This window comes from Cnephaeus nilssonii, assembly GCF_951640355.1.
Source record: "Cnephaeus nilssonii genome assembly, chromosome: 13".
In the NCBI taxonomy this organism is placed as follows: domain Eukaryota; kingdom Metazoa; phylum Chordata; class Mammalia; order Chiroptera; family Vespertilionidae; genus Cnephaeus; species Cnephaeus nilssonii.
Window position 1 is genome coordinate 14,325,714 of NC_137084.1, and position 288,358 is coordinate 14,614,071.

General features: G+C 42.2%; 3 protein-coding genes across 4 annotated transcripts; all 3 read left to right on the top strand.

The window, feature by feature from the left end:
- Positions 1-102,347: 102,347 nt before the first annotated feature.
- On the top strand, positions 102,348-102,847 carry LOC307108735 (baculoviral IAP repeat-containing protein 5-like; the record flags this gene model as incomplete). The annotated part of the gene is made up of 1 exon (XM_079786888.1): positions 102,348-102,847. Exon 1 carries the CDS (start codon positions 102,416-102,418, stop codon positions 102,845-102,847), a length of 432 nt encoding a protein of 143 aa, XP_079643014.1. The 5' UTR covers positions 102,348-102,415.
- Positions 102,848-117,773: 14,926 nt separating this feature from the next.
- Positions 117,774-144,889, top strand: API5 (apoptosis inhibitor 5). Of its 2 annotated transcripts, none has more exons than XM_079788283.1 (14): positions 117,774-117,974; positions 123,422-123,583; positions 124,647-124,740; positions 125,119-125,184; positions 126,163-126,314; positions 127,582-127,788; positions 128,739-128,843; positions 131,789-131,878; positions 132,833-133,014; positions 134,009-134,102; positions 135,313-135,369; positions 136,028-136,104; positions 136,604-136,740; positions 142,837-144,889. In XM_079788283.1, exons 1-14 carry the CDS (start codon positions 117,906-117,908, stop codon positions 142,857-142,859), a joined length of 1,515 nt encoding a protein of 504 aa, XP_079644409.1. In that variant the 5' UTR covers positions 117,774-117,905; the 3' UTR covers positions 142,860-144,889. The 2 variants fall into 2 exon arrangements, with proteins under 2 accessions (XP_079644409.1, XP_079644408.1); XM_079788282.1 differs by having other exon boundaries at positions 142,832-144,887.
- Positions 144,890-153,575: 8,686 nt separating this feature from the next.
- On the top strand, positions 153,576-240,821 carry TTC17 (tetratricopeptide repeat domain 17). The gene is made up of 25 exons (XM_079788284.1): positions 153,576-153,769; positions 175,232-175,321; positions 178,410-178,579; positions 179,186-179,297; positions 179,502-179,633; positions 182,408-182,517; positions 183,137-183,281; positions 183,931-184,070; positions 185,625-185,785; positions 187,294-187,406; positions 188,192-188,338; positions 189,669-189,784; positions 189,940-190,105; positions 191,271-191,348; positions 191,913-192,137; positions 199,156-199,342; positions 212,590-212,760; positions 221,079-221,338; positions 221,806-221,959; positions 225,256-225,376; positions 227,272-227,431; positions 228,559-228,642; positions 234,978-235,097; positions 236,991-237,134; positions 238,637-240,821. Exons 1-25 carry the CDS (start codon positions 153,611-153,613, stop codon positions 238,766-238,768), a joined length of 3,597 nt encoding a protein of 1,198 aa, XP_079644410.1. The 5' UTR covers positions 153,576-153,610; the 3' UTR covers positions 238,769-240,821.
- The last annotated feature ends 47,537 nt before the right edge of the window (positions 240,822-288,358 follow it).

Sequence of the window (288,358 nt, forward strand, 5' to 3'; positions counted from 1 at the left end):
AATCTACCTGTGCTCAGGAGGAGAAACAACCAGTCAGTCTCTGACACAAAATTCACATTATTTCGCCCTCCTTTTCTCACCAATTCCAGCTTTGTGCTACATTTCTGTGACTTCCAATGCCAACAATTTTTTTTTATAATTTTTATGCTGACTGAAGTCACCCAGAGAGGATTTTACCAACTGGCAATAAAGAGGCTAAAGCAGCACTTCCACCATCCAACTCCCAATTATGCAGAAATATTAGGAAAAACAATAAAGAAAAGAAAACTTTTGGGTCGCCCAGGTGAGCATCCCATGTTGACCAACCAGTAGATCCTGACCTCTGATTCCTTCTCCAGCCACAATCAGGGAGGATGCTCCAGAAAGGTGAGCAGCCTTGCACCAATGACAGAGAATGGCAAACCCAGCCACATGGAAAACCACCTCAAATTCTGCTGCACAAATCATGTCATATTGTTTTTGGTCAACCTATTAAGTCCCTTCTCCCTTTAAGATAATAAGGCCATGTTTAATACCTGTTTCTGGTAATTACAAGTGCTGGCAGCCCACACCATTAAGAGAGTTAAGAAGCCCTGGCTGGTGTGGCTCAGTTGGTTAGGTGTTGTCCTGTAAAATGGAGGGTGGCCAGTTTGATTCCTAGTCAGGGCACATGCCCAGATTGTGAGCTCAATCCCCAGGGGGGGACTGCAGGAGGCAGCCTATCAATGTTCTGCTCTCACCTCAATGTTTCTCTCTCTCTGTCTGTCTCCCTTCCTCATTCTCAAAAAAAAAAAAAATCTATATAAATTCTTAAATTTAAAAAAAAGAGAGAGAGTGGTGAGAAGTTGTTCACGCTCTTCTGAAACCAGTCTTAGTGTGGAAAGCAGAGCCTGAAGAAAAAGCTTTAGGTGATCCTACTGTATTTGAGAATTTAGACACATGCAACAAGGTGAGGAACAAGGTAAGTGAAACAAGGAAGGGGAAGAGCTAACTGAAAATACATTATCAACCTGGCTACTGCTAAGCACAGCGAATTGCTCTATCTGTAGGGTCATCATCTAGAAAGCTACAAATGCTACTGGGTAATTCTCCCCCAGTCCTATTTCAAATTTCCAGAGAGGAAATCATTTTTTTAAAGCCATCCTACAAATATCATGACTTATTGCCTGCCCCAACACTATCCCACTCCTGGTTGTATTCACTGTGGCTGAGAAATAAGCCTCTGACACTTACCGCCCATTATTTGAGACTCCAGAGGAGCAAAGCACCTCCCTTTCCATGTTCTAAACAACTGAGGCCAGCACAAGGAGCAAAACCAGCATCAAATTGGTGTCCACTTTAGTACTGGCATACCTAGGCTGGAAATCATGGCTGGCCTTCTTCGCTTCCACCTCTGCTCTGAACTTGTCCACCCAAATTACAGACAGAAAGCCTGGAACAGAGAAAGTGGAGGCCCAGCTAGAAGCAGATGCCCTTCGGTCATTTACCAAATGTAAACCAGGAAGGAAAACAAGTCCACCCCCTTGAGCAAAAGGACAGCATCTGGTTCTAGTAAACTCCTGGGGACCCACTGGTAACTTGGAACAATTTCACTAGTCATTAGTCCTCCCAGAGTCAAGTCAGAAGTAGGAAAGTGAAAACAGATTTAGAGGGAGCAGACGTGCTGACATATGTTCCTTCTATGAGAAGAGTCAGAAAGGTGGTGTGAGAAAAGAGAATGGCTCCCCTCTACTGACTCACCAAGGATTGCAGGTGGGAGCTTCTAGCACCCACAGACAAATGAAAGTCCTGCTTTCCAAAGAAAGTCAGAGCGGAGCCAGGCAGAGAGCAGGAAGCAGACTGTTCAGTGATATTTTAAACTCTATGTAATAAAAACCTATTGTATTTTCCTTTTGCTTCTAAATTGAAATCTATAAGATGAGGCATCTGGAATCCAAAATGAATTTTAACACCAAGAGGATATTACTCAGAAGAAAGGCAATCAGCATGGGCAATTGTGCATTCCCGATGGAAAGGCACTGGGGAGGTATTCAGAGTTGTTGCCTCTCTTACTGGACTGACAGATTGAAAGCCATTTCTTGGAGCTCAGGAGTGAATCTGATCTTTTGCCTATTTGCCTTGCCTTGGGCAGGCTACAGGGCTGTCAGTAAAAGAGATCAATTCCCAAAGCACCCCCTGCAAAATCTTCCTTCTCTATTTATGGCTTGAATGATTTGTCTCAGCATTTGCCCAAAGTGGCAATATAACTAGTTCTAAGTAGGCTCCTGATGCACAGATCTGCCTGAACAGATTATCCATGTCCACAGAGGGGTGGGATAAGGAATTGAACATGCTGGGACAGTATCGTCCTCACAAAGTTTGGGGTGCACTCCAGTGCACAGACAGATGGGCAATAAACACCCCCAAAATCATATGCAGACCAACTGTGGGTCTTAGTGTGGGAAAGATGATAAAGTGATTCATAAGTTCTTTTATTTGCTCTTAATTTAACTATATTTATTTAGTGTCTATTATGTGCCTATAATTACTATAGAAGTTTTACAAATCCATAGATGCACCAAGAATTTGTAAACTGAATAATATATTCATCTTGCATATATATGAATTACTGTTTTTCTAAACTAGGTATATAATGCAGATAAAAAGCTACAACTATGCTGACTTCCTCATATACCTTACATTTCTAATTTGCAGTGTTCCAAGCCTCATATATCTTCTTTACATATACCCATTCTTTGGATGATGTCACCAAATTTCATGAGAGATTGCTTAAGTTTATTCTTTATTATTTTAATTTATTTTTTTTGTTTGCAGTATTACAGATGTCCCCTATTTCCCCTCTTCCATCTACCCAGCTCCCACCTCACCCCAGGCCTTCACCACACTATTTATTGTTTGTAACCATGGGCTATGCACATATGCATAAAAGATCTTAGGTTTTCATAAGTTATCAGTTTTAGATGCCTCCAAAATTTATATATCTAGCTCAGACCTCCCCACTGCACCTGAACTTAGACTTCCCCACTGAACTTGAGCCTAGATTCTTCCACTCCCTGATTGCCATCTACCTGCTGATGTCTATAGGCTAAACATGGCCAAAACTAAGCTTCTTGTCTTCCTCCAACAAGCACGTGCCTTCCACAGTCTTCCCTGTTTAACTAATGCTAACCCCATCCTTCAAGGTGCTCATTCCAAAAGCTTAAGATATCTGTATCACTTCTCTCTTAATGATAAATATAACCAGTCAGCAAATTCTGCTAGCATTGCATTTAAAATATAGAGAGAATCAAACCACTTCCTACCACAATCACCACCACAATATCCCTAGACAAAGCCCCTTCATCTCTCACCTGGATTGTCATAACTGTCTTCAGTTTATCTCCCTGGTTCTGCCCTTAGCTCTTCAGTATCCATTCTCAAGACAGCAACCAAAAAAACCCTTTAAAAACATAAATTACATCAACTCACTCCCCTGTTCCAAACCTTCCAATGGCTTTCTATTCCACTCAAAATAAGACCAACATTCCTTCCAATGGCCCATAACTATATCTTGAAGTTGTAAGGAATATCAATCAACATATCAACCAATCAAACAGGCAAAACATCTTCATTAACTCCAGGCACAGAGTAATAAGTGCTCAATATATTGTAGCTACCATTATTATTATGCTTTAAGCTCTAAACTATAGCTAATGTTTATTAAAGAAAACACTTAATAATACACTTATATGTATTATTTCATTTAATGCTTATCTGTGTGGTAGTTATTATACTGCCCACTTTGCAGATAATGCAATTAAGGCCTAAAGAGAGTGATATGTTGCCAGAATTATATAACTAGACCATAGCAGAAGGAATATTTGTACCCCAATGTCTATCCCAGCTACATAACAAACTAATCCCATACTCAGTGAAAACAGTATTTATTGTCATGCTCAGGAATCTGCAGGTCAACTGTGAATTATCTTATAAACTCCCCTCAGCTGGGTGGCTCTGCTTCAGGCTGCGAACTGTAGGTCTGCTCCATGTATTTCTGGATCGCAGGCTAAAAGGAGAGCTGCTACCAGGGCCTTGTCCTTCCTGTGATTGACAACCAAAGCACAACGGGGCAGTCCCAACCATGCTTGCACATTTCAAGCCTCTGTTCCCATCACAACTGCTAACATCTCAAAGCAGGTCACATGGCTAAAACTCACCATCAGTGTAGAAGGCAAGTATACCACTCTATAGGGCAACGGGGAGAGAATATTTTCAAAACAATAATTCAGACTATCACACCAGGTCTCACCAACTCCAGAATCTGAGCCCTTATTTATTATCCTACAGAGCCTCTCTACTGTTCTAAACAGTACCTCTGTAACCACAAAACAAAAATCATTATGAAACTTTTTTTTTCACTATTAATCTGCATGAGATTTTAGGTTGATCCTTTTACTTATTGCCTATAGTCAGTCAGCTGGCTTGGCTCTTCCAAACAGCTGAGAGAGCCCAGCTGGAGGGTAAATGTAAAGCTGATGGTCCATCATTCCATGCTCATCGCAGAAGCCAGACTGTGCGGCCCCAATAAACAACCTGCTGGGTCTACAAATTTGCCATGCTTCGCTCTGTTAAAACTTTATCTGGGCACAGTATGGTGACTCAATTAATGGTAAAAAGGACACTGGCAAGTGTCACCGGAATTGCAAGCAATTATTTTTTCCCTTAATATCTTTTTAAATAACAAGCTGACCAAGTTCAACAGGAGCCATGTCCTTCCACAGGGCTTATTTAGTCTGTCTCTGCCTTCCCTGTTAGCCTCCATTGCCAGAGTCCCACAACTCTGTACTCGCTGTAAGCCTCTCCCTTCTCCTAAAATCAGTGTAGCTTCCCCCCAAAGGAGCTAACTGAAAACACAAATCAGGCAATTTGGCAGGATTTTGTGTTATTGGTAGATTTTTGTTTGTTTCTTTTCCCTATAAATCAATAATTTGCTGGCTTTTTTCTTCCTCACAGGGACACTGATTTAGAAAGCACAGACACAGAAACAAACCCCAAGGCCAAAGCCAACCTGAATTACCGTCTAAAGAAATGCACAAAGATAAATTCAAAACCAACGAGCACCTACCCTGAAAAACCCGCTCGTGTCTGGCCTTCTAAGGTGTCCTGGATCCCAGCTGTCCCGTTGGACTCCCCATCTTCAGTCCAAAGTTGAAAATCATCTGACTCACAATAGCCACCTGGCCTGCACATCCCACGACTAAAAGTCAACGGATGACTAATTTTATTCATAAGCAATTGCCTTGCCAATCTATGATCCTCAAAAGATAAAAATTCTACTGTTCACAATGTTCAGTCTGAAGAGTCTCGTGATTAAGAGTTGTTCTGAGCCTTTTAAGCTGATGTCCAGATGGGCAGGGGATGACCCTCTGTGTTAAACACATATTTGTCAAGATTGAGGAAGTCCGTGTCATCAGAAAAGAGAAGACATATGTACTTAGAGTTTCTCTCAGAAAAAAAAGAACTTCCCGTCTTGTCTCTTGGGATTGGATTCTGAATATTACGGACTGAAGAAGAGACACCTGAATTGATGCTGGTGTACTTGTTGAAACACTGCAGCATCTCTCGCCCATCTCCCATTCTGGCATTTCTTGTCCCCACAGAATCAATAGAGAAAGAACAGGCCACAGCAGATTGAAGTTATCTTCAGGCCGGATCTCCAGGTCCTTATGGCTAGCACCGGGGGGGGGGGGGGGGGGGGGGGGGGGCAGGAGGGAGGAGTAATGTTGAAGTACACAATTTCTGGGCTCAGCCCCAACATAAACTGATAATACACCTGGTAATGGGTCTCCATGAAAGCTTCAGCTAGCTCCATATGGCCATCAGTCAGACCATGGTGCGTACCCAGATCCGGGGTCCCAAACAAAAGACACACTAATGGATGCATCTTGGCTGTGAGTTTGCTGTCTGCAATTTCTCCCATGAAAGTCAGCTTGCTGGGCTCAGACTGCTGCAGCAGGTGCTTTTAGTCTTTCTATGGCTTCACTAGAGTCTCGTAGCAACTGAATATCTTTCTTACTTTCCTCCTTGGACCCTCCGCTACAGCAGAGCTCTACCTTCCAAGAATGCAGATCCACTGGAGTAAGGAAGCCACAGTGGATATAAATATGAGCCCAGGCCCATCTTTCCTCCCAGGCAAGGAATGTATACACTTTGCCACGTCCATCACGGCCTCCTGAAATGTCTCATCCCCAGAGAGCTCTTGAAACTCAAACTCAATACTCGTCACCTTTGACTCTATACTGACACCTAAGGAGGCCCCACCAGTGACGACATTTATATCGAACTATTGCACAAAGAAGTTCACAGCCAGTCAGAAAGGCTACCAGAAAAAGAATTAGATACAGGGAGGATGGCTTCCCTTTCAGCATACACGCGCGTTCTTCACCTGCTGCGGCTCGCTGAGGCTCAGAGTCGCCGAAGTCACCTCTGGAGGCAGCGGCCCCAGCTCTGAGCACAGGACCGTATGCTTCTGCTTCCACTCCGTTTCCATGCTGAGTGTGCAGCCCGCCCCCTGCAGCGCTGTGCCTGCCCCTGCCCCTGCCCCTGCCCCTGCACCTGCACCTGTATATATTTGGCCAATTTTTCCACTGCTAGCCAATTAGCCCAATCTAGCCCTGTGGTTTCATAGCACCGGGTGACACACCGGTTTCACAGTAACCCTAATGAAAAGTGGTTACCCCTCCTAAGGAGCCAGGGGCCTTCCCCTGTGCTGTGATGTCAGAACTATGCCTGGAACGAACTCGTGCAGTGCTTTGCAAACCCTTGCATGCCTGGGAATTATCTGAGGGCTTAACACACGGGCCGCTTGTCCCCATTCCCAGAGATCCTGATTCAGTAGACCCTGGGTTAGAGAGATTTTGCTTGCCTAACCACTTCCCAGATGATGCTGATGCTGTCATACCTATGAGGTGGGAACTATTGTTTACAGACCACGTTTTGAGAACCACTGCTATGACTCCTAGCAGTTCCGAAAGAAACAGAGTTGGGGATCCCAAGATGGCGAGGCTTGGGACCATCCCCCATCACCTTCTATCAAAACACAAATTCTCTGTGTTTTTCATATCTGGTGAGATTTCATTAGGGGTCAAGGGACAATTTTTTTAAACAAATGGATTATGTTGATGAACTATGGAGAAGAATGCAGAGAGAGAGAGGTTGGAAAAAAAAAATAGGCAAGAAAGGAATAACACATCGAGCAAGTCTTCAGAGAAAACTTGAAGCCGGTCCTCCCTCCTGGCATGGCCTTGAGGTTGTCTGACTCCCACCTGCAATAACAGGGAGACTGTGATGGACACAGGAGCGCACAGCCACAGAGGAGGAATGCCAAACGGCATGTCTGAGGGAGGCCAAGGCTGAACCACAAATGTATGCCGAGAATGGTTTGGGGTGAGAGGGTTCTAAAATAAATTCTAGAATAAAGAGGGATAACATCTCATTGGAACTTTCATTCCCCCCCCCCCACCAAAATAAAGTTTGCATAGGAAAACAAAGGCATTTTAAAGGAGATGGAATGAAACAGATAGAAGATCTATTTTAAGATAGTGACTACTCCTTAAAGAAATCATTTGATCAACAATCCACTTTTTTTAAAAAAAAATTCTTTATTAAGTTATTACATATATATCCTTATCTCCCCATTGCCCCCACCCACCCACCCACCCCCACTCATGCCCTCACCCCCCTGGTGTCTGTGTCCATTGGTTAGGCTTATATGCATGCATACAAGTCCTTTGATTGATCTCTCCCCTTACCCCACCCTCCCCTACCTTCCCTCTGAGGTTTGACGGTCTGATCAATGCTTCTCTGTCTCTGGATCTGGTTTTGTTCATCAGTTAATGTTATTCATTATATTCCACAAATGAGTGAGATCATGTGATATTTATCTTTCTCTGACTGGCTTATTTCGCTTAGCATAATGCTCTCCAGTTCCATCCATACCGTTGCAAATGGTAAGAATTCACTTTTTAAAAAGCTAAAAATTTTTTAAATGAGAAGTAATAACCAAAATGTACCAGGCAGTATGCTAAATGCTTTATACACATCTTCTCCTTTAACTTAATCTTTGTAATACCTATGAGGTAGCAACTATTGTTATTTTCATTTTACACATAAGGTATCTTAAGTTTATAGATTTGATAAAATTAAAGCACTTGATACATGTGTATGTGACAGAGCTAACAGACATGTTAGCTCACAGGGATATCCTATCCACTCTACACGTTTCTTTCCTAAAGCACTTCTGGGCCCACAAAAACACCCACTTTTTACTGAAAAGACTCTTTTTTTAATTTTTTTAAATCATCCTTCCAGGCTCATCAGCCTTCCCCCTGGGAAGCCTTTACCAGCATCCTCTGGCTCAGTTAGTAGTATGTTGCTCTGCCTTCCTCTAGGGTCCCATAATGCTTCATACTTACCTCTCCCAGACTTCTAACTACATTTGATGATAGCTACCTGTGAGTTTGTCTGTACTATTGGGTTGAAGCAAAGCATAGAGGAAAGAACATGGGCTTTGAAGTTAATGAGAACTCATTCAAATTCCACTTCTTCCTCTTAGCTCTATAAACTTGGGCAAATTATTTAATCTCTCTGAGTTTGATTTACCCCATTTGTAAAATCAGGTTAATTCCTTGAGGGAACTGTTGGGAATATTTAAATGAAATAAGATTATATCAAGCCCCAACACATGGTAGATACTCCATATATGATAGCAATTATTATAACTGTTTGTATAACTGTTAGGTGAATGAAAGTCTATTTTATCACCTCTGTACTTCTGACAACTTGAGATGGCAACATTTCCTTACAATATAAATTCCAAGGAAAATATTTAACCCCCTCATTTAAGAAAAATAAGCTTTTTACAAGTATATACTTAAAAAGTATTTCTTTGAATATCTTCCTAATAGTCATCAAAATGGATCCCATAAGACGGTGGCTTCTCAAGAGTTTAATTTGAGTTAGTATAAGGCTTTAAAAACAATAAAACTGCAATAGACTTTAAATAGCTGTCAAGTTCTTACTAAATTAGATTCCAACCTCTTTCCTCCAATGTATCTCAATGAATGAAGTTTTATTGTCTTTACATTTCAAGTACAAGAGTAAAGTAAATAAGACACAGAAATCTCAAATCCAAATGTTGTTGGAGAACCATAGCAAAAGGTTCCTTCAGATTCATTGTAGGATAAAAGGGTTTCTAAAGACGACTGAAAACAATCCTCTTTCTACTGTAAATACATCATCATATGAAGGTGTATGTAGACCAAGACTAACCATCTGAGTGATGGGTACCTGGGGCTTTATTATACTCTTTCTATATATATAGTATGTAGATGTTTGAAATGTTCCATGACAAAAATATCATCTTCATCATCACCATTTGTTAAATGCATTAAGAGTTTGCTAGGTGAAACATCTCTTTTAGTTCATAAAATTATTACCTCCTTTTGAAGAGAAGAAAACGTAAGCTTAAAGAGATTCACACTCCTAATAAGTGGCACATTTAAGGACCCAAAATATTAACCAGCTCAAGATATCCACAAGGAAAAGGGGGAAAATATGGTATTCTCCAGGGAAAAGAAATGTTTCATTCTTTGTGCAAACTGTAAGCAAAACCCCAAGCTGAAAGCAATGAGACAGCTGTAGACACTTATGTGGCCCGTGGCCTCCTAGGGAATGGAACAAGTAGAGCAGACAGCAGCACTAACTGGGGATGGAGCTTGCAGAAGTGAGGAGACAGCACTTTCATTGAGATTTATCAGAAAGGTAGATGAATCAGAGAATTTAGAATGTGCTGTGCAAAAACTGGAGAAGGAATGAATAATCCATCCTAATGGAGATTTATCCAGATGTTTCTTCTCCAAGGAAAAGCGTGAAGTGAGTACTTTTCTTTGAGTTTCAGGAAATTCAGGCAGCATAACCAAGTGAAGTAATTACCCCAACATTTCTCAGGCAGAATGCAATCTTCACATGCCTGAGAAGGAAGGAACGAAGTGGCCATTTAAAGCTCAGTGTCAAACAGAAATTCTCAATGATAATAGGAGAGACACACACATAGTGCTTTTTGTCAACGTGCAACAAATATTTATTGAGCAATCATTATGGTCAGCACTGTGCCGTATGCTGAAATACAACAGTGAACAAGATAGATTTAATTCTCCTAAGCCAGTGGGGAAACAGATGTTTAGTCAAACAACAAATAAATAAAATAAAATTTTTATTTTTATCTGTATTTGTTATCTGGGGCTGCCATAATAAAATATCAGAGACTGGGTAAATAATGCAACAAAAATTTATTTTCTCACAATTCTGGAGGATAAAAGTCCAATATCAAGGTGTCATCAGGTTTAGTTCTTTGAGGCCACTGTCATTGACCTTCTCACTATGTCCTCACATGGTCATCTCTCTGTATATCATCTATGTCCTAATCTCCTCTTCTTATAAGGACACTAGTCATGCAGGATTAGGGCCAACCCATATGATCTCATTTTACCTTAATCACCTCTTTAAAGACCTTATCACCAAATACAGTCACATTCTGAGGTAGTAGGGGTTAGAGCTTCAACATATGAATTACGGGGGAATATAATTTAGCCCATGAAGTTGGAAAACAAGATTCTGGTCTCACCTCTTCTGGAAAGTTCTGTCTATCCAATCTGACTAGATTAGAGTCTAATTCTTTCTGATAACATGAAGCACCTGCTCCTCATGGCACCTGTACAGTTGCAATTTTATAATTTTACTTTTTTTTGTATGTGATCGCCTGCTTAAGGTCTTCTTCTCTCTCCTCACTGTAAGCTCCAATGGGGCAAGAATCTCTTCTGCTTTTGCTTATCATTGTACTCTAACACTTAGCAGTAAGGGTCCCTGGCATATGGCAGGTGACATGCCCATAAATATGTTAAATAAAAGAATGAATTAATGAATGAGCATCAAGATTGAGAACAATGTTGTATGGTAGGTATCATCTAAACTGAGATTTGAACAATGAGATGAGCAGCTAGCCATGGGGATAATAAACGGGAGAATGGCAACTCCAGCGAGAGGAGGAGTCTATGTGAAAGGCCTGAAAAAAAGAAAGAACCAGACATGTTATGAAAGATGTTACCAGTGTCACATGTTAAACTTAATATGACATCAAAATAAGACTGTCTTGTGTTTAAAATATTCTTGGATACGCGGAAAAGTTGAGGGGGGCGGGGGGAGGGGGAGCTAGCAATATCCTATGAAGCTAATTACTTTAGGGAATTCAAATAAAAGTGAAGCAATAAGAAAACAGCAGGGACCAATAGGTCAATTTTTCCTGAGCTCAAATTAGGGGAGTGTCTTCTTCAATCAGAAGTAAACCCTCCAGAAGGGGAAGGGGGAGGGGCAAGGAGGGAGGTCGGGAAAAGATTAACCAAAGAATTTATATGCATATATGTATTAGCCATGGACACAGACAATAGGGTGGTGAAGGCCTGGGGCAGGGTGGGATCTGGGTGGAGGAGGGCAATGTGGGGGGAAAAGCGAGGTAGGGGAGCATCTGTAATACTCTCAACAATAAAGATTTTTTTTAAAAGGTAATCCCTCCCAAATTGCAAAACAGCAATCACCAATCTGCAGAAATTCAGCAACCAAATAACCTATGAATATGATAAGACTTTATTATAACTTTGCAGCTAAATTGTGTATGACCTTGGGCTGTTTATTGTTACAGGAGAGGGGGGTGCTTTTTAGAGCCCTTTCCATTCCAGGAATTCAAAGGTCGCTCCATTGGTTCTGAAACTCCTGCAGTGGAATAACTCTTTCTGTGTGTGCACATAACTTTGAAAGACGGCTAACACAGGGCTTTATGAGTCTTCATGGAGAGCTGCAGTTGGTAAGATAAGCAATAAACATGTTTAAGCTTCTGCTCCTGAGTTACACATTGCTGGAAATAAATAAATGTATACATCTTTTATGAAACAGTCACACATACCATGCACTGCTCACCAGGAAAAAAAAAGAGTCTAATGGTCCAAATATCCCATATTTGAGTCCTAACCTTGGCAGGAACCAGCTGTGTGACCTTGACCACATCAGCATGATATATTCTTGAGTGTGTTTATCTCCATCTCTAGATTATAATCTCATAAGCAAAAAGGCCATGTTCCATTTTCTTTCCATCTTTACCAGCTCCTATTTTGACAGGCACTCATCAAATAGATGTTAGCTGACTGCATGGAATAAACAACACCAGTGAAAGATAAGATAGGTGTTATCCTGTTTACCAGTGAGTTTTTGGAAATAAAACATATATAAGACAATTACAGTCCAGGTGCTGTGGCTCAGTGGTTGAGTGTCAACCCATGCACCAAGAGCTCGAAGGGTCAATTGCTGGTCAGGACACATGTCCCGGTTGCAGGTTTGATCTCCAGTAGAGAGCATGCAGGAGACAGCCGGTTGATGTTGGTGTTTCTCTCTCATTGATATCTCTATCTCTCTCTCCCTCTCCCTTCCTCTCTCTTAAAAATAAATATATATATTTTTTTAAAATTACAGGTGAAAACATATTTTAAAAAGGTGAAATTATATGGTATTAATAATAAATTCAATAGAAGGGAGAGAATAAGACAAACCAATTTGTCTCCAAACTTAGCTAAGACTGTGTCTGACTCACTTAAGAATACCTCTGGTTGAGGGTATATAAGTTGCCCAGCAAGGAAGCAGCAAAAGAATTAGTAACCACTGTGGCATTTGGGTTCTCAATCCTGGGGTACATCCTCTCCCCACTCCTTAAACTCTTTAAAATATAACCATGCTCATGTTCTGCTGTAAAAGGAAGTGAAAACTTCACTTTTTTTCCAATCTAACATTTTTACTTGGTTCTGTTTTAGAAAATTGCAAATATCTTCCTTATTTCCTTAAGTATATTAATCATACTTATGTTAAATTCTCTTTCCATCTGTTCCAATACTTTTGCTTCAGATGGTAAATGTTAACCAAGTTTGTATTATCTCTCTTTTGGGGAAATTGCACTCTTCTGGTGTTTGGTTATTTTGACTTGTGAGCTCATGTTCCCTAGGGGTAACATCCAGTTTTGTGGTCATACAAATTGAGAAAGGTCCGAAGGACAGGCTCGATCTTTGTCACTACCACAAAGATTTAGGAGAGGGGAGAAGCTGGGTCCCAGGGCAGAGAACCCTGCTTGTTGCCACCACCAGACAACTCCTCTGGCCAGGTTTCCAACTTTTAAAATCTTATTTAAGGAGAAGCAACATGGGGAAGAGGCATATCCCTAGTTTGCAAAATAGTAGCCCCTAGCATCTTGGAATGTAGTGGGAATTAATGCCCAAGGACAGTCAATCCATACTTATTTCCATCAACCAGGCCCATGGTCGGCAAACTGTGGCTCGCGAGCCACATGTGGCTCTTTGGCCCCTTGAGTGTGGCTCTTCCACAAAAATACCACGGCCTGGGCGAGTCTATTTTGAAGAAGTGGCGTTAGAAGAAGCTTAAGTTTAAAAAATTTGGCTCTCAAAAGAAATTTCAATCGTTGTACTGTTGATATTTGGCTCTTTTGACTAATGAGTTTGCCAACCACTGAACCAGGCCATCCCAATAAAGCAGTCCCTTGTACTGGTAGCCTAGTGCTAAAAGAATTAGACATCAATTTGCCCTAAGGCAGTGGGAAAGAGGTGAGAGCAAGCCCTAATGATTTCCCGTGCCCCTAACCACAGTCACCCACCTCCTACACTCACCATCCAAGGTAGCCTTCAGTCCCCCAGGATTTCTCATGCTTTGCTTTGTTTATTCCGAGATTCCACTATCCCGGATTCTTCTTCTGCAGATTCTCTAAGGGTGACACCTGGAGTAGGTTGCCAGGAGCTTTTGATAGTTTGCTTATTTTTAGCACCTGGAAGCCCATCTCCTCAATGGGTTTCTTTTAAGAGATGTTTTAACCTGCTTTCAGGTGTCATGGATCAACATGTAAATTGCAATACCTTTTGAGAAGCAGTTTAGCCATATGAATCAAAGCCTCCTGATGTGCCTAAGCAATTCCACTTTGAGAAATATATCCTAAGGAGATAAGCTGATATGTATGCAGGAGTGTTTAAGGTTGTCCACTGCCATGTACTATTAATAGGAACAATTTGGAAACAACGTGGTAGTCATCAGCAGGGAATCAACAGGGAAGGCTGGTTGGTACACAAATGCAACCCAGTACCAGCCTAAAAATCATGATATAGATCTATATTTCTGAGCATAAAAAATATGCTCAGTGATTGTTAAATTGCATTTATAATATGGTTTCATTTATGTTAAATGAAAGAAAAAAAGGAGAAATTTATCTGGACCACATATAGCAAAATACTAATGATTGCATTAAATTTCACAAACACACAAAATGATCATCTCAGAGTGTGGGATTTAAGATTATTGTTGCTGTCTTCATTGTGATTTTTTGTATTGTTTCATATGTACTCATTTTTAGAATCTTTATGATCAGAAAGAAATGTAAATTTATTTTCATCTTGGAAAACTAAACATAATAAACATCCCCTCTCTCATATCATGAAGCCACAGACTGAACTTCCATGATGACTTAAACCTCATTTGTAGAGTGGCAGGGGCTTCAGAATAATCTGCCGCAGGCCTTCACCAATAATTTGCTTGTTTTATAATTTAATAGCTCCTGTAACCCAAGGGTACAATAAAATAGGAGTGCTCATTCAGTGGAGCTGAAGGAAGACTAATTATCCTGGGGAGAGGGCTTCCCCTGCGTTTAGTCACTTGTAACCCATGGTAAGACCAGCAGGGGTAAGGAGGGCCACAGCAAGCTGATGAATTATTCATGGCCTTGACTGCTTGGAGGAGATTATTGAAGCACTGTTTATGCTGCTACTTCCAGTTATTGAAGCACTGTTTATGCTGCTACTACCTTTCTGAGGTGACCAATCCGCTGATGTTAGGTTGGGGGAAATAGGTAGCATTGAACAGAATCATTGTCAGGGTCGAGTGTTGAAAGCAGGAACCAAAAATGAGTCATATGACTGGCTAACCACTATGCTATACCACTGAAACTACTACAAAACAATGTTGAATGCAAACTGTAATTTAAAATTTTTTTGAAATAAAACAATTTTTTAAAATAAAGAGTCCCAATCAGAAAAGAACAGAGTTTTTTGGCTGGCTACAAAGATGACAAAAAGAATTCTGCTTATTACCCTTTTATGCAAACATATATCCTATATAATAAAGTGGTAATATGCAAATTGACCATCACTCTAACACACAAGATGGTCACCCCCCTGTGGTCAAAGATGGCTGCCCCCATGTGGACACAAGATGGCCGCCACAAGATGGCCAGCAGGGGAGGGCAGATGTGGGCAATCAGGCCAGCAGGGGAGGGCAGTTGGGAGGGACCAGGCCTGCAAGGGAGGGCAGTTGGGGGCAATCAGGCCTGCAGGAGAAGACAGTTGGGGGGTCCCAGGCCTGCAGGAGAGGGCAATTGGGGGTGACCAGGCCAGCAGGGGAGGACAGTTAGGGGTGACCAGGCCTGCAAGGGAGGGCAGTTGGGGGCAACCAGACCTGCAGGGGAGGGCAGTTAGGGGCAATCGGGCCAGCAGAGGAGTAGTTAGGCACCAATCAGGCTGGCAGGGGAGTAGTTAGGGGGTGATCAGTCTGGCAGGCAGAAGCAGTTAGGGGCAATCAGGCAGGCGAGTGGTTGGGAGCCAGCAGTCCTGGATTGTGAGAGGGATATCTGACTACCTGTTTAGGCCCGATCCCAGTGGACAGTTGGACATTCCACGAGGGGTCCCAGATTGAAGAGGGTGCAGGCTGGGCTGAGGGACACACACACCCGTGCATGAATTTCATAAATGTTGAAATTTTACAAAGAAAAAAAATGAGTCAAATAGTTTGCTGATGCTCCACAGCCTTATGACCTTGGGATTCTAGGCTTAGCATGTGGAAACTTAATTCAAATTAGCTTATGGGCTCCCCTGGGGCAAATAGCTTTGGGTCTTGGTGAGAAATGAAGAGACAGCTAGTTTCCTGAAGCATCAGGAAAGGATCAACGCTTAGATCAAATACAATGGGCGAGGCTTCCCAGGGCAAGAGAAAAAGTACTCCAAGTCAGCAAGATTCGGGGAGCTGCTCAGTGTTGGTTATTGATATTAAAATACATTTATATTTATTAGAAATTTTAAGAAATCAAGTTTTTCCCATGATTCAAAGAAGAGATGCTGAGAATAAGAGACCAAGTTATTTCACAATCTACCTCCACTTCCTATATAAGGAGATACAAAGAGGCAGCCACAGCTTGCCTGGTGGACTAAATGGCCCAAGGAAGTCATTATGCTGATGATTTCCGAGTCAATTTAGTGACTATAAACTAAAAGGGAATTTACCTACCCTGTGCCATGCACTATACTCGGTACTTTATATTCATAATCTCATTTATTTCTCACAAAAGAATAAGACAGGAAAATTATCCCCAAGTGGCAGATAAGAAAAAATGGGGATCAAAAAGTAATTATCTTGGCCAAGATTCAAAGCCAGTTTAGAGGTTCATACCCAGGTTCAAGAATCAGATCTGATTGGCCGCAGGAACAGAATAAATGCTCTTTATAGTCATTTTCTCATCACATTGGCTCTCAAACTCCACTCTCGGCCCAAATACTAGTAGCTGCAAGTCAAAGCTCTTTAGTGTGACTTCTACGATGAGTCTCAAGTCCGAGGCTCTCATAATTTGGCTGGGTTTGTTGTTTGTTTACTAGGCACACCAAGGCTTCTAACATGGACTACAAGCTTGCTCATGGCTGATTCAGTATCCATTCCTTCTTCCCTCTGCCTGATTATACTTCCAACCAGCTCAGGTACTTCAGGAAATTCTGACTCCATCCTAGCCCCAGGGCTAAGCCCAATTTACTTAAACCAATCAACACACTCCATTATCCTGGATGAAATGATTGGATTGGTGGGGAGTGTTGGGGAGGGGAGTGGGGAGGGATCACGTGACCTAAACAAGCCTATTAAGCTGTATTTCAGAATTCTTGCTTGGAATTCTGGTAGGGCCTGGTGTGCAGATACAAAGCCTGGAACTGCTGCAGCCTTTTTAACATCAGGAGGGAAGCACAGTCTGGGATGAAACTAACACAGTAAAGGGCAGAATGAAAAAAAGAAAGAAACTGGATCTGCAATCACAGCATTAAATTGCTAGATCAGCCAAACTTGTGTCAGGATTTTCCTACTGTGTAAATCAGTACATGGTCATTATTATTTAAGGCAGCATGAATTTTGACATTGTTTCCTAACTGATGCAGAATTTGGTGCCTGAAGTAGAATAATGGAAGTAATAAACCTATAAGTGTGGAAAATTGTCTGGGAAGAGAAGTTCAGTAAGAACCCATGGATCTGAAACCAGAGATTTGATTATGAAACAGCTGGTTACACTACAGCCTATTAATAAAACGATCTGATAGTTTATTGTACAAACTAGATGCCCAGTGCACAAAATTCGTGCACTGGTAGGGTCCCTAGTGGCTGCCAGCTGCCAGCCGGGTACTCCCTCCCTTCCCCTAGCCAGCCTCGCCCCCTGGTTGAACTCCCAGATGAACTCCTGGTTGAGGAGACAATTTGCATTTTACACTTTTATTATACAGGATAAGAACACATTTGAGGATGAAATAGAAGTGTCATAATTAAGTATATCAAAACAAACATTCACTCTTCAGGTTTTAACCCACTTTTTTTTTTTTTCTTAACCCTTGGAGCCCAGCAATACATTTACAATATACAGTATATCTGTTGTCATTTATCCAGGATCTGGTGTATTTTAAACTCAGGACACCATAACAGTTCATTCTGGCAGGACTGAAGTTGCATGTAGAAAAGAGGCAGGCCAGGAGAATAGAAAATTGGCCACAGACAAATCACAGGAAGGTTTTTGCTGAGCTCAGGAGGCAGACTTGATGTGAAAGTGATGGAAAACCACTACAAAGGTTTAAGAAAAGTAGTAACCTATCAATCTTGTGTTTTTTTAAAAAAAATCACTCTTTTACAATAAGGAAAACAGGTGAGGGGTGAGGAAGCCACAAGTGCACTATTCCTCTAGGAATAATGAGCATTTTTAACACAGACAGTGGCACTGTGGATGGAAAGGAGGGGAGAAATTTGAGAGATCAAGAAGCAAGACAAGACTGATTCACCTGCCATTCTCATAATGATACATTGGCCTAAAATCCTTAATAACAAACCAACACTTCAAAACTAATATAACAGTTTCAGCCCATTTTGAGAAAGTTCCTAGTCTTTTAGGTTTCTTTTTCTTCTTCTGCATTGTTCAAGGAGCTTTTCTCAATTTATCTGAGGGCATTTTCACATTTAGATCATATAGGTCCTCAGTGTTTAATGGATGTAATGCATTTTGTTTTGTTTTGTTTTGTTTTGATCCTTGCCCAAGGATATTTTTCCATTGATTTTCAGAGAGAGTGGAAGAGAGAGGGAAAAACAGAGAAATATTGATGTGAGAGAAACACATCATTGGTTGCCTCCTGCATGTACCAGGACCAGGACCCAGGGCAGGGAGAAGCCTGCGCCTGCAACCAAGGTATGTGCCCTTGACCAGAATCAAACCCCGGACCCTTTGGTTCACAGGCTGAAGCTCTATCTACTGAGCCAAACTGGCTAGAGCAGATGCAATGCATTTTACATATGAAACTTTGGGTATGATTCTTTTTGTATATTCTTTCAACAGTTTTTTCCTGTTATGCTTACCACTGAGGTTTTCCAGGATTTTTGTTCAATTAGTTTAAGGGCACATCTGTCTAAGTTTTATTTTTCTAATAAGTATTTATTACATTTGTAGAATTCCACCTGACTCTCCTACCACCCCTTTTGAGGGCTCTTGCCTCTTTCTTGCTGGGTTATGTGTATGTTTTGCATCTTCTGAGCACTAAATAGATGTATTAAGCAAATTAAGTTACATCTAATATTTCCCATGTTTAGCTAACTATGACCTTTTATGCTATGGCAATCTATGAATATAAAAAAGTTATTTTTAGCTCCACTGAATGAGTGAATGTGTATAAAGTGTTTAAATTCATGCCAGGCACATAGCTTTATTATATACTAGAGGCCTGGTGCACAAAAATCTATGCACTCAGGGGGGTCTCTCAGCCTGGCCTGCACCCTCTCGCAGTCTGGGACTCCTCGGGCAATGTCACCTGCTAGTTTAGGCCCGCTCCCAGGGGATCAGGCCTAAGCTGGCAGTCAGACATCCCTCTAGCAGCCCAGGAGCCCTTGGGGGATGTCCGACTGATGGCTTAGGCTCCCGCCACCGCCCCTATGCTCGCAGCCATCAGCCCGGCTTGTGGCTGAGCAGAGCTCCCCCTGTGGGAGGGCACTGACCACCAGGAGGCAGCTCCTGCGTTGAGCGTCTGCCCCCTGGTGGGCAGTGCGCATCATAGCAACCTGTCATTCCTGGTCATTCCCGCCATTAGGGTCAATTTGCATATTACCCTCTTATTATATAGGATTATATAGGATAAATAGTTTATGCATTAACTCATTTAATCCTCAAAATAACTACTATGAATTGTCACTTTGATTATCTTCATTTTACCAATTAAGAAACTGAAGCACAGAAAGCTTAAGTAATGTATGCCAATTGCAGAGCGAGTGGGTAGTTGAGCCAAAATTTGGACCCAGTCTTGCTCAGAGTCCACACTTCAGCATACTATTCTGCCTCCACTGACCATGAAAGGGAAGTGACAGCTGGAACTGGAGTCAACTGGGGGACAGTCAGGGCTCCATCCTAGCCCAAGGCATCAAGGAGCTCCCCATGTGTGTCCCACTCACCCACCCACCCACCTTTGCTCAGTAACAAAAACCCAAGACACACCATAGTATGCTGGGGAAAAACTGCCTTTTGAAGAACATGTCTATGTAAGGGACATTTTTCCAAATGTGACAAAAGATAGCTAAGTTGGATCTGAGGCTGTTAAATACCCAAAGTCAATAGAAACCACATTGAGCCATGCTCAGCACTTTCAGGCCATAAAGTTAATCTTGAGTTTCCTGAAACAGATGCCCAGCTGGGCTTCCAGCTGTGCCAGGTCTTCAGTGGGAAGGTGAGGGGCAGTGATGCAGAGGTGACACAAAGTCCTACTCAGAAAAACCTGAAGGATTTCAAGGGCTAGGTCACCACAATAGCTTCTTCCCACTAAACTGTCCCAGTGCTCAGGCAGTCCAAGACGTATACTGCCTCTTTTCTCAAAGAAATCTCATGCACTTGAGGGAACTCCCAAGTTCCACGTTGTCCAGAGCATTTTAGAAGCCAATGAAATAGGCAGCCAGCATATCTATAATCAGTTTTCAAAATATCCTTATCTATTTGTATATCTTGCTATACCACCTCACCAGACTTAGGGATCTTACAGAAAATAAGTGTGGTGGACTGCAAATGCCTCCTCTACCACCAAGAGGTGGAGTCTAATCCTCCATCCTGAATGTAGGTTGATTGGCCATGTGATTTGCTTTGGCCAACAGGACACTGGCTAACAGGGAGGGAGGGGTCTCAGTTTACTCACCTCCCAATTGGGACTATAGTACCAATATGATTCATGTGCTGGTTTATATGGTAGTTGTTAGAATTTGACAAAATACTAACATAAAATGCCTAGCATAGTACCTAGCACATTAGGTGATCAACCAACATAGTCTCTTTCCCTGTTTTTTCCATACTTATAAAGCTACAGTTGTCCATCCGCTGACATTAACCACGGCCCTAAAACCTGAGGGTACAGCAATATGTGAAGGTCAGCACACAGACCACAGACACTCCTTCTAGTTTTGTGACTCTGAACCAATCATTTAGCCTCTCTGTCAGTTTCTCATGGGAGAAATGAGGATAATACTTTCCGACCCTGATGCAGTGCCCAAGGATAACGGGATGATTCATTCCATTTTAAAACCTAACACAAAAGGAAAGACAAATAACTAATGTTGAAAGTCCCTGGCCACTCATGCTCTCCGTGTGCCTGTACTTTGTTGCCTCTCTCTTCCCCCCCCCACCCCCGGCCCCACCCTAAGCCTGCAGCTCCTCAACATGAACAGAAAGCCAAAACTTGGGATAAATATGTGGCAGGAAGCAGAGCTAGAAACAGGCCTAGGGAAATGACACAGTCATAATTTATTGAGTACTCACTCTGTGCTAGGCACTCTGCTATGTACCTGTCATGGGTTACCTCATCTAATCCTAATAATTCAATAAAGGAAATACTGTTAGGTTTAGGCTGGTTGACCTCAAAACTCACTAGTTTATCCTTTAGAGTACAATGTGTATTCAAGATCATTACAGCAAAGTGCATGAGACCATAGGCCTGGTGTGAATGCCAGGACTGCCACTACAGATAACTTTGAGAAATCATTTAGTAATAGTTAAGATATATGATATAGACATATATAGGATTATATTATATGTATGTAATATTAATCATATTATATAATGTAATATATGTAAATATATGTGACATACCCATAACATACAAATATAATAAACTAGTAGCCCATTTGCAGGAAGAATCCTGCAAGCAGCCGCTGCGGCCCAGTGTGCTGCCGCTGCCGCCGCCTTTGCAGCCGCCGTGCCTGCACCCGCTGGCCGCTGCCGCCCGCTCCGCCCCGCCCCGCCCCGCCCCACCCCACTCCGCCTGGGCTTTCCCTCTGGCAGCCACCTTGCTTTCCGATTTTCCTTCCTCTTCCTTCTAAGTTGTCTTCAGTCTTCATTCCTCCCTCCCTCAGCATATGCAAATTAACTGCCATCTTTGTTGGGTAATTTGCATACTCACCCTGATTGGCTGGTGGGCGTGGCTTTGGCTGGTGGGCATGGCTTGGGGTAGCGAAGGTGCGGTCAATTTGCATATTTCTATTTTATTAGGTAGGATACATTATATATAAACATATAAATATAATAATTATATAAGTACATAAGTATATGTCATATGCCATAGTACATATGATATATAAATTATACATATGTAAACACATGTAATGTGCAATATATTGCATATGTAATAATAATATAACAATAATGTAGTATGTTATATATATGGTATTTATAGTAGATTCCCATAAACCAGATCTGTTCTTAATGCTCACAACAATCTCATGAGGAATATTATCCCCACTTGACTAATGGAGATAGTGAGACACAAGAGGTAAGGACACCTGTCCGAGATTACACAGCTAAGTAACTGGCAGAGCCAAGATTCTGAACTTGGCCGATCTAGTTCCAGGACCTACATCCTCAGCCATCACACCCAGCCTCCACTACGGGAGATGCTCAACTTCAGACCTGACTCTGCCATATTCTTAGGACCTGCTGCTGTTTTCTGGCTTCTCCAGTCTTGATGCCTGCCAAAGTCTAGGAGGCACAAATCAAGTTGTTCCCAGAACCCTCACCACACTCCACTCTGGCCGGGGGCATCATCAGGTGAGTCTAGGAGCTCCTTCAGCTCAGCGAGCATCCCACTAGGCTGGGGCAGAGATGGAAAAGAAGCCAGGCTCTCTGCATGCAGACAGCCCCAATCTCCATGAGTGCTGGCTCTCTTAGGGCCCCCTCTTTTGGCTTGAAGTGCTGGGGTGGGGAGAGCAAGTGCCTTCTCTACAAATTTCTTCTGTAGAGAAACACTGTTGCTGTCTCCGCATCTAAGTCCCTTGAAATCTCTTTTATGGGCTCATCCCCCAGCTTCTGCAGTGTCTTGCTGCTGGTGCTGGCATCTGGACGACTAAGAGCAAGCCCTGTGTGGGAGAACAGAAGCCCAGAGGCTCAAGAGGGAACAAATTCAGGGGAGTAATTTGCATTTCACAGCTCAGCAGGTAGCAGCCTGGCCCGGGGACCTCAGCCAAAACAGGAAACCCTAACCCTAACCCTAACCCTAACCCTGTCCATCCTCCCAGTCCCTTGCTGACTTCTCCAGGGAGCATTTCCTTAATAAATCACTTGGACATGAATCTTTGGCTCTGGTCCTGCTTTTGGAAGAACTCAACCTAAAGAAGAATTTTTGGTTTGGTTTGTTTTAATGAATTTCTAGACTATTATTAAATGCTCTTGTTCAGAGTGACAGGACTTGGTGGCTCTCTTAGCAAGTCTTGCACAGGCATGATTGACAGTTCTCTTTGCAGAGGGTGTGAGCATTTATCTACCCATGTCCTGGCTTCAGGGCCTCAGCTGAAGCTCCAAAAAAGAGCAGGATATTTTTCATGTAACCTCCTGTCATGTGATTTTTTTTTCCCCCTCTCAGTATTGTCCAAACTCGATGATAAAAGCAAACCTTTTTCTTTTCTCCCTTCTATGGCTGTTTTAGAGTGGAGCTTTCTCCTCGGCTCTGACATATTTACTGAGGCGCTTATGCCTCAGCTGCCATGGAGATGACTTTGGAGAACTGACAGGCAGGCAAAATGTTTATAAAACAAAAATCAGAACGAAGATACCTGGCTGCCACCTGGGAGCCTGACGGTGCCACACGAGGCTTTCTCCTCCACAGACTCTAGTCAGTCTCCCTCATGCTAACAGGCTACAACATCGGGTCCCCCCAGTCCTCTCAGGTTCGTTTCGCAGAGGCCAACAAATTCCTTCCCTGCGGGGTGAGTCATGATCGGGAGACCATAGCCTTCAAGTCCTGGAACACGCTGGGGTCAGCAAGCGTGTGTGGTTGCTAAGAGCTGGAGGTGACCACCCAGGGGCTCCTGCTGCCCCACCCATCCCACACAGGCCTGTACTCTAACAACAGGAAGCTGTGACCTAGGGAATGAGGAAAGGTGAAGAAAGCATCCAAATCTCCCCAGAACAGGCCTGTGTGAAGCCTCCTACTCTATGTCAATGACATAAGCTGCCTGTAAGAGCAGCCTGGAAGGACGCTTAGAGAAAAATCAATGTTGAATGCCACCCACTGGGAGAGCGCCCAGGTTAAAGCCGCACAGATCTGAGTTGGAAACGCCCAACTGGGATTGTACCTGAATCAAGCGTGTACCTCAGGTAAACTCTGTAACTTCTTAAACCTCGGTTTCTCCGTCTGTACACTGCAGCGCCTGCCTTCAAAGGTTGCTCTGAAGATATATGAAATAATCTATGTGGACTAATGTCACAGGACATGGGCTGAGGTTTTGTATGTTCAGTTCAACCAAGTTAGAACGACGTTTTTCAGACCCGTCCAGGTCACAGAGAAACGTGTGAGATTTGGAAAGCAGGAGTGAAGCTGCAGCAATTGGCTCTGTGGGACTGTGGGGGCGCCAGGCTCCACTGCAGCTCACGCGTGTGATTTCTGATCTGTTGGCATCCTGGGTGTTGTTGGGTGGGCTCACTCTCCAGCTTCTTTGAGTCCTAGGCCAGAGCAAGGCAGGACATAACAGCAAACACTCATGGAGTACTTACATGGAGACTGCATTTTTCTTCACAAAAACACTCTAAGGTGTAGGTTCCATGATGGTACAGAGAAGTAGCTTGCTCAGGAACACTGAAATATTACATGGCAGAGTTGTGACTCAAATCCAGGAAATCTGAATGGAAATCTAAATGGTTAACCACTACTACACAATTCAGAAAATGAATGGTTATAGGAATTCATGATAAAAGAAAAAGTGTGAGCTGTGGTTACCAAAGGAAATACATTTCATAAAGGATATTGTGTTTTTAACTGGGCTTTAAAGAATGAAAAGCATAAATGACAGATATAAAAAGGAGAGAGGAATTCTAGGAAGGAGAGGATCTGAGTAAAGAGAAGATATGAACACAACAGTACTGTATGGGGAGAGGATGAATAAAGAGCTTATATTGATTTTTTTTTAATTCTAGGGAAACAGAAACTATATATAAGATCCAATGTATACCATTACATCCTTATTTCAGAATACTAATTAGAAGAGAATGAGTTAGCCAAATCCCTGAGCACATTGGTATTGGGGCAGTTAACAAGGAAAACCTCTACGAATCTCCCCGTCTCTGTAAACAAAGAGGAGTCTCACAGAGTATATTTTGGTATCTGGCTAGCTTTCGAATCTGATAAGTTGGGTTCAAAACTCGATTCTGCAACTTACTAGTTATGTGATGGCTGGCAAGTTATGTAACATCTCTGAGGCTGTTTCCTCATCTGTACAATGGGGTTAAGAATCTCCAAGTCGCCCGGCTGGTGTGGTTCAGTGGTTGTGCATCGACGTATAAAACAGGAGGTCATGGTTCAATTCCCAGTCAGGAAATATGTCCAGGTTGCTGGCTCCATCACCAGTGTAGGACAGCCAATCAATGATTCTTGATTGTCATTGATGTTTCTATCTCTCTCGCCCTCTCCCTTCCTCTCTAAAATCAATAAAAATATATATATTTTTATCTCTAAATCATGGCATGGCTTTCCAGTTTAAATGAGGTCATTATGTATGTGCTTAGCAGAGTGCCTGACATAAGTAAATCCCCAATAAATGGCCAACCCTATCAGTAATATTCTTAGTATCAGAATAGAGCAAGAACAAAGGAGCGTACTTCTTGGTGCTGCAAAGATCCAGGCCATTTGGCTGGATCATCTAAGCAGTCTGTCCCCCTGGAAGGTGGGAAAAAAGAACCATCAAAGCCAATGGAAACCACCTATCATATCACTTTCCCCTTACAAGCCAAATGCAGTTAAGTTTTTCAGCCACTGAAATAAGGATGTTCAATCTGCTGGTAATTTGATTCTAATTAGAACTTCCATCCACAATGCTGGAATTGCAAGCGGGGGAGGGGGGGGTGCGGGTGGTGAGACAGAATGAAACAGCAATTAACCTTTGGTTCTGAGCTTTATTTGCTCCTACCCAACCCAGGTCAGTTGCCATAGAGATTATACTTACGTGATCTGCAGATGCAACAAAAGCTGCCTGGAGGCTCTGAACTGGCCTCCTCTCAGTGTGGCTTCAGGATAATTAAAAATCTGCTGAGAGAGAATTGAAAGTTGATCTGAAACTCTAATCCAGAGCTGACTTGAATGGAAGTAGAAGGAGATGAAGGGGATGGCAAGGAGGACACAGAGTCGGAGGGAAAAATTAAAGAACACACACTATTTTGCCTGACTTTGAAAGAAAACCCATCTCTTTCATCCACAACTGTCCAGAGTCTGACTATCTGCAGCTTAGAGACACTGATCTGAGGAGGAAGAGGCAATGGTTCGTTGCTTCTGTTAGAAGTGGACTTTCTAGCTTCGGATTGTGACCCAGCCTCCCTTAGCCAGGGAAGCTAAAAGAGAGAAGAGGTTAGCTCCAGTGAGATTTCTAGTCTAGTTTCTAGAAAAGAGGGTGATGATGAGGCAAACAAGCAAAGCCAGTGGGTAGCATGCAGATTTCTTGGTTCAGGACCAATAGCACGGGAATAGCTGCCTAGACCAGTGATGGCGAACCTATGACACGTGTGTCAGCACTGACACGCGTAGCCATTTCTGAAGACACGCGGCCGCTAAGGCGGCCGCATGCCGAGGATGAAACATTTGCTGCTCCTGAGGATGAAACATTTGCGAAATAATGTTTTTTCCTCAAAGTGACACACTACCCGAGTTATGCTCAGTTTTTTGGAGAAGTTTGACACGCCAAGCTCAAAAGGTTGCCCATCACTGGCCTAGACCATGACATCTAGTGTGAACAAACTAGAGGCCAACAGCCTGGGCCTTGCACTATCACCTCTCTCCAGGAAATCCATTTCCCATTTGCCTGGTGGATTCCTTCATAGCCAGATTGAACTAGGTCTACATCTGTCTCCAATACCCGGCTAGATCCTTAGTCCTTTCTTCTTTTGGACTCAGCACTCACAAAATCAAGGTCAGGCAGATAATTAAGTTATTTCTTCCTCCAAGTCTAAGAGCTGTTAATTAACCAAGACAGTGCTAATCACTATTAGGGAACAAGCTAGCATCTGACTTAAGTGGATTCTAATTAAAACTTGAGTGGTATCTCCTAGAGCAGTGACTTTGAAAGTTTTTTTTTTTTCTTTCATGCACAAGATATATGACACCCGTAGAGGAGGCAACATCCCCTAGGGGTCCTTCATAAATGTCCCCTCCTCAGTGAAGCCTTCTCTGACCACTCCTTGTGGAGTAGCCCCCGCCTCCCATCATTCCTGATCACATCATCTTGTTATAAGTCCTTCATAGAACTTATTACTTGCTGAAATAATCTTGTTTGTTTGTTTGCTATTATTTGCTATAAGCTTCCTCAGAGCAGGGAACTTGGTGCCTTGCTTTTAACTGTATCTCCAGTGCCTCAAACAGTGACCAGACAACGAAAATACTCAGTGTGAGTTTCTTCACTAAATAAATGAATGTTCCCACAGATTTAGTTTATGGGCAACTTAGAGCAAACCAGTTCTCATTCCACCCCTTTCTTTCCCTCTTTAGAAAGTATTTCAGAATGTGTGACTAAGAGTGACAGAATTATTGAACTATTCATTCTTTCAAAAAATAGTTATTGAATGTTTACTACATGTCAGGTCCTGTGCTAGCTGCTGGCAGCAAAATAACAAAAAAAGTTAGACAAGACCCTGGCCTTCAGATGGTTCTGTTATACAGGTGACAATAGCTGCTGTACATTGATATACAAATAAAAAGTAAGATCTCATCATTGATAATGGTGTGCATTGCTATGGGGGAAACCAATGGGGTGATGTGATGGAAAGTGACCAGGGCAGCAAGTGTTGGGGGCTATTTCAGCTCAGATAGAGAAACTGAAACTCAAAGAATCAAGTCAGTCAAGTTCAAGTAGTGCTTGGTTGTTTTTTGTCTCTTTGGATTGTGAGTCTATCTCCTCAGATCCCAAGAGAGATCGCATCATATTCTCCCCTATAATCCAAATAGCACAGTGAAGAGTGTAAGGGTAGTCAGGGGTACTCAATAAATATTTGTTGAATGAATAAATGAATGAGGTAACATTCTCCCATGAGGAAACATTCAAGAGCCCATGTGTAAAGGGCTGGGATAAAGGAATTCTAGGCAGAGGAAACAAAACACAAAATCCCAGAAATGGCAAACAACTCAGTACTTTCTACAGCTCAGAAGTAGTGGTTCAGGGGGAGAGAACAAGATGTGAGTGGGAAGGTGTGTTCATTTTACGCAGGGCCTTAAGGATGAGAAAGGGATTTGCATTTTATTTTTAGTACAATGGCAAGGCACCAGCAGATTTAAGCTGTAGAATGACACAATGTGATTTACATGTTAAGAAAATTACTCTGACTGCTGGGCGGAGAATGAAAACAGGGGCAAGACTAGATGTGAAAGAGGGTAAGGAGGCCACTACAGTTAGATGATGGCTCGTGCTTGTCCTTGGCTGGTTACAAAGGCAAACAAGCAAAGTAGTAATAAACCCATCTTACTGTAATGTTTTTATTAAATTTTTAAATAAAACCATTTGCAAATCTGTGTTCTTCATTATAGTAACAAAACACCAATCATACCAATTAGGACATGCAAACATGCCATGATGTAATGATTGAGAATTGCTGTTCTGGAGAAATTTACCTGGGAAAGGCAGGCTAAGATGAGGACTAGGAAGACCAGGGTTTATGCACATGAACTTTTGGTCCTTTAGGTACCACTGCTTTGGTGTCCCCTCCTTACCTGATTTGTCATCTCTCACCACCACGGGTCAACCTGAGGCCTGACCTCAGCAATGCTGCTTTGACCAAGTCTGTTCAGAGCAGAGTCCATGGCTGCTGGGTTAGTTAGCACCCTGCCTCCACTGTCAGCACTCTCAACTGATCAATGAGTGACCCACTGGCTGGGAACTAGTCACACTGAGACAGAGGTAGCAGTGGACAGTGCTTCACCGTCGAAGTCATCTGCCTCCTAGGATTGCCCAGGCCACTGAGTCTCAATCTAGTTGCACAGTTAGAATCACTGGTAGCTTTAAAAAATTATAATATTGTAGAGATAAGAATCTCTGGGTTCAGAGATCATTATGCTTTTAAATCTCTGCACGTGGTGCTAATGGATTGAGAACCACAGGCCCTACCCAACTGTTTTATCACAGCCTATAGGACCCTATGGGACCTCTTGCTCCCTAATTCTCAATCCTATGTTAGACTTTGACAAAGGTATACATTCCAGCAGACTCTAACAACTATCATTTATTTGGTGCTCAGTTGATACTCAGCAAGGTAATCATTATTTTACCAATATTATGTCATTTCACTCTCATAACCACCCTTTGAATCTGAAAAAAAAATAAAAATACTCTGGCCCAAAGAAGTAGTATAACATGCCCAAGGTCACTAGCTAGTAAGAGAGGTCAGTGTCCACACCCAGGTCTTAGGATTCCACACAGCCCATGCTTTTCATCACTAAGAAATTGTAACACTGTCCCTTAGAGAAACCAAGGTTTCAATCCCATACCTTTGCCTTACTAGCTGTGTGATATACAGTGAGTTATTCAACCTCTCTGAATTTCACGTGCCTCTCTGTAAAGAGTTTTTTGCCCATAGCAGCCCTCCTATCACCCACACTGTTTCTGCAGTGTTATTCTATATAATAATAGCCTAATAGGATAAGTGTCCAGTCAGCCATTCAACCAATCAAAGCGTAATATGCTAATGATATGTTAAGGCTACTCAACCGCTCGCTATAACATGCACTGACCATCAGGGGGCAGATGCTCTGACTGGTAGGTTAGCTTGCTGCTGGGTTCCAGCCGATCGGGACTGAGCTAGAAAGGCCAGACACCCCCTGGAGCCTTCCTGCGTCCCTCCCCGACCCCGATCGTGCACCGGTGGGGTCCCTTGGCCTGGCCTGTGCCCTCTCGCAATCTGGGCTGAGGGACCCCCTTCCCTGAGTGCACAAATTTCATGCACCGGGCCTCTAGTTAGTTATAAAAAGCATTGATCCTGTTGTTACTTGCCTTGATCTCTAACTGCCATGACCTTCTCACCATAGGAGCCTTCAAATCTTAGCAAAGACTCCCAAAACTAATTCAGAGCTTGTCGCAAATTAAGCAGTCAATGTCCATTGAACTGACTGATATGGCCTCCCACTGGGATATGACACATAATTTGGAAATTTGGGTTGTGCTTTGGCATTCAGCCAAAACTTCCCACAAGAGCCACATTGATCTCTCCTATCAGGTGACCACAGGCACTCAGTGGAAAACTGCAAAGGGCAAGTTGCCTGTGTAACCCTCATGACTCATTTAGGTGGACTGACTATATTTGCATGACTTTGCATATAATATACATCAATCAATGATATATGTATTCAAGGCAAAGAAGTTGTAGATGTAGAACACCAAAGATAAGAGTATTTTCCCACAACATGTAATGCAGGAGTTAGAAAATCATGCAATTCTACAGCGCATTGCAGCCAAAGTTGGGGCTTCCATATGATCAAAAAGTGACTCTTGTCAGCATGAAGGAGGATAAGCCTAGGTCCGAGTTAAAGATCAAACATCAAGAAATTTAATCAGCATTTCTGGTCTCCACTCCTACCCTTTCACTATTATGAAACCTGAAGGCTAGAGGAGAGGAAGACACGGGGCTCACTTTTTCACTCTAGACCCCTTGGGAAGCTCCAAGAGAATAACTATAGTTTTGAGGACCTTTGCATTAGAGGAAATCAACCATTCCTTCAATTCCAGAAGAGACTTTTTGTTCAAAAGTCTTTGTGAGATGGCAAGTGCTTACTACAATAATAATAATTTATAGTACTGATTCTTGTGTTCATTTATTTATTCATTCAACAAATATTTACTGAGTACCCTTCTACCCTTCCCTGTGCTGTTAGGATTATAGGGGAGAATATGATGAGATCTCTGTTGATCCAGAACTCACAATCCAAAGAGACAAGAAACAACCAAACACTACATGAACTTGAGTGACTTTCTTCTTTTAGCCTCAGTTTCTCTATCTGAAAAATGAAGTATAAAATTCCAATTTTCCATGGTTGGTGTAATAAATTATAACAGTTTCAGTGTGGCTTTTGGCACACAGGTGATCCTCAACTCTTGTTACCATAGTTATCATTGCTATAAGGGAATATAATGAAGGCAATATGGAATCACAGAGAACATATACTCTTTGAAACTATTCAGGGGGGTTGGAATAAAGGCATCAAGTCACCAAGTCAACACCATACTTCAGGGTTTTATAGCATCACTGCTTATGTACCACTTAGCAACCCGTGAATGCCTATTAACTTGTCACTTGGAGACCTCTGCTTAGGGCTCTGTGTCTCTTTCTGTCCACAATGACATCTGATGTCTAACTCTTTACTTTCCTGATGGACCTGGGATGTCTGCTAAGGAGAAAAATACAGGAAAATTGAGAGTACATAACCATTAAAATTAATTGCTCACAAACATTAGAACCCAGACATCCATTGCAGTCATGAAATATGGATAAGGATTTTCTGAAAGCCATTTATATTAAATTACTATTATAATAGTATTTAACTTTTAAGCATTAAATATTTAGTGCTCCTTTTTGTCATTTGCAAAGAAATTTCCAGCTGTTTCATAGCTGGAGGAATCTACGCCCACCCTGTCTTGAGGGCCTACAGGGTTGAACATCAGACTAACAGCTTTTAGAATTGAGACCAGCACACATCAGTGACTCCAAATCAGCCAACTCTCATTTATGCAACAAAAATTTGCTGAAACCCTTGGTGTTCCAGATACGGGGATATAAACATATATAAAGCATGATCTCTGAACTAAAAAAAACTAGCAAGACAGACACAAAAATATTTACAATGTGTTGCCTGTATTTCCCCTACTGTCATCTCCAACAAAATTACTTAATAGCTTTTGAAATGCATCTCACTCTTTCTCAACTCCATATCTTTGCCTATTACTTCTGCCTTAAACAGCTCCCTTCTGCCCAGCCATCTCCCAATTCTCCTTATGGACATACTTCAACTGATACTGGTAACAGCACTTCCAGGATGCTTTCCCGGGCACCACCTGCATTCTGATTTAAATGCCTGTCCTACTAACCCTCAATCCACCCTGTGCATTCTTCAGTCATAACACCAATCACTCTACTCTGCAAATGGTGATTCACTTAAGTCTCCCCTGGCAGCCTGTGAGTTATTTGCATCAAATTCATCATTTCATCCCTGATGTCCTCTGCAGTCCCCTGAAACAGAGTAGGCGTTCAATAAACTTTTTCCAAGTCAATAAATTAATTGAGTAATGAATTTAATATAAATGTTATAATAGATAGATTTACTAGGTATAATGTGAGTAGATACAACTAACTGCCTGTAGGGCATGAGGAAGAGGGATGCTCTCAGGGAATACTTAGAAGTGATCATGACAATTAAGCAAATTCCTGGAAATACCGGGTATATTATAATTATGGCCATTAAAACCTGAAATTACGTAATTATCATTGTGCTCTCAAACTATTACTTCAAATATTTTCATATCTAATTAGCATTGGTCCTCTCCTTACTATATCATCTATCACATCACCATCCTACACCCACTAACACCATCTTGAACATCAAAGAACCAGTATGAACAAAGAAAAGAAGAAATAGTCTTTTTCCTATTTCCTACATACTTTAGATAGTGTGAAGTCCCCTAAATAGTAGCCCTCTGCTAAGGTATACAGAAAGAATTCCAGCCAGGCACCTGTCTTAAGCCTAGTTGTCTCATAGGAAAGTCACCATCCTAACTCTGATTTCAATCCATAAGCTTATTAAAACCACCCTTTTATGGATAGAACTTTTAATCTACCAGATATTATAGCAACAACAGGATTCGGAGAGACACCAATTACCTCCTGACTCCATTTCAACCCCTCAGAGAGTTTTTCAAAAGACATAGGGTTGAAGAAGTTCTGGGATCCTCTAGCCCTAAATTAAGTAGGATCCTGTTATTATCATTACCTAATACAACCTCAGTTTGAGCCACCACAAAATAAAGTTGATGATTCACTAAATTGGATTAGAAATCTAACTGTTACTATTTCTAGGAAAAGTATCTTCTGTGATGAGAGAGAGAGGAAGGGAGGGAGGGAGGGAGGGAGGGAGGGAGGGAGAGAGAGAGAGAGAGAGAGAGAGAGAGAGAGAGAGAGAGAGAGAGAGAAGAGAGGCCAATCCCTGCACACAGTGACGGGACCTCTATCTACTTTCTCTGTAACTTTGGGTTCATTTGGCTTGCAAGATGCTGGAATCCCCTGTAAGCACACCCAAAGGAGGTTACCCACCCCTTGCCATGTATGCAGGCCTTGCTCCATCTGCAAACCCCTTTGACCTGTACTTGAAACAAACCTCTGTGTCTTCTTGAATTTTTAAGATAAAAGTGTTGGTGTAATAGAACAAAAAAATGTCTAAACACAAAAGAAGTTAATGTGTTGTCTATGTATCAGTATGGGCAGGTGAATGGGTTGTCAGTGGGAACGGGGGTAAGGTCCTGCTCCACACAGTCATTTAGGGAACTACATGGACAGAAACTGACATCGTTCCCATGTGCGTTCTGTCACCCCAGGGAAAATCTCCATTACAACTAGCTACAAAGACAAGAACACCTGAAAATGAGGCACATCACATCTGCTCCTGTTCCATTGGGTAGAACTTAGTCACATGGCCACATCTATCTGCAAGGGAGGCTGGGAATGTCATCTTTTGGTGTGCTCCAGAAGAAGAGAAGAACACAGATTTTGGTAAACACCTATTAATGGAAAACATCTTAAATTTTTTTTTAAAGAGTATTCATGCAACAATAGCAGACAGGACCGCAAGGGCACGAACACAGTAGACCTGAATTCAAACCCTGGCACTCCTCCTGCCTGCAACCCTCTCTGAGGCTTAGGTTCTTCATCCCCCAAACAGAGGTAAATACCTATGCAGGATTCACTGAGCTCATGAGTGTAAAACACCTATCACAGCGCCTGGCACATGCAATAATAAGTATTCAACAAATGTAGTGATGCTGGTGGCAATTTGCAGGTAGTGAATATGTATGGGTAAGAGATGATCATTTTGCAATATGGAAAAACAGTAAGTGCCAGTCTCTAACCTGTGTTGGAGGAATTAGTCACCAGTTCAGTTCACGCTTTTCTTCCCCTACCTCGGCACTTGTCTCCATGGGGCCCCCTCCACCTGCATGGAAATGCTCATGGACCAAACATCCCACCCCTACCTGAGAGTGCTCAGCCATTACTCGTAACTGCAGCCCAGGCAAGCCACTGGGGTCATTCTGCCTGTCACAGCACAGAAAAGTCCAACCATCATATGCTGATGGCATTGCACCCACCACTGGGTGCACAAATGCACACTGGCTGGAAGGAAGGCTGATTGCCCAGCAAGTCCATTTGTTCTTTGCTTTAAAGTGATCAATCATTTACTCAGATTTCAGTGAAATGGCCTGTGTGAAGAAAGAGCCCAGAGCTGGGGCACCACCGATTAGAGGCAAGTCTCAGCAGTGGAACCGAGCAGGCAGTCACGTCAGGAGCAGCAAAGCCCTCGGGCTCTGGGTTTTTCAGCCAGGAGGTGAGGGGATGCAGCAAGATTGAGACTCAGTAGGGATCTGCTGCTCTGGCTTCTGCTGAACTTCAGATGCAGACACTTGCCAAAGCACTTAGAGCTTTTTCAGTTCAAGTTCATTCCTGGAGTCCCATCCTCAATTTCTGGAGCACCAGCCCCTCCAGCTCACTTCAGGCAGCTCTCCTTCAGCAACTACCAATAAATGTGTATCAAAAAGCTTTTACCCATTCAGCAATTATACCATCAGTAACCTATCCTAAGAAAGTAATCCTGAATATGGAAATTGCCTTATGCACAAAGATGCTCACCAGCAATGCTATAATAACAAAACAGTGGAAACAACCTCTACAATTGGTTGGAATTCTATTGCCAGGCCAACAGCAAGGAATGTATTTAGAGCATGGCACACCAAAATGTTAAAATGCATGTTTACCATAAATTTATGATAAAGGAAGGTCTGTAGACTATTCTGTTAAGTGAGAGGAATAAGGAACAACAGCAGTATGAATACAGCTCTGTAAGAAATAAATAAACAGAACTAAGTGTATGTAAGATATTGTCATTGCTGGGTGAAAGGTGCACAGAAAATCACCATCATTTTTGCAACTTCTTGTAAGGTTATCTTAAACTAAAAATTATTTTTTAAAAATAGCGGAAGCAATTGTGCATGAGGAGGTAGCATAAAATAATGGCTTTAACAAAAATAAGCATAGGGGATCAGTTATGGAAGGGATTTTAAATCCAATCCGCTCTTTCCATTTAATCTCTGCTTTGCCTCCCTGTTTCATCTGAGAATTCTTTCCCGATTCCCAAAGGCAGAGCTAAGAATTCTGTCATCCATGTTCCCCTATGTGCCTTAGGCAGCCATTAAAAATCCTGACCATGCAGAATCATTAAAAGCACTATTTTGCTCACCTCTCTTATAAGACTTCTAGTTTCTTGGGAGCTGTGCCATGTTCACTCCTGCTCCCCTAGAATATGGTATGTGTCTAAAATAGTGCCTTAATATTTGTTGAATTATTGAATGAACGAATGGATGAGTGAGCGAGCAAATGCTGTGCTTGGGTTTCACCGAAAGAGGTCCAAATATTTCCAAAATAGCTTCTTCCCCAAACCAACTACAAGGTCTCCTGATCAACAGCCACTTCCATTGACGTCAAATAGGACAGAGTGGTCAGGAGAAGTGGGGGAAAAAATGTAGCCAGAGCCAGCTTCTCACAGCTTAAATCGGGGTTCTCAAACTGGCAGTCCACACACCATACAGCCCACACAGGTGTTTTGTTTGGCCAGAAAGTGTTTTTAAAAACTAGAACATTTCACAGGAAATCCAGCTCTACACTTTCTCCTGAACCATCAGAGGATTAGGTGACCCTGGACCTGCATTCCCACCTGGCCACAATGGCTGGAGCTGGAGCTGTTGCCCCCTCTGAGAAAGCACAGTGTGCTCTTCAGTCGGCCATAGTTCCCGCCAGTCCCTATTGTCTTCACCCAGCTCCCCTCTCCCAGTAATGCTTCCTGCCTGACCCCTGTGGGAATTGAAGTTTGCAACCACTGGCTTAAACAACCTGTTTGGTTTAAGGAGTTAAAATGCCTATGTGTGCTCATTCTTTGCACCAAAGAATTAAAGGATTTCTTCAGCTCCATTTCTCTCCAGGGGAGGGAAATGTAATAAAATTCTGCTAATGCTGCATGGATTTAGCTCCAGGATGCTAGGGGCCAGGGCAGAGGAGTAGCTAGGTGTGACACAAGTAGACTGTCTGGAAGTGTGACCCTCCGCTCCACCAGGCTGAGATCAGCTCATCGGTGAGACTGTTTCCACAAGGTGAGGAGGGACCTGGACAAACACCAAGGCAAGACATTCGAGCAGGAATGCCTGAGCAGGTCTGCGGGACAAGCAGCTGACTCCTGAAGCTTTAGCTCCACTCACTGGCTGGCTATAAATTAAGTTCCAACAAGTCAGCAAAGCTCCCTACGCTTTCAGGCACAGGAGGAAAGAGGAAGAGGAACTTAGGCCCATGCTTTAGCAGAGCCCCTTGAAAGGAGTCAGGACCTGTGTTAAGGTCTGCCAGTTAGTACCCTAACTGGTTTGGCTCAGTGGATAGAGCGTCTGCCTGCGGACTGAAGGGTCCCAGGTTTGATTCCTTTGGTCAAGGGCATGTACCTTGGTTGCGGGCACATCCCCAGTAGGAGGTGTGCAGGAGGCGGCTGATCAATGTTTCTCTCTCATTGATTTCTAACTCTATCCCTCTCCCTTCCTCTCTGTAAAACATCAATAAAATATATATTTTTTTAAAAAAGATCGGCCAGTTAGGGGGTTAAATGCCACTCCCAAAGCTCATCCCCAGTGGTCCGTTTCTCACTTCGTCTGTTTCCTCATCTTTCTCCTTTGACTCCTGAGACCCACCATCGAGGAGAGAAGGCAGCTCAATCTTTTGAGCACCCACTGCAGTTAGGCTCACAAGTGGACCAAAGTTTGAAGCTTATATAATTTCAGATGTCCTTTTACAGGAAAAAAATTACAAAATTATAAATACAAAGTAGACTCAGTGCCTTAAAGGGGGAAGTTCCAGCTGGCTGTGTTCCATGTACTATCACAGAGCAGATGTTGGGCTCAAATTCTGACTCTGCCACTTACTAGTTGGCAGACAAATACCTTAACTTCTCTGTGCGTCAGTTTCCTCTTCTGTAAAATGGGGATAACACTAGCAACTAGCTCGTGTTGTTTTGGGAAGGATTGAGGTAATACACATAGATGATATTGGCTTAATAAAAGTTGGTTGTTATTGTTATCTCATTTGATCTTCATGACATCCTGTAAAGGAGCCATTGTTCTCCTGACTTTACAGGTAAGACTGGGAACTCTCCCTCCTCCCCATCCACTGCAGACCACAACCAAGCCTGATTGTGATAGGTGAGAACCAAAGTGCCTGAACCTCCTCTTTTTATCACCTCAACTTCAACTAGGACTCACTAGCAGTCTTCTGCTCTGTCAGGGACTGGCTAGCTAATCTGACAACTAAACCCAAGCTATTTGATAACACAACCGTGATGTGTTAATAGGTGATGTGCTCATAGGTGACATGCATGGCAGGTAACTCCTCCTTGGAGGACATTTCAGCAGACATGAGTTTGTTTGTTTGTTTTTTGTTGGTGTTGTTTTAGGTCCCCAGGAGATTTTCACATAGAGCCAGAGTAAAGAACCACTGCACTAAAGAATTGCTTCTCCAGTAGCTCAGCTGCCTCCTGAGCCACCTGTGTCCCAACTGGCTCAAGTGGGGTCTCTCTGAAAAGACAGAAATGAGAGTCACAACCTCAAAAATAATATTCCAGTGTCGGTGTTACATTTGCAAAGCATTTGCACGGACCCACCTTCACTTGGTTTTCACAAGAACATTGAGAGGCAGCTATTACATTTCATAGTTGAGAAAAGAGGTTCAAGGGCAGGACTGGAATCCAGAAGACCATGCTCACAAGCCAACAGCACAAATGTCACAGGCTTAAGACAGAGAATTCTGTGAGGCACTAGAAAGAGCACCAGAAGGCACAAACAATAGGGTGGTGAAGGCTTGTGGGGGTGGGGGGGCGGGCGGAGTGAAGGGGATCAATAGAGGCAAAAAAGGGGGGGGACATCTGTAATTCTTTCAACAATAAAGATAAATTTTTTTTTAAAAAAAAAAAGAGCACCAAAAGGAATCAGAACACCTGAGTTTCTAATTCTAGAAGTTTGATCTTGGGCAAGTCACATGCCTTCTCTCTGAGGCATTTGTCACATTGATAACATGAAGAGTCTGACCCCCTGATCTCTAAGCTCCCTTCCACTGGCATGCTGAGATAAGATCTCAAGAGTCTAGTTCTATTTTTGCCATTAAAGTATGACTTTCAAAACTATAACTTCTCTGAATCTCAAATGCTCCACCTGTCATACGGGGCGAGGGCAATGGACTAAAAGAACAAGATCAGGCAGGGGGTGTAGTGCATATGCTCACTCTCCCTGAAATTCTGTCAGCCAAGAAAACACCTCTTGAGCGTATTATGGGTGCCCCCTACATTTTTGAAAATTTATCTTTATTGTTAATAGTATTACAGATGTCCCCTTTGTGTGTTTTTTCCATTGACCTCCTCCACCAGCCTTCACCATACTATTGCCTGTATCCAAGGGCTATGCATATATGCATATAATTTTCTTGATTAATCTCCCCCTACCCCCTGCCTTTCCCCTGAAATTCATGTCTGACCTCTACATTTTTATTAGCTTCTCCTCCCGGGAGTAGGAATGATTCATCAAAATAGGTGGAGTGATAAGAGGCAGACATCTAGTCATTCACATTTTTCTACTGGGGGAAGGTGAACATGGTACAGGTCCCTGGCATGGAAGACCTTCCTCTCCTTGGCTACCTGCATTCACCTGGTGGGAGGCAGCTACATTTCTCTGCTCAGCTGGCTACAAGCCCAACCCTTCCATTCTTGGGAAATACAGATCCTAAGGTCCAGCTACAGCAGAAGTGGGTGAGGGGAATATGAGGAGGGGCACTTGTCATAAATCTAAGACACATGACCCATTCCAAGTAATAAACCTAAAGTTGGAATCCTTGACTATTGTGTATATTTTTCAAATGATTCAGGATTCAAAAGGAGGGATCTAATTAACTGACCACTAAAATTCCACACCAAATTTTCCCCATTTATCTCCAAAGGGTCCTTGTAAGGATCCGAAAAGATTATGGATGAAATAGTCCTTGCTTCTCCATCACTTCTCCATAGAAGAAGGTGGATTTCTTAGACACTAATCAACCAGGGTCCAAGGCAAAATGAACACTACTTATTCCAGGGATTCTCTTAGAAAGGCAACCTCATGTTTCATTTATGAGTTTCAGTAATTACTTAATTAGCATGGCACTTTTACCTCCCTGGTTCCGCTGCTGTATGCTGAGCTTCAGAATTCTAATGGGAATTTCTCCTCCAGTCAGGTTCACGCCTGGCCTTTCAAGAAAATGCTCAAAATGGCTTTGTCATTCACTCAGTTTTTTCCTAAAGAGAGGAGAAAAGCAGAGCTGAAGTGAAGCTGTTGATTGAAAAGCATAGGAGGGAAAGAAGAGTAGCCTAATGGTTAGAGACTGAATCCTTGCTCTGTCTACACTAACTGTCATGGTCAGTTTAAGCTGCCAGAATAGAATACCATAGGCTAGGTGACTTATAAACAGCTGAACTGTGTTTCTCATAGTTCTGGAGGCTGGGAAGATGGTTCATAGTTGGCTAGCTGCACTTGAATCTTCACAGGGCACAAAATAACAAGGGAGCAATCTGGGGGCTCCACCCTCATGACTTAATCACCTCCCAGGGGCCCCCACTTCTTAATACCATCACATTGGGGTTAGGATTTCAGCATATCAATCTGGGGAGGACACAAACATTCGGTCCATAACACGGACTGTGTGACTGGGCAGTTTGTTTAATTTTACTGAGCCTCTGTTTTCCAGACCATGAAATGGGGATAACAGTAGAATCTCTCTTCTCTAGTGGTGTGAGGATTCAATGATATGCCGTGTGTCCAGCACCTCAAACATATGACCCATTCAATTAATTTAGAGGCTGTTTGAATTTTCATTTAGCAGCTAAGAGCTGGACAATATACTTGTCCTCTCCGAGCTTCCGCTTCCTCCTTGGAAAACAGAAATAATAAAATATATCCACTGAAGGGTTGTCATGAGAACTGGAAAGAGACTAGCATCATATCTAGCCCTTAGAAGGTACTCCATAAATATAGCTCTTAAAGTGATCATAAAATGTTGAGGAAATTAAATATAGGTCTTCATCAGGATGAGCTTTTTAAAAGTTTCTGTTCATTGTATGCAGGTATGCATAATCCATGGACTTAGAGAATAGGGTGGTGAAGACCTGGGGTGGAAGGTGGGGGGCGGGCTAAAAGAGGTCAATGCGGGGGGAGGGGGGAGATATATGTAATACTTTCAACAATAATTTTTTTTAATTGAAAAATAAAAGTCTCTGTTCAGCTCTTTCTCTTCAGTGAGGATCAGCATCCCCAGCAGACACAGAATTGCAGCTCTTTGTGAAGACCTGACTGGCAAGATCATCGCCTGGAGGTTGAGCTCAGTGACCCCACTGACAATGCCAAAGCTAAAATCCAAGGCAGGGAGGGCATCACGCCTGACCAGCAGCGTCTGGTTTTTGTGGGCAAGCAGCTGGAGGATGGACGCACATTCAGACTACAATATTCAGCAAGAGTCCGCCCTGCACTTGGCGCTTCCTCTGCAGGAATGTATCATGAGCCCTCCCTCCGCCAGTTCGCCCAGAAGTACAACTGCCACAAGATGATCTGTGCAGGTGTTCCGCCCACCTGGGCCCCTGAGCTGTCAACTGCCACGAAGTGCAGCCACACCCACCTCCTGTGCTCCTAGAAGGGGGTTAAATAAGGCCCATCCACCACCCCCTCCTCCAGCCTGCAGGGCGGCCCTCTACCTGAACCCCTGGACCTGGGGCCTCAATAGTTTCCCTTGTGTTGACTGGAGCAGTAAAAATAAATAAATAAACAAACAAACAAACAAAAACAAATGCCTCTGTTCAACAATCAGCTTTTCAAGAGAAGCAATTGTGTCTCTTTTCATCTCTGCACTCCCCATGCCTGATGCCTGCAACACAGTACGCACTCAGCAAGCATTCTGAGTTTAAGTGAACTGGGTGAACTCCCTAGCCCCTCCCTCAGCCTTGACTTTACAGGTCAGCTATTGTAGATTTTCAGGCAGCAAAGAAAACAGTCAGTAAGATATTGTTTCTAAACTCCTGTGTAGCCTTCCTCTGAATGTGGTTAAAAATAATGTAATTTCTTCTTGGAGTATATAGACAAGAAAAGGCCTCAGACCTTTTATCAATTCCACAGAATTCCCTCTGCCCAAGTTCCCTTCTCCAGCCCCCTTTTAATCCCCCATCTGCTCCTCCTTTCATACCTCAACCTGAATAAATTCTTTCCTGGTTACTCCATGAGCCCACACTTGCTCGCTGACCTCAGGACTTGCAGAATCAAGGCATCATAGAAGCAAGGTAAAGTGTTATGAGTATTTTAACTGTCCTCTAGAATATAACGCCCTCTGCAAACACTCCCACTAAGTATTCATTCAGATCACTCCTTAAACACCTTGGATGAAGAAACTCACCCCCATCCCTACCCTGGGGAAGTCCAACCCACCTTTGGTCAACTCTGTCAGAAACTTACACTTCATCCAGACCTCTCTCGCCATAGCTTCTAACAGTTCCTTGGCTGTGGCTTTGCCTTTTGCAGGCTCACAGTATGGGATGACTCTGCCTTCAATATCACAAACTTTGAATTTAGCTTAGGGTGCACGTATATCCTATCCTCACAACCAGATTAAAAGTTTCTAGCAGGCAGTCACCATGTTTTATGTTCTTTGTGCCCAATAAGTGCTTTAATAAATAAATGTTGGGAACACTTCCTTGCTATGTTGCCTACTTGCTCTTGGTCAGACTCATTCCAGTGGAGCCACCATAAACAATTTTTTTTTCTCCTTAAGTATTTAACAGTAGAATCTCGTAATGCTAAGTAAATGGAAAGAGAAAAGGAAGGAGGAAAGAACATTTTTTTAAATTCCATCTTCAGGTGCACCGGGAGGCAATTTTCTTTTGCAGGCACATTATTTGCAACCCTGACAGTCACACATCAAAGTCAGGAACCATCTAAGTGCTGTCCATTTTCCTCCCGGTATGCGTGGGAGCCCACATTATGTCCTGATGAACTATGGATAAATGGAAAGAAGTAGAATGTATTCCTGATTGCTGTTTGCTTGGATTCTTCTGAAAGTGGTCAGAGGGCTTTGCACTTTGCTGAGCACTTTATACAATACATACAAATTTCAACTGAATATTTAAACGTTTGGTCCACGTTCAAGTGTATGACAGCTGACTGGGGGAGTTTTTTAAACAAAGGCAGATAAAGGGCCCTCCCATTTTCTGTAGAATATTGAGAATGGAATTGTTTGACTAATGTAATACTGTCTAGAGCCAAGAAGCTCCAATCTGGTCAAATTTAGAAAATATTCTGATTTTTTAATATAAGAATGCTCAGCATTTTGTTTGTTTTGTATGGTGCTAGGGAAGTGATGTGATTAGAGACTGTGTTCATTAAAGTTATGCAAAGCATGGGCATCTAACCATATCCATTTGCAAGAGAATATTAAAATGGCACTTTTCTTGCCTCAGTTTGGACTAAAGCCTAAGGGTTAAGAATAACATATGCCAGTTATACCCACACAATAGAACAAGGTGCTAGGTTTGCAAGCAGACAGCCCAAATTCAGCCTTGTAAATCTTAGCCCCATAGGCTGGATCGGCCAATCATGGATTGATTAGGAACCCTTTGATGGATCCCTGGGAATTCCTAAGTACAGCAGAGCTTCAGAAGAAACATTTGGAGAGTTTGGCACTAGCCCCTGAAATTTGGGATAACACAGAGTAGAGTGAAGCATGCCTGAAAAAATGTAAAAACAAAAATTTGGTCAGCCTAACAGCAGAGCAAAAGAGTAGCTGAGGCTGTTGGATAAATAACTGCACTTTTGGAGGTTAGTGATACAGTAAGCTTTTTGTATTGAAGTATGATTGACATTCAAAATCTGTACATATTCAATGTATGCAACTTGATGAGTGTGGAGGTAAGTATACATTCATGGAACCATTACTAAAATGTATGCCATAAATGTGTCCATCACTTCCAAAAGTTTCCTCCAAACTTCATTTATAATAATTATGATGATGATGATGATGATGATGATGATATTGTGATAATGAGAAAGGTAAGTAAGAAGCAAGAAAAATGTCATGATGCCGAAACTGGTTTGGCTCAGTGGATAGAGCGTCGGTCTGCGGACTGAAGGGTCCCAGGTTCGATTCCGGTCAAGGGCATGTACCTTGGTTGTGGGCACATCCCCGGTAGCAGGTGTGCAGGAGGCGGCTCATCGATGTTTCTAGCTCTCTATCCCTCTCCCTTCCTCTCTGTAAAAAATCAATAAAATATATATTTTTTTTAAAAAAGAAAAATTTCATGACTAGTGGAATGGGAAAACTGGGACAAATAGATAAGCAGATGGTCGAGCAATTAGCAGGCAGCTAATAAATCACAAGATCTTATCTTCCCTAACCAAAGGCACTTGAGAGCAGAGGATTTAGATCTCTGCTCCCCAACCAGAGAGTAAGGTGCTTAAATCACCCTTGGGGACAGCTTGTATATGTTCCACGTGACACTTGCTATGGCTGGAATTTCCAAGGGGATTTTTTCACTCACACCTGGCCATTCAGTGAGGATGGCAGGAACACTCTCTCACTGCGTCTTCTCCTTCTCCTCCTTCCTTCACATTCTCCAGCTCCATCACCATCTCCACCTCCTCCTCCTCCCTTGCTTCTTCTTCAGCCTCTCCTACTTCTCCTTCTGCTTCTGCTGCTGCTTCTCCTTCTCCAGCCCCTTCTCCTCCTTCTTTTTCTCCCTCTGCTTCTTATACTTACTCTTCTGCTATGCTGAGCCTGCTTCTGCTTCTCATTCTTCTGTTTCTGCTGCTGTTTCTTATGATTTTTCTTTCTCTTTCTACCCCCTCCTCTTCCTCCCCCTCCTCCTCCCCTTCCTTCTCCTCCTCCTCCTCATCCTTTCTCCTCCTCCTCCTCCTCCTCCTCCTCCTCCTCCTCCTCCTCCTCCTCCTCCTCCTTCTTCTTCTTCTCCTCCTCCTTCTCCTCCTCCTTCTCCTCCTTCTTCTCCTCTCTCCTGCCTCTGCTGCTGCTTCTGCTGCTGCTTCTCCTCCTTCTGCTTCTTTATCTTCTTTTGCTTCTGCTTCTCTTTCTCTTTCTCCCTCCCATTCTCCTCCTTTTTCTCTTTCTCCTTCTTCTGCTTCTTCTCCTTCTATACAGAGGACATATAGACAGCCAAGAGTCATATGAAAAAAAATGCTCAATGTTACTAACCATCAGAGAGATGCAAATTAAAACTATCACCTCACACCTGCCAGAATGGCTACCATCAATAAATCAACAAACAGCAAGTGCTGGTGAGAATGTGGAGAAAAGGGAACCCTAGTGTACTGTTGTGGGAATGCAGACTGGTGCTGCAACTATGGAAAACAGTGTGGAATTTCCTCAAAAAAATTAAAAATGGAATTGCCATTTGACCCTGTGATCCCACTTCTAGAAATAGATCCTAAAAACTCCAAAACATCTATCAGAAAAAATATATCCACCCCTATGTTCATAGCAGCATTATTTACAATAGCTAAGATCTCAAAACAGTGCAAGTGCCCATCAGTAGATAAGTGGATAAAAAGCTGTGGTACATTTACACAATGCAATACTATGCAGCTGTAAAAAAAAAAAAAAGGATCTCTTACCCTTTGAGACAACATGGAGGTACCTGGAGAATATTATGCTAAGTGAAATAAGCCAGTCAGAGAAAGACAAATATCACATGATCGCACTTATCTGTGGAATCTGATGAACAAAACAGGTCCAGAGACATAGAAGCATGGAACAGACTGATGAATTTCAGAGGGAAGGTGAGGGAGGGTGAGTGGGTGGGGAGAGATTATCCATATTATATGCATATATGCATAGCCCATGGACACAGACAATAGTGTGGAGAAGGCCTGGGAGGGGTGGGTGCAGGATGGAGGAGGTCAATGGTTTGGGGGGAGGACATCTGTAATATCAAAAATAAAGATTAATTTTTAAAAAGATATATTTGGACAAGTTCAGAAAGTTTCTCAAGAACATAGAACCACACAAGGCAACAAGAGCTTTGAATCAATCTTGCAGTCGATAAGTGTGTTTTCTCAATTGCCAAATCTATTTGTCACTTTACTAAATCTTTACTCTATGACAGGTATTGTGCTAAGGGCTTTACATATATTATTTCATTTAATACTCTCTGAGTACGTGACATATGCACGTGATATAGATGGGAAATATGAAGCACAAAGGAGTTAGCAAATTGCAGCATACACTGTTGATTTTCTCTTCTAACAGAGCACCAATGTTTCTCAGATTCTTCCATGTGATCCTCATCTCAAGCTCCCAGAGTAGATCTTCTTTAGCCTAAATTAATCTTAATAATCTTATTCCCCTCATGACAGATTTATAAATAAGCATGTAAGCTTCTCTGGCCAGTGAAAAGTGAGGAAAAGTTCGCTGTGGAGCTTAGAGGAAAGGTTTTATCATTTCTATAGAAGAGACAAAGAAATAAATCAGTCTCTCTTCCAAAGACTTTCAATCCTGAATGTGGTACCTAGAATTGCTGCTACCATCTTTCTAATCACTGGAAAACTAAGCCAACTGCCTAAGGAGGGCAGAACCAAGAGAATCACAGAGAGGTGGAACCAGGGCCCTAGTATCCTAGGCTTGCAGCCTACCTGGCCTCAGTACCTCCTAAAGTGTGAGACAATAATTAGTCTTATCTTTAAATCCAATCTAAGTTGGATTTTCTACTAAGTACATTTGACAAAAACAAGTGATAGTCCTAGGATTTGAACACTGGTCTGTCTATCTCCAAGGCTGGAGCTCTTAACCTTGACACTCTATTTCTTGTGAGTGCTGAATGCCTCTATGATGTCTGAAGTATAGACATAGCATTTCCTCACATCCCTACCAACACACATCCTATACACATATACACAACTTTGTCTGAGTCAGTGAAATGTAGCCTTTGACACCCCCTCACCAGCCCCCAACAACCAGCACTGATATTTCCAACTACTAGAGCTCATCCAGAAACTAGTCTTTTGATGGAAACAGAAATGTATTGAGTATCTGATAACCAGGCCCAGTTCAAGGCACAACCCTTATCTCCACTCTCTTAGTCACTGGAATGGCTCACTACTTTTTAGAACTACCACCACCACTACCACCACCAAGGACTGGTCGTTACAATCTCAGTTGTACTTAGATTTTTCAGTATAGGCAGATATCATTCAGCTTGTATCTGCTGCTATTGTTTGAGTTACCTGCTATTTCCTACCTTGTCTTCCCAGATTATCTAGATTTTTCTCAAAGAAAATGTTCCAGTTTCTTTAGAAAACTGGTTAATTTGTCATTTATTTTGTGGGCAAAGCAATTTCAACTTTCAGTCTCAACTATATAAAATCTACATCATAAGAAGTTCTACAACTAAAATACAACTCTTGTGGTTAAAGAAGAAAAGAAGCCCTAACCAGTTTGGCTCAGTGGATAGAGCATTGGCCTACAGACTGAAGGGTCCCAGGTTTGATTCCGGTCAAGGGCATGTACCTTGGTTGTGGGCACATCCCCAGTAGGAGGTGTGCAGGAGGCAGCTGATCAATGTTTCTCTCTCATTGATGTTTCTAACTCTCTGTCCCTCTCCCTTCCTCTCTATAAAAAAAAAATCAATAAACTATATTTTTAAAAAAAAAAAAAAAAAGAAAAGAAAATGTCAGATCTTTACACCTGCTGTCACCTGAAAGAATGTCATGAAAAAAATAATACAAGAAAAGAATGAATTTGCAACCTCCTTCTGGCGCATTAAGACAGCATCCACAGCTATTCAAAGAAGGGGACAGTAGAATTAATTGAACATATGTGTCAGACTCTATGTTATACTTTTCATATTATCTCATATTATACTCAGAATCATCCCGAGATAGGTATTGCTAGTCCCTCAATTAACAGATGAGCAAATGAAAGTAACATTAAGCAACTGCCTTTAGGCAATACAACTAGTAAATCTAGAGTGAGAGTTGGAACCTATGTCTAGCTGAGGCTGATCTCTGCAAAGGAGAAGGCTATCCATGAGTATTCTGAACCACCCTGGTATACTTTTCTGATTAAATAAGAACATTTATTGGGTCTTAGCTCCAGCCTTTGATGTTATTTTAGCCTGAGACAATGCCTGTGCTCTTCAGACACATTGCCCAGTGCACTAGAGGGGTAAGTATAATAAGAAATTAGATATGACTCTTGTAAGAGATTTAATAATAGTTATGACTGCAGAGAAGGAAGTAATCTATGTCATTTTCTGCCTTTAAAAAAAGTGAGTCAGGAAATAGCTAAGGTTAAACTAAGTCTGGGGCTCATCATAATTCAACACCATGGCCAGCAAAAGAGGGGCAATAAAACTGAAATATAATACAGACAAGAGATAAAGGAAGAAGAAAAAAATGCTTAACTCCTAGGTTCCTCCAATGAAAATTCAAACTATCGAGGGTTTTATTCACCTTTTCACTCAGGGCTGTTTATCGTCCTTATGCCGTCCAAGCTCCTTCCTCCAGAAAAGCCATACTCCCACATACCTGACAGTGCAAATGCCATCCTGCAAGGGGCCCAAACCAGTTTGTATAAGTTGTTAAGTGGCTTTACTGGCACAGGTGCCAACCAATGAGCTAGAAGCATTTTGAGAAGCATGAGGTGGGGGCTGACTACTTCTTCTTCTGGTAGAGGTGAAGAAGCACCTGGGACCAGGAAGAATGTGGCACCAGACTCATCACTTGTATTAGTTATGCAAGCAAAAATTTTTCCATTTTTTTAATACCACAGGGAGCACATTCAACCTAGGGAAGTGGAGCCTCTGATAAAAAACCCATTGTGCCCGGCCAGTGTTGCTCAGTGGTTGAGCATTGACATATGAACCAGAGGTCACTGTTCGATTCCTGGTCAGGACACATGCCCTGGTTGTGGGCTCCATCCCCAGTGTGGGGCGTGTAGGATGCAGCAGGTCAGTGACCTCCTGGTTCATAAGTTGAAGCTCAACCACTGAGCCACGCTGGCCGGGCTAACCATATACATTTCTCCATCTTAGAAGAGAATTGTACCAATAGTGGTCTGAGAAGCTAAATCCCTCATCTCACTTTTTTCTGCTTTATTGAGATATAATTGGCATACAACATTGCAAGCCTAAGGTATACAATGTGATGATTTGATGCATGCATATATTGCAAAATGTTTACCACAATAAGGTCAGTTACACCCTTCATCTCACATAATTACCATTTTGTTGCTGTTATAGTGAGAACAATAAAATTCTATTCTTAGCAACTTTTAAATATACAATAATTATTAACTATAGTCACCATGTTATATACTAGACCCCCAGAATTTATTCACCTTATAAGTGAAAGTTTGTACCCTTTGACCAACAACTCCCCATTTCTCCCACCGTCCAGTCCTTGGTAACCACTATTCTGTTTCTATGAGTTCTTTTTGTTGTTGTTGTTCTTTTTTATTGAATCTACTGGGGTGACATTGGCTAATAAAATTATATAGGATTCAGGTATACAATTCTATGACACATCATCTGTACATTGCATGTGTGTTCACCACACCAAGTCAAGTATCCTCCCATCACCATTTATCCTCCCTATACCCTCTTGTGCCTCCCTTCACTCCTCATCTCTTCAAAGGTTCAGAACATGTTTTCTCTGATCCAAATTCTTCTTGCTTCCTTTTATAACTCAAGACAGTTTCACTGCTTCTGAAATTACATTGTTCTAAACACCGTAAAACACATTTCTACATGAAGAGAAAATTAATAAGCCAACTTTCATGTAAGCTAATTTTATATTTTTCCTTCAGCTTTTCAGTGGTTCCATTGCATTCATAAAAATAATGTAGAGATTCTTCCAAAGGAGAATTAAATAAATTGCTTTAGTTTTTACCCAGTGACTATGTAGCCTACAAAATAATTTCTCTTTAGTAGCTTGTGAATTATACTGGTCTGTTCACTACGTACTGTATATGGAGTACTACGAGTCTCTCTTGCAAATCTTAAGCTATAAAAACATTCTCTCTATTCAGGATGATCTGTTTGATACAGGCTCAATTAAACCTGGAATCTGTTTTAAATGAGCTCCTGGCACTTCAGGCAATTGACCCATGCGGTTTTGTTACCACTTAGCAGGTGGTTCCTGCTCTTGGTGGTTCCTGCTTCCATACCATGGATAGAGCCTGGCTCCCACCTTTGTAGAGTATATACATATTTATAAGTTTCTTAGGCCGCCACGATTCCCAGTAGTAAATACAGGAATTCAAGGCTAAGTGTAAGAATTATAATGTTTAGGTGTGAGGGAGCAGTTAAGAATCAAGAGCGTACCTGATTTGCCTTTTTAAATAACAGATGCAACTTTTCCAGAAAAGAGACCAAAAGCTGAGCTAAGCATGTTCAAACCCTGTGGAAATTGTACTTTCTTGAAAAGATGTACAGTTGAAAGATCTTGATAGAAACAATTATATTTTATTCCTCCATCTACTGTTGTTTAGCCTACAATTCACACATGTTTCTTTGGATTCAACTCTTCTTAACAGGTATTCAATAAAGTGTAAAAGAAATTCTTTTAACTCAGTTGAACTCGATTAAACCAGTTTGGAATAATTTTTATCTTATCATAAGACTTACTGGGGTCTATGTCTTAAGGTTTTTGTTAAGTCTAAACTCTAAGGAAGTTACCAGTTTATAAACATAAATCTTAGTTTAGAAAATGTGAAAATATCCCTTCCCCAAAAAAATCTTTAAAAATCATAAAGATTATTTGATTTAAATGACCAAGTATAATATAAACTAGAATAAACCAATATAAAAAATGTTTAATATTCATTCATTTTGAAAGCAGGGAAGAAATATAGGCCTAAATCCCTTATTAGAAATCCTTTGGGCCATGTATATTTCAGAATTCAGAATGTTTAATTTTTAGAACAATATAAAATTATACATTATGTAACTCCCCTAGAAGGATCTGAGACAGCACAAATAAACACTTATATTTATATAGCAAAACCTATAAATAGTCACATTGAGTAGGATAAAGACTACAAATAGCTCACGGGATCAGTAAAACTTTTCTGCCAAGTGAAATATGATCAGACAGTTGAAGTTTGCCAAGAAGGTTTCAAGAAAACAATTTTCACAACTTTTTGGATTTCAAAATTTTGGATATGAGACTGTGGACCTAGATTTATTGAGCAATAGGCATTACACATGCATTAAAAATTAATATTTACAGCAAACCTCTGAGGAGCATTTTATTATTTCCAGTTTATAGATGAGAAAATATAAGCTCAAAAAAAATTGAATAACATGAATTAAGGTCACACCTCAGTGAGAGGGATAACCACAAATCAAAGCAGTCTTCCTGGCCCTTCCTCTTATACCTGCCCCACCCTAGCCCTCAAAGGAGCACCACCATGACATGCAATTGGATAGTCATTACTTCTGTCCCCATCCCGGTCAGACTCACAGCGTAGAGGAAATAAGTGCAATATTATTTTATAAGCCACAAATTGTCACTGGAGATTTCTCCAAACATGTTTGTGGCAGAGAAACTTATTCTACTTTATCCCACCTCAAGCATGAGAAATAAGTCCAATTTCCAACTTCATCTCATTCTGATGTCTGTTTCCCTTATGATTTCAAGTATGTCATGAATACTACCTGACGGTCATCAATTGCCGAACTTCACAAAATTCTACTTTCTGCAACTGACAGGAAATTAATTAGCAACATTTCCTGTAATCTACCAGATTTTGACAAAAAATAGTTTTTTGTAAACATGATCCCAGGTCCTGAAATATCTCTCATTGTTGTGACTCATGAAAAGTTTTAAGGAACCTGAGAGATGGAAAAGTCTTTAGTTATCATCTAGCCTAACCCTTAATATTATGGATAAAGTGTCTGAGGCCCCAATATGCATTTTCTCTTTCACTTTATAGGGCTTACATTGAATCTAATTAAAATGAGAAGAAAAACAATATTTACCAAGACAACTAAATGTAATGATATATTTATCCAGCATCATCTTAAAGTATAATTCTCAAAATAAAAACAGCCCCCATCAGCAGGAGTAACGTTTGGGGAACTGCAAGTAAAGGGGGAGGTGACCTAGGACCTACCCTGGCTAAATTATATGCAAAAGTTTTACCAATGTGCATATGAGGTGACAGTATTGCCATCAAACTAGACATGACTTAACAGATCAATAGATATTCTTTAAAAGGAGCCAATGTACCATGTACGAACATCAATTCCATTTGCATCGCTGGCTTTTCCAGTTACATTTGCTAGGATGAGGATGCTCCTATCCCCAAGATTCGCTGACTATTTGGCCAAGAAAAGTTCCATACTGTTAACCTATGCTAAAGACAGATGGAGCTGTGCAAAACAAGCAAATGCTCCGGACTGAGATGTGCCAGTGTGGTAAATAATAATGAATTTGACCTGGTGTGTGAGTCAGCCAAAGGAGACCAGCACAGGGAAATGATTTCATACAAAACTGTGGTTGAGAGCAAAGGTTCCCGGGGAAGACTTAGCCTTGACTGCCACTTATCAGATCAGCATAAATTTAGGCATGTTAGTTATCTGTTGTTTCAACCTTTTGTTTATTCATTATGTATCACTTTCATAGTGAGAAAATAATTAAATGTGTTAACTGAAAAGTGCTGCCTTTACCATTTATGACTAAGTTGTGCTTCATAAACATCCTTCGGGCACCTGGAGGCCAGGAAAAATGATCAAACCAATATATGGAAGAAAATTGTGTCAGAGAAAGCACTGCCCTCTATAAATCTGTTATTACTGTGCGTTTCCATTCCCTCATATCTTCTCATCACCATCTCACAGGTTTGCTAGGATATTTGTATTTTTTTAAAATCCATCCTTGTACTTAGTGTACACTATATTTTCAGAAATGACAGCTACCATTTTTATGATAAATGTAAGGGCTATACATTCTCTTTAAAGCCTAATCCAAGTAAGTTCACACAAAGACTATTAGGATAATATTTTCTGTTTTATGCATTTCTTTTTTGAACACATTAAAGCCCTCACTCTCTCCTCCTGTGGGGAACACAGTCTGTTAACTTTGGATCCTATTGAATTGAAACAGCCTGTATCCAGGTGACATACAGGATGTCTACTCAGGAGGAACCCAGACACGGAGGAAAGCCCAATCTGGTGCTTGGGAATAACTTGGCAGGCACAGCAATATCCAGGGGGAAGAGAACGACAGACAAGAGGAGCACAGCGTCCAGCTGTAGGGGAAAGCCACTGAAGAAACAGGAGCCAGAATTAGATGATGACAACAATAATGACGATGACGGTGATTATGATGACAATGATGATGATGATGGAGAAGTGTTCACAGTGGTGATGAGAAAACTGAATCACAGTGAAGTTAAGGGAATTGGTCCAGTTTATACAGCAGGTAGGAGGCAGAATTTAAATTTGAATCTTAGAACTCTGGCTCCAAAGCCTTTGCTCTTAACCCCAAAACAATGAGATAAGCACAAAAGTGGAAGGACAGCCCACTTCACTCCCATGGGAGCAAGTCCAGCTGTTTCTGGAACACACCTGCCTCATGTCTACCGCTCAGAGCTTGGCTTTCAGACTCGGCCACTGTTTCTCACTCCAAAACATTTCTTTTGACCCTATGCAAAGTAACTAATTTTCTTTGTAATGATTTAGATAAAGCACTTCCTGCAGGTAGGATGGCCTGGCAAGGCCCTCTCTACCCCTATAATCCTGAGATTTAGTCAAACATTAAAAAGGGAATATAAACCAAGCCTGATTTTACTTCACTGATTGTTAATCACTCATTCTGAAGCAGGTAGGTGGGCAATAACCTTGACGTGTTCACAGTATAATTACAGCCTGAAGCATTGATGAAACAGAGTTTGAGAAACAGAATGAGTTTTTCTTAACTGCAGACAAGGGATATACGTGCATGTAACCATACAAATGTACAAGACCTGTTGGATATGTCTGTTTGTGCATTTAGAACGATAGAAGAAGAGATGTTTTCTTTGAAGACATGCCATTGAAAACTGGAACTGGGCCAGTGCTAGCCCAACGTTTCCATTGTGGGAATTAGAAAAAGCTCACCTTTTGGGTGAATGCAGCCACAATGGAACAGTTTGACTAACATAGGTAACGTCTAGGTAAATTAGAAAAAGACACCTTTTTTCCATTTGGATTCTACTCCATGACAAGGTACATGGCTTGGCAAGCAAACCATAGAGTGTAGTGTAGCTCCTACTTCCACCCTCAGTTACATGCCCTGTATATGGCACAGTCTGCACAGCATAGATGGTGACCCTGCCTGGGGACATTTAGTTGTCCTAGAGATTAGATTAGAAGAATGAGTCAACTAAGCAAATGGCATGGCATTCTGGGAAGCCAACGGGGACATTCAGACAAATAGCATTGATAGATATAGCATAAGACGCAAGGACTACATAGAACAAAGAAATCTGCCTGCACTGAACACCTCACCGTGGCATCAGAGACATAATTACCCAGAGTTTATAAAGAAAGAGCTTGAGATCCAGGAGTAAGCATATCACATCAGAAATATTAGAGCCACTCCTAATTCTTTCTCACTTTTTCCACCAACCTACATAGATGTCCTTAAACTCTGCCATTTATCATCAAAGTTGATTCATGGGGACATAGGATCACTATTAGACCCACAGAGAACCAAATAACACCCAGACCTAGAACAGACTGAAAGGTCCAAAGAGACATGGGTGATGGAAGCCAGTTAAGGGTTAGAAAAATGACTGTGAAAGGATAAATCCCTGTGGGGTTTTATTCCCTTTCTGGATGATGTTCAAATGTCTTCTGGCATCTTATCATACTCCTGGGAACCTTCAACTCTTTACAGCAGATCCATTCCTTGGCTGTCACCTGCCACATAGTACAGCCTTCACCTTGATAAGAAATCACTCAGTGTCTCTTTTGAGTTGGCCTTTCCCACGGGCAGTGTGGGGACCGACTGGCATGGCATGATTTGCAGGACTCCAAAAAGGTCTTTGCACCAAAACCATCTCCCTAATTGTCACCTGAAATGCTATTATTAACATTTTCTTTCTCTGAGTGGTACATATCCTTCTGCCCAGTACTTCTGCAATGATAATAGAGAGCATTCCCTCCAGATAGTACACAGCTCTCTTCTTCACCTGCCCATCTTTGCTTAACTGATACCTTCCCTGATGACCCGATTTAAAATTCAACTCCACCACTGCCTCGCCCTTGCTGCCTTCAGTTTTTGTTCCATAGCACATACCACCATCTGACATAAATGTACCTTATTATATTGATTTATTCACTAACGCCTTCTCCCTTCCAAATGGAATATCAATTCCATGAAGGCGGAAATTTTTATATATTTTGTGTACACCTGCATTCTCAGGGCTAGAACAGTGCCTAGCACATAGTAAGTGTTCAATAAGTATTTGTTGAATGAATAAATCATCAATCAATCAATAAAGACATGATCTATTTAATATAGATTGGTCAAAGCCGTTTTTTTGTCTTTTAATGGAGAAGACCAAGCAGAATAAGAGTCTGGAAACCTGAGAAAAATAATTTGAAAAATAGAGAAGAGAACTAAAAAGCCCTGCTCACACCTTTTGGTGTGTTGTTGCCAACCTTATATAGGACTGCCTAAAAATCAGTGTCTATACATCAGGGAAAAGATATGACTATCTTCAACAGATGTGACCCATTATAATCAGATCACCCCCTATCAAGTACAGGTTCCAATAAATGAATTTTAACATTGCTTCCTTCAAGTATGCATAAATTAATTCTCATATCTTCCCATTACCTCTTCTATATTTCTATGTGTGTCTATGTGTCCCCTTGCTCCTCTAAGGCTGACTTATTTAATTCCTTTCCTCTACTTTCCTGTATCTTCCTTCAACCCCTCAAGCCAGTGCTACCTATCCAGATCTAAAATACTGGAGGATCCACAAAGAGCACAAACAGAAGAACCCATAAATAAAAGAGGCCCGTGTAGTCGTCTTACGGACTGTTGAGAAGAGAGTCTATTAGAAGCATAAAAACCATTTAATCCAAGGCATTATTTTCAGCAAAACTCACCGTTTTGAAATTGTTAGGTCCAAAATTAAGTTTATAAGTACTGAATACTTTGCATGGTTTTATGTTAATTATTATTATTTAGGTAATTAATGTCTTCTCTTTATGTGTGTTTTTTAAAGGTTTTTGTGTTATTTAATGTGATTTTATTGCATCTTTAAACCATGTATTTCCCATAAGTGTTCCAGGTTCAAGGCTCTGCCCTCTTCTCCTCTCTCTTTATGATAGTGAGAGGCCCATTAGAAAATATCTAACTGCTAAAAATCACAGAGTGGAGTGGTGGTTAGCAGGAACAGAGGGGGAGGAGAAGTGGGAAGTTATTACTAATCAACAGACATAAAGTTTCATTTGAATAAGGTGAATAAACTCTGGAGATCTACTGTGCAATATTGTACCCATAGTCAACAATTAATGTATTGTATTAAAAAAGAGGAAGAGGGCTTGAATAGACACTTCTCCAAAGAGGACATACAGAAGGCCAACAGGCATATGAAAAGATGCTTAACTTACTAATTGTAAGAGAAATACAAATTAAAACCATAATGAGGTATCAGCTCACATCTGTCAGAACGGCTATCATTAATAAATCTACAAATGATAAGTGCTGGTGAGAATACGGAGAAAAGGGAACCCTCGTGCACTGTTGGTACAGTTGATATTTGTTAAAAGGATAGATCCCATGATAAGTGTTATCACAATAAAAAAAATTTTAAGAAAGTATCTATATGCTGATTAATTCCCTAACATTTATCTCTAAATCTGATCTCTCCCCCGGAGTGCCTGGCTCATAGATCCAGTTGCTCCCTGGACATCTACACTCCAATATATAAGAAGCAACAATTCAAATGGGACAGGTTTATTTATTTATTTTATTAAGGTATTATATGTGTACATATCTTACCATTTCCCCCCCACCCCACTCCCATACATGCCCTCACCTCCCAATGTTTTGCATCCATTGGTTATTCTTATATGCATGCATTCAAGTCCTTCGGTTGATCTCTTATCTCCCCCAATGAAGCTTTTAATTTCTGCCCAGTATTGAACAGTTAAGAAGTAGGATAAGTGAAGCATTTTTCTGTTCCTTCGTAAACCTGATGCCTTCATTTCAGAACATCACCAAGGACTTATAAGACAGTCAAGATCCAACTCTGGGTCACGAGAGAAGAGGCTGGCAGTCTCACCACCATTCTGTGTCAAGTTCTTTAAAAGACACTGATGCTGGGAAACTTATACACACACTTTCAAGAATGACAGAGAAGCAGCTTTATGAATCCTCCACCCACTTCATACCACCCATTGTGTCAGTGTCTTTCCTGAGGCCTGTGCAATGTCTACCCGTCCAATCTCATGTGAGTTTTTAAACGATTACTTCTATCTTGCAGCTATACCATAAATCATAAAGATGGGGAGATGATGGCATCAGTTTCCTTGCTTCTTCCAGGAAAAAGTAAGAATATTCCTACAAAATGATGGTAGCCATGACTCAGTAGTCTAAGGCCACTAACACATTCAGAATCCCATTGTAACACATGAAACTAATATAAAAAAATACTGAATGTCAACTGTAATTGAAAAATAAAATTTAAACAAAAGAATCCCGTTGTAGTATTAAAAAAAAAACTAGCTCTGACCCTAGCTGGTTTGGCTCAGTGGATAGAGTGTCAGCCTGTGGACTGAAGGGTCCCGGGTTCGATTCTGGTCAAGGGCACATGCCAGGGTTTTGTTGTGGGCTGGATCCCCAGTAGGGGGCGTGCAGGAGGCAGCCAATCCATGATTCTCTCTCATCATTGATGTTTCCATCTCTCTCCCTCTCCCTTCCTCTCTGAAACCAATAAAAATATATTTTTTAAAAAAAAAACTAGCTCTGGAATCTGGTTCCCATTCTTGTATAGTGACATACTGACTCTGTGCTCTTCTGAGTAAGTTACTAAACTGCTATGAGCCTTTATTTCCTCATATATGAATTAAAGATGACCAAACCTACAAGAAAGGCCTACAGTGAGAATTACTTATGTGGTCATATATTTAAAATGCCTTGGCAGTACATATCTCATGATAGGCCCTCATTATTAGAAGATTAAATCTTAAGCCCCATGGTATAATTTTAAGGCATTTTGTGTTAATATTTACTACATCTTGGGTTCTGCAGGAAGCTGCCTCCAAAAAGAAGGGGAGATTTATCATCTGAATGGATCAGAGTTTCATAAAGCACAAAGAAGCATGCCAGGGGCTCTATCAATAACCATAAATAAGTGACCATGCATGTTTTATGAACTCAAATTTCAAATTATTATTATTTTTTAATTTTATTGAATTTATTGGGGTGACACTGGTTAATAAAATTATGTAGGTTTCAGGTGTACAATTCTATAATTCATCATCTATATATTGTACTGTGTGTTCACCGTCCTGAGTCAATTCTCCTTCTATCACCAATTATCTCCCTTTTACCCTCTCCCACCTCCTCCCACCCCCATTTCCTCTGGTAATCACCATACTATTGTCTGTGTCTGTGAGTTGTTTTTGTTGTTTTTTTTCCATAATCCCTTCACCTTTTTCACCCAGCTCCCCAACCCCCTCCCTTCTGACAGCTGTCAGTCGGTTCTTCATACCTATGAGTCTGTTTCTATTTTGTTTGTTAGTTTATTGTGTTCATTAGATTCCATGTAAGAAATGAATGCAGATGGGATCAGTCCAAAAGAGTGAGTAATCTTAACCAAAAAAAAAAGTATTTTAGATTTCTTTTCACAGTTGCATTGAATTCAGTTGTATGGGATATCCAGGAAAAGGGATTTATAATGTATTTTTTATACAAAACCCTGACTCAGGACAATCCATGTAACCATGGCACTTTCTTATATCTCTTCCCACACAAGGACTAAGAAGATCCTCAGTGAGGTCTATTCAAGAAGAGCAGTGCAAGCCAAGTTTCCCTGGCTCAAACTTACCCAACGATAGAGATAGCTTCACTACCTTAGATAAAATCTGTATGCATGATAAGTGTGAAGAGAGTGAATAAAGAGATATCAACAGAGCAAGTAATTGCGTGACCTCAGATATACCAAAATATATATAATCAAAACATGCATAATAAAGAGTTGTAGTGTTGTCCTTTGGCAATAATTCATGGTATTAGTTTTGCAATGACAGAAGGCCTAGCAAAAAAGATGATGTTAATGGGGCCTCAGAACCAAAGACAGCATCTATAAAAACGGCCCCATAAAACAAAGCACTTGCATTGGGCATTGCATTCATAATTGGAGACAAAGAGAGCGCTTCATTCAGTCCCATACAGATTGCTAAACTCTACACCTATATTTTGAAATTCCTTAAAAAAAAAAGCAGTCTAGTGTTCCCTCAGGCCTGCAGAAACTAAGCCTCCATTGGCCTTAAAAAACTATCCCAAGCAAAACACAAGTCTTCTCCAGGCTGTAGAATATTGCTCATAAAACATGGTCTCAATATATTCCTCCCTGCATCCACACTTCTTGCAATGTGACTTTGGAGAGCCTCCCATCAAGAGGAATTTATTTCTCCAATCAGGACCAGCCTTGTGCCTTGCTTTGACCAACAGAAAAGAGAGTCTGCAGGTTCCAGGGCCTAAACCTTAAAAAGTCTTGTCGCTTCTACACTCTGAGAATCTTAGTGGCCATCAGAGGAAGCCTGGGCTAGCCTGCTCTAGGATGACAGTCCACAAGGAGCAGAGATAAGCTATCCCCACTGAGGCCACACTGATTAGCCAGGCACAAGACAGTCTGACAGTTGATTAAGATAAATGAGTGAGCCTAGTTAGAGAACAGAAAAGCCACCTAGCTGGTCTCAGCCCAAACTTCCAACCAACAGAATTATCAGTTAAATAAATGGTTGCTGTTGTAAGCCACTATGTTTTGGGGATGATCTGTTATATAGCAAAAGCTAACTGATACACCATGCCTGGAAAAGATGTATGAAAAACAAGCTTCAACGTGCAATATGAATGACCCTGGGTCTGAGGGGAGGATTTCTGGGTAAAAGACAGAGGTTAGAGTAAGGGGGTTTTGAAGATCGGGTGAATAATATCAAGACCTGTCATCGCTTCATGAGTCTCCACATAGCATTTAACCTCAGAACACGAGGGGGCTAGATTTTTACAGTTTTCCTGCATTTGTTCAAGGGCTACAATGAACAACTCTTGTGTTTTTTACTAAGAGATAAAGTCCTAATTCTGTAATCTCCAGCAGAATGGCTTCAGTAAGTTTCACAGGCTTGTATAACTTGTCCAAAGAAAGACCTGACTGAAGGCTTCCGGATCTCTCTCACATGGAGCCGAATTTCTTCACTCCTCAGATTTGATAAACAACTGCTGGGAAATACCTGAGGGCCCAGAATTGCCTTTGGGAATTGGTCTAAAAATAACCAAATTGCTTTCATCTTTACTTAAATTGTTGTCTCTAGATTCCCTCAAGAGGATGAAATTAGTTTAACAGTAGTGGCACGTCACAAAGACATTTGTGAGGGCAATTTATTTCAGTTTTACAAGTTACAATTATAAAGGAATCAGTAGAGGCCAACAGAAGCCTTCTATAGGCAGCAGACAACACAAAACTACAGCACATTGCTTCTGTTCCTTAAAGAGGCACATTCCTCTGGACCCACAGAGAATGCTGGGCATAATGTTCAGGAACAGGGGACCTAAGCAAAAACTAGGTGACCACGTGAAATCTGCAAAGTGGGTATCCATATCCAGAGGAAAGAGGGAGATTCACTTTGGTTCAGAAGTCTCCTTCAGTGGGGGGCATATAAGTTTGGGGGAAAGTTTTAAATATAGTAAATGCCCTAGAGCAGAGGTGGGGAACCTTTTCTCTGCCAAGGGCCTTTTGGATATTTATAACAACATTCGAGGGCCATACAAAATTATCAACTTAAAAATTAGCCTGCTATATTTAGTCAAACATTTAATTAAATCAACCCTAATGCCTTGGGGCCAGACCAAATGATTTCTCCGGCCATATGGTCCCCACCCCTGTCCTAGAGGATCAGTTTAGAAAACACGAAGAGAACACAGGAACATGTAGGATGAGGCACAGTCTTTGAAACAAAATTCAGTTCAGAGAGAAGCTCTGGGTGGGTCATTTGTACTCTATAGACAAGAAAGGAAGGAAGGAAGGAAGGAAGGAAGGAAGGAAGGAAGGAAGGAAGGAAGGAAGGAAGGAAGGAAGGAAGGAAGGAAGGAAGGAAGGAGACACCTGAGAAATAGGTACCAGTAAAACTCTTACTTCTTGAGTCCTAAAAACAAGGATGCCACATCCCTTTCCCCTCATGCATGACAGGACTTTACCCCCCTTTCTCTATTCTCACTCCACAGAGGCAATAGACTGACAAAAGCCACCATTGTTAAGGGTACCTGCCTCCTGCCAGGAGAGAAAGAGCCTAGGGCTAATGGCTCCTGGATAGAAGCAGTTTGATAGAAAGGAGGAAACATCAAGAGATCTGTGTAGTCAATATCAGGCTCTCCAAGACACAAAGACAATGAGCATTTGACCTTTTGGGTGGCTGCCTCACAGTTCATCTCTTCTCTGAGTGCAAGGTCTCACCCGCTCTCTCCAAGTTAATGCATTGTAACAGCTCTCTGCTCAGGAAGACAGAATAAAAATCGTCATACCGTCATCTCCTCTTGACGGTGTTCTGACTTGTGTGCTTCTGATGGTGTTCTCTCTCCTGCTGCTCCCTCTGATGCTAAGGGTTTAATTTTTAGGGCCTGAACGTAGAAATTGCCATTTGATGGAAACACCCACACAGAATCCCAGGGCAATACAATATATATCATGGCCAGTGAATTCTGCTGGTGAGCTTTCTCAGTGGTTAGATCCCAGGAAAAAGGAGGCCAAGAGATGGAGGGTGGTTCCCCAGACAGGCTGCCATAAGCCATCATCCCCGTGCCCACCTTAAGAGTGTTAGTGTGGGAAGCTCAGTGCTAATCCAACCCAACAGTGAGGAAATAGGTTAACCAACATGTCTAAGAAACAGCAGGCCAGGAGTGTCATCTACTTAAATGAAGGACAGCTCATTGTTAAAAAGCATTACATTTCTTTTCCTCATTCAGAAATCATACCCTTCTCTACCCATGAGGAAGTTGTAAGACTTTACCCAATTGGAGTCCTGGTTCTGCTCAGGACTTTCTGAAAATTTTCCCTTGAAGCCTTAAGAATGTGTCGTGACACTACAAAGAGCAAACCTTCAAAAACAGTCAAAGAGGTACTGATCTCACTTGCAAGTTTTTCCAAAGCCCACATGAAAGGCCCACAGAAACAGGTCTCCCTGGGGACATTCTCTCAACAATAAAGTTAAAGAAATTGCCTCAGGTCCCTTCCTTCCAAAGGAAGTCCAATGGGTATGGCGAGCGCACTAAGTGCCCAGGTATGTGGATGTGGATGTGTCATGCGAGATAAAATGTTGCCAATATTTTGGCAAACAGGTCTTGTTTTAAAATCCACATTTGTCCATTGGCTACTTCTCTTAAACTTTGCTCTCTGCGACTTCCTATTGCAAAAAATCAGCAGCATTATTCTTAGGTATTACTCCCTGTTGTTGCATACTCCCTCGCTGCTCGCTCTTCATCCACCTAACAGCTCCCATTATGCAGCACTTGGGAGCTGCATTTATAGTATCTAACTTAATCTGCAAATCTACATAACATACATAATTTTCCACTCTTCCAGGTCGTAAAAGAGCTCAGAGAGGAGGAGGAGCTTGCCTAAGGTTGTAAGAGTAAGAAATAACAGCGGTCAGGACCCTATGTGGCTACAGAGCCAAGTTCCTAAGGACTGTGCTCTATCATCCTTTTACTCATTCACCTGCTAATTGAATGTGCCATATCCCTGAAGGCTTCCTAAACCCACTGCCTGCCTCTGGCAAGACTGGCAATTATCATCCCAGAAAATCATGATAGGAACACTTGCTGAAAGGCACTAACTCTTATTCAAGGTCCCATAAACTATTCTGACCATAAAGTCCAGGAACAGGATTCAAACATGTCCTGTCTTCCTAATGTCCACTGTGCTCTTCGATTGGGTGCTCCAATAGAAGTCTGGCTCGCTCAATGGTCAAGTGTGCCAGTCTGGAGTCAGTCATCGCTACATTAGAATAACAATGCCACCATTTCCTAATGTGCTTTTAGGCAGGCTCCTTTCTCTCACTAATCCAGTTTCCTCACAGTAAAAGGAAAAGTCACACCACCCTACCTCCCATTGGATAATTTGGATGATTAAAGGAAACAATATGAAGTACTTAGTTAAGATATCACGTAAGGGTTAGTAGAGGGAACTCAGGCATCTTGGTATTGGTGCTATGGGTCATTTTTACACAGAGCAAATTAGATGTGCAGAAAAAAAACATTTGCTTGCTTTCTTTACTGGATATTAAGTAGCCTCATCTCAGGTGACCACATGCCATTGAGGAGATAGTGGAGCAGAGGAGTTTCTGTCCCCTCTGCTCTTTCCTTCCCCTTCCAGTTGGGGTAGAAATTACCTGTCCATCATATTTACCCTCATCCTTACTTGGTAGACATTGCTGCTCCAGTCAATCCCCTACCCCCTTCTCTCATATGACATCAACTTTTATGGCTTAGCCTAAATACTAGCAGGCAGTATGTAGGGAGAGAAGTGAACTTACCAATAAGGCCATCAAGATCAAAGGGATATTTCATAAACAATCTTAACTTAAGAAATTCCATAGGAAATGGAAAAGAGACCCATTTCACAGACTTGAAAAATTACAAAGTCTGGGTAATGCCAGCATTATGGAAGATGTGGAAAAATGAAATTCTCTTATATATAGCTGAAAAAAGTACAAATTGGCATAATCACCTTGAAGAGCAACCCTTCCCACGTGATTCAATCTACCTCTTCCCCACCTCTATTTGAGAATCACTGTACCTGGAACTAATCTATAATTGTATGTACACACATAAATATATACCTATATATTTATACATATACATGTACACAATTTGAGAGTTTTATAGTAAAAAGTACATGTTTAAGAATTATCTGTTCTGTATTATTAGATTGGTGCAAGATGGTAATCATCAGAGGTCCACTAGTCTAGATAACGTAACATTTTCTTCTTGAGGTCATTTAGATGGCTCACTGAATGTATGGCCAGGTATTAACGTACAACACACTAATGTACATCCAGGTATTGATGCAGGACTGCAAAGTTCAAAAGTTTAAGTTCCTGAGTTCAGATAAAACAAGAATGATGATTTCTTTATGCATCAGCCCACTTGAAGTTAATAATTTAGCAGCTTGACCATAATGACTCCATTTTCTTACTTCTCTCTATTCCTCGAGTTCATTAGAAGTTTGATGCTTAATTTTTAAATCTAAGAATTATTAGCCTTTTAGAAATAACTTCTAATACATATTAATAAGGATTAAAAATAGATGAAATAATTTCTTAATACAATGCCTTTATTTTCTAATAGAATCATACACCATTGCCTATATGAGACTCTAGACATTTGAGCAAGTTCTAAAATAATCCCCTTCTATGGGTCTTTGTTAAATGTTAGTGTTATAGGCAGAATGATAACTTTGTTATAGTCATGGCTTGCTATTTTTTAAAATATTTTTTAAATGTTTTTATTGATTTTAGAGAGAGAGGAAGGGAGAGAGAGAAACATCGATGTTAGAGGGAAACATTGATCAGCTGCCTCCTGCACGCCCCCTATTGGGGATCAAGCCACAGCTGGGGCATGTGTCCTGACCGAGAATGGAACCATGACCTCCTGGTTCATAGGTCAATGTTCAACCACTGAGCCCCGCTGGCTGGGCGTAGCTTGCTATATTTTGTAAAACTGAGTCGGTGGAATGGATTCTGGTAGGAGAGAGAGTCTCTCGCCAGCCTCTCCTGGACTTGGGGGAACTGTCATTTAACATAAAATGACAAATAAGCAGTATTAAACACACTTTCACCTAGTCCTAGGCAGTATAGAATAACATTTAAGAGAGTGAGCTCTAGAGTCAGCCTGAGTTCAAATGCTGACTACACCGATTATTAACTGTGTGATCCTGAGTCAATTACTTAACTTTCCTGTGCTTCATTATCTCAAAATGGAGATATTATTTATACCTGCCCTACAGGACCTTTAAGGATTAATCAGGATAATGAGGGAAAGCATGCAGATCAGTGCTGACTCTCAGTAAATGGTAGCTATATTTACTATCATATCTTTCTGCTGCTCTCTTTCTGAGGAGAGGGGGCTGCTTACGAAACAGACTGGCTTCAAATCACATCCCGCAGAAATGAAAGAACTGAACTCTTACTTAAGAAAAGCCTTCAGAACTACATAACTTCACTTAAGTAGGCACATTTAGTCATCTGAATGATAAATTTCACCAATACATATCATGTACTTTAATACACTGACAATTGAAGTCTAATAAAGGCAAAATTCTAGAATATTGCTGCAGTTTGCAAAATGCTTGGCAAATGGTTCCAGGACCCTGAATGTGGCCAAAGTAGAAAACACACTGAATTAAGAGATCAGAAAACAGCTCTTATTCTAACACTATTACTTCTGTATGCCCTTGTGTAAACTGCTTCACCTCTTGGAATCCCAGGTGTCCCAATCAGGACATGAGAATAATAATAATCCATGTACTATGTACTACACATGTATTTACATGTATGTATAACTGGTGCTGTGCAGATAAAAGGCGTATTGCTGCAAAAGCTTAGTACCTTGTAAAATGCTATGCAAATTTGTTATTCATTATTATTACTCTCAGAATGTTTCTTTGCCTAGTTGACCTGTAAACAAAAAAACAAAAGTCTAAAACAAAGGTTTATTGTGCGTGCATAGTTTGTTTATAAACATTATCCCCGGGAACAGGAAGAAGAGAGGTGCAGGGGAAGTGAGATAGAATAAAAGGAAAGACCAACACAAGGATGTGTTACTGAGTTAGTCACCACTGTGAGCTACTAGTTACTGGATCCCCCAGAACCTTCCTGAGTACCTACCAATGTACATCTCAGAACCATCCACTGGGAAAATGAAGAGGGAACATTTTACTTATCAGTTTCTGTCTCGCATTGCTCATGAGGGGCACCATAGGACACTGACTCCTTTGCATTTGAGGACTGTATCTATTCCCACAGGTGGCCATCATCATGATGCCAACAAGGTCCATGGCAGGAAGTGAGAAAAGGGAGCATTCAGGTTGCCTCTATGTGGAGCTGGTCTAAGCCTGCACAGAACTGGTTACCACACAGTGGCTGGAACATAAGGCCTGAGACGATTTGAAGTGGCTCATACACAAGGGATGCCCTACAGAGGCCTATTAAAAGATCTTAACTTTTATTATCCCTCTCTCGGGATAATGAAGAAAGGCAAGCTCAGAGTCATTAAAATTTGGAGGCCAGAATTCTAAGTTACTTTTGTTTCCTGTCTTGCAGTCAAATGGGTGGTCGCCTGATCCTGTTTTACCAAACCTCTGTGAGCCTTACTCACTCCTGCGTCCCACTGCCTCGTCCTAATGCTACAAGATGTAGCTTTAATGTAAAATCCACAGTTCAAAGATTGTTTGCAACAGCTCCAGGCTGGCTAGCTTTTCGCTTTCTTTTTTCTTTCCTGTGGAATGAAGTGAAAAATTATAATTGAAAGGCTGGATGGCTGCATGGGCACAATTTCTTGTCTTCCCAACTGTGGCAGAAAGTAATTCGGGCATTTTCAACTGCAATGCTGATGCAGTGGGTCCTGATCCGCGATCAGATACATGTTGCACAAATTAGCATGTGGATGGCTTTGTTAGCCACTTTTGAGGAAAAGGGGTCGATGGGAGGTGTTGGATAGAGGAGCATACACAAGGTATCATACACAAGGATTTCTTTCCTTGCTCTGGCACATGGAGCTGTATGATCTTAACCTCTCTAAGTCCATATTTTCTCATGTGTAAAAAAGAGAGTTTTGAAACGTATGCCACCAGTCATAGTAAAGATTAGAAATGATGTGTATTCTCACCTAAAATGATGCTAGAAAATAGAAAACATTAAATAAATAGCCATTATTATTATCATCATCATCAACAACAATGCTATTATTGTTATTAATCTTTAAATTTCTGATGCTTCTTACAGAAAATGTAAGCTAATGATTTTGCCAGCTCCAAATTTGAGATTGGTGGCAAGCCAGAGAGAGAAGTCATATTTATCACACAAAGAGACCTTCCAGCTCAGTGGGATGTTTGCCAGGCGTAGGTACTCAATCCATTCAAGAAATATGTATTGAGCACCTAATATATGCCAGGCACTGTGCTAGATGCTGTGGAGAGTACAGATATGGCTAAGGCTCACAATTTGATGGGCAGATGCCCAGTCTCATCTCTACTATTGCTTACTTAGTTTTTTCCTTTAAATTTGCCTTCTTTTAGTTATCTAAAAGATAGGGAGATGGAGGGTCTCAGATTGCCTTCTAAAATTCTTTCTTGAGCTAATTAATTATTGCTCATTAAATGAATCAATTCATCTGCCCTGGCTAGTGTGGCTCAGTTGGTTGGAACATCATCCTGTACACGGAAAGGTGGGTGGGTTAGATTCCTGGTCAGGTACATACTTAGGTTGTGGGTTTGATACCAGTCAGGGCATGTATGGGAGGCAAGAAATCAATGTTTCTCTCTCGTGTTCTCTCTTGCTGTCTCTCTCTCTCTCTCTCTCTCTCTCTCTCTCTCTCTCTCTCTCTCTCTCTCTCTCTCTCTCCTTCCCTCCCCTTCATCCCCTCTATCTCTCCCTCTCTCAAAACACACAAAAAATTTAATTTAAAAAATTTAATGAATTGATTCATCAATCAATGTCATGCCTAAATCTGGATCAAGCTGAAGTTTCTGACTTGGTCAAATGGACAAAGTGTGTTTTAAGAGAAAGAGACATTTGCAATCTCCAGCAGCAGTTTAAGAGCACTTTGTTTGGCTGCATCTAAAGTTGCATGAACATCCTTCTTCTCATGGTCCATTAGCTTCCAGGAAGCAAGTGACGGGTCTGGCAACTATCTTTTCACTTGATCTTTACTTCCCTCAAAGAACGGAAAGTGCTTCTAGGCTGAGCTCTAGTGGAATTGGAATCCATCTCTACTTTGGTCATTTTAGTCAACACCCCTTAACCCTCCCAAATCCAACCACTGCCTGAGCTCTGGGCTGAGCATTCATTCATATGCGAGGAACAGGGCAGCATTAAGAAACAAAGAGGGAATTCAGACTTATTTCTTCCTGCACAGCAATTTCCATGTGTTGTATACTGCCACTCTCAGCATTCAATATAATGGCCTCTTTTGTCTTTTGCTCCCAATGTGTATTAATTGGTTAGACTAACCTAAAAGCTATATGCTCTGATATAGTGAAAATATCATGACTGTTAGAATCAGAAATACTTCCATTTTAATCTGCATTTTGCCACTTACTACCTATGAAATCTCAGGTAAACAATGAACCTGAGTGAGCTTCAATTTTATTTCTATCAAAGAAAAAATACATAGCAACATATGACCACCCAACCTGTTTCACTAACAAAACCCAACTTTGGGGATTTCCCCTCCTTTATTTTTATTTTATTAGTAGTGTCACAGACCAGTCAAGAGAAAAGAACAATTCACTCACTCGCTCCCTAACTCCTCTCTATAGCCTTCAGAAGGAAATTAATATTTTTCCTCTAGGGAAGATGAAAATGGTCCTAGGGTTTTGTTTGTTTGTTTGTTTGTTTGAAGATTGAGGGGGTTTGCCCCCAGATGCTAATGATTTGGGATGTTCACAATTGTGCATGAAATTGGGAGAGAGAGAAATGGACTGTGTGTGTGTGTGTGTGTGTGTGTGCGTGTCCTGTTGAGGGGTGGTGAGAACCTGGAGGAAGGTGAGAGATGAAATATACTCAGTCGGGGGTGATTTGCTGTGGCTTGATACTGGAGAGTATTTCAGAAAGCCTCTCCTCCATTCCTACTGCCATTCCAATACACAGCAAGGGGTGTGGTCTGAGCCCAGGAGCCCTACTGGTCTGAAGTCTTTGTCAGCAGATACCAGTTCTACTCAATAGAGAACTTCTCATTGTATGCATATCAAAGTCAGTCTCTAAGGAGGAGGAAACTTTGTCCTACCTAGCACAAAATAAGAATGATGGGTGAGCCCATTTCCACAAGGATTTACTCTGTTGGTATTACACGTATTTTGTGCAGGTAGGTGTCCAAAGTCCTAATAGAGTCAACCTGTTTAGGAAGGAAACTCCTTTGAGTTCTAAAAATGGTTAGTAAATGATACTGTTACATGAGGATAATGCCTGCTTACCATACAAGGTGTTTTTTTTTAAGACCCCCTTAAAGACTCCATTAAAAGGGTCTTTAAAATATATATGTTATTGATTTCAGAGAGGGAAAGAGATAGAAACTTCAATGATGAGAGAGAATCATTGATTGGCTACCTCCTGCACGCCCCACACTGGGGATCAAGTCCACACAACCCAGGCATGTGCCCTGGCAGGGAATTGAATGGTGACCTCATGGTTCATAGGTTGATGCTCAATCACTGAGCCACACCAGCTGGGCTAAAAGGGTATTTTTTTTTAAGATTTAAATAAGATAATGGACAAAGAGCACAAGATCAGTTTGATTGTTCACATCTTCTTTATCTGTACGTCACCTATCCTGAGTTTTGCCATGTCCAAGAAAACTATTAAATTCAACACACCTACCTCTCAATATTAATTGATGTCATCTATAATTAAACCCATACCTTTTTCATTTTGAGTTGGAGAAAAGCCAACCCTAGTAATCCCAGGAGTGAAACTCCACCATAGTTTGTTTACAAAGTTGAAAATAAAGTATGTCCAAAGAAACTTTTTTCTATATTTTTATTCTTTTATTAGGATATATTAGCAATACTTGTGCTGGTGTTATCCCTGAGGGTATCCTTAAGGAGAGAAAATGAAACTAGGTTGAAATATTAATTGAAATTTTCTGAACCTATCCTTGACTTTCTGCACTGTGAAGAGGGTGGGGAAAGTGTAGGAGTTTAGGGGATGGCTCAAATGAGAAAAATTGCACAATGGACTCTAGACCTTTCTAGATTTAATATTTGAGGGCAGTATAGAAGATCCAGAATGTGAAATAACTCTTAAGGTCATTCAGCAAGAATTTGAACCAGTGGTCACAAAGCTGGTGTTCTAACCAAGTCATTTAGTGAGTGAGTTTATTGATCATCTAGTCCCTGTATTTAAAGCCCACCATTTCCCTTTATTCAGTGACACTCATGGAGTTATAAACAAAAAGTATTGCTTGGTGACAAGAAAGCCAACTACTAGTGTTGATGTTGGGAATAGAGAGGTCTATAAAAGCAATGATTAAGTCAGAAAATAGTATCTGTGAATAAGTTAAAGACTATGAAAAGCTGCTACCAATTGCAAACCAGAAACTCAAGTATGCTAGAAATGTCATTTTAAACTTAATTTCTATTTCCATTCCCCCATCCATTTAATGGTAAAAACTTAATCTCATAATATTTTAGATATATTGGGTTAAATAAAAGTATATTATTCAAATTAATTTCACCTATCTCTTTATCCATTTTTAATGTAGCTGCTAGAAAACTTAAAATTACACCTATAGCTCATATTATATTTTTATTGGATAGTGCTGGTCTGTAGCATTTGGAATGTTTTGTGGCTGGAGTATTCAAAATAATTACTCAGTGAGCTTTAAAAACTGGTGAACTATAAGATGTTTTAGTATATCAGTTTAAAAAAAAACTAAACATCACAGACCAATATCTCTAATGAATACAGATGCAAAAATCCTAAACAAAATACTAGCAACTCAAATACAACAGAACATCCAAATAATAATACATCACAATCAAGTGGAGTTCATTCCAGGGGCACAAGGATGGTTCAACATACACAAATCAATCAATATAATACACCACATTAACAAAAGAAAGCATAAAAATCATATGATAGTATCAATAGATGCAGAAAAAGCATTTGATAAGATACAACAACATCCATTTATGATTAAAATAATAAAATATATATAGAAGCTAAGTACCTTAACATAATAAATGTCATCTACAATAAACCCTCAGCTAATATCACATTCAATGGTAAAAAACTGAAAACTTTTCCTCTAAAATCGGGAACAAGACAAGGATGACCACTCTCACCACTCTTATTCAATATAGTGCTGGAAGTCCTAGTCAAAGCAATAAGGCAAGAGAAGGAAATAAAAGGCATCCAATAGGGAAGGAAGAAGTCAAACTGTCACTTTTTGTGGATGACATTGTTCTGTATATAGAAAACCCTAAAGACCACCAAAAAAGCTATTAAAAACAAATACAGTCAAATTGAAGGATACAGAATCAGTGTGCAAAAATCCATTGCCTTCCTATATACTAACAATAACATTTCAGAAAAAGAAATGAAAAAGAAACAATTCCTTTTGAAATTGCAACCAAAAGAATAAAATAACTAGGAATAAACTTAACAAAGAATGTGAAAGACATATATACTGAAAATTACAAAGCATTATTTAAAAAGATTGAAAAAGACACAACAAAATGAAAAAATATCCTATGTTCATGGATTGGAAGAATCAACATAGTTAAAATAGCCATATTACCCAAAACAATATACAGACTTAGTGCAATCCCCATCAAAATCCCAATGGCATTTTTTAAAGAAATACAATGAGAAATTAACAGATTTGTATGGAATCACAAAAGACCTCAAATAGCCAAAGCAATCCTGACAAAAAAGAACGAAGCTGGAGGTGTCTCACTATACCTATATATCAACTGGAGGTAGTATTCAAATTATACTATAGGACTACAATAATCAAAACAGCACCTGTTAGAGTGGCCATTATCAACAAGACAAGTAATAGAAGTCTGGTGATTCCTCAAAAAATTAAGAATAGAGCTATCATATAACCTAGCAATCCCTGAGTATATAACCAAAAAACTCTAAATCATGTATTCACAAAGATGTATACACCCCTATGTTCATTGCATCATTATTCATGGTGGCCAACACATGGAAACAACCAAAGTGTCCTGCAATAGAGGACTGGATAAACAAGATGTGGTACATATAAACAATGAAATACTACTCAGCCATAAAAAAGGATGAAATAGCACCATTTGCAACAACATGGATGGGATCTTGAGAATATTATGCTAAGTGAAATAAGTCAGTCAGAAAAAGCTAAGGACCATATGATTTCACTCATATATGGGATATAAAACTGAAAGTCATACCCAGCCAGTGTTGCTCAGTGGTTAAGCATCACGCCATGAACCAGGAGGTCACAGTTCGATTCCTAGTCAGGGCACATGCCCAGGTTGCGGGCTTGATCCCCAGTAAGGGGCGTGCAGGAGGCAGCCTATCAATGATTCTCTCTCATCATTGATGTTTTTATCTCTCTCTCCCCCCTCTCCCTTCCTCTCTGAAATCAATAAAAATATTTTAAAAAATAAATAATAAATAAAAATAAAGCTGAAACTCATGAATGCAGCAGTGTGGTGGTTGCCAGAGGGAAGGAGGTGGGAAGAGAAGGCGATCTTAATATATGGTGACAGGTGCAATATACAGATCTTATAACATAGAAACTTACACCTGAAACTTATATGTTCATGTTGACAAATGTCACCCCAATCAATTCAATTAAATAAATAAATAAATAAATAAATAAATAAATAAATAAATAAGGCAACCAGTCTATGGTTGTCATAAAGTCATACAGGCATGCCCTGTGACTATCCATCATTTCAAATGGTCTTCAGCCTTTAATCCAGTGCATCATTGCTGGTATAACCATTTGGTGGCCCCTTCAAGCCCATATCTTTGTGTTAACACATATACCATGGCCAACATCACAGGAGATATTCTTACGGGAGATGGGTACATCGTAAGACCAGTTAAAGGTCTTCTATCTTCTAGACAAATAATATAGCTATTTTCTCCTATGGCATGCTGAGGTCTTGCCCTCTCTCTGAGTTCTACTCAGAAAAGAGGAGTATGGTCAGTAGCATGACTGATCCAATTCTTCATATTTCCCCATAGTCACACCTTTTACCATGTGAATTTGCAGTTCCTCCAGATTATGTTTCTCTGTCCCTTGATTATGATTTGATCACATGACTTTCCTTGAGTAATTGAATGAGATAAAAACTGTGCCTGTTCCAAGTGTAGGTTTTAAGACACTTTGCACACTTCCACTCTCTCTCTCTCTCTTACACCTCTACTATACCCCTGAGAAGAATATACCCAGACTAGGCCACTGGGCTGAGCAAGATAAGAAACGTAAGGGGTCGGAGGGGCGGGGCAAGCTTCTCCAGTGAGTCCAGGCTAGGTCATCTGATCCCCATCCAAACATCTCAACATGTAAGTAAACATGCCCAGCTGATATCAGCAGAACCACCAAGTTCTGGCCAATCAATTTCAGCCTGCTCTCATTCACCCCACAGATACATGAGTTAAGTAAATGCTCATTGTTTGGGGTACTGTGTTTTGCAATACTAGTTAACCAATATAACACCATAGTTCCTCTCTTCAGACAGAGCTCCAAACTTACCTATAGGATTTCTTTACCACCACCCTCCCTCTTCCACCCCTCAAACTCAGCAAAGGGTGGATGGACAAGGTGCAGAGTCCAATAAAATGCCGCTTTTCTAAATGTTCCTCTCTCCTCTCCAACTCACTTTCTCTCTCCAATTCTAGAGCTCTTGTCCAGGCTGTGACTAGAAGTTTTTTCCTCATTCATTATTTAGTCCCCTCGAGACTAAGACTCAGATTCTTTGTTTTAGCTGCATTCTGTTGTGTCAGCCCTTCACTGAGGCAGTAAGCATGAAATGCCATATTTGAATGAATGGGGCTGGGAAGGTGCTAGGAATCTAAGAAATGGGAGATTAAGGGGGAAATCTCCCTTAATATTACAAAATAGTACCCAATCACATTTGCTATGGTAGGAATTGCTAACACGAGACTTCTTTAATAGCATAAGACCCTCTAAGTGTCAGTACATACTGAACTTCTGAAAGGATGGCCTCTTTTGCACAACAAGCAGATTCAGAGGCTCTCTCATTTAAAAAGATCTCTCTCTCTCTCTCTCTCTCTCTCTCTCTCTCTCTCTCTCACACACACACACACACACACACACACACACACACACACACACACCATGGGAAGAATAGGAGATAGCAGACAAAGCTTAATGTGAGAGACACTGAAGGTCTCCTCTGTCCATAAATGTTTTCCCTGAATACTGATCTTTGAAAACTGAAATCTTTTGATTATCCTTTTATATCTCTACTAGAGGCTCGATGCATGAATTCATGCACGGGTGTGGTCCCCCAGGGTGGCCTGCAGGGATCGGGCCCCAGCTCAGGCCCCCAGGCTCACAGCCCCAGCTCAAGCCTTCAGCCCAGCAGCCCCGCAGCCCCTCCTTGCACCCCACTGTTGCCTGGCACTGCCCCCTCACCTGCTCCACCATCCCGCCTGCTGGGCGATCGATTAGGACTGGGGCCCCCCCACCACCACTGCTGGTGGCCGTCTGCAGGGCAATCAGCAGGGCGATCGGGCCCCTGCTCACACCCACCTTGGCCTGGCGCCACCCGCTCACCTGCTCCACCATCCCGCCATGGTCCTGCTCTCATTGGGGTCCATTGGGGCTGGCAGCGCCTCCACTGCCACCTGCTGCCAGAGCCACATCACCAACACCCGCCATGTTCCACGCCGCCCCCTGATGGTCAGCGCACATCATAGCGAGTAGTCCAACTCGCAGTCTCCCAGTCTAACTCCTGGTCAAATGAACACCCAAGGGGATAATTTGCATATTAGGCTTTTATTATATAGGATTACACTTTTTCTTCAAGAGTTTCAGAGTGATGATAATATCTCAATACTTTAGCACAGATTAATTCCCAGTTGAACACAGGAAAGAGCATCATCTGAGGTCAGGAGACCCAGTTCTGGGTCTGCACCTGACTAGCTGGAAAGTGTCCTTAAAGTCAGCCTGTTTGGGGGTCTCAGAGTCCACATCTACAAGTGAGGGGTCTGGAATGCTGCTCCTTATTTATGACTCTATTACACTATCGAGTCCTATACACTGTGACTTATAAGACAACCAAAAGAGTAATGCCTTTAAGAGAAGAAAATACGATCGATTGAACAGATGATGGGGATGGAGGGAGTATGGGAGCAAGAGAAGGCAGGACTCAGGAAGGCTTTGTAAAAAGGCGGGCCTGAGGGCCTCCCATTCAAGCTTTGTCTATTCCCTAATTTCATCCCTAGCTACTTCACCTCTGCCCTCTCCATCCCCTTGTCTTCAGCTGCAAAAACAAGTATGCAACCAAGAGACCCAGCTGGACGGGTTTACACGTGCCACCTATTCTGATGGCAGCTCCGACTCCCCTGCCCCCACCTTTCACCGCACCCTGGCCACTCTCCATCCTCTGTGGCCTGTATATCATCTTTATAGGCTCAGGTACTAAAAACCAGGAAATTATTAAAGCCCAGGTCTGGCAATTCCTCTGAACTTGACAGATCATTAAGAAGATTCATTCTAAATACATTCAGATCAACTCTGGCATCTTCCCCCAGCCTGAAAGACAGGCTCTAGTCACACAGGGCAGAGAGGAAAGCTGGCTTTGTCCTATCAGCCCCCTTTTTCTCTAAGGCTGTCAGGGACTCCTGTTGGGTTTTCTTTGGCATACAATTCCCAGAGCAAGCACTAAAATTGTAAATGCTTGGAGCCAGTCCTCTCATCACACAGTAACTCTTCTGCAAAAGATAGTGTTCAGTTATCGTTTCTTGCATGTTGTTTGCTTATTATTTTGCACATAATTAACATTAATTTTTTGTCACTTCTCAAATTGATGTTTTAGTACTATCTTTTGTCTTGATTGCATTTCTTATAGTCTATATATCATAAATAGCCATAAACTTCTTTATATTAAGTGTAAAGAGTAGAAGTCTGGGAGATGAAAAAATCCAATAGATATTAAAAATCACCTATTCCGGTGGTGTCCTGCCTGACATATAAAGAGCACTCAATATTTTTTGAATGAATGAATGAATGAATGAATGAGCCAATGAACAAACTCTTACACCAAATGAGATCTTAGCCAGATGTTTGTATAAATCATTTACTGCTGCCTTATAAATAACCACAAACATATCAGTGTCATACAATAATAAGTGTTTATTTTAACATGCCTCATGTGTCTCACTCTGAGGATCAGGCTGGAGGAACAGAAGCTACCTGGGTCATATTCTTCTTGTGGCTGATAAAGAGCACTGCCTCTTTAAGGCCTAGCCTCAGAAAAGGCACCTTGTCATTTTTACCTACATTCCACTGACCAAGGTAAATCATATAGCTGAGCCTAACATCAATGTGTAGGTACCTCTGCTTGCATGGAGACAAAAGGAGAAAGCAAATGAATAATTGCCCAAACAATAAGCCACTCTATCAGAAACTCCAAGTATAAAATAGAGCTGCCCTGGTTGATGGTTGGGACAAGCCAACCCAGAATCTTCTCTAGAATCCTGGTTTTTGTCTCCTGCCTTCTATGGTGGTTCCTGGGGCACTTCATCAGAAACTAGGACCCTTCAGGACACAATCCTCTCTAATAAAATGGTAATATCCTCTCTAATAAAATGGTAATATGCAAATTAACCATCACTCCGCTACATAAGCCACGCCCACCAGCCAAGCCACGCCCACCAGCCAATCAGGGCGAGTATGCAAATTAACCCCAATCCAAGATGGCTACAGCCACAGAGAGCAAGGTTTCCCAGGTAACAGAGCAAGCCAAGCTTTCCATAGCCGTTGCAGGCCTAAGCCTCCACTCAAGCTACAAAGTTTCAATTATAGAAGGTAAACAAATTCAAACAAATGGCAACAGAATGGAGCTTGAGAGAGCAGGCCAGGGTTGCCGGCGGCAACAGGGGAAGCAAAGCTTTCCGCACATCCTGGCCGGGCTCACCCGCTTAAGGCTACAAAGTTTCAATTGTAGAAGGTGAATTAACTGCCACAGAAATGGCTGCCGCCCCAGGCTACAAAGTTTCAATTGTAGAAGGAAAATAAATTCCAGATACCAGGGCCTCCCCTTGGGTTGCCAGGGGGCGTGGCCAGCCTGCAAACCACCACAGGCCCCTCGCTCAGGCCGCCCCACACCCCAAGGGAAACCCCACCCTTATCTGTGACACCCTTCAGGGCAAACCAGCTGGCCCCCACCCGTGCACCAGGCCTCTATCCTATCTAATAAAAGAGTGATATACAGATTGATCATCACTGCAACACACAATATAGCTGCCCCCATGTGGTCAAAGATCCTGCCCCCATGTGGACACAAGATGGCCACTATAAGATGGCCAGCAGGAGAGGGCAGTTGGGAGGCACCCGGCCTGCAAGGGAGGGCAGTTGAGAGGGACCAGGCTTGCAAGGGAGGGCAGGTGGAGGTGATCAACCCTGCAGGAGAGGGCAGTTAGGGGTGACCAGGCCGGCAGAGGAGGGAAGTTGGGGGCAAACAGGCTGGCAGGGGAGCAGTTAAGCATCAACCAGGCTGGCAGCGGAGTGGTTAGGGGGTGATCAGGCTGGCAGGCAGAAGCGGTTAGGGGCAATCAGGAAGGCAGGCAGGCAAGCAGTTGGGAGCCAGCAGTCCTGGATTGTGAGAGGGATGTCCGACTGCCCGTTTAGGCCCGATCCCACCAGGATCGGGCCTAAACGGGCAGTCGGATATCCCTCCAGGAGTCCCGGATTGGAGAGGGTACAGGCTGGGCTGAGGGACAACCCCCTGCCGTGCACGAATTTCGTGCACCGGGCCTCTAGTTTTAAAATAAAAGCAAGTGGTTATGTTTGCCCTGGATATGATCTCCAAGTACCAAGTTCATGAGTGGGGTGGGAATTCTAGGCTGAGAGAACAGGATACACAAAAGACATGTTTGTTTACTTTTTTTTTTTTTTTACATTTTATCCCTAGCACCAAGTACCATCCTTAGCACATTATTGGTACTCATTAATTAATGTTTGACAAAAATGTATAAAATTTGAGACCCAGACTCAACTTAGCTGAACAGAGCAATATGTTAAGATTTTCATCTGGGTTTCTAATTTAAATGTAAACATCAGCCCAGCCAATGTGATTCAGTGGTTGAGCACCAACCCATGAACCATTTCCCTGGTTTGATTCCCAGTTCGGGCATATGAGCAGGTTGTGGGCTTGATCCCCAGTGGGGGGGGGGGGCAGGGGGCAGCTGATCAATGTTTCTCCTCATCCGTGTTCCCTTCCTCTCTCTGTAAAATCAATAAAAAACATATTTTAAAGTTTTGAAAATAAAAATAAATTTAACATCAAACACCTTTGGTACTTCATCTCAAAAGATGCAAAATGATTCAATGTAATTACGACTCTCAAGATGCAGGTAGACTGAATCTTGCACAAGAAACAAGACCTTAAAAGCAAGAATCTCACCCTAACCGGTTTGGCTCCGTGGATAGAGCGTCCGCCTGTGGACTCAAGGGGCCCAGGTTCGATTCCAGTCAAGGGCATGTACCTTGGTGGCAGGCACATACCCAGTAGGGAGTGTGCAGGAGTCAGCTGATCGATGTTTCTCTCTCAATGATGTTTCTAACTCTCTATCTCTCTCCCTTCCTCTCTGTAAAAAATCAATAAAATATATTTAAAAAGAAAAAAAAAAGCAAGAACCTCACACCTGGTTTATTAGGGAAGAAGAGCTGATTTTCAGGATCCCGAAATACACTAAGAAATTACTAAAGAGATGTTGACGCACAAGTAAAAGACATAAACATACCCATTAGGCATTTCATCCTTATGAAGCAACTGACCCAAATGCAAAACCTTAGTCCAACTATTGGGCCATTCCAGATCTTGCCTCTTGACCTCAGGGCCCCTGGGCTGGCTGATCCACTTTCCAAACTATTTAGCAACTTCTCAGGAAAGTTTTCATGCAAGCAGAACAAAGGGCCATAAACCTCACGACCAGCTCACTCTTTCTAGGTATAATGCCCAGTAGCAATGAGGCTGGCTGTATTTATTACTATTGCAATGATTTCCAGGTAAGAGAAGCCATGGCTGTAGAATATCCCTCCCCCTTGCACCAATGCAGCTTTTAAAATCTGGATGATTTCCCTGCATCCAAATGGGGCCACTTATAGTTTATCATCCACTGATAGGAAAACTTATCTGCACAGCTGTGGTTCCACATTACTTATGCTCTGAGCAGGACAACACTGTAAATTATTTGCAATATGCCGAAACGCAATATGAACTGAGTTTATAAATATGATATTAAACTCTTAAGAGGGAATTGCAGACCTTTTATAAAGCCATTCATTTTTAAAGTGGTTTAGAAGTCCAAATTAGCAAGCAGGTGTGAGTGCCAGCTTCCAAAAACAGATGGCATTGGCTTATCTAAAAGCAACAACAAGATCCTGAGTTCAAATGGGAAGCTCAAGATCCAAATGCCTTTCAGGAATCTATTTCAAAGCCCTGAATAATGAGCAAGATTCAAAATGCTTCTAGAAGCTTCCATGACCACCCCAGTCCACAGTCTGATATGCCCTATGGACTCCAATTATGCTGGCTACATGCTGCATTCATTTTAAAACTAATCATATACAACTTAGCATGATTAGTATTTCATTTCTTTTACTTATACCTTATTATTTTCCCCTGACTAAATACTAAATGACTAAAAGATTTCTGCTTACTTCTAGAAATATATTACACAGAAAGAAAATGTCGCCTATCATTTGACCTCACAAAGGTAACCATTGTTAACAATTTGATGCAGAGTTCTTCAGGTATTATTTTTGGCCCATGTACTTATATACTAGTATATATATCTTAAAATATAAATTATATCATTCATACTATGTTATAATTTCCTTTTTTCATGTTTCCCCAGGGTATACCTTAACCTCCTTGAAGGAAAGGATCTTAACTCAATAAATTATTTATTCCACACATTAAATATCTACTATATATTAGTTGCTACCAGATATAAAAGTGAATTAAGCAAAAAAGCTTCAGATTGAAGGAGCTTACCTACCTGGCAAGAAAAAAAAACACATAGGAAATAATTCTTATCCTATCTAATAATAGCGTACCATGTAAATTACCATCACTCCGCTACGCCCACGATTGGGCGGCGGAGGCTGGGGGGCGGGACTCAGGGTGGCCTATCCGGCCATTGAGAGGCACAGATCCGCTGCCACTGAGCGGGGCTACGCTGCTGTTGAGAGGCACAGGGGGCGGGACTCCCGCCCCCTGTGCCTCTCAACGGCCAGATCCAGGCCGCTGAGAGGGTCCCACCCCCTGCGCCTCTCAACAGCAGGGGAGACCCCCTCAGCGGCCGCGGATCATCAAAAGTGGGGGAGCGAGCTCTGGCCTCAGTCAGCGAGCCACGGAAACCACGGAAACCCGGCAGAGGATGGAGAGCAGCGACGAGGAAGACATGGAGAAGCACCGCATCCACCTACGCCCCGTCGCTCTGCGCACTCGCTGCACCTCCTGCCCTGTGAAGTCCGGGTTAACCGGCCCGCCCCTGTGGGGCGCTTTTTCACCCCGGCCATCCGTCAGGGTCCCGATGGACTCGAAGGGCCGCAGTCTGAGGGGCGAGGAGGTGGAGGTGCCGCCTGGCCTGCTGGGATACATGATGGTGAGTCCATCGGGACCCTGACGTGCATGATTCAATCATGCACTGGGCCTCTAGTCTATATATATAAAAGGCTAATATGCAAAGTGTCCCCTCGGGAATTCAACAGGGAGTTTGATCACTCGCTATGACGTGTGCTGACCACCAGGGGGCAGTGCAGATAGAAGAAAGATCCCAGTAGGCATCCAACAGCTGGGAAAGGGAGTCCCTGGCTGGCAGCCGTAAGGCCTCGATTGGTCCTGATCGCCGGCCAGGCCTAGGGACCCTACCCATGCACAAATTTTGTGCACTGGGCCTCTAGTATTCTGATAAGACAATGTGGCACAGGCTGTAACATAGGTTTGTAAGTGTCATGAAGAAGTCTTTTAGTCAGCCCACAGAGGGAGAGGACACACACTTGACTAACTCAACCAGCTACAAAAAGACACCTTTGGAATGGGACTTAGTTCTGGATTCCTCTCTCCAGATGCCCATACCTCGAAAATATTGGTTCTAAATGATTTCTTGGAGTCAGTTGATATGCAGTATGATCAAAACTCTTCCTCTCTCCCTCTTAGCTGCCCACATTGACATGAAAATGTAATATATTGCTACACATCAGGGTCTAGTTTTGGGGATTGCTACACTCTAACCCTAGGACAGCAGGATTTTGAAAATGAATGTTTCAACAAGATGGATGTCTCTAGAAACACTTCCTGCACTTCCACACCCCCAGGCCCACCACCCAACCCTTCCTTGGCGTGTGACATGGTCAAGTTTCTCCACATCTCTAAGCCCTGGTTTCCTCCCTCTGACGTAAAAAATAATCATTCTGCTTCAAACAATAAGAGAAAAATAAATGCTCTCCTCAATTCTGGTGATTAAATTGGGTAATATATATTACGACTCCCAGCTTTTACACTGGCTGTTCAGTAACTGTTAAGGTAATGGGCACATAAGCAGGACCCAGGAATGTAATTGGCAACTTTATTGTATTTTTTCATCTCAAAATCCCTTTAGAATGCTCTGGGTAAAATTGTAAGTAGATCCCAAGATTTTTCTGCTCACTCCAGGGAGTCCTAGGGTTACATTCAACTGTAAACACTGTCTCAACTCAATAATTCAAATGTCCTGTCCTGTGCAATATTTCAAATTCCAAACCCAATTTTAACTATGAATCTGCCTTTGCCTAGCTGGGGCCTGCTGCCACCATCAATAAAAAGGGGTCATGGTCTTTCTTATCTCCTTCTCCACACAGTACTTCCATGTGCTTCCTCTTCTTGATAACTGAGGTTTCTGACTCCATCACAATGGTGCTGGGGGTTGGGAAGTGGAAGGTAGAAATGGGGCAGCCAGGAGAGGTTAGGGGTCAGGATGTCTTTACATGACAGGCTTACACCTTGATGCCTCTGTGCTCTCTGAGCCTACCAAATGCTTAAAGCTGACTTTCTCTCACAGTCATTTTCTTGTTCATTCTTCAAAGACCCCCAACATCACTTTGACCTAAGCCAGAGTTCTCTACATTAGCACCATCAACATTTGGAGTGAGTAAATCTTTGTTGTGAAGAACTTTCCTATGCATTGGACGATGGTTAGCTGCACCTTTGCCCTCTACCCACTAGATGCCAGTAGCATCTCCCCAGGCTGTAACCAAAAATGTCTCCAGACATTGCTAAATGCCTGCTGGAGGGCAAAATCACCCCTGGTTGAAAACCACTGATCTAGGCAAATACATTTCTTCCCATGCTATCCCATAAACCCAGCATCCACTTTCAGCTCCCTTTCTATCCAGGTACAGTTGCCATCTAGAAGGCCCCTTTTGACGAAACCTAAGGTGACCTTATACTGTCTCTCTCGCATGTCAAGTCCACATCCAGTCCATGGGGGACGGGGGAGGAGCGTGGAATATGGACACATGTGTGGGGGGAACACTCCCACATATGTTTCCTTTTAAAACTTTGGGTTTATATACCAATCACAAAATACAATAAGTTTCCAGACTACCATACCAAAGCACTCACCAGTTACTTCTTGTATTCAGGATTTCCTGGGGAAGATCAAGGCAGATACTAACTAATCCTCTGTGCCCTCCAACTGCAGAGAACATGTGTCAAGCTGTCCAAATCATGCAGTTGAGGTCTCTTGCATTAGATGTGAGGGATGAAGCCGATACTCCCTCTCTCTTGGAGAATAAGCTCTAAGAAAAGAATCCTTGCAAATTATTTTCCTATCGTTGTTCAATATATTTTTAGGCCCTCAACCTAGTAAAGCTAAATTTCTGGGACTCCTGCTTTGAACTTTTTACTGGTTGGTCTAGATCACAGCCTAACTGGGTAACTATGTTATCTTATCTCATTATTTCAACCTACTTTAATATTCTTTTATATGGGCACCATGTCCATTAGCTTTCCTTTCTAACCAAACCACAGGCTACATAAAAACAGTAAGAAAACAGCTAAAAACACTCAAAACCTGGTGGCTTAAACCACTTACTACTCATGGGTCTATGGGTTGGCTGAGTAGATTTTTTTTTCTCAATTGGACACACTGATGCATCCCTGGTCAACTGTGGGCTGGGTAGGCAGCTCTGTGGATCTTGGGTTGGCTTTCTCACACTTTTGGGAATCAACCAGCTATCTGAGCTTGTCTAGGATGGCCTTAGTGGTGGAGACGGGGGGTCCAAAAGAGTGCACAAACTCTCCTGAGGCTCAGGCATAGACTGGCACACTGCCACTTTTACCATATTCTATTGACTAAAGCAAACACAAGCCTAACCCAATTCGAGGGATGGAAAACAGACTCCATCTCTTGATGGGAGGAGCTTCAATGTCACATTGCAGAGTGTGGACACAGGGAGATGAGAAGGATTGGGGCCATTTTGCAATCAATCTACCACACTGTGCGTGGTGAAGAATCTAAGCTGCCCATCAATATCCACTCTCCCTTTTTCCATAGTAATAGAATTGTAACCAGCCATGTAAATTACATTTCATAGTCTTTGCAATTGGGTGTGATCATGGGTGACTAAGTTCTCATTATGAACTAAGTTTTTACCAATGGATCTTAACAAAGTGATGTGTATTACTTAAGATATCTGGGAATGTCTTCTGGGAGGTTCTATTCCACCTTATCATCAACTGGAATGTCGATGGAGCATCTTTTATGCCACTGATGACACTGTCTCAGGAGATAGAGGAGTAATGACTTGTGAGGAACTTGGAATCTCAAGTGAACAAGAAAAGCAGAGTTTTCTCATGACCTGAATTGCTCATATCGGGAATGCTACGTGAAAGAGAAATCAACTTTTTTTGTTCTTTAAACTGCTATGTTGTTGGGTCTCTCTGTTACGGCAACCTACCTTCTTTTAACCGACACACTGGGGCAACTGAAGGTACAGTCGCCATTCATTTAGAAAATTTAATCAATAGATACTTCACTCTGCAATTTTGCAGAAAGAACCTAAAGGCAGTCTTAAGGCCCCCCCATAGACCCGCTTAAGAGGTGAAAATAAAGCAATGATCTGAGTACTTTTTTAGTGGATTGAGGTTAAAAAGACAGCAAGGGGGAAGTATCACATTCTGCCAATACTTATCAAATATATTCATTCACACAGAAGCTGGGATTTTTTTCATCTGATGAATCCACAGCATGCATCTTTAACCTTTGCCTGAAGAACTTTTAATTATGGTTGCTAGGGCTTCAATAGCACTAAAGCACTGAAATTCTGACATCACAAGTTACTAATGGAGGGTCTGCCACTGGCTATCCTTCCCTCCCAGCTGGAATCTCTGAAAATGTTGAGAGGTGGTGGAAGAACGACCTGAAGAATGACCAAATCAAATTGAGATACATTGCTATTGGATTTTAGGGGAGCCTGGTGACTAGAGAGTAGGATCATACTGCTCCTCCTTTGAAGATTTTTAAAATTTTCAAAGAACTCCTAACCTAAAACCTTGAACAGGGGCTACAAGGCCCTGAATGATCTGGCCCTTCTCTAGACACAGCCTCATCTCACCCACCCACTCCCTTGCTTGTTTCTTTCTCTGCTCCTGCCTCGCTGGCATTCTCTCTGTTTCTCTATTGCAAGAAATTTCCTTCTGGGATTCTCTCCATCTGGCTGTTTTCTCTAAGTTCTCTGCCTAAGTCCTATTCATATTTCAGAACACAACAGTACTGTCAATTCCTCGTGGATATATCGTCCTTGAACCCCTAAACTACGATAGAGCTCTCATTTCACACTCTCATAGGACCCTTCACAGCCCTACAACAATTGTATGAACAAACATTCCTTTCATGTTGAACACTAGACTAACAGTCTTTTGTGGACAGGAACTGTGTCAACTTTCTTTACTTCTATATCCCAGAACCTAATACAGTAGAGTAGACCCGCAGTAAATATTGAATAAATAAACACTTAAATAAAGGAAGAGGCAGTGTTAGGAAGAGGCAGATGGGGAAGAGAGACAGACAGACATAGAAAAAAAGGACAAGCAGAAAGGACCAGCTTGCCTCCTGATGGATATAGGAAATGAGGCCATGGAAGATACACTTCTCCATAGCCATTTGGAAGACAGGTTGATTTGAGTGATGCACATGCCAATGAGATCCTGAGTGGACACCCCAGGGGAGCCACATAACATCTCCTCTCCAAGTCCAACCAGAAATTTCAGATGTTAGCCAACTCACTTCATTCTCCATGGAGAGACACAGCCCTGAGGAATTGAAACACACCTCACTGCACATCCCGTTGTAATAGCAAACACGGTGAATTGAATCAGCAGTCTGAGTTTAGGGACAAATTGTATTTGGAAATTGTATTTATGTATCAAAAAACTAATTATTGCCAAGTTCCGCCTCAGCAGTACTTGATGATTTCATTATTGGATCTAATTGCACTTCTATTCAGGATAAGAGTTTACTATCTTTTAATTGATAATGGAAATTGAAGATACAAAACTGTGAATGGCTACGAGGCCTCTTTCTTTAGCTGATTTCTGGTCCGTGCAAAACAAAATAGCCTTCACCATGTTCAGGCCAAAAATATAAATATTTGTTTTGTTTATCTGTGTTTGCTGGTCTTTTGAGAGTCTGCTGGCTTTGAAGGATTAGGTCTAATAATTTGTACCCACTCTTAGGAATACACCTAAACGACACAAGCTTTCAAATCTGAAGTGCTCACTTTCACAAAATCACAAATGGGTTGCTTAACAAACGTTCACCATTCTTCCTCTGATAGAAGTGAGGTGATGAAAGACACATGTCTCTGTAGCCACTTGGAAAGCAGGTTGGTGCCACTGTCCCCAAACTCAGAGCAGCTCTGTTTCCAGCTGGGACAGACGAGGTTGCAGGCTGGTTCACAGAGTCACCATGGAAGAGGTGGGCAGGATATTTTACCCACTCACCAAACCTGGGAGTAGCCAGATCTCCATTCCCATTGGGTCCTGCCACGTTCTAATGAAATAAAGCACTGGATTTTCCCTGTTTACATTGTTGCTGATTTGTCACTTTATTGAGTGGCAAAAGGGTAAGCATTTAGTAGCTGAAGCATAAGAAAGAACCTGAACTCCCAAAATCTAACAGGAAGATCCTCATCCCAACCTATGCCCAGAAAGAAGGAACCTCTCTGCCTTAATAACGGGTTTTAATTTCAAAAACAAAAGACCCAGGACAACATCACACAGGGTGTGGGGAGGGGGCGGGGGGAGTATTTTCAAAACAGTGGCCTTCCTGCCAGCTCCATCAGAAGAACAAGTGTTTGCTGGCTGGCTGGCTGGCCTGTTTCCCTCTTCTGCCCAAGGCTTTATTTCTCTCATCTTTAGAAAGTGCCTCTATTTAGTTTGTGTCTTGGTAGCCTGAGGTCTTTGTAGTCAGTGAGTTGGAGAATGAGAGTATGTAACTTCTGTGTGTGGAGGGCCAAGAAGCAGCCAAAGGCCAAGGGCACACCCTTCTTTAGGAGATGACATCAAAGGGGGACTCCCACTCTTTAATCAAGTTATTAATAGGCTTAACTTCCTGGTTCCCTCACACTTTTGCCTCATCAGAGCAGTTGAAGTACTCTGTGTGTGTGCGTGTGTGTATATGTGTGTGTGTGTGTGTGTGTGTGTGTGTGTGTCTCTATCTTAGTCTTTGTTATTTTCTGTCTTTTCTTGTCTTGCTTTTATTCTCATTCTCTCTCCCTCTCTCCTTTCTCCTTCTCTCTCCATCTCCCCTCCTTCTATCTTTCTCTTTTTCTCTCTTGATCTGTATATCTCTTTCTCTCTTCATCCCTTTTTGTGTCTCTCTATATGTCTTTATTTTCCTCTCCCTCCACTTCTCTTTCTCATTAGAAAATCAAAGCCCAGACCTTGCAGCCTCTTTAGGCCGAGCCACCTTTCCACCACCAGACCCTAACATTTCCCCAAGTTAATGCTTTCTGGCCCCCTCGTCTTCCTTCTCTTTGGCAATCTCCCAGAACCAGCTCCCCTCTTCCCTGTTTCATGCCTTTGCTGCCCTTCTCGAGCTCCATAGCTTTCCAGTCTTTCATAAATTGTAACTCCCTACAGCCCTGATCAGCTCCTCCTGACGGCCATTCTTTAACATCTCATGCTTCCTCTACTCTTCTTGCTCTACAATCAATCATCCAATATTTCCTTCTTTTACCTGCCTCATGGAGTAACCCATCTAGGCATCCAATGCTTAGCCTTTTCCAAGAATTATAAATAAACCATAGAGCAACATTAAATCATTATAGTGCAATAGCCATTATCAAAAAGTCAACAAACAACTTGTGTTAATGCGGATGTGGATAAAAGTGAAACCTCATAGAGAGGGAGGGAGAGACGGAAAGAGGGAGAGAGGGGGAGAGAGAGAGAGAGAGAAACATCAATGTGAGAGAGAGACACATTGATTGCTTGCCTCCCACACGGGCCCCGACCAGGAGCAGGGAGCAAATCCACAACCCAAGCACCTACCCTTGACTAGGAATCAAACCCAAGACCATTTGGTGTACAAGCTGATGCTCTAACCACTAAGCAATGCCGGTCAGGTGTTTTATTTTAATAATAATACACTATAGAGAAAGCTGGGAGATTTAAACTGATAACAGGAATCTGAAGTAGTATTTTGCTATGTGGTTGTAAACCTGGCTAAAGGGCTTTATTAATTGTGTTGTTTTGAATTTTTTTAACTCTTTACTTAAAAGAATTATAAATGTAATTAACAAAATAAACTTTGAAACAGGCAAAAATAAAGTGAACCCTCATGCACTGTTGGTGGGAATGCAGGTTGGTGCAATCACTGTGGAAAACAGCATGGTGGTTCCTCAAAAAATTAAAACTAGAACTACCATATGGCCCAGCAATTTCACCTCTGGCTATTTATCTGAAGCAATCCAAAACACAAATTTGAAAAAAATATTTGCACCCTATGTTTAACGCAGCATTAGTTACAATAGCCAAGATACAGAAGAAAACTAAGTGTCCATAGATAGATGAAGGGACAAAGAAGAGGTGGTACATATATACAATAGAATATTACTCAGCCATTAAAAAAGAATGAGATCTTACCATTTGCAATAGCGTGGATGGAGATCAGACAAAGACTAATATTTGATTTCACTTACATGCAGAATCTAAAGAACAAAATAAACAAAATGGAAACAGACTCATAGATACAGATTGCTAGAGGGAAAAGGGGATTGCTAGAGGGGAAAGGGGATTAGGGGACTAGGTTAAAAAGTTGGAAGAGATTAAGAAGTACAAAATGATAGTTACAAAATAGTCATGGGGATGTAAAATACAGCATATGGAATATAGCCAATACTATTGTAATAACTATTATGGTGTCAGATGGGTGGTACTTGACTTACCAGGGTAATCACTTCATAAAGTATATAAATGTCTAATTACTATGTTGTACACCTGAAACTAATATAATAATGTATGTCAACTGTAAATGAAAAATAAAAATATACTTTTTAAATTTAACCTGCCCATGACCATATGCTGGTAATAACCCTAATCCCACATACTAGTAGTTGTCTATCAAATGCAAACTGTCAGTCATAGGGAAGAGTGGGTGAGAAAGTGCAAACAACACTGGAAATCTATTTCCACTAAAATGAATGATATTGCATCATCATAAGATGCAATTAGCTTCCAGCCTATGTGGTGCCTCTGGGTAATTGTGAGAAAGGTGTCCAGTCTGGGAAAGCCATTTAGATGCAGCACCAAGGCCCAGCTCAGGGCTTAGCTAGGACAGCCAGTCTGAATTTCCACCTTTGCTCACCTCTTAGTCTGGGTGCCTTAGTGCATCCATATTCAGCACCCCCAACAGAAAACTGTATGATGTTAGAATGGCAAATGCAGCCAACACACTATTTCAAGGAATATTCAGTAGTCATTTAAATTCCAGGACACAGATGATGCTAGAGTAAAGAGATCAGGACTTATAGAGATGGCTAAACCATAATAGAATTTATAATCCTGAGAAAGTCACTTCTCATCTTTCTGATCTCAGTTCTCTCACCTGCAAATAAAGGAATTTGAACTTGCTGACCTCTAATGATACTTTCAGCTCTGGTCTTCAGGTTTCTAAATTGGCCTGGTACAAAAGTGTACAGGGTAGCAAAGTTTGCAATGATAACAACAATTTTTTTAAATGATAAAGAAAAAAAATAACCCTGACCATCACCCAAAGGTCTACCAATAAGGAATGGAAGTAAATAATGGTACATCTATACACTATAATAATTTGCAATAATTTTTCAATGAACAGATAAATCTATGGTTAATAATATAGAACAACACCCAAGATACAGTATTTTTTAAAAGCTGTGGAGGAGGAGAAACCAAGATGGCAGCATAGGTAAACACCTGAGCTTGCTGCCTTGCACAACCACTCCAAAACTACAACTAAAAGACAAAACGGACATCATCCAGAACCACAGGAAGGCTTGGAAATTCTACAACTAGAAGGAAAGAGAAAAGCACACTGAGTCTCAGAGGAAGTGCGGAAGTAAAGTGAGGAGGTACGGAGGCCTGCGTGTGCAAAGGGCTGGCAACTGAGTACACAGTTATCTTTTTCAGTTAGGAGGTAGACACAGGCTCCCGACTGCTCTGAACTCCAGTTCTGGGTGAGACACTGGGGACCCAGACTCATACGGGGAGAAACTGGACTGTCTGGCTTCGGGCAGAACTTGAGGGCAGCTTTCTCTTAGAGGTGCTTGCAGCGATTACCGTGGGACACTGAGACCCAGGGGCCTCTTAGGGCAGGGCTGAGGATCAGCCATAGCTATTTGCTCCACCCCACCCAAGCTGTGCGCAGAGGCTTTTGCATATGAATGGCCTGGCCCTTTGCAATATAAAATTACCTAACAAACTGCAACTGGGTCAGAGAGCCCCAGAACTTCCAAAAGAAGGCCCAAGGCTCCACAGCAGCTTGCATTGCTTCACAGCTGGGCCTCATCTGGGAACCTCCAAACCCCAAACAAAGAAGAGGAATCTGCAGATCTCTCCATAACTCCTGCTGGGTGGCCTCAGGCAGAGCTAAATTTACACCTCCTTGGAGATCCAAGAGCCAGTGTACCCAGTGGTCAGAGTGGGACCATCCAGATTACAACCACTCAGATCCATAAGGGACACACTCAGGGGGCAGACTCAGTGAGCACCAAAGCCCCACTGAAGCAAGTCCTGCCCCATAAGAGTGTCTCCAGCACAGAAGTTCTCCCATTGTAGACACAACTGATCCTCACAGCCAATTGGCCTGGAGGTCAATTCCTCCCAGTGATACCAACAACAATCAAGGCTTAACTACAACAAGACTGTGCACACAGCCCACAAAGGGGTGCACCAAGAGTGTCCACCTCAGGTAACTGGGGAGGCTGAGCCACTGGGCCCTATAGGACACCTAGCACACAAAGCCACTCTATCAACACAGGGAAGCAGCCAAAATGCAGAGACAAAGAAACAGGTCACAAATGACAGAAATGGAGAAAAGCAAACTACTGGATATAGAGTTCAAAACCACAGTTATAAGGTTTTTCAAGAATTTTCTAGAAACCACCGATAAATTTAGTGAGTCCCTTGAGGATATGAAAAAGGACCAACTAGAAATTAAGCATACACTTACTGAAATAAAGAATAATATACAGAGATCCAACAGCAGACTAGAGGATCGCAAGAATCAAGTCAAAGATTTGAAATACAAAGAAGCAAAACACACCCAATCAGAAAAGCAAAAAGAAAAAAAAAATACAAAAATACAAAGATAGTGTAAGAAGCCTCTGGGACAACTTCAAGCATACCAACATCCGAATTATGGGGGTGCCAGAAGAAGAGAGAGTGCAAGATATTGAAAACCTATTTGAAGAAATAATGACAGAAACTTCCCCTACCTGGTGAAAGAGAACCCCAAACAAAAGGAATCCAAAGAGGACCACACCAAGACACATCATAATTAAAATGCCAAGGGCAAAAGACAAAGAGAGAATATTAAAAGCAGTAAGAGAAAAACAGTTACCTACAAGGGAGCACCCATACAATTGTCAGCTGATTTCTCAACAGAAACTATGCAGGCCAGATGGGAGTGGCAAGAAATATTCAAAGTGATGAACAGCAAGAACCTAAAACCAAGATTACTCTACCCAGCAAAGCTATCATTCAGAATTGAAGGTCAGATAAAGAGCTTCACAGATAAGAAAAAGCTAAAGGAGTTCATCACCCCCAAACCAGTATTATATGAAATGCTGAAAGGTATTCTTTAAGAAAAGGAAGAAGAAGAAAAGGTAAAGATAAAAACTATGAACAACAAATACATATCTATCAACAAGTGAATCTAAAAATCAAGTGAATAAAAAATCTGATGAACAGAATAAACTGGTGAATATAATAGAATCAGGGGCATAGAAAGGGAGTGGACTGATAATTCTCAGTGGGGGGTGTGGGAAGAGACTGGACAAAAATCATACACCTATGGATGAGGACAGTGGGGGTGGGGGGTAAGGGCAGAGGGTGGGGTGGGATCCAGGTGGAGGGGAGCTATGGCGGGGGGGAACAACTGTAATAATCTGAACAATAAAGATTTATTTTTTTAAAAAAAAGCTGTGGAAATGTATGACGAGTATGATTTGTATGTGTATAAATAAATACACGCTTGCTTTAAAGTAAAATGATCTTAGGTGGATAACACAAGAAGCTATCCACAGTTGTCAGTCCTAAAGACTGTGATGGAGGTGTGGTAAGGACAGGTCTTTTACTTTTACTTTACATCCCCTGTGACTGAGTTTTATTATAAGCATTGATTACTTTGAGGATAAAAAGGAGATAATAAAATTTTTTAATTAGACAGGCAACAGTTAAGATCAAACTATAGAGGAAATTTGGTTCGCTTTGAAAATTGTATGCCAATATCTGGATATTGGGGTTTTCCAGGGTCCACAGCAGTGCTGGTAGCTTTCCCAACATGTCATTTTGATACTTGGGATTTTCCTGAAATTCCTTCTTCTCCAGGTTCCAGCCCCACCCCTCCCTCCTCAGCTTCTCCTGGTAGAAGAGTAGGCCCTTCCCAGCATCCCGATTTACCTTGTGAAATACCTGGAGGGTTTTCCAAAATAAGAGCTCTCTCTTCTAGATATTAATTAAGAAGCCCAGTTGCAGGTTGACTGACTATCATAACTTCCAAACAGAAAAATATAACTTCTCTTACTCCACAGAGACCAATAACAGCCTCTCTGAGGACACTCTAGATAAGCAAAGAAAATTCATTTGAAAAGGTGAGGCCGATCAGTCAGCAGGAAGCACTAAATCCCACTGCCGGTGCATGTCAGTTACTGACCTCCACTGCAATAATATCTGTTTCTGTCGAGGGCGAACTGAATTCCATCAGGCTGGGCTCTCGGGGCCTCAGTGACCTGTGCTGATGCCTCCCAAGGTAAATCTATTTTTTAATCATCTCCTCCATTACCATTTCCCCGTCTCTTAAATGGGGGTGCCTATTCTTGCCTCTCCTGCTTTCAGGTGAGAAGGAATCAATCAGGAATGTCCAAAACACTGTCTATAAAATATGACACAATAATCACAGCTATTATAATGTTAAAACCCGACCAGGGCCTCTAAATCTCTTGGGAAAAGCATTTTATATGTGAATCTAAATCATACCATCTGCTGCGCTCCCCTCATTTTTAAATCAGATCACTGCCAAATCCAGATATCAAAAAAAGGGAGGAAAATAAGACCAGTTTTAGGTTTATCAGACCTTTGGTCCTCTTCACCTCACAGCAGCTCAGTGTTTCCTTCTAAGACCTGAGTCTTCCTTAAGGATATTCATTCAGATTAACTTTCCAATTATTGATTTTTTTAAATGTATACACGTGCCTATACACACATACACACACACACACACATTAATCACTAGGAGACACTCTCCAAATACTAAAAAAAAAATAAAAAAAATGGATCTGGGTTGTCAGGTAAGAAGGAAAGAACAGTTTCTAGAGATCTAATTCTGAAGAAGTTGATGTAATAAACAGACCAGGAAGTTAAGGACCATCCTCCCATGCAAATGTGTTTGGCCTCCTCCATCTTTATTTAATAAATATTTATTAGTCACCTCCTGGGAAGGAGTAGAAAGAGCACAGGCTTTGGGGGAAAAATGAATCTGGCTGTCCTACTTGTTAATTCTATGGCTTTGGGCAAGTTGCTTCGTCTCTCTGGAAAACTTAGCTCTCTCTTCTGTTAAGTGGGGATTTTGATATCTCCTTTATAGAGCTGTTTTGGGAATTCATAGTAAAACGTATGCAAAGTACCTAGCACAGCCCCTAGCATAGGGGAGACACGGAGGATAAGTTAGCTATCCTCATTCTCTGTCCCATGAGATGGTGCGAGAAAAGAAGAAAAAAGATAGTTTGGACCCTCAAAGGGTTCGCCACCTATAAGAGAAACATGCCTCCCAAATACTTTCTAGTTTGGAGAAATGCTGTCACACCTAGACTGGAGATGTTAACATCACATCTGCTTCCAGATCACAAACACAGCTGAATTACACACACAAGGGAGGATCAGAAAGCAAGAAAATCTTTCCAGAGGAAAACTGGGGCCAACCCTGAAATGCAAAACTGCATTACGCCAATTATTCCTGATCCAGGCTGAGGTGTCTGGGTACAGTGGATAATTAGAGGCTGCCCCAGTCTTCGCACTGACATGACTGGTGCTGTTTAGTGTAATTACATTACCGTAAAATGATGAGTTTTCCCATAATTGGTAGGTACAGCATAATTGTGACTACACCGAATATTAACACCCTATTTGCCAGAGCCTTCCCAAACGTTAGCTCAGTAAATGTTTCCCTGCTCCCTAGACAGCAAAATGAGAGAACTGAAACGTGCTAAGATAGCCTCTCACATCCACCCTTTTTTTCCTTTATATACCAACTAGAGGCCCGATGCACGAAGATTCATGCAAGAATAGGCCTTCCTTCCCCTGGCTGCCAGCATCGGCTTCCCTCCAGCAACCAGGATCCAGGCCTTCGCTCTGGCTGCCACCTTCCGCCTTCACTCCTGCTGGAATCGCCTTACGCCTTTGCTCTGGCCCTGCCACCCTCCTGTGGCTCCCTACACCCCCCGCCCTTCTCCTCATAGCAGGCATCCCACCCCCCACCCCCCACCCCCGGCCACTCCGCGCCTGCACGTGCACACTGCCCAGAGGCCCGGAGCAGCCGGGGCAGGGCGGAACGCCTACGTCGTCACCATGGCGAGGACGCAAGCATCCCGGCCCAGCCGCCACCATCTTTGTCGCATTTATTTGCATATTCCCTCCTTATTGGCTGTGGGGGCCACTATCATTGTCGCAGAGTGATGGTCAATTTGCATATTGCCCTTTTATTAGATAGGATTCCCATCCATCCTTCAAGGGATTCCACTTTTACCCTTGCACGGTCACAAGGCCATGCACTTTCTACCTTCCTTCCCTATTAAAACCTGCTCTGCCAAACAGCAAACATCTGACAGATTCATTTCATTTTCAAGTATTACAGAGAACACACGGATTATAAGGAGGCAGTCCTGGTTCAAATCCTGGCTTGCCCACTTTGTTTCCATGTGACTTTGGCAATCAACATTACCTAGCTAAGTCTTCAGTTTCCTTGCCTGGAAAATGGAGATTATACCACCCACCTCATGGTGCTAATATAGTGAGGAAATGTTAGAGCAAACAATAGGCACTTAATAAATGGTCGTTGAAATTAAGGGTAACTTACTAACTTAAATTAATAGAATGTTATTCCCAGGAGTATTTCCATTTTTAACAGTAAAACTGATACTTTGAATTAAATCATTCTAGGTCATTATTCAACAGGTTGGTAAAGTATCTGAGGCTTTTCCAAAACTCCTTTAGTCCCATATGAGTGTCTAGCTACTTTACAAGTGAAATTGCATGATGGCTTACTCTGCATACCCAAAACTCTGATGGCCCAGGTTCAAGTCCCAACTCTGCCACTTTCTAGCTGTGTGACCTTGAGCAAGTGACTTAACCTATCTGTGTTATTAACTCCATCTATAAAGGAGGAATAATATTTATTGTATTAAACTCCTGGAGGTGTTATGAGGATCAATTAGGTTAAAATTTTAAAACTAAAAGTAAGTGGCATATTGTAAGCGCTCAATAATAGTTGATGCTATTATGATGATTATTCTATTGACTGCTGATCTAATTGTGCCTTCACCCATGAAAGGGATAAAATAATTACCGGAGCCAGAAGAACATCCCCTTGTATCAGGAAAGCTACAAATGCAAAGATGGAGAAGGAATAGACGGTTTATAGTCTCATTGCAACAATAACTCATGTTCACTTTATGATAAATGCTATACCCTGGGAGTCACTATAAATAAAAAAATATGTGTTGCGACATCCCACCAGTGAGGTAAAGATGTGACTGTCACTTTGAGACTTTAGGCTACTCTAGGATAGATCAACAGAAGGGCTTATAACCAGAACTGGGGTACATGGCCACAAATGATGAACAAACTCATCAGTAAAAATATACTATTATTTTTAAATCCAAGTATTGGATTAATTAAACTATAGCAGAGTATAAATTTACGCTTCTCACTTTAAAATGTTTTCCCTTTCAAATTTGACCAATCCAATGAGATGCATTAAACTAGCATTTTTTTCTTATTTTGTTTCTCAACTTCTATTGCCTTATAATTAGAAAGGTGGTTTGAAATATTAAAAAACTAGAAATTTGTCCCTTAAATTAAGTGTCATTTCAGAATCTACAAAGAGGTGAACATTAAGATGAAATAGAATTCATTAAATGAGAAGAGACAAGTTACCCCTTATAGTGGGATTGCTGTCATTTTCTTGATCCAGCACCTATTTTCTGGTGGAAATGTCATCACCTCTCCCCACATACAAACTCTAACCATGATAACCATATAGGAGGAACCACATTCTTATAGATCCCAACCCCATAACCACTAGTGACTCATCCTGGGTCGGGCCCCAGACTCAAACTGAGCCCATGATAATATCCCATCCATTTGACTATAATTGATTGGCTCAGGGAAGCCATCACCTCCAGCCAATCAGATACTTTCCAAGGACGGAAGCCACAGATGTGTGATTAAATCCTCTCCAATGATAGGAGTTATAAGATGAAAAATTTAGAGCTGTTGCTAGCAATAGTTTCCATCACTGTGAAAAGAAAGAAAAGAAAACAAAGCCACCTTCAGTGAGAAAGAATACAGGTGGCAAAGTGAAAAATACAGATCTAGTGATACTCCAGTCCTTGTTCTAATCTTTCCTGTATCCAAGATTTCTATGATTTGGTAAGCCAACCTCCCTCAGATTCCATGGGCTAATAACTTCTCCTTCTGGGCAAGTTGTATCTCTTTCCCTTGTAACCAAAAGAGCTCTGACTGATATGCCTCTCAATCCCAGAAAGAAGCGTATTGGCATCCTTAAAAGTCATAAGTAGATGAGCTTTGACATCTTCACCAAAATCCTTTTCAATTGCTTTCACAAAAGGAAAGAAGAGACAGGCTGCCCAGCCAAGTGTAGCTCAGCGGTTGAATGTCGACCCAGGAACCAAGAGGTCACTGGTTCGATTCCCGGCCAGGGCATATGCCCAGGTTGCAGGCTCAATCCCCAGTGGGGGGCGTGCAGGAGGCAGCCAATCAATGATTCTCATCATTGATGTTTCTATCTCTCTCTCCCTCTCCCTTCCTCTCTGAAATCAATAAAAATATTTTTTAAAAAAGAGAGAGAGAGACAGGCTTTGTGGTGTGTTGCATAGGGCAGGCAACAGAAAGTGTCAGGCTGTGGGCTAGAGACCTTTCTCTATCATTCCCTAGTGAGTTACACGGGCAGGCCCTTTAGCCTCTTTAAGTCCAAGCTTCCTCATTCATAAAATAAAAGCATTACAAGACTTAGAAGACCCCTCCAAACCCCAAAACCCTAGTTTTCAGTTTCATTTCTGTAAGTCAATTGCTTCTGAGCTATCAGGATTCACTGGTATTTTTGTCTAACAGAAGTTGTTTTTCAAAACGTCTTCCCATTCTCCTTTTGTTAGTCTGGAAACTTGTGTTAGCATTTAAGCCGCTAATTTTTCTCATTCTCATCCTTTCTCCAATTAAACCCAACACTTCTTGGAAACTGGCTGGCAGCCCACAGCTGGGTTGGCAGAGAAAGAGGATTAACAAGAGTGGCTCGTTGGCGTGATAAGACTAATGAAGAAACAGTGTGTGGTGATCACTTCTCTGGAGAGTTTAACCTTGGGAAGGATTTCACCAGTGGTGGCTGAAGACGTCGGTGCCTTTGAGAAAGGGTTGCCTACATTAGCCTAGGATTGCACTCCCTGAGAGAGAGAGAGCCTTAAATAAAGGCACTTGGTATTTGTTCAGGGCAATCTGTAGGGAGCAGATGTCACCAGGAGCTGGGGGCCTGGAGGTGAGCCAAGGTCAAGGAAGAAGTCAGGAAAGCCCTAGCGACAGATCTGCGGAGCCAGCGGCCATGTCTGTTATAAAAATGCAACACTTGCTCCCAACATTCGCAGCCAGCTTTGCTGGATCGGAGTGGAGTTGGAAGGAACATGAAAAGATGACAAGCACCTGCCAAGAAGACAGCAGCCTTGCTGTGGCGTCTGAAATGCCATGTTTAATCACTGCAGCACACTTACCCCAGCCTACTCATGACAGGAAGAAGTTCCTAATGAAGTTATTGCTCTGCTGATTGAATTAATGATTTTCCGTTCCAGTGCTTGTAAACACACTGTGTTACGTGCTCACGTGTTCGTTGAGGCAGCACTTTGGAGACAATGAATCTCCACAGTTAACTCATTGTGGGACCAAAGTGCTGGGAGAAGACAGGGCTCGCCAAGGGAACAGGCTGTGGCTGCCACAGCACGCTGAGCCTGGTAAAGTATTCTGATGAGGGAAAGGGAAAAGGGAGAAAGAGAGAGAGAAGGATGAGGGCTGTGTAAAACCAGGAAGGAAGGGCACCAGAGGACACATGAACCCATTCACGTCCCTGATCGGTGGCAGTCTCTGCCATCACCTACACCCAACTTCATATCCATCTCTTGTAACATTCACCCTCCCCACCTTCAATTCAACTCTCTCATCACAAACCCCAGATTTTGAACCTATCCGGAGCATGTTTGCCCAATAGCGAGTCTCATACTGTATCAAATATGGTGGAGAGAGGAAAAAAAATGTTTTTCTGAAGGTGTTTTTTAAAGCCATTAGAAGAGCATGCATGTTTAGAGGTGACAAACTCACCTGTGGCCTCCAAGGGTCCACAGCAAGGGTGACACACACAAGCCAGTCTCAGAGACGACAGGCTTCATCCCACTGCCACCTGCCTCTGAGTCCGTTTTAAAGAGCTAGGAGTACTTAGAGGGGTGGGAGGGGGAGGGAAGGAGAAAGCGAACTAATAGCTTGCAAGTATGTCTTCTTAAAATCGTGTTAACCAAACAAGCTGCCATCCCTTGATCCCTCCCACTCCTGCCTGAATTGCACTAATTGAAAATTAAGTTTTCCATTTTTCTAATTCCGTCTCATTCAAGAGCAGTTAGAGCCCCAGTGTTTTGCTGAATTCCCAACGTGTTTTTTCATGAGCTCCCTCAGGAAGCAGACAAAAGAGCTTTGTCAACAAGTTACTGACAGCAGCAGGCAGGAAGGTTTGTGTCAAAGGGGAGTCATCTTGGAAGCCAAGGAAAGTGAGACCAGGACCAGGCCTAGGATTCTGCCGATCTTGACTGCAAGAGGTAGACATTTCCATGTTCCTTTCCCCACCCACTCCTGCCCCAGCTAAACCATAGGTGCAACCTGGCAAAGGGATCCTCTCACTCCTCACTGTCCTGTCCCCAGTGTGTTAGGAAAGCCTCCCCAATAAAACCATAAGCTTCCTGTGGGGAGGTTCTTGGCCCCCAATTGACCTTGAAATCTATTTAAAAGGAGAGCAAAATGTCACCGTAAACAGTGACGAACAGGTTTATTGGGGGCCCCCTACTAAAAACTGAAATGAAAATTTATAGAAATTGATTTATTTGGGCTTATATTTAACCAAATTTAGGCCATTATTATTCCAGAGCAAAAAATAAATCATGTATTGATTCCTTGGGCATCGTTTTCCACACAATTATGTGATTGCACAATGGGGCATTCTTGATTTCATATTTAACTTTCACAGCAAGAGAAAATAAGAGAGTCATTTCTGGAAAATGTGTAGTCTTCCTCACTTTGCCCGAAGGACTCTCTTAGGTGTCTTATATTCAAATCCTTCACCTACTAAGGGTACTCTGCAATCCTGTTTTGCCAAACAGCATGCATGCAATTCAGACAGCCTTCTAACATCAATTCCATTGACTTCATGAAATCCTACACCCTTTGCAGAATTTCTAGGTTTACTTTGCAACTGACTTACATTGAATTTTTCAGATGTTTACCCTTCATAAATCATCAAGAGCCTGACACACACCCACCAAGACACTGGGTAATACAAGGGGATGGAGGAGAGGCTAGGGCTGACCGGGGGAGGCTGCCTGATTGGGAACTGCTGTGAGTGATGAGTTCATTAGTGGATGTTTTCACTTGCAAAGCCTTTCCCTATGCAATTTCATAGAACCCCTGTGATTTGTTAAGTAATTCAGATATCTGCCACAGGTTGCTATCAAATGGTAATTTAGAGTAATCTAATCCTAATGCAGGGGTCCTCAAACTTTTTAAACAGGGGGCCAGTTCACTGTCCCTCAGACGTTGGAGGGCCGAACTATAGTTTAAAAAAACTCTGAACAAATTCCTATGCACACTGCACATATCTTATTTTGAAGTAAAAAAACAAAATGGCAAAAACACCCGCATGTGGCCCGCGGGCCGTAGTTTGAGGACGCCTATCCTAATGAATGGTTGGGCTATGAGGGAGAAGAAATAAAGAGGCATTGTTTAGGAGCTCAATTAATAAGGTCTTTCCAAGGCATAATTATAAATAAACTATGAGAAATGACACAGCCATTACACCCTCTCAATGTCTATGACAAGCAAGATTCTCATATGCCTTGACTTGAATGTAGGTCTGAAAATGCACATTTTATGATTTATTGGAACTTGGGTGACATAAATGGAATGCTAGAGAAACTGAAATCTTGTGGACAGAAGGAAGTGTATGGATAATATGTGTGAATTTGTCTGGGGCTTGAGGAATGGGGTAGGGGTAGGGATGGTAGGGCAGAAGCTCAACAAAGCATCAGATGGCAGGTAGAAATAAAAGGATTTGAGGAGACTTTAAGGCCAGGCTTGAGAAAAAAGTAAAGGAAATATTCGAGGAGTTATCAACTCCCTTTGCTGGGAAGGGCCTAGAACACCTGCTATTAAAAGTACTATTCACAGGGAGAAAATCTGTGGCTCGTGGTTTGATTGCTTTAGAGAATGTAGTTTCAATAAGGAACTTGAGAGTTACACTTGGCTCCCTACCAGACGACTGTGGTTCAAAGTCTGACTCAACTGTCGCATGACCCCATGTGACCTAATTTCTCTGACCTTCTGCACCTTGTTAATAAAATGAGGGTGTCACTCTCCATTTCAAAGAGTTTTGGAGGCTTAGAACTAATATCCATCTTACCATAGGTACTATATACTATCTGTCTGCCACACATTATTCACTAAGTGAATTTTATGATGATGATAGTATGGATGGGGCTACGGTGTACCCAGCCGACCTGAAGACAGACAGGTGGAACTGTGCTTAGCTAAGCCAACAACCATTTCAAATCACCATTTCTGTTACAAAGCAAGCACTGGGAAATGGGATGCCCAAATGAAGCAAGAAAGAGCCCTTAGCAGTCCAGAGTTGAGGTACACTGAAGAGAAATGCCCCAGGTCTGCACACACTCTCAGAGGTGACTAGTAGCAATGAAGGAGCAGCTTCCCCTAGGGGTGGACTGGACAGTCTCAGCCCAGAGACGACTCAATGTGTATGGGGTAGCTTTGCCATTCTTGGCATGAGAAGATGAATAGCAGGAAAAATAAAACACAAGTGCCGTATCAAGTCATGGGAAAGGCAGGAAAATTGGTAGGTTAATTCCTGATTCCCTAAAAATGATGATAACATCAGTCTCACGCTTTTATCCTTGGCACTCATCTTGAGCGGAGTCCTCAGAGGCACATACATAACTTACTGAGTTATTGCTCTCAGGGGGGACTGTAAGAGAATTGAGGCAATAGGAAAGAACTGAGCAAGGATGTGGTCTCAGGTAAGTCCAGCCTTGGTCAGCCAACCAGGTCAGGTGGTCAACCTCCCAGGCATCTCCAATAAAGTGGCTCCCGTAAGCCAAGGACAATTATACATAGGAAGTCACTGGTGTGAGCTGTTAGCCATGGCTCGGAAGGGGTGCACCAGCTGGTAAAGGGATCTCAGAGGGGCACCAGCTGTTTCTACTACAACATTGTTCTGGATAGGTGCTTTAGGTGTATTAATTCATGACAACCCTATGAGGTTCTCCTAATTGACCAAGGTGAAACGTGAAGGTCAGAGAGGCTAAGCAATTCGCTCTGAGTCACCCAGCTTATGTGGCAGAGTCAGGATTGAACCCTGGCATTCTGATTCTGGAACCCACACACCTGACCACGTTTCTACCTTATGAGATGCTGTTGTTATAGGTTGAATTGTGGTCCACCTCCCCCCTCCCCCACTCCTCACACAAATAAAAATGTTGAAGTCCTAATTCCCAGTACCACAGAATGTGACCTTATTCAGATATAGGGTTATTGCAGATGTAATTATATTGTTGGGGGTCATACTAGAGTAGTGTGGGCCCTTAATCCAACATGAGGGAAGAAGACCATGTGCAAACAGGGGCAGAGCTTAGAGTTGTGCAGCTACAAATCAAGGAACGCCAAGGATGACTAGCAAGCCATCAGCAGCTAGGAAGAAGCAGGAAGGATTCTGTCCTAAAAATTTCAGAGGGAGCTTGGCCCTGCTAGTGCCTGGATTTCGCACAGAACTGGTCAATTTCTATTGTGTTAAACCATTCAGTTTGTGGGACTTTGTTACAGCTGTCCTAGGGAACTGATACAGGTACTAAGAAAAGGTACTAAACATTAGGGAAGAATGTCCTGGTATAATTACTCATTTTAAGCTCAAAATAATGATTTACTCCAAAGTAGGTTATAATCATAGTTAAGTGTTTCAAAATGACATATATACCCGGAATTTATACAGCCCTTGGAGGGAGTTAAATCTCCCGCGTGTAAGCTCTCGGGCTTGAAATCATACTGGCTTGAGTTATAATCCTAGATCAATCATTTATTTAGCAGCTGCCTGGCCTTCGGCAAGTGTATTGACCTTTCTATGCTGTAGTTTTCTCATTTGTGAAATGGTGACAATAATAGCAGCCTCCCCTTAGAATTGTAAGAGGGATTATCTGAAATAATATAGTTCGTATTTAACATAACGGCCTGGTACATGGCATGCGTTGCATGTTCGCTATTACTTGTATTACTAACACTAATTTGAAATCCAATCAGGATGGACGTAGAAGACCCGAGCTCATGTCTCTCTTCTGCTGGCTCCTCCCGCACCTCTGAGCCTCCTTAGCCCAGCTATAAATGAGATTGAGCCCAAGTATTGTTGGGAAGGTACAGCAACCCAGTAGGACCATATAAGTGTCCTTCAGGGATAATAACACTGCACAGATGACACAGGATGACACGGCTCGCTTATCCTTCATCCCCTCCCGCTGAATTAAAGAGAACGAACTACCTGTGGCCTGGCCCGAGCAATCCCTTCCATCTGAGATCCTGTGGGCCAGAACTTCTCCAACCTGAATGAATACAGGCGTCATCTGGGTTGCTTGTTATAAAACGGGTTCTGGGCAGCGACCCACAACGGCCGGGGCTGGGGCCGGCATCGCAGCACCGCGTGGCGGGATGGCTGCCGCGTCGTTGCCCGAGGCCTGGCAGGTCTACCGCGAAGCCCACCGCCTCGCCACCTTCGGGCGCTGGCCCTTCCGGGAGGGCTGCGCCTGCACCCCCGAGCGGATGGCCGCGGCCGGCTTCGTCCACTGCCCCACGGAGGACGAGCCCGACCTGGTCGAGTGTTTCTTCTGCTTCAAGGAGCTGGAAGGCTGGGAGCCGGGCGACGACCCGGCAGAGGAGCATCGCAAGCATTCGCCGGCTTGTGCCTTCCTGGCTCTCACGAAGCGGGTGGAAGAGCTGTCCTTCGGGGAGTTCTTGGCACTGGACAAGGAAAGAACCAAGAACAGAATCATGAGGGAAGTGGACCGACGGCGGGAAGGACTGCGGGGACTTGCCAAGAAGGTCCGCCGTGACATCGAGCGGCAGCTGGCCGACCCGGAGTGACGGCTCCCGCGCGCTCCCTGGTCCCAGCGCGGGGGCGGCGTCAGGGCCAAGGCTGGGTCCCCAGCGTTCCCGGCTGCTCGCTGGGGCCGGAAGGCGACTCTGGAAAGGACATGTTGAATTTGAAATAAGAACACTTAAACTCTGTTTGCTCTCTCTAAGAAGTGGTGCCGGGGCTACTTCTGCCTTTTGCACCTGGTGTGGCTGGTCCTTTTTCCTTGCCAACTTCCACCCAGCTGAGGCTTTTGCTGGAACAAGGACTGGAGCCTGAGCCACCTCCTGAGGCAGGCTGTGTGCTGAGACCGTCCAGGGTACACGCTGCTCCTCCCGGGGCACAAAGCCACCCCTTCCCCTTGGGCCTGATTCCCGCCTTTGCCCACGCTATCTTACTCTGGCTTCTGAGCCCTATGCCTCCCTCAGTCTCATTCATGCATGTGTTGCCTTCCTTCTTTCCCACTGAATTTTAGGGAGAATGGAAGAGAGACATCTCACATCGATTGGTGGTCTCCTGCACAAGCCCAACCAGGGCCAGCACAGCCTGTCGGGGAAGAGCCTGCAACTGAGGTATATGACCTTGGCGGGGCTCGAACCCGGGACCCTTTGGTCCGCAGGCGGGCGCTCTATCTGCTGAGCCAAACCTGCGTTTGGAGTTTGTGCTTTACTGAGTATAGGAGTCACCTGGGTTGCTTGTTAAACTGCAGCCTTTGGGCAGTGGCCACCAACCACCGGTTTGAATCGCTGAGGTGGGAGGGATGCGGGGGGGGGGGGGGGGGGGTGGAATGAGAGGTTGGATACATGGGCAGAGAGCTCTTCCATAGCGCAGAGTCTGGGCTTCCTGCTGACGACTGTTACAAATAAATAAACTAATTAATAATTAAGCAGCTTCTGATTCCGTGTCTGATTCCACAGCCTACCTTGCCAAGAAGCTCCCAGGTGTGGTCCAAAATTCACTGAGACATTTCCATGCCTTGCAAAATATTATGAGATTTACCTGTGATATAGGGCTCAACTCCTAACCATTAAGATTGGGTCCATATATATCCATATATATCTATTCTTATATATACCATATATGTGTGTGTGTGTGTGTGTGTGTGTGTGTGTGTGTTTGTGTATAGATATAGATATATAGATATATAGATAGATAGATATATAGATAGATATATAGATATATAGATATATAGATATATAGATATATAGATATATAGATATATAGATATATAGATATATATATACTAGAGGCCCGATGCATGAAGATTCATGCAAGAATGGGCCTTCCTTCCCCTGGCTGCCAGCGCCTGCCTTCCCACCTTCCCACGCTGCCCAGAGGCCCTGAGCGGCTGGGGCGGTGCAGCACACCTGCACACAGAGCCTGTGTATGCAAACTAACCCACCATATTTGTTGGGTCAATTTGCATACTCACTTCTGATTGGCTGGTGGGCATCGCAAAGGTACAGTCAATTTGCATCTTTCTCTTTTATTAGTGTAGATATATATATTCTTATATGTATCCTTGTTCTGGGAACAAAATAGATCTTTTCCTACAAATATAAAGTCTGTATCTGTGCTTGCTGTGTTGGGGAGAAACGCCCTTAAAAGGATTCCAGAGAAGTCCCTCTGGGTGTTGATGAATGCCTACTTGTGCCCTGAGGGGTGCTTAATGCCTCCCAAAGGAGACTCCTCAGTCTGGATTGTTTCAACCACTCCCAAAGGCCTCCTCCCACAACACAGGCTGAACAGTGAACGCTGGATTTTATTTTTTCAATGGAAACTTGTCGCCATCTATTGGATAAAAAAGGAAAAAGTACAGTAAAACACAGGGTGGTGCAAAAGTAGGTTTACAGTTGTGAGTACATGAAACAAGTTTCTTCTTGTCTTATTGTTTATTAATTTTTATTTTCTATCGGAAACTTCTTGTCCCACCTATTTCATTGATTTCACTCTTAAATCTGAGAAGGGCCACAAAGGGGGGTTAGGAGGTAGGGGTGGATTCTGGAACTGTAAAAGACCATGGAGACTGCAGTTTCAACCCTCTGGTCTCCCAGTTCAGCCCTGAAACATAAACCATCTAGTCCAGAAGGGAAAAGAGGCATTAAGCAAATCCACAAAGAAATGCATTAAGTAATTGCTTCTTTCAGCATCTCCAGAAAGGGAGGCATCAATTTGAAAGGGCCTGTAGAACCTGAGAAAGAATTTAACTGCTGAGGTGGACTCCCCATGGTCAGCCAAAGGCCCAAATCCTATATAATAAAAGCCTAATATGCTAAGTGTCTGGTCCACTGGTCGGCTGTTCAACCAATCAAAGCTTAATATGCTAATGATATGCTAAGGCCACTCAACTGCTCACTATGACATGCACTGACCACCAGGGAGCAGACAGTCAACCAGTCACTATAATGTGCACTGACCACCAGCAGATGCTCAAACTGGTAGGTTAACTTGCTACTGGGGTCTGGCCGATCAGGACTAAGCAGACGGGCCGGACACGCCCTGGAGCCCTCCCCCAGTCCCTCCCTGGCTGGCCAACCTCCTGTGTCTCTCCCAGGCCCCAATCATGCACTGGTGGGGTCCCTTGGCCTGGCCTTCGCCCTCTAGCAATCCAAGACCCCTCAGGGGATGTCAGAGAGCTGGTTTCGGACTGATTCCACAGGCCAGGCTGAGGGACCCCACTGGTGCACGAATTCATGCACCAGGTCTCTAGTTTTACAAATAATGAGACTGTAGAGATCATCTGATGGTCTCAGGTACACCAAGAATAACCTCTATCAGCTTCCCCACACTAGGCCCTGCTCCTTTATTTCAGCCTGCATCAGCTTTTTTTTTTTTTTTTTTTTTTTTTTTTCTGCATCAGCTCTTATAAAGGGTTCCTGCTTTGGCTTTTCAACCACTGGCCTGAGACCTGCCCTGTCCAATCAGACTCTTCCATAACAATCAATCAGAATGCTAACACCAATCAAAACTGCAGGATTCAGATCAATCAGAACCATGTGAATCTGGTTACATCCTTTACATAAAATGGCATAATTAGGAACTGGGCAGGAATTTCTGTTTTGTTTTTGTTTTTGTAATGGCCTCCCTTTTGTCTGTGGAGCACACTTTCAGTTTGTTGCTGGAGACTGCCTCTCCCAAATTTTCAATACAAAGTCTCTTTTTTGGGTTTGTTTACAGGCCTCTGATCCGCTTAGGAAAAGTTGTGCCCAAAGCTCCTCCTGAACCTTCTTCCACCATGTGGGCTCCTAGAGGGAGGGGAAGGGGACCTGCCTGGGCTCTGGTCTCACAGCAACCCTGCAAGGCTGGGACTATGATATCCGCATGTTTACAACCAAGGGAGCAAGCTCAGCGAAGTTTAATGGGAGGAAGGTTGAGCTGAAGCCACACAGAGAAGTCAAGATTTGAGCCTGGTCTTGACTCAAAGCCTGGCTCCTCCCAGCATGTTAAACCCTCTGAGGAGCGTCTCCTCCATGAAGCAGAAGGTGCTTACACAGAGAATCTAAGGGTGTCTCCCAAAGCCTAGATCCCCAATGAATCGGAGTGGGCCAATATTCTCATTTTTGTCATCCCTCAGAAGGTAAACCTTTAGGGATTCACAGCCGAGGAAATCTGGATTCCTGTCTGAGTCCCACTAATTAGCTATATCTTGGCAATTAGTTACCTTTCTATTCTCTATCTTCTCACTTTTTTTAAATGAAATAGAGCCCTGGCTGGTGTTGCTCAGTTGGTTGGATGTCCTTTGATTCCAGGTCATGACACATGGGGCTCCATCACCAATAGAAGGACTGATCGATGTTACCCTCTCGCATTGATGGTTCTCTCTCCCTCTCCCTTCCTCTATAAAAATCAGTTTGGCCCTAGCTGGTTTGGCTTTGATTCCAGTCAAGGGCACATGCCCAAGTTGTGGGCTCGATCCCCAGTAGGGGGCGTGCAGGAGGTAGCCGATCAATGATTCTCTCTCATCATTGATGTTTCTATATCTCTCTCCCCTCTCCCTTCCTCTCTGAAATGAATAAAAATATACTTTTTTTAAATCAGTTTGAAAATATTTTTAAAAATAAATAAAATAAGATGACATAGAATAATAGTAGTTATTTCACAAGCACCTTATGAGTATTTTTATTTAGGTGTAACCAAACAACAAAATTGTAAGATAAAGTGCAAAACATGATGATATACATATATATTGTGAATTTCCTCATTGAGTTAACACATACATCACTTTTTTTTTTTTTTGTGAGAACGTTATGAGTTTTAAAATGAAGAAAACTTGCGCTAGCCGGTTGGCTCAGTGGATAGAGTGTCAGCCTGCGGACTGAAGGGTCCCAGGTTCGATTCTGGTCAAGGGCACGTACCTAGGTGCAGGCTCCTCCCCAGCCCAGGCCCTGGTCAGGGCCTGTGCAGAGGCAACCAATCGATGTGTTTCTCTCTCAGCAATATTTCTATCTGTCTTTCCCTCTCTCTTCCACTCTCTCTAAAAATCAATGGAAAAAATATCTTTGGGTGAGGATTAAAAAATAATAATAATAATAAATAAAATGAAGGAAACTTGACAAACTATCACATAGTAAGTGCCCAATTGTCATCACAACATAATAATTGGGGAGACAGAGAATGTAAAGGTCAAAGTTCTAAATCAGACCACCTGGTTTAAATCCTGGCTTGGCTCATCTTGAACTAGCTTTGTTACTTGGTAAATTACTTACCCTCATTCATAAACTAAGAATAGCAATACCTACCTTAAAGGGTTGTGGTAAGGATTAAATGAGATAATTTATGTAAAGATAATTTATGTAAACTATGCTACAGTTATTAGCATAAGAACTTACTAGGCACTTAGCAACTTCTCAATAACTTTTAGCTATTAATATTGTTAATACACGATAGAGGGAAATGGAGGGTGAGCGCCATCTACTGGCCCCAACTGCAAGCCAAGTGCAGCAAATACAGCCAAAACACCAGACTTCATTTGTAACTTAATATCCCCAAAATCAAAGCTTCTAGCCTCTCCCCACCCACTTGCTCAAAGTCCTGGCCAACTTCTAAAAGCTGATATAGCAGTAGAGGGGGGGAGGGAAGAGAGGGAGGGGAGAGGGAGAAGCAAATCAGAGATGTAATTTTCTAAAGCTTTCTGAGCCAGCCCTTAGTGAGACACTGAAAGCCCATAAACTGAGGCTTTCTGGAAAGTCTTAAAAGCCTTGAAGCGCCAGGGATGCAGTTAACAGAGTTTAGGGAAGTTGAGCTGCATCTTAGCTGCCTTCCCGCCCCCGCTTGCCGGCCCCTCCCCGCCCCCCACTACATCGTGGTCTTACCCCTGTTTCCTAATGGACCACTACCTCACTTATGCAAAGCAGCATGGTGCTTAGGCAAGAGCATCCCACAGACCTGAGTTAAGCCCCAACTCTGACCTGACTAGCTCTGAACTTTGGGCAAGTCATTTCATCTCACTAAACCTCAAGTTACCCATCTATAAAATAGATCGGTACTGCCCGGTGGGAGGCGCTCCGCTCTGATGTGAAACAGAGCTGGGTTGATGTCCTGAGCACCAACTTGGCTTTTCTGAACTGCCCATTTCTCTTCCACCAGATGCAACAGGTGATTCCAACCTTGATGAGTTGTTAAGAACGAATTGCATGAACTAAAGTTTGTAAACCACTGGACTTACGGACGGTACTAAAAATAACATGGCTCTCTTCATTAGTTATTCTGCTCGTTTGCTGTGAGGTTGTAATAAAATGACCTCCATGAAAGTTCATAACACAACATCTGGCCCAGAGTAGAAGCTGGATGTTGTGGATGCTGCGGGATGCTACCCAGATCCCCCCAAAACCTTCACTGGTGATAGCTGAGAGCACACAGTTGAGTATCCCCTCTGGTCTTATCTAAAGACAGCAGCCTTGCCCAAGATCAGGTGCCTTATCAGGGTTGGCCCACACCCAATGACTGTCAATTGGTGGATTTAAAGGCCCAACCTGATGCCTCCTTTGGGTCTACTCTGTAGGGTCCTTCCAGCTTCAGAGCTCCCCAAGGAATGAGGGAGGGTAAACCACACCCAACCTTCCCCCTCTGCCTAGTCCCGCTTCCCTCGCTTCCCCACAGCTGTCATCTCAGAGAGCTTTTCCCAATGACCTCGCTTCTTGCAAATCTTCTGAGTCTATTCCCTGGGAATTGTTCTGCAACACTTAAATGTTAGTTCTTTCTTGCACTCCCCAAGTCCCTGCCCCTTTTTGACCAACCTGTAAATTGAGGATATGGAACAGGTATACTTGTTTCTTGCCACCATAATTGGGCAAGAATTAAGATAACTTGAACAACAACAAAAGAAAGAACCCCAACACCTCCACCTCAATTTCCTCCCCTTTAAATTGAGATTAATTACTACTGTGATGCCTAATCCCAAGAAATTTCAGGCAAACCAATGAAATACAGAGGTGAGAACACTTTAGGAAATAATATAAATATTCTATAAAAACCTCAGAATCATCCCTGGCTGGTGTGGCTCAGTTGGTTGGGTGTTGTCCTGTGCACCAAGAGGTTGCCATTCAATTCCTGGTCAAGGGCACATGCCCGTACAGAGTGTGCAGGAGGCAGCTGATCTTTGTTGTACTCTCACCTGGATGTTTCTTTCTCTCCCTCTCCCTCCCTCTTTTTCTTAAAATCAATAAGCTATTATTTAAAATAATTTTCTAAATCAGGAAACTCTATTGAATTGACTGACAGTGAGTTAGTAATTATAATGGCCACATTTATTGGATGATTAGAATGTGCCAGGCACTGTGATAAATACTTTACATAAATGATGTCATTCAATCATCACAAAAAAAAAAAAAACTGTCAAAGTAAGTACCATTCTTATGACCATTTTACAACTGAGGAAACTTGGGCTTCGAGTGTTATATGATGTGCCTACGGCCACATAGTGACGAGTGGACGGGAGGCAGGATTTGCACCCGTTACCCACCAGGTGGACTGCCAACTAGCACTGAAATAACAACAGGGCGGGACTCTGTTTCCTTGATGCTTAACCCTTCCTTTTGCAATAATTCTGATTTTTTTTTAAGACCATTACTTAGAGTTCTAGGAATTCTAGTAGAAATTCCAGGAAACCTGAGGCTTCTGGGCAATGTGTGGATTGGGGGTCAGAAGCCACCATTTCATGGGGACAGCTGAGTCACTGTAATGACATAACAAGGCGATCAGGCTAAAAGACTTCCATTACACTAACTTCAGCTGCCGCTTACGCAGCTTGAAGTCACCCGCTCAGACTTCCTGGAGCCTCGGGGGCCGGAGGCAGGAGGAGAGAGACTCCTCCACTCATTTGGAACTCAGTTGCTGGCACCTTCCCTGCCTGTGACAGCAGCACTTCCGCAGCCATTTCTTTTTGGCCCTCCTAGAACCTTTTGACAGGGACACTAAAAACATACGCTGCTGACTTTTTCGTTTTCCTAGTGCCAGGCCTGAGGAATGAGGGCATCCCACCCCAGGGAGTCGTCAGGAGTGGAGCCATAGCAAGTGGGATGTTCTCAAGAATGAGGGCACCTGGAATAATGAGATGAACGTGGCAGGCTGTTTCCCTTATTTACGGCAGCGAAACTAACGGTCCCAAAACTCAGTGGCCTGTATCAGGGCCAGTAAACTACAGTCCGGGGGCCAGATTCGGCTCGCCACCTGTTTTTGAGAATAAAGTTTTCTTGGAAGACAGCCACACTCATTTGTTTCTGTGTCATCTGTGGCTGCTGTCACACCATCATGGCAGAGTTGAGTCATTAGGACAGAAATCTGTATGGCTTGCAAAGCCTAATTATTTGCTATCTGGCCCTTGCCAGGAAAAGTTTGCAGACCGTCGGCCTACAACAGTGATGTGTTTCTCATCTCACAGTTCTATGGTTTGCCTCGGCTGTTCCTGTTCCGCTGCTGGTTTGTCCTGGGCTCGCTCAGGCAATGTCATTCAGCTGTGGGGTGAGCTGGGGGTGGGCTCAGTGGAGACAGTTGGGATAACTGAGCCTGTCTCTCTCTCTCTGTGGTCTTTCATCCTCAGAGAAGCTGCTAGACCCTCACTACAGCACCTAACTACACCCCTACATGGTTGTGGCACAAGTGCTAACACACAAGTATTTATCAAGCCTCTTCTGGCATCATGCTTGTTGCTGTTCCATCAGCCAAAGCAAGTCACATGAGCAAGCTCGGGTTCATGTGGAAGGTCATTACACAGGGTATGAACACTGGGAAGCGTGGTTCCTCGGGAGCCACCAAGACTCCAGCAGACTGCCTTGGGATTGGAACTGCACCCTCAGCTCTCCTGGGTCCCTGCCTGGTGGCCAGCACTTCATATTGGAACCTGCCAGCCTTCATAATCGCATGAGCCAATTCCTTATAACAAATCTCTGTTTGTGTTCACATTCTATTGGTTCTGTTTCTCAGGACCAATACAAGCCCAATGCGGTTTTAGGGAAAGGATGTCAGCTTTGGGTGTCATCTTCTCAACATTAAGGCAGAGAAAAGAGGAGCCACTCGCTGTCCCTTGATTTGCAAGGGGGGTGGGGGTGTATTTTTACAGACCATCACATTGAGAATCTCTTACACATTGAATAACGAGCACAGCCAGAACCAGTGCTGACTAACTCCCAAGCATCTGGTCTTAACCCCTTGTAGCAGGTTGAATGGTGGTCCCCAAAATGATGTACCCACTTTCTAATCCCCAGATTAGAAATATGACCTTATTTGGGGGAGGGGGGAGGGTTCTTTGTAGATGCAATTAACTTGAGGATCTTCAGATGAGATCATACTACATTATCTGGGTGGGCCCTAAGTCCCACGACAAATGTCCTTATAAGAGACACACAGGAGATATTTGATAGACAACAGAAACCCATGTCTGTTGTTTTAAGCCACCAAGTTTGTGGTAGTTTGTTGACTGCCACAGAAAACTAATACACTCCTATTTCCGATATTGGAGATACATTCAGTGGAAGCAAACCAAACTCCAGAGAATAACGTGCAATGACCAAGGGTCACTCATTTTTAAAATACATGTGATTAAGGTAAGATGGTATTAGAGAAGGGAGCCAACATTGACTGGGCCCTTACTATGGCCCAGGCACTGTCCTATGCACTGAGCTCTAGTATTTTGTTTAATCTTCACAATAATCTTACAAAGTAGGTTCCACTAATAAGTAAGTAAACCTCTTTTGGCAAGGCCCACATTAGATTGGGAGGTTGGATATGCTTGAATAAAGAACCGTGAGACTCCAGAGATAACACAGCTAAGAAAAGCACTGAACCAAGAGGCAGTGAGGCGCTGTGGTTAGGGGTGCAGCCATCCAAGCCAGACCACCTGGATATGCACTCCGAAGCCTCTACTCACCACCTGTGTGACCCTGGGCAGGTACTTAACCTTTCTGTGCCTTGGTTTTTCTCTCTCTTAAATGGGGATGGTGCAAGAACCCGCCTTACATAAGGTTGTTGTGAGTTAAAGCCTGTGAAGCATTTAGGGCCAAGCTTGGCAGATAGCAGCCTCTCCATAAGGTTTAGCTGTTCCTCTAACACACATGCTGTTAAACACACAGTAAACACTCAATGGATATTTGCTATTATTATCATTAGTTCAATTAAGACCCAGCTAGACCTTAATCTTTCTCTGTTTTTTTTTAGAGCCGTGATCTTTTTTCTGCTAGAATTAAAAAGGCCTCCTTGGAAGACAGAAATTGGATTAAAATAACAGCTCTCAGAGTGTAGGCTCTAAGATTGATCCAAAGTACAAGGCATGTAAAGTAATGGCAGGGGAGGGGGTGGCCCTTTAAGCCTTTATATTTAATAGACAATTAAACCCAATTTCAAGATTACAAAATAAATAGATTCAAAGATAGTCACAGCACTTGAAATGTCACAATTTGCTGCAACAGAAGCCACTGATTGTTAGGTAGGTTGGGGAAGGGAGAGTAATAAGAAAAAGGGAATGGTTTTCCTGAAAATAACCAATAAAAATAAAACCAAGATAAAAAAAAAAATTCCTTCTGCCAAAAAGAGCATTTGCCATACTCTAATAAGCTGGTCAGTAAAGTTTGGATTTATTTGTTTATTCCTTGGTTCATGCCTTCATTCATTTAACATTTGTTGACCATGAATAAATAGTTCCTGATCTCATATATCCTATATAATAAAAGGCTAATATGCAAATCAACCAAATGGCTGAACAGCTGGTCGCTATGACTTGCACTGACTACCAGGGAGGTGACTTCCCAGATCTTAAGGCTTAACACAGGAGCTGCCCCCTGGTGGTCAGTGTGCTCCCACAGGGAAAGCGCTGCTCAGCCATAAGCCAGGGTCATGGCTGGCGAGTGCAGCAGCGGTGGCAGGAACCTCTCCTGCCTCCACAGCAGCGCTAAGGATGTCAGACTGCGAGAGAGTGCAGGCTGGGCAGAGGGACACCCCCCCTCTGAGTGCACGAATTTTGTGCACCAGGCCTCTTTTTATTGATTTCAGAGAGGAAGGGAGAGGGAGAGAGCAATAGAAACATCAATGATGAGGGTCCCAGGCCCAAGAGAGGCCACGCGCCCCTGGGTTCGGGTGAGGCCATGCGCCCCTGGGTCCAGGTGAAGCTGAATCCTGGGTCTGGGCGAGGCCGTGTGCCCCTGGATCCGGGTGAGCCTGGGTCCCGGGTCCGGGTGAGGCCGTGGACCCCTGGATCCGGGTGAGCCTGGCCCCGGGTTCGGGTGAGGCCGCGAGCCCCTGGATCCAGGTGAGCCTGGCCCCGGGTCCGGGTGAGGCCGTGGGCCCCTGGATCCGGGTGAGCCTGGGTCCCGGGTCCGGGTGAGGCCTTGGGCCCCTGGATCCGGGTGAGCCTGGGTCCCGGGTCTGGGTGAGGCCGTGGGCCCCTGGATCCGGGTGAGGCCACGCGACCCGGGGTCTGGGAGAGGCCACGCGCCCCTGGGTCCGGGTGAGGCCACGTGCCCCTGGGTCCGGGGGAAGCTAGATCCCGGGTCCGGGCGAGGCCGTGTGCCCCTGGATCCGGGTGAGGCTGGGACCCAGGCCCGGGAGAGGCCACGCGCCCCTGGGTCCGGGTGAGGCCATGCGCCCCTGGGTCCAGGTGAAGCTGAATCCTGGGTCTGGGCGAGGCCGTGTGCCCCTGGATCCGGGGGAGGCTGGGTCCCGGGTCCGGGTGAGGCCGTGGGCCCCTGGATCCGGGTGAGCCTTGTCCCGGGTCCGGATGAGGCCGTGGGCCCCTGGATCTGGGTGAGCCTGGGCCCCGGATCCGGGTGAGGCCGTGGGCCCCTGGATCCGGGTGAGGCCACGCGACCCTGGGTCTGGGAGAGGCCACGCGCCCCTGGGTCCGGGTGAGGCCAAGTGCCCCTGGGTCCGGATGAAGCTGGATCCCGGGTCCGGGCGAGGCCGTGTGCCCCTGGATCCGGGTGAGGCCGGATCCCGGGCCCGGGAGAGGCCACGCGCCCCTGGGTTCGGGTGAGGCCATGCGCCCCTGGGTCCAGGTGAAGCTGAATCCTGGGTCTGGGCGGAGGCCGTGTGCCCCTGGATCCGGGTGAGGCTGGGTCCCGGGTCCGGGTGAGGCCGTGGGCCCTTGGATCCGGGTGAAGCCGTGCCCCTGGGTCTGGCCGAGACCAAACCAGAGGGAGTCGGACCTGCATTACCACCATTTGTCCACCATCCAGAGCTGAGGGGTCAGTGCCGACATGTACTCATAAGGAACTGGTGGACATTGATATTGGGTCTCAAAAGAACTGTTGGTCCAGAAAGAAACTCACTACAGACTGATTCATTTGCCTGTCAGCATAACTATTATTGCTCGTCGCACATTCAATTCTTATAAGTATATCTCTAGTGACACATGATTTCGCTCATCTAGGGGAAATGATGAACAACATAGACTGATGAACAAGAACAGAACCAGAAACAAGGAGGCATCGATCGGACTATCGGGCCTCAGATGGAGGATAGGGGAGGGTGGGGGGAGGGGGGAGAGATCAACCAAAGGTCTTGTGTGCATGCATATGAGCCTAATCAATGGTTAAGTTCAACAGGGGGTTGGGGCATCCATGGGGAGGGGTGTGGGATCAGAATGGGGGGATGAGGACAAATATGTGACACCTTAATCAATAAAGAAATTTAAAAAAAACACATCAATGATGAGAGAAAATCATTAATTGGCTGCTTCTTGCACTCCCTTACTGGGGATTGAGCCTGCAACCTAGGCATGTGCCCTTGACTGGAATCGAACCCTTCAGTCTGCAGGCCAACACTCTACCCACTGAGCCAAACTGGCTAGGGCTTGATCATCAAGTTTTATTAGCTAGTGGTGGGGTACACAAACAACTGCAACCCAGGCTAGGAAAAAAATAGTGCTGTAGCAGGACAATAAAAGGGAAGTGATGTTCACTGCAGATCCCTGGGGAGAGTGACTTCCCAGATCTTAAGGCTGATTCCAGACCATGACATCAGTCACATACCACAGTGTCAGTATATGAAATCTTTCTATAGGCTGGTTGTACTGACTATTGATATTGTTGCTTTACTTTTATAAGCCAAATGTATTTTACTTGTGCATTTTGTTTACGGTTTCTCTCCCTCTACCAGAATGTGAGCTGCATGCCTTCTTGGCTTGGCTGCATTCTAAAGCAGTGCCTGGCTCATAGAAGGTGTTCAATAAATACTTGCTGAATAAAGAGCCAAACATAGCCCCCACTCAAGCACGCAGCTTGGTAGAATGGAATTCAGGTGGCCTTCAAACATTCTCTGGGACCCGCCCCACTCTCTTCCATCTGTACATATGGGCCCCAGCAGCCAAGTTTGCTTTGTTTGACCTTGCTTTCCTGGTCTTAACTGATTGTACCACAGCAGACATATGACCTAAGCTAGGCCATCCATCATTTTCTTTTCTGGGACTTAATTTTGCCTTATAAGAATAAAGGGACCTTGAGAAAACAACCTCTGGACTCATTCACAGATCCAATGGCAAGGAGAGAGAATATAAATAAAATGACAGAAGTCACTGTTGAAAAGCTGGACACTTCAGAAAAGCACAAAGTAGGAAATAAAATCACCCATTTATCGGAGTTTATACTAAAGAAAAATAGGAAACAACCGACATATCCAAAAATAAATGGATAAATCAACTATGGCGCATTGATACTAGGCAATACTGTCGTTGAAAGATCTATAAAACACATTGCCAAATAAGTAAAACAAGGCACACCAATCAGAAAGAATATATGCACCCCTATGTTTATAGCAGCGTTATTTACAATAGCCAAGATCTGGAAGATCATGTGCCCAAAACACTGAGTGGATTAAAAAACTGTGGTTTCACTAATATGTGGAATCTAATGAACAAAATAAACTGACAAACAAAATGGAACCAGAAGCACGGATACGTGGAACAGTCTTTCGGGAGCCAGATGGGAGGTGAGTGGGGGTGATTGGATAAAGAAGTTGAAAGGATTAGCTAAAGAGCATACATGCAAATCCCATAGACACCAGCACTCTGCTGCCACAGGTAACTGAAGCTTTTTCATGCATGTCAGGCACCAGACTTTTGTGTCTCCCAACTACAGGAACCACATTGCAGGCTCCTCAGAATGCTCCTAGGACTTGGGGAAAGAAGGTAATCATTGCTTCAAGCTACTCACCAGCAGAGCATCTCTCTCTCATAAAAAAAGAAGGAAGTCTCATCCATCCTCTCCTTCTAATCCTTTTTAATATCTTCAATCTGACTGAGGAGTACAAGGGTAGGGGATCTGTTTTGCAACCGTTTCCTGCATATATTCTGCACAAGTGGATCTGGCTTTGAAATTTACCACCTTTTAAAGGTTCGTGTTTCAATACTGAGATTTTAACGTTAGCATCCTTTTACACATATGCGCATAACTTTGTTTTGTATGCTTTTGTTTTTGTGAAAATTAATTTTGTGCAAATTAATAAAATAAATTTAAAATGGAGTTGAGAGATCAGAAGGGGGAGCCCTCACCCATTATTACTCTATGTCAAAGACCCTCAACAGGAAGAAATAACTGCACTTTTACTACTTTACTACCCAGCAGAATGGAAGATTTCTTTCCTTCCCCGAAACAGCCAATTAGAAACCGTCACCACCCTGAACTTTGCTTTCCTCCAATAGACTTTCATTTAAAACAGCCTCTTCCAATTTCCTCCTTTTTCTCTATAGAATAACGGTCCTCTCCTTTGTTGAACTTGCCCATGGTTTTTTGCTACAGTTTGCTTATCCTCTGCTATTCCCAAATTAACCCATTTTGCTGATAAAATAACTGTCTGTTTTATTTTTATTAAAGTCATTTGTTTACATAGTGATTATTTTATACCTGTTGTTACAACTTCCGTTTTTAAATTTTAAACTTGTATTTTAGAGACTCTTATCAGTAAGCGCATATGGTTTCACGTATTTATTACCCTCTTGTAATTAGAGACAATCAAATGGCCCTAACTTTACTCTGGAAGCAAGCAAAAATAAATGAACTTTTCCATCCGGCTACACTTCACCTCGAGATTTGTTTAGATTGATGGACATAGTTTTTATTTTATTTTTTTAACATCATTTGGTTTCTCATTCATTCATTAATAAAACTGAACCCACTGCCTCCTATGGCTAGAGATTTTGTTATCTTTCTTGAGTCAGGAGGAAATAGAGTTTATGACTCATCTCATACAGCTTGAACTCCCTCCCCTCATCCTATTTTCCTCCCGTTAAGATCACTTTTCTGGCCAACTTTGTACATTCCTGCCCTCAAAACCAAACAGCTCCTAGGCAGGCGCAGTGCTCCCCAAAGGCATCGTGCTTGCCGCCTTTTGCACCTCCAAGCGTTAGAGGGCAATACAACCCCAGGCTGTGCATCGGCTGTCAATAAAGCCGCTCCCGACGCGCACGTCCTTACGTACGCGTTGGGGGCGGAGCCTCCCCGTGCGCGGCGACTGGAGGCGGTGCTGGCGGCTGCGGGAGGCTTCATAGTGCGGCTCGCGGGCTTGGGGCTGGGACTTCGGGGGCGGCGGTGGAGCCGGCGAGGACAACGACGACCGCAGGAGCGAGCCCTCGGCTTGTCGCTCGCCATGCCGACGGTGGAGGAGCTCTACCGCAACTATGGCATCCTAGCCGATGCCACGGAGCAAGTGGGCCAGGTAGGTCCCCGAGCGGCCTGCAGGGCCCTGCGCTCCGCGGCCTTTCGGGAGCGCTCCCCGGGCCGGGGCGGGGGGGACCGCGCTGCGCTGCCCCGCGAGCGCCCGGCCGCGCCGGCTGTTTGGTCGCGGTGGGCCCCGGTCTGGGAGTGTGGACCCCGGCGTCCCCAGGACGAGCGCGGCCCCCCTCCGCCTCCCCGGGGCAGCCTTTCCTCCCCGTGGCGCTTTCTAACTCAGCCTCCCGAGCCCGTCTTCCTCCTCCTTCCCGGTGGAGTTCAGTCCCTCCAAAGACTAGATGGAGAGTTCTCGAGAGGTCAGACATGTCTTTCTTGAGCTAAAAACCTGCTCTTCACTTAGGAGACAGAAGTTTGTAGGGGGCAAGAAAGGAAGAAAATGAGCCTTTCGCCCGGACTGAGTGAGGGTTGGGATTTCATTTATTCAGGACCTGATTTGAGCGCCTACCACCCACCGGGACGCTGTGCCGGGCGCTGCAGGTACAAGATGGACTGACCGGCGCTCTGCCGGGATGTATTCTCAAAGAGGGAGACTAGCGATAAATCAATAAGGAAGACAGGTTTTATTTTACCTTTTTAATGAAAAGGCTTGTAAAATGTAGCAGAGCCGTGCAGGGGCAGTGGGAGGGGGGAGGAGAGTGCCGCGTTATAAATAGAGGTGTCGGGCAGCAGGTCTGTCTGCAGCGCTTGCCCCGACGCAGTTGGAGGAGTGTGGTTGTCCGCACCGGCCGTGGCCTCTTTGTGAGTTTCCCAGCCCCGGGGGCGGGGACGTTGAGGAGTTGCTAGCTGTGCGTGTGCCTGTGTTTTGTTGGGGAAAGAACCAGGTTCTCCCGGAGGGTGATCTTGACCGTTTTTGTCCGAAATCCCATGCCATCTGTATTTTCAGTGCTTAGAACTTCATGGGATTCTTCTGCTGGAAGTAGGAAGTGGACGATCCTAGAGCCACTCACGTTAGCTAAGCGGTGGTACTGCCCCCTCCCGGTCCCTTCTCTGGACATGTGTCATTTCCGAGCCGAAGAGGGGGAAATGTTGGAACCTTATTTGAGCTTAATCAGGAATTGTAAATATACAGTTTCAAGTATCATGATTTTCCTTCCCTACATACCTCCCGCTTCAGTAGGGAATTTTGACGTCACTAATGAGAAATACAAGCTGCCTGTTGTAGATGAATGTAAGGTGTGGGTTATAGATCAGCTGTGGAGGAGAAACTGTCTGCCTAGTAAGACAATGTGGGAAAAACTGGTCAATCATAGTTCGATTTTGTTGTTGTTCCTAGAAAGAGGTAGTAGTGAAGATAATCTCATTCATTGTGGCTGAGTTGGGGAAGATTATAGAAAACTAGAGGCCCGATACGTGAAATTCGTGCAAGAGTAAGCCTTCCTTCCCTGGCTGGGCTGCCAGCAGGCACCCTGTACCCGGGCTTCCCTCCAGCCACCAGCAGGCACCCGAACCCGGGCTTCCCTCACAGCCCCCGCTTTTTTCGGAAGGTCGTCCGGAAGGACGTCCAGTCTAACTAGCATATGCCCTCTTTATTAGATAGGATTGTTCTACCTAAAATTGTACATCAGCAAAGGGAAGGGTAGAAGCTACAACAGTGATTCTCAGTGGGTTTGCATATGATGCTCTCCCAAAGAGGTGGATTAGGAATCTTGTAGGGAAACTTTGAAATCATATGCATAGTGATGTCCCATATTTCCACCTTCATTTTTTTAAATTTTGCAGTGCTGATTATTGCACCTGCCCACCCACTCTTGCCCACCTCCACCCACTCCCACCTCCTATCCCTTGGTCTTCACCCCACTATTATCCGTGTCCATAGTATTTGTATATATATATTTTTTTAGCTAATCCCTTCACCTTCTTTATCCAATCACCGACTCACCTCCTCCGGCTCCCAATTCCATGTTGTTTGTCAATTTATTTTGTTTATTAGATTCCACACATTAGTGAGATCATATGGTATTTTGTCTTTCTCTGACTGGCTTATTTCACTTAGCATAATCTGCTCTCCAGATTCATCCATGCTATTGCAAAATTTAAGAGTTCCTTTTTTACAGCTATGTAGTAGTCATGGTATAAATGTGCTGCAGCTTTTTTATCCACTCATGCACTGATGGGACTTTTCCAGATCTTGGCTATTCCCACCCTTTTGCTGGAGTAGAAAAACGGTTGACAGCCACCTATTTGCAGTGTATGATAGGGCAAATGAAAGCCAAACTAGAATTTATCTGTGCAGTATTATGGAGAATTGAGAATTGCTTGCATTCCCCTCATATGTCATCTTTAATTATAAATACTACCAGATTAGATTGATCTCCCTCAAGAGGTCAAAAATGTCTTTCTCAAAGCAAAAAATCTGCTTTTAATTTAGGAAGAGTGCTTAGGAGCCATAAGTTTGTGAAAAGCAGAAAAGGCATCTTTCCTGCAGACTTCACTGAGGGCCCATGATTTTATTTATTCAGTACATTTGAGTGCCTACCATGTAGCAGACACTGTGCTGGGCAATAAAATTTTAGCACAGTTCCCTGTTGATGATGGGAGATCAGTACCTTCATGATACTGTAATGACAGCTGTCAAGCAACTGCTTAAGACAAAAAGACCTCTGCATAATGAAGTGAATTCTGAGGGACCTAAAGCTCAACTAAACCATAATGCTCACAAATTCTCTCTTGTGTAATATGTCGTCCCTTTTAGAAAAAAATCTCTAAAACTTCAGCCAAAAAGAATGGTGGGTTTTAGGATTCTGCTTGTGAATTTTAACTAACAAAAGCAAGAGCCAACTTGCTTTTGTTAGTTAAAGGGACACTGCTTGCCTTTTTTTCTTTTCTTTTTTTTAAGGAGAGAAAAAAATTTTCATAGTGTAGCAAAGCCTGATTTTCATGTTAACTTAGATTTACAGTCAAGACTTAAGTTTCCTCACCCTAGCTGGTTTGGCTCAGTGGATAGAGCGTCGGACTGCGGACTGAAGAGTCCCAAGTTGGATTCCGGTGAAGGGCACATGCTCAGGTTTCGGGCTCAGTCCCCAGTTGGGGGCGTGCAGAAGGCAGCTGGTCAATGATTCTCTCTTATCATTGATTTCTCTCTCTCTCTCTCTCTCCCTCTCCCTTCCTCTCTGAAATCAATAAAAATATATATTTTTTTTAAAAAAGACTCAAGTCTCCTGATAGATACCTCTCTGGACACTTCTGAGACCATAGTTGAGTTTCTTAGTCTAGACCTTCCTTCTAACTTTTATTGTGTTTTCACCCTTGGACAAAGGGTTGAGTACCACAGTTGCTCACGTTGCTGCCTCACTGAGGGAGTGCCCTTGGCACTCTGTCAATACTAAATAAGTTCTCTGAGGTTTTGTCAGCTAGTTTTCCTCAAGCAGATCATGTCTTTCTCTTTTTTAACCTGCTTGGCACTATGTATTCATTTATAGTACTTCAGATTTGTATTGTATTTCATGTGAGGACTTTTCTTATTCCCTTATAAATTGTAAAAACTCTTAGAGTTAAGGGTTACATCCTTTTACAATTGTCCCTTGAATAAAACGGGTTTGAACTGCGGCAGTCCACTCAGTCCATGCACATGTATTTTCTGATAAGCAAACTGTGATTGATAAATTCTAAATGAAGCATTATTTATACCTCAAAACCTTCCAATCCCTCTGTCACCTGTAGCTCCTGTGTTCCACCTACGTACTCAGCCTTCCTTTCCCCATTCTGCATCTGCCGCCCCTTCAGTCCTCCTTCCCCCGCTGTGTGTGCCTTTACCTCTCTGACCCCCTTTGCACTGTGCTCTGCCCAGGGCTCTGACCAGCCATAATAGAGCTGTGGCCCGTCATTATTTTAAATTGTGCTTCAGATGTTTATGAATTTATTTAATGTTAGAGTGTAAATACTTAATTTGATGTAGTCAAATTTTTTTAAAGTTTAAAAAACAAAACAAAATACAAACACCTGTTAAGGGCTGGCACTTAGGGTTTTCTAAGATTAGATCCTTCCACAGGGGTACACTGGCTTTTCAGGGTGGAAGAGTACAAACTTTACTGACTTATATTTCATGAATAACATTCTTTTGGTATCTTTTTTTATGGAATATATGTTTTTTTAGAACTGATTTTTAGAATGTGTTTTTTAAGTAGGTTGGCAATATATGACCTAACCTTTCGATACATAGAACACTTTATTTCTGAGTATTTAATAAGGGAATGTCCTTAATTGAGATTCTACTGTACCTCAGTAACTTTGCATCCTCTTTATTTAATTAAATTTTTGGTGATTCTATAATTCATGGGATATTTATTAGTTAATCCCCTCTTGATGGCCTGAAGTATGCTCACATATCTAAAGCACTTAGCGAATTGCCTTATACAGAGTAAACACTATGCTGTTTATACATTTGGTATCATTATTATAATGTTTAAGGGTTAAAGTTTCCTAGTAATTAAAAGTTTTATCCTGATGTCCAAACAGGAGATATAGCTATAGTCTCCATATTTATTATTGTCATTGTCATTTATTGAAAGGACTGGTTTGGAGGCAGGGATATAGGAGGATTCAGAACTAGTTGACATGAGTATCTGAAGGAGAGCACTTCTGAAATTTTTGTTTTTTAAGGAAACAGATGAGCTTTGAATGTATTATTCTAATAAAAAGTTAAATACGTTGCCAAAACCGGTTTGGCTCAGTGGATAGAGCGTCGGCCTGCGGACTGAAAGGTCCCAGGTTCGATTCCGGTCAAGGGCATGTACCTTGGTCGCGGGCACATCCCCAGTAGGGGTTGTGCAAGAGGCAGCTGATCGATGTTTCTCTATCATCGATGTTTCTAACTCTCTATCCCTCTCTCTTCCTCTCTGTGAAAAATCAATAAAATATATTTTAAAAAAATAAAAAAATAAAAAAGTTAAATACGTGACATTAGAATCTTTCTTAATCCAAAATTGGCTGGCTATATAGAATGATCATTTTCATATTCTAAAATATGAGGCAAAGTAAAGCTTTCTAACCTTTGTGGTATCGCTTAATTTCAGGAATGTATTCTCTTCATCTGCTTTAAAGTGCTAATTGGAAACAAATATATTTAAATACATGTAACACAATTCTTTGAGGATTCTACCACATTCATTACAATTTTTAAAGCATGATACAGTCACAGGCTGGGGTCAGTAATCACTAGAATGAAGAAGTGTTGGTACATCAACAAGCTTAGTTGCTTTTTCCACTTAAAATTAGAGTCATCCTTCTCTCTTTCCCTACTCACAAAATAACTCGTGGGCAGGGGGCAGGGAACAGATGGTAGGAAGGTAGGTGTCCATTTTAAGCAGTAACACTCCAAAATAAGCCCTATTTCTAAGCTTAGCCTTTGTAAAATTTTACTAATTTAGATTCAAACAAGTTTGTTTAGCTTTTCATCATTCAAAATTGTGTTTCTTTTCTGCTTTATTCTTTCAGCATAAAGATGCCTATCAAGTAATATTGGATGGTGTGAAAGGTGGTACCAAGGAAAAAAGATTAGCAGCTCAGTTTATTCCAAAATTCTTTAAGCATTTTCCAGAATTGGCTGATTCTGCTATCAATGCACAGTTAGACCTCTGTGAGGATGAAGATGTATCAGTAAGTTTATGATTGATGCTTTTCAACAAGTTTTCAGATGTTACCATTTCCAGACATTGTATGTGCGTAGTTACTATAATTTAGTACCAATCATATCAGTGCCCCAAAAAATACTGCAATATAGCTTGGCACAATGTCAGACTATTTCTCTACATTTGAGAAAATATATTTGCTCTTTCACCACCATTCAACTGTGAAAAATGCATAGAATTACAAGATACTTTGTTTTGCTTATTCGTTAAAAATGGGTTGTGGCCATTATTTTATAAATCATTATACACTGTGCATATGAAATCAGGCTAATGTTAGTTTTCAATCAATTTATGCTTACCTTAGATATTTAAAGTATTAGTAATATTACATCATAAAACATAGTTTCAACAACCCTAAATATTTTTCATAGCAGAAAAATATTTGATATGTGTAATAATTGTATGTGATAACTAGAATAAGAAGAATTAGCCTTTAGCATTTCTGGCTGCTGATATAGGTTCCTGAGAATTTTCAGCTACTCATGACTTTCAAATGAAATTTGTGAATTAACATTTCATGCAGAATTTGCTAGCTGTAACTCCCATACATTTTTATGTTAAACTAAATAAGCCAAGACCACATATTTGGAGTTAAATACACAAAATATTCACAAATGTGTATTAAGTAGTCAATACTGAATATTGGAAAGTAAATAGTTACAAGATATGACATTGCCACTGTAGGCTTTCTTAAGGGATACATATTATGTGCCCTTAAAAAAAATAAAAACAGTTGTATATAATCTATATATAAACCATGGTTTATCATCTCAAATCTGTCTACTCCAGTCAAACAATCAGATTTAATGTCCCTTCCCACCACATTTTATTTTAGTTATTCTGTGAAGCTTGAATGTTAAATTGAAGCAAATTATTTCTGAAACTGCTAGAATTTTCATGTTTTATATTTTTATGACTCATCTGCCCCCTACTTATGGTTTTTCTGTGGTTTTAGTTTTCTTTAAAGATTGGGTTTGTTGTTTTTATTGATGATAGTATTTGGTTGAATTTTTGTTTGAAATTATATCCAGATTCGACGGCAAGCAATTAAAGAGCTTCCTCAATTTGCCACTGGAGAAAATCTTCCCCGAGTGGCAGATATTCTAACCCAACTTTTGCAAACAGGTAAGGAATATTAACATTATCCTTTTAATGAATATAACTTCTCCAGGCTATAAGGGGTCAATGGGCGGGGAGGGGAACATATTTATAAAGTCAAAATTACTAGATTCTTTGGGGGATTTTGATGCATCATGATCCCCTCCCCTCCAGTTTCCTATAGTTTCATAATTGTACTATCTTAATATAAAACCTTTCCAGGCATGCTATATCAAGTTCTCTACCTTTTTAAGGAAGATGTATTTTCTCAGTAGTTAAGAAAATTACTTAAATTATGTGTCTCAATGTAATCCATGAGACTCTATGTTGAATCTTATGTTTGAAAATGAAGCAGATGATATTATTCACTTATTTTATGCATTGTGCCACTTTTTCTCTTTATAGATGACTCTGCAGAATTTAACTTAGTGAACAATGCCCTGTTAAGTATATTTAAGATGGATGCAAAAGGTAAGGCCACTTCTTGTTCTGAATTGTTCTTCTTAGTCTGATGTCTTGAAAATTGGGGAGTTTGGCACAGTTCATAAAGGATAAAGTCTGGAATTCACCCACATATCTATTTCATAAATATATTAAGTGTTCTTTTTAAAAAGCTATTTAGCTCAAGAGGTTTATGAGTCAAAAACCCAGCAGAAATAATTGCAAAAGCAGTTCCAAAATGCCTAAGTTTTATTTATTACTAGTAGCCCTGCGCATGAATCTGTTTGCCAGTAGCTCTCTGCCCGCTGCCTCGCCCTCCTGTTGTTCCCCCCCTTCCCCCATAGCTTGCTGCCTTGCCCCCTCCTGTAGCCCTCTGCTGCCCACTTGTAGCCAGTAGCTTGCTGCTGCCCTCCTGTAGCTTCCTCTGCCCCCACCCCACCCCCCATAGCTTGCTGCCCTGCCCCCTCCTGTAGCTCTCTGCTGCCCTCTTGTAGCTCACTGCCCCACCCTCCTGATCCCTGATCCAGTCGTTACGCCATGACCAACCATTTGCATATTACATCTTTATTATATAGGGTTAGTAATGATAAGCCCACCTGGTGTGGCTCAGTGGTTGAGTGTCAACCTATGAACCAGGAGGTCAGGGCATATGCCTGGGTTTCAGGCTCATTTCCCCAGTAGGGGGTGTGCAGGAGGCAGCTGATCAATGATTCTCTCTTATCATTGATGTTTCTATCTCCCTCTCCCTTCCTCTCTGAAATCAATATACATATGTATTTTTTTAAAAAAGGGTAAGTCATGCTCAGTCTAACTCTGAATCCATGAAGAAAGCATGTGATCACTCTTACAGTTGGAGCTGTAAAAGCTTCATACTAATTTAACCAATATCAATGATAATTAGGATGTTTGTTAACTCACTTGAGAAGAAATACTATAAACTGAGTTATATTTAAAAACTTCATTATGATATAGAATTAACTTGCTACACAAAACTATTTTATGTTGCAGGGACTTTAGGTGGCTTATTCAGCCAAATCCTTCAAGGAGAAGACATTGTTAGAGAACGAGCAATCAAATTCCTTTCTACAAAACTTAAGACTTTACCAGATGAAGTCTTAACAAAGGAAGTAGAGGAACTTATACTAACAGAATCCAAAAAGGTAAGCTTCAGTCATCATTTAATAGAACGTCTCTAAAACAAAAGCACATATTTGAACTTAGCAGTATTCATCAATGTATATAAAATGATATATCCCATTAGAACCATTGTAGAACTTCAAGTTTTTCTTATATTGTATTTTGCATTTTGCTTGCTTATAATGATGAATGTGTGTTCATTTAAATCCTTTGTGGTTGCTAACCTCAAAATTTATGCATTTTCCAGGAGTCTACAGATCAACTCCTTCAGGAAATTTTACCTAATTCCCACCCGTCTTAGGTTGATCTCTCAGTATTCTGGATAGTTTCAAAATAAAAATGAAATCACATTGAAATGACCTATTTTTTTTGTCCTACCCCATGGCACACTAAGCTCTTTGTGCCCCCAGATCTAGCATAAGTATAGATGCTGAGATTATCAAGATGTGTCACAAGTAATTTTCACTTATGAAATGCAAAAGTTTGGGAATAATTTACTTTTTTATATGTTTAGGAAAATTCCAAAGTTCACTTGCTTACTAATAAGATTTCTTCAGTGAGATAGAAAGGAGCAGTTATTCAGCTGGGAATGTCAGCATATTTTACCTATGCTCCAACTAATAATCTGGTGGAATAGGTCTTCTATTTTGTATGCAATTACCACGTTAGTGTGAATGAGGCTGCTTTTAAATATAGGAAACTGCATCTGATTTACTACATAATTTCTCAATCTCTATTTTGCTGTCACTCCCAAAAGTGACTTATTTTTTCCTTCACTACTCTTCCAGGCATTTTTAATGCCACAGATATACTGTATATCTTTTTATTTACTGTATGTAAATTTGTGCTTTAGACATAAATTAAAATTTTCCAAGAACCAAATTTGCCGCCTTGGAGACAACATTGTGCCCCATCTATAATAATAGAAGTGTAATATGCTAATTAGACTGGATGTCCTTCCGGACGAAGCTGGGGCTTCGAGGGAAGCCGGGGTACCTGCCTGTGGCCAGAGGGAAGCCCAGGTCCCAGGTGCCAGAGGGAAGCCAGTGCCAGCAGCCGAGGGAAGGAAGGCCTACTCTTGCACGAATTTCGTGCATCGGGCCTCTAGTATTGATGATAATGTTCTACTCTGAAGTTAAATTGACTGAAGCTAGAAGTTATACTCTCATTAGTATTTCAGAAACATTAAGAGCAAACTACTTTAGTAACTGAAATAAATGTTACACTGCTTTAATATTGATCTTTTCCATTCAAGTGGTAAAGACAATTTTAATTACTATGTCTTTCCAGGTCCTAGAAGATGTGACTGGTGAAGAATTTGTCCTGTTCATGAAGATACTGTCTGGGTTAAAGAGCTTACAGACAGTGAGTGGAAGGCAGCAACTTGTAGAGTTGGTGGCTGAACAGGCTGACCTGGAACAAACCTTCAACCCGTCAGATCCCGACTGTGTGGACAGGCTCTTACAGTGCACTCGGCAGGCGGTACCCCTCTTCTCTGTGAGCTCTTTGTTTTACATAGATGCTATTTTTATTACTCTGTTAGCTTATATTTCTTCTTCTTTTAACTATATTTTTATTGATTTCAGAGAGGAAGGGAGAGGGAGGGAGAGATAGAAACATCAGTGATCACTCCACACAGGGGATCGAGCCCACAACTCCGGGCATGTGCCCTGACCTGGAATCCAAATGTGACCTCCTGGTTCCTACATAGTGGAATCAATATTTAGTTTATGGGGGCTTGAGTAGGGTTGATGAGAGACCAAAGCGGTAAGAAGTTTCTTTAAAGTCTTTCTAAGAGACTTTTTTAAAGTCTTGAGAATTTTGCATCATAAATTATAATTTGGCTGAGTTTCTAAAATACTTGCTTTAGTAGTTTAACCTTTTTTCTTAAAATTTCTAACAGATTGTTGTTCTAAGTATATATGCTCTTTATCTCTGGCTTTGTGCTATTTCTGGCCATCAGTTTTCTGAGATGTGCATACCATAATTTAAAAAGGAAGTTTAAAGGATCTATCCTTTGTGAAAATGTATAATCTGAAATTCAACACTAAAATCTTCCCCCAAATTTGCAACAGTTAAAAGATGTGTAGATGTTGCCCTGCCCGAGTGGCTCAGTTGGTTGGAGCATCATTCTGTGTACCAAAAGATTGCTGGTTAGATCCTGGTCGGGGCTCGTACAGGAGGCAACCAATCGATGTTTCTTGCATTGCCCCCCCCCCCCCCCCCCGCCTCCTCAAAAAATCAATAAAAACATATCCTTGGGTGAGGATTTAAAAAAACAAAGATTTATTTCTGGGGTGCTCCGGGGTGTGCACTGCATTGTATTTGTAGCCACAGTGCTTGATGCTGTAGTGCTCAGTTAGCATTTGGGGAATGACATTCTACTGTTGTATTTGAGAGAATATGTCTCCCTTTTTTGACAACTCAGTATTTTTTGTTTTTTACAGAAAAATGTGCATTCCACAAGGTTTGTGACTTACTTCTGTGAGCAGGTTCTACCTAACCTCAGTTCCTTAACTACTCCAGTGGAGGGTCTTGATATACAGTTGGAGGTAAGAAAAGATTTCTCCTTCTGGTACTGAAAAGCCATTCTCCTATCTTAATAAAAATATAAACCACTAACTTAAATCCAATTTCTAAGACAATAGAGGTCTAGTGATGACTAGCAAGTAATCTGTCCTAGGATGAATTACATAGGAATGATTTATGACTTCACTTAAAGGTTGTTGTAATGGGAAAGCACTGCTTGTAGTTGTCATTGTAGTCAGTCTCTACCTTTGTAGCCTTAATACTTTTAAATAAGGTATTTAACTAATGATAGTTCCCATCTCTATCCTCAACTGATAGAGCCAGATTTAAGCTGGATTAACACAAAATATCCTTTATCTTTTCTCCAATAGAATTGATTACTCCATCTCTCTCCTTTGTATCTCAGCTCTAATGTTTATATACATTTTTTCACAGCATGTGTAATACTTTACATTTACTTATCTCCCCACATTTAACCATATTCATCTCCGTATCCCTAGAATCTAGTGCCTGATTCTGAAAGGCACTTGATGATTGTTGAATCAAACTGAAATATGGAACTGTACTTCCCTCATAGGTCTTTGGGGTAGAGAAGACTCATTGTACACTGTAGTTTGCTTCAAATGTTCTCGGTTTGGCTTATCAGACTGGATTGAATAAAGCAAAGATGAACCTCAAGAATAGTGGCAAATTCCAGAAACTAAATTTTAATAGCAAATGAGGCCCTCTCTAAGTGTTAGTAAATAGTTATTTGCTGCTAACCCCTAGCCGAGTGGTTCCCAATGTGGGGCACACACCCCACAGGAGGGCAATTTGATTTTTAAGGGGGGCAATTCGAGATGGTTATTAACAGTGAATTTTTTGCATTTCTTATGGTTCTAAGGGCCTCAAATACAGTATATAAATATATATTGTGACATATTTATGCATTTCAGTTCTGTATTATATGTTTTGAAACTTTATTTGCTATTTTTTCATATCACTTCATTGTGTGTGTTTGTTTTTTTTTTGTTTTTTGGGGGTTTTTTACAATTTCTTAGTGATTTCTTTCCCAGTACTTCAACTGCCTTTTCGTTCTTTTATTTTTCTCTTTCATGGATGCCATGTTCTTTGGAAGCTTGTTTAGACCAAGCTAATGGCCTTTTAGGCTTCCTCCATGTGAATAGAAATTCACTTTTTGAATAATAATTATTTGTCACAGGCGGGTATCAGGATTTTAGAGATACATAGGTGGGGCATGGCCAAAAAAAGGTTGGGAACCACTGCCCTAGCCGATTTGGCTCAGTAGATAGAGCATCGATCTGCGGACCAAAGGGTCCCCAGGTTTGATTCCAGTCAAGGGCTCGGGCCCTGGTCAGGGCTCATGCAGGAAGCAACCAATCGATGTTTCTCTCACATCAATATTTCTCTGTCTTTCCTGCTCTCTTCCACTCTCTCTAAAAATCAATTGAAAAATATCCTCAGATGAGGATTTTAAAAAATGTTATTTGCTGTTAAGAGTACTTCCTCAGTTTTTTCTACAAATTGTCAAGTTAATGTATTTGTCATTTTTACATTGTATTTAGCACTATCATTATTAACCTGTAGCAGAAAATATCATATATATTCTTTTCCTTATTATATTTGACTAGAGGCCCGGTGCACGAAATTCGTGCATGGAGGGGGGGTGTCCCTCAGCCCAGCCAGTACCCTCCAATCTGGGACCCCTCGAGGGATATCCGACTGCCCACTTAGGCCCGATTCCACTGGGATCGGGCCTAAATGGGTGGGCAGTTGGTTATCCCTCTCACAATCCAGGACTGCTGACTCCCAACTGCTTGCCTGCCTGCCTTCCTGATTGCCCCTAACCGCTTCTGCCTGCCAGCCTGATCACCCCCTAACCACTCTGCTGCCAGCCTGATTGATGCCTAATTGCTCCCCTGCCAGCCTGTTTGCCCCCAACTTCCCTCCTCTGCCGGCCCGGTCACCCCTAATTGCCCTCCCCTGCAGGGTTGATCGCCTCCAACTTCCCTCCCTTGCAGGCCAGGTGCCTCCCAACTGCCCTCCCCTGCTGGCCATCTTGTGGTGGCCATCTTGTGTCCACATGGGGGCAGGATCTTTGACTACATGGGGGCATACATATTGTGTGTTGGAGTGGTGGTCAATCTGCATATTACTCTTTTATTAGATAGGATAGAGGCCTGGTGCAGGAGTGGGGGCCAGCTGGTTTGCCCTGAAGGGTGTCCCAGATAAGGGTGGGGGTTCCCTTGGGGTATGGGGCAGCCTGAGCAAGGGGCCTGTGGTGGTTTGCAGGCCAGCCACGCCCCCTGGCGACCCAAGCAGAGGCACTGGTATCTGGAATTTATTTACCTTCTACAATTGAAACTTTGTAGCCTGGAGCGGAGCCAAGCCTCCTGTATGTTCCACCGGCAGCCATTTCTGTTTGAGTTAATTCACCTTCTATAATTGAAACTTTGTAGCCTTAAGCAGAGGCCTGAGCCCGGCCAGGGTGTGCGAAAAGCTTTGCTTTCTCCGTTACCGCGGGCAACCCTGGCCTGGTCTCTCCAGCTCCGTGGCTGCCACCATTCTGTTTGAAATTGTTTACCTTCTATAATTGAAACTTTGTAGCTTGAGTGTAGGCTTAGGCCTGTCAAGGGCAGGCGGAAAGCTTGTTTCCCTCTGTTGCCTGGGAAACCTTGCTCTCTGTGGCTGTAGCCATCTTGGTTCAGTTTATTTGCATACTCGCCCTGATTGGCTGGTGGGCATGGCTTGGGCTGGTGGGCGTGGCTTGGGTGTAGCAGAGATATGGTCAATTTGCATATTTGTCTATTATTAGGTAGCATTGTTGAAAATTCTGAGAGTTGGTTTTTAGGGTCTTGCCCTGCAAATGACATATATTATGATTTGACCAGTCACATAATCTCTCTGACCTTATAGTTCTTGCTCATTCAAGAAAATAATACTAATAACAGTGAATTGTGTATTTTAGGTATTGAAACTGTTGGCGGAAATGAGTTCATTTTGTGGTGACATGGAAAAGCTAGAAACAAATTTAAGGAAACTGTTTGATAAGTTATTGGTAAGAAACCCCTCCCCATGAAAATTATATAGCCCCTGAGTATAGTAGTGTAGTATTAATTTCTACATTATGGAGAGCCAGATTTTGAAGTTACAGTATTAGACAATACTAGCAAGTGCTGTTAGCTGTTCAGGCCACGTGTTTTCTACTTTAAAAAAAAATCTATTTTTAATCTTTGGCATTTTTTCTGTTGTTGATGCTTTGTATAAAGTATAATACAGGATTTATATAGTAGGGCCTTCTGCTAGCCCTTTATCAAAATATTCCACCATTCAGGTTGCTGCCCAAGGCCTGGTAGGTTTAGCAACTAGGAAATAAAGTCAAATTTAATTCATAATAGTGTATAAAATAGTCCGTCTGATAAAGTCATCAGAGTCACCAAATTATTTTGTTGGGTGTGAGCAGTTATGACGCAGTGATAAGGATTAGGTCCATAGTGTGAATGGACATAGTGTGAATGGAATCCAGTATCTGTAATACCTACTAGGGTGCTACAGTACTGATAACAAATGACTTTGGTGGTACTTTGAATGAAAAAAGAGTCAATACTTAGAGAATATGGACTAATATTCAAAGAAGATTTTTGGAATTAGCATAATTTATTAGGTTAAGATCATCAACTTAAGAGGTTGAACCTAGGTTGACTATCTTTTTCACCATAGGAAAGATACTACGCTTTCAGAATTCCACCTACATTGAGTGCCTAATGAATGTTAGCTACTTTCATTGTCATTATTAGTTTTAGTAATAGCTATAACATAGGTTAATATGGAGAATTGACAGTATAGATCATTTATCCAATAGGTCTAAAAGACATATTTTACTTAAATTTCTGATTTTGGTACGTTTTAATGCTTCACACCTTACCGTAAAAGCATGCCCTACAATTAGTTTAATATATGTTTATAATTATTTGGAACAGATTGCAAATATCTCTGTATTTTCATCTCTTAGGAGTACATGCCTCTCCCTCCAGAAGAAGCAGAAAATGGGGAGAACGCTGGTAATGAAGAACCTAAGCTGCAATTCAGTTATGTGGAATGTTTGTTGTACAGCTTCCACCAGTTGGGCCGAAAACTTCCAGATTTCTTAACAGCCAAACTGAATGCAGAAAAGCTCAAAGATTTTAAAATTAGGTGATGTATGATTGAAGTAGTCCACTCCTTGGCAAAGATGATGGTTATCTGATGCTCCCTGGGTTTTTCATTTTTACAAGAGCTGTCTTCCCACCCTGCCTTACTCCACTGGAACAAAATAGAAGAGCCACAAAAGAGAAATGGTTGCAAACATATAACATCTGTTGTATATGGGGGAGAAAGAACTTTTCCAAAAAATGGACTCTGGCTCTCCCCACTTGCTTTATGATTTGGGCAGGTTCCCCAATCTTTCTAACACCCCAAATTAACAAATTTACATCTTAAATTTTGAAATGCTTAGCTGCTGTATCATCTGTTACTGTCCTCTACTCTTTGGTAAAGCAGAGGTTTAATATGAAACATTTGATCAGAAGCAGGCAACTTAAGTTACTCTAGCGCAGTGGTTCTCAACCTTTCTAATGCCGCGACCCTTTAATACAGTTCCTCATGTTGTGGTGACCCCCAACCATAAAATTATTTTCATTGCTACTTCATAACTGTAATTTTGCTGCTGTTAATGGGTCGCGGCATTAGAAAGGTTGAGAACCACTACTCTAGCGGATTAGTGTGGTTTTGTCAGCTCCCAACATGGTGTACTTTGGCCAGGGCCAAAAACTGTAGGTGATGGTACAGCCCATCAACCTCATCTTCAGATATTTGCAGAATAGATCTTGGATTCAGGTGTGACTTTATGAGCAAGAGAATACTCGGATAGAGGGTTCTATTGTTGGTTATGATACGTATATGAACCTCATATTAGATGATACAGAAGATACTCATTCTAAAACAGTCAGGAAAACAAATGGGCTGGATCATGCTAAAAGGAGTTAATATTACTCTGCTCTGAAGTGTCTCCAACTAGAAATGACTAGTTGAAGTCAGAAATTGTTGAGAAGGCAATACAGTTTGTGTTTTTTAGGTGTCCTTTGTCTAAGTTGAAGTAGGAAAACAACGTTGAAGTGATAATTTGCTAATTAAATACTTCTTCCTTTAGGCTGCAGTACTTTGCACGGGGCCTGCAGGTTTATATCAGACAACTTCGCTTGGCTCTCCAGGGTAAAACAGGCGAGGCCTTAAAAACAGATGAGGTAGGAATACTGGGTCACATTTCAAAGAAATTTTTATAATAGCCACCATTTATTACCAATTCAGACTGAATTCATACATTGAAATGTAATATGCGACTTTATTTGAAATAGTGCTCTAAGTCTGTGTTGTGATACATGATGTTAGAAGATTGTCTACATACTTAGTTATTTGCTAAGTTGTATTTTTGTCATCGTTGCAATATCTTGAATGTTTCCAATGTTTGTGGAAAATGTTACCAAACTTAGATACATACCAATCTTTCACTAGGGTCTCATTAGCAGCACATACTACTATTGTTTAAATATTTGATTGATGGTTGTCGTATTTTTCATTTCATCTTTTTGAAACCCAAATATTAAATCGAGGAAAAATATTAAATTGCCAATTCTATACCAAACTATGTTTGTTTGTGTTGGGATATTTGGTTCCCTGGTTTCATCTATTTTGATCACTCTTTATCCCAATCCTAGTGAAATATTTTAAGTTTTCATCATGTCTATCTTTAACTTAAACTGATTGTATTCTTAAATATATTTTTATTGATTTCACAGAGAAAGGGAAAGGGGGAGAGAGATAGAAAAATCAATGATGAAAATCATTGATCAGATGCATCCTGTACATCCCCCACTGGGGATCAAGCCCTCAACCTGGGCATATGCCCTGACCAGGAGTGGATATGTGACCTCGTGGTTCACAGGTTGATGCTAAACCATTAAGCCTCACCTGCCAGGCTAAACTGATGTGTGTTTTTTAAACTGAATATTTTTTAAATAATTCCTATGTGCATATGACCTGTCCCTTATTCATTTTTTCAGGTAGATTGTAGATAACACTTCAATGTTCTAACCCAGTGGTCGGCAAACTGCAGCTCGCGAGCCACATGCAGCTCTTTGGCCCCTTGAGTGTGGCTCTTCCACAAAATACCACGTGCAGGCGCACACGTACAGTGCAATTAAAACTTCGTGGCCCATGTGCAGAAGTTGGTTTTCGGTTCTCAAAAGAAATTTCATCGTTGTACTGTTAATATTTGGCTCTGTTGACTAATGCGTTTGCCGACCACTCTTCTAACCTCTCAGGATTATTTGCTTTCTTTGCCATCTCTGCACTGGTTTAAAGTAAAAAAAAATAGGAATAATGATTCTGAAAGAGTAGTGTAATAGAATATGCATTGTAAAAGTTATTGGCATTGTTTGTTTTTTCTTTTTGCAGAACAAGATTAAAGTTGTTGCATTGAAAATAACAAATAACATCAATGTTTTAATCAAGGTAATAAGTATTCCTTTCTTACCCAGTCCTCCCAAGCTTGCTAGAAAAGTAGTGTTCTACTTTTGAACTACTTAAAAATATGCAAGAGAAATACTTAATTGTTATTGATATTTTATCCTGAAACTTGAAATCACATTTAGAAAAAACTTAGCTTCCATTTCTTATGTGTTGTGCACAACAAGGGATTAATAATAGGTGTACCTTTTAAAAAAAGAATTATTTTTAATATATACTTTTCTTACTGACTTCAGAGAGGAAGGGCGGAGGGGAGAGAGATAGAAACATCAGTGATGAGAGAGTCATCGATTGGCTGTCTCCTGCATGCCCAACACTGGGGATCGAGCCCACAACCCTGGGTATGTGCTCTGACCTGGAATCCAAATGTGACCGCCTGATTCATAGGTCAGCGCTCAACCACTGAGCAACACCAGCAAGGTAGTAATAGGGGTGTAACTTTTAACAAAACTGTCCTTGTTTAGTTTTTTTCTTGCAGCATTTTTTAGGACCTTAATCACCAGCACAAGAGCAAGAAAGATAAATTAAAGCTTCCTTTCCAAAAATTAATCTTTAAGATGTCTTTCTGTTTCTTACCCTCACCACCCAACCACTCCACTCACCATCAAATACATAGAAATCTTGTCTAATTTTGTCTCTTCAGGATCTCTTCCACATTCCTCCCTCTTATAAGAGCACAGTAACATTATCCTGGAAACCTGTACAGAAGGTTGAAATTGGGTAAGAATTATATTTAAAAGCAATTTAAGTGTTCTAATACTTATGATTTACAAATATAAAAATCTGAATTCAGATGTTACATTTACTGTACAAAATGGTACATTATTAAATGATCTTAATAAGATGTTAAAATATAACTATTAGAAGTATGACTTAAAATATAAAATCTAATTCCAGTACTTATAAAATAAACTGGTGGAATACAGCCCTAGATTTTTCAGCCTGTTTGTACTCATGCGGCATAACTAGACTTTCTGACAAGTTTTACAAAATGGGTCACTTGCATATAGTCTTTGGACCTACGTATTTTAGATTATTTTAAAGCCTTGTAAATCTTTTTTGATAATGTCTGCATAACTAAGGCACAGTTAATTTGATGACATCAGAATGTTATTCCTTTTTTCTGATATGACTATCATCTTTAGAGTGCCTATGCTAAATTATAAGTGCCTCTGGTTTAATGCAATTTTTTTAATTGCGGTTCTTTTTACTGTTATAGGCAAAAGAGAGCCACTGAAGATACAACTTCTGGTTCACCACCCAAGAAATCTCCAGCAGGACCAAAAAGAGATGCAAGGCAGATTTATAATCCTCCTAGTGGGAAATATAGCAGCAATTTGGGCAACTTTAATTATGGTGAGCGTTTCCGTTTGGGTATAAGCAATATGAGAGATTAGACAGAAATTGTGTTGTACTTGGTTTTCATTATCATTTATATACAGTATTATAGCTGTTTTGTGTGATTTTTCTGAGTTAGCTTGGGGAATTAGAGCTATTGGGGAAATAATTGATCCTGTTCCTTTTTGACACATTCTTGTGGGCTCATTGAACTGAGCATGTAGCACTAAGCACTTAAAAAAGAAAAATATGCTTCTTGTATTCAGAGGAGCCAACAGAAAAAAAAGAAAGAAATGAAATTGGCCTGAACCATCCATTCCTGGTATTCCCTGTTCTAGCTTCAAGGCAAGACAATCTGCATTCTCCTTCAGGGATAGAGCTATAGCTTCTGGCAAATGTGTTAGTGATCCCACCTGGTCCTTGTCAGCCTATTGCTTGTCCTCCCGTCTTCTGAACTGTTTCAAAAAGAGAAGTCATAGAAATGGAGTCAGATGTTAAAGTGTCATCTGGCAAGGAAGATGTGACCCATTGTGGTCTCCCTGCTGTCCAGAGTGCAGTCCTCCTGTCAGCTTCAGCTGTTAGTGCCAGAAGGGTTTCCCACTAATCTATTCTCTCCCAGGGCTATCGAATGAGAAGTGAAGTTTGTTTCTCATTGACTTATTCCCTCATAGTTCATTTCAATGAAGAATAGACGAAAATATCATTGACTCCACAAATCTCGTTTTAAGACATCTATATATGTAAAAGCCTAATATGCTAAGTGTCCAACTGATTGGTCGACCGCCCGACAAGTCGCTATGACACACACTGACCACCAGGGGGCAGACGCTCCAACTGGTAGGTTAGCTTGCTGCCGGGGTCTGGCTGATCGGGAATGGGCGAGATGGGCTGGACATACCCTGGAGCCAACCTCCCTTGGTCCCTCCCCGGCCTCTAAAATATTTCTTCTAATTAATTTCCTTTCAATGTGCACCAATTCGTGCACTGGGGCTCTAGTTTAATAATACTAGCACTCACACATACTTGTTATTGGCCTTGATTACCAATCAGAAGTAATTCTGCAGTACAAGTTTCCCCGACTATCCATAAGTAGAGCATTCCTGTAAACCTTTCATAAGCCGAAATGGTGTGAAGTAAGGCAATTATGTTTATGTAGAATAATTTTAGAGCCTTCCAAGACCCAAAAAATAACCTACCAAATTATACATCCTATCTAATAAAAGCCTAATATGCAAATTGTCCCCTCAATCAGGAGTTTGACCAGGGGGCAGGGCCAGCAGCAGCAGGCGGCCAGGGGAAGGGAGGCTTCCCCCACCCCCCTCCCCGCGGGCAGCCCCTAGGGACCGTACCCATGCACAAATTCCATGCACTGGGCCTCTAGTAAAAAAAAAAACATAAAAATATACATATAGTCAAAGCAGGAATGATGATAAATGCACACCATGTTTACACGCATCAGTCCCACTCAAGCAGTATACTTTCTGTTACTGGATGCCAAGTAAAAGATCACTTTGATACGAGCAGAATCTATGGTAACCGGCAGCTTTCAACATTCTCTGTGTAAGTAGTACGAATGGTGGACAGAGGCTGGTTCAACACAGAGCATCTTTATTTCATTCACCACAATCGAAACGCTTAATTACATCCAGTTTTAAAATAGGCATAACACCTTTACAAAGTCTCAGGCTTTTCTGATATTTTAGAACACATCTTGCTCAGGTATGCATAAAATCAAGATAGAGTACAGGTGCTCACAGATACTGTTCAAAGCTATGGCAGTTTGATACTGAGATGCTGAATGAGTGTAGTTCCTGGGAAAGGAACTTGGTGGAGCCACTTTCACTATTCATTGCATGCTGCCTTGATAATGGCTTGCTGCAGAACAAACACTAAATACTATTTTCGCTTTTTGCCTTTTTTCTTTGAAGCAACTTTAGTGGGGAAAAGATCCCTGAATCCTTTTACTTATGTAATAATATGAAAACGTGCACCTCAGCCTCTTTTCTTACCTGAAAAATAGGTGTAACACCAAGATCTTAACAACTTCAAATAGTATTTGTGAAAACATTTTGTAAATGGAAAGGATTTTGTGTTACTTTAGGCATATTTAGACTTTTATCCAAATATTGTCCTCTGGCACTTTTACGAGTTAATAAGATATCTTAAAATTAACCATTTTTAAAATCAACTATTAGATCAGATTCTGGCATTTGATTTAATGAACCTAATCAAGAACTATGGCAGTACATAGAGAATTGTATTACTTCACTTGGGCAGGTCAGTTACTCCTGCATTTCCATGAGGATTCTGCCCTGTGCCTGATAGTGAGAATCAGATGGTAATAATGCATTTGAAAAATGCAAACCCTTAGATTGTATGTGATATTTTTTAAACTATCAACGTGAAAAACATTTTTACCCAAGACAAAAATCCAGGAGTCACAACTTCAGTTCTGTAGTCAACAAAGTAACAAAGGGCAAACAAGCATGCCCAATGATTATCTTTTGTGTCCGGTATTACAATACTTTACAATACTTTAATATTTCTATAGGGCGCAACTTGTAATTGGGGGTTTGTCATAAATTGAATACAAAGCAAACTCAACTTTGATTCTTAATAGAAAGTAGGAGTAAATTTTCTTCTAGTTTTTATATTTGAGAGTTGGTTATCTGCTTATGCATATTCTTGCAGTACTACAGATTAGAATTGGTGGGCCCATCTATCTCAGAATTTTTACCCCTTTTTTATGCCTGTCCTTGGGGAAATGACAGCATATCAGGAAGATGTTACATATCAGAAGCATGTTGCATTTCTTTTTTTCTGGGATGTTATTGTTGCCTCAAAATTGGAGGGGGAAAATGTTTTGTGGTCTTTTTTTTTTTTGTGGTCTTTTTAAGAATAGATTTTGTTTATATTTTTAAATTTTCTTATAATGGGATTAAATGATTTACATTACAAGAGAAAACAGGGCATTTTGCAAAATGTCCCAATTGCAATACTTTCTAATAAAATTTTCCATTGTATTGAATTTAAAATTTTACAAAACATGTTAATAAATACTATCCATTTATCCCTCAAAAATAAAAATAGAATAGATTTTGTTACCTACATTTGGCAAAATCATCATAATTCTACTTTTCTATGTCAGCCAAGCTCGTGCTTTGTTTTATTTTTTCCAGAGAAGACTGAATTGTTGTTGATTTTTTTAAGTCATATACACTGAAGGGTTGGGAAATTTATTCCTTTTGTGTTATTAGGGAAACAGGTAGTGTTAGTATTACCACCCACCCTACAGAACAGGTCTATTGTAAAGAAAATAAACTGTACAAAATATTTTAAAAATGTTTTTCACGTTGATAGTTTAAAAAATATCACATACAATCTAAGGGTTTGCATTTTTCAAATGCATTTTTACCATCTGATAATATGTGTGCCATGGGCCTAAACTTGTTCACTATAAAGAAGGAGCCATAATTTGTGATTGTTCTTTGAGTCCATGCAGATATATTTAGACTTTGTTTCCTTATCCAAGTTTATTGTTTTACTAACCCATGTCTCACTTATTTATGAACATAGTATTGGTTTCCACAACTGAGTTCAGCTTTCAGGTGCATTTTCAATCAAATCACTTACAAATATACCCATGTTTAGTTTTCCTTCCTATGAAGAAAGTTCCCCAGTAACCTGGGAGTAGTAAACATTCTATATTTTGTTACTTGTGTCCTTTACCTTTTACCTTTTTAAAATATAAAAATAATTTTTATAGCATAATTTTAACTGGGAGTAGTGATGTTTTAAGTTAGTAATATAAGCTTGAAACCACTGGAAAAAACACAGAAGTGCAGAATGGTCTCTCAGGATGAAGCCCTTCAAAAAGAAAACTTGGTAACTCTTTGTACTATAATAACAGCTGTATCAGTTGCAGATCAAAAAGAAATAGCCAGTATAGAAAAGATAACAGGATCAAGTAATGCCATCATACAGCATATTTAAATATTGTCATTAGAAATAGCTGACCAATTTAGGGGAACCCAGTTCCTCATATTAAAATTGATTGAAAAACAATTGAAAGGGTGGATTTTAGTAGTCTGTTATTAGCTTATAGCTAATAATAATGATATTGATGAGGATGTTTAGTGTGTTGATGTTAAATTTACTGAGAAATTAAGGGGTTTTTTTTTGTTTTGTTTTTTTGTGTGTGTTTTTTTAATATATTTTATTGAATTTTTACAGAGAGGAAGGGAAAGGGAAAAAGATAGAGAGTTAGAAACATCGATTCAGCTGCCTCCTGCACACTCCCTACTGGGGATGTGCCCGCAACCAAGGTACATGCCCTTGACCGGAATCGAACCTGGGACCCTTCAGACGGCAGGCCCACGCTCTATCCACTGAGCTAAACCTGTTAGGGTGACAAATTAAGGTTTTATAATGAGTACTAGAAGCCCGTTGCACGAAGTTTCGTGCAATAGACCTTCCTTCACCTGGCTGCCGGCACCAGTTTTCCACCAGCAGCAATTTTCCTCTGGCCACCCGCCGATCGGAGCACCTCCTGCCAGCGCGATCGGCCACCCCGAGAGGCACTCCGATAGGGAGGCGCTCCGATCAGCGGGTGGCCAGAGGAAAACTGGTGCCAGCAGCCACGCAATCGGCCACCCCGAGTTCCGCCAACGGCGCCTTCGGCCCCATTGGTCATGGACATAGCGGAGTGATGGTTATTTACATACTTCCCTTTTATTAGGTAGGATGGTGGGGGGAAATGTGCAGACATGCAATAGATGAGGCCCAGTCTTGGTCAAAAATGCAGAGTTATAGCTACATAAAGGTTGCAACACTACCTGAATGACCCATGGTCACTGCATTCTTCCCCTCAGAACATCTAGTAATATTATGAATGTGTTCACTGGGGTAATAAATATGATGGTTTCATTTAAATGGTGTGCATACTGATCAACTTAGAAAAATGTGTCATGAGAGGTGACTTTGAATCAGATCCCATTCTATTAGAAATGTTGGCTAAGCTGGAGAAAGACCTAGTTAGTTTTCTAACTCAGAGTTTCTGGAGGAAAAAAACATATATCACAACATCACCCAAATAAGGTAACTATATTTCTAACCATAATGGAAAAAAAAAAAAATGCGTTGCAGTGCCGACTTAATAGGAATTTTTCAAGTATCCAACATTATGGATCCAGAAATAGCAACACAGGTTCTTTTTCTTGCTCCTAATAATATTGCTGCAATGAGGAAGTTTGAAAGTTCAATGCAGAGATTTGATCTCTGGAATTAGAAATTTGAGACTCTTAATTTATGTATGATGAAAGTCCAAGCTTGCTGATAACTTCAGTCAATTTTCTTTACTGGAAAGACTCCTCAGGAATATGTCTCTGGAGCTATAAAAGAGACTGCCTAGTGAGTCAACATCTTATTCTACCATATGACACACGTGACTGATTTTTCAGCAAAAAATGTGCTTAATTTATAATCAGTAACCCAAATATCATGTGTATATACATCATCACTTTTTGGAAGCATCTCTGAGCAGCTCATATAGCTGATAAAGCAGGGAGAAAAGCTGTCAGCATTTATGTCTATATTTTTCTTGAGTTTTGGTGCTTGAAATATGATGACCCAAAACAAATTGCCTATCGCATTTGAAAAAAAAATTTGTCAGTCTAGCCTAATATTTCATAATTGATCATTGATAGTTTAAGATATTTTGCATTTATGTCACCAACTTTTGAAAGCCAGTGGCTTTTTTAATTTCATATTAAGTATAGAAATTTTTATAGTTTCATTAATTATCTGTGATAATGATAGGCACTGAAATAAAGAACTAATAAGTAGTTATCATAACATTGTGACCTTGAAACATCTTTGTTAATGGGGTACATTTAATTGAGTACCAACTATGACTATATTTTGCACCTTGTTATATGTTCTTTGATATACATGTTGTCCTGGTTTTATGTACAGAATGAATCTGTGGATGGTGTAGCAGAATACCAATGCTGCTTTTATAGTGCCTACTGCTTCCTTCAGAGCACTGAGCTGTATTTGCTGTACCATGAAGTCCTGAGCAAGACCTAAACCCTTGTTCGCTTTTTCGTAGAGCAGAGAGGAGCCTTCAGGGGAAGTAGAGGTGGCCGAGGTTGGGGAGCACGAGGAAATCGTAGTCGGGGAAGACTCTACTGAATAAGACATCACATTCTTCAGCATCGTCATGAGCTTAATATACTTAAATTCTACTACTCATTGGATTGCCGGGGATGTCCCTTAAAAAGGACTGCTGCCTTCAGCTAAAAACTTATTGTTCTTTATACCTTTGTATGTATGATCTACTTTTGTAACAGACCATGGTTGTGTCCAAGGTAAAACCACAGCGATATTTTTGGATGCTTTGTGCGCAATCTTGTTTTTGCAATATCATCATTATTCAGACTTCATATTGTGAATCTTTTAAACATCTTAATAATTTGTTGAGAGCTATTCAAATCTAAAATATAATGAAATTCTATTTCTGATAACTGGTAAAGATGATCAGTTTTGAAAGCTTACTGATTTTCTTCTCCCCTTTGTCCTTTTCCCCCAATGTATAGAGAAGAGTAATGGTCAATTTTAACATTTGGTTTTCATTGTGTGTTTTTTTAATAAAGCTGCTAGGCAATGGTTCAGCATTCCTACCTAGTGTACTAAGAGCAAAATACTTAAATGTAGAAGTATTACATTTTAGGAGAATGTAAGCTTCTTTGCACTGCTTACTTAACTCTTCTCCATATGTTGTGATAATAAGCTTTTGAATATGGGATCTTACTATTTGAATAGAAATGTATATGTATAATATACATACATACATACCTAAGATATATATGTGTGTGTATATATATATATGCATGCTGACTACACAACATAAATCACTTTTTAAAATTCCAGGAACAGGTAATCTTTGACATGGTGATTACCCTTTTGAGGCTGAATCCATTATTAACTAGTTATCTAGGTTTTCTTCCCAGTAGTGAGGGATTTTGAGTCCGTTGCACTTACATGATTATTGTTATTTAAAACTGAAAATAAACAAAGGCTGCGTTTTCAAAGATGAGTTTGGCGATCCCTTTTGGAGAAATACAGCCAAAATACTGAATCTGATGTACATATAGGTTTCTACAGGATGACATAGAATAATTTAGACTTTGGGAATTGAATAACCAGGGCAATCCAGGAAAAGTGACTTGATAACATGTTCTACCAATAATAAGGGATGCTCTCTGTTTGCTTTTGCCACTTTGAAGATTTTAACTTCTCAGGTTATTAATCAAAATTATTGTATAAGTTAGCCAATAGAATCTTTAGGTTAAAAAACAGATGGGGGGGTTGTGGAGTGTTTAATGTCATGGGCATTTTTAGTAGCATAGGTCCTTTGCTCTGCATTTGAATGTTTCATATATTTTTGTTTCACAGTTAATATTCCCTCCCCAAGTTTGCTACTCAAATCCAGTGTCTGAATAACATTTTCTAGTAGTTTGGCATATTTTTTGAGGAATAGTTAGTAATTCCAATGGCAGTGTCTTCATTACTGTTAACCCTTATAGTGGGGGAAAAACAAAACCCCTTTGTTAGAATTACTGCACATGTTTATGGGATAAATATTTTTTGAAGACTAGAATTATACAAGTGAGCATAAGAAATTGGTCAGCTTGATTGTGGAGTGGTGGCAATAATCTAAACATTCCAAAATACAATGAGCTGAACCTGAGCTCCCTTGGAATCTGAACAGACATAGGAATCTGGAATTGTTATTTGAAAACTGTGACCAGGTGGCTGAAAGCCATTTCAAGTATAGGAACTGTATTAGGACTACAGTTATATAAATTTGAACATTAAATGTAGCTTTTCCTCTTTTTCTTTTTTAGAGAAAATTTTAAACTCAAAGCTGAGCAGAATTGACTCTACTTTAAGTTTGATATTGAGTTGACTGTGTTTCTTCCTTTGCCGCCTCATTGTTCCCCTTCCCTTTCCTAAGGCAATAATGCACAACTTAGGTTACTTTTGCTTCAAAAATTTGAATGAAAAACTTCATGTCATGATTGTTTTTCTTTTGCAAGACATCTGTTTATCACATTGTTCAAAAGTAAATGTTTCCTTATGCTTTTGAAATAAATTTCCTTTTGTAATTTTGTTTTGTGTCTTGATGTGTTATGATTATGATAACTTCAGATTCTTGGATATTCATTAAACATTTATTGATTGCTTTTCATGTGCCAAGCAGTGTGTCTTACCATGAAAATACAAAGATAGACAAGCTACGGCTCTGCCTTCAAGAAGTTCAGTCTTGCAAGTTATCTTTAATTTTCATTCTTTTGGATTTATTTTTAGAAGCTAATTCACTCTTCTGAAAAAAAGGATTTGGCTCTAATCAAAGCGGATACTTGCCAAATCATGAAATATTTCCATCCTCAAGTTAATGTGCAAAAACAAGTTGGAACTTCTTAATTTGACTACCAGCCTTGATAAAAAATAATAATAATTTTTTTTTTTTTTTTTTAAAAAGTCTTTCTGAAGTAGTATCAAAGGTTAGGAATGTTCTAAAGCCAAAAGTTAAAATGCACCAGGACAAGATAAGTTCCCTTGGTACTCACATTCTGTGGCTTTAAAACCACCTATATGCTGCGGACTGCCAAATTTGTGTCCATCATTTCTTGCTTAAGAGTTTCACAACCTGATCTTCCTGCTAGTACACGACTCTCTAGCCTGCTCTAAACACAGCAGCAAAGAGACATGTACTCCTTTACTTGAAGCTGTTCAATGGCTCCTCATTTCGGAATAAAAATCGAAAGCATTGCTGTGGCTTTAATTTCTGACCTCAGCTGCTACTCTTCCCCTCCATCACACTGCTCAAGTCAGTTGGCTTCATGCAGGCTAGGCAAACACATTCCTGCTTTAGAATCTTTGCACTAGCTGTTCCCTCTAGCCACACTTTCTTATGTCTGCTTGCCTACTCCATTTCCTTCAAATCCTCAAAGATCACTTCACGGAATCATTTCATATTGCAATGCCCCTTTCTATCCTGCTAAGACTCCAGATCCCACTTACCCTACCATGTTTTCTGGAGCATATAATTTGCTTATATGTTGTTTACTCTCTGTCTCCCCCTGATGAGACTATAATGTGGCTAAAATGCCACAAAGTAAGGATTTTTGCGTGTTGCTCAAGCCTCTAAAAACAGTGCTTGATACAGTAAGCTTTCAATAAGTCAAAGGTAGTGTTTCGGGCTCTGGATATATAGTGGTGAACAAGTCAAGCAAACTCCTGGAGTTCATTATGCAGAGCCTAGTAAGAGTTTATAAGGACACGGAAGCATTCTGTTGGGATAGTGTGTGGTAGAGCTAGCATAGCAAGAATGGTTAGAAAAAGCCTCTGAGAAATTCGTTTGAACAGAGACCTGGATGGTTATTGGAACCAACCTAATAAAGATTTCAAGGAAAAGCATTTGAGTTGGAGGTAGCAAAACCTACCGAACACCTGGCTTTAAGAATGCCAGACTGTGCTAAAGAGGGCTGCCTCAAAGCTTGTAGGCTCCTAGTCTCGACCCCAGAACTCCTAAATTCCTCATCTACTATGTCTTCATCCGGCTATTTGGTTGATCCTTCAGGTTAGATGACTTAACCATTGGCCTGTGTGCTCCCTCACTATCCTTCCCCCATTTTAGAAACTATAGGGGGAACTCAAATTAGTTCTGGATGGGTAGAAAACAGCAAGTGAGATTTAATTTTAGCAAGTGTAATGGAAACAAATCTAATTTCTAAAAAAAAAAAAAAAAACCTAAGAAATTGGAGATTTATTCCTAGAAGTTGTATGTTCATTCCCTAAAACTAATGTTACCACAAATAAAATTTCTGGTCATCATAGGGTTGATATTAGAAATAAGATCTGAGACAAAGCCTAGGTAAAATACTACATACTGTTCTAGTTTGCATTCAAGAATACACTAAGTAGAAAAGGAACAGAGAGGAATAAATAAAGGAATGGTATTCCTATGAGGACAAACTAAAAATTATCATGCTATAAATAATGGATAAGATTTTTTTAAAAAGCAGAAACTCATGAAAGGTTTGAATAGAATGAACGTGATTTTAATCATAAAACTGGGATATTTAGGTGTAGATAGGGAGTAAAAGCTTGCTGTGGGGGATGATCCTTAGCTAATTACAGAATGAATAATTACAATACACTTACTCCATAAAAACTGTCTTCCCCAACAGCTGCAAAGATTTGGATAAATTAATGGCTGGTAAGTCTGTATCAGGAAAATGCTTTTGTGGCTGACCATCATGCTATCCTGGAGCAGCCCTGGTGTCGCTATGGGTTCTAACCTGGGCTGATTGAACCCTGGCTCTCATTCACAGTAGTCCTCATGCTTCAGACTACCTGATATATTTGGCAAGCTATTTCTAAATTAAATTATTGTGTATTATGTATTCTCTGCCTTCCCTTTGAAATCCCTCTTCACTTTGCATGTAGCTGTTGGGGAGATACACCTGTAGAGCACTTCTTGCCACAACCAGCCTCCCTCCCCACACCCTCTCTCAAACCCAATCAATTCAGAATTGTTCTAAAGAAATTCACTACATATAGGCAGCTAATTCCTTCCGTTCCTGCTCAAACATAGTTTCCCCTCAAGTCTGAGCTAGCTTTGTTACTCTGACCAACAGAATGCAGAAAGGACACTTTGCCAGTTCTGGCCTGGCCCTCAAGGAGACTGGCAGTTCTACTCTTACTGTTTCAGAGCCCTGAGCCACCATGTAAGCAGCCTCTGCAAATACCCTGAGAGAGAGAGGCCCAGCCTCCCTAGCCATTTCAGCCACTCCAGCCAAGCACTAGACATGCGAGAGGAGCTATTTTGAGACATTCCAGCCTTATGAATGGCCCCAGCCAACAGCAGGAAGAGAAGAAACACCTAGCTGAGTCTGGCCACAATCTATGAAAATAATAAACCATGTTTTAAAACTTAAGCCACTAAGATTTAAATTGATTATGAAGCAAAACATAATAAATCAACAGAATTAAAACCAGGGTTAACTCTCTCAGGGATATTTATATCTTAAGTATTTTTGCTAAGGAATATCAGTACTGAGAATTTTTTGCAACTTTCAGATAAAATGGCTCAAGGGAAGAAATTAAAAAGCCAGAAAAATCATTTTATTAGTGTCCAATTCCTAGTTTCAAAAATTATATAATTTATAATGAGAGTAAATAAATCAAAGGATCTATTTGCCAAAATACTTTATGTTGAAAGACCAAATTAAATGCAGTTAGGGGTTTTTCTATCATTTGTTCAACTGGGAATTAAATTACAATTTACAGATCAGAACTTCTGTCAACTACCATCTTATATTTCAATATGCTTTATCTAAGCATCTAAAAGAGGAAGTATAATTAAAAAGGAAAGAGAAATATCCAAGTCGTAGAATAAAATAAGGGTAACAGGTGACCTATCTGGGTGTAGAAAATAAGTAGCAACAATTTTATTTAGGTTAAGATTTTTAAATGTTTTATTTACATAAAAAGGGAAACCTACCTTTTGGGGGGAGTGGGGGTGAAAAAACTAACCACTGAATTATGGAAGCTTTATGAAAGATAAAAATATATTTATCTTTTTAGCTTCCTGTCCTCAGAAGCTAATAGCCTTACTAATTGAAAATAATTAGTAAAAAATTAAGAGTTTAGCTGTTCAAAAGTGCAAAGTAATATCACAAAGTAAATAGCATTAATTGCAATATTAGAGAAATCAGAAGAATCAAATACTAGTAGAAGTTGACAAGCTTCTTTACAATCTGGGATTTGAGTTGTACCTTAAATAATAGATTTGAAAAGGAAGAACAAGGAAAGGATTTCAGGCAGGGAACAGGATGAGTAAAGTCACTTCTAAGTGATACGTGTGATGCTTGAAACAGTTCAGTAAAAGACTAGAGATCAGAATTTGGCAGTCAGGACCTGTGCTGGCAGAATTCTAGAATGACTCTCAATGATGCTCATCCTCATATTATCTTCTCCCTTGAATGTGGGGGAACATCCTCTCTAATAAAATGGTAATATGCAAATTAACCATCACTCCGCTACATAAGCCACACCCACCAGCCAAGCCACACCCACCAGCCAATAAGGGCAAGTATGCAAATTAACCCCCATCCAAGATGGCTACAGCCACAGAGAGCAAGGTTTCCCAGGTAACAGAGCAAGCCAAGCTTTCCCATAGCGTTGCAGGCCTAAGCCTCCACTCAAGCTACAAAGTTTCAATTATAGAAGGTAAACAAATTCAAACAAATGGCGGCAGAATGGAGCTTGAGAGAGAAGGCCAGGGTTGCCGGCGGAAACAGGGGAAGCAAAGCTTTCCGCACACCCTGGCCGGGCCCACCCGCTTAAGGCTATAAAGTTTCAATTGTAGAAGATGAATTAACTGCCACAGAAATGGCTGCTGCCCCAGAGGGAGCAGCAGGCTTGGCTCCGCTCCAGGCTACAAAGTTTCAATTGTAGAAGGAAAATAAATTCCAGATACCAGGCCTCCGCTTGGGTTGCCAGGGGGCGTGGCCGGCCTGCAAACCACCACAGGCCCCTCGCTCAGGCCACCCCTCACCCCAAGGGAACCCCACCCTGATCCGGGACACCCTTCAGGGCAAACCAGCTGGCCCCCACACGTGCACCAGGCCTCTATCCTATCTAATAAAAGTAATATACAGATTGATCATCACTCCAACACACAATATAGCTGCCCCCATGTGGTCAAAGATCCTGCCCCCATGTGGACACAAGATGGCCACTACAAGATGGGCAGTTGGGAGGCACCCGGCCTGCAAGGGAGGGCAGTTGTGAGGGACCAGGCCTGCAAGGGAGGGCAGTTGAGAGGGACCAGGCTTGCAAGGGAGGGCAGTTGGAGGTGATCAACCCTGCAGGAGAGGGCAGTTAGGGGTGACCAGGCTGGCAGAGGAGGGAAGTTGGGGGCAAACAGGCTGGCAGGGGAGCAGTTAAGCATCAACCAGGCTGGCAGCGGAGTGGTTAGGGGGTGATCAGGCTGGCAGGCAGAAGCGGTTAGGGGCAATCAAGAAGGCAGGCAGGCAAGCAGTTGAGAGCCAGCAGTCCTGGATTGTGAGAGGGATGTCCGACTGCCCGTTTAGGCCCAATCCCACCAGGATCAGGCCTAAACGGGAAGTTGGACATCCCTCCAGGAGTCCCAGATTGGAGAGGGTACAGGCTGGGCTGAGGGACAACCCCCCGCCGTGCATGAATTTCATGCACCGGGCTTCTAGTGTGAATATAATTTCCCTGATTTATAATTTCCATTAGCCCTTTAAAACAGGGCCTAAGGATCAGAGATTGAAGGAAGTTAAGAGCTTTAAGCAGTGGAGGTTTTCCTGCTTGCCTTGAAGGAATAGATGCCATATTGAGAGGGTCATGTGGCAAGGAATGGTGGGTGGCCTTGAAGTTTAGAGTAACCACAGTCAGTAGCCAACAAGAAAACTAGGACCTCAGTCCTACTATGGCAATTTACTGAATTCTGCCAAGAACTTGAGAGCGCCTGCAAGAGGCCTGCAAGCCTCAGATGATATTATAGCTTTGATTATCCATCATGTGAGATCCTGGGCAGAGAACCTAGCCCCACCATGCCAGACGCTTGACCCATGGAAACTGAGTTAAGTGTGTGTTAAGCTGCTATATTTGTGGTTGTCTATACTAATAAAAGGGTAATATGCAAATTGATCAGGACATCCTCACAGTAACTACCGAACAGCAGGCTGCGTGGGGCCACAAGGCCGGCAGGGGTGTTAGTGAGGGATGACCAATAACTGAACAACAGGCTGCATGGGGTGACCAGGCCAGCAGTGGGGGAAGTTAGGGGCAATCAGGCAGGCAAGCAGGTGAGCAGTTAGGAGCCAGCAGTCCTGGATTGTGAGAGGGCAGTCGAACATCCCCCAAGGGGTCCCAGATTAGAGAGGGTGCAGGCTGGCTGAGGGGACCCCCACGTCCCCCCCCCCACCCGTGCATGAATTTCATGCACTGGGCCTCTAGTTTGTTACATAACAACAGAAAATTAACACAGAATTCCAAAGGACAAGGGTTATTATTTAGGGAAAATAGAGGTGGCTATGTGGTACATTAAAGCTACAGAAGCTATGATTCTACCCCCTTGCAGGTTAACTTGTGTCAAAGAAATTGCTAATGGGCAAAATATGTGATGTTGGGGCTTCTCTCAAACTCCTCACCACCCTTCATCCAGGCCCAGGTTCTAGAGTCAGGTAGATCCAATTCCAAATCTGAGTTCTGCTGCTTATTATCTGTATACTAGAGACCCAGTGCACAAAATTCATGCACTCAGGGAAGGGGTCCCTCAGCTCGGATTGCGAGAGGGCCCAGGCCAGGCTGAGGGACCCCACCGGGGCACAATTGGGGCCAGGGAGGGACACTGGAGGTTGGCCAGCCAGGGAGGGACTGCAGGAGGGCTCCGGGGCATGTCCAGCCTGTCTCGCTCAGTTCCTATCAGCCCAACCCCAGCAGCAAGCTAACCTACCAGTTGGAGCGTCTGCCCCCTGGTGGCCAGTGCACGTCATAGCGAGCAGTTGAGCAGCCTTAACATATCATTAGCATATTACGCTTTGATTGGTTGGATGGCCAACTGGATGACCAGACACTTAGCATATTAGGCTTTTATTATATAGGATGATCTTAGCTAAATTACTTACCCAGCCTATGCCTGGTAAATTAGCCAAGATTAACAGGAATATGCATGTACAGTGCCCAGTGTACATTAAACGCTCAATAAAAGTTAGATGATGATGACTACCACTACTTAGCTTTATACACAGGTAAGAGAGTTGACCTCTATGCCCTAAAATAAAATGCTGAGAACAAAGAGACTCCGGCACTTGCCACTTCCCTATTTCAGAAATTTGGAACATTCCTACTGTCTATATTTAAACTCCTTGGTATGGCATATAAGAAATCCTTACAACCTGTTACAATTTCACCTTTTCACCGTTACTGCTTATTTTGCCCAAATCAGCATCTTTGCTCCAAGCCTTTCACCTGGTTAGTTGCTATCTTTTCTACACATGTGCCCATTATCCTACATTTCAATTGTTAACCTACCAATATGCCACCAGACTGTACACTGCTCAGTGGTCATATTTCCATATCCAATGTCTAGCAGAGTACTAGACAAAAGCCGGTAAACCGTACATTTTTAATTAAATGAATGCTCATTATTTCAGTCCTCAAGAAAAGCTGCTCTTGGGAAGAACAAAAACACTGTTGTGCATTGCTTCCATAGCATAAAGTGATGTTTAAACACTTGGCAATTTTTTTTTTTTCCTGCAATGCACCAGGTAGAGAAATGGTCAGGCAAAATTCTCCTCCTTTTTTCAAAGAGAAAACCCAGAACACAATGAACCTAAATACAAAATGACACACAAGGCTAGAAGGCAGCCCTGAAATACCTGAAACAACGTATCTAAGAATCTAAAGGCCAGGCTTGGACTGCCTGTTGGTTCACTAGTGGGACGTGCTTCTCAACCTTGAATGTACATCCCAGTCACCTGGGACTTGAGTGAGAAGGTAGAATCCGACAGGGCTGGGGAGAAGAACCATGAATGTGCTTTTCTAATGAGCTCCCACCTGATGCCAACACTGCACGTCTCCAGCCTAGACCTGCCACCTAGGTCCACGCTGCCCAATAACATAGCCACTAGCCACCGTCCCTGAAATCCGGATAGTTCCAATTTAGATGAGCTGTAAATGTAAAATACATACCGATTTCCAAGGCTTAATATTTTTTTAAAAAAATCTAATCTGTACTAATTTTATATTGAACTTACAATATTTTGTACATACTGGGTTAAAGAAAATGTTAGTTGTTTCACTCGTTCTTTTAAATGATAGATGTGGCTCGCAGTTTACATTCTATTTCTACTGTACAGCAATGCCCCTAGACCAGTGGTCGGCAAACTGCGGCTCGTGAGCCACATGCGGCTCTTTGGCTCCTTGAGTGTGGCTCTTCCACAAAATACCACGGCCTGGGCGAGTCTATTTTGAAGAAGTGGCATTAGAAGAAGTTTAAGTTTAAAAAATTTGGCTCTCAAAAGAAATTTCAATCGTTGTGCTGTTGATATTTGGCTCTGTTGACTAATGAGTTTGCCGACCACTGCCCTAGACTAACCGCTGTCCAGATTAGGAAGCTTCCACTATGTGAGGCTTTTAGAATAAAAGGTAACACATGGCGCCCAACCGTGTGGCTCAGTGGTTGAACCTCGACCTATGAACCTGGATTTCCCCCTCAGGGCACAAGCCTGGGTTGCGGGCTCCATCCCCAATGCGGGTGTGCAGGAGGCAGCCCATCAATAATTCTCTCCTCATTGAGGTTTCTCTCTCTTCTCCCTTCCTCTCTGAAATAAATAAAAATAAATAAACCAATAAAAAAAGTAAAGTTAAAAACATAACACATCTCTTCCCTTAGGTGCTTTGAAGGCATACCTTTCATTTCTCACCTATTTTACACAACCAGAAATAAAGATAAGATAAAAGCCAAGGTTTTATTTTTAAATGTGTGTGTGAGTCTTCTCCTTTGGCGGGGGCTCCACCGTAAACCACTTTTCTCTCCCCCTGGTTCCCACGCTCCCACGCAGGACAACAATAACAAAAAAGCGGTCTCCGACCTGAAAGCAGGCTGGGCCGGCCACCGGAGGCCGCCCTTCCCCGCTGCCCACACCAAGCTGGAGCCTGCCTACGGCGGGCCGTCCTCACCCCGCCGGCTCCTCCTCCTCTTCCAGCGCCGACCTCCCCAAGATGGCGGGCGGAGGGGGCCCGCTTCCGCTTCCGGTGCTAGCGGCCCGGCCGGGGGGGCAAGATGGCGGCGGCAGTCAGGGTCCGCGGCCGGTGCGAGCTGCCACCGCGCTCCGGCCCAGGCTGGCTCCTCAGCCTTTCGGCCTTGCTGAGTATGGCGGCTCGAGGGGCCTTCGCCACCACGCACTGGGTCGTCACGGAGGACGGGAAGATCCAGCAGCAGGTAGCGGCTGCGGCGCCCCTGTCCGCCCGCGCCGGCCCTCGCCCTGGGGGGGATCCCCCGGCCCGACCCCTGGCTGTCTGGCTCCGCGCGGCCCCGCCCCCGGCCCACCTTCCCACGGTCCCCGCGCCCAGGCCCGGAGGACCCCGGCGCCGCCCCTTCCCCACGGGTGCCCGGCCCTCGCCTTGGCCGCCTGCAAGTTCTCAGGCTCCCACTCCTGGGGCCGCGCGCCGCGTGGGGAGCATCGCCCGGCTGGGGGGGGGGGCGGGGGGGTTCGGGCCCTGGGGACATTTTCTCCTGCTCGGGCTTTAGAAACCATAGATTCGTTTTTTTCTCGGTCTGCCTCTGGCTCCCCTCGGGCCCACGCGTCACCAGCGCTCCCGGAGGAAGCAGAAAGCAGGTGGCAGCGCCGGGCTCCGGGGCGGTGACAGCTTCGGCGCCCAGAGGCAGGGGGTCATTGCTGGCTGCTTTCCCCCCCCCCCCCCCCCCCCGTCTCCTTCCCCACCCTCTGGCATTCCTGCCGGGCTGTGGTGGTTTCACCTTGTGCCGTTACCCAGGTCGGCAGGGGCTCACGAGAGACAAGCCTCGCTCTCCTTCCGAAGGAATGTGTGAAGATGCCTCTGGTGGCGTCGCCTGCATCTTCTCCGCAGGCACTGCCCTCCGTCTCCCGGCGCGCTTGGCATGGTGTCTTCACCTAGTTGCTGTAGCCCCGCCAAGAAGGATATGCGATTTCCTGGATTCTTGTGCCTGAACTAATTCCTGCTTTTCTTACATAACTTTATGGTTGCCTGCCTTTGGTGGCTGCTGATGCCCAAAGAGTACGTGTGTGTGTGTGTGTGTGTGTGCGCGCGCTACAGATTCTTGGTGAACTTACTGGATTTCAACACTCTTGAAAGCAATTCTGAAAAGTTCAGCGAACATTGGGAAAGTGAAGTGTGAGCCCCGTGCAGTTTAGCCCACTGATCTCAAATGTATTAACCCATTGTGTGAAATGACCGGGCCTTAGAGTGGCGTGTGATGAACGGTGATGGGAACGCAATGCAAGGTTTACTTTTGTGTAGAGTGTGGTTCACATTTAGATTTGCCATGGGATGCACATTTTATCTCAAGTATAATGAATGAGTTGAAACATTTAAAAATCAGCGTTGGTATTGGTGAGTGGTTTTCAGCATATCTGAGAAAAGATTGACTTCCTGTTGGGTGGCGTTTCCTCTTTACCTACCTTACACTAGAAAAAAATTTCCTTTCATGTCCGTGCCAGCTGAGGCTTAAGAAATACGTATTTCAGAAACCCTAGCCGTGACCGGTTTGGCTCAGTGGATAGAGCGTCGGCCTGCGGACTGCAAGTTCCCGGGTTCGATTCCAGTCAAGGGCATGTACATTGGTTGCAGGCACATCCCCAGTGGGGGGTGTGCAGGAGGCAGCTGATCCATGTTTCTCTCTCATGATGTTTCTAACTCTCTATCCTTCTCCCTTCCTCTCTGTAAAAAATCAATAATATATATATATTTTAAAAAAAAAGAAACCCTAGAAAACACTGCACATTCATCTCTAAGGAAAGATTGGAAATCTTACGTGAGTCCTGGTTACTTGCCCCCTTCTTTCGTTTCCTGATGATGGTTTCCCCGAGGCCCTCATGAAGGGAGACAGGGAATTAATTCGCTGGTGCTGCAATTTGGGGATCCCTTCTCCTATTGGCTCTTCTACAGTATTGTTTTTGGCCATAGCTATTTATATTCCATGACATTGATTTCTCCTTCCCATTTTGGTGTCCTGCCACTCAGCTGAGAAAGTAGCCCATCTGAAAAGGCAAAGCTGGTAGAAATGTATTACTTTTATGCTGAACATGGCAATGGGAAAGTAGAATCTGATTTTTTTTTAATTTTTTAAACAAATTCCTTCGTTTTGCACATTGATGTATATGTTTTAGTGGGGAAAGGTATGGGTTGCATCAGAAAGGGAGAAGTCTAAAGAATTTTCTGGATCTCTGCCAAGTCACCACTGCAGTAAGTTATTAGGCTTAAAGTTAGGAAAGCAAGGTTCTTTACTACATGCCTTTTTAAAGGACCCTTTTCAGTGAATTTTCCAATGCTTTGCTACACAACATATACTTAGATTTGAGCAATCATAAAAATGTATACTAGAAGAAATAAAGTTGGTGACTATATTGAAACAATAGGAGGCTAGGGAAGGAAAGTTGGATTTAATCAGAGGAAAAGGCTACACGTATAAAGAGTTGGATATCATGGTCAGCTTCTAAGTTCCACTCTGATAGCTGTGTGTGCATTATCCATGCTGCCCTTTCAGCAATAATTTGAATGCAGGCAAAATCCAAACTTCCATTATAATTGTGATTAATTATCACATTTGGATATACTTGTTAAAGAATTGCAAGATCCCTTCAGTATGTAGATTTGAGTATACTGCAGACCTATCCATACATTCAGAAACATAATTAAAAGCTTAGTGTATATATTGTGTCCTACATGACATACCACATTTCTTGTTACTTGTTTTTGGTTATACTATCTGAGTATGATTTCAATTTTAATGTTGCCTAATATCAGGGAAAAGGCCAAGGGCAAATTGAAATAACAGATCTTGGAAAACTAGAGTGACAAATACCTTTTGAAACTCTTCACCTGATATTTAAACCTGTTTAAATTAGATATAATAGGTCATTGTTTTCATAGTGAATGTGGACAAGTATTTATGAATTAAAAATCAGAGTTGCCCAAGTATAGCTTTAAAGAGACATTTTCTATCATTATAGTTAAAGTTTAAAATACAGTAAGTAGTCCTTCCCAGGAGAAGAGACTGAACATTTGTTTGGCTTTTCTATTTCCAGCCTTACCAGATGATAAAGATAGGCACCCACAAGCTCAGACTGCAGACTCGTGAACATGCACATATATTGGAAGCCCAGATCTGTAAAGGGGCTGAAATGGGGCTTCAGGCAGAGCCAGGAAGCAGACATTCCTTCACAGCCTCCTCACAGGCAGAGCTGGGGCTGCTTCTGGCACTAGCAGGTGTCTACTAGTTGGCCTGGCAGCTCAGGAAATTGTTCTTTCCACAGTCCCTGCTCCAGCTAGGAAGCATATCTGTAGTGTTCTTAGGCTCCATGTGTACTGAGCCACCACTGAACTCCCAGGAGCATTGTCCAGGAAATCCTGGAGCTGGGATGTGAAGAGAATGCTCCAGTCACTAAGTTCATTTCCCCCTGGGGTCAGGGGATATCTAAAAAAGGCCCCTTCCTTCCTTATCTTCTCCAGTTCTGTGTTTTTCTCCCAACTTTGGGCTTTGGAATACTTCTGAACCATTAGTGTCTGTGTACCTGAAGACCAGGCCCTCTGATGTTATTTGAGCAGGGTCCTTAACTGGGAGTCCATGGATTTGAGCAGTGGACTATTATAATCTAGTCACTAGGAGGATCTACCCTGTGGGTAATCAGGCCAATGGATCTTTTGGTTGACTTCATTGTGAAGAAGAGGCTTCAAGATAAACATTTTTTTGTTTCATTTTTATGTTCTTTTTTGCTTAATGACTAGTGTAGCAACATCTGTCTTCTATTTTTATCAAAAGTGTCTAGCACCCAGCCAGCATGGCTCAGTGGTTGAGCGTCAACCTATGAACCAGGAGTTCACAGTTCGATTCTCAGTCAGGGCATATGCCCGGGTTGTGGGCTCGATCCCCAGTGTGGGGCATGCAGAAGGCAGCTGATCAATGATTCTCATCATTGATGTTTCTATCTCTCCCTTTCTGAAATCAATAAAAAAATATATATATTTTAAAGTGTCTAGCAACTCACTTGCATTGGAGATTATATATATTTGTGGATTAGCTTGAGAGCCTAGCTACTATATATTACATCTTTGGCGGGGGGGGGGGGGGGGGGGGGGGCAGGGACGGGGATTGTTTCCTGTTCTAACAGATGGATTCTTGAAATGTTACAAGTTTGTTGCAGCCTATTGAGTCAAGAAGTTGTACTATTAGCTAGTACTGGATTCATTGTTCTAAAATTTTAAGTAAATAGAGTATCATCTTTTTCAGCTCTCTTATAATTATCTTCTTGGCTATTGCTTCCCTCTCTAATCTTAGAATGATAGAATTTTATAGATTTGGAAAAATTATTTAAGAATATACCATACAACTCTTAGACGAGGAAGTCACCCCAAGTCACACAACTAATGAATGGTATTTAGTTGTAACAATCAGTAAAAATGTATTTATCTGTAGTAGCATACAAGTGAGCACTTTGTAATCAGTAAATCTGAAGTGCCCATCCCTTTCTGGTAACACCTCCAAATGAAGGAATAAAAATAAAAGCAAAAATAGGACTAATGAAGTAAATATCTTCCCTTTTCCAGTTTGCTTTACCTCTGCAGCATGTTTTGTGGTGACTTCAAATTGGGGATAGGTGGGCAGGGAGGGTCCCAAATAGGTGTGAATTAATTTACCTCCTATCTATCAAGTAGATGTGTTAGGAGTGCAGATCCTTTTAACTGTTCAGAACAAACAAGGTTTCTGACAAAATGATGCCCGGAAGCCTAGCAGCCTTGGCAAAGATTCGTTTGATAAGCAACTATTTCAGTAGCTATGGCTAAAGAAGAGCTATCAGATTTAGTTAGACAGACTAAGTCTTTATCTATTGGTTTCTAATAAGCTTATAAGTGAAGGAGTGGCTTAATTTTGGTCAGGTGTTAAGTAATTTGGTTAATCTGGGAAAGAGCATCTATATAGTACCATTAAGCTGACAGCTTTATTTCACAGCTTTTCAAAACTGAACCCATCTTTTTGCCATGGAGTACTGTTTCCTTGTTTATACACTTCAGGGATTTACTTGGACCTGAGAGGTCATGGTGGTTATTCACTAACTTACTAGGCACCTGGTAAACCTTTGCAGTTTGTCCTAGACTTTGGCATCAAAATGACTCTTATTCAATCCACTATTTTTAGATATTCCCCACTATTATTTTTCTTCTTATCAATTACCCAAGGATTAATTTTGTTTATACTGCAGAGTAGTAATAGGAACTTGGAAATATACAGAGATAAACTATAATTTTAAATACTTTGCTCAGTTACTTATTGAACAAGTATTTATTAGCTGCTTCCTTTTTTTGCCAGCTTTTTTCCATTGGCTACTGTGACACAAAATTCTCATTTTTCTTTAGCAGTGAGCAAAGTACAGCTCTTTTTTCACTTTTTTTCCCCTCTCTTCTTACTGCACTTATCTTTTAGATCAATGGTTCTCAAATTTTACTTTGCACAAAAATAATCTGGTTCTTGCCTGAATGCAGATTCAGAGGCCACTCAGAGGGTCTAATTCAGGAGGTTGGTGGTGGAGCCAAGGATTCTAGATTTTTATCAAACTCCTCAGGAGATTATAATGTATATGGGTCACAGCTCATTCTGGGAAATTCAGTTTTTTACATTGCTCTTCCTCCAACTTCTGTCCTAAAGCCTTCTCTTTTTACTCTTTACATACATCTGGTCAATCTCATTCCTTCTCCGGACTTAAGTTACCATATATATGCTGAGAATATCCACATTTCTTTCTACAATTCAGGTTTTTTCTCCAGGGTTATAGATTCAAGACCTTTATATTAGCTTTTAATTCCATGTGAATGTCGTCTGGGTGCTTCAAACTTCCTATGACCAAATCTTAACTTATTTTACCCCTACACCTGTGTCATTCTCTATTTTCCCAAATTTAATGAAAGACACTACCATTCACCATTCACACATTTGTCTATGTCAGAAATCTAATTGTCTCTTTTAATTTCTCCCTCTCCCTTAATCCTTACCAACATCTTTCAGATTTACTTTCTAATATCATCTTCCCATAGCCACTATCATTACTGTAATTCAGTAATGAAAATTTGAATTAGCAAATTAAAGCAGGGCATTGTAAAAATAAATATCTAACATTTTGGGAGTATTTAAAGCAGTGATGGCGAACCTATGACACGCGTGTCAGCACTGACACGCGTAGCCATTTCTGATGACACACGGCCGCTAAGGCGGCCACATGCCGAGGATGAAACATTTGCGAAATAATGTTTTTTCCTCAAAGTGACACACTACCCGAGTTATGCTCAGTTTTTGGGCGAAGTTTGACACACCAAGCTCAAAAGGTTGCCCATCACTGATTTAAAGGAATAAAGTGGCCCTAGCCAGTGTGGCTCAGTGGATAGAGAGTCGGCCCGCAGACTGAAGGGTCCCGGGTTCGATTCCGGTCAAGGGCACGTACCTTGGTTGTAGGTTCCCTGGCCCTACTCGGGAGTCGTGCAGGAGGCAGTGTTTCTCTCTGTCTCTCCCTCTCCCTTCCACTCTCTCTAAAACGTCAATGGAAAAATATCCTAGGGTGAAGATTAACTAAAAAATAATAAGTCAATAAAGCGTAAAAAAAATAAAGTAATAAAATGAAGTCCTTCCACCTCCATTCTATTAGACCAGTGGTCGGCAAACTGCGGCTCGTGAGCCACATGCGGCTCTTTGGCCCCTTGAGTTTTTAGCAAAGGCCAGCTTAGGAGTACCCTAATTAAGGTAATAACAATGTACCTACCTATATAGTTTAAGTTTAAAAAATTTGGCTCTCAAAAGAAATTTCAGTCGTTGTACTGTTGATATTTGGCTCTGTTGACTAATGAGTTTGCCGACCACTGTATTAGACTGTTAGACTATTTATTACCGGCTCTATGAGGGGAGGGGCTATATCACCTTCTCTGCACCTCCATCATCTCTCACAGTGCTTAAACACATAGGCTAGTTTCTGTTGAGTGGATGATGTAAGGAAAGGAGAGAAAAGGTTCCTGCCTTTTCGGAATTTACCATTATCTGAATGAAGCCTTACCATACTCATTAATGTGCTAGTCATCTGGAGACCAGCCTAAAGGAAGCCTCAGGTGTCTAAGAACCAGCACTCGGCCTTCCGAAAAGGTGCTGTACACAGGTGAGAAGAGCCACAATTTCAGAGATTACCCTTCCTGCCTACTGTGATCAGGTTGTGTGTGCAAGGGAAGTCATCCACTCCATCACTGATATGTCCAAAAAGTCACCTTTATTGCTCAGACATCGAAAAGTATGGAGAAGCAATAAGGGACAATAAGATAGTGACAAACAAGAAAAGCAGGGGAAAAGAATTGGAAGGGGCAGAGGCAGATAGATGAGAAATGGCAGCTGCACTGTTGAGGAGGGTCAGGATCAGCCGTGGGCTCAGCAGTTGCAGCTCAGCAGCAGTGGTGGAAGTGAACAGAAGGCAGTTTGACCGGGGAGAATAAGAGGGCTTGCCAGCCCGTCAGGTCAAAGATGAGAATAGCTTTGCACTCCAAAATGTAGGGAGCAGGGTATGAATAGGACCGGTACCTCGGCTGTACTCCATGATGGCAAAGCAAAGGGAATTCCTCAGTAGAGTGGCTCTTTTTTAGCCAGACACCTCAAAAGAGTCACTGCACACAGCTCTTCCCTGTCTTTGCCTAGGTCTCTTCATCCGCGCATTTCCTGTCAAGATACACGGGGCCTTTCATATCGCCAAATTCAGTGCTCAGTTCTGAGTCATCTTAGCTCAACCTCTTAGCAAGCCAGCATTTGTCCTCAGACCTTATTGCACTGTTTTCTTACATGGCTTCCAGGACCTACACTCCTGGTTTTCCTTCTAAATCCCTGGCCATGACTTCTCAGTCTCCTCTGCGGAATTCCCCTTTTCTCCATGAGCCTTAAATATGGGTGCGCCCCTTCTCTTCCCTTATACCTGTGCTCACCAGATGATCCTATGCAGTCTCATGGCATTAAATACCCTGATTATTCCGCGCACTCCCAAATCATACCTGCAGTCTCTCCCTGAACTCCAGACTCACATATCCAACTGCCTACCGAACATCTGCACTTGCTCCACTGGCACTATATTGTAATATATATTTCATTGCTTGCTTTCTATAAGAACATAATGCAGGGCCTAAAACAGTGACTGACATGTGGTATAAATTCAGGAAATGCTGATTAAGTGAAAGGAAGAGAATGTGCCGGTCTGTGTGCAAGCAGTTACACCTGTAATAGATCTTGCATGTCATCTCCGCCCACTGAAGAGCCACCATCATTTTAGTAATCTGGAGGAGGGAAAGTGTGTTTACTTTAAAGGGGATAAACCAATTCCTTCAGAACCAGTGTTGTAAAACCGTGTTTCAAATAATCTCCTTTCCTGTTGAGTATTTGGATATACTACCTCCCTAACATACCTTTTATGATATGTCAAATAATTCATATTTTAGGTTGTGGCATTATTAAATTAATTGCATATATAAATTAGGTAAGTTACTTAATATTAAGGAACTTCTTTCATATACACATGTACAAAAGAAAGATTTATTAAAAATTCAGTCCTGGCTGGTATGCTCAGTGGATAGAGCAATGGCCCACACACTGAAGGGTTGCAGGTTCAGATCCAGTCAAGAACAGGTACCTGGGTTGTGAGTTCACTCCCCACCCCCAGGGTTGTGTCTCTCACATCAATGTTTTTCTCTCCTGCTCCCTCCCTCCTTCCACTCTCTCTTAAAAGCATAGGAAAAAATATCCTCAGGTGAGGATTAACAACAAACAAACAAACTTTATAAGGTCATGACAATTTTATATAAGCCAAAGTATATATTTGCTTTCAAAACACACTACTGGGCGTTCACACTGGCAGATCATACTGTGCCTCCTACATTTGTTTAGTCAAGTAGTAACTACTTCGTGAATCTAACTTTAGAAAAGAACTCACTCATGCATTTTTTACTAACCTCTTACTTCAGTCCTCACTTTCCCTCTGAGGCACTTAGTTATTTTTTAATTAAAATCAGGTGACTGCCAAGAGGGAGCCTAATGGTCAGTCTTTTCCACTTGAGTGGGGAGTTGAGATGGGTAATTAATCTTTCGTAAAACTCAAGGGAGTAGAGTACTGCCAAACATGGCCAAATGGAGTCAGGAACATTTTTATTTGAGCAGGTATTTGCTGAGTGCTTTTTGTGTGCCCATTAACACTTGGCTGGCTTAGCTCACACAGTCTCCACCATGCTTGAGTGATTTCTTTGTTAAGTACTTGGAAGACAGCAGGGAGGGAGATACTGCCCCTGCCTTCATAGAGTTTGTATTTGATACAGTCATACATGGAAGTGACTATAATGCAGGATTTCAACAGGAAACTTTTGTTGTAATAAAACAATTTAATGCCTGTATTTCACTGAACACTTTACCAAGTATTTTCCTATTATCTCATTTTTATTCTCACACAGACCCAGAAAACGTGGGTATTGATCTCTTATGAGTAAAGAAATTTAGGCTGAGTGTGGTTAAATTCCTTGCCATGCAGGTAAGAAGTCGCAGAATGTAAACATAAGCCCAGATTTGATTCTAAACTGTTTTCCTTGCTGCAGTGCTAAACATTGGTACTAACAATAACAAAAATTGTGTAGTTTTATTTGTAAAAAAAATACCAAAATTAAAGATTTTTTTCAATTTTATAATTGAACTTAAAATTATAAAATACATGCTCATTATTCAAGTTTTTTTTTCAAGCTACTTAGTATGTTATAAAATGAAAAGTGAAAGTTTTGTAACTACTCACAAACCTTCCTGGCAGCAACCACGGAATTAGTTGTGCATTCTTCCAAAAAGTTCCTATTCATTTGCAAACACACACACACACACATATATATGTATATATATAGGTTTGTTCTAAACACACAGCTGGAAACATTATGTCTCACTGCTATCTTTTATTCACTTAATAAGACTTAAACATCTGTCCATGTCAGAAATAAAAAGCTAACCCCTTCTAAATAAGACAGCATAGTATTCAGTTGCATAAATGTTCTGTGACTTATTTAACCAGTTCCCTAGTGAGGGACATTTAGATTGTTTCCAGGTTTTCCCAGTGTTGCAGTGTGAACATGGTCATACATATATCTGTGTGTGCTTCATGAATCTATTGAGTATGTCTGTCTGTAAGATAAATTCTTTGAAATGGAATTTCCTGGTTCTAAGAATGCATTATATTTCATTTTCTTAAGTATTGCCCACCTGTCCTCCTAAGGGACTGCATGAGGAGTGTTTGAAAATACCCAGCAGTGTTTGGACTATATAAAACCTTTGTTCATAATCCAATTCTAGTGAAAAACCATTATTCCATCCATTGCGCCTCACTAAAGTGTTGCAGCCAAAAGTAGAAGTCTGGACAAAAGGAACCTTCAGTTTGGTTTTACCTGCATAGAAAAATTAAACCTTTGTCATTAATGCTTATTTCACACTTGCTGGGATTGCAGTCAAACTGGAGGTTCCCCCCAACCCTCTGCCTAGGTTGATACTACTAATGTTTTGATGAGTAATCAAGTTAAACTTTATTCAGTTGTGTCTTTTTTAGAGCAACATTTTCTAGCTTGAACAGTAAGTAATTTCCTGGCTGTTGAGTTTGCTATCACCTGAGTAATGATAAAGTTACTAAGATTCCATTTCTAGCGCTGATTGTAGTGTCACTTTTCCAATATTTGGTTAACACATCTGCCTCAGCTTGGGCTGCTATAACAAAATATACTTAAGCAACAGAAGTTTATTTTCTCACAGTTTTGAAGGCAGGAAATCCAAGATCACCAGGGTCAGATTCTGGTGAGGCTCGAAGATAGCTGCATTCTTTTTTTTTTTTTTTTTTTAATTTCTTTATTGATTAAGGTGTCACATATTTGTCCTCATCCCCCCATTCCCATCCCACACCCCTCCCCTTGGATGCCCCAACCCTCTGTTGAACTTAAGCATTGGTTAGGCTCATATGCATGCACACAAGACCTTTGGTTGATCTCTCCCCCCTCCCCCCACCCTCCCCTATCCTCCCTCTGAGGCCCGATAGTCCGATCGATGCCTCCTTGTTTCTGGTTCTGTTCTTGTTCATCAGTCTATGTTGTTCATCATTTCCCCTAGATGAGCGAAATCATGTGTCACTAGAGATATACTTATAAGAATTGAATGTGCGACGAGCAATAATAGTTATGCTGACAGGCAAATGAATCAGTCTGTAGTGAGTTTCTTTCTGGACCAACAGTTCTTTTGAGACCCAATATCAATGTCCACCAGTTCCCTATGAGTACATGTCGGCACTGACCCCTCAGCTCTGGATGGTGGACAAATGGTGGTAATGCAGGTCCGACTCCCTCTGGTTTGGTCTCGGCCGGACCCAGGGGCACGGCTTCACCCGGATCCAGGGGCCCATGGCCTCAACCGGACCCGGGGCCAGGCTCACCCGGATCCAGGGGCCCACGGCCTCACCCGGACCCGGGGCCAGGCTCACCCGGATCCAGGGGCCCGCGGCCCCCCCCGGACCCGGGGCCAGGCCCACCCGGATCCAGGGGCCCGCGGCCCCCCCCGGACCCGGGGCCAGGCCCACCCGGATCCAGGGGCCCGCGGCCCCACCCGGACCCGGGGCCAGGCCCACCCGGATCCAGGGGCCCGCGGCCTCACCCGGACCCGGGACCCAGGCTCACCCGGATCCAGGGGCCCGCGGCCTCACCCGGACCCGGGACCCAGGCCCACCCGGATCCAGGGGCCCGCGGCCTCACCCGGACCCGGGACCCAGGCTCACCCGGATCCAGGGGCCCGCGGCCTCACCCGGACCCGGGACCCAGGCTCACCCGGATCCGGGGGCCCGCGGCCTCGCCCGGACCCGGGGCCAGGCTCACCCGGACCCGGGACCCAAGCTCACCCGGAGCCAGGGGCCCGCGGCCTCGCCCGGACCCGGGACCCAGGCTCACCCGGATCCAGGGGCCCGCGGCCTCGCCCGGACCCGGGACCCAGGCTCACCCGGATCCAGGGGCCCGCGGCCTCGCCCGGACCCGGGACCCAGGCTCACCCGGATCCAGGGGCCTTCTTGCTGTCACAGGGCAGAGAGAAAGAAAAAGTAAGCTCTCTGGTGTCTCCTCTTAAAAGGTCACCACTCCCACCCTGCAGGGCCCAACCTCATGACCTCATCTAAACTGAATTACCTCCCAAAGGCCCATTCTCCAGTTATCACCACTTTAGGGGTTAGGGCTTCAATGTATGTATTTTAGGAAGATACAACTCAGCAAACATCAGCTAAAAACTTGTAAGCTGTCTTGTTTTTTATTAATCTCCATTATGTCCAGTATTATTTCTGGTACTTAGTGGGTGCTTATATTAGTTTTCTAATGCTGCTGCTAAAAATCAGTAATTGAGTGATTTAAAACAACATCAATTTATTATTTTACAGTTCTGTGTGTTAGAAGTCCAACTTGTATTTCACTATACCAGTGGTCAGCAAACTGCAGCTCGCGAGCCACATGCGGCTCTTTGGCCCCTTGAGTGTGGCTCTTCCACAAAATACCACGGCCTGGGCGAGTCTATTTTGAAGAAGTGGCATTAGAAGAAGTTTAAGTTTAAAAAATTTGGCTCTCAAAAGAAATTTTAATCGTTGTACTGTTGATATTTGGCTCTTTTGACTAATGAGTTTGCCGACCACTGCACTATACCCAAGGGGACAGAAGCAGTATATATCTTTCTGGAGGTTCTAGGGGAGAAACCATTTCCTTGCCTTTTCTAGTTGCCACCCATATTCCTTGCCTCTTGCCTCTCCCCTTTTTTTTTCAGATCATGAAACAGAGGAAATATCTAATGGTGTGCTTTGATATTTTAAACAGAGGAAATGTTTAATGGTGTGTTTTGATATTATTTTAAACATCACCAAACCTAAACAAACAAAAACACCTTTAAAAAAAAGGAACAATGGTATCAATATGAAAAACTTGATAGGTCACTGTTGCTTCAAATAACAAATAATAACAGGAACAAAGATGGTGCAATGATTTTGCCAACATCAATCATTACTTTTTTAATAAAAGGGTACAGAAATTAGTTAAATTGTAAAAGCCAGTGGCATTGACACAAAGAAGAATTACATTCACTTGTGGGATACTTCTGGGAAAATGGGAATTCTATTCAGGAGATTGATTATTTGAGAAATGTTAGCAAGTTCCCAATGAAGGGAGAGGGAGGGGTTTCATAGGAAATTAGGATTTCAAGTGCTCAAGCAATTGATATTGTTTATCTCTATTTCAAAGGCAAAGTCAGCCTGTTTGTTTGTTTGTTAATGCTCACCTGAGAATATTTTTTCATTAATTTTTAGAGAGAGTGGAAGGGAAAGGTAGAGACTGAGAGAGAGGAACATTGATGTGAGAGAGACACATTGGTTGCCTCCCTCACGTGCCCCGACCAGGGCTGGGGATTGAACCTGCAACCAAGGTGCAGGTCCTTCACCAGAATTGAACCCAGAACCCTTTAGTCTTCGAGCTTTTGCTCTATCCACTGAGCCAAACCAGCTAGGGCAGCCTCTTTATACTAAATCAAGAATAAGCAGTGTCTAAAATATTTGCCCTGACAGAATTTGCTCCAAGGTGCTTATTATGTTTTTTCCTTTTTTCTTACTGTTGTGGCTGAAGTTTATTTATAGTTCAATATACTTGATAAGTAAAAATGATACTAAGATAATTTTTTCTTTTGTATGTATACAATGTGTGTGAACCTGGATCTTTTCTACCTTTTAGTCTACTTGTGAATGTTCATGAATTTTTTTTGTTTGTTAAAAGTTTTAGTGAAAGTTCGTAACACAGTTTTAAAAATTACTGGGCTCAAGGGGCCAGCTGGTAAACTACATCATCAACACTGTGGGTTTCTTTGCCCAGTTCAGCGAGGAATTAGGTTAAGGAAACATGAAAAGAGATAGCAGGCATATCCTGGACCCAAGGATAGTTTTGATTTCTCAATTCTCCTTATTCTCTTTTTGTCAGAGGTGTTGGGGAAGCATCTGAGATGACCACTGGTAGCAAATCTAGTACAGCCTTCTTTCGGAGCATATTGGGCCACTTCCCTGAATATACCACCAGCTATGCCCATTTTATTGAGGGGGAATTGAGTGTGCCAGCATCCCGGGGATACTGAGAGAAAGACAGTGAACTCAAAATGGTGTTTGTGGGAGCTGCGCCTGTGCTTCTCATTGTCCCAAAGTGCCATCAGTTCACTTGCTTCTGAAGCTGTCACCAGATCTGTTAACAAAATTCAACGGAGTAAATTTGAAGATCTAGTTGGTTTTATTATGTGATTCATAAATCAGACAGCATCCCATTTAGTAACTAGAAGAGCACTCTCTCTTGGCCCCTTTTTATTACATCTTCAAAGCCAGCAACATTGCATCTCTGACCATTTCTCCTTAATCACATCTCTCTCTTTGACTTCCCTATTCCACTTTAGTTGTTGTTATAGAGCTGACTACTTTTATTTATTTTTAAATATTTTTTTCATTTTAAAAATTATAGTTGACAAAGCTATTCTCCTTTTAAGGACCCTGTGATTACATTGGGCTCACTTGGATGATCCAGGTTATACTCTCTGTCTTAATTAAGGTAATCTGAATATCCACCTTAACTCTTATCAGTTACCTTAATTTCCTTTTGCCATGTAACCTAACATATTCAGATCTTCTGGGGATTGGGACATGGACATTTATTAGACCATTATTCTGTGTTTCATAAATATTTGCTGCTGGAATGAGAATCACTTCTGAGTTACATATAAAACAATTCTTTTTAGCTACATTGTTTCTGTAGGTATTTACAAGAATATCATAACTATTGGAATGATAAATACCCATGACTCTTCTGTCTTGATATAGTATTTCATTCTCTTTTCTTGAAAATTGTAAGTTGTCTACTTTATTCATGTTTTTTGTATAGTTCTTGGTTACATAAATCAGAAAATGTAGGCTAAAGGTACATTTATTAGAAGTTGTTCATGTTTAAATTGAAAAATTAACTTGACTATCAGTTAGGAAAATGGTGATTATTTGACATGAATATTCTCGCAAAATTGGCTGTAACACTACATGTCCAAACCCAGATTATAGCTATACTAGAGGCCCAGTGCACGAATTTGTGCACAGGTGGGGTCCAGCCGCTGGGCCCCAATCGGGGTGGATCAGGGCCGGGCCTGTCAGGAGGAGGAGACAACAGTGGGAGGTTGGCCCAGCGGGCCCTACCCCCAATTGGGGTGGGGAGGCCGATTGGGGGTGGGGCCAGCTGGGGGTAGGGACCGCAGGAGGTTAGCCAGCTGGCGCCACCCTCAAATCAGGCCGGTTCGCCAGCCACAATGGGCATCATAGCAACTGGTTATTCTGATTGTTACGGCGTTTTGGTCTCTAGAGTTTTATACATGTAGATAATATACTTTAAATACCTAGATTATTTCATGTGACTTTAAGCATGTCCAACTGTGTCTTCCAGCAACTATGCAAATAAAAAGGTAACATCTAATTGAGGGTAAGACTTTTAAAACTAGGGATATAAGACCATAAAAATTCATGAGATCATCAGGATTCGATATTTTTGTTTATTTAAAGTTTATATTTAGTTTTGATAACTTGGTAGCTTACAAAATTGAGACTGGCTTTTAATTTCTCATTAGAATACTGGACAAGTACTCTGAAGCAAAAATGTCATCTTTAAAAAAATATTTCCAAAACCCACACAGTTCATAATAATAGTGTTTTATTGATCTTATACAAGTAAATGTTTCTAGTGAAAGATCTGTTCATATTAATATTAAAGTTTTGACAATTATAGGCAGAAGCCTATGTACTTCCCTCTCAAGAACTAAGGCTGACTGTTATTTTGTGAACTTGCACTTCTCTAGACCTGGAAGAAGTTGTGTGCAAAGTGGGCAGACTCTTCAGCCTCCCTCATCCCATCCCTCATCTCATTGCCACTATATTAGGACTAGAGGCCCAATGCATGAAATTCTTGCACGGGTAGGGTCCCTAGCAGCTGCCAGCTGGGGCCTCCCTTCCCTCGGTTGGCTGGCCGGCCCTGCCTCCTGGTCAAACTCCTGGTCTTGGGGACAATTTGCATATTAGGCTTTTATTATATTAGTATGATGGGGGTCACAAAGGTGAGGTCTCCTTGGATGATTAGTTGAAAATGGCAATGAACTAGATTTAAGATCAGGATAAAAATCAGAAGGGAGGGAGGTAAGGAACAAGAAAATACAGTAGATGTTGCCTTTTTTTTTTTTCCCAACATATATTACATTGATCTTTTACAGAGAGGAATAGAGAGTTAGAAACATCGATGAGAGAGAAACATCGATCAGCTGCCTCCTGCACACCCCCTATTGGGGATGTGCCCGCAACCAAGGTACATGCCCTTGACCGGAATCGAACCCGGGAACTTTCAGTCCGCAGGCTGAGGCTCCATCCACCGAGCCAAACCGACCAGGGTGATGTTGCCTTTTTGAAGTGTTTTGCCTGGCCCTCACATCTCTGAGAGGAACTTTTACTCTATAAATATACAAGGAAAAGCTACAAAATTGTTCCTCAGACCTGAGCTTACACTTGTCATTAACCAATGAACTTATATGCATATGTGCATAGCTCATGGACAGACAGTTGTGTGGGGAAGGCCTGGAGGGAGTCAATGGGGTGGGGAAGGGAATATCTGTATACTTTCAGCAATAAAAATAAATTTTAATAAATACATGTTGCATAGTGCTCTAAAGATTCCTTTTAGCAAGATGACCCATTAGATAGCACTTAAAAAAAAAAAAAGGAACTACTTTATATATTTAAGTAATATGTGTTCCCTGTAGAAAAAATAAAAGAATAATTATTTCCCTCCAAAGTTTCTTTGCTGGATGCTTCAGAATGCCAAAATTAAAAACGTCAGAGTTTGGAGTAAGGAAAGGTTTATTGACCAAGAAGGCACCAACCAAGAAGATGGGGACCCTGGGAGTTCCTCAGATCCATTTTAAGAAAGTACAAGATTCAGGCTTCTTTTATGTCAAGGGAAGGGAAAATAGGAGGGGCTATTTTTGTAAAAATTCAAGCCCCACGTAGAATTCCTCTAATGATTAGCTTGTTTAAAGCAGGAGCCATAAGGCCATGAGAACAATACAGGCTTGAACAAGTGGAGTCAGCATTTCACTGGTTCATAATCATCCAGAGTCAACCAACTGGAAACTACCATTCACGAAATATGATATATGAAATGTCAGCTGGATTTAAAGGATATTACCATTACTTTTCACTATTTGTATAAAATAAGAGTACATAGGTTCTGAATATTGACTTATAGTGGGCCTGGTTGAGTGGATGGTGTGGTATTTGTAATCTTCTAAGAAGGAGGGGTGTTTGAAAGGAGAGAAATTTGAGCTGATAGACATTTGCCAAGGATAATTATCATGTCTTACAATTTAAGAACCTGAAGATACCTCAATAAAAATATATGTCAGGCTATAAATCACTTACTGCTAACCCTTATCTGGCGAAGGTCCATGCCATTTGCTGCCTTGTAAAAAGAGAAACACAGCTGTCAGTGGACTCCCTTCCGTCTGCAGATCACTTTATACCTCCTCTAGCTGCTGTATCTTGTTGAACTAAAAGCTTCAAGGAAATGAAAAGTATTTCCTTATATTTGAATGTTGGCCAAACCCATGCTATTCAAATATATAAAGCCCTGGTTATCTAGTATCTTTTTAATCTAAAACTAAGATTATACTTTAAATCGGGGGTGGGGAAACTTTTTTCTGCCAAAGGCCATTTGGGTATTTATAACATCCTTCTCCGGCCATACAAAATTACCAGCTAAAAATTAGCCTGCTGTATTTTGGTCAAACAATTAACTCACCCCTGATGTGTTGGCAGGGCCAGACATTCACCACCCCTGCATTTAGTTCTCTAATGCAAACCTTCATTTATCTCATTCTTTTATTCCTCTTACAATTCTCCAAATACCAGGTAATCAGACTGGTTAGGTATTTTGGAATAGGAATGTCATATTCCCACTTTCACTCTCACTCCACTTTTTTTTTCTTCTAAAAAATCCTCATTGAAAAAATACTTTATATAAAGTTACATACTAAATAGCCACCTCTTGAGAAATAGATAAAGTTGCAAAGTAAGCAGACTTTCTTATGTATAGCTCTTTTGTACTCTAGCCACTGGCTGTAGCTTTTACATTTTCTCCTATAAAAATTTTGATATGCTATAACATATCACAAATAACATATCATATTGTAAAGAAGATTGATGGGCTTTGAATTTAAGTTGGTCCAAATTCAATTTATTATAGTAGCTTTCGTATATACCTGTTGGGAATTTGTTCAACTACTATTCAAAAGAGAAGCAAAATTTTCCACCTCTTATTGAGATAAACAACATTTCCTTGTAGGCCTTTGGTAGGCGTGATTATTTGATATAGATTTACAGCTCAGGTGGCCATGTATAGGCCTTGCTATTATATTTTTAGTGCCTTTTAAATTCAGAAAAGTTTTAATGTAAATTCCAATATAGTGGGAAGGCCAGGTAGCAGTGAAGGGATTTCATCTTAAAAGCAAGACCAGGAGAGGTGATAATTATGTAACTAGATAATAGTAATTATGTAATGAAAGTATGAATGGAAATTACTTGGGACTAGCATCTCTTTTTCTTCTGGCATCTCCAGGATGGTAGAATGAGCAAAGGCAGGTAAGTTTTATTGTAGTCATTCAACATTGTCCAGTTGTTTTCATGTATATAATTAAAGCCAACTTTATTTTATGTTGTTCTTATCCCTTCTTTTAAAAATAATTTTTAATGGGCTATCATATTTACCAAGGTCTAAGCAAGGCTATCTTATGCAGGTAAAAAGTTAGCTCCAAAATCAATTAGTTGAGCAGATGTCAATTTCTTAGAGGTTACAAAAAGATAGTTTCTTCTCAGAATGGAACTTCCTGAAGGGCTGGTATATAATTTGACAACTCAACACTTTGAGATAGCATGAACTTCATTTTATCCCTTAGGTACCAAGGACAGTCAGTGTCTTAGATTTTTCTGAAATTCAAAAGATGTATATAAATGTGTGTGAATTGTTTTTCCTTATTTTAAAAGTGTTATGTGTACATTACCAACAATTTAAAAATAAATACGTATATATAAAATAAAAGTATGAATACACCTCTCCTCTTTATCACACTTCCCAAAAGACACCACTATAAGCCGATTTAGTTTTGTGCATACACAGACATGTATACATCTATATCTATAAAAGTATACACACAATTTCTTTTAAAAATCATAGTATACTTATTATTCTTTATTGTTTTTAGTTAACTATACATTGTGAACATTTTTGCAGGACAGTAGATCTAGCTTTCCATATCCCATTCCATTGGATAATGGATTTCCCTATTTCCTTATTGATGGATTAGGTTATTGTTGTGGGGTTTTTTGGGTTTTTTTCCAGCTAAAGGTTTTATAGTGAGCATCCTTGTATATATCTGCCTACTTGTTTAAGAATGACTATAGGATAGTTCCCTAGAGTTTATATTTCCAGGTCAAAGGGTATGTACTTATAACATTTTGATTATTTTGTCAAATAACCCTTCAAATAAGAATAAATTTATAAGCCTGCTATCAGCATATGAAAGTTCATTTTTCTACATCTTCAATGACATAGTTGCTTGTTTATGATCTGGAGAACATAAGTTATAAATAATAAATCTCAAGGTTATTTATATTTTTCATTTCTGGCTTCCATAAATCATTTTCAAAAATTGGTCCTACTCATACAACTTAACAAAAGGAAGATTAACAATCCAATAAAAAAAAAATGGGCAAAGGACCTAAAATAGACACTTTGCGAAAGAGGACATAAAGAAGGCCAAGGGACATATGAAAACATGCTCAAAGTCACTAATCATCCGAGAGATGCAAATCAAAACGACAATGAGATACCATCTCACACCTGTCAGAATGGCTGGTGAGGATGTGGAGAAAAAGAAACCCTCTTACACTGCTGGTAGGAATGCAGACTGGTGCAGCCACTGTGGAAAACAGTATGGAGTTTCCTCAAAAAATTAAAAATGGAACTCCCATTTGACCCAGTAATCCCACTTCTAGGAATATATCCAAAGAAATCGGAAACACCAATCAGAAAGGATATATGCACCCCTGTGTTCATAGCAGCACAATATACAATAGCTAAGATTTGGAAACAGCCTAAGTGCCCATTGGCAGATGAGTGGATTAGAAAACTGTGGTACATCTACACAGTAGAACACTATGCTGTAGTAAAAAAGAAGGAACTCTTACCATTTGCCACAACATGGATGGACCTGGAGAGCATCATGCTAAGTGAAATAAGCCAGTCAGAGAAAGATAAATATCACATGATCTCACTCATTTGTGGAATATAATGAACAATGTAAACTGATGAACAAAAATAGAGCCAGAGACAGAGAAGTGTCGATCAGATGCTCAAAACTCAGAGGGAAGGTAACAGAGGTTGGGGGTAAGAGGGAGAGATCAACCAAAGGACTTGTATGCACGCACATAAACCTAACCAACAGACAGACAGACACCAGCGGGGGTGAGGGCATGGGCAGGGAGTGGGGGGGAGGCAATGGGGGGAGAAGGACACATATGTAATCCTATATAATAAAAGGCTAATATGCAAATCAACCGAACAGCGGAACGACTGGTGGCAGACGCTTAACATAGGAGCTGCTCCCTAGTGGTCAGTGCGCTCCCACAGGAGGAGCGCCACTCAGCCAGAAGCCAGGCTCCTAAGCCATCAGTCAGACATCCCCCGAGGGCTCCTGGGCTGCTAAAGGGCTTAGGGTGGTCTGAGGGAACCCCGTTCCCCCTCCAGTGCACGAATATCATGTACTGGCCTCTAGTACCTTAATAAAGAAAGAAAAAAAAGAGCCAGAGGGGGGAAAATAATATTTTAGAATATAATAGAAGTAATCCTGTTATTTGCAGATTTTTAATATTTCCTACAACTTTTGTGATATCATACTATATTAGTACAGTTTTGGTAATATTATACTTAAAATCCCTTTTTTCTTAAAATATTGTTTATTGCATGTAATATATTTAAGATAATTTTTCTTGAATAATTGGTGTTTACTGCATGTAATATTATTGTATTTAAAATAGTTTTTCATGAGAAAAAAAAGAAAACATTTAAAAAAAAAGAGGAAAAATATTGGTCCTTTTAGTACTTTCCTTTTATTGCTTCTAAATCTGTTCAGATATGGAATGTGATAATCAAGACAAGACAATCCCTTTTTGTTATTACAGATGTGAAATATCTTTTAAGGAATTTATCATCCATTGCCAAATACTTCTCATGTTGAATATTTCTCATCTAACCAGTCAAGTCAGAATATTCACTTCAAAAGCTTGCTCTTTCAAGTAGAAGTTCAAGGACAGCTTTTGAACCTGTCATTCTCCTTGATGAAATTTATATATGATCACTTTTGAAATACCCCTTGAGTTTTATTGAGCACCTAACACTGGTTATAATGGGGATTGAACAATAATTTAGAGCATATTAAAGGAAACTATTATGTTAACAATATCTGAGCTTTATTTATTTATTGCTTGCTTTTTTGCAGGTGGATTCACCAATGAACTTGAAGCATCCCCATGACTTAGTCATATTAATGAGACAAGAAACAACAGTTAACTACCTCAAAGAATTGGAGGTGAGGCAAGTGGGCATGCAATATGCAAATGAAACTTGTTGCATTTCACAGGAGTTATTGTATTGTGAACGTAGAAACATTCAAACCTGTAAAGAATTTTTTTGAGTTTTTTTGAGCCAAACTGTCAACAATTGCTGGGAAGCAGAATCTCAAAGGATTGAGATAGTGCTCCAGAGAATGGCATTTTTTTTTTTACCTATTTTTATACATTTTAATCAAAGGAGGAGGCATAGGTGGGTTACGTGAAATCCATTGATGATGATTAGAGAGGCTGGAGAAAGCAAGTGGGGGGGGGAACCTTTGGGATTGGATAAAGAGTAAAATGATAGACACATAATTCTTTTTACTTAGGTGGGTACAGGATAGTTAACAGTCAATAATTAACATGATAATAATAACAGTGAAGGAATTTGTGATATCTGTCCTGGCACCCAGAACATTTGGCTGTGCCCTGAGGGGTCCGGAAAAAAGGGAAGTTACAAGTTACCCTGACGTTTCAATAATATGTTATCTTAGATGCAAAAAGACAATAAGCTCAGTTTAGGTAAAGATTGACCTTGTCAGGGAAGATACCAGCCTAGGAGTTGACTACCCACCATAACTGCTTTTAGTTAAAGTTTAATTTCAGACCATCCTTGGGGTTACTTTAGATTTTAGAGTTTGCAAGATTGCCATGTAGGCCTTCCCTGAGCTTGCCAATAGGTATATTTATCAGGCTTCATGCTTGGAAGCTTGATCTGTTTTTAAAAAAACACAGTGTTCAAAAGATGCAGAGTTACAGAAAATACCTTTTATTTTTAGATGCATAGGCACATTGTATATGTTTAATGCTATCCCAATTTTTAGGGGTCATCCTATATAATAAAAGGTAATATGCAAATTGACCCTAACTGTGGAATGACCGGGAACAACTGGTCACTATGACATGCACTGACCACAGGGGGAGCTCCGCTCAGCCACAAGCCAGGCTGATGGCTGTGAGCGCAGTGGTGGTGGTAGACTTTCCCACCTCCTCAGCAGCGCTAAGGATGTCCGACTGACGGCTTAGGCCCGGGGGAGCGGGCCTAAGCCAGCAGGTGGACATCCCCCAAGGTGTCCTGGACTGCGAGAGGGCACAGGCCAGGCTGAGGGACTCCCCTGAGTGCATGAATTTTCATGCACCGGGCCTCTAGTTATGACATAATATAAAGAGAAAGAGCCTTAAATTAGAGTATATACTGGGGGGAATGCCATTCACCACGTCAGTGAAAATACAAATGAGAAATGTTGAGTCCACTAATTATTGATTAAGGTAGTGTATTGAGTTTATACTTAATACACTTCTTTTGCTTCATATACACAGCAATGGCTGATAAAATATAAAGTGGAAATCAAAATAAAATGGTGCCAGGCCTAAAAGCAACATAAACATCTCCATGGACCAGAAATGGAACAGACACACTAAGTTGGGAAAGTGCCTGAAGCTACAAACCTGCTGGTTTCCAAGGCCAGGAGCACCCTATGGTGTGTGGTAGTTCATCTCTGAGGAGTTAAGAGAACTGGCAATATTCCATGCAAGATGAAGAGAATCAGGCTTACTGCTTGAGGACTGGGATGGAGCATCTGTTCATGAAAAGAGTCTGGGAAAAACAAATAGGAAGACAAGACAAAACCTGATGATAAAAAAAGGAACTGAACCATCCAATGGCTAAATAATTGCATCTTCAATTTCCTGAAACCCATTTTAGGGCAGAATATTACTTTGAGGTAGAAACTCCAAACCAAAATTATAAGATCTGTTTCTGGACTTGGGAACTGGATAGAATCAAAACTGTTAGAAGAGATGGTCATGGAGTGGTTGGGGAAAGATAGATGATGAGGGGTGAAGAATGACTCGAGGGTTTTTGATCCAGGAGATTGAAAGGATGGATTGATGGTAGCTGAGGTAGAGAAGACTAAAGGATGTGTAGGATTGGGGAGTTTATGGAAATCAATGATAGTTTGGCTTTGGTATGTTAAGTTTGAGGTACCTATTAGACAATCTAAGTGGAGATATCGGGTAGGGAGTTGGTTCTTCAAGTGTGGACTCTGAGGTAAAGGTGTGACAGGAGATGTAAATTTGTTAATCATTGACTTGCAGACTTAAAGCCATGAGACTAGATAATACAATTTATATGCAAAGTAGTGACAACTAGATAGACTTCTTCGATATATCAGAAGAAGATGGAGGAATAATCTCAGAATGTTAAGAAAAAAATCAGTCAAACTAGAATTTTATATTTTTTAAACCATTCAAGAGTTAGAACACAGCAAAGATGTTTTCTGACATACAAAGACAGAGTTTACTCACTTAAACAAAATTAAAGGTATACTTTTGCAAGAAGAAAAGTAAAGCCAGTGAAAGGTACATCTTAATGGTCAGTAAAAACATTGATGAAATAGTTGCTAAACTTATTTAACTATTTTTTGGGTTTGTGTTTTAAAAGATAAAACTAAATAAAATTAACAATATGTGGTCGGTTTGGGGCATGATCAGTGATTAGTTAAAGCATGTTAGACTCTTGTCATGTTCAGGAGAAGGTAAAAGAAACTGAATAAATTAAAATCCTGTTGGAAAATTTATGATCAAATATTAAAAAACTTAAGAATATTGACATCTTTCAAGTTGTCTTGCCAAAAGTAGGAGTCTAGGTAAACCACCATGTAATTTGTTTTTCAATATAATTGGTTTCCTGTCAATTTAGTATTTTATTTTTTGTTTTAAAAGATTATTCTGACCCGGCCAGTGTTGCTCAGTGGTTGAGCATCCACATATTGAAAATATATTTATTCTCATTAATGATTGATTAGGTAAGATAGTCTACATTTTTTGTAGTATATTAGTTAATTTTGTATTGGCAAAAAATAGCCCCCAAATTTCAGTGCTATTCTCACCTGTCTAGAGAAGCTTATTGATGTCAACTAAATTAATTGAGGGCATATTCAAAATCCTTGTCTTCCTTCGTAAAGGATTCTCAGGCTTCTTCAGTACATTAAATTCTCCTTTCTCCTACATGGAATCTCGATGGAAATATTAGAAAAATCTATTGTGTTATTTTCTTCTCAACAGAAGCAATTAGTTGCTCAAAAAATTCACATAGAAGAGAATGAGGACAGAGACACAGGACTGGAACAAAGACATAATAAAGAAGATCCAGACTGCATCAAAGCCAAGGTGCCCTTAGGGGACCTGGATCTCTATGATGGCACATACATAACTTTGGAGAGCAAAGACATCAGGTAAAGACATCCTCTTCCCTCCCCCCAAATTATGTTTTCTTGAACTGATCTTTCTCAAATCAATGAATTATTTCTCAATGTGAATAAGCTTCAATCACAGATAAGTTTATTGAAATTTGTAAGTTCAGAGTACATACTATTGAAGATATTTAATACCACAGCAGTAAATTGAACAATGTATAGCAAAAGAAATACAAATGACTAATAAGCATGTAGAAAACATATTTCTCAGTAATGATCAAGTATGTACAAATTAAAACATTTAGATAGTTTTCGTCTATAAAATGTAAAAATAGGGAGAGGAGAGACTATCAACAGAAATGTAAATTGATTTGATATTTCTAGAAAGAATTTAGCAGTGTTATATTAGCTTTTGAAAAGTCCCTGATCTTAACATTCTCTCACCAGCCTATTTTCTCTCTCACTCTTGATTTATCTCTTTTAATTTGAACTCCCAAAATGTTTGACTCTAACAACACTGAAAACGTTATGAATGTTGAGTAATACTGGTTGTAAAGTTGAGATGTTTTGAGAATATAGTTCAATTAGGGAAAAATTGGACATTTCTTCACCTTTTATTCATTGCTTCTTGCTTCTTGATTTTAGCCCTGAAGATTATATAGATACAGAATCTCCTGTCCCTCCAGACCCTGAGCAACCTGATTGCACTAAAATTCTAGAACTTCCATATAGTATACATGCTTTCCAGCACTTGCGAGTAAGTAGAGAGCTGTGGGACTTTTTTTTTAGTACATTTTTAGAAATTTAGTCTCTTGTTTATAAATACTCTCTTTCTTTTCCTTTCACATAGCTTTATAATTTTACAAACATCTTGTATTTCTTAAAATTCCTTCAAAATAAATGTTATTAGATACCAAATTATAGTCTTTTATAATCTCCTTTTTCAATTTTTGTTCTTCAGGGTGTACAAGAGAGAGTTAATCTTTCTGCACCTCTATTACCTAAAGAAGATCCAATCTTCACATATTTATCTAAACGATTAGGAAGGAATATAGATGACATAGGTCACCTCATTCATGAAGGCCTACAGAAGGTAAGTCATCACTGACTGAAGAGCCAGGAAACTGTGTGTGAACAGAAGATATTTTACTCTCAGGATACACCTACCGAGCTTGTTTCTATCTAGAGAGTGATTTTAAATTATGGTTACACTAATAGAAACCGTAAAGTTTAAAGCTAAAGAAAAACATTGGTAATCCAGTGCCATTACCCAGGAAGGAATGCTAAAAAGATGTATTTAATTCATAAAAGAAAATTATATACTAATATAAGCAACAGAGCTTATAGGTTTGAGTATGTATTTTGAATGTGAAAGAAAATTTAACTTTTCAGTCTTTGCTATATCTCCACATAATACATATATGATCACTATTCTCTGAACATGAAAAAGAATCACCACCAACAATAAAATCTTCTTGTAATTTTTTCTTTTAAGGGAACATCTACTTCAAAAAATGAAACAGGGAATTGTGCAACAGGAAGGACCCAGGACTTTAAATGTATCAATCAGGATAACTTGTGGGAATTAGAAAATGGTTTTTGCTCTTCTCTATGCCCAAAGGGTGCATTAAAATGTAGGCTCGTTCCTCAGCATTATTATAGTGGTATTAAGTAAAATGTATAATTGCAACATTTATATACATATAATTTATTCACATATATTGTATATATGTATGATTATTCAAATACATTATATATATGATTATTTTTGTTGCTAAGTTACCATCTTCATCTTGTTTTCCTGAAAATAATGTAAAATATTGCATTCCCAGAACTTGATGAGTAATAAGGGAAACTGGCTTAGGATTTAAAATATCCTTCAGTACTTTAAGAGAGAGATGAAGATGGTTTGGACTAGAATGGTTAGTTTTGGAAATGAAGGAACTATTTCAGGAAATGTTTAAAAGTTTAGAATCTGATGAATTAGAACAGGGAATGAGGGAAAAAGAGGAATCAAGGATAATTGCTCAATTTTTGACTTAAGCAACTTGAAGGAGGAGCAGGGTGGGGGTGAGAGAAGAGAAGATAGAGTTCTGTTTGGCCATGTTGATTTTGAAATACCTGTATAAGTCTGGAATTTCAAAAGAGATCAAAAAGGGTGTCCAGAAGAATGTGATTCTAAGAGCCAAGAGAAAAAAAGTGTTCCAAAGAAGGAAGGAGTAATTAACAGTGATATTTGAACATTTATAAATTTGGGGAGAGATTTTATAAGAAATCTTATAGAAAGATTTTTCTTGAAGATTTTATTTTTCTCTCCTAATATGTGTAGAATATTCTGCTTATCCTGATATTTTGAGAAATTCATGTAGAATTTTAATTAATCTTTTTGCTCTAGTTTACAATATAAAGTCTGAAAATAAGAGATAAAAATCAAAGTATTTGATTATTTGAAGGAAATTTTTCTCAAAAAGCTATTGAAAAAGAGGCTTAATCCCAAGTCATAAGTCAATTGTGAAAGAATATAGTAACCTTTAACTGACTGCATATAGTGCTCAAGTCTTTAGTTACATCACTTGAAAATCATACATTTCTTTGAAGATAGAATATATAGGCTGATTAATACAGAATTATACTTAGTTTTAATCTTAAAAATAACTATTTTAAAAATAAAATAATTGGTCCTTGTAAAAAATGAGATTATATTTTAAAAATCTATAAATCTATGAAGTAAAAATTGTAATTTAAAAACTTAGATAAAATTACTGTTTTATAATATATTCTTTTGGATTTTTATTTTTACACATTTGTATAATTAAAATTATTTTCATAGGATAAATTGCTAATAGTGGAGTTGTAGAGTCGAAGGGTTATCACATTCTTAAGGCCTTTTACATACGTGTTGTCAGATTGTCCTCCAGAAATACTAGACTGTACTAACCTAACATTTCTACAGTTAATATCTGAACTTAATATACAGTGTAGCCAGTATTGGCATTCTTTTTAATCTTTACCAATTTTTTAAATATATATTTTCTATTGATTTCAGAGAGGAAGGGAGAGGGAGAGATAGAAACATTAATGATGAAAGAGAATCATTGATCAGCTGTCTCCTGCACATCCCCTACTGGGGATCAAGCCTGCAACCTGGGCATGTGCCCTGACTGGCAGTCGTGACTTCCTGGTTCATAGATCGATGCTCAACCACTTTTAATTGTTTGTCATTTTGGTCCATGATCTCTTATTTGTTAGTTGGTTTGTTTGTTTTGTCTGTTTAGATCTTTTATGAGCTCCTTATAATAAAAAAAAGAACTCCCTTTTTACGTTGACAAAATAATACACTTATTATAAATGTATTATAGTGTGAAAGCTTAAATTAGATTCTGAACACAAAAGAGAAAATGACAAATATTCAGCATAAACCTGTCATTTGATTACATATGTACCTTCACTCAGATATTAATAGGAAACTTTAAAATATATTAATTTCAGAAATTTCATGGTAAAGCAACTGGCATCTCTAAGTAGGTTGATTCCTAACTTCTAAATTCCTGAAATAAGGAAGACCCATTAAATTGTGGCCAGTTGGTGGGCTTTTCAGCTTTGTTTCCTCCTTAGAATAATAGCCTGTAGTTGTATGGTCTCTCTGTGGAGATCACACCTAATGCACTTGCACAACTGGTGATCAGAGGCTCTCCTGACAGGTATAGTTTATTTTTACTTTGTCTTATGCTTTACCTCTACTATAAGTCTTGCTCTTCATTTTAAATTTCAGGAGAGACAGTAGTAAAGGTGCTCATTTGGAACATTCTGAGTTCAGAAACTGCCTTGAGTTATGTTTGATTGTCATTTTATTTGTTTAATCTCTAGAACTCTTCCTCATGGGTACTGTATAACATGGCTTCATTTTACTGGAGAATAAAGAATGAGCCATATCAGGTAGTGGAATGTGCCATGCGAGCACTTCACTTTTCTTCCAGGTAAGTTTCTTCCCCTTCTCTACCTTACATTTTCCACATAACTTGGGCTCTTAAAGAAACAAAACATAAGAAAACAATAAAAAAGAGAAAACAGTAAGAAGCATTGTGTTATACTTATACTCTCTTTATTCCTGTTCAAAGAAATTAGTCCCATCACAAAAAAATGACAAATTTCAAAGACTTCAAAGTGATAATAGCATAATATACTTCTGATTTCCATTAGAGAAAAATATATATAATGTAAATGCCCTCTGATTCACTTGAGACTTGAATGCAAGGACTTTGGAGACATTATCATAGATTAAATGTATTTAGGCCTCATAGATAAGGCCTAAATACATTTTAAAATCACAAAATGTCTTCCAGACCTCCCCGCCCACCCCCCCACCTTATTTTTGTGGTAAAAATTATAATTATCAGATTGAGTAAGCACCATGAAGTATGTAAAAATGAAACATTACGATTTTGTTAAATTGTTTTCTCATCTGTAAGTATACTGAAAGTTATGCCCCTAAGCTCAATAACTTTGAATGTAATTTTTCCTTGTCGGGTAGTTGTGCATAATTGTGGAACACATGCTTCTTTCCTAACATCTGATTACTCTCTCCTTCTCTTTTAGGCACAATAAAGACATTGCCCTGGTCAACTTGGCAAATGTGCTGCACAGAGCACACTTCTCTGCTGATGCGGCTGTTGTGGTCCACGCAGCTCTGGACGACAGTGACTTCTTCACCAGCTATTACACTTTGGGAAATATATATGCAGTAAATACAACATTTTATTTTCATGAGCCAAATCAGTTGCTGTTTTCTTTTCAATAAAAAATACCTTTTCCGCCCTAACCGGTTTGGCTCAGTGGATAGAGCGTCGGCCTGCGGACTGAAGGGTCCTAGGTTCGATTCTGGTCAAGGGCATGTACCCTGGTTGTGGGCACATCCCCAGTAGGGGGTGTGCAGAAGGCAGCTAATCGATGTTTCTCATCGATGTTTCTGGCTCTCTATCCCTTTCCCTTCCTCTCTGTAAAAAATCAATAAAAAAATATTTAAAAAAAAAACAAACCTTTTCCTTCCCTCTTTTGGTCCAAATAAGGGAAAGGGGATGGAAATGAATTAGGGGGGAAATCTCAACACAATAATGTATCATAATTGTCCCAGCCTTTTTACAAAAAGAAAAATAATTGATAGGAATATGAAATTTCTGCAGAGCACACCTCTTAAGATAGAAATACTTCCCAATTAAGCCATGCTATAGCATGTTTTTATGTTGTGGATATTTGGCCACTGATCAAAATAATACTCATTGTAGAGTGAGATATAGGGGTGACCTCATAAATTATTAAGGGATTTGGATAGATGCAAACAGGCTGTGGCTAATGTTTTTCCCGTGTGTGTGTTTTTGCTTTCGTCTCTTCAGATGCTTGGGGAGTATAACCACTCAGTGCTCTGTTATGACCACGCTTTGCAGGCCAGACCTGGGTTTGAGCAAGCTCTAAAGAGGAAGCATGCTGTCCTGTGTCAGCAAAAACTCGAGCAGAAATTGGAAGCTCAACATAGGTAATTGGGAGAAAAAATGTCCCTGAAGCACTAACACCATAGAACCTTACTTAACTTAGGCCTGTGGATGGTGATCTCAGTGTTAATTTTTTCATTAGAATTAAGAAAAACACCTTTTCACTACTGCTAGTTGTATCCCTTTTCTCCAAATCCAGCATGTTTAGTACAATTTGGTGGTGGTATAGAGCAGTGGTCGGCAAACTGCGGCTCGTGAGCCACATGCGGCTCGCGAGCCGCGGTTTGCCGCTCTGTTGACTAATGAGTTTGCCAACCACTGGTATAGAGGAATCTCTTTAGTAGCATGGATTTTAGGAACTAGAGAATGTTTGCAGTAAATGCTGTCATTTAGAGCTTTACAGTTGGATCATCATTACTTTTGTGAAGTCGGAGGTGCTGCTGGATAATCAGTAATTCTACTATTTAAGTTTTTATATCCTTATAATACACTATATGTGAAGTCACTTGCACATCCTGTGATCTTTTCTCCCCTTTGACTCCTAAGGGTGAGCTATTGTTATGTTAGTTAAGTGAGGTTGAGAGACCCACATTTTAATAAGAAGTGTGTAAGTTGTACAGTAATGGAATTCTGTTGCACTTGGTCTTTGCAGTATATTTAATAAAAGTATTTGATTCAATAGATTATAGGGCCAGCTAAGAAACATCCTATAACTTAGAAGTGAATTGTTTATCACATATAGAATTAGCCTTAATGTTTTAAGTCTACTTTGATTATTAGAGAATTAAATGGCGATTTAGAATTCATTAAACTTTTGTATTTGCTTATTTTGCAAGTCTGTTTAGAGCATATTGTAGTGAGAAGGAAAGAATGACAGCTTGCTTGTTTATACCTGGCTTCTATTACACCTGATTAGATCTTTCCCTGGCTGAGCTTCTTCCAAGATTGTGCTCTTAAGAATTGAATTGGTTCTTTCTTATACAATCTGTACAGCTCCTAAATCTCCATATGTTACAATGTAATAGGTAATAAGATTTTTGTGACTAAACATAATCAGGCAGCTGATTTTATAACAGGTGGTAGAGAATATTCATTTCTAAAGCAAAGTTTCTGTGGTTTATTCCAAATTCTATAAACGAAGGAGATAGCATGTGAGAACAAGGTAGAGTGGCCCTTACCCTTAACCTTGTCTTTAGGCAAAATCAAAGGGAGAGTCCAGAAAGCCTTTGGCAGTCAGTGGAACTAACACAAACTTCGTGGAGGGAAACAGAATTGTTAAATATGTAAAAGTTAATCGTATATTGTTAATGCATCTTTTTTGGCACCTGAAAAGTCCAACACACCATTTATTTAATGTCAAGGTAGTTGTATGTAAGGAGAGAATTTTGCATCCACCTTTTTGCCCCTAAGTTTAATAAAACAATATCATCTATTTAGCCTTATTATTCTTGAACTTTGTGGTACAGTGATTGTACGTTAAAAGAAAATAAATACCTTGGCAATTATTACTGAGAACCAGAAAATCTATGCATGTAAGTGGGTTTAAAATTCACAATTTTAAACCTCGGTAACTTTTTCCTGGTGTTAAAAATGTTAAGATCCCTCCAGCGAACACTGAATGAGTTGAAAGAATATCAAAAGCAGCATGACCACTACCTGAGACAGCAGGAGATCCTGGAAAAACATAAGCTGATTCAAGAAGAGCAAATCTTAAGAAATATCATCCATGAGACACAGATGGCAAAAGAGGCACAATTAGGTAAGTACTGATTCTAAATAATTGAAGACAGGTTAGGAAGTTCACTTCCAGTGTGCTTTACTTCCGTAACTTTTATAAAGCAGTATAAAGTTGTGCTTATGACTTCCTTTGATCTTAAAATCCAGCATCATCATAGCAGGTATACCAGCAGCAGGCCAGGGGAGCTGGTTTGGTCCCTGTACCTTTTTTAAATTCACATTTAAAGTAAAAGGGAAATTTTTTATATCCTAGTCTTAACAATGGTTGTTTACCCTCTGTGGCTTACATTGATACTTCTCCAACTTTAATATGCATGTCAGTCTCCTGGAGATCTTGTTAAAATGCAGGTTCTGATTTAGTAGGTCTGAGAAGGGGGCTGAGTCTGTATTTCTAACGAGCTCCCATTTGATGCCAGTCGCTGCTGGTCTAAAAACACTGCAACTGGAGCCTACTCCAAGTAAAACAAACCGGACACACCTTAAAAACTAAGTATCCACCCTCTTTAGTCGACACTGGCAACAAGGCTAAATAAATACCTTTTTTTTTTTTCTCCCTTAAAAACAAATGTTTCATTTTAGAAGTAAGATTTTAGATTAGAATTTGGCTCCAGCAGGAATTCTTAATTTGGGTCAGTGGATTAATTTTAGGGAATTTTGAAATCCTCCCCAGAATTATACTTAGAATTGTGTTTGTGCATAATTGTTTTTTTCTGGGAAGAGGGTATATAACACTCTTTAAAATCTCTTAGAGTCTGTGGTTCCACTGGTCTAAGAGAACTTGGGTTGGCAGGAGGTCAGTGATTTGGTTGTATCCAAAATGTTTCATGTCTGATTAAACCCTAAGAGAGCAGATCTCACAGTTTGACACCAAAGAATAAGTTAATAGAATTTCTTATATTACACCTTTCTCCCTTGATAAATATATTGGTCTACAAAGCCTCTTTTTTTAAATTTTATTTTATTGTTTAAAGTATTACATATAATAGTACATATATCTCCTTTTTTTCCCCATTGACCTTCCCCCACAAAGCCTCTTAACCTTTGAACCTTAGCGATGATCATTTACAGTTCATTTTATATTCCATCTAACAAGTATTCTTTGCTATTTTGAGTGTAAAGAGTATGTTTAGTCCTTGGGATTATTTATTCCTCAGTTTGTACTGAAGTGCAACCAGAGCTCCTATGTATAAATTTGAAGCAGGATTATGAAATATATAAAGCAAATTCTCTCCAGAGAGATGGCCGAAGTCTCTTAAAGCAATGTAGTGAGTAGATTTTACCATTATAGGATGTAATTGCCGTGATTATCTAGTGGAGCCCCTTTGATTTGTAGATGGGGCAGGCGAGGCTTCTTTAGAATGATTTAATTTAATGAACCATTAATTAGTGTTCCCCTGTATAAGTACCTCCTGTGTAAGTACTCTGCCAGGCTCTGAAGAATATAGAGTTGGAACTAAATGATTTAGACTAAGAAATTCATGTTGGCATTGCTGATCTTTTTCATCTATTTAATTTTCTTTCTTATTCCAGGAAATCATCAGATATGCCGTCTGGTCAACCAGCAGCATACTTTACATTGCCAGTGGGACCAACCTGTGCGCTACCATCGTGGAGACATCTTTGAAAATGTGGATTATGTTCAGGTCTTTTTCTTGTTCTCTTCTGGAGTAACATTGTTTCACCCCCTCCCCCCTTCTTGATTCTTTGTATATTTGATCCCTAAAATTTATGACTCTCATTTAAGGTTTTGAGTATCTGTTATGTTTATGAAATCAGATTTTATAGAAAGTACTCAGTTCCTCCATGAATGATATTTCTATTTGCCAAAGAATATGCATCATATTAATTCCTTTTCCCCATGTCTTTTGTACACTATCCCATTGTGGTCCCATTCTCTTATCTAACAAGATTTTAGAAATACACAGTCTTGTGAGACTATCAGACATTGTTTTACCTTGCTTTGGAGGAAGGCTATATATATTTGGAATTGATTATACAATAGTCTATAATGCCTAAGTGATATCTATATTAAAATTTTAAGATCCTTCCTTAAGTTCCCTTGCTTCTACCCACAGAACACTAATTTTATAGAGTAGTTATATTTTAGTCTAGGTAGGGGGTATGCAATAATGAACCAAACCTCAAAATCAGCTAATCTTTAAACCTGAAAGAGACTAAATCATAGAAAGAAAATGAAGGGACAGGAGCACAAACCAATAGCATAATTGATTAAAAGTTGCTAACTGTGCATTATCTATGAGAGAATATTGTTGGGGCATAGTTCTGAGAATTAAAAGATCTGATTGCTTTATTACCCACCTGCTTTCTGATTTCCTACTAATTTTCAATATTCACTAAATGTTTTGAGTTAAATCTTAGTCTCAACTCCTTTCCCGCTTCCAGTTTGATTGAACTTTTCATTTTCTAGTTTGGTGAAGATTCATCAACCTCCAGTATGATGTCTGTGAACTTTGATGTTCAGACAAATCAGAGTGACGTCAGTAATTTGGTCAAGTCTCCTCCTGTAGCCCATTCTGTTCTCTGGATCTGGGGCAGGGACTCTGATGCATATAGGGTAAGTTAATAGAGGATGATGGAGGCATTTCCTCAAACAGACAAGCTCTTTGAAAGCAGTGGCTCTCAACCTCACTGATTAATATGGCCTCATCACAGTTCAGCTTAGTTTAGCAAGCACTTATTAAACTTCTATTAAATGGCAGGCTTTGGCCAGGTAGTGGATAAGTAAGACACTGGGTCTGCCTTGAGTTCTTCCCAGTCAAGCGGGAAGGATAGACTCCCTGATTTCAATTCAGGCTTTGAGCTCTGGGTATAGTTTCCAACCCTAACAAGTTTCTAAACTTGACTTAAACATATCCTTGTATTTACTTTTTTAATCAGCATGCTTTTATTGAGCTTCCAACTGTGTACCAGGCTTAGTACTATCAATATAGTACACAAATTCCTTGCTCTGCTGGAGCTTACATTCTAGCAGAAGATACAGATAGTAAACAAGTTAATAAAGATGTATTTCTAGGCTAAGAAATTTAGTCAATGGAAATACCAAGATATAAGGACAGAGGCCATGTATTTTTTTATTCACTGTTAAGTTTTCAGAATTTGTTTTTATTCTAACAGAATTAATATAGCCACTTAGATTTAGTTATATGTAATATAAATTCCCCCAAAGTTTGATAGCTTTGGGATATAAGTTTAATAAGCCTTTATATTTAGAAAAATGAACATTTTACAAATCAAAAATAATTGTTAAACATTGGTATTGGCAAAGAAGAGGTCTTAGTTCAAAGAAAAATAGTTTTCTGTTCCAGTTTTATGAGTATATGTGTGCTTTCAGGTACAAATCACAAATTTCACCTCAAATTGGCTTTAACAAAAGAAAATTTGCCTCATGTATAGGAATTCCAGAGATAGGGCAGAATTTGGATTTGGTTGATGCAATGGTCCAGTGATGTTACCAGTGACCCATTTCATTCTTTTTTCTTAAACTTGCCATCACAGTATTGGTTTCATCCTAAAGCTGTCTTGTTCATGAGGTGACAGCCAGCAGCAACTAGAGCAACGGGTTTTTAGTTCCTATAGGAAACTAAGACTGGCTTTTCTTTCCCAGCGCCCCAAGCAAGCCTCTCTTTGTGTCTCATTGACTCAGCTGACTTAGGCTTGCCCAACCCTGAACCAGTCTGTGGTAAAGCAGGTAGAATTACTGATTTAGACTAATAACCTGCAGGAGAGGGGATATTATGGAATCAACCAAAATGTCTGCATTTATCTTAAAATATTAAATTGTTGTTTAATTATCCTAGTATATTTGTGTTCTTTTTAAAAGTTCATTTAGCATGTTGAAATATTGAATCCAAAGAAATTGATGAGGAACTTTCTTTTTTTATTAGGACAAACAGAATATTCTGTGGCCTAAAAGAGCAGATTGTGCAGAAAGCTATCCTAGAGTCCCTGTTAGCGGAGAATTGCCAACCTATTTTCTTCCTCCGGAAAACAAAGGACTCAGGCAAGTGCTGATGGATTGGCAAAGCACTTGATTCTGCATGATTGTCATCTGGCAGTTCTTTGAGAGCACCAGCCTTGGACTTGAAAGGTTAAGTCTTTATCTTGACATCACCCAAACTTTGAAAATATGAAACTTGTTCCTTTTTCTTGTGCCAGGATCCACGAACTCAACAGTGATGATTATTCTTCAGAAGAAGAGGCCCAAACCCCTGACTGTTCCATAACTGACTTCAGAAAAAGCCAGACTCTGTCCTACTTAGTCAAAGAATTAGAGGTCCGCATGGATCTGAAAGCCAAAATGCCAGATGACCATGCACGAAAAGTAAGGCTCATTTAGGCTGGTGTTTATTGCCGTCCATTCTGGGTGACTCACAAGCCTCTTAGGTGGAACAGAAATTTGATAGAAGGCAGTTGTTGAGCTTTAACTTTATAAGACGGAAGGATGGAGTTAAAGAATTGTTAAAATCTTTAAGAAATCAGTCATGCTATTGGAAGGGTGCCAGGATGGTGTTCCTCCCGGCTGCTGCTGACATAGCCACCTAAGCACTGTTCCTCTCGCTGGGAAGTCTGCAAACATGAGTAACTCAGAGCTCTCTGTTGACCTGATGGAGGCCGTCTGACCACTTCAGTTTAGCTTTGTATCCTCCAGAAGTTTGTATAAATTGGAAGCTTGATTCTCTTTCCTTGGCCTTGTGAACTCTGTTTTGGGCTTATATGAGGTCCTTAGGAATTTGTATGAATTGGATAACCACAAACATTTTTATAAATAAGTTCTGTTATGTTGTTTTCTTTAATTCTCTTAGTTATGTGTAACTAGGAATGTTTTATTACTGACTATAAATTCTGTATTACATACCATTCCATAGATACAAATGAAAAAATAACCTTGTTACAGAGAAAACAGACCATCACAATGACGTTCTTTTTAAAATTAATTTTAAAACTGTGAACAGTTACTGCTTACATTTAACAAACATTTACTGAGGCAAAAAAATATATATATCATGGGCTAGGCACTGTTTGGAGTGCTAGGAATCCAAAGATAAATAGACCATGATTCCTGCCTTGGAGTTGCTCACAGTTACATGAATGCTGCAAGAACATAAAGTAGACTAACTGAGGATCTGGTGCTTTTCCGGCTAGGAAAGATAGCAGACTTTTATTGTATCGGGTATTGCATGCTGCTATCTTCTGAACACTTCCTCACTTGGTTCTGGACACCTAGGTTGACTTCAATGGGATATGATAGATCACCTTAATAAGTATATGTCTTTTAACACTTTTTAGTTATAGGAAACTAGGGCATACATGTGAGCAGGTCAACACCTGTTGGTATTTCTATGACCTCATTGTTAAATGATTATAAATATCTATTCAAATTAGCTGTTCCTGAGGAGCTCAAGTAGAGACTGCTATCTATAGAAATTCTTTTCAAATGTCTTTCCTGTTATATTCAATTGAGTCATTCTTCCTTTTGTTGTTTTCAGATTTTGCTTTCCCGTATTAATAACTATACTATCCCAGAAGAAGAAATTGGGTCTTTCTTATTTCATGCTATTAACAAGGTGAGTCACCTACTTCAGACATCGAAATTTAAGTGCTTAGTAACTGTTAAGTAAAAATTAAAATGCATGACTTGGGCTAGTACACACACAATACAATAAATATACAAATGATGTATTGTGGAATTAAATACCTGAAACCTGTATAATTTTATTAACCAGTGTCACTCCAATAAATTCAATTAAAAATAAATAAATAAATAAAGTAAAAATTAAAAAGGTAGAAAGTGCCTTTAGACAAGTGTTCTCTAAAACAAAAACAAAATTGCCAGGCTGGTGTGCCTCAGTGGTTGAGCATCAACCCATGAACCAGGAGGTCAGGGTTCAATTCCCATTCAGAGCACAAGCCCGGGCTGGGAGCTTGCTCCCCAGTAGGGGGCGTGCAGGAGGCAGCCGATAGATGATTCTCATCATTGATGCTTCTATCTCTCTCCCTCTCCCTTCCTCTGAAATCAATAAAAACATATTTTAAAATTTATTTAAAAGAATGAAATGCATATGTTGAAAATCCTTTTTAGAACAAGTGCTGTATTCTTGTACTAACTGAAGTATTTGGGATTTTTTCAGCCAAATGCTCCTGTCTGGCTGATACTCAATGAAGCTGGACTCTACTGGAGAGCGGTAGGAAATAGCACTTTTGCTATTGCTTGTCTTCAGAGGGCTTTGAATTTGGCTCCACTTCAATACCAAGACATTCCTCTTGTGAACTTGGCCAACCTTTTGATTCACTATGGCCTTCATCTCGATGCCGCTAAGCTGCTACTTCAGGCTTTGGCTATCAATAGCTCAGAGGTGAGGTTTTAGGTTCCTTTGTAATCACATCCGCTATGTGGGGGTAACTCAGATTCAGAGAAGAATTTGCATATTTAAAGAGGGCATGAAACAGATTTTGTTTTATTTTTTATGTGTTTATTTCTTTATTTTAAATGAGTGAAATTTATAATTATGCAGTTCATTTTTTTTTAGAAAATTACACTTAAATAAGAATGACATAGCTGCTAAAAATATACTGCCACTTTTTTATGTCAGTCTGAAACATCTGGCTTTTCTTTGTCCTACTTATCACAATATGTACGCTGCTTAATTTTATACTGTTTTATAACTTTGATTGACAGATCTCTTTATACCAAGCAGGCCAGAGCACTAGTTAAAAGTTATTTTGATAAGAACAGAGGTGGATTGATATTCATGTTTTGAACCTACTACATGCAGTCCATGGAGTCACATCACTGCTTTGCATTTAATTACTCTATTTCATAGTTTCTAAGAAGCCACTTCTTTTTTTTTCTTATTTTAACATCTCAGAAATAAGGATATATGTTACAATTGATATCATCTTTAAGTTTGATAAAATACAGTTATAATCCTATCTAATAATAGACAAATATGCAAATTGACTGCACCTTCGCTACACCCAAGCCACGCCCACCAGCCAAGCCACGCCCACCAACCAATCTGGATGAATATGCAAATTATCCCAACAAAGATGGTGGCTAATTTGCATATCGAGACAGCGTAGAAAGAAGCTAAGAGCTGCAGAAGGGAGCAAAGCTGCAGAGAAGCAAGCAAGCCGGGGGGGGGGAGGAGAAGGGAGGAGCGGAGGCCGGGCCGGGGGAGAAGGAAGTTGAGCAGGCGGGGCCGGGGGAGAAGGGAGGAGCGGAGGCGGGGCCAGGGGAGAAGGAAGGAGAGCGGGTTAGCGGAGAAGTTAGAAAAGCAGGGGGGCTGGCGGAGAACGCAGGGCGGGGGACAAGGGAAGAGAGCAGGCAGGGTGGGGTAGAGTGCAGCAGGAAACCCTATTGCAGGATTTTTCCTGCAACGGGAACGCTAGTACATATATAATTAAATTGCTTTTATACCTAGTGTCTAAACATTTGTAGGTTTTCTATCCAAAGAAATGTTTAGAAACAGTGTGCATGAATGGTTAAGGTTTATTTGAGATATCCCAAAACTGATTTTTTAAGTATAAGAAGAAATATTGCCTTGTTAAGAGTGTCCTTTGAAATTCATAGCTGGATTTTAAGCAGAATTTACAATCGGTGTAATACACAACAAGTCAAGTTGCTGAAGAAGTACATCAAAGTATCTGTCGAATGTTTATCGTGTGCCATGTGTGGTGGGAACAGATGCTCTATATGAGATGTGATGAATTGACCTCCAGATGGAAGGCTGATACAGCTGTGTTCCCCTTGCTACTTTTCCCTTTCTGCTGCCACCAGCCAAGGCAATTAGGTAGTATTTTTCTGAAGAAAAGAGAGCTCCTTTAGAGATTACTTGCCTTTCCACTTTTGAATATGATACTAAAATAGCAGTTGTTATAAACTGTGTACTGAAACAAGAAAAAAATATAAGTCAATTAATCAGGGTAGATATCCCCAAATAAAACTTAATCAGTACCCCATCCCCAGCTGTCAACATTTGGAAATATTTCCTTGTTAAGCTTTTCTCCTATGTAAATATTTCATTAGTGTTGCAACTCTACTGTACTGGTGATATTTAAAAACTTATTGTATAAAAATAATTTATTACTGCATAGTTTTTGTAGCCATCAATGTAAATGGTTCTATAAAGGTTCAATGAATTGGTATATCACAGCTTACTGTTCCGTTGTTGCATGTTTAGGTTACTGATAGTGCTTAGCTGTTGTCAGTATGGTTTTCTGCATGAGGCCTTTTCTGTATCCCAGATAATTTTCTTAGTAAAGATAGCTAGCACTGAAATTAGTAAGTCAAGAAGAGAATAAATATTTTAATGACTATAATACAAAATGCCAAACAGTCCACCAAAAGACTTGGGCCAATATACATTGCCAAAATCAAGGTTTAACAATATTAATTTCATCTGTATCTTCACCAGAATTGGGCAATTAAAATAACTGCTAACTTTTATTGGTTGTATACCAGAGCCAGGTACCATAGTGAGCACTACACATGTAATAACACATTTGATCCCCACAACAGCCCTATGGGATAGGATTTTCCCATGTGTTAGATAAACTCCAAGAGATATATCAAAAATCAGAGCTCAGATTTAAACTCAGGGAGAGAGGCCACAGAGCTCACATCTTCAGCCGTGTCACAGTGCCTCTGAATTTACATTTTTGAAACAAGTTTTCTTTAAATTTTTCACTTCTCTAATATAAATTTATCTTTTAATTTTTAAAGTAAAAGTACATGTATGCATTTTGCTCATTTTGTTAGAATTTAGTTGTTTTTAATTTTATATGAACTCATATAATAGTCTTTATGTTAAAATATTTTCTCTCTTTGCCTTTTTGTCTTAGCTTTTAAAAATTGCCCTTAAATTTGTCCATCTTTTTTCTTTTTATTTCTGTTGTTAGATATAAGGTGTCCCCATAAGACATTTGGGAAAAAAAATTAGTTCTGTTTAGTTTTTGTTTTCTATGACTTATCTTTATATAAGTTAACTCTCAAGTATACAAAAATCTTTTCCTATGTTATCATCTAGATGTTTTATGATCTATTTCAAGTTAAATTTTCTTTATGATGTGAGGTAGGAATCAGAGTTCACTCATCAAAGTTCATATCCACATAGATATCCAGTTGTTCCGGCACCATATCTTGAGAACACTATCCTTTCCCTATTGAATCACCTATCACCTTTGTTCTGAACTCCAGACTCCTTTACCCAACAGCTTACTTGATATCTCCACTTCAGTGTCTAAAACACACTCAAAAACTAAAGGCCAAAACTAAGCTTCTTAAAATTGTTCCAAGTTGTTGCTCTCTGTCTTCCCCATTTGAGGAAACAGTAAAGCCAGTTCCTCAGGACGAAAACTTGGAGCCATCCTTTCTCCATCTCTTAAGGCAAATCCAATCTATTAGCTAACCTTGCTGATTCTATTTTCAAAATATACCTACAATTTCACTACTTATCTGCTGTCTAATTTAAACCACTATTATCTTTTTTCTGGATTATTTCAGCATCCTCCTAACTGGCTTCTCTGCTTTTGGCTTTTGTCCCCCGATAGTCTATTCACAATGCAGCAACCAGTCAGATCTTTATGAAAACAAAAACAAAAACAGATGTCATTCATCTCTTCAAATCTCTGCAGTGGTTCTCCATATAACACACAGTAAAAAATAAGAATTAATAATGGTGAAGAAGATCCTACATGAATGTGACCTTGTTTCTTTTTTGAATCCTTTACTCATTCTATTCTAGCCTCACTTGCCTCCTTGCATTTCCTTGAACATGCTAGCATGCTCCCACCTCAGGGCCTTTGCACTTTCTATTCTCTCCACTTGGAATACTTCAGTTCCCACCAAGATTTCTTCATAGCTTGCTCCTCCATATCCTTAAATTTTTTTTATAAATACTAACTTCTCAGTAAGTCCTTCCCTTACTATTTAAAATGGCACTCCCACCCTGGCAGGATAGGTAAGTTGGTTAGAGCATCGTTCTGATATACCAAGGTTGCGTATTCCATCCCTGGTCAGGGCACATATAAGAAACAACCAATTAATGCATGAATAGGTGGAACAACGAGTCAATGTTTCTCTCCCCCAAATCAATAAATAACTAAACATAAAAGAAAATGGCAATCCCTTCCCAGCTCTTTCTATATATAGTATTACTTCTATCTCTTCCCTGCTTACTTTTCTCCATCACATTTTCTTTATAATAGTGTAATATTAGACTGTACGATCCACAAAGGCGGGGATTTAGCTTTCTTATTTTCTGCTGTATCCCAAGTGTAAAACAGTGTCTGAAACATTAGCACATATTCAGTAATTATTTGCTGGATGAATTCATATGGTCATAGCAATAATCATGATACTGCTTTCTTATGCAAAATATCAAGAAATCAAGGTATGGGATTTAATTTTATAGCTGAGTCTGAACCACTAAGTAATACTTTAAATGTAATTTGAAAATTACTTGTGTTAGGCCTCTTTAATCTGGAATCTTTTTGTACACTTTGGCTTGGTTAAGTGAGACATTTCAGATGACCTAACAGCCTGAATCAGAAGCAAGTAGTTGGACAAATCATAGGTGTTGCTTTTCATAGGGATATATTGTGCAATTTGAGAATAAAACATTCTTAGATCTTTAAAAATATTTTTCATAAAATAAGTGTAGAATAAATGGTTTGTATACAAGCACATTACAAAAATACTAATTATAGGTGTGTTTTAGCTAAAACAATCTAAACTGAATACTTTGGGGTACTTTAAAAACAAAGTCCCAACAAATAATTGGAAAATAGAATACAAACATTATTTATAATAGCATCAAAAAATCTGATACCTAGAAATAAATAAAATATTTTTGTACTGATTACAAAGCATTAAGAGGAAGAAGTTCTAAAGTAAGTGGGGATATACATCATGTTCATGGATTGAAAGAGTCAATATTAATATGTAAGTTCTCTCCAAATTGATATATAGATTCACTTCATAGGTGTTGCTTTTCTCTCAGCAATTGCATGTATAATGTATGTATAAATTGATAAGTTCATTCTAAAATATACGTAGAAATGGATCTAGAATAGCCAAAAAATTAGGGGGTGAGGAGAAAAAACAGAGTTGGAAGGCTTATAAAAGATTTCAGGACTTAGTATAATTAAGTCAGTATGGTATTGGCACAAATATGCCCAAATATATCAATGGAACAACAATAGAGAAATTAGAAGTAGGCCCTATGGATATGGTCACCTGATTTATGACAAAGGCATACCTGTAGTTCAGTGGGGGGAGGGCAGGATAGCGCCTGAGGGAAAAGAAACGAACCTTGACTCCTACCTCACGTTGTACACAAGTAATTTGAGATGGATCATGTACCAAAATGTGAAAGATAAAACAATAAAGATTCTTAATGAAAACGTAGGAGAAAGTCTTCATGACCTTACAGTAGACAAAAGATTTTAAAAGCACTAACTGTAATTTAAGAAAATACGTATACACTAAACTTCATCAAAATTAAGAATTTCTGTTTACCATAAGATACCATTAAGAGAGTAAAAAGGCAAATCACAGACTGAGAAGATATTTGCACTAAGTATTTGCAACAAAGGTCTCATATCTTGTAGATATAGCTATAATAATAAAAGTATAATATGCTAATTAGACCGGACGAAGGCAGGGCTGCGAGGGAAGCCCAGGTCCTGGGTGCCTGCCAGTGGCCAGAGGGAAGCCGGTGCTGGCAGCCAGGGGAAGGAAGGCCTACGCTTGCATGAATTTCGCGCATCAGGCCTCTAGTATCCTACATAATAATCCTACATAATAAAAGGGTAATATGTAAATTACCATCACTCCACTATGCCCACGATTAGGCCAGCGGGAGGCGCAGGGGGAGGGACTTGGGGTGGCCGGGGTGGCCGATAGTGCCGGCGGGATGCTGAGTTCGCGTCACCAGCAGCGGCGCGAGCTCAGCGTCTGCGCCATGGCTGTGCTGCGGCACAGAAGGGGCCTCTGGGGCAGCGAGCCCACGTCCTGCTGCGGACCATCAAAAGCGGGGAGCAAAAGCGGGAGAGCTGGCAGTCTGTCCACTCCGGCACCAGGCCTTTCGAAAGCCTCCACTGCGCTGGAGGCTTTCGAAAGGCCTGGTACACCAGCAGACAGACAGACAGCTCCCCCACAATCAAAAGCGGGGAGCTGTGTGTCCGCTCCAGCACCAGCGGACCCCCTGCCATCAAAAGCGGGGAGCAGGCTGCTAGCAGTGTCCGCGGAGCGTGCTAGGCTTTGTGGGGCAGTGGATATGGCCTGGATGGCAGGTTAGGCCTAGGGGACCCTACACGTGCATGATTTAATCATGCACTGGGCCTCTAGTATATATATAAAGAAGTCCTTCAAATCAATAAGGAAAAGACAATTTTGTTTAAATGGGGAAAACAACACGTACTTCAGAAATGAGGATATCCAAATGAAAAAATATTCATCATTACTAATTAAGGAAGTGCACATTAAAACCACAGTGAGATGCCACCATCAGCTCATTAAAATAGCTAAGTTAAAAAGACTGACAATACCAAGTCAGTGAATTGGTATTGACTGTTAGGAGTATAAATTTGTACATCCACTTTGAAAAACTCTTTGGTTAAAACTAAATATATGCCCTCCCCCTTTTAAGCCCACTGCTAAGTATATACCCAAGGAAAATGAGTATATATGCCTCTCAAAAGACATTTACAAGAATATTGATAGTAGCTTTATTCATAATAGCCAAAAACTGGATATAGACCAGTAGGAAAATAGGTGAGCAAACTGTAATATATTCACATGCTGGAACATCATATATAATTTTAAAAAGAATGAACTGATGCACAAAAAACATTCAATTTCTTGAAACTTAGTTTTTGTATTGAGTGAAGGAAGCTACAAAAAGGGTACATATTGTATATACACATAAGAGAACAGCTATTTATTCCATTTAAATGAAATTTAAGAACAGGCAAAGCTAATCTATGGTGATAGAAGTCACAACATCACAATGGTGGTTACCTCTGGGATTGGGGTTCAGTAGCCCAAAGGAACCTCTTGGGATACTAGAAACTTTCTAAATGTTCTATATCTTGAAATGTTAAGGGATCTATACAAAAAGTCATTGATCTATACACTTAAGACTAGTATACATTACACACTTTATGTATTTTTTATCTTAGTAAAAAGGTAAAAGATAAATTTATATTTGTGTTATACAGTTTAGAATTGGCTGGTGCGAATAAAGTGGGCAGTTAGACATTAGCTTTTATGGGGTAATCTAAACAAAAAGCCAAAAGACCTATAATGTAAAGGTGTTTTGCAACTCTCAGAAATATTAATTCATTAACATTTTGCTGATTTTTTTTCAGCCCCTGACCTTTTTGAGCCTGGGGAATGCTTACCTTGCTCTGAAGAATATCAGTGGGGCACTTGAGGCCTTTAGACAGGCTTTGAAATTGACTACCAAATGCCCAGAGTGTGAAAGCAGCCTGAAGTTGATTCGCTGTATGCAGTTTTATCCTTTTCTGTACAACATCACCTCTTCCATTTGCAGTGGTAAGCAGCTATTAAGTGCTGGCAAAATAATGAGTTCAACCAGAATTTCTATTCTGATCAACAGAACACAGAAAATGATTTTCTCATTTTCCCCAAGGATCTAAAATAACTAGTATAAATCTAGATGCATAGGAAAGAAATTGTTTATTATTTACTGTACAGATACCTCAAGGTGTTAGGCTTAATTCTCCCCCAAAACCCCAGTTGAGAAAGACTGACTAAAATGAAAGATAATTCAACTGGGACTGGTAGGCTCTGAGCTTTTGGTTTTTTTCTTTTCCCTAAATCTCTGATTTTTATAATGACTGAAATTTATGGTCAGGGATATTTTTCCTATCCATGAATTCAAACTGTGCAATAAGATTTGAAGCAGTCTTTCTTTTTCTATCCTCTTTCACTGAAGTACAGCCCCTTGCCTTTCAGTGAAAGTAATCCGGACCTTTACTGCACCTTTAACATAGTCACCTGACATTAGTGGTATCCCTTTGCATTCTTCCACTTTCTTCCACGGCTACTTTGCATTTATACACATGCATGTGCATATGTGTATCCACTTGAGTCAAAATATTTGAGTTAATATCCAAACTATTACAAATTCATCAGTTCTAAGAGTTCCATGATGTTTGGTAATTTACTTGTTTAACCTTCACTACAAGAAAAAAAATGAGTTTGACTTGAATTATGAGAGGTACGGTTTACATATGTGTGAATCCTCATTGCCTTGCCATTGTAGAGCACACAGTGGGTGCTCCATTAATGTTCAAACTTAATTATAATATTAAAGCAGTTCAGTCCTTCACTTCAGATATTTTTTTTTAAGTGACCTCCACTTGGTTAAGCGACTTGTGTAAAAGAGATTGAGCCCTCGCTTGGTTTGGCTCAGTGGATAGAGCGTCAGCCTGTGGACTGAAGGGTCCCTGGATTCGATTCTGGTCAAGGGCACATACACAGGTTATGGGCTCAATCCCCAGTAGGGGTCGTGTAGAAGGCAGCCGGTCAGTGATTCTCTCTCATCAGTGATGTTTCTATCTCTCTCTCCCTCTCTGAAATCAATAAAAATCTATTTAAATAAATAAATAAATAATAAAAGATATTTAGTAGATTTAGCATCCAAAACTGGTTTTCCTGATTCCCTATACTACACTGCCTTAGGATTTCAATGCAATGACAGGCAGTAAGTAGTGCTTACACTTTTTAAAAATGTACCAGAGCCCGATTTTTTAGTGAAGAAACCAAAACTTTCTCAGCAACAGAATTCCTTAGTTTTGCTGAGAGACTAGGGTTCTTGCATGAATGCTGAAGGTCAAAGACCATGCTTTCACAAGACAATATAGTGGCTAGTGCTAGAATCATACAGATTCATGTTGAGCCCTCACTCTGCCATTAATGTCTTTCACTCTCAGCACAGTAACTTGTGTCCTCATCTATAAAATGAAAGGCAATAAAAATCTATCTCATATACCTGTTGGGAGGATTAAATGAGATTCTGATAGGTGTTGGATAAAAGTAAGTAGAGGTATTCGGAACTTTAATAGTGCAAATTATGGATCTTTATCACCTTACATAAGCCTAGAAAATGTTTTATAGGGTTACTAAGGACAGCCTTGAACACAGGGTTTCACTTTTTTCAGTAGGCTGCTTATAAATTAACTAGAGGCCCCGTGCACGAAAATTCGTGCACTCTAGGGGTACCTCAGCCCGGCCTGTGCCCTCTTGTAATCTAGGACCCCTCGGGGGATGTCCCCCAGCACCGCTGCTGCGCTCGCAGCCATCAGCCCGGCTTGTGGCTGAGCGGAGCTCCCCCTGTGGGAGTGCACTGACCACCAGGGGGCAGTTCCTGCATTGAGCATCTGCCCCCTGGTGGTCAGTGCGCATCATAGCGACCAGTCATTCCTGGTTGGTTCACTGTTAAGGTCAATTTGCATATTACCCTTTTAATATATAGGATAGGATCTCTTACTTTCTTTACCTACTATCATCTCCCTCTTCTCTTGATTTGTTTCTGTTACTGGGAAGAAGGTTGGTAGGTATATAGTGACCCTTTTCTAAAAGACCTTTTCCTTAGCATTACTTTTATATGCTTTTGCCTATTAATATTTGTTTATTGAAATTTATTCTTTTTATTTTATTTTGTATTTATTGAGTAATTTGAGAAAGGAATGTCAATTTGTTGGTCCACTTACTCATGCATTCATTGGTTGCTTCTTGTATGTACCCTGACTGGAGATGAAACCTGCAACCTTGGCATATTGGGGCAACACTCTAACTAACTGAACTACCTGGCCAGGGAAATTTATTCTTATTTTATGTTACTTATGTCAAGAGAGAAAATTCAGCTGTCTTAAAATTTTTCCCCAGAGCTTAACTTCAAGCCCAGGAAACTAATAACTTGAAACAGACCTTTTCTAAAGTTGTCGTAACTAATAGTTCAGATTATCCCAAGACTATTATTGGATCCCATACAATAGCATTAAAAGAAAATAATTAGGAAAAGTGAATACATTTTTAGTTCTTTTAGAAAGAACTCATTAATAAATAATTTTTTTAATGGATGGCTGTTTTTATATTGTATTTAACTAGTTTAGAAAATAATCTAACATCTGCTAGCCCTTAAATAAATACTGGTACCCCCTAGTAGAAATGTATGCTGTAGCATTTTCTAGGTTTAAAAACTCATTGCTGGTCCTGAATTAATTTCAGTATTGAATTTTTCTTTGACAATGTTTTTTGTATTTATTTCCACAGTAATCCTGTTCATTCACAATTGCTTTGCTGAGTTCCAGCTTTGAAAGCTGAAACTTGAAAGAAACAAACATCTGTAGAAACCATGAACTTATATTTGAAAACCTAAACAATTGCAGCTGCTCCAGTTATCTCAAAGCTTTACTAAATGGTTGATTAAAAATAGGCCAAAACCTCTGAATAATGATTAGCATCTCTATACCTTCAGATGGTTGTCTGCTTTCGATTTTTCATTTTTTGCAAATATTGAAATGAGCTTCATAAGTTATCTAACTTGTCTGACATATTGTCTGAAGTTTTTATTATGACACTGCAAAGGTTTTAAGAGATTGACAAGGCTCATGATTCCTTTGCCATATAATAAGCAATTCATATTAGTTTTAATTAGACAAGAATTTAAATTGCCTTTATCCACCCTTTTCCTAACCCAAATCTCTTATGAAAGTCTATTTGAAAAGTTACCAATTTAAAACTTTTTAGTTAAGCTTTTCAAGATAAAAAAAAAACTTAAGTACTCTTGGAAAACCCTTTTTAAAATATTTTTTCTGACCACTATTGTTAATCTCCTACAAATTATTTTCTTTAAAGACTGATCTTAGTAACTATTTTTACAGCAACTGTAGTATAATATAATGTCTTGGGTAGTATGAACTTAATGGAAAAATCGTAGCCAGTGTGTTAACATCAGCAAGTATTTTATTGCGTTTCATATATAATCATGAGATTTTTGTTTACACAGATTTTCAGTTTATGTTTTTTGGAATATCTGCACAAGTAATGTATTCTGTTACCTTTGAACACTGATTCATTCAGCTTAAAAATAATCACTATGCTTACAAAATTTTCCTACTTATAAAGACTTTATAGCTAAAAATGTGTCAATTAGTACAAAATTATTTTGCTCATAATTGTTCCACACTTTTATTAATCTAGAAATCATTTTATTGACTACCATTTGTTAGGTACATATGTTCTTATAGCAACTGCTTATCCTCTCTCTCCCTACAATGCCACTTAATAAAACCTTCTCTTTTATAGGTAGTTTCATATTACCACTATCATTTCAAGGGTGCTGGGAAGGAAAACTTAATAGATTGGTTTTTTTAATTGCCTACTCTCAAGTTGACTGCAAAAGAAAAGCTAGCACTTCTAGTTTTGATTAACTATTTTATTTCAGCAGTTTTGGAATATGTACTGTTTTTTCCACATTTATTGGTTTGTTATTTTGACAACTTGATTTAACTTAAGTATAACTGAATGGGTTGTTTTAACACACTCATTCTTCAGTAACAACACACTTGCTCATTTTTAAACTAAAATGGAATCTGTTAAATCAACTTATTATGCTTTTAAGTTTAAAGTCTCTGAAATGCTCAACACTTAAAAAAGGACTTTTTTCATTAGAAAATATGAAGTCACAGAGAATGATATTTCATGAGGCAATAATTGGTATCTTCTCTAATTACCACATTAGAAAATAAATTTTAATAACAATATAAGCAAAATATAGATATTGAATCTGTAATATTCACGATAGTGGATTTTCCCAAGTACTTACTATTATTCTGAAATATTTTCTAGATACTTTATCCTTCAACTTCACTAATTTGCAAATTAAAAAGTTACATCTCATAAAGATATTTTTGACTACTTAACCAATCTACATTGTTCTGTTATATTTTTGATTTGTATAATTTTACTTTATTTTTAGTATTCTTCACTCAATATTATTTTTCTCATATTAGAAAATCATAAGATTAATGGAAGATTATATTTATTAAACTTCATTTTCATGAGACGCTTACAGGTATGCCACTAACAGTGGTACTGATATTTACCAAATATAATTAAGCATCAAACCCAGGATTTCTGAACCCTGGTCTTTTCTTAATTTACTGAAACACATGCCCATTTAAAACTGTTGGCCCAGAACTTTAGAAATAATGAATAATTGTTATATAGAAGTCAGACTTTAATATCTAGGAAGGCATAGAATTGTATGCAGTTTCTCTATAGTATGTATTTGAAAGTTTCCCCACCATAGAAAAAAATGGAGGAATTTCCAAACAATGTACATGAGCTTTAACATCTGTTCCAGTGTTTAGAACAATAATCCTGTGTTGTCCTCACAGTGTTCTATACTTATAGCATCTATTTACGTAAATATTATCCCCTTTTATAACTTCTTTAATCTGTGATCTTCAACCTAAATTTCTGTAGATTTATAACTTACAGTTTAAAAGCAATTTTCATGGAGTTCAGATTTTGAAGGAAAAGAAATCCTGCATTTTGCTACCCTCCTGTGGACTATCCAGCATATGCTACCTGCCTGACGGGCTTTTGCTTTATCACATTCTTCATAAGAATTAGTGAGATATCTGCTTAAAAACAAAGTCTTAAAGACCCAGTTTTTATAGCATTTTTAATATGCTAGCAGGTAACTTATCTGCATTTATTTTTGTAAGAAGAATTAAAACTGGTTAACTTATTATGGGCTTCAAAATCCTGAAATGCAGGTGCATCCTGCAACCAAGTATGCAGAATTGAGTAAAGCTGATTCACTGCCAGAGGGTGTGGTGAATTTTAGCCCATTTACCACCTAAGAACTTTAATTCATTCTGCCTTTTGCAAAGTCAATGGAAACTGTACCAACTGTGATATATGATGATGCTGTTGTAAATAGCCTGCTTTCTTTGCCACATACATCCTGCTTTCCTGGTTCCATGGGCTTGCTCATGTTGTTTTCTGCAGCTCTTCCCTATTACCCTGCCCCCTCCCGGCCAAAAAAGCCCCAATCTTACCCATCCTTCAAGGCCCACTTCTGCCTTACCTGATCCCTTAATTACAAGAAATGTGCCTCTCCTTCAGCCCCTGTGACTTGCCTTTATAGTTATTTGTGTACAGGAAGTAACTCTCCTTTAAGACTTTTCTAGGTCGTTGAGAACAGAGAGCGATCCTTTTCTTCATTTTCATACCCTAGCCCAAAAGTCTAGCACATAGAATTAAATAAATAGTGAATTAGCTGATGATATTTCAAGTTTGAAATACTGAAAATACCTAATAATAAACTTGTATCCACCCACTGTTTAACAGAATGCTTTTACGGAGCCACCACTCAACATACATAATAAATATAGATCTATTAAGGTCTGTAGCTCCAACATCATAGAAGGGAGAGGAGAAAATTGATTATGTTGTCTCATTTGTCCACTGGATGCTGACACATCTAATAGATAGCTTGTAATCTTCCACCTCCTGTCCACACAGTTTTTAGTAAGAGTTACAAACAATTGTCCTTGTTGATTCTCATGAAAAAAAAAAAAAAAACACACACAAACAACCAAACAACATTTATGGGTGAATCAGTGAGTCTGAGAAAACCTATTGGATTTGTTTTCCTAGCATTCTTTATATATAAATATATATATATATATATATATATTTATTGATTTCAGAGAGGAAGACAGAGGGGGAGAGAGAGAAACATCAATGATGAGAGAGAGAATCATTGATCAGCTGTCTCCTGCACACTCCCTACTGGGGATGGAGCCCGCAATCCGGGCATGTGCCCTGACCGGGAATGGAATCCAGGATTCTTTAGTCAGCAGGCCAACGCTCTATCTACTGAGCCAAACCGGCTAGGGCTCCCCAGCATTCTTGCTTGAAATTATGAGATAGCTAGGATGAAATAAGCCAGAAATTTAAATTTAATAATGCTAATAGCAGGTATGGCAGTTTTCTTTTCTTTTTTTTCAACATAGTATCTGCAAAGGAACATGTTTCATAGTAAACTTCCCAGGAGCGTTTAGAGATCTGATCTGACCTTTCACATTTCTATAGGAAGTTATGTAGCTGCCGAGCGTTTTTGTTCTGCCTGGAGTTGTTTCTCCCACAGTCTACCTGTCATGGTGTCTGTATCTCAACTGACGCTGACTGTTCCCCATGCTTTGTCACTTAAGACAAATGACATGACAAAGAGATCAGATTTACAGCCAATTCTCCTTTTTCTGAAAGGAGGCAGGAAATGTAGGTCTTCAGAAACCAGTGCAACCAAAATTCTGAGACAGAGCAGATTCCCCTGTCATGTGTGAACAGAGCATTCCCAGGATAGCTTTCAACTCCAGAATATGTCGTAAGAGGGAAACACACACACTTCCTTGTCTTTGAGGGCACCACTTTTCATTCTTTGTGTTGTTTTTGTAAACTTGCTTCTGACTTATTCACCTCACTAGGAGGAAATGCCTGTATAATCCTGAGGTTGCTGATTTCAAGTCTTTAATATGGTCTCTTTCCTACCTGGCATTGCACTTTTTTAAAAAAATTCTTTATTGTTTAAAGTATTACATATGTCTCCTTTTTCCCCCATTGACCTCTCCCTGGTAGTTTCCACCACCACCAACCCCCGCCCCCATCACATGCCCTCATCCCCCCTACTGTCTGTGTCCATGGGTTCTGCTTATATGCATGCATACAAGTCCTTTGGTTGATGTCTTACCCCCCTACCCCCCGCCCGCCTTCCCTCTGAGGTTGGATGGTCTGTTCGATGCTTCTATGTCTATGGATCTATTTTAGTTCATCAGTTTATGTTGTTCATTATATTCCACAAATGAGTGGGATTATGTGATATTTATCTTTCTCCAACTAGCTTATTTTGCTTAGCATAATGCTCTCCAGTTTCATCCATGCTGTTGCAAATGGTAAGAGTTCCTTCTTTTATACAGCAGCGTAGTATTCCATTGTTTAGATGTACCACAGTTTTTTAATCCACTCATCTGCTTATGGACACTTAGGCTGTTTCCAAATTTTGGCTATTGTAAATTGTGCTGCTATGAACATAGAGATGCATATATTGGTTTCTTTGGATATATTCCTAGAAGTGGGATTACTGGGTCAAATGGGAGTTTCTTTTTTAATTTTTTGAGGAAACTCCCTACTGTCTTCCACAGTGGCTGCACCAGTCTGCATTCCCACCGGCAGTGTATGAGGGTTCCTTTCTCCACATCCTCACCAGCACTTGTTGTTTATTGATTTGTTGATGATAGCCATTCTGACAGGTGTGAGATGGTACCTCATTGTTGTTTGGATTTGCATCTCTCAGATGATTAGTGACTTTGAGCATGTTTTCATGTCTCTTGGCCTTCTGTATGTCCTCTTTCGAAAGGTGTCTGGTTAGGTCCTTTGCCCATTTTTTGATTGGATTGTTTATCTTCCTTTTGTAAGTTGTATGAGTTCCCTATAAATTTTGGAGATTAAACCTTTATCAGATATAACATTGGCAAATATGTTCTCCCATGCAATGGGTGGCATTGCATTTTTAGGTCAGTTAGTACATAATCATTACTTTAAGACCTACAAAGAACTTCATTCTGCAGCAATTGCTGAATGAGAACAAGTCTAAGGAGCTGTTATTTCTGTTGAGACTATTTCTCGTCTTTCCTGAGTAGAGGACAGAGCGAGTGAGACGGCTTTACTTGTCTCAGGTGCACTCATCACAACCTAGGTCTCATCCAGATTCAAGGAGTTCCATATGCTTCTATCCACAGTGATTTCATTAATGCTGTTTCCCAAGAATCCTCTTATAGTAGGACAGTATTAGCTCTCCATTTCAAAATTTCAAATAAAGAATCTAGACATAGAGAAGTAAGTTGATTTGCCTGAGTTCATATGGTAAGGCTGCAGTTAAGGCAGAATTTAAATTTATTTTGTGGACTATCCCTTTTGGAAGGAGGTATGTAGGACTCTGTCACAACCTCTGGAGATGGGGATCATAATATGTTTGCACAGCAATGGTGAGCAATTAAAAGATACACTTTTGTTCACTTCATGATTTATTTTACTACCTTTTCTAAAAGACAGATTATCTTACTAGAGAAATAAATGTCACGAAATTATGAGGTAGCTAAAATGGTCATAAAATAAGTCACAATGTGTTTCTAAGTTACCTGTTTATTTTAAAAAAAGGTTTTATAGTTGCATAATTTGAGTGCAGTTGAGTGGAACGGTAAAGAGAAAGACATACTCAAAAAGTCACCAATGTCTGTTTAAGGACAGTGTTATCTGTATTTTCTACCCAGGTGCCTTACATTTAATAGAATGTACCCAATGCCTCCTATACGGTAACTTTTCTTATAGGCAAATATCTGGGTAACTTCTGAGAGCCAGTTGCTCATACTAGAGATTCTGAGTTGGCTATAGCTAAAGGGCCTGTGTGGAAAGAGATTATTTTGGGATAAATTCTCATTCCTTTGCATCCTGCCATGTACCAGTCAATGGTCTCATTTAATCTCAACAACCCAATGAAGTGGATACTATTAGTAAACTCAATTTACAGATGAGGAAACTGATCCACAAAGAGGTTAAAAGGGATTTGAACTCACTTATTAGTCTGGCTCCCATCCAAGCTCTCACCCACTGTGCTCTACTACTGAAAGACCTACATGAGCCTGGCATTGGCTTTACTTGGCTCACTAGTTAACATGGCTCATCACATTTTCTCATGCCTCTCAGTTTATTTGTGGCATTTCTTTAGTATAAATAATCCTCAAGGATCCTAAGATTCCCAACCAGGAATCTCTTACCACCTTGAGATTCAGAAGGTAAGAATGCTTTTTAAACAAGTGGTTACCCAACTCTAGTCAGAAAATAAATATTCTTCCTGGACCTTTGTAAACAGAATTCATATGAGAAGATAGGAGATTTCCTTAACCTTAGAAATGATAGGAATTTCTGAGAAGTTAGTTTACTTGAAAACCTGTATCCATGGGATAAATTGTGCTTTATCCCTGAGGAGACTTATACTTTGATAAGTATATTAAACATTTAGTTATTTCCCAGAACACCCTTTTAGGATACGTTAATGTTAGTAACCCAATTTATGCATATGATATTCTAAGCACAGAAAAAGATGTTGTTATGTCTTAAGATCTCATAGCAGTTCCAGAATCAGAAATATCCTCCTTGGAGTTTATGCTTAGTTGGTATTGCCTTGCAGTCTCTCACTTCTGAGAAAAACCAAACTGCCAGGATTTGAATTAGATGCTAAATGCTTTGCAAGCAAGTATAGAGCATTAAGCACAGAAAAGTGTTCCCATTTTCACCTGGGACCTTGTTATCTAAAGCATTTCATTTAAATTCTTTTTAAAAAATCATATCTCTCAAGGTTAGTCTAAGCCATAGACTCTCCTCATTTTTGCATCAGCAAAAAAATAAGTCATATGCAAGGAAGATGACTTGCTACTTCATAGGTAGGTGTCTTTCCATTTTTCCTTCTCCAACATTTTCTTGTGTTTCTTTAATGAGAACATAATCTCCACCTCTGTGGGGAGACAAGTGATATTTTTCCATGTAAGCAACTTTTTTTAGTTCCCCTTTGAGCTGGAGTAGAACTATTCTATAGTCCAAGGAATGGAAATTCATTCTTCCTGGGGTGCTTCAGTTCTTCCTCAGACAACTGGAAGGGGTGGTTTTGAATTAGACAATTTGGCTTTCTATTATTAGCCAAGATAGTTATGTAAATCATAATCAGAATGCTAAAACAGTCTTTTTAACTGTCACCCTAAGAAAATCAATATTAACGGTCCTCATCTTAAAAGAATATAGTCTTTACTTGATCAGTTTGATTCTGCCTACTTCCAAGAAATATCAGAACATAAACTTCTTACTCTTCTTTTTACTCACCCAGTTCTCCCTGGTCCCCTCCTCTGCCCTCTCTCTCAGAGGTTTTGGCCCCAATTTCCCGAGTTGGAGGATGAGACATCCTTAGAATGCACAAGGTTTGCTTTAGGAGGGTGTCTGGGTTTTGAGGTTGTGCAGGAAGATTAATTTTAACTTTGGGATATTATGCACATCATATCTTATAAGTTGCTTAGGAAGCATTTTAAAATATTCCAGACATTTAAAAAGATGAGACCAATTAAATTTTTATAATGAGAAGAGGGTAGGAGAGAAAAATAAGAGACGCAAAGGTTGGAGGAGGCAATCAACTGCAGAAAACAGTTGGAATTTCCCTGGGTTCCAGTATTAAATGTTTGTCCTTTGCTTTTGTAGTGTTAAGCTTTACTCTACCTGTGTCAAGGTGAAAAAGCTTTAGAAGCTAATTCACCAAAGCTGAAGGCAGGAATATTTGCTGGAAATAACATACGTTTTAAAATTATCAGCATCATTGTCATCATTATTTCCTCTCTGCTTTTAATAGTCATGCTTATTTACATCCCAATTAAGAATTATCTCTTGCCCTGGCCAAGTAACTCGGTTGGTTAGAGTGTCATCATGATATGCCAAGGTTGTGAGTTCAATCCCCAGTCAGGGCACATATAAGCATCAACCAATGAATGCTTAAATAAGTGGAACAACAAATCAATGTTCCTCTCTACTCCTTTCTCTGAAATCAATAAGTAAAAATTGATTAAATGTGCTTCTCTAGACATCCTTTAAAAAGAAGAATTGTCTCTGAGAAGTATGATGTTCTTCATAGTAGACTTTATGCAATTGAGTATGTAGAGTTGTTATCATTGCTCTGTTTTATTTTAATACTCTTATCTGTAGTTTCCCCATACTTACTTACCTGCACACACTCGATGGCGAAGTCAGAAGTGGAGGCAATTCAGCAACCTCAGTACTCTCACAGGAGAATCTGGAGAAAGAAACCAACTATTATTGCTCATGGCTTTTCTATTAGCCCTCCATGGGCACATATAAGCCCACACCCCGGTACCTTCCCTCTCGTCTCCCAAACACAAATCAGAATTCCTGTTCCTGTTGCTTTGCTCAGCGAATCATTTCTCCCTGCCTATAATGCCTTCTCTACGTTTTCTGCTACTGTAGAGGTGTTGACTAGTGGAAACCCATGAGACTTTGTAGTAAGAAGTGATTCAAATCCCAGACCTGCCATTTACTGTTAAGTTACTTAATTTCACTGAGAATCTGTTTTCCTTATCTATAAAATGAAAGTTAATATTTCACAAGGTGTTTTTGAAGACGTAGACGAAAAAGGGCAAAGGAAGCATTCACCAAATATTAGCTTCCTTTCTTGTAGATTCCCCTTTTTAAGTCCTTCCTATTCTTCAAAATTCAAGATCTACCTACTCAAAGCTTATTCTCTGAAGGACCTATTTGGCACAGTATACTACCTCTTTATTGTTTGCTATCTTGTATTTACTGTCTCCCCAAGTTGCTTGCAAGTTTCTTGAGAGCTAAAGCTCTCTTGAAACAGAATCCTGTTTCGATGTAGCCTTGTTGAATATGTAGCCTCAGATATGTGATAGAACTGATTCAAATCCCAGAGCTACCACTTACTGTGTGATGGTGCAGAAATGGAAAGGGACACATGTAGTCTCCTTACTCTAAACTCAGTGAGTTGGGCAAGGTTTTGAGTCCATCATGTTTCCCTGCCACAATAAGGAAATGGCATGGCAAGTGCTTTCCTAAATTGTGGAATCCATAGGGAGTCATCAAAGCCAGAAAGAGACTTCTTGTATTCCCCCTGCTGTAGAAAGCTTGATTGGGAATATATATCTCTTTGAGACAACAGTCTCTGAAAATAAGCTTTTAGAGCATTTTAAATGTCTGGTAAAGGAGAGAAATTACTTACACACTCTTACCCAAAGAGAAATAGGAAAGTTACAGGCTTCCACTGAACATGCATCTACAGCCCATATGCGCATGGAATATAAGCAAGGAAGAGAAGACCTGTTCAGCTAACCAGATCGCTGCTACATCAGACACAACTTCCCCTACCAGAGAAGACCATCAGGTGGGGCTGGACAGCAGCTCTTTTTCCATATTAACATACAATCCCTAAAGGAGTCAAAGCTCTTCAACTCCCTGGCAAAAATGTAAGAGGTCAGGCTCACCATACATATCAAAGTATCTAAGAGTGCTGCGATTTCATTCAAGATCTGAAATTTTATGCTTCAGTGAATCTTTGTGTCCAAGACCAGAACTTGTTTTCCAAAAGAAAAAGTCCCCTTTGTGATATTGCAGCCTTAAAGGTGGACTTTGCTACCACCATCCTCCTTTAAGTCTTTGGTTTTTTCCATTTATAATCCTTTATCTTTCTATATGTCTTTCATTTTAAGTTATGAGACAAAAATACTACATTTCTCTGCTATAATTAAACTATCTCCAGATTTATTTAGGTAGAACGCAAACTTTTTTTATGATGTTTTTGACTTTCAAGGAAATCTTTCACAGTCATTCATTATGTATGGAATGAGACCTTGGGACATGATCTTTGTTGCTACAAACCGTCCTGTCCTGCCCCTCCCCTCCCCCCCAAGTACTTGGTTCTTACTATAGCCTAGCAGGTGAATCTTGAACTTCAGTGCTGAATCTCGAGTCACAGAGGTGATCTGGCTTTGGGCTCTCCAGATCACTGATTTTGTATGTTCTGCTGGAGAAAAACTGACACTGTCACCTTTTTGCTCTTGATGCTTAGGGGCCTTGAGCCATGGGCTGCAGAAGAGCGATGTTTCTAATGTGCTGTATCTGTGTCTCTTGTCATTGAGGTAATTGTCATGAGAAAACCCCGGACAACAACCATGACAAACAGAAATACTTTGACAACGCCCAGTCACTGGATGCTGCTGAAGAAGAGCCCTCTGAGACAGGCACAGAGGAGGACCCCGTACTCTCTGTTGAGAATTCAGGGAGGGACTCAGATGTGCTTAGACTTGAAAGTAAGTTGATTTGACCTGAGCTGTGCTTCTGGGGTAAAATCAACTCTCAGGCTCTAAGGCTTTTCTCTACTCAAGAGTTTGTTTCCTTCTTTTATTACATTGTATTTTCATGAGGGTGACCCTCCAGTGGGGAGGCAGAAGACAAACTATAATGTGAAAATGCTCTTCACATTTCTTTCTTTTTTCTCTGCCTCACTATCTCTTGCTAGAACAAATTTGATATGTTTATATACCAGTCTTCTTAATGTCATTAGTCTATTGAGTAAGTCATTGGAAAAAAAAAAAAGCAAGATAAGTTATATTGACACTAACCCAATACAATGTAAAGATTTGGAATAATGGCATACCTGCCAGGCCCCCCTCCTAAAATCCCATTCTGTGACCACATTTTGAGTCAATTCCATAACTGCCGAAATTACTGACTTGTTTTTAATACTCATCCTACTTAACCACCATTTATTGCATTTGGAACTATGCACAAATCCCCACTTCTTAAATTTCCCTTCTCTCCTCTTGGCTTCTGGGACATCACTTGCTCTTGGTTCTCTTCCTATCTTCAGACATCTTTTTCAATTTCCTTCACTTCTTCACTTTGCCCCTTATTTGTTAAGTTATCCAGGATCTTAACCTTGGTCTTCTTTTCTTATTCCTCTATGTGTTATCTCATGGTGTTTCACATACCTTTGAGTATACCAGTGATTCCATATCTATATTTTCAGCTAAGATATTCTCTGAAACTCTAGATCTCATTTCTTCTTTTTTAGTACTCTCTTTATCTGGATGTGCCACACACTTCAAACTTAACATATCCAAACTTGAACTTGTCCTCATTTTCACCCTGTTTCCTGAATGACTTCTAATTTCTGTATTCCTACTTTCTGTTAATGGCATCGCATCTCACCCAGTCACCACTATACTCAGTCAGCTCCTAAGACCACTTGAATCTTATCTTCATCTCTTCCTTCTCCCCTGCCTAAATCTTCATTTATTCCTTCTCCCCTGCCTAAAGTCAGACTTCTTCATTTCTGCCTGGGCTGTCAGAGTGACCTCTTAGGTTGGTTCCTTGTTATCTAGTCTCTTACTTCAGTCTATGTAAGGTGCTAGAGAGGGAGAGAGAAAGGGAGGGAGGGAAAGGAGGAATAAGAAAGAAAGATAGAAAGAAAGAGAGAAAAAGAGAGAGAGAGACAGAGAGAGAGAGAGAGAATATGAGAATGAGAATACATGTGATGGTACAAGATTTAAAAAGCAGAAGCAACCCCTGTCACCAATTTCTTGTGTATCCAGAGTTTTTTCTAAAATCAGATCTGATCAGGTAAGTTGACTACATTTAAATTCTTCAATAACTCTTTTATTAATAGGGAGAGTCCAAATATCTTAGAATGGGATATGTGATGATTTGCCTCGGTTTCGTCTTTAACTGAGCTACCTACTAGTACTGTATGTGGCAGAAGGGCAAACCTCTCACCATTCCCCTCACATGCAGTGCTGTTTTGAGCCTCCATGTCTTTGCACATGCTGGGAATGGTCCCTGTGTACTCTTTGCTTTACATGGACAACTCCTAAGCAGCTCCAAGATCCAGCTCCAGTGTCACCTCCTCTGTGAAGCATTCACAAAGGACTCCAAGCATTTAGTTGCTGCCTTATTTCCACTTTCTGTCAACCCACATGTCATACAATATTAGTCACTTACCTCCCATCAGACTATAAACTTATTTCCCATCAGATTATAAGCTTCTTATATACCATGTCTTATATAACTTTATATTCCTGTGTACAATAAATATTAATTAAAGTAATAAAACATGGCACTTGCCTTCCTATATAGGTCAGATTAACATATTTGCCAATTACACAATCTTGTTCCCAAGTGAAATTGTATATAAAAAATGATGTCTAAGAGAAGCAATCTAGACCCCAAAGGAGAAGTTGTGACCTTCACATTTGCAGGTTTAGAAAATTAGTTTCATCAGTTCTACCAGAAACTGTTGGGCTTTAAGAAAACTCCCTCCCATTTACTAACTCAAAAAAGATTGGCTCTTAAAACAGACGGTCATTTATTCATTTACAAGGAAGCGACTCCTCTCTGGTGCCTGACAGACTTCTGTCTCTTTCTGGCATCAGGCACCCACACGACCAAATGGACATCAGGAGGTTGCTTAATAAATTTACAGTTAACACAAATGAAACTGAGTCATGTTCAGGGGCGATTTATTCAGTTTATAGAAACAGTCCCTATTTCAATGCAGTACAACTCCCCACTGACCAGAATACTCATGACTACCAAATTAGAGTCCTTGTTCCTAGGACAACTCAAAATAAAACCAAAATCTTGCTCTTTGTCTCCCTGGTGTCTGAATACATCATTGCTTAAGACAGATTATAACCTGGTGCTTACGTTCTTTCGTTCTGTTCCATCGCCCTACTGAGGATAGAGTACAGTTGCCCTCGCTGAGCCTAGGTGTTTCCCAGCTCCCTTCAGCATCGTGCAAACTGTCTCCTGGTGTGGGTTCCTTTTCATAATCTATAATATGGTGATGACTTTTACTAGTTTTACTATTTGTACTTTTTAAAATTTCCTCCAAAGGTATAATACAAAAATTATTTAATGTCTATGCTTGGCTTTTATTATAACACACTATTTGTATTAAAAAATGGAGTGTTTCTGTCTCCGATGACCACATCTTAGGAAGCCCACTGGTCTGAACATGCCAACTGGTACAACTGCAGTCTCCATGGACTTGTCAGTATCTAGGGGAATTTCAGAAGAAGGTACTCCCAGAATTTAGACAAACGGGCGGAAAAAGTTAATACCCTCTCTAGAATCCATAAACTATTATGATAATCACTACCTTTTTGTGGTACTTATAATTTACAAAGTATTATGAATTATGTATTAACCTTATGGATTTTATTACTAAGCCCATCTGATAGATGAGAAAATTGAGACCCAGTGAGCTTAGATACCTTGCCTAAGATATTCAGTAGGTAACATAATTAAAATTATTCTCAGGCCTTCTGATTTCATAAACTGTCCTTCTGCACGTGGTTCTCAGAAGTAGGGGTTTGATGGATTAGAACTCTTATTTTTCAATTGGTAAGGTCATTTTTAAAGAAAAGTAGAATCTGTCATCAACATTATATAACGCAAAGAACATTTTAATGTCAAAAAGGTACAAAGACAATCTCAGAATAAAGATGAGTCTAAGTATCTAGACGTGTGTGTGTTATAACTATATATGTGTTTCTTTGTTTTGAGTACTTTCACTGAGTTCTTTCACTTTTCTATGAATGTGTTGTGCTCTGAAAATCTCTTAAACAGAGGTACCCAGGCTTAACCATGAATCTCCAGGTAGTCTCAGACATGGCAAGATTGTACTGGACTTCTTTTTCTCTTTCTTTTTTCCTTTCTGTTTACTTTTCCCCCAGTTTTTCTTTCTTTTTTTAAATCAGGGCAACATATGCTTCTCTCCACCATAGCCCCTAGTCCCTGTGATTCTAACAGGTTACCTAACGTGGCGCAAACTCAACTGTAAGTTTTCCTGGCACTCTGAGATAGGATTCATCCAAGTGAAAAACCGTGAACTCATTATAAGCCTCACTGGGGTGCTCATAGTCCCTTCATTTCACAATTTTTATTCTACCTTCTTCAGTATAGAAATGGTGCAGGTTAATGAAGATAAAGAAAATAACAGAGATAGGGCTCTCAGTCTCCGTGTTTTCAGTTTATACCATATCATCTGTCCCATGAGCAGCACGCCCAACATTACTTTTTCCTCTTGCTTCAAGCACAATTTAAAACCTTCTGAGATCCTGCTACAGTCCAGACCACTCACCAAACCTGGATTCTGTATTTCTAACTGCTTATTGAATAATGTCTGAAGATATGTTCCTCCATGCATTCTAGCCCAGACTATAAGCTCTATGAGTTATTATATTCCAGGCCTTCGGCACATTGTTAGAGACACAGCAACAAATGTTTTAAAAAGTTAATGAGTAAGCATCTAAAATCTGTCAACTGATGGTGGCGCCGATTCTTGTTGAATCCTCAATTTGGGGTGCAGTGAAGAAGGAAACTATTCAGTGCAAAGAGCTCCTTGGTGATACAGCCCAGGTCTGCTCTGATCTGCTCTGGTGAGACATCTAGCCAGGGAAATGCAATCTTCAGTCTTGGTAGAAAGGGAAAGTGCACTCTTAGAGCCAGAGGTAGCTGGCTTATATGGACAGAAGTCCCTGCCCTGGTCTCTGATTGGTCTGTCCTCATGCAAATGGGGACTACAAATCTTAACAGTTTGATTGGTCCAAGAGGCACTGTCCTGACTGGTCAGAATAGAGTTTCTCTGATTGCTTGGAGCTGCACAGCTCCAATTGCATGGGGAAAGTCCTATTGGTTGAGGTAGGATTCCAGGAACTCCTTTATAGGAGCTGGCTGAGATGGCAGGAACACAGTGCAGGCAGGCAGTTTAGTGCAGACTTCTCCCCGAAGTGCAGTTTGCGTGAGAAGCCCCTGTGTAGAAATGGCTGCTAGACTCTTAAAATTTTAGCCCAGTTAGTTACATTTGGGTTCACAAATCCCAATACTTTATCCTATTGCCCTTTTCTAACTCCATTGTCTTTGTAAACAGCATTCTGTTGTCATATTCACAGATTCCAAAACCACATTCACATAGTAAAAAACCCACTCTTTCACCCTGGCTGGTTTGGCTCAGTGTAGTGTTGGTCCACAGACTGAAGGGTCCTGGGTTTGATTCCAGTCAAGGGCACATACCACGGTTGCAGGCTTGATCCCCGGCACAACCAGGGCCACATGCGGGAGGCAACCAATCGAAGAGTCTGTCTCTCCCCCTCCCTTCCACTCTCTAAAAATCAATGGAAAAATATCCTTAGGTGAGGATTAACAACAATAACAAAAAAAGCCCAACCACTGTTTCACATTAAGCTTTAAAATCTTGAAATCATCTTTGAATTTATCCTATTCTTTATTTTTCTCCATTGAAATTTCCTCACATACCTCTTCCCCTCCCTTTTTAAAAAGTCCCTTTATCCTCACCCTAAGTCAGCCACCCTTTATATAACTCTTATATAGATTATTGAAATGCCCTTCCAATTGGTCTCTTTATCCTCTGTCCTGCTCTCCTTCCTCCCTCCCCACTCCCAAATACACCAACTGATTTACTACTGTAACCTTCACAAATACTATGACTCTCATTTTGTTATTCTTCTGCTTAGCCAACAAGAGGCTCTCTTTACAGTGAATCTTCTTCCAGACTTTCCCAGACATTCTGTGTCTCCCACCTTCCCTGAGTCTCTTATTTGCTGATAGCATCTATATACACTTTTTGTCCTAGTTAACTTGAAATTAGTAGTGCCTGCACATATACCTTCCTTATGCCTGTATCTGTCCATGTGTATGGGTATGTAAGTTTGTACATGCTTTTTTATTGTTGTCACTCTGGGGAGTCCCCTGGCCCTCCATTCTCTCTAAATCCTGCCACACATAGTCTGCCTTCCTTTAGGAAGCATTTTGTGACTACAGTCAAATATATTTTCCCCTTGCAAAAAATATTTGAATGTACTTGTTCTCTTGTTGTTTAATGTGTATAGTTTTGTATCTTCAACTTGATTATAAATTCATTTAATTCCTCAGGGTCAGATTCCTCAGGTTCCTATTCCTTTTGTTCCCACCTACATTGCTCATCTGTGTAGATGGGCACATAGTAGGCTCTAGATAAATGAGGACTGGTTTATTTTTCTTCTAACTCAGCACATTTATGATCTCCCTACTCCTCACCTTTACCATGTAGTGTTCTTTAGGAACTGCTGTCACCCCACCCCAGCAGCCTTTGAAAAGACCTACTGGCTGCCAGCAGCAAAAGCCTGCAGCAAGTTCCAAGCAGAGGAATAACAAGATGAGAGCCATTGTATTTACAAAAGTTAGAGTAGTAAATCAGTTGGTGTATTTGGGAGTGGGGAGGGAGGAAGGAGAGCAGGACAGAGGATAAAGAGACCAAGTTCCATAGTCTCTCTTTATTTGAATATTGATTTTCATCAATGAAAGCTTCTTTCTTTAAGAACTTTTAAATGATATATATTACCTAATGGTAAGGGCACAGGGAACCATTAACCTCTGGAACTCTTTGCAACTAAACAACATAAATGCTTTCTAAATAGTAAGCTAAGCTTCCAAACACAGCATCCATATGCCATTCTAACTGTACATTGGAGAATTAGTTGCCTGCAGCCTCCCTTTGGCCAAAAGCCACTTTCGTTTAAACCCATATTCTTGGCTATGGCCAAATTTGTCAAAAAACCCTTTTCCTTCTCAGGACCAGGTGCAAGCAATCCCATAGTATCCTTAGGAGAAGGAAGGAGAGGAAGCTAAAATACCATGAGGAATACTTAGAGACAACAGTGTTGCTACAAGTCCAATGACAGGTAAATCTCTAAGTTGCTATTTGGGATCCCCATAGCAACCTTGCCCAGCTGCTTTCCTGGGTTAGCTACTGAGAAATTTGTAAATGACCTAATATGCTGCTCATTACACTAAGACATACCTACTTTGCTCACCATTGAGCTGGGTTGACTATACTTTAACACAGAAGTGAAGATGATTAAAAGGTAAACTTTAAAGTTTAAAAAGTTAGCAGGACAAGGAAAAGGCAGGATCTCACAAACCAAATTATTTCTGAGTACCCATTTATTCATCCTGTGCCTACTATGTGTCAGGTAAAATGTTGGACATTCAGGACATAGTAAACAAACAAGATAGAAACTGAAAATTAAAACTGTCAACCCCGCATTTATACTACTTGTCACAAATTTAGGCAAGTAACCAACCATTTTTATCTGAATATTCTAAAGAAAAGCTTTTGCAAACCCCTATTTTACTTTATACTTGTTTCAGAACGCCACTCATCATTATCATCATCATCATCAATAGAAACCAGCAGATTGGTTCAGAAAATCTAAAAGAAACTTCCTTAAAAGGACAGTTGTACATTTTGTAGTCACTTGTTACAAATAGAAGAACCCTATAGCTTTTTCAAGAAAGAATAACAGAGATTTCTGGTGGTACTGACAACGGACCTTCCCATTCTCTGGAGTACAGTGGGGAATGGGAGACAGATGCCACCAGAGGTAAGGGTGACCCTGCATCTTCTGTGAATAGGGCTCAAAGCTTTGCTATTGTTAGCCATGCCTCCTCAGAGACTAATACTATGCATTTCTAAGAGGGTTTACTCACAATCGCTATATAGGTCGATATGGATATATGAAATTCCTGACCATCATCGTTTTAATACCATGTTCTAAATCACCGAACAAGCTAGAATTACCAAGTGAAGATCACTGGAATAATGTAAACTAGCATTTTATGAGCAATCAGCCCCAACCTCTCATGTTGTTCAGTGAGTACATATTACAAAAGCAGACATTTCAGTTTGTTGTTCATTTTTATACCCTTTCTACTTCCAAAAACGGATTAGAGATAATTTGCATAGAACACACAACATAAGATTCAGCCATTAATTCAAAATGACATAAGTAGTAATTTATTTTAAGGAAGACATTCTGTTAAGAAACTCGAGTAATTTTCCCCTAACCTTCCTAGTTAGCTAAGCATAGAGGGGAACTTGTAGGGTTGTGTAGCCTTCAGTGTATAGTAATGGAAATGTAATGACTTCTCAGGAGAAAGAGTCTTTACTCAGCCATTGTGGTGAGTCTTCACATAAGAAACTTGAACAACATAACAATATCTTGATAACCATTTTAGGAAAAAATTGCTATTTTGTTACATTTAGCTATTTTTTATATCAGCCATTAGTGAAAACGGGAACCTTCATGTAGAATGAGGATAATTTCCCATTAAACAAATCATTGTTCACTTAAGGCAATTAGACTATGTGATCTGGACATCCAGCTATGGTATTTCACATGATATTTGAATAAAGCCTGAAGAACCCCACATTAAATAACATAATAAACTATCTTTGCCATGTGTGCCTTATATCTAGTGGTGTTTTTGGAAAAAATACATATATAAAATAGCCATCCCCCTGCTCACTAGGGACATAAGTTGTGACTGCCTGCCATCTTGCTGCTGCCGCCATTGTTCTCAGCCAGGCTCTTGACAAATGCTACATGATAAAGATGATATTTTATTATGAATTTTGAAGATGCCAAATAGTATTTTTATGAAAGTGGGCTAGATAAGTGCCTTTAACCAAAGCCAAAACTTTTCTCAAAAAGCAAGGTTGGAGCCATTCAACCACTTGAGTAAATACTATGTAATTTTTAATAACATGCTGGCACTTGAATTCCAGGTACAGTAGTTGAAGAAAGCAATGGTTCTGATGAGATAGAGAATGCAGATGAAACCAAAATGTCGGAAGAAATCTTGGCTTTGGTGGATGAATTTCAACAGGCCTGGCCTCTGGATGGCTTCGGGGGAGCACTAGAGATGAAAGGGCGGCGTCTGGACTTGCAGGGGATACGGGTACTGAAGAAAGGGCCCCAGGATGGAGTGGCCAAAAGCTCTTGCTATGGAGACTGCAGAAGTGAAGATGATGAAGCAACAGAATGGGTAAGAGTTGCCAACTCAATTCTTTCCAAATTATAGCGCAATCTTTGGGGGAGGGGAACTCCTAGTTTTCAAAGTGTGATGTTTCTCTTGGATATATGGTACTACTTTGCTCCACACTCCAGTCAGCCTTCACGTTGGAATTGTAGTGCGGGAAGCATGTCATGTGACTTACATATTGCCAGCTCTTCCTGGAAGAAGAGGAAATGGGATGGGAGTGAGGCCACACTCAAAGCCTTTATATATGGAACTACCCAGTTCAGACATCTTAATTTTCAGTTTCTTCTGTATATTCTTCAAGGATAGGTTACTATATTTATTTCACTAAACATTTTTTATTTAGACCTTTAAGAATTAAACTGAAGGAGAAAACTTAACCTTACTTAGCACAGGACTGGTTTTTCTTAAAGCCAGTATCCACAGATTTGATCACTGGTCTCACTTGTCCCTAACATGTTTCCATTTCCCAGATCACATTCCAGGTCAAACGTGTGAAGAAACCCAAAGGAGACCATAAAAAGCCTCCTGGGAAAAAGATAGAATCCAATCAAGCAGAAAATGTACATCGCTCCCAAGCAAACCTGGAGATCACTGGCCCAAAGGTGGCATCTCCTGGGCCACAAGGTAAATTTGAATGTTTTATGTGCCAATTTCTTCCTTCAGATTTTACTGTCTTGGTTCTCACAAAGGATATTTTTGTGACTTAAAATTGACGAGAAGGTAATTGGGCTAAGTGAGCAAGAAGCCAGTCATTGATATAAGAAGTTTATTTGGACAGTTTACTTCACTTTTTTACCATTGGCTATTTGGCGTTTATTGTTATTATCTTGAGCTTAAATATCCTATTGATTCTTAACTTGAAAGTCTAGGTTAATATATAAAAATGTGGGTTTAAGACTGACTCCCTGGGCTCAAACACCAGTTTTGCCATTTAGTTCCTTATGCCTCATTTTCCTTGTCTATAAAAATGGGAATAATAATTGTGTCTGTCTTATAGGTTGGTTGTGAGGATTATGAGTTCAAACATGTAAAGTGTTTTAAATGAACCAGGCACATAAGGCTCAGTACATATTTACTACTTAGTAACATTTTTGTGTGTCATGTATCTCTTTAAGTATAAGATAAATGCTTTAGCACTACTCCCCAGGAAAAATGCCAGGGGTGGGGGATGTCTGACCCACAGACCATATATGGCTTGCAAAATCATTTTGTCTGGCTCTGCCAAGGCATGAGGAGTGAGTTCATTAAATGTTTGGCCAAATATAGTTAAGTTGCTAATTTTGTATGGCCCACAAATGATATTATAAATATCCAAATGGCCCTTGGCAGAAAAAAGGCTCCCCACCCCTGTCTAAAGCATGGAAGAGACAAGAGAAGACTGTATCCCAATTTTCAAATAAATATGGATTCTGTCCACTCCAAGTGATAAGCTTCGTGATGAATTCTGACAAAGTTCTAAGCAAATTATATTTTTTAATATATTTTTTATTGATTTCAGAGAGGAAGGGAGGAGATATAGAAACATCAATGATGAGAGAGAATCATTGATTGGCTGCCTCCTGTACGGCCCCTACTGGGGATTAAGCCCGAAACCTGGGCATGTGCCCTGACTGGGAATTGAACTGATGACCTCTTGGTTCCTGGGTCCATGGCTCAACCACTGAGCCACACCCGGCCAGGCCTAAGCAAATTATGAAACAGGTGGTTTGTGAGTCCATGGGGATAAAGTAGAAATCACTAAGGGTCATTGCAGGTTTTCTAAGAACTAATACAACTGAAGCATAACTAATTTCATTCTTTTTTTGGTGAGGGCTCCTAGACTGGAAGACCAGGGAAGTGCAATAGACAGTAGACATAGTGGAACTGGATTTAGTAAAGCATTTACTAGAACCTCTTATAATACCATGTGAACAAGGTGGAGAAATGTGGGCCCAAAGCCTCCCCATTGCCTGCAGGACAAAGTCCAAACTTCCAGTGTAGTGTACAAGACCCTTCGTAACCCAGCCTCTCTCTACCCTTCAGCACCATTCTTTAAACATGCTCTAGTTTTACCTCCTTGCCTTTGCACATACTGTTCCCTCTGCCTGGAATGCCCTCATGCCACCTCAGAGGTGCTAAAATATCACTCATCCTTAAACTTCAAACGCAGATGCCATCTCTTCCTTGGCACCTTCAGGCAGAATTAGTTGCTCTCTCCTCTCTCCAGTTGTTCTGCACCTTCATTCCAGCAAGTATCCTCTCGTGTCCTAATGATTTGTTCATGTTTACCTTCCTCATTAGACTGGGAGCACGAGGTCAGGCTCTCTTATTATTTCTCTCTGTATCCTTCATATCTCAACACAATTCCCAGTCCCTTATAATACATGCTCAACAAATATTTTTCAAGTGAATTTCTTAAATATAAAAGAAAAACAAGCTTAATTGTGAAACGTATTGTTTAAGTCTTTAAGTTATTAATTTAAACAGAGTTCATTTAAAACTCTTCCAAACTTCTTTTCTATTTTATTAAAATCTAAATCTAAAGCCCTGCCTATACATCAAATGATTTTCTGTTGGGGATAAATTCCTACAGTATAAAAAGAGCTGTACAGAACCACAGTTCTCCTTCCTGACCATTCGATTATAATTCCTTCAGAAGAACCCTTCCCAGACAAGACTTAGTTCTGCTTTGTTCTTGGCGACTTGATTTCAGTAAAGGGCCTACACCCAAAAGGTACTACTTGTGAAGGGTATCAGTAAACAGAGGTCTAAAAGTGTTCTGTAACTTTAAATAGCATGGTGATTGGGGGCCTTCATGCTAGTCAACAGACCTGGATATGCAGCCCTCTCTGCTACCTACTAGTCAGGTGGCCTTGGGCAAGTCACTTGATATCTCTGTGTCTCCATTTTCTCACCTGAGAAATGAGGTTTAAAACTTGCCTCATGGTCCTGGACAGGTAGCTCAGTTGGTTAGAGCAGCGGTCACCAACCTTTCGGACCTCATGGATCACGGGTTGGCGACCACTGGGTTAGAGCATGGTCCTGATACACCAAGGTTGCGGGTTTAATTCCTGGTCAGGGCACATATAAGAGTCAACCAATGAATGGATGAATAAGTGGAACAAAAAAAAAAATCAATGTTTCGCTCTCTCTCTCTCCCTCCCTCTCTCTCTCTCTCTGTCTAAAATCAATAAATAATTTTTTAAATTCCTTAAAAACAATACCTAACTCATGAAGTTATGAATGTAAAGCACTTAGCACAGGACCTGAACACACAGTAAGTGCTCTGGAAATAAGTAGCCTCTCATTATCATCATTATTCCCCACCCTGCTCCTTTTCTATACAGCAGTGTTTCTCTACCAGGACTGATTTTGTGCCCCCTCTTACCTGCCCCTCCCCGCCGCCAAGGGACATTTGGCAATATCCAGAGACATTTTTTTTTTGGTCACATCAAGTGGGTAGAGGCCAGGGATGCTGCTAAGTATCCTCCAATGCATAGGACAGTCCCCACAACAAAGCATTATCCAGCCCACGGTGCTCACAGGCCCAGGTAGAGAAACCTGCTTTAGAGGTGTGTTTCTGCTGACTGAGTTAGAGTTCTCTTTAAAATCAAAATGCAGAGGGTTGAAAATTAAGTTTGGTAAGAATGTTAACATCAAAGAACATCTTAACCCTTATCTCATGTTGATTAGTCTGGAATCTAGTGAAGGACTCATTTATTCTCTATCTTGGAGAAGAAGGCTTTGCTCAGAGGGATCTTTATTCCTGTTGCTGTGAATGACAAGATTTTAATTAGCTCTCTATATGGTAGAAATTCTGAAAACTAGAAGAATGACAAGCACCTTTAAAACGCCAGTCTGGATGAAGTAATCACCAAGGCATGAGACACTGGATTCTGTTCCTTTGCAACTGTGTCATTAATGACATGCTTCTTTCCCAGGAAAAAAGCGTGACTACCAGAGTCTGGGATGGCCCAGCCCAGACGAGTGCGTCAAACTCCGCTGGGTAGAGCTGACTGCCATCGTGAGTACCTGGCTTGCAGTTTCTTCAAAAAACATTGAGTGAGTATCTTAAACCTCCCCCTTTTCCCTGGCATTCGTGTACCAGTGACCGCCCTGGGCCTCAGCGACATCCTGATGCCCTCTTTTGTCAGAAGCTGTGAGCAGAGGTGGTGCATTAGCCAGGCAGGAAGAGTTGGTGGTTCAGAGGATGACCATTGCTGACCACAGCCCACAGATGGGCGCAGCCAGTGCACTGAACAGTCATTGTGCCCCATTCTCAGTGCCTTTGCCCACACTTTTGTAACTTACCCAGATTTACTTAGGATTGAAGACTGGGTCCCTCTCTTTTAGAAGCATGAAACCTAAAGTCTCACTGACGTCATGCACTTGAAAAAGGAGTCGGGCAAATCTGGATTTACAAACACCTTCCAAGACATATGGCTGCCTCTCTGAGAACTTCTTTTTCCTCCTCAGACACTTGTTCAAGTGTTGGGAGTTCCCCAGGATTTACCACTAAGCCTTTATAATCACCCTAGTCAGACTGATCAACTCTCAGAACTTCTAGCAGTTTGTTTTCTATTTTTTATTCCTACTAAGTGCCTCTAGCAGTGCTTAGGCCAGAAATTTGGGAGTTATCCTTAACAATCCTCCACCTTACCCCTCGAATCCAGTCAGTTACCACTTCTTATCATTTCTACCTGATGAGTGTTTTGCAAAACCATCTGCTTTTCTCCACCTCCATTGCTGCCTCCTTAAATCAGATCACCATCATCTCCGCTTACATTCATTCGGTGTCTCCTGCTGGTCCTCTTGCTTTATTTCCTCTTGGCTCTATTCAATCCACTCTCCCCACAGTGCTCAGAATTCTTCCTCAATTATAAGTCAGTTCTTCAAACGCTCTACTTTGTACTGCTCTTTCCAGTGGTCCGCACTGTCAGTCTGCTCCTGTGCGTCTCTCCGTCTCCAACTCTGTCCTCTCTCCCATCACGGCCCTCATATGGGATGTCTCCTTTGCTATGTCCTTACCACCTTCTACCTGCCTGGTTAATGCATACTCATCCTTCTGGTCTCGCTTAAATCTTACTTCCTCGGGGAACAAACTCTTCACTATCTCCCTCCTCCATCATGTAGAGGAAACAGACACCCTCCTGTGGTGTGGCGCTGACATTGTACCACGTTTTTGTCTTTTATAACTTAGCGCATCTGCAACAGTTAAGTCCCTCACAAGACTATGAGCACCATAACAGGGGGGCTGGGTGTGTGTTGTTAATTATGATAGCCCTGGCATTAAATAGCTAGAAATAAAATTTGGCAATGCCAGTTTGCCATATCAGTATATATGACCGTACATGACATTTAGCCTGGATATCGCAGGAAAATGACCACTTGGGGATAATGAAGGGAAATACTTATATTTAAATTTAGATACAAAGGACAGCTGTTTTGGTATAAAATTTACTATCTAAACTTCTGTGGGGGCAAGTATGTTTCTGTCATAAAGGGAAAATAAAAGAGGAACAACTTGTGGCTATTTACCATTTTCTATACCCTGGAAAAAGACATCCTAGAAGAAAACCCATCTGGCTTAAAACCTCCCCAGTGAGAGAAAGTGGCCAGCAAGAGTAAGCAAATCCGGCTCCACGGAGCATAGGAAGGAGCCGCTGTGGGGGCCGGGAACTCCCTGAGCACAGGACTCGGATCCCAGCACTGCTCCTCTGATCTGGGATGGATCCTGAGTCATACATTCAACAGGCAGTTACTGCCAGGCACTGGAGTCCTCACCCTGGTGTCATGAGAGGACGGACTAAATAACTTCGGAGGTCTCTTCCAGTCTGAGAGTCTGTGGTTCCAGGCAATCCTGATAACATATTGAAGTCATGATCAGCTGATTATCAACACTCTTTCTCCCACCCAGTCAAATGTTTCGTGGCTAATGTGGTCATCTCCATTTTCAGCATCACGGAGCACATAGATTTTGCCACTCCAATCCAGCAGCCAGCAATGGAGCCGCTTTGCAACGGCAATCTCCCCACCAGCATGCACACCCTGGACCACTTGCACGGGGTTTCCAACCGAGCCAGCCTGCACTACACAGGCGAGAGCCAGCTCACAGAGGTGAGTGCTCCGTTTCACTCAGCTTGTCTGTAGTTTTTAGCCCCCAGTCTTGGCGCAACTGAGAGCAGAAAGCACTATGGCCAGGCCATGTTATTTTTGTTTGTTTGTTTGTTTTTTATTGTTTTTAAATAATTTTTACTGATTTCAGAGAGGAAGGGAGAAGGAGAGAGAGAAACATCAATGATGAGAATCATTATGGGCTATCTCCTACACGCCCCCCACTGGGGATCGAGCTGTAACCCGGGCATGTGCCCTTGACTGGAATCGAACCCAGGACCTTTCAGTCCGCAGGCCGACGCTCTGTCCACTGAGTCAAACCAGCTAGGGCAGGCCATGTTTTTTTGCCTTTTTTCATTGGCTGTCATTTCGGTGGCTTTAAGCTAAGTCTGATTATTTCAGGCCCCAGGACTGAGCTTATGCTTTGTTTGTATGACCAGGCAGTTTTTATTCTAATTCACTGCTCGAGGTAGGTAGCATTCTGCTTGCTGTCAGACAGAGGCTCCCACAAGAAATATTGGGGCAGTTCATTCTCCTGTTGGCATTCTAAAAAAGGAAAGAAAGGAGGGCAGACCCAGAATATACCAAGAAGAATTGGGAAAACGTGCCACCAATGTCCAACAATAGAGGATTTGTTAATAAATGTTGGTATAGATGTGTGATAGTAAAAAGTGGAATCATTAAGAGAGATGTATAGGAATATATTTAGTCACATGAAGAAATTTATTATGTGAAAATGGTGACAGTATGCAGTGTGATCCCATATTCTGTGAGAGAAATATGTGTATACACAGAAAAATCGGAAAGATATATGTGAAGATATTAACAGTGGTTATGTTTGGGTGACAGGATTACAAATAGTTTCTATTTTCTTTATTCTGTTTTCTAACATTGCTAGAATGAATGTGCTTTATGTGTCTATAATTTTTGTTAACTCGGAGAGGACTGACGGGATGATATAATGGCCTTAAACGCATCGTCCATAAAATGCCTTACCAACAGGACCACAGATTGTGCCCTAGGGAAGGAGCTTGCGTTTGTGGGATAGTGCCCAACTCAGCGGCAGCAGTGTTGTCTAGACCCTGCCTCGCTTTCACTCCTCCAATCTACCGTCTTCCTCCCTATGCCAGGTGTTACAAAATCTCGGCAAAGACCAGTATCCACAGCAGTCCCTTGAGCAAATTGGTACCCGAATTGCCAAAGTTTTGGAAAAGGTAAGTCACCCTGTAGAGAAGCTGGGAACTATTGCCACCCTCTAACGTTTCCAGATTATTTGTCACTCAGTGCTGGTAACCTCTTCTGTTAGTTACTTGGCACTTGGTAACTAAAGGGATGACGTGAAATAGCCCCACACAGAATGTTTCAGTCATTTTTCTATTACTTTTCTCATCACTTGGTTAGAATTTTTCTGCTTCTTTAGTATTTTTCTCCAGCATGGGGGTGAGAGGTGGTGGTCCTGGGAACCGCGCAATCTCGCATGAAACAAGCCAGGTGTTCTAGGTGAAGAATAGTAGGTTGTGGATGGGAAACACCTTTAAATACCTTAATAGGTATTTACTCTTGAAATTGTGAAGTAAAATATTTGGAAAACTGCATTTTCATACAGCCTACAGAAAATAGAATGAGTCTCCCACACTGCTCCTTTGCCGCCTCTGTGTGAGATTTGTGACAGCTGCTGTGCTGCTAGAATTTATGAAACATGCAACAGCTGAGTGTTTAGTCAGGGCACTAACCACTTTTCCCTTAGATTGTTAAAAAAAAAAAAAAAAAAGAGAGAGAGACAACAGCCAACACAACAATAGCCATCTGCTGTAAATGAATCAAAAGTATACCTATTTTTGGTCAGATCAGCAAAAAAATATATTTTTGGTATGCTGCAGAATTTTAGTAATTAGTTTGTGTGTGCTATGAGATGAAAAAGGTTGAAAATCGCTGATGTAGAGAACACAGCTTTTTACATTAAAATTAATTACTTTGTGGTTCCATGTCTCTCTACTTCATTACTATATATATTGAAGAATATAGTGATTAAGAGGATCAACTTCCAGCCTGACTTGGCTGTACAATAGGAATAGTATAATCACACCACTTTAAAAGAGAGGAAGCTGAAAGCATGTAGCAATCACTGTTCCATGTCATTCTGAAATCCATCTGGACATATGTCATCATTCCCCCTACTTTCAGAGTAGGGACTGTTTCTGGCAGTTGATAAAGTTTCATTTTCTAACCCTGCAAGTCCCAGCTTGAAAGCATTTTCTCAAAATTCTGCTTGAAAACTACACAGCTCAGCTGTGCTCTCCGTTACTTGCATATTACACGTGGTTTTTAAAAATCCGTTTGTCACCTTCAGCACTCTTACTGCAAGTCCTCCCCGCCAGGCCCACACTGCGTTAGGTACTTTTTCTGTATTGAGAGATGCAGCCTCGCTGTGTTTTGCCAATAGACAGCAGTGACTTCTTCCAGCCTCCAGCAGCCAGTTTCCCGAGCTCATCCAGCTCCTGCAAGAGTCTCACGGCCGCTCCTTCAGCAGCTGTCTACAACCATTCCCTAGACTGATGTCACACGTTTTAACTTTGTCATGGCCACACTCCGTTCTTGATCCCAAACACTAGTTCAGTTAGCTGCTTCTGCCTAAAAAACCACCCAAAATTTACTGGCCTAAAGCAGAACTACTATTTGCTCAATATTCTGCAGTCTGAGTTGAGCTCAGTTGGGCATTTCTTCTGGACTCACTTGGCATCATTCATGCAACTGCAGACATGTGGAGCCTCCTGAGGGGCTGCCACCAAAGCAGGCTTTACCCACATGTCCGGTGTCTCAGCCAGAGTGGCCGGAATAGCCAGGGCACAGCTGGGAATGTGCTCCCTCCACGTAGTCTCTCCAGCACCCTGGCTGCACCTGTTTACACGGGGCCTTGGGGCTCTACGAGGACGAAAGCAGGAGCATCCAGCCTCCTAGCCTGTGCAGGGCCCTGGAGCAGCACCACTCTGCCCAAGCAAGTGCCAGGGCCTCTCAAATCCAAGGCAGGGAAATGTCCTCTGCCTGCTCGTAGTGACAGAGCATGTGGGGCCCATCTTTACCACAGTTCCCCTCAAAGGAGCCACGAGGCTGACAGCTTCGCACCAGAAGTGATGGCAAACCCGAAGCCAGTCAACATCGCTAAAGGTGGGAGGAGAAAACAAGCCTAGAATTCTATACCAACACAAACATCCTCCAAGTATGAAGGTGCAATAAAGATGTGTTCAAACAAATAGGAATTCAGAGACTTCAACACCAGTAGGCCTGCACTGAAATAAGAATTAAAGGGAGTTCTTCGAACATGCAAGGGGGAATAAAGAGCTTTGGAAAAGAAAATATAAATGACATAACTACACAAAATAAGGCCTGCAGTACCCTGAGGAGCTTCAGTTTTATACATAGTAAAATTCACGGTAACAGTAGCATGATGGGAGGGAAGTGAATGGAGTTTAAAGTCCTAAGGTTTAATTAGTATCAGCCAAGTAGTAAAAGTAATCCTTTGCATTGGACTGTAATAAGTTAGAATGCATGTTTCAAGCTGCAGTCTAACTACTAAAAATGGTTTTAAAATGTAATTTAATTGAAGGATAATGGAATAATGTAAAACATTTAATTAATCCGAAGAAAGGCTTGAAAATAGAACACAAATACAGAGCCAAGTATACCAGTAGTTAAATACAAAAAGATTATATAATTTAAGCATTTAGTATGGAATAGATTTTTTTTTTAATCCAACTATATGCTGCTTATAAGAGAAACGCCTTAGATGTTAGGGTACAGAGTGTTGAAAGTACAAAGATGGAAAATAATATACCATGCAAACAATAAAAAAAGAAAGCTGTTATAGCTACACTCTTGTTAGAAAAAAATAAACCTTGAAGCAAGAAGCATGACTAGAATTAGAGGGCTATAAGAAAAGAGTGGTAATGGGAAATGTTAGTGATGATACAGAGCAAGCATGGCAAACTCGTGGCCCGTGGGCCACATGCGGCCCACAACGAATATTTTTGCGGCCCAGCCAATATAACGGTATGTAAGAAACGTTTAATAAAAATTTCATAACTTAATTTTTACAATATCCTGTTATACATAATTATTAAGAACGAACTACAACTAATGACTGATTATTATAATCATGTTGCATTCATTTTCCTTACGCGCCTTACGCGCAGGCACACCATTACTCTCCACTAATATTAGCGAATATTTTAGCAGCCGATTGCCACGTCATTAGTCTTGTACTGACTTGTTTGGTGTGCGCAACAGGAAATATTTTGCTTTCGGAGAACAAGAAAAATAGGTTTATTTGCGTTATGCTTATTAATTTGTGCAGTTATTCAGTGTCTGGTAAGTTAATGGTCAAGAAAAAATATTAATTTTTATTAAAATGTTCTATTTTATGTTAACGATTACTCATTTATTTCAGTCCTTTGTATTCAGCATGTCTATCAAAATAAACCTACATTTCTATGAAAATTGAAGCTTTTGTCTTTTCGTGGCCCACAAAAACTTAAAGCTTGTTTATTTGGCCCGTGTTAGCCTTTGAGCTTGACATGCTTGATATAGAGCAACATTTAGGATAGTGTGTGCCTCTGGAGAAGAGGCCAGAGGCTAGAATAGTGTAAGAATATGTCGGTAGGCGCAAGTTTATTCTTTGATAGGGTGGCAGTTTCTGGGATATTCATTATTTTATGCTTTACAGCATAAGTGCACATTTTATACAGTTACATATTTGTTATATATAATTATGTAAATGTTATTTTGTATGTGTCAAGTATTAGCATTGAAGAAAGATAATTGCATTTTTAATATATTTTTAAAATATATTTTTATTGATTTCAGAGAGGAAGGGAAAGGGAGAGAGAAATAGAAACATCAATGATGAGAGAGAATCGTTGATTGACTGACTCCTGCACATCCCCTACAGGGGATTGAGCCTGCAACCTGAACATGTGCCCTGACCAGGAATTGAACCATGACCTCCTGGTTCACAGGTCAATGCTCAACCACTGAGCCATGTCTGCCGAGCTAATTGTATTTCTTTAAAAAAGAATTCTTTAGGGAAGCCAGTCAAGGTATGAAGTCACTAAGAAGGAGGAATAAATTAGGCTGGCTTCAGATTTCTCTGCAGCAGCCATCCACGCCAAGAGGCAATGGAGCAACGCCAACATAATATTCAAGGAAAGAAAGAATGAGCCACGATTTTATATCCAGCCAGCTGGCCCTCAAGTGTGAAGGCTGCAGACAGAAAGTTTTGAACATATATGATTGTGCTAGTGTTCTAGGGCTGCCATGATAAAATACCACTGACTGGGTGGCTTAAACAACAATTTTTTATCTCACATTTCTGGAGGCTACAAGACCAAGATCCAGGTGCCAGGAGGGTTGGTTTCCTCCGAGTCCTCTCTCCTTGGCTTGCAAATGGCAGTCCTCTTGCTGCCTCTTCACATGCTCATGCCTTTTTACACTGACTCTGGGATGTCTTCCTCTTCTGTAACTCCTTCATACAGATCCAGTCAGCCTGGAGGAGGGCCCCATACAAATGGCCTCTTTACTATAATCACATCTTCAAAGTCCTTATCTCCAAATACAAGTTACATTCTGAGGTACTGGCACTAGAGGTTGAGACCTCAAATATGAATTTTGGAGGAACACATATCAGTCCATAACAATCTCAAGAGAATATTATTCCTGTGCATTCTTCTGGAGGAAACTACTAGAAGATGAACTCAGCCAACCAGAGATAATTGGGGGAACCATACAAAAGTTTATGTCAGTGATCAATTAATATATTTAATTGCAGAACCAATACAGAAACAAAGGTAGGCAATAGGGTGACAGGACAAAATAGAAAGGCTATGTGTCCTGACAATGAACAACGATAAAATTATCCAAAAATTAGACTGGGAGAACGAAATAAGCTAGGAAGCATGGTAAGCTTTCTGATTGCCTCATCTGTAATTGCTGGGAGTTAGAGACCATCCATCAAAAAGGGCAAATGAAATAGATAGGAAAATCCAAAATTAGACCTAAATTAAGTACTAGAATTTTGTCTTTGGTAAAGGCAGAATCTTAGTGGGGGGGAGAGATGAATTATCCATTAAATATTATTAGGACAACTTAGTAGCCATCTGGAAAAAATAAACTGGAGCCATATTATTTATGCCAAGTTAAATTTCAAATGGATCAAAATTTTATGAAAAATAAAACTATAAAAGTTCTGCAAAAACATATTGATAACCTTGAAATAAGCAAGACCTTCCTAACTACCACTGAAAATCCAGATGTCATCAGAGATAAATACACTGAACTGTGTAGAAATGAAAACCGACATCACATAAGCACCATAAGTTCAGGTGGGCTGCGAAAACTGAAGGAGTGCATCTGTAACTCAAGTCACCAGCATGGACTCATCTTCCGAATATATGAAGAGCTTTTTCAAATAGGAAAGATGAAAACCTCACAGAAAAATTAACAAAATATAAGAATAGATACAGAAAAATACAAAAGAATGTCAAACATGAAATGATCAGCTCCACTCATAAGAAATACAGATTTAAACCACATTTTTCACCCATCAAAGGTACAAGAGTTTAATAACACACTTGGCGGTGAGGCTGTAAGGAAGCAGGACACCCACATATTTCTGGTGGGAAACTAATTTGTACGATCCTATGGAGGACAGACACTGTGGTGATTTCTATCAAAATGACAAGTGTGTATCCCCTTGACAAAGCATGCCACACCTGGAAACATATCCTACGAGTGCACCTGCACAAATGCAGAATTACCCCTAGACAGGTTATCTGTGCAGCATTTGTAACAGTAACAATGGGAGAGAGGAATATTCACTAATAAGGATCTAGTTTAATAAATAATGGTGCCTCCATACAATGAAATACTATGCAGTTGATAACAAAAGAAGGAGGAGGCTTTCTGTACTCTGATGGAATAAGATCTCCAAGTTGTATTGTTTAGTGAAAAAAGCTAAGTGCAGGTATATAAGGAATAAATTATATTAAAAAAGAGTGGGGTGTAAGTCTGTATTCATAGCTGCAGGTATAACAGAAAATTCTAGAAGGTTACATAAGAAACTAAAAATGGTGTTTACTGATATACTGTAGAGACAAGGATGTGAGGAAGGCTTTTGACTATACATTATAACTTTGTATAATTTCCAGCTTTTGAAACATGTGAATGAGTTACCTGTTCCAAAAGGTAAGTCATTGTAGATGAAGAACATGGACCTGAAATACAGCTCTGCTGTTCAGTAGTTGAGTAGATTTGGAAAAGATACTCGACCTCTCTGAGTCATAGTTTCTCATCTATAAAAAGGCTGAAATAGTAGAATCGTGCTCATAAGATTGTCCCTAGGATTAATGAGAGGATGGAGATAAGGTGCGTAGCAGGGTGCCAGCACCTAGTAAACACTCAGTTAAGTGGTTATGAACTCGTGTTACTGTTCTTAATCTTGGTGGTAAACGAACACGTTATTTAAGAGACCTTGGCTTTACTGTCCATTCCTTCATAGAACCAGACGTCCTGGGTCCTTTCCAGCATGGCAGCCCTCTACTGGAGAGTGAAAGGCCAAGGGAAGAAGGCGATCGACTGCCTGCGCCAGGCCCTCCACTACGCTCCACACCAGATGAAGGTGCGTGGGCCTCCCAGGTCTGACTCTGTCCCTGGGTCCTTTGCATTGCCCAGTGGAGTATTCTTAGGTTTCAGCTGGCTCAGCCAGTACGATGGCAGAAGGCTGGGATAGGGCAGAAGAGCCTGTGACCGCCCTTATGCCATGCCGCAGGCTTGTGAGTCATGCCCATCCTCATGCCTTCTCTACCTCAGCAAGTTGGGGCATGGGGGAAGCACATCAAGATCACTGTCAGAGATGACATCATTGAATACCCCTTCCACCATATATCAGAGTCACCCAGTGTACCGCAGGTCCACTGGCCTGGGCGGGCCACCACCTTAGAGGTCGTACTGGAATTAGCTACCCCCTGGGCCTGGAGGCCTGCTGTACTTGTTTCACCACACTCCTGAAGTAAGCTTGCTTCCAGCCGCCGAAACAAGAAAATTTTCATTTCTTCATGCACATCAGCCAGTTCCTGTTCTTCGTTCAACTTCACCACACACACACACATACAACAGCTAACCCCCTATAACCTCAGTCTTTTCAAAAAGCCCATTATTGCTATGATGACTGAGAATGTACAGTTTTTTTAACAGCACATTGTACCCACGTGTGCTGAGGTCTGCATTAACCTCCAGATCTCATTCTCCCTAAAGACACGCTGATGTCTTTGTTCACAGGGCAGCACCAGGAAAGGGGAGGGCCCCGGGCTCTCCCCCTAGGCATTGCTGAGTTCTAAATGCAGCTCTGCCTCTTACTAGCTTTGTGATCTAGGCACGTTATTAAACCTCTGTGACCTCATTTATTGTTACACACTCTTATGGGTGTCCAGTTAGGTCTAAAATGGCTCCTTCCCCCACCCCCACACCCCATTTCTTCTGAATCTCCTATAGAACCCAGTACAATGTGATATAGATAGTTGCTCAGGTAACACATTTAAAGGGAATAAATATTTGTGATGATAATAATGTTGCCATTGTTCAACCCATCACTCTGTGCTCTTTACTGCCAGGCAATAGGGAAGGGCCAAGACTCTAGATCGGGGGTAGGAGAACTTTTACTGCAAAGGGCCAGATAGTAAGAAATGTTAGTGTGGCGAGCCAGACAGCCTCTGCTGCAACTGCTCAGTTCTGTCAGAGTAACATAAAACAGCCACAGCAGTAAGTAAAGGGATGGGATGCTTGTGTTCTAATAAAACGTACTAAAACCGGCAGCCTGCTGGCTATGGCCCGTGGGCCAAAGTTTGCCAGCCCCTGCTTCAGAGGTGTGGTGGTCTTTGCAGGAAATACTTTTGCTCCATGACAACGTGACTCACGGTGTGGCCTGTGACAGGTGTCAGCCCATTAACTATTTAATACTGGTTTGAAGTGAGGTGAGGAGCTTGTACCAGAATGTAAACCAACAGCTCCACTCAGCAGTGTTTCCTCAGCTTTGTTTTGCATGTGTGCGTGTGTGTGTGTGTGTGTGTGTGTGTGTGTGTGTGTATGTTTTGTTGATTTTAGAGAGAGGGGAAGGTAGAGAGAGAGAGAAACATCGATTTGTTGTTCCACCCATTTGTGCATTCATTGGTTGCTTCTTGTATGTGCCATGACCAGGGATCAAACCTGCAACCTTGGCGTATCCGGACAAGGCATACTCATGCCGGACAAGGCATGGGCTGACACCTGTAACCAACTGAGCTACTCAGTCAGTGCTGTTTTGTTTGTTTTTGAGGCAAGACTTTCTCAGTGAAAGAAGTAATGCATTGGTTTGTAGTCTGGTGCCAGCTCCTTACCTGTCTGTCACAGACCGGTAGCCAACAGCAGACTAGCTCATTGAGTTACCAGGAAAGCCGACTGCATTATTTATGATCACAAAAACCAAGAACGAAAGCTCAGTATTCTTCCCTTCTCTCCATTCTCCTTCCTCTCCCAGGACGTACCCCTGATCAGCCTGGCCAACATCCTGCACAACGCCAAGCTCTGGAACGACGCCGTCATCGTGGCCACCATGGCGGTAGAGATCGCGCCACACTTTGCTGTGAACCACTTCACCCTGGGCAACGTCTACGTGGCGATGGTGAGGCTGGCGTGTGGGCAGGCGCACCTACTCTGCCCCTGTCTCTCAGGGGCTCTGCTTGGCTTTCAGATCTTATGTGACTATGTCAGTGTCCCCCAGTTTCCTGTAAGGTTTGTGTCCAAAATTGGTAGCTCCACCAAAGGTATATTTTATAGATAAGGGGTTTGTGAGTTTTTAAAAATAGTAAATGGAAGTCATCTAAATAGTCTCAAGTAACACTGACAGCAGAGTCCGATTCACCTGTTTTCTGGAGACACCACCTGTTCCGGGAAACCTCACTCACACTCCACATGGTCGTTGGGCCTCATACTTAGCACTGCACCCATGGTGCCCTGTGCACATTTCTCTTGCTGTATTTTCACTGTGCTTTAGAATTTTGTTTAGTATTTGTCTCCCCCAGACTAGGCGCTCCTTAGGAAAAACACTGCTCTTCATCTCCCTGTTCCCAGCACTTACAGTATTTGGCACACAGTAGGTGCTCACCAAATGTTCAGTAGATGATGAAATGCCTCTAGTTTCATGGGACACCATTGACAGAGAGAAAAGCAAAACCCCCATCCAGAACGCTCATTCTGGTCAGAAACAAGGACTGATTTGAGAACTTGAAGTTCTGGCGGGTCCCAGAAGCTACAGAGCCGAATTTAACATGAGAATCATGTCGTCCACTTCCATCTAAAACCCAGTGTCCCAACATGGGGCTGTCCCCAGGGTGCGCCCAGGAAAGGGTCACAGAAGGAGCAGCTGCAGCCTGCTTCAGGCCTCATCCTCGACTTCAAGGGCAGGAAGTGTAGTTGGGCCAGGTGGGTACTGGTCAGTGTGCGATTGCCCTCTGCTGCTTAACTGAAGAATCTGCTTTCATCTCCAGCAAGTGTGACATTTTCTACCCTGAAGAGGAATCCTTCCTCTATCTGCCTAGAAGGAGTCATTTAACCAGCTGGTGTGGGCTGGTTTTTGAGAGGATTAGTCTAAGTAAAAGATAAACGCCTTCCGTGGCAGTGATCATTTCCAAACCATGCCCATGTTTTTAGATGTTAGGGAGAATAAAAACTGTTTCAAAGTCTAATTGAGATACATATCTGACTTGACTTGCATCTCTCCCACTGCAGTAGAGTATTCAGGCAGATGTGAAATGAGCATTTGTTGGGCATGTTTCTAGAGGTTTCCGTGGGGATTGAATGGAGGAACTTGATAAAGCACCTAGCACAGTGCCTGGCACACACAGGTACTCAGGATGTTAGCTCTTACTCTTACCACCCGTGACTCCCGCCTTAGCAGGCCTGTGTAAAGTGACCCCCTCCCCTCTGCTGCGTGGTTCTCTTTGTGATGTTGCAGGTGGGGGTGGAGGCAGTTGTTTCCTCTCAAACCTGGGTTTCTCAGCACTTTAGATCCATTGAGAAAATGCGGCAGGTTGTCACTAGCACAGAGGTGCTTTTTGGGGGCTTCCCAGTGTATATTTAGTCTGGCGCTAGTACCTCTCACATTTGTCCCTTTGCCCCTCGCAGGAGGAGTTTGAAAAGGCGCTGGTGTGGTACGAATCAACTCTGAAGCTGCAGCCCGAGTTTGTCCCGGCCAAGAACCGAATCCAGACCATCCAGTGTCACTTAATGCTGAAGAAGGGACGACGTTCCCCGTAGGGCACCCCTCCTTTCTCTCTCTCTCTCACGCTCCTAAGAAAAGAATAAGAAGAGAAACCAATCATTGTCTACTTTTAATGACGTGTGAAAATAACCGAGTGAGACTTATGACAGGACTTTATGTATGTGGGAATGGTTTGTTTTTGTTTTTACGCTCCTTCCCCCAGCCAACCTCAGAAACAGACTTCCGAAAGGAAAATGCAGCTGAAAGATGGTGTGTAAATACTGAGCCGAGGCGTTTCCGGAGCTGTGCTCTGTCTCCAAAACCTCGAGGCCTTCAGGGCTCTTCGCAGTGGTCCAGCCAGCCTCCCCTCTGGGCGGGGACGAACCGCACGCTCCCCGCTTCCTGTCCTCGCCTCATAGCCGCGGCTGCAGAAGCCCACCCAGCACCACTGGGTGACAAGCAGCGCCCTTCGCTCTCCGCCAGATCGCCCTGCTGCCCAGTCCCGCCCATTCCGTTCCGTGCTGCTATGTGACAAACTCAGAGGCAGTCTGCAGGGGAGGCGGGGGGAAATGATTTTTAAAACAAATTATTCACAACAGCGACAACCCTTAGAATCACCTGACCATTGTATGTTATTTATGTTGTGGAGGGAGGGGGGCTGAGAAGGGGAAATCAGTGGTGTACAACATCTTTATCATGTGTACGTTGATTACAAATCACAAGGGAACCAATAAGTTGAAATCCTATATCCCAGGTCTATATATATAGAATATGTATATTTGAAGCCCTTTACAGACTGGGTCTCTGTTTTACTAATTCTCTGTTCACTGTGTAACCCATCTTGGAATAAGGTGTGAGTGGCAGCTCCCTCTCCCTGAGGCCTTCAAACTTAGCTCCTCAGGGGAGAGATGAGCCAGGGTCCAGTGTTTCCGTACAATGCTGTCACCTCTGGTCCCAGGGGAATCAGAAACTCCAGACATTTGGGAATCTTCAAGGGCACATACTGAGAACAAAAATAAAAGTCGTCTATGATCAAAACGGGTCTGTCGTGTGGTTTTTCTTTAGAGCGGGCTACCTGGGACAGCTGGGAAGCCCGCCTGTCACTGCATCTGAGCTGGAGTCCTAGGCCGCCTTTATCTTTCCACAGCAGCCCAGGGAGGGGAGAAACACCCTCACTGGGCTTTATGGTCCATGAACGTATTAGCATGAACCTTTGCCCAGGAAGGATGCGCGATCAGCAGGTGTTCGGAGTTGGGGGTGTATGTGGACCTTCCCAGAAAGGGAGGAGTAACGTAAGCCAGTCACGTCCCCTCCAGGGAGAGCTGGTCCTCAAGTTCGTCAAGTAAGCTTCACGGAGACTCTTGGTGGGAGTTACACAGAATGAAATTGAGCAGCCCGTCGGGACAGGACTCCACGGAAGACGGGACTTCTGCAGACTTTCCAAGAACATCATCAGACACCAATCTCAGATACAGGAGCACAGACCATGTGAGTGCCTAGAAGAGATGAGCAGTCAGACATGCCTGTGAGCTTTCTGTCCTTCATGCAACCAGAGTCCAACTAATTCCACACAGTTTTATCAGATGTATTCTGAGAATAAGCTCATTTGTTGCAGAACAAAGTGAGACTTGAATCACTAGCAGGATATTTACAAATTAATGTGTGTGTATTCCTTTCTTCCCCACTTATTCACAATTTGGTGCTCAGTTTCCTGAAATGCTCAACAGTTGTTTTGGGTTTGTTTGTTTTTTAAATTTACATACAATGAAATTCAGTCTTTGGTGTGCAGTCCTGTGAATTTTGACAAATGCATAGTCACGTAGCCACTACAACATCCCTCACGCTGAGTCTTTGTAGTCAAACACACCCTTAACACTTGGCAACCGCCAGTATGTTCTCCCTGTTTCTTCCTTTAACATATTGTCACAGAATGGAATTCTATAGTATGTAGCCTCTTAAGTCTGACTTTGTCCATTTAGCATGAGGCACTTAAGATTCATCTGTGTTGCATGAACCAGTTCATTGCTCTTTATTGCTGAATAGGGTTCCATCGTTTATTCACCTGTTGGAAGACACTGGGATGTGTCCACCTTTGGGAGATTATGAATAAAGCTGCAATCAACATTCATTACAGGTTTTCATTTCTCTTGTGTAAACAATTCAGTGCTTGTTTTCCTGTTGTTGATGTACCGAGTTCCTGCTATTTTCCAAGAGTACTCTAAAACTTTTCATGGGATAAAACTCATGTAAGCCTCACGCCAACCCAAAAGTATAGGTACTGTTGTTACTCCAATTTTAAGAATGAGGAAACTAAGAGTGAGATTACATAACTTGCTCAAGACCATGGCTGGGAAGTGATGGAGTCAGACTAACTGGGGCCAGCATGCCCAAACACCATGCTCTCTACATCCAGTATCTTATTTAATCCTCACAACTACAAAATGCGGTAGACAATACTATCCCCATTTTATAGATGAGAGGACCAAGCTTACAGGTGAAGTATCTGGTTTATAATTACACAGTATATGCTGTAGATTTGCCTTAATTAGTACACCAAATTAGTTCCCTTCACTGCTCTGCTATACTTTCCTGTATAACTTATTTCTAGTGACTATACTTCATCCTTAAATGTTCCTTATTTGCTTTCCAGGGCATTGATCTTGTCTCTCTCATATGTGTTTCATATGTCCTATGTCTGTGTCTCCTAGCACTAACGGCACTATATTATGTTAAAAATTTATACTTAATAAATGCTGAAAGATTTACAAACAATGCAATTAATATGTTCCTCTTCTTCCTGCTATTGGAGCTCTGAGGGCTTTCCACCCACATCTTACAATTTTTTAGAAAACCAATCTCAGAAATGAAATATCTTGCTTCTCTAGGATGGAACTTGCAAACACACACATTTCTGCCTCAGGCTCCCTACTCTCAATCTGGCTAAGAGGAAAGGTAGTCTGTCCTTCACTACCCAAGGGCTTTGCACCACTGGTTAAGGAGAAGGTGGGGAGGAGCAGCTTTGTGCAGATAATTTCCCTTTCCTGGGCCTCCAGCAACTCCTATGCCTGCCATTGTCTCCCAACCAGTGGCTGAGCCAACCGCTGGGAAGACTGGCTCCCAACTTCAGCTTTATGTGGTGATTCTAATGGTCAGACTTCTAGAGGCCAGATGTGCCTTCCCTAGATCTAGTCCCATGTTTTCCCTTTCCGTGAAGATGCAACCAGGCAAGCCCAGCTCTACCTACAAACATTCCATTCAGCACCTACTGATGTCCGACACTGTGAATGAGACACTAGACATGGTTTCTGCCCTCAAAGAGTCACATCTAGTTGAAGAGAAGAGACAGAGAATTAAAAGACAGAGTCCACTCCAGCAGAAACCTGAACGTTAAAGACTCAGAAACAGAGTTCTCTGATGGACCTACTATACGAGTCCCCTGGGGTTGCGTAGACTTTTCTAGGTGCACACGCCTTGGTTTGGACACTCCAAGCAGAGTCCTCCATGGCTCAGCCCTGCCTGCCTTGCCATGCTTTTCTTTTGCCGCTCATTTTTCATTCAGCAAACATAGATTGGACAGAACACGAATTTGAAAAGATATTTGCACCCCTGCAGCACTATTTATAATACCCAAGATATGGAAGCAACCTAAATGTCCATCAGTAGATGACGGGACATAAAATATGTGGTACATCTATACAATGGAATATTACTCAGCCATAAAAAAGAATGAAACCTTACTATTTGGGACAACTTGAATGGACCTAGAGCAGTGGTTGGCAAACCGTGGCTCACAAGCCACATGCGGCTCTTTGGCCCCTTGAGTGTGGCTCTTCCACAAAATACCACGTGTGGGCGCACACGCATTGAAACTTCGTGGCCTATGCGCAGAAGTTGGTTTTTGGCCTGAGTGAGTCTATTTTGAAGAAGTGGCGTTAGAACACTCAAGGGGCCAAAGAGCTACATGTGGCTCGTGAGCCACGGTTTGCCAACCACTGACCTAGAGGATATTATGCTAAGTGAAATAAGTCAAACAAACTAAGACAAATACCATATGATTTCACTTGTTTGTGGAATCTAAAAAAAAAAAAAAATGAATAAAACATTCATAGATTCAGAGAACAACTGATGGTTGGGGGGCTGGGTGGAAAAGTGAAACATCACTCATCATTGATGTTTCTCTCTCCCTCTCCCTTTTCTGAAATCAATAAAAAAAAAATATTTTTATTTTTATTTATTTATTTTTTTTTACAGAGAGGAAGGGAGAGGGATAGAGAGTCAGAAACATCAATGAGAGAGAAACACCGATCAGCCGCCTCCTGCACACTCCCCACTGGGTATGTGCCTGCAACCAAGGTACATGCCCTTGATCAGAATCGAACCTGTGACCCTTGAGTCCGCAGGCCAATGCTCTATCCACTGAGCCAAACTGGTTAGGGCAATAAAAAAAATTTTTTAAAAGAGAAAGAAAAGGTGAAGAGATTAGGAAGTACAAATTGGCAGTTATAAAATTTCACAGGGATGTAAAGTACAGCATAGGGAACATAGTCAATATCGTAATAACTACATATGGTGCCAGGTGGGTACTAGATTTATCAGGGGCATCATGTCATCCTATCTAATAAAAGAGAAACATGCAAATTGACCGTACCTCTGCTGTGCCCACAAACCACACCCACAAGCCAATCAGGAGTGAGTATGCAAATTAACCCAACCAAGATGGCAGTTAATTTGCATATCCAGGCGCAGAACGAAGACTGAAGACAGCATAGAAGGAAGCCAAGCGCTGCAGAAGGGAGTGAAGCTGCAGAGAAGCAAGCAAGCAAGCAGGGTGGCGGAGAAGGGAGGGAAGCAGGCGGGGTGGTGGAGACCGCTGCAGGAAGCCCTATTCTTGCAGGAATCTTCCTGCAACGGGCCTCTAGTTAGTTATATAAATGTCTAACCACTATGCTGTACACCTGAACTAATATAATATTGAATGTCAACTGTAATTGAAAACAATACAAATTAAAATAATAAAAAACATGGATTGAATGCTTATTTTGTGCCTGGCATTGTGCTGCCACTGCAGGTAAATCTGTACATTGGGGAGCAGCAGGGGAAGGGGGAAGAGGTGAGAGATGAGTCTGGGGCCAGATCATGAGCAACATCATAAGCAGAGCTAAGGAGCTTGGGCTCTGTCCTGAGGGAAATGGAGAGCCACTCTCCAGCTTGTACTTTAAGCTACAAATTAGTGTTCCCCCCACACATCAAACTTCCCCATTTCTGTGCCTGGGATCATGCTGTGCACACTGCCTGAACGCCAACTCCTCCCACTCTTCCCCTATATTCACTTCTTTAATTCCACTGGTTTTGTGAGGGATTGTCCAAGTGTCACAGGACGCCATGCTCCTACAGCACCTGTTAACCCAGTTCGTGACACTGGTCACACTGAAAGGAAATGAGCTACATATCTTGTCTCCAATCGGATGCTTAGCTCCATGTCTAATGTCTATATCTCCTGCTATAACAACATATGGGCCTGGAACAAAACAATTGCTTGATAAAAAGAATAGTTACTGAGCTATTGAATGAATAGTGAATAGCAACACCAGGGAGAAGAGACTGGAAGCAGGTAACTATTGAAAGGGAGAGAGAAACCCTAGCTGCTTTGGCTCAGTGGATCAGCCTGAGGACTGAAGGGTCCTGGGTTCAATTCCATTTAAGGACACATGCCTGGGTTGCGGGCCCAATTCCCAGTAGGGGGTGTGCAGGAGGCAGCTGATCAATGATTCTCATCAATGATGTTTCTATCTCTCCCTCTCCCTTCCTCTCTAAAATAAAAAAAAAATATTTTTATGAAAGGAAGGAAGGAAGGAAGGAAGGAAGGAAGGAAGGAAGGAAGGAAGGAAAAAAGGAAGGAAGGAAGGAGGGAAGGGAAGGGAGAGAGAAGACTTGGTCAGGGAAAACTCCAGAGGACACGTGGAAACTCTGAGCCACCCACACCACCTGATCCCTTAAAGCGCTTTGACCAGCGGCAGGCATACCCTACACAACCAAGAAATGTTAGCTCTTCTTATTAGCAGAGGTCTGCAATCCTGCCACACATCTCCTAGTTCCATAAATAAATTACCTTTTGCCCTAGCCGATTTGGCTCAATGGATAGAGCATCGGCCTGTGGACTAAAGGGTCCCAGGTTCGATTCCGATCAAGGGCATGTGCTCAGGTTGCAGGCTTGATCCCCAGTAGGGGCATGCAGGAGGAAGCCAACCAGTGATTCTCTCTCATCTTTGATGTTTCTATCTATTTCTCTCCCTCTCCCTTCCTCTCTGAAAGCAATAAAAATATTTTTAAAAAATAATAAATAAATTACCTTTTCCTTTTGGTTAAGTGTTTTGTTCCATTTCTGGACTCTGATTCAAAAGACTGACTGCTCTCGAGACAGTGATTCCTAGCCTAAGGTAAGGAGCCTGCCCATAAGAGCATTTAATAGAAATCCCTGGGGAAATTTGTATCTTTCTGTTTTGCACTTTGGTGGATTTCTTCTGTTCTACCAGTATCTTCCAATTCCCTATTAGAAAACAAAGCCTAGACCCTGGTTAAGCGTAAGGCCCAGCCAGACCCTTACCACATGCTGGCTTCCTAACAATGGCAGGGAGGAGCCCGGGCTTCTTCCCTGCGGCCTCTCCAAGAATTTGAGAACCTGTTCAGAGTCATTCTCATCAGCCAATCTCTCTACTGCCAGGTGCCTTGGGTGAGGCTCTAGAAGATCAGGGAGCCTGGGGATAGGGAATCAGCCAACTTCTGCCCATTGCTCTCCAAATCCTGCAGGTGGCAGCTGGACACAAGGCTGAACATCTAAGGACCAAACTAGGCAACTAGGCGGACCCTGCGGCTCTCCTGGCTTAGGAGCTCCCAGAGGCTGGCTGCAGAGGATGGAGAGGCGAAAGGGAGGTGGGTGGAGCCCCCAGACCTGTGCCGTCCAGCACAGTAGCCGCTAAGGGGCTGCGTATTGACGTTTACATTTAAATTCATTAAAATGGAATCCAATTAGAAATTCAGCTCTTCGATTATACCAGCCACATTCCAGGGGCTACTGTAGGATGGCACAGGTATGCAACATTTCCATCCTCGGGCCCATGGGAGAGTGCTGCCCTGGCCAATGGCCTTCATCCGCCGCCCCAGTGCGCCACCCCCCAGACCCCAGAGGGAGTCTGACATGGAGCTCACCCCTAGGGAACGCCCTCAGAAGGCCCCAAAGCATGGGTCCCTTTGAAGCAGACCTCTCCTCATCTCCTCCTTCTCAGGAAATAATTATTTCTGCTCCGGGCTTGATGGGACTTGGGGTTTAGGGCTACAGATGAAAGTGGGTGTGAAACGGGACAGCACCCGGTTCTTTGGCTAAAGGAGTGCTTGGAGGTGTTTTGAGGGCCGGCTGCAGGTGCTGCCACACCCTGCTCCTTCGGGCCTCCGTGCCTTTGAGGGTCAGGGAGCCCGGGGATAGCGAATCGTCAGACTTCTGCCCATTGCTCCCCTATCACCTCTAGCCTGGGTGCACCTTCCTTCACATCTACTTACCCAACAGCGGGCACGGTGCTAGAGTTACGGGTGCCTTTTCCCTCAGCACCACTGCTACGCTGGCCTTGCCTGCTGGGACTCTGCCAGGGGGGCTGTTGTGGCTGTGGGAGCACGTTGGCCCTCCCTGCGCTGCCTGGGTGGATAGATACCCCCCAGGAGTAAGATCACGATGAGGTCTCCTCTAGCCTTTCTCCCAGAGCCCCTCAAGGGATTTAATTGTAGTGACCCACCCCCCAGGGGCAACTGGCCTGATAGGACACCCTTCACTGGCTTTCTCCACCCCCCTGTTTCCTCAGCTCACTTCCCAAATAAATGACTTGCACTAGAATCTTAAGAGTCTTCTTCTAGGCAACTCAACTCAAGCCAAGCCCGGGGCCTGCCCTGTGCCACACACAGTGATAAGCACAGAGGAAAAGCGGTTTTAAAATTCAGACTCGGGCCCTGTTGGTGTGGCTCAGTGGTTGAGCATCGACCCATGAACCGAGAGGTCATGAACCAGTCAGGGCACTTGCTCGATCCCCAATAAGGGGGCGTGCAGGAGACAGCTGATCGATGTTTCTCTCTCATCAATGTTTCTATCTCTCTATCCCTTCCTATCGCTCTTTAAAAAAATCAATTAAAAACTATTTTAAAAAAGCAAACTCAGTTCCTCCCCATGAGTGTGTTTGAGACAGGCAGGTAAAAAGTTAATCAGGAGACAGGGAGGTAAGCAGCACTGGGATGGACAAGAGAAGGTGTGAGAAGCCCTGAGGAGAGACACCTGCCCAGCCTGGGGAAGGAGGGTTAGGAGTGGTGTCTGTGGGGGAGCGGGGCGGGGGGGGGGGGGGGGGGTGGTTAAGCTGAGTGTGAAAGAGGCTGAGGGAGGGCTATGAGCTCCAGACAGAAACACTCCTGAAGACAATGAATGATAAAATACGGGCTTTGTGCTCTCTCTGGAAGGATTTGCCACTTTTGAGTGAACTTGGTGTCAATTTGGGTGAACTTTTGGGGTGTCACTTCCCCTGTTATCTCTCTGTTACACCACTTCCCACATGGTTTACAGCTGATTCTTTGTGTGCCTGACTCTGGGAGCTCTTGTCCTATTCATCTAGGGCCCAGAGTGGACGTCAGCCATTATCCTGGATGCTGTATGGATGCAGGCATGTTCCTGGCCACCACTTCCCTGCTCTTTCACTTCCCACACACATTCCTTTGACCCTTTATCTCATCTGGGTATTGTTACTTCATCTATCAGGCTTACAAGTCATCATAAAATCACGAGGCTGACTTTTTACTGATTGATCAGCGCCTGTAGAGCAGTCACCTCAAAAACGTTATCTACTGCTTTTCCCACGCTGAATTCTGAAGGAAGTTTCAGGAACCCCTACAGTGATGCCAACCTGTTCCTTTGCATACTCCTGAGGGTGACAAATCTTTGCCTTGTTAAGTTGGATGGGGTTTTTGGAAACAGCTAACAGTCAATGGCATTGGCTTCAAAGCTGGTGACTAAAGTGGGTGATGAAGCTGGGTCATTCTGGGGACAAAAATGAGGTGTGATCAGAAACAAATGAGCCTGAGATTGTGCCATAGTTTAAAGTTATCCCCAGGGACAGCCCAAAGGAGCCCCTAATGGAAGCAGACAGCATCATCTGAACATGGTTATCCCCCCAAAAGTGACTACCGTTAAAGGCCCATACAGCACCGGGCAGGAAAATTCTGCTCACTCATTCTGGCTATGGTTGTCATTCTTTCAGATCCTTTGGGAATCTGGTGAAAGCTCTGGACCCTCTGTCCAAAAAAAAAACAAAAAAAAAACGCTCATGAGGACACAATTTGCATATATGTTCAGGGGACCCCTGGACCAATCCAAGGATCCCAGGTAAGAACTCCTATGTGGAATGAACACACTACTGAGACTGGAGGCACTGGGGAGCCACAGGAGGGTTTTCTTGGTCTCTTTGTTTCTGCCTCGCACCCCACAATGAGCCCAGCCGGGAGCTAGGATGGAACAGGATTTCCGAAAATAGTCTGTGAAGGACTTGTGCCATCTTCTTCACGCCGAGATTACCTTTGCAGGAGAGATGCCTGCAGCCCTCCCACCTCAGCTGGGCAGCGCAGGCTGTGTGTGTTGCGCTTCTCAGAATGACTGCATTTCAACCTCCACAAGGTCCTTGCAGAGAAAGCAGAGCCAGGTTGCTCTCATTAGACTTGGGGGAGGGGCAGCAGGCCAGGATTGAATTGACTTTGGGTGCACAAGGGCCAGGCAGACCAGATCCCCTCAGTCCTGGACTCGGCTCTCCTTGGTGCCCTGCCCTTCAGACACCTGCAGGAGTGCTCTGAGCAGCTCCCAAGGCAGGGGGAGGGAGGGGAGAGGAAGTGGGGGGGGCGGGGGTTGGTAAGCTAGGACTATGAGGCTTTGCAGCCACAAGAGGGACCCATTTGTTCTGAAAGGACAAGACGTCTGGCTGGAGTCGTGACTCCCGCCTACATCCTACACCCACGTAGTTCTCCCAGTCCTGTTGGGTGCTGACTGCAGAGTGAGGACGGATCATGGGGTGCAGGGCCAGGCCTCTGCTCTGGGCCCCTGGCTCAGTGGCCACCAGCCGAGATAGGCTCTCCCTCAGTCACCTGCTTCTACCCTGACGGGTGCAAGGGACAGTAGCCCAGGACATCCTCCTCCAGGCCGGCCCGGCCCCTCCCAGTGCCTCCGAGCTCTCAGGCCTTTTGTAAGGTGTGCTTCATTCCCCTTTTCTTTATTTAAGGCAAAAGCAACCCCCGTTCAAAGGGGAACATGAGAAAATTCAGACAGGCAAAGGACACCTGTAACCAGGCCACCTCAGATACCCCTGGTCACCACCAGAGGGGTCCATCCTGCCCAGCACCTCACAGACTAAGCTCCTCAGGAGGCTTTGGGGGAGAATGGGGTGCATTGGTGTCCGGGGGCATCTCCACAGTTTGTGCAGCACTGGGAGATGCCTCCAGAGGTCCGGGTCACAGGCGCTCGGAAGGAGAAATACGTGGCTGCGGGGGGGAAGGGAAGGGCCGCCAGCCCACAATGAGCGATGCTGTCCGGCAGGTGCTCACAGCGCCATCCTGCCTTCACTCGGGGAAGGCCAAGGCCGGGCCTTTCCTGCTTTGATGCTGGGGAAACTGATCCAAGAGAGACCAAGTCATCCCGCAGGGTGACGGGGCCAGACCTGGAGCCAGGACTGTCTCTCTCCAGACGCTGACAGTGTCCCAAAACCCCAGGGCCTCTCAGGCTTGGAGAATGCGGGCCCCCCAGCTCCCCAGCCCCCACTCCCAGCATCTGCACCGTCCCAGGGGCAGCAGGGCAGCCCAGGTGGAGCCTCTGCTGCCCTCGGCCCCCAGGGCCCGATTTCACAGCCCTGCCCTAACCCAGCCTCAGGAGGCCCGGAGCAGGAGGGAGGCCAGGCCTTAGAGAAGGTCCTGGCTCTGTGTGTGTGTGGGGGGGGGGGGGGGGGGCGGGAAACTCTGCCCCGGGTCCCCTGAGCGGCTCTGCAGAATGGTCCACGGAGACTGGCCCTCTGCTCTGGGAAGGGGGCCCTGCCGCCCTTCATGGGGGGCAGACAGCTCTGAGAACAAGGCCCCTCCCTCCACCCCTTTCTTCCCCGGCCTCCCTTTCTCAGGACACCTCTTCCCAGACTCAGCCTTGAGGCCCAGGGAGAGGCTCCCCTGGTTGCCAGGGCAACGGCTCCATTGTTCCCCAGCGGGTGTTTAGCTGCCAGGCCCCCTCAGTCCCTGAACCCGCTCTCCCCACCGTTCTAGAGGCAGCGGAGCCCACAGGGCCCCATTCTGCTCGGAAGGGCCTCTTTGTCAGGTCAGCGTGCAGAGGAGGGGGGGACGGCTGCCTGGTCACCATGCCAACACCCTGTGGGGAGGGAGGGTACCGGGGGGCTGGGGCCATCAGACACTCCGCACAGTGATAGGATGGCCTAGCTCCCGGGTCACCTATCCAGGGGCCCTGCTGGTGGCACAGCCACGAGCCGCAGGGTCCACTGTGGGAGAGGGTGGCCGCGCTCCCTGCTTTTTTACAGCGTGCTCCATTTCCGCTTGGTTAAGCAAAGCTTGGGGCTTAGGCTTTCTCTTCCTCGTCCTGAATTTTCAGCAGCCGCCTGGGTCCCGCCACCCAGCCTGAGTGAGGCCATAGTCCCGCCTCCATTCACTCATTCGCTCCCTCTGTCTCCTTCATTCAACAACATCCACTGAGGCGGACTCAGGGCCTCCCCGCAAGTTGCCTGTTAGTGAAACCACTTTATAGGAGAAACTATTACTCGAAGAGATAGATGGCACAAGGTGCGCAAAATACTGTCCCAGGCAGGATTCGATCTCAGGTCTGCTTGGCGCCAACATCAAGAAGCGGTGGTTCTCCCCACCACTGACAGCATCTTGACTACTGTGTGCACACTACGTAGATGGTTTATGGACTAAAAATAAAGCCATTGACGAGCAATTTAAGGCCAGGATGTCTCGAACATAGTAGTTCTTAATAAGTATGCGATGGATGGATGGACATAATCAGGATAACTTCTTAGTATTAAGGCCAGTAACCTAGAAGACAGCCATTCACTCACTTCATTCATTCATGTGTACGGTCATTCAGTAAATAAGTACTGAGGACTTCTGTGTGCCAGGCACCATGCTGGGCACTGGGGACACGATGAAAACAAGACAGATATCTGGTTCCACATCTGGTGAGAGAGGCAGGCAAGGAAACTGCCCATCACTGTGCAGGGTGGTGAGAGCTATGACGGGCAAGTCCAGGGCTGACCTCAGTGGCATTGCTCATCTTCTCAACCCCTGAGTCACAGGCTCTCTGAGCCGAAACAGATCCTAATTCAGTTTGTACCTGCTTTGGCCATTTCATGTCTCCCTGTCACCAGTTTTGCCATATCTGTATACCGCTTGCTGGGATGTCTTTAAGCTGACGCACTTATTAAGCTCTTAAAAGATTTACATAAGACGGAAACTTTACATCACTACCAGACATAGAAGGTCAACATCATGGATAAAATCAATTCATTGTAATCAAACAATGTTATTAAGTCCTGGGGAGATAATGTGGATGGAGTGGGCCCTGATTCTAAGACCCACTCCCTTATTTAAAAAGGATGTTCAGTAAGGTGTTAAAAACATGGGCACCAAGGGGTTCCTTCTTGTGGACTTAACAGGCTTAAAGGAGAATTCAAAGGGGGAGGAACTGTTCTTAGTGGGTGGCTTAATGTTATTTGGGGGCTGGCATGCCCCTAAATGTGGTTCAGGTGAACCACTAAACGTCATATACGCTGTTCAAACATTCTATGCCCCCAGTTTGACAAACACTGATGACCCTGCCCCGTCCTGTGCAGGTTACTCTGTCCCCATGAAGGACTGTGTGGGTGGAAGGAGAGGTGGGGGCTTCTGGGTGACCCTCCCAGTCCTCTGGGGCAGTGCTGCGGGGTCCACCATGACCTCCCCTCTCTCCACTCCACCTGCCGCCTCCAGACCAGCAATGTTTGTCCCTCCCGTGCCTCCACACAGTCAGCTGGTCTCCCCCTCGAGAGGGGAGCCCCAAGGCAGAAATCCCTCCCTTTTTTCGTGCAATGCTCAGCAGGGCCTCAGCCACTGCAGTGACTCACTGGCCTTCTCCTGGAGTCTCCTGGATTGGTTTTTGACATTTTCCTTCCCAAGCACTTATAATAGAAAAACACACACAAACAAATGGACTAGCATTATGCACAGAGGAAGTAGGGTCTGAATCTCCAAGTCCTTCTTCCTCCCCAACACACACACACACACACACACACACACACACACACACACACTCACCTTCTGCCAGTGCCTGAGCGGCTACAGTTAGTGCTTCATTCCTTTGCATTGAAGAATTATTCCAGTTAAAATAAAAAACAATTTAAGAAGGCAATTTGCTTACCATGCATTCTGATTCCATTTATAGGAAATGTCCAGAATGGGCAAATATATAGAGACAGAAAGCAGATTAGTGGTTTCCTAGGGCCAGAGGTGATGGGGATTTGGGGATGATAACTAAAGTAATGGGTTTTTTAAACAAATGTTCTATAATTCATCGTAGTGATGGTTGCACAACATGTGAATATACTAAAAATCATTGAAGTGTACAACATAAATGGGTGGGTTGTAGGGTGTGTGAATTATTATCTTGATAAAGGAAAGAGAGGGAGGGAGGGTGAAAGGAAGAGAGATCACATGGAATAAAAGTTTTTTTAGATATGGCTTTGGCACAACAAATGGCAAATGCCATAACACAGTTTGCTAGTCATATATATATGGCTAATATGCTAAGTGTCTGTCCAACCAGTAGCTATGTTACACACTGACCACCAGGAGGCAGACGCTCAACGCAGGATCTGCCAAGCTGCAGTGACTTGGCAGCGGTGGTTCTCAGGTGATGCACCCTGAAACCAGAGAGGAGGGAGCCCGATTCCTCACGGGGCTGCACAATTCCACCTTCAGCCGTAGGTTATGTTGTTGCTGGGGTACTGTCAGCCCCGAATCTGGTTTACTGCACACTTGCATTTGCGTTCCACATCCTGTATGACAGCAGCTTTGCAAAGTGCCCTCTCACACTCCAGGACCTCTGGGGGATGTCAGAGAGCCAGTTTCTGGCCCGATCCCCGCAGGCCAGGCTGAGGGACCCCTCCTGCCAAGGGACCCCGCTCACTCTGAAGGCACCCTTTGAGCCACAGCGCCAACCCAGGTGCAGCTGGCTGGGGAGGGATCGCAGGAGGTTGGCTCCAGGGTGTGTCCCGCCCATCTCGCCCAGTCCCACCCCACTGGCCACCTTCTAATTAATTTCCTTTCAGTGTGCACGAATCTGTGCACTGGGTCACTGGTGAAGAATATAAGGACTATGAGGTAGGCTGGCTGCTTTTAACCATTCAGGAGAATTTAAAGAAATAGCATAACAAGCTTAGGCTTTAAATTTATGGCTCAAAATACAGTCAGAGAACCAAGGACTTCCATAACTGTCCTAAGAGAACATTTTATGATTGCCCTAAAATACTAGCATCTCTCTTAGAGCTAGTGAGTTGATGTGGCCAAAATCAGGTATAGATTCTTACCCTCTAGATTGCTGATTGACAAAATAGATTCAATTCACAGCCTTACCAGATTTCTTAAGTTAGGGCAATAATGAGGAAATACCAGAGTCCCCCAAACTAGAATGGTGATATTTAGGAGAACCCAGTTAAATCTGAAGACCCTCATAACTCCACCAGGCTTCTCTCACCAATAGAAACAGCCACTCCTACGCTGCCAAAGGAGGTTGGCCCTGCCTTGCTTGAGGGCTCTGTGTCTATTCCCCACCTCAGAAGCCTCACAGATTCCCCAGGTCCATGGCCAAAGACAATCGAGATATCCCCAGCATGCCAATTACAAAGTTGGCCTAAAATGCTTATATGTCAAAATTTCAAAATGTATACAGCAATGAAAACCTGGGGCATATTCACAGGAATAGGCTTTAATTGTGCCAGAAGGCAAGAAAAGAATATAGTTTTCAATCTGGCTGGAATTTTCAGTATGGCTGTTCATACCAGAGATTCTGACGTTGGTGTACCAGCTCAAGAATCTGCTAAAAGTTCTATTGTTACTTCATTCGGTAACAACCGAAGCCTGGGCTCGGGGAGAGTCAAATGAAACTGAGATGCCCCCCAAAATTTCCAGGAGTAATGTAGGAGAAATCTAAAGAAGACTTAGGGAGCTAGGTACATTGAAGTGGATTTATCACATGTGGCTGGCTTACCCACGCTTTAGCTATATCCCCTGAGAGGGACCGAAGGACTCTCTTACCATCCAGATATAGAGAAATACGTTGATGAGGAGAGAGCATCAGCACTCTTCATAAGTGCTATAGTTACAGTCCTCGATGTGCTGGGGATGATGATGAGAGTTACTGCCATGGAAATGTGTTCCTGGGTGTTAATGGGAATATGAGACCCCAGTATTGGCTACGTATTCACTCACTGCCCATAAGCAAAATGGACATAGATGGCAGCAGGGCCAGAGTGATAGTCAGAATAGACTACCACACAGAGGTCTTTGGTGATGGCTAATTGATCATGAATACCAAGGACTTAAAATATATGGAGTACTGCATTAAGGTCCCACCTGATCTGTAGAATTTCTTTAAAAAAAAAAAAACAACACAAAAAACTAGAGCTTAGAGTTCTGATAAATGGAGTACCAGGACATCAGAGCATCACAGATTTTCACTAAATTCCCAGACCTAAGGCAGGTGCATAGAAAAAAGGTGTACACTGTACCATAGGACATTCCCCAAGGAAACTGTGGTCATTTAGTACAGTGAGTGTTCATGGATGGATGGATGGATGGATGGATGGATGGATGGATGGATGATGGGTGGGTGGATGGATGGATGGATGGGAGAAAAGAAAAAACTAAACTTTTCAGGACTTATTACTGGTTCTGAGATCATGCTTATTTCTGGTCACGGGTTGAGTGGTAATGAATGGGAGTTAGGAAATAAACAGAGTGAACCAAACCACTTCCCAATGAGCCCAGTGGAGTTTTATCCCCCTTGTCGTTATTGCTCTAGGTCCTGAATGTATATTTGGAATATATATACTCAGCAACTGCCTGACCTATGGGTTACGGACTGTCAGGATAGGAAGGATCAAGTGAAAACTGGTGAGTTTCTTTCTAACGAAAACAGTAAATCAAAATCGATAACAGGTTTCCAGGAGAATCACAGAGATTAGTGCTGTCACAGAAGCTTGAAAAATGCGAGTTTGGTGGCACAGCGGTGTGCTGGAATCAGCGTGTACAGGCTCATGAGAATTGTTATCATTATTCAAGAAAATTGTTATGAGAGTGTTAACATTAACTTGCAACTTCCTCTTTCAGTGACGTCACTTTGGTAGCTTGAAATCGGCCGTGGTGGGAATGATTTAAACCACAGAAATTGGCAAATGCTACAAATTAGGAATTTTTTCCCCTTTGAAGAGCCAGTTTACCAGCAAACCACTGTTGATCCTTATCACATCTTCCTTTAACTTACCTATTTGGCTTGGGCAGATGTATCTTGGACTTGGAGAATGATGGCAGATTATGTGAGAGCAATCAGACTGTGATTTCAATGCAGCTGCTGTTTTAGATCTGGTCTATTTACTGTTCCATAGAAACAGAGGCTCTGATGCCCACTGTGGATGGATGGATGGATGGATGGATGGATGGATGGATGGATGGATGGATGATGAATGCATGTTATTCACACTAGCTAAGATATGAAAATAACCTAAATGTCTGTCTATGGATGAATGAATAAAGAAAATAAGGTGTGCTATTTAGCCACTGGAAAACAGAAGGAAATCTTGCCATTTGTGACAACACGGATGACCCTGGAGAGCATTATGCTAAGTGAAATAATCCAGACACAAAGAGACAAATACTGCATGATCTCACTTACACTAAAATCATCAAACTCATAGAAGCAAAGAGTAGACTGTCTGATAGGGGTTGGGGGGAGGAGGTAAATGAGGAGATGTTGGTCAAAGAATCAAAGTTTCATTTCTGCAACATGAATAAGTTCTGGGGGGTCTAATTTACAGCATGGTGACTACAGTGAAATTTACTAAGAGTATGTAGGTATTAAGTGTTCTCACAGAAAGGAAAAAAGGAAGGAAGGGAGGGAGGGAATGAGGAAGGAAGGAGGAAATCATAACTATGTGAGGTGATAGATGCTAACTATCTTGACTGTGGTAATCATTTCACAATGTATACATATATAAAAACATCATGTTGTATATATACCTTAAGTAAATACAGCTCTTATTTGTCACTTATCCCACATAATAAAAGGTTAATATGCAAATCGACTGAATAGTGAATGACCAGTCGCTATAATGCACACTGACCACTAGGGGGCAGACGCTTAACGCAGGAGCTGCCCCCTGGTGGTCAGCGTGCTCCCACAGGGGGAGCGCCGCTCAGCCAGAAGCTGGGCTCACGGCTGGCAAGTGAGTGCAGTGGCAGTGGCAGGAGCCTCTCCTGCCTTCACAGCAGTTGGACATCCCCCAAAGGGTCCCGGACTGTGAGAGGGCACAGGCCAGGCTGAGGGACCGCCCCCCCCCCCACCCCCAAGTGCACGAATTTCATGCACCGGGCCTCTAGTACCTTAACCTTTTGCACTCGGATGTCGAGTGTGACTCGACATGGTTAGCATCGGTAGCAGCTCGTATGTCGAATTGTATTGAATGTATCAATAATTTGAAATATAAAAAAATCCAAATAAATAAGTTTGTATGAAAAGAAACTCCAGTTTTTTATTCTACTGCCACGCTTTGTAAAATCTGGGGTGTTTAAAAAATTAAATCCCGAGTAGAATAAAGGAATCGAGAAAAAAGCAAGCGAGTGCAAAGGGTTAATAAAGTTGAAAAAAGAAAATTTTTAACAAGGCTAAGGTAACTGCTTCCAGTCTCATATTGACAGATTAGCAGACTGTCCAATGGAACTGAATTGAACCATAACCTGTCTTACTAATCATGCATTGTTACTGAATGTAATGCACAACCTCATTCTGTTAGATAGACTATGAATATATTTGGATACTAAAGTTCTTTGCGATGAATATAACTATAACTAAGATGTGTATGCTACTGTAGCAATTGGGACTTCTATATCAGCTATAAAATTAAACAGTGACCCCTATATATGTCCAGCTCACAAAATGATGTGATAATCCAATGAAATTATATATATAAGGGAGCACTGTAAACTTTAGTGTCCTGCCTGGCTAAACTTAGTGTCTCTCTAATGTTCCATACCTTATCAGCATCCTATTGATGCCCTCAGAAAAACTCGTAGTTATTTTGCCAAGGATTTATCTTAGCTTCTACTTACATATTTATATTTGTGGCTATGTGATTCATGTCTCTCCCACTAGATTAAAAACACCACGAGGGTAGTGGTGTTTAGCCCACCACTGACTCCCCAGTCCCTAATGGAGTGTATGGCATACAGCAGAAACTCAATCAACATTTTTTAAATAAAGGAATGAACTGAGTTCTACTTCTTGACCCACTGCAATGAGACCAATTTATCCAGATGAAGGGAATTCTTACCATCAGAGAATTCATGTCATAAGCCCCATCTAACCAAGTCTTGGGGATGGCTTTGAACTTATATTAACCTCAGGTTACAGTTTCAACTTTATATCATGTATTTGATTATTGTATTGGTCAGGGTCCCAGCAGGAAGTGGGTGGCACTCCCCAATGGGATCATTGAGAGTTTAATAAAGGGGCTGGTTGATAGTTTGGGCAGGGTTAAGGGAAGCTAGAGAGCAACTAGCCCAGTGGGCATCTGGTACCATTCCAAGCCCTGCAGGGGCAAAGGGGGGGGTAGACACCAGATTCTAGCAGTGCCTAGCAGATGCCACCTGACAAGAACTGTGGTCTTTAGAAGAGGGATGCAGCCCCGGCGTGGTGACTCGGCTGGGAGGGAGCCACACAATGAATGTCCCAACTTTATTCGCCTTCCACCTTCCAATCTCCTGCTGGCTGACTCTTGTTGGCTGAACCTAATAGGAGTCCAAGGGGCCTGAGAGCCCAATGATACATAAAAACAGGTCTCCCGTTATGAAGGCAAATGGATGGAGAGAGGACCTGAGGAGAAAAGACACCCAGCCCAAACCCAAGCCCACATAAACTTAACTGAGAACTTCTTTGCTTTTTATTTTTTTTGCAATATCCATTTGTCATTGTAGATGGATATTTTCCCCTTCCCTCTTTCTTTCAAACTTTAGTTCTAAGTTATGTTGATCAGGTCGAGATTTTCCTGCCAAGCACCATTGTCATGATCCCCTTCAGATGTAGTCTGTCCTTGGTAGAAGTCCATTTGCAAGATGGAAGTCTTAGGTCAGAAGACCTAGTTCCGATCTTTAACACGAGGGGACTGTTACCCAGGGCTTGCTTTCACTGTCAGAGTTACTACAGTAAGACTGAGAGGTGCAAATGCCTTTTGAGCTCCCCCCTCGCCCTCTGCAACTCCTGCAGCTTCCCAGGGCTTCCAAGTTACCAGGTTCCAATGGGAAGTAGTTATTGTCCACTCCCAGTCATCTCCTTGGGGTCCACATTATGCAGCCAACAGGATGCCTCCACCTCAGGGACGTGGGCTGACACGATTCTTGCTCTGGGGAGCCGGCCCCCTAGATACCCTCATGCATCCCCTTCCAGCTCTGGAATTCTGGGGTCAAAGGCTCTGTCTCCTCATCTCTGTCTCAGTTTCTGGCTCCCCAGTGCCACACCCTGGCCACCTGACCTTTCTCTCACCTGACCTTTGTGCTCTGCGACTTTGGCCTCAGAGCAAGGACTCTGACATGAAGCCTGCTTGCTACAGAAGATGCTGGTCCCTGTGGCCATAGGCTGAACATGCCCCCCTTTTATACATATCTTATAAATGTCTCCGCTCTCGATTGTCCTTGAGTAACCCAGGCCACCTCTCCCCTCATTTCTGGAGCCTGATCTCCTCCATTTTCCTCAGTGGCAGGTGCATTCTCTCCCCTTGCATTCAGAGAGAGTGTGTCCTTCTCAGAGAGGTTGTGTCCTTCCTCTCCGGGCACTTCCCACTGAGGAAAAGGGATGCAGAGGAAACAGGGACAGAGGAAAAGGATGCGGGACCGTGGATCTCCTTGCCTCCCAGCCCCACAGAGGCTCAGGCCACTGTTCAGGAGGATGGTGCATCTGGGAGGGGCACCCATGGGGGGGGGGTGACCCCTGTCAACAGCTGTTCTCCTAGCAGACTAGTGGTGGAGGGGGTCTCCAAAGCAGGAAGCCCCTTTGCCCAGGTTGAGGTTGCGGGCTTCAGGGGGATGTAGGGATGAGGGGGTGCTGGTAAGAGTGGCTGCCCTGAACCCAGGACGCCTGATGGCCCCTCCCAACAGCCCACCCTCCTACCAGCTGGGGTTCCCACCCTTTCACTCGGATGAATTTTTCTCTCCCCTCTAAATCTTTTAAACATTAAAAAATAAAAAGCCAAATCACGAACTCCGAGCACAATAAAAAAGCAAAGACGGGAGGGAAAACAACAAGGGATGAAAGCTCTCAATCCCAGCCACAGATAGAAACCCGCTCTGACGTCCTTGGGCGCCAGGAGGGGTTAACCCTCTGCTGCCCGAGGAAGCTGCCTCCCTCCAGGCCGGCTCCGCCCCGCACCCTTTCAGCGGAGAGGGGTACTTGTTGCCTCCAGTCCGGCTCTAGATAGATGACTTTAGGGCTCTGTTTTGGCCAGCCCTGCAGGAGCTCATCGGCAGCCCCCATCCCCACCTCCACCATGAAACCTTTTGTCTCAGCGCCTTCGTAGTCAAAGAAATCCCCTGGTAGAGCTGAACCACAAGCCAGATTCTTGCGGGGCAAGAAATGGATGCCTGTGTGCGTTTCTCCCCATCACCTCTCTCCTTTCTTTCAGACTCCCGCCATTGGCCGAGACAGTCACTGGCGCCCCGTGCAGCCCATCTCTGTGCCATTAATGACAGCTTTTGTTGTCTTGCAGGCAGGAAGCAGTGGACAAAGGACCCCAGATGATTGAAGCCACACCCCTTACCTCCTCTGGGAGCCCTAAGCCCACTCCTCCAAGGAGGAGAGAGCAGGGAATCCTTGTAGAGCCCCCATTTTCTAAAGCAAACGCCGAGCCCACAGTGCAGCTTGCCAAGAGCAGCACCTTCACCACTCCATTCAAATCATGTTCTTCTCCATTTTTAAACAAAAGGGGATTTGGGTTGAGGTTCCCGAACCCCAGGACAGCACTGAGACAACAGGACCTGCCATTGTGCAGCAGGCTAGAGATCCCTAGTAAAATCTGGTTTGAGGGTGTTCAAATCCCACCCCCCCCAAGCCAGAGGCAGTTCTCCACGCCCCCCACCCCCCAGTGGGTGTCACACACCAGCTAGGAGCCAGTTGCTCCTGGAACTGCAGGGAACCCCTGGGTGAGCTCAAATGGAGCCACACACAGATGGGGAGAAGGGCAAGCTGTGACTGTGAACAGAAGCCCTTTGGAAAGCAACCTTTTCAGGCCTCATTGCGGCTGAAGTTGTTATCCTTTAAGACGCGGTTCTGAAACAGCTTGTTTGCCCAAGTCCCTCTGGTGGGGAAGTGTCTGGTAGATGGAGAGGGAGATTTGGAAAAGGAGAGACAGACGTGTTAGACACCAGGAGTTTCTTTCAGAGGCTCTGCCAGAGTGTAAAGCACACAAAACCCACATTCATTTATTCCTTCAAAATATATTGACTGCACCATAATCCCCCGTCCTGGAGATACACAGCGATAAGGACAGACCGCAGCCCTTGTCCTCAGGGATGTGCCTCTAGGGCGAAAGACTACACACCGAGGGTGGAGCGTCCCGTCCTAATCTTCAGCCCTGGCCTCCTGCTCAGTTTCCCCATCTGTAAAACGGCACTCTTTACTGCCTTGTCCAGCACTGAGAAGAGGAAAGAGCTGGAAGTTTAATTTGACTTAAACTATATAAATTAGACTATGGTTTAATTTGAATTTAAAACATAGCAGAATCTTATATACCCCAAAGAATTGAAAGCAGGGATGCTAACAGATACTTGTGTGCCAATGTTCATAGCAACATTGTTCACAATCGCCAAAAGGTGGAAGCAAACCAAGTGTCCATGAGCAGATGAATGGGGGGTGGGGGGGGGGGGGCGGGGAGAATGTAGATATGTATAATGGGATATGATTCAGCCATGAAAAGGAATGAAATTCTGGTACATGCTATAACATGGATGAACCTTGAAGACAGTATGCTCAATAAGTCAGACGCAAAAGGACAATTTTGTATCATTTCTCTTATATGAAGTTTCTAGAATAGGCAAATTCATAGAAACAGAAAGTAGAGTGGAGGTTATTAGGGGTGAGCGGGAAGGGGAGATGGGGAGTTACTGTTGAATGAGTATGGAGTTTGTTTGAAATGAAAAAGTTCTGGAAGTAGATAGTGGTGATGGTTGTACAACAAAATGATAAATTTTATGTTACGTGTATTTTACTACAAGAAATTCAAATATATATGTGATATTGTGATGTACAATAAGACATATATAGTCAATCTATGGAATTTCCTAAGGTTTAGGAGTAATAGAGGTAAAAGGAGCATCTTTTGTTATTCTAAACAAGCCCCTAGAAACCACACTTGAGGTTGTTAATGAGGTGACTTTTGAGACGCCCCTCAGGATGGGGGCTGGTTGCCAGGGGAACCAACCTTGTGATTAGAGGGTTGGAACTTCCCGCCCCTGCCCTGATCTCCTAGGAGAGGAGAGGGGCTGCAGGTTGAGTTAATCACCAGTGACCAATGGTTTAATCAATCGTGGCTAAGTAATAAAACCTCTGTTAGAAAAAAAACACACACACACACACAACAGTACGTGGTCCTGGGAGCTTCTAGGTTTCTGAACACGTGGAGGTGCCGGGAGGGTTGCATGCCTGGATTGGGCCTGGCAGTTCCACATCCCTTCCCACGTGCCTTGCCCTATGCATCTCTTCCATCTGGCTATTCTGAGTTATATCTCTTTAAGCCAATTATCTGGTAAGTAAACTGTTTTCCTGAGCTCTTTAGCAAATTATCAAACCCGAGGAGGGTTTAATTTATAGGCAGAAGGTGAGAAACACAGGTGACAACCTGGACTTGCAGTTGACATCTAAGGTGGGGAAGGGGGCCCTTGTGGGACTGAGCCCTTAACCTGTGGGGTCTTTGCTAACTACAGGCAGTTATTGTCAGAATTGAGTTGAATTGAGGGACACCCAGCTGGTGTCAGGACAGTTGAAGAACTGCTTGTTGGAGGAAAACCCCCACATATTTGGTGTAAGAAGTACTCAGTGAATAGTGAGTAAAGGAAACAATATTTAAACTTCTAGGGGAAGTTAGATTGGAGGAAAGCACTTGATAGGTGATATTTCTTGCAGGACTTGTCATGCATGTCCACGTGAACATGAGATAATAGTGAGTAAGGAGCCACACAGAACATTCTAGTCCTATTGCTGATCTCCCTTTTTGTGGCACTGTGGTAAGTTGGATTATTTTTTTTTTCCAGTATATTTCTCGGCCCCATTGATGTTGAACTTGGCCTTGTGACTTGTTTTAACCAAAGGAAGGAGCTAATAGCCAGTCGGTTCTGAGTCAAGGACCAACCACTACGCAATGTTTAACTAATAGTTCAGGAATCACCTATTTGTTCTTGATTAGCAGCATTGGGGGGTGGGGGTTGCCACCTAGACAGTTTGGCCACGTGGTGTACCTCTTTTAATACCTAAAACAGGAGAGAGCCCTAACCGGTTTGGATCAGTGGATAGAGCGTCGCGGCCTGCGGACTCAAGGGTCCCAGGTTCGATTCCAGTCAAGGGCATGTACCTTGGTTGCGGGCACATCCCCAGTGGAGGGTGTGCAGGAGGCAGCTGATCGATGTTTCTCTCTCATCGATGTTTCTAACTCTCTATCCCTCTCCCTGCCTCTCTGTAAAAAAATAAAAATTAAAAAAATTAAAAAATCAATAAAATATATATTTTTATAAAATAACACAGGATAGAAACTGATAGAAGAGGGTGGAAAGGAGGCCTTTATTGACCAGGCTCACCAGGCGAGAGAAGCTGAGCTGCTGAGACCCAGGCGGCCATCAGAACCAGCCAGAGACATTCCCTGAAACAGCTCCATGAACACAGGCTGAAATTTTAGAAGACTTGACACCTACAGTGGTCATTCTAGTAGCTTCAGCCCCCACGCATAGCCACCGTCTCCAAGGGCTCAAGATTTTTATGGCAATCTGCTGTTTTTTTGGTCTGTTTTCCAGTAGTTATGAAGGACAAGAATTTTTAGGTAACTTGTGTCCATTTTCTTCGGGAAGACATAGAACAACAAATCAATGTTCTTCCCCCAGAAACAATCCTCGAAACAAAAAAGAGATTCCCACTGGGAGGGCAGGGTGGACAAAGAATGTTACCTGCCCTGCACTATGCAGACACAGAGGAAAGGATGTTGAACGGGAGGTGACCCGCTGGTCTGAACACACCAACCAGTTTTAGGCCTCCATGACTGTGGCCCTGGAGGCTGCAGGAATACCCTCCCTGCCTTGTCTGCCCAACTGGCCCCAGTTCGAATTCACATTTGCAATCACCCCAAGCCTCACCAACTCTGGGAGGCTTGTGGTAGATTATATTCTTTGTCAAGATATTTACTGTCCTTCCCCACTGGCCTCACCCTATGGAAAGATTACACTTCCTGCTCCATTTACGGCCACCTTAATCACATGACCTGCTTTGGCTAATGAAGCGTGAGTGGGAGTGGCATAGGGTGCTTTGGAGCAGAAACCATTCCATGACTCTGCCATCTCCATTTTCCCTCTGCCGCTGAGACCAGCCAGTCCCACAGAGGGACTGCACCTTCACCTTTGGTTCCAGAATGAAGAGAACCACAGATCTGTGGTGGACATTGTTTTAGACTCTTGAGATGTTGGAGTCACTGGTTACTGCAGCATAACGTAGCCTAAGCTGGCGGATGAGAGGCCCCAGGGCAGATTCCAGTTGCACCTTGGGAGCAATCCAGTTATATCAATGACCTCACTGGGATGTAAGCATTCACTGTCTTCTCAGGGGACCCCAAACTCCCCACCATCAGAGCCCGTGGCATTTTCACTGAGTTTCCCCAGCGCCTTGCACAAGGCATGAAACAGTGCGCCTTCAAAGCATGAAGGAATAAGTAAAAGGTCAAAGGGTCCTAATGCTCTGCACTGTCCTTGCCTCCCCAAGGAGTGCAGCCCTCTCCTGAGGTCCTTCGCACACGTGTACAAACACCCCTGTCTTCACGGCAATAGCAGGTGACAACATGAACTCCAATCCAACGACAAGCTGCTGCTACATTGTATGAAATGGCTATCCTGAGTCACAGGAATTTTGAGGGGTGTGGCCTGGAAGGTGGAAAGCTTTCTGATGGGCGTCCTCATGTTGCTGATGCTAAGGACAACCAGATTCGACACATCCAGTAGGTTGTGAACCAGGGGAGACGGATATATTTGCTCCAGTTTCTCTTTCAGGGCAAGAACCTGTGCAGGGGATACTCTCAGATAGTAGCTATGGCTGCAACCTGGAACGCTCAAGGCCCAGCTCAGCAGTTGCAGCCTCTTACCTCCCACCTGGTGAGAGGGCCTCAGATCTCTCTCTCAGGGCTGCCTCCCGAATGGACCTCCAGCCAGGGGAGGGGCAAAACAGCTCTCACAGGCCCTCCCTCGGAGTGAGCCCACCCCCTCCAGTGCAGGGCGTTACCAACCGAAGGGCACCTAGTGTGATTTCTGAGTACCTTTTCATAATATTTATTTTCTCACCCCACCTCTCTCCGGGTGTCCAAAACACACCGCCTTATCTTGGGCCCTGCGTCAGAAGCAGCAGAGAGCCCGGGGCCAGGCCTTGCTGCCCAGTTACCAGGGGCAGCAAGTGCGTCTTCTGGGTGCTGAGCGGAACCAAACCACAATATTTACCCCGGGGGCGGACACACGTGCTGACCGACGCCGGGAAGGTGGAAAGGAGCTGGTGTGTTGGCTCCCTCTTCGGCCGAGTTCCTGTTTGTTTTTCCACTGTCCTGTTCCAAGAGGGTGTGCACGGAAGGGGCCCTGCGGACCGTCTGTGTTGCCCCACTCTCCTAACCACCCCCCCCTCCCCCACGTGGGCTCTAGAAGTGGAGTGTGGGGGCCCCGGGGAAGTGATGGGCGCTTTCAGCGCCAACCAGGTGCAGAATGGAGACACAAGACACTGTCCTGTAGTGTGGACGGGACACAGGGGCTGGATTGGGAAGGTCACGGTCTTTGCGGGTGGAGGTAGGTATGGGGGGTGGCTTGGCACGTCCCAGGGCCGGGGCATGCACAAGGGGCAACGCTAGAAGCTACCCCCTGCCCCCACCCCCCTGCCCGCCCCGCGGGCACGCTGCGGGACTCTGCCAGCACGACGCAGAGTCACGAGCGGCGGAGCGGGCAGGACGCCGTCAGCGCCGGGAGAGCACGCGCGCGTGGGCGGAGGGGGGAGGTGCTCGCATACGAATGCACACACACACCCCGCCTCCACCAGCCTGCAGCTCGAGCCCACACCCCTGCATCCCCTCGCCCCAAATCTAGAAAAATAAAGGATTGTCCCGGAGAGCCTTTGGGGGGCTGGAGCAGGGGGCCCCCTGGGGCGGAGGGCTCCGCGGCGCCCAGGCGCCCGCCCTCCAGCTCCCGCCACCTCCCCCTCCCTTCCCTTCGCCAGCCCCGGCTCCCCCGGCTCCGCCGCCGCCCCCGCGCGGGAGCTCTCAGGGCGGAGGCGGCGCGCAGCGCTGCGGGGGCGGCGGGCCGGCAGGCGGCGCGGGGAGGGCGGGAGCGTGCCAGCGGGCGGCGCCCGGCTCCTACGCAGGCAGCGCGCGAGGGGATCCTGGGCGCAGGCCCCGCCCCCTCACGTGTCCGCAGCGCAGGGCCGCGTGCCGCCTCCGGTCGTGCGGCTTCCACGCGTGGGAGGAAGACCGCGGCGGCGGCGGCGGGGGTGAGCCGGCCTGGGGAGGCTGCGGGAAAGCTGCCTTCTGCAGCCGCACCCCCTCACCCCTTCCCCACCCCAGGCCTTGGGAACCCCACTCGTTCTGCCCAGGAGCTGGGGTTCTGCCAGAATTGGGGGAGGGGGAGAACTCGAGAAAGGAGTTCTCGCTTCCCTGACCCCCGAGAGCCCCTGCTGTCAGGGGTCTCTTCCCCAAGTGAAGAGACGGTTCTGGAAGTTCACCCTAAGCTGGCTTGGGAGGGGGTGGGGGGAAGAGATGTTGAAATGGGGGGTAGGGTCCCCCCAGCACTCTTCAGCCTGCATTACCACGCCAGTGCCCTGGCATCCTGGCTTGGTGGGTCTCGACCAGTTCGTTGAGTCAGGTGCCCTGCCATATTGAGACTGGGCCTGGGCCCAGCCGTGCCCAGCTCAGTGCTCAGTACATGAGCAAGAATCAGACATCTCCATCCTACCTGGGTCAGTGACCTCACTGAGTCCGGAATCCCTCCCCCACCCCCCCCCCCGCGCCCTCTTCTCCCCCCCACCCTGCCCCCTCCCCAACCCTCTTCCCAAAGGAGCATCTGGAAAGAACCAGTGAGTGGAGGCCAAGCACAGGCCTAGCACCACATTGAGTGTCCACAGCAACAGAAAAGGGAGCCCATCATCTATGCCTTCGTAATGTGTCCTTAAGTGACCCATGTCCCTGCAAGGTGTCAGGTGCCGAGAAGAGGCCACACAGCCCTGTTGCTGTCTTGAAACTTGCGTCTCACTGGTTGCAGTTTCCAATGAAGCGGACACTGCCAGGGGGAAGCACTCTAGAGTGGAAGCCCCTGTGTCTCCATGGAAAGTGACATATACCATGTGGCCCAAAGGCTGGGGGCGAGGAGCCAGGGAAGCCACCTGTCCATGCTGGAGGAGGGGCAAGAATGTGAGGTGGCCACGGGGAGGACACTGAATCGGACCTAGGCCCACTACAGAGTCCTGGCGTGTCTCCCTGTTAGAAATCGTGGGCTTGATGTGTTCTCTTGAATGTGGATTATATTCCCTAGAGCAGAGGTAATTCCCCAGGACAGTAGTTCTATGAAAGGCAAAACCTAAGTGTGTCCAGATTTTAGTGTGTTTGTTTCTGGGATGGCCACGGAATGGGAAGAGGGATAAAGACAGGGAGGTGGGTCTCCTTTGGCTGTGACTCTAAATGTCAGTTTATCTGGACAACTGCCTTTCTACCATTGGCTCTTCAGGAGGCCACTTGGTTCTCAACACTCACTTTATTAGGTATTTATGAGCCTGGTCAATATAATTGAACTAGAGGCCCGGTGCACAAATTCATGCACCAGTAGGGTCCCTCAGCCTAGCCTGCGGGATCAGGCTGAAACTGGCTCTCCGACATCCCCCGAGGGGTCCCAGGTTGCAAGAGGGCGCAGGCCAGGCTGAGGGACCCCACTGGTGCATGATTGGGGCCGGGGAGGGCCCGCAGGAGGGCTCCAGGGCATGTCCAGCCTGTCTCTCTCAGTCCTGATCAGCTGGACCCTAGCAGCAAGGTAACCTACCAGTCGGAGAGTCTGCCCCCTGGTAGTCAGTGCACATCATAGTGACTGGACGACTGGTTGACTGTCTGCCCCCTGGTGGTCAATGCACATCATAGCGAGCGGTTGAGCGGCCTTAGCATATTATTAGCATATTACACTTTGATTGGTTGAACGGATGACCGGTTGATCAGGACACTTAGCATATTAGGCTTTTATTATATAGGATGGCTATTAAATGCCAGACACTGTGAAGAAAACAAAGGAAGTGCCAGGTACGGTCCTTGATGGGATGGAATTTATATCTCATGGGGGACGTCCTATATTCTTGAAATATATACTTAAGGAAATATGAGTGGTTATATGAGGTTAAGAGCCATAATGAATGGTATAAACAAATACTTTTATAGAAGAGAGAGAGCAGTAGAGGCCAAGGAGCCAGAGAAGAATGGGGATGAGTTGAATAAATGGACAGGAACCGAGGAAGCACCTAGGTGCTAAGAACTACATGAACAAAGACACAGGGGAAGGGATGTTTGTGGTCAGCCCACTGGTCACAGAGAAGGCTGGTTTGGCTGGAACAAAAGATTCGGGATCAGGGTAGGTCAAAGATCTCCAGGATGAATGAATCTATTGAGGCCCAAAGCAGATGCTTCTGGATTCCCCTGCCGCCCCAAGTTGTCCAGAGCTCTAAGGCTGAGCTCTGATTTTACAAAACCCTCCTTAGAAACTTGGAGTGGCTCTCCATTGGGATAGTGGCCCCAACACTATCCTGGCACTCCAGGCCCTTTATGATTTACCCCAAACCTACCTGTTCAGTCTATTCCACCCTTTCAGGCCTCTCATAATCCACAGAATCGCCCCGGACCCCCAAACATGGCTTCTGCTTTACCTCTTTTATGCCTTCACTCCATACGCTCTTCTGTTTCGTTGGAATGTCCTCTCCTTCCTCACCATTTCTGTCCATTCATCCTTGAAGACACAGCTCAAATGCCAGCTCATCTTTCAGCCAGATGTAATTTTCACTTGAGTTCCCACAACTCTCTCTTGGCACCTCACCTTCCATGCTATATTATGGATATGTAGGGGCAGCGACTTTCAAAGGAGGTACCGCTAATTCAACCACTTCTTGCCACCACCATCCATGACAGCCTGGTCCAAGCTACCAACATCTCTTGTCTGGGCTGCAGTGATAGCCTCCTGACCAGTCCCACTGTTTCCCTTTTGCCCTCGTTAGTCAGTTCTCCATACTGCAGCAAGAGGGATCCTACAAAGCCATAAGTCAGATGGTGTCACTCTCTTGCTTAAAATCCTGCAATGGTTTCCCATTTCATTTAGACGTAATTCGAGATTACCATGATGTTCAGGAACCTATGTCATCTGGCCCCATCTACTTCTCACATGCTCACTAAGCTCTTGACACCATGGCTTTCTTCTTAAAGGAGTATTTATCTTAGAATTTACACAGTTCACTCCCATATTTCTGGCCAAATACCTTGTCCGTAGAGAAGTGTTCCCTGACTACTTGATCCAGAAGAGGCCTTCCTACCAGTCACTATCCATGTCCTTTTTCTTAAGAGCCATTGCCACTATCTGAACCATAGTATGTTTATTTGGTTATTTATTTATTGTCCGTCACTGTCATGAAACAGCTTTGTGAGGTCAGAAAATTCTATCTTGTACACTGATGTAGAACAGTGCTTTCTCACACACAGTAGGTGCTCAATTTGTTACATGAATAAATGAGTGAATGAATCTTAACTCTGTTACTCAACCATAAGCTCCTTGAGCTCAAGCCCCAACTCTTAGTTTCTTATGCACAAGTCCATTCAAATGCTTGTTGAGTGAATTTCAGATTCTGTAGAGAATATCTCCAAATGATTTTTTCCCCACTAATGTGACTACACCTGTTTAGAAGACATCAGAAAATGGTCTTTCCCTATTCTGTCACCTTCAAGGATGTCCTCACTACATTGATCCCAAAAGGTTCACCAGATCACTGTTTCTCCATTAATTGTTGTGATACCCATTTTTAATGAAATAGAACAAATGAAATATCAAAATGCATTGTAATTTTCTTTCAGTGTGTGTGTGTGTCTTCAGGTCATGATATAAAATGAACATTTTATTGTCGGCCCTGGTTCAAAAACTTCGAAAGTTCTAGATGTCCCATAGAAGTCCATCTGTAGAATGCATGCTTATACTATTAGTAGTTGAATAGCGAACATTTGTTGTGGGTTAACTCTGTCCCAGGCTTTGTGTTACACACTTTCACGTACATTATCTGGTACAGTATTTGTGACAATTCTAAGTGTAGGGTGCTATTATTATCATTCCCATTTTACAGAGGAGAAAACTGAGGCTTAGAGAAATTAAGTAACTTGTCCATGAGAACAAATCAGGTAGACAGCTGAGCTGATGGTCCACTTTCAGAACTCTCCTTAACCATTACTCAGCAATATCTCTGCGGCATCTATTCTTTGATTCCATGTACTCGACTGAAAAACTCACCGTGTTTTATGTACTAACACAAACACTACTTACCCAGTATTCTGATGGGAGACTTTTTAGGTAGCCAGTAGGAGCCAGTGAGGCATGTGCATTCGGGGACTTCTGTCCTGGTGAAGTGGTTTACACACCTAGAGAGTCTTAGAATTGCTGGTCTAGACGTAGTCATACACACAGAGAGGACTTAGAGTGGGAACTGTAGCTGTGCAAGAGGCCACCTGCCAGCAGCTCTGGCTTTCGGCAGAGGGACACAGCCCCAGACAACCCATAGCTTGGCAAGGAGGCGGATGGGGGACTAAGTACCCTCCTGGGCTCTGCTCCTGTCCTCAGTTTCCCTGCTAGGGTTCCCCATTGGCTGAAACAGAGATCAATAGAATCTGTTATAGAAGTCAACCTTTCTGGGCGCAGAGGAGAGTGGAGAGAGTGTAAAGTGAATCTGGAGGGGCAAATGGAGAATCCCCCGCTCCCCATCGTTCATGTGCAAGCTCACAAGGCCTTGGGATGCCAAGTCTTGGCTCCTGCAGTACTTGACAGCTCTCCACAAGTCTAACCTTTCCCCAAAGGACAAGATCTGAACAGGCCAAGTGGGACATTGTGCAGTCTTGGGCCACATTATAAGCCCCTCCCTTGGCCTTCTCTGTATTCACCAGCTGCCAAGTGAGGAAAGCCAGGCCAGGAAGAGAACTGGCCCTCCTCATACACCTAGGCATTTGTAGCTCTGCCAGCTCTTGGGCATCTTTTCCATTATCTAATCATGGACCAAGTTAGTGGGTCTTTATACAGGCGGGGGCTGTGACCATCTGGAATTTATTCCTACCAGCATTTTGCACACTTCAGAGCTGAAACCCCCTGGGAGAAGGAAGCAGGGCAAACAGTGATGGTGTGTGTGTGTGTTTGTGTGTGTGTGTGTGTGTGTAAGTGTAAGAGGGGAGGAGTAGAATGCAGCCTTCTAAAGGTGTGTCCCTGCTGTACACACTTGCCTGGCCTCTGCAGGTGAATATGTGGCTGCAGTTGTGGCTAAAATATGAATGAATGTGGTTGTATGCAGGTGCATGAATGACTGTTTAGGTTTCTGTGATGAAGGGTGCATGGGAACCCTTGCAAGCCCTTGTGGTGGTTTGCAGGTGCCTGGCTGGCTGGAAAGCATCCACTGATCAGTGTCTTTACCAAAGTCTGTAAGTGCTGGTTGTTGGGAGAGAAGGAGACACTCGGTTTTCTCATTGCACATCCCCTTTGCCACTGCTGCTGTGGCAGCACTAACTATTGGCCATTGTCTTGTCCTCTCAGAACCCTCAGGGAAGGAAGGGGGCGGGGCAGGACAAGGGAAACCACGTGGTCAGTCTGTCATCAGTTGAAGTTTCCTCCAAACACTAGAAATTGTCCTTAGATAAACTCTTGCCCCACAGTCTCCTGACTCACCCTCAATGCTCCTCCTTGGGGCTCAGCAAGGGACAGATGGGTAAGAGTGGGGATATGATTTTCTCTGCCTTCCATTCCCCTGGTCTGCTAGCCTGGCATGGTAGACTCATGCATATTCTGTCCTTGTCTGAAAATGTTGAGGTCGACAAGATCTTACCCAGGTCTCTCTCTCTCCCAACTCCATTTCAGGGAATGAATGGAAGGGCCTCATTCTTTGAGGAAATAATGATAAGCACAAGTGTTTGGGTGATTATGAACCTGACCTTGTAGCTGTATCAAAACACAAAATGCAGGACCTCTTAATTTTGAGTCATCCGATTTAAATATATCTTGGGCTCTCCTTGCCTCCTCCCCCCCCCCCTACACACACCCCTTGTCATCCTAGTGGGCTCCAAGAGTGCCCCTGTACACAATGGCCCTAATTAGTCCCCTCATTAGTAGTCTCAGCAGGGGCAAAGACTGAATGGGTCAGAGAAACCAAATTCTTTTGTCACCCAGAGGCACAAATTCAGCACATTTGAGAAGAGTGGGTAAGGGAGAAAGGGTAGGAAGTAGGAATATGAAAAATGAAGACAATACAAAATTATTGTAGAATGCCTCCTTTGAAAAGAGGCAGATCTAATATCCCCCCTTCCTGAACGCTTTTGAGGGTGGAGGATATCACCCCCCTGGCTTGCAGGAGGGAGGCACTTTCTCTATGCATGTATATAACTCACAGGTATATATATATACATATATATATATATACATATATATATATATACATATATATATATATAAATTATGGTTATAAGACGGACCAATTGAAACTGCATTTCAATTGGTCCGTCTTATGTTAGGTGAAGGGGGTGGGTGCTCCTCTATAAAAAGCAGATTTTAAATAAATGCAGATTTTGACAATGCAATCTAATGATTAGATGGCAAATTTAAATCCCCCAGATTAAACCTAATCCCATTTTGGTGGGCTGCTATGCCTTCTCTGCCAAGCAGCCATGAGAGGAAGAAAGATCCAGAGCCTTTGCTTATGAATGTACTGTCTCTGCTAAGTGTGAATGTGCTGGTGCTTTGTGTTTGTATGAATGGGGGTTGCTTGTGCTGGTCAGAGGCCACGTGAGACACGTGGGGTAGGAATTATATCCTAAAAAGATGAATTGGAAAAACATGAAACGGAAAAATGTGAATGGCATAAATCTCTCTTGTGGCGCCCCCTTCTCCTTTATTACCCACCATCACAATAAGACCCACCTGTTTTATTAAAATTAATTCTTGGCTTCCCAAATATCATAGATGGCAATCTGTGCTTGTGTTCCCCCCTTCACCAGACCACACTGCTAAAAACAGAGAGCTGCAACACAAAAGATGCCGCAGTCAGCTCAAGCAGGGGTTATTTTTAGATCAGAAAAAAAGAGGGGAAAGGGAAAAAAAAAAAAAGAAGCAGCAGTTCTGGGTTTTGCAATCTAATTTGGTCCCTTTTCTAAGGGGGGAAAAAATCCCATCAATGGCATTTTCCATACAATCTGATTTCTGTTGGGCTCCTAGAAAAAGAAGAGATCTAGGGCTGAAAATTCTGGAGTTTTATGGCTGATTCCAGCTAGTAGCCTTTCTTCACCAGGCTCCAACTGAATTAATTTGATACTATTTTTGAAAGTCAGTGTTTCTAAGGGAGACCTAATGACGCACTGACGTCAATGCAGGTCAATAGCACACACTGCTGGAACTGGGCGTGCTACACGAGCCAGAGCTGGAGCCTTTTCAGCAGCCCCAACTCTGCAAATATCCCCAGCTTTGCTGGGGGATCTGTGTGTGGGGAGGGGGATAGCCAGGGTTTTGTAAGCTTTAAGACCCCCACCATTTCCCCCCAAACACCTTTAAATGATGCATGTTTTACTGATGCAAAAAAAGAAAGAAAGAAAGAAAAAGAAAAGAAAATCCAAGCAGATATAATCAAACGCACCGCAGTAAAAAATATACAGATAAAAAAATCATACCTGTCAACGGAACCGTATGTGATCCGTGCGCGCGCTCGCGCACACAGACACACATTTACGTTCAGAATGCAATGCACATCAGTGGGGTCTGTCTATAAATAGACCCCGAGAGTGAGTGCCGCGGGGACTTAGTCCCCAAACGGGGTTTTCGAACGTGGGCGAGGAGTTTTTTTGCTCTGATCAGTTACTCAGGAGGTGCCTGAATGTGTGGGGGTGGGAGCGTGGGAGGGGGGCTGCCTCCTCGCTCTCCTCCTTCCCTCGGCTCTCCCCCTCCTTTCTTCTCTGTCTCTCCTCCTCCCTTCCCGCTCATCTCCCCTCTCTTCTGCCTCTATTCCATTCTCATTTCCTCTCTTTCTCTCTTCTCCCTCTCTGCTTCAGCCTTCCCCACCCTCTGTCTTTCTCTCCCCTCCCTCTCCTCAGTCCTTCTCCCCCCCCCTCCTCCCCCCACCCCGCTTCTCCCCCTCCCTCTCCCACCAAGTCTGGCACTGAACGCGAACTGTTTTGCTTTGCTTGGGGAAGAGTGCAGACAGAACGTGAAATCCCCAGCTTTTTGCGTGGTGCATTTAAAACGCTCCCTTATTTATATTACCCTCATTCCCTCACCTCTTCCACCCCCTCGCCAGTCCTTCCAAATTTCCCTAGAAATCTGTGTAAAGCGTGCGGAGGGGAAAACATTTGCACAAAAAGTGAAGGAGCTCGCCAAGGTAGGTTCTACCGTGCACTGTCTTGTGTTTGCCTTTTGCAAAGTTTATGATGTCAGTTGGTGAATGTTTGGAGGAGTAGATCTGTCTGACTGGCCATGATTACTGTCTTTTTCATTGAATACTTATATTTGTACAAATTGCCTAGACTTCTTGAGCAGGCTTTCCGGGGGTGGGGGGTTGGGGGGGGCTGTGTGTGTGTGTGTGTGTGTGTGGAGGGGAAAGAAAGAGGGGTTGGGGAAGGCTGAAGGAGAGAGGGTTACTGTAGGAGGCATGACAGTTGGAAGATAATGTGGTGGTGGTATACTGGGGAGGGGGTGCTGTCTTGTCCCCCCCCCCCCCACCCTAATGTTTTGTGGTGTCAGGGGGATGGGAGGGTGGAGGGGGATTATGTAGTGAGCAAGTGCTTCTTCCACTTTGTCATATTTTGGATTGATTCTCATCCACTAAGTGTCTTCATTATTGTAATTATTTTGCACATGAAAATTTAGTTCCCAAAAGGCTTTATGAAGTCAAAGCCAAGTGGGGGAGTGTGGGAAGATAAAGAGTCAGAGAATGGTGGTCCTTATGGTAATGGTAACATTTGCAAAAAGAATTTAATCTCTCTTCCCACTCTTTGGAGAAAATACTAAATCTTTTAGTGGGTGCAAGCAAAACAGTTTTTGGTTTTTTTAAAATCCCGATTAGTGGGTAAGATGAAATTAAAAAAAAAACAACACAAAAAAACACATTCCCATTGCAAGAGCAAAAGCTGCTGCAGCTCACAACCACCTGTAGAGGGAAATCTTTATGCATGATTTCTTAGGGCCCGTTGTGCAGAGAAAACCGCCAGAACAGGCGCCTGGCAAACTTTGCAGCATGAAGAGAGGTTGAACTCCGCAGGGTGGAGGGTTAAATCCTGGGGGCGGCAGAGAAGGAGGGAAAGGCTGGCGACCAGCCAGGGTCTCTCACAGTCTGGGGAGCTGCAGGGCTGGCCTCCTTGCTTTAGGAGGCTGGTGCGAAGATGGCTCAGCTTGAAGTGAAGAAGCTAAATGGGGGCGGAAGCTTGCAGGATAAGGTGTGTGTGTGGGGGTGCGTTCTATGAGGTCATGGATCGTATGGTGCCTGGTGACATGTGGAGAAGGGGAGGTCAGAGGCCAGCTTTTCCAGTGGGGCCCTGGTTTCCCTGCTGCTTCACAAAGCAAGGTGGTTATCAACAAGTGTTTCTCCTGAGAAGATTAGTTTTGACAGAGACTTCAAGGGGTTCTTTAATCTGGGCAAATCCACCAGGCTTTATTGTGTGTAGCAAAGAGAGTCATTCTTTGTTAGTAAGGAGCTTGGGGAAGAGAGGTGGAGGGATGAAAAGAGGGGACTTTTGAACATCAGCCATTTGACTTTGGGTGCCAGAGTTCAAATCCTCCAGATGGTTGAAAAGGCTGAAAAGGTATTGTCACCCCAACTGCCACCCCGCATCCTTCGTCCTGGGCTTTATGTTTAATGGGGGAAATTTAGCCCCTGGTGTTGGCCAGAATTCGTCCATGGGAATTCCATGTGTGAGAATTGTTTTTCAGCCTTGGGAAGCAGGCAGCGCTCTCAGTGGTAGTACTGTGTTCCCCTGCAAATGATCTCCAGGAAAGCTGAATCACCGCCACTCTGAAGAGCAGCCACTTCTGGGAGGTGGAACACCTCCTTCCAGTGGGTCTTTAAATATACATGTGGGGGCACCATTTGCGTGTCTGGCTAAAATGCACTTGGAAAAACGGAGAAGGCAAAAGGCAGTGGTTCTTTGGACTGGGCTGGCGGCAGTGAAGACCACCCAGATGGGAATGTGATTCTCAAGGAGTGAGTTGCAGCCTTTTCCTCCAGTGGGGTTACCAAATCAACATGAATTTATTTCAGCGGGGGGTGGGGAGTAGATTTGGGGAGGGTGTTTGGAGGTTAGAATCAACATGCTGCTGTCATGGCTCAGAGCTAGAATAACCCAAAGGCAAGGATTACGTATAAATGGGACTGGAGGTGAGACGCACACACACTGGAACAGAGCCTGCTGGTGGAATGAAGTGCTGTCCACCTAGGAAAAAAAGCAGAGCGGATGGCAACTCCATCCTGATGGACCTGCTGGTGTGGAGTAAAGCCAGGCCAGCATGCCTGCCATCTACAGTCCACATCATTAAGGTCCTAGTTCAGAGGACGGCCCCCTCATTTTTTGTTCAGTGGCAGAAGGGGGACAGTCTTTCACAGCCTAGGAAGTAATAGGGTCACCTATATCATGCCCCTCAAAAGGAAGTTGTTTCTGTTCTTTACCTAAGTCAACAAGTGTTTGTCTCCTTTTATATCAAAAGTGGTTACAAGAAAAAGCTGGTCCTGGAAGTATAGGCATGTGTCCTCTACAGTTCCCCAAACCCATCGGTATCACTTGCTAGTCTTAGCTGGGGTCTCCTGAGGACTAAGTCCCAGAAGGACACCATTTTCATGCTCACCTTGAAGGTGTTTTATGTCCATCAACCAACCCTCTGAGATCCATATAAAGACAACCAAGTGCCCAGGCACACAACACATGCAAAGACATATATGCAGTATACCTGCACATATGTGTGACAAGGCCACAACACGCATGTGTATGTGTGTGTGTGCAGAGTTCTCTCCACTCTTGAGCTCATGAGCTTCACACAAGAGAGGACCTCTTCATCTATCAAGCCTGAAGATGCCAGTGGAGAATTACCACATCTGGTTTAGGGGTGGATCTGACGTCCCTGAGTGTATGTGGTGAACCTGAATTTGCCTTGGGTTTCCTCATATTCATTCAGGAGTGTCAGTTCCCCCTTCACTCGACGTTGGAGAGCATTACTACAAGCTGATGTCTACCCATTTATGAGAAGAATGAAGTCTACCTTGTCCCTTCATCACCATGGATGAGACCTAATATGTCTCCTTGGTTTCTTATAAGAAAATAAGGGCAGGAGCAGAGCCAGCTACATAATTCATGGGGCCTAGTATAAAATGAAAATGAAGGGCCCCTTGTTCAAAACCCAGGAAAAAGTGCTATTAAAGGAACTAAAATACAAAGTTTTTCTTTCTTCCACCATCTCTCTCAACTTGTGATGTTTTTTAATTTGCTGTTTAATGTCGTGCTAAATAAAAATTTAAATTATTAGTATGAGTTTTACCACTCATCTTTATGTTGTGCAATGGTAGTTTTATATGCAAATATAAGAACATTTAATTCGTTTGCAGAATCACTGAAATTGCATAATTGGTATTTCATAGGTCGTACATGCATATGTATTTTGTTCTTACCAGAACAATTGAAACATTGAACAAAATGAACTCAGCTGCCTTTATGGTATTTCATTTCTTATGTGTGAATGTTCTACCAGCACTCTGACTTCAGCTTGCTGATAAGTAAGGAAGGACTAAAAGGAAAAGGAACTATGTTGTGCTTTATCCTTCCCTTTCCCTCTATGTCATCATTTTCAGCACATGCAGGGAAGGAACACCAGTAAGAAATGAAATGATAGGGTTCTTTGGTCATTAGTGTTTGGTAGAACCCTTCTTTCTGCATCCGAAGGAAGTTCTGGTTCAAAAAGCATGACCTCCGGGTACTGGCAGTGTTTCCGCTTACTTAGTCATAGACTACCTTTTACTTGCTTTGAGTCTCACCGAGCTCCCACTGAAATTCTGTACTATTAGGATATTGCCAACACTGCAGGGCAGCAAGGATGGTGGACACGTGTAGTCTGCATATCTTCTCTACCCAGGCATTTCCCTGCAGACTTTTCTTACAAAACACAAGTTCAAAGATAAAGTTATTAAGAATCTCAAGATAATGACAACAGAGTATTAAACCAAGCACAAGGCCCTTCTGAGCACAGGGCCATGTGTGACTATACAAGTCACATGCTCATGAAGCCAGCCTGGGCAGGAGTAGATGAGAAGTAACCCAGGTCCCAGACTGAGAACCCTGTGGCTTATCTTCCCTCATCAAGAGAATCATCCTGTCTGCAGCAACAAAACTTCAGCAAGCCTCCATTTTTGATCCATTGGGATTTTCTTTTCTTCCAAGTCCTACTCTGAGAAGTCCACCACTTCCTGGTGATGGAGTCACAGCTTTGAAGAGAGAGTTCATCTGTTGATCCTTCTGGGTCTCCTGAAGCCTTGGGTTAGAGCCCACACCTTGAAAATTAAGCATCCATCCAATCCCTACCCATCACTTTTGAGCTTGGCTCCATGAAGCATATCTTCTGCTTGATATGTATTTAGGTCTACCATCTACAAATGAATAAAATAATATTTAGCTTGTTTCATGAGTAATTGGACTAATTATTTAGCACTTATTGCTATTAGTTATTATTTATCTCACCACTGCTCCAATGTCTGCCCAGTAATCTCTTGGTCAGAAATGACTTGCAGTAAATTCAATTGATGTTGACATGGGAGAAGTAGAGCTTGAGGCTCAAAGGGTCAAGAAGACAATCCTATATTTCTGATGGACCCCAGTGGAAAGGGAATCTTTCCTTTCTTCATCAATTACCCTCTAAGGAGCAAAGCTAGAGGGCACCTCAGAAATGTGAGGTGGACTAGATTGGAAATAGGAAGGCATTAAAAATGCATCTAATCTAGAGAAGGAAGACACTTGGTTCAGGGAGTTTGAGAGTTGTTTTTTTTCATCCTTAATCTAGTTTTTCTTTCTTGCCTTGTTCTTTAGATGACAGCAACACCTTTTGGTTAAATATTTAGCTTGAACTAAGCTACTGTGAATACTTAGAGAAAAGAGGCAGAGGAATTACTCTCACTTATTCTTTTGTGTAACCCTTACTAGACTTGGAAGCTGATGCAGTGACAGCCCAGTTAGTGGACTGGAAGACCAATCAATGAGTAATTATTTACTGCTTGTGAATGAGCCTATCACAGTGCTTGACCCATGGAGTGTGTTTAATAAAAGCTAGCTGACTCTGAGTATGCCTCATTATTGTGGCAAAATGTTACAAAGAGCCATGGATTTGCCATCATACCATGTAGATTCAGGCAACCAAGTGGATGTATGATTTGGGGCAAATTATTTAGCTTCTCTGTGACCTGCTTATCTCGCCTGAACAATGGAAATACTCACCTACTCCATTGAGAATGAAATGAGAAGTGTGGTGGCTTAATCAAAAGCACTCTAGAGTGCTCTACATATGTGCATATGTGTGCACAGAGGCAGATGTTAACTTTTTAAAAAATCCCGCCTTCCTCTCTTTCCCACCTCACTCAGCAATAGAGTTAGACATAGGTCTTTCATAGTCTGGACTCTCACAGTGTCCTAAGTACAGTATGATGGTGAATCATTCAGGTTTTAAAACCAAAAAGGTCTTGTTTCAGTCCTTGGCTCCTGTATTTGGTTATGTGACTTTTGACAAGTTATATAAACTCCCAAAGCATAGTTTTCTTTAAACTTAAAATGAAAGTAACAATTGTACCTACCTCAAAGAGTTATGATGGTTCATTGAGTTATTTGCAAAGGGCTTGGCACAGTGCCTGGCATATACCAAATGGCTGATATATTACTACTTTATTGTTATTTTTATTGTTATTGCACCTCTGGCCATTTATGGGACCAAGGAGGCACCAGAAAAGGGACTTGGAAGCATCTTTTAATAGCATGTTGTAGGGTGGCATTTCCATCATGTGCCTTTTTTCCTGGGCAGGTTCTTCCTTCTCTCAAGCTAGTAAAGTCATTCTTAGAACTTTCCACATACATAGGGACTCCTCTTGGGAGACACTAGGTAACATCTATTTCCCCTCTCCTTACCCCACTGAAAGCCAAGGGAACTGTTCTCCATTGACCCGGCTAAGCCAGGGGCAGGCCTGGGAAACTTTCCTGGAGCTTTCACTTCAGCTCAGAGCCCATAAACCCTTTCCCCCCAGGAGCCTCCAGTCCTGAATGAGGAGGCATCCTGGTAAGGAGAAAGGGGCCAGGTCAATGTTTAACACAAGTCTGGACCCCAAGACTATGGGTGAGAAGATCATCTGCATTTGACTCACTTGAGCCTGGAGACTCGAGGCTCCTCCTTTCCGCTGGGGCAGATGTTCCAAGTCCTCCTTGGACATCGTGAGGCTCCCTCAGTAATTCCTTGGAGGCAAGCAGGACTATCTATCTACTCCTCATCCAGATCTTGAGTTTCAATGACCTCATTTTAAAATGGAGAACAGAATAAAGTAATCCCTTACCTGGACCCCAAGGCCTTATCAAAATTTGGAGCTCGGCAAGAATTTATTGAGGGTCCACTAGATAGCAGGCCATGTACTTCATTCTGAGAACCCAGAGATAATTAAGACATGCATCCTGCTTGCCACCACAGCACTCATAGTACAGAATGTGAAAGAGGCCTTTGGAAGTCCCCATTCTTCTTTTGGTAACCCTGGATTTTTATAAAACCTTTGCCTGACCAATAAGCCACCACAAGCTTCCTTTCCCTGTCCTAAACCTATCTATCCTGTGTCCTGTTCTATCAGGAATCCTTTAATCCATGAGTTTATATGAATGCGGATGTACAGTTGGGAAAGAACAACAGGTTCCATCCATTAAGATACAGACTTTTAGTTCCAGAGACTCCTGGTAACATTTGGTGAAGAGGACAGGCGTTCATGGCAGTTCATCCTATTGGAAGCCCATGGGTTGATTATGTGAGGGTTCACAGGACCCAGGACTACAGGACCTCCGCTGACCACCACATCTTAGGTAGCAAGAACCACCAAGCTTGAGAAGACCTGCTTTGCAGGGAATAGCCTTAACCTAGCCTTAGTCTGGGGCAGGCAGGAGTTAGGATCCTATTTATTACAAGCTTTATTTGCTTCAATTTACTTTTCCATATGAATTCATACAGCTTTGGAAAACAGAAATTGTTTAGAGAAGTGATGCAAGAGAAAAGGGAAGAGCAAAATAGCCACCATCTCTCCCTGAAAACTCCTTTATCCACTTACACCAAGGCAAGAGGCTTTCTCCTCTTCTACACTAGCCTACTGGTTTATAAGCTCTCAGATTTTTAAAAAGCTAGATAGGGAATCTGGTGAACTGGATACTTGGGAATAGAAATCATTGAGCTCACTCCTAACTTGGCCCGTGACCTGGGTCCAGCTGACTCTTCTTCCAGGCTCCAGCTTCCCTAAATAGATTAGAGGAATACCTCACTTTCTTTTTCTAGAAGGTAGAGTCTTGAGTATCAGCAGACTCACGCATCAGTGGCCATAACTACCTTCTCTTATCGGTGCCCCATTCTGCCGAGACCCTCTGATCAGATAGGTTGACTGAACTAGGTGTCGAACCTAGGGTTCCAGCCCAGGCTCTGCTGCCCTAACTTAGCGAACTTAGGTGATTCACTTGCCTCATTCCTAAAACAAGGGATCAGAGTCACCAGCCCCATAATGTACACAATCTCATGACTGCTGTGCAGAGCAAGTTGAGTAATTCTCGTCCAAAGGGTTATCTTAGAGAAGAAAAAGAAGGTAAACTGCTTCATCCTGGGGCAAGTTTTCCTCCTGAGACAGGTTGCACTTTCCCTGTGGAAATGGGACAATAGACTGGGAAAGACATCAGGTGTTTCCACTGGTTCTGGCTGGGACTTAACAAGGGTTAAGTCCCAGGTTCCCCTCATCCTTGGAAACATCTCCTAATCCTGAAGGGAAGGGAACTCCACTATTGTCAGTTGTGGAGGACCCAGCTAGAGCCCAGAGGGTGGCTGTTCTGTATTTCAGAATACCAGCTATTATACTTATTAGCTTTATTACCTAGGGCAGTTTATTTAGCCTCTCCAAGCCCTAGCTTTTCAACTTTAAAATGGAAATTGTAATAAGAACTGTTTCACTGAGTTTCTATAAGAACTGAGTGGAATAATGTATACATACCTCTTAGCAGAATACCTGAGGTTAGTAAATACTCCATAAATATCAACTATTGTTACTCTTGGTATCATGCCAGCAGAAGGGGGCAGAGAAGCTCTCCGAAGTTTTAACCTTCCTGGATGGCAAGTCTTCGCCTTACTCTGAGTCTTGTATCACCCTGTAAGTAGATGAGGCACAGAGCCCCTTGGGTACCCTAAAAGAAATGAGGCCACTTCTAATCAAAAGCAAACTGTGAGCAAATGTTAATTATAAGAAAGCCTAGAAAGATCTCCCATCATCTCTTGGGGCTCCTACTGTTGCATTGATTAACTGTGAGCCAGAAAATAAGGATAAGAAAAAAGGTTTGTGCCACCTGGTTGACCTGAAGAATCTGAGAAGAGAAGGAACTGTGGACAAGCATGGCCCAGAGCCTCAGCAAAGTCCCTCCTGCCACCTTTTGGCAGCCATTTTAGGTCTTTTATCTGAGAGAAATGCCATGTCCAGAATTGGGTTTCTCAGGTACTTATTTGTGTTTAAAGGCTTCTAAGAGCAGGCAAAGACTATCCCCTTCACTCTGCTGCTTACCAGCGTCCAGGCTCCATGGCTGCCTTATAACAAGTTTACAGCAAGGTCCTTTAGTGACTGTAATCTAGGTGTTTGTGGGAAGAAGATGACTAGAAAACCAGACATATTCAAAATTCCAAGGGCCAGAAAAGTGTTAGCGTCAAAGCCTCAGCCCCAGGTCTCTGTGATCAGCCCCAATAGGAACTATCTTCATTAATTCCAAGTTGGAACTGGAGTCCAAGGGTGAACCTTGGCGTGGGACTCAAGCTGTCTCTAAAGTTCAGGAACCACTGGGTGCCCTGAAAGCAGGACTGGGCCCAGGTCTTTCAATGAGGGCTCCAGTTTTCTCCCGTTTTCTGAGAAAAAGTCCGTGGCCTGTGGGGCAGAGATTGGTTTTAGAGCGAAGTGAAGGAAATGTGGACCAGAGAAGAGCAGTTTTACTCGGGAGCTCCCTCTACTGGCTCTTAGATAGAAACTCCAAAGCAGTTATCTGCCCTGCCCTGTGGGGATCAACTTGAGGCATCTGAACACCTCGGTGCCTTGAAACAAGGAGTAATAAATAAGGTATCCTGAGGCACCAAGGGGAAGGTGAAACTGCAGAGACTGGTTTCTTCTGCCTCCTTCCTAAGTTCATCTAATATTTACTGGCACCAACACGGTGCTAAGCATCTTACTTCCATGTGGCAGAGTTTTACAAACAGAGGCAGCCAAGATCTCGATTGATTACATTCCTGGCATCACCAGAGACTAGCAGACCACCTCAGCGACCTAGAATTCTCCCGAGAGAGAACGCAAGAGAAGCAGGAACCAAAAGATGATGTGAAATTGGAAGCGAAACTGGTTCTCATCACCTGATATAAGTAGATTGTGCTGGCTCTGGGATTGCTCCATAAACTTCCTGGGTCCTAGAGCATTTCAACCTAGCTTAAAAAAAAAAATCCAGCCCAAGAGACAATGACATGACAATGCTTGTCCAATCTGTGCTGTCGCTGTGCTGCCCAGACTGAAGAAAGAGTAATGCCCACAGTGACTAAGAAGGATTTCCTTTAAATGTGTGGGAAGTGTTCACCCCTGTGTTGTTGTTTTGTTTTGTTTAAATAAAATCCTGTGAGGTAGGTAGGGCAGGCACACACATTTTATAAGGTGGGAATTTAAGATGTTGAGTGATGTGTTCCAGATTTTGGTTAGGAGCAAATGGCAGAGTTAAGACCGGACTCTTCATTCTCAGCTGAACTGCTGACTTTCTGGTTGGTGTTGGTTGAAACAGGTCTCTACTGGGCTTTTTAACTGCAGAAAATAAAGATTGTGAAGCCACCTTCTTGATTTACATACAGATCCTGTCCTGAGTCACGCCTTTCCCTGTTTCAGGTTGGTTCATAATTGAGCTTCCTTGATATTGAGTCATTTGGGAATTAGGAATTACACAAGCCACTTATCTTTTTAAGGCTGGTCTCTCACCAGCCCACATTTTAAAGGTAGGTAGGCCCCTGGGAGAATCGCAAATATTATTTCAACTCTCCGGAACCATGCAAGGATGTAATCCTCTTCACGCAGGAGAACCTCATAGCACTTACTTCCACATTGGTTCTTCCTGGGGAAATGAGATATGGGTAAGTCATAGGATTCCCAGTCCTTGTTGGTTTGGGTGTTGGTCTCCAGTTTCACTGCTATGTCCCTAAATCTACACAATGGGGCAGCAGCCACACCATATATTACCCAACACCCCAATTCGGGATCTCCTTCTAGTTGCCTCCTCCCCTAGAGGCAGAGTGATATAGTGATGGGATCAGGATGGTACCTGCTGACAGTAACACAGCAGCTACAAGAGGAGGCTTTCTGCAGCACCTCCTGAGCAATTGGGCTCTCACTGTCCTAAACAGAGTGGTTGGATTTAAAATGTTTGCCCATGATGTCACCTCCTGACCCCCAGCTACCAACAGAAGCGGCTGTCTCCCTGGTTAGACCTGTTAATCCCACAAACTGCTTTGCCAGAAATGTGACTTCTTGGTGAATAGTTGGTCTAGACCTGCCAATTTGGAGTGAACTCGTATTTAGCCACTTGTTGGTAAGCCTGAGCATCTCTTTACCTAACTGTAGCCTTGAGAATCTGTGTCTTGTTCCCTGCCACCCTCAGGGTAGCCAAAACGATACCACTGAAGGAGGGGAGGGGAGTGCCTGGACTGAACGCTCACAAGGAACTGTGAATGATGGAATGTAGATTGCTGACACCATATCCTTTTCATTCTTGCTTGTTGTAGGAGCACCAACGACCAAGAGGAGACCAGATGAGGTTTCAAAGCAGTTCTCAAACACCCAGGATTCACCTCACCCTTTGCCTCGTGCTTTCTGCAATACTGCTGCTCACATTCATCTTCCTATTAACCCTCGCCATAATTACTCCTTCCTGATCACCATCCTTCCTCCATTCATTACCCTCTCAGCTCTTTTTCTGAGGTGCCCCTCTCATGGGTGGTGGCTTTGCTTTCTGTTTGGCAAGTTTCCCTCTGAGTTATACCCAGGTGTCTAGCATGAGCTCCCTCTCTCCTACCCTTGTCTCCTGTCAGACTCCGCCCAACACTCAGCCCCCAGGTCAGGGAAGCCGACAGAAAATCCTACCTCTTCCAATATGAAGTTGCAAGACTCTCTGCCAGAGCAGTCACACTCAGTACAGGTACCCAAGGTAATGTGATGTAATTGACACCAGATGGAAGGACCAGCAATCCCTTAATCCCAGTCAGATATAGTGAAAGAGCTTATTCGTGACTGTTTGGAGTGATTGAGAACATGGGGGTAGGGAGGAAAGAGAAAGAGCCTCAGAATTGGATTGCCCCCAAACACAGGATGGAATCATCTCAATTTTTCCCCCGTCCAATTAAATTTGCATTTCATCCTACCACATTGCGATGGCTTCACTCTAGACATTTTCATTTGAGACCCAAGGCTTTGCTTCCTCATTTCTGAGCCACAGGTTCCTGGATGGTGAGGTAAGTGACATTTGCCAGCACTGTCTAGGGTGATGTGTAATGACCTCAGAAACCCGGTGCTGATGAGCCAGATCCACCCTGTTAGGATGTGAGATTTGTCCTCTATTGGTTCTTATGGACTCAAATGCCCTTCAGTCCAGCCTCACAATGTTAACCCAAAACTCTATAAAACAAAACAGATCCACAAGATTAACCAGATCAGAATTTGTTGAGGCTAAAGTGCTCTCTTTCTCAAAGACAATCACTTCAAAGAGCATGGTTCTCAGAAAACCTACTATATGTAGAAAGTGTAGTTTCTCTACCCACATCTATTTCCACCTTGAGGGGTAAACTAGAACTAATGGAAGATGCCAGTTTTTCACAGGCAAGCTGAAGTTCTCTCTTCTCACGACGAGATTCAGACCTAATTCATCATTTAACTCATAGCCTGGCCAACCCAGCAGATACCTTAGTCTGTTCTGCCCCTGTTTCACAGCCTATAGTCATTGAACTAGGAATTAAAGAATGGAATGCCCATGTTTTACTGTTGACCTATCAGATATAGTGATCCAAGCCTAGTAGACTACCAGCTACTTTCAAGACTGCTCTAATAGTGAAAGGATAACAGGTGCAGCTAATTCAGACCCAACAGACCTCCCCCATGAATTTGTAATTGAGCTTCCTCTGCCCACTGAATTCAGGTGGGGTAGATAGCTGTTCACCAACCTCAAGATTAAGGCCAAATTCACGCAGGTGTCTTGAAGCACCCTGCAGATTGTTCCTTTCTCCCCGTGGTCCATGCTTTTTCAAGCTCTGATTTTCTTTTTTTAATTTAGCCTCTGCTAAACTGAAACATGCTGGCATTCTGAGTCCCACCCCACTCCCACCCCTGCAGCCTCAGCCCCCTATCATGTGCTTGCTCTGGCTTCCTTGTCTTTGCTTAGATCCTCACCATGAAACTCACTCTAGATATTCCTGGGTGGCTCTCTAGGTCCCCATTCTCCCAAATGTGCCTTCTATCGACAAGGCATTGGAAACCTACCATCTGGTTCTCCAAGGCATCCAGCAGTTAACAGTGGTGTAGGGAGGAAAGCATTTGAAAGAGGTGTGCAGAGAGCAGAGCTTGTCTTCACTATTCTGATGTTGAACATTGCACTTGCTTTCAGGTAGAGAGAGAGAGTTGAGACTCTTGAGTGCTGATGGCAACTAAAAAGGGGGTGGGGTGAAATTCTAGTCACTTTCCTCCAGCATGCAAATGGTCCTTAAAAATATCACCTCAAACCTCCAAGTATGCTGGCTTCTAAGAGATGTTTCCTGAGACAGAATGTACCTCTTGATCAGGGTAAGTGATGAAAACATGTATTTAATAAGGGAAGGGGATCATGGAATAGCTTGTATTATGCATGCTGTGGTTCAACTCCCCCACTGTGCTAATGGCTTAGCCTCTAAAGTTTTCAGAATCAAAATGATCAGGGATGCCAGTTTCTAAATGGTGAAGGAGGACTCCAATGGCAAGCCAAACAAAATGCAGATTTGCTGCTGTTCTTGCCTTAAGGCAGCTTTCTTGAAAGACTGGACAGGGGAATTTCTAACTTCTCCTTAGTGCCACCTAAGGGGCTTCCACAGTGGAGGTGGGAGCCTGGCGGGTGTAGCAGCCTGAATAGGCATAAAGTTCACTGCATCTACAATCCACACTGGCTGGCTTCGGACAAATCCTTTTGAGTTTTGGATGAGCTGGGGCTTTCCCAGGTAGAGGATGGAGGGAGTCTCTTCCCGGGCAGATAGCCTTGTGTGTGGGTATGTCTACTGACTAAAGGGCTCATTAGGAGGAATAAATCAGTTTCATTGTTTGGGTCACTACTGAGAAAGTCCCAGACATCTCCGATTCCAAATAATGAAGCCTAGAACTGGAATATAAAAGTTAGAGGCAACATGATAGAATGTTGGCATAAATAGTGAAGCCACACAGACATGAATTTGATTGGATCCCTAATTGTACAATGTCAAGCTCTAAGACTTTTGGACAAGTCACTTAAACTATCTGTCCTCTGCTTCCTTCGCTATAAAATGGGGGGAAATCATAACTACTATTTTTTTTGAAGTGATTTCTGTGCTCCACAACCCAATGGGGGCAGGTAACATTATTATAATGACACCTATAGAATTGCCTTAAGTAAAGCACCTGGCACAGTGTCTGGCACATAGGAGGTACTCAATGACTAGTGGTTTATTCTCCCCCATCCCATACATTACTTAGACCAAAATAATTCTGCTCCCTGAGGGAGATGACTTTAGACAAAGAGGAATCTCTTCCCTGGATTTCTTCCCCGATAGACTATTGGTTGATTTCCTGGGAGCAGAGATTATTTTCCTCCTCTAAACCCAGTACTTTACCTACTGGCATTTTTCTTGGTGCTTGGAGAGGAGACAGGAGAAGACACAGGCAGGACATTTCTGGGTTTCACTGATCCTGAAAGAAAGGAGACTCAGTTCTTTTCAAGGGCTTTGTGACAACAGCCTGCCCCTACAGGCCCTCTGTGGGAGCATCAGGGGAAGAAAGTCCTCTTCATGCTTGGGATGCCCAGAAATCAGTTGACAGTGCAGAAGGCAATTTGCATCTTGGACAGGTTCCACATCAGGCTATTAATTCCCTGGGTCCTGAGCTTGACTGCCCCAACAGGAACTGGGCAGCACAGCCCTTAGCAAAGAATGGTAGGACTGCTCAGAAAGCCAATGTCACCAGCTCCAGGTCAGGCATGTGCCAAAGGACTTGATTGGTGTGTACAAAAACACAGAGACGCTGGCTCTGGAGGCCTAACTTTCTGTAAACATTTCTGCTGAGCTTCCTGGGCATCTCCTCCCCAGCCCGGCCTCCCCATCTACCTGGTCAGCTTGGTTACCCTAGTAAGATACGGACAAAGCCAAGGGGTGCCCTTCTGTGGAAGGGCCAGAGACTTTGAGTTCACCAGGCAGCCAAGGTTCTGTTAGTATCACTTGGGCTACTGCTCTCAAAGTTTTGAGATGCAGCGTCTAAGCACATTTCTTATATTTCCAACTCTACCTCATTTATTAGG

Excerpts from the sequence above, each read along its gene's own strand:
- API5 (XM_079788282.1), top strand. The coding sequence starts at position 117,906 with ATGCCGACGGTGGAGGAGCTCTACCGCAACTATGGCATCCTAGCCGAT. Across the intron at positions 127,789-128,738 it reads AGGCGGTACCCCTCTTCTCT|AAAAATGTGCATTCCACAAG; the intron begins GTGAGCTCTTTG and ends TGTTTTTTACAG. Across the intron at positions 135,370-136,027 it reads ACATCAATGTTTTAATCAAG|GATCTCTTCCACATTCCTCC; the intron begins GTAATAAGTATT and ends TTGTCTCTTCAG.
- TTC17 (XM_079788284.1), top strand. The coding sequence starts at position 153,611 with ATGGCGGCGGCAGTCAGGGTCCGCGGCCGGTGCGAGCTGCCACCGCGC. Across the intron at positions 182,518-183,136 it reads GCACTTCACTTTTCTTCCAG|GCACAATAAAGACATTGCCC; the intron begins GTAAGTTTCTTC and ends CTTCTCTTTTAG. Across the intron at positions 235,098-236,990 it reads ACGCTCCACACCAGATGAAG|GACGTACCCCTGATCAGCCT; the intron begins GTGCGTGGGCCT and ends TTCCTCTCCCAG.